This window comes from Copadichromis virginalis, linkage group LG16 (genome assembly GCF_057382275.1).
Source record: "Copadichromis virginalis isolate Kocher_CV1m ecotype Utaka linkage group LG16, C_Virginalis_male_GT1.1, whole genome shotgun sequence".
In the NCBI taxonomy this organism is placed as follows: domain Eukaryota; kingdom Metazoa; phylum Chordata; class Actinopteri; order Cichliformes; family Cichlidae; genus Copadichromis; species Copadichromis virginalis.
The window spans coordinates 22,673,550-22,940,320 of record NC_140633.1 but is presented as its reverse complement, the minus strand read 5'-3'; the positions used below and the strand labels follow the sequence as shown (position 1 = coordinate 22,940,320).

Sequence of the window (266,771 nt, the reverse complement as noted above, 5' to 3'; positions counted from 1 at the left end):
ATCTTCTCTACAGCGAAGGGAGAAAATGGGCGTAATGGTGAGAGGAAAATGCAATCGAGATGTCAGACAAGCACCCGATTAACCACTTACAGAAGCAGTCTCTGCATTACAGCTACACCATGCCATCTCACTTTTCCACTCGGCCTGATCCTTCAAACATTACTGGCCACAAGGTATTGATTTTCCATTCTTCTCAATATCGTGTTGCTGTTAATAGAATTTACACCAGACTATCAATGTTTCAAGGAGGCCTGCCCCTCCCTCCTCTTAGCGTACTGTCAGGATCTTGTCACCCACAGACAGGGCACACTCACACTGTTCCAGTTGGGAGTTCATACCTGAGAGAGAAAACATGGAAATTGGCAAAACAGGCAGACATGAAATTTGTTTTGGTGGCAGTTTGGATAGATACCGGCAGCAGAAGAGGTGAGTCAAAAGCTGTTGCACTTTTTTTGTGATTAACAAAAGATACATGAGTTTATGTGCAAATTATTTGGGGTTGAAATATGTCACCTACTTGACTGTGGTATACGTTTCTTACAGAAAATTGTGTGTCAAATCAAATCAAACCACTCTGCTATAGACAGTAAATCTTGTCAGGTGTAACTTTGCCTGCAGTAATGTGTAACTTCTTTTGGACTGAGGCATGAAAACTAAACTAATAATTCTCTAATATGCATAGCATTCAAAGTACTATGCATATTGTTTATTTGGAACAGTGGTGACAAAATTGAAAAAGTTGCGTAGGGAGTTATATTTCAAACTAGTAACTAATGGCTGAATTTCTTTTTATTTTTTTTGATAAATTTCTATTCAGCCATGATCACATGCAAAAACCAATTATGCTGCATATTGTCGGGCTAATAATACCCTAATCCATGGCATTAGAAATGATGCGTGCGCTCACAAATTCTGGCCAAGAGGCTTGGAGCCCAGCCTGCAGCAACACTGAGCTCCTGATTCAAGTGACAGCGTCGGCTTGGTGACCTTAGCAGCTTTCCATGGGCACATTGATTTTTCTCCCACATTACAGATAATTGCTGGATGCTGTGAATCCTATCCTCCCCGGGCAGCAGGGAGGAGCTTCTGTAGTGTGTTGACACAAGAGTGGCTATCTGATTTGAGGAACGTGATATCCTGGGATCTTATTGAGTGCGATTGACTTCTGTGTACTTCCTGTCTATGGCATGAGTATATTTAACAACTTGTTTTTAGCTGCTGGTGTTGTAAATGCTCTGTATTACTGACAAGGCACATTGGTTAAATTGTGTAATTAAAATAAATAAATAAATACAAGACTGTCTTTTAGACTTAATGAGAACAAGGGCTCTGTCCAACTGCCTTTAATACCATTTCAATTTGTTTAATTAATTATGATGAATTACCTGTGGCAAGGCAATATGGCAATGTAGATAATTATAACGAATAAGATTTGCAGGCAAATAGTGTAAATCACATTATCGCGAAAAAATGAGCTTGACAGCTTTTTCAAATAGATTTGCAACATAAAGGTTGAGCCAAGCAGTTGCTTTTATTATATCAATATGATTTTTGTTCTGCATGGAACCACTCTCATCATTTTATGCAAATGAATGCATCTACTGTTTGTTCTGCTCCACAAAGTAATGAAAAAGTCACTTTTATTGTTATTATGTGAGGCAAAATCTGCTTTGATGGACTGGAAACCAACTTGTGCCACTTTCGGGTCTTTTGCTTGTAGATGTAACGGCACCTTTTGCTTAGTTTGAATTTTATTATTTGACTTTTTGTTTCTTACCTATTTTAGAGCATTGCACTTAAGTCTGTTGGACTAAATAACTAGAAGGACACTAGCAGAGCAAATCTCCTGCCAAGGCCAATGTCAATGCAAAGATGCATTAGGCTTTTTTTTTGCCCGTTAAAAACTAAATGTTGCAGTCATATAAGATGCCAGTGCAATTTGCAAAGGAGCATGGCATTTTACATTGTTCTAAGAAATCAGATTGGCTAGCCACCCACACTCAGTGAACAGCACAATAAATCAAATGAGTACAGAAAGCACACTGCCTATCATCAACATCTTAAATCATCCCTGTTATAACCCCAAGACAACATGCTAAATGTGATTCTTAGTCATGTACACTGTGCAGGGTCATTGCACTTTGCACATCCCCTGTCCCCACTCTAAGTGCTGCGGCCTGTTTGTCATGGAAAAACAGGCCACTGATGCATGGCGCTGTGGCCCAAGGGCGAGCAGTCGGCCACATGATTGGATGGATTCATGTGTGGTATTTATCTCACAGAAAGGTCTGCTTTTGTCTGCTTTAACTAGACACAGCACTCCTTCCTGGCCATATGGCCGTGCCTAGATCCTTGATATACATAAACAAAAACTGTCCTCAGTTGGCAATGTGCACACATAACTACAGCAATAATCTGGTGCAATATATATATATATATATATATACTACACCCAGCACGCCCCTGCGGGCGGTTTTATCCTTCAAGCTCGGGTCCTCTACCAGAGGCCTGGGAGCTTGAGGGTCCTGCGCAGTATCTTAGCTGTTCCCAGGACTGCGCTCTTCTGGACAGAGATCTCCGATGTTGTTCCCGGGATCTGCTGGAGCCACTCGCCTAGCTTGGGAGTCACCGCACCTAGGGCTCCGATTACCACGGGGACCACCGTTACCTTCACCCTCCACATCCTCTCGAGCTCTTCTCTGAGCCCTTGGTATTTCTCCAGCTTCTCGTGTTCCTTCTTCCTGATATTGCTGTCATTCGGAACCGCTACATCGATCACTACGGCCGTCTTCTTCTGTTTGTCTACCACCACTATGTCCGGTTGGTTAGCCACCACCATTTTGTCCGTCTGTATCTGGAAGTCCCACAGGATCTTAGCTCGGTCATTCTCCACCACCCTTGAGGGCATCTCCCATTTTGACCTCGGGACTTCCAGGTTATACTCGGCACAGATGTTCCTGTACACTATGCCGGCCACTTGGTTATGGCGTTCCATGTATGCCTTGCCTGCTAGCATCTTGCACCCTGCTGTTATGTGCTGGATTGTCTCTGGGGCATCTTTACACAGCCTGCACCTGGGGTCTTGCCTGGTGTGATAGACCCCAGCCTCTATGGATCTTGTGCTCAGAGCTTGTTCTTGTGCTGCCATGATTAGTGCCTCTGTGCTGTCTTTCAGTCCAGCTTTGTCCAGCCACTGGTAGGATTTCTGGATATCAGCCACCTCCTCTATCTGCCGGTGGTACATACCGTGCAGGGGCCTGTCCTTCCATGATGGTTCCTCGTCTCCCTCCTCTTTCTTGGGTTTCTGCTGCCTGAGGTATTCACTGAGCACTCGGTCAGTTGAGGCCATCTTCCCAATGTATTCTTGGATGTTCGTTGTCTCATCCTGGACTGTGGTGCTGACACTCACCAGTCCCCGGCCCCCTTCCTTCCGCTTAGCGTACAGCCTCAGGGTGCTGGATTTGGGGTGAAACCCTCCATGCATGGTAAGGAGCTTTCTTGTCTTTATGTCAGTGGCTTCTATCTCCTCCTTTGGCCAGCCTATTACCCCAGCAGGGTACCTGATCACGGGCAGGGCATACGTGTTGATGGCCCGGATCTTGTTCTTACCATTCAGCTGACTCCTCAGGACTTGCCTGACCCTCTGCAGGTACTTGGTGGTTGCAGCTTTTCTAGCGGCCTCTTCATGGTTCCCATTCGCCTGTGGGATCCCCAAGTACTTGTAACTGTCCTCTATGTCTGCAATGTTGCCTTCTGGTAGTTCAATCCCCTCAGTTCTGACTACCTTCCCTCTCTTTGTTACCATCCGACTACACTTCTCCAGTCCGAACGACATTCCAATGTCATTGCTGTATAGCCTGGTAGTGTGGATCAGTGAATCGATGTCTCGTTCACTCTTGGCATACAGCTTGATGTCATCCATGTACAGGAGGTGGCTGACAGCTGCTCTGTTCCGTAGTCGGTATCCGTAGCCAGTCTTGTTAATGATCTCACTGAGGGGGTTCAGGCCTATGCAGAACAGCAGTGGGGACAGAGCATCTCCTTGGTAGATCCCGCACTTGATGGTGACTTGTGCTATGGGCTTGGAGTTGGCCTCTAGTGTTGTACGCCACATCCCCATTGAGTTCCTGATGAAGGCTCTTAGGGTCCCATTGATCTTGTACAATTCTAGGCATTCCAGTATCCAGCTGTGGGGCATTGAGTCATAGGCCTTCTTGTAATCAATCCAGGCAGTGCACAGGTTGGTCAGTCTGGTCTTGCAGTCTCGGCTGATTGTTCTGTCTACCAGTAGCTGGTGTTTTGCGCCTCTGGTATTCTTGCCAATTCCTTTCTGTGTCCCGCTCATGTATTGACCCATGTGCCTGTTCATATATATATATATATATATATATATATATATATACACATATATATATACATACATATATATATATATATGTGTATATAAAGAAATATTTTTTATGAAAAACAGGCCCAGACTTTCTGTTGCACTTTCTTGTTGTTATTTAGGAAGCTGAACTTTCACTTGTAGTAGACCACTGTGTGTACTTGCCATGGGATGTGTTATGCAAGCAGCTCCATTTGCTTGCAGAGGCAAAGACACGTGCCTCGGTTCATAACTAATGGAAGACTGTGTATGCCATTCATGCATGAGAGAATCAACATGGTATAATCCCGCGTGAACTATCATGACAGCACAATGCAGCGGTTTTGTGAGAAAATGCCATAAAAGCCTAAAATGTTAACAAAAACACCACGCATACACAGTTTAACAGGCTACATTATTGTACTTTTTTAAGGAAAGACTAGTATGAATAATGAAATAATGGATATATTAGATAAAAATAATACTGTATTGTGCTACTGTATAATATTGAGGTTAAGATCTAATTCATTGGTTTATATAGGATTTAGGTTAGGCTCTGTTAGGGGTGACAGTTGGCAGGCAGCTAGTGATAGAGTTTGGATTATGCTTGAAGCTTAATTTTTAAGCTCTCATGGATGATAAAACACATGCCATTTCCAAATGCCTCAAACAGGGATAAGATAAATATTTCAGATAATGTAATTTCGTAGTAAGCTGAGACTATAGTGCAAGCAGTGATGTTTATAGCAGTCTGAACGGGAAAAACTGGAAAATCTTAACTTGGCATGACGAGTCAAGTAAGGATGAAATATGAAAACACCACAGGTGTGATCACCCAAACGAAATATGTTTTTCATGAGAGCCTTGCTCATCGAGGCAGCTTTAACCAGCACAGCACCCCATTGGAGCCCAGCTGTTCAGCATTGATCTCTCTGTGTTTTCTGGTGCACCGGACCGGAATGTGATGTTATTTCATTACTGAGGCAGAAGCGACAAGCTCGGTCTCCGCCTCCAGGGCACTGGCCACTCACTTGGACAGGGGCACTGTATGTAATAATAACTGAATGGCTTAGTCAGGCGGAGTGCAGTTGACTATTAAAAATCCAAATCAAGCAGCGAGAAACTCTGGAGTCAGGAGGAAGGACGGGAGCACGCATCAGTGAAGAAGGCTTAAAAGGCCTGGACAGGAAAAACAGAAACAAGCACTGCTTTAAATTTGATTAGACTTGTCACCAGCAATGGACCCAGATGACAATGAACTCGGCATCTTCACTGTTATTCAGTGAGTACAGTGCTGTGGATTGGTGTGTTTTTTTTAGTATTTCATATGTCAGTGAGAACTAGTTGGTGTAATCATAAAGATAAACATATTTGTATGTTCTAGAGGGCATTTCATTACCTTTTAGCTTTTTCCTTGACTTAAGAATTGATTGTGGTTGTTGCTGTGTATTGATTTAAGGTCATGGGTTGGCCAACTTACTTTTTACCAATACATTGCAATCATATTTCTGTGGGTGTGAAAGACAAATAGTGTTTACAACTTATATAAAAACGTTTTATTTTACATCTTTGCATTTTGTAGTAGAATGGTGACAGTAGGTGGTTGAGGTTATCCACTCAAATGCCAGTGTATAACAGGTGCTACACAAAGTTATGTAACTGCAGTTTCCTCATAGATTAAGATAAGATAAGATAAGATAACCTTTATTAGTCCCACACGTGGGAAATTTGTTTTGTCACAGCAGGAAGTGGACAGTGCAAAAGTTATGAGGCAAAAATTAGAATACAATAAGAATAAATACAGTACACAACTGTACAGAATAGAATAAAATACTATATACAGTAGAATAAAATAAAATAAATATACAATAAGATAAAAATAGAATACAAATACAAATACTATATACAACTGAGTAAAAATACAACGATGACAGAAAGGATTATTGCACTTAGTATTATTGCATATGTATGGATGTGTGTGCTTGATCAGTTAAAGTCTTTATTATGGAGTCTGACAGCAGTGGGGAGGAAAGACCTGCGAAATCTCTCCGTCCCACACCGTGGGTGCCGCAGTCTCCCACTGAAGGAGCTGCTCAGTGCTGTCACAGTCTGCTGCATGGGGTGGGAGATGTTGTCCAACAGGGATGACAGCTTAGCCGCCGTTCTCCTGTCACTCACCACCTCCACTGGGTCCAGAGGGCATCCTAGAACAGAGCTGGCCCTTCGGATCACCCTGTTCAGTCTCTTCCTGTCCCCAGCAGAGATGCTGCCGCCCCAGCAGACCACGCCATAAAAGATAGCAGAAGCCACAACAGAGTCATAGAAGGTCTTCAGGAGTGGGCCCTCCACTCCAAACGACCTGAGTCTCCGCAGCAGGTACAGCCTGCTCTGCCCTTTCCTGTAGAGGGCGTCTGAGTTATGAGTCCAGTCCAGTCTATTGTTCAGATGAACACCAAGGTACCTGTAGCTGTCCACAGCCTCAATGTCCATACCTTGGATGTTCAGTGGTTGCAGTGGAGAATGCTTGTGCCTGCGGAAGTCTACCACCAGTTCCTTGGTTTTACTGGCGTTGATCTGGAGGTAGTTCAGCTGGCACCAGTCCACAAAGTCTTGGGTCAGACCTCTGTACTCCTTGTCGTCCCCATCAGTGATGAGGCCGACTATTGCAGAGTCATCAGAGAACTTCTGCAGGAAGCACTGGGTGGAATTGTGGGAGAAGTCTGCAGTGTAGATGGTGAAGAGGAACGGAGCCAGAACCGTTCCCTGTGGGGCCCCCGTACTGCAGACGACCCTGTCCGACACACAGCCCTGAGTCCTCACATACTGTGGTCGGTCGGTGAGGTAGTCCAGGATCCAGGTAGTGAGGTGATGGTCCACTCCAGAGTTCACCAGCTTGTCCTTTAGAACCGAGGGAAGAATGGTGTTGAAGGCACTGGAGAAATCAAAGAACATAATTCTCACAGTGCTTCCAGCGGTCTCCAGGTGAGCGAGGGAACGATGTAGGAGGTGAATGACGGCATCATCCGCTCCAATGCCAGGCTGGTAGGCAAACTGAAGTGGGTCCAGTGATGAGCTTATTAGGCGCCGAAGCTGAGCCAGGACCAACCGCTCCAGGGTCTTCATCAGGTGGGATGTCAGAGCCACCGGCCTGTAGCTGTTGAGGTCCTTGGGGCATGAAGTCTTTGGCACTGGTACAACACAGGAGGTTTTCCAGAGCTGTGGGACTCTTCCCAACCTCAGGCTCAGGTTGAAGAGGTGCTCCATCACCCCACACAGTTGGTCCGCGCAGGACCTGACGACCCTCGAGCTGATGCCATCTGGACCCGCTGCCTTAATAGGGCTTCTTTACAGCCAAACTTTAGTATGTTTGATGAATTCAGTCCACACAGCTGAGAGGTCATGTTATTATGGAAGCTTACTCACTGGCTTTGTTTACTGAAAAATTTAAACCTGCAATTAGACATTTTTTGGTTACTTGAGGGTAGTCATTGAAAGCAAGCCATGAACGCAGTATCGGAATATCGTGACTTTGGCTAAAATAGCAATTAATAACTAACATCATCCAGCACTTACAGAGCAACATTACCATTTTTTAAAGATAAATTTGAAGCCTAAAAGTCCAAATAATGAGCTTAAACTTACTGCAAAGCTCCATGAAGTTGCAGAAGGTTTAGGTGAGGATGTTCTGTAAGTTCAGTGTCATGAATTCCAGACACGTTCACATTATTCTAGTAAAAGTAAAAATGATGATATTAGAGCCATAGTGGCTGAAAGCAGCCTTGTCATTGGTATCCGGACCCTATGAACTACTAAGTGATACTGCAAATAAGAGATATTTAGACATAATGAGTCTACAGACAAGTGTTCAGTGTAAGAATTTTCAATAAGGTGTGATGCGTGCTTTTCTCCTGCTGTTTTTTTGTTTTTGTTTTTTGGTATTTAGTCACACTTCTTATCCTATGACAGAACCTTGTGCCTGTGAATTATTGCCTGGGACTTCAGTTGTTTCTGAAAGTGCTCCAGTGATAAATACAGTGGGGCAAAAAAGTATTTAGTCAGCCACCGATTGTGCAAGTTCCCCCACCTAAAATGATGACAGAGGTCAGTAATTTGCACCAGAGGTACACTTCAACTGTGAGAGACAGAAAAAAAATCCATGAATCCACATGGTAGGATTTGTAAAGAATTTATTCGTAAATCAGGGTGGAAAATAAGTATTTGGTCAATAACAAAAATACAACTCAATACTTTGTAACATAACCTTTGTTGGCAATAACAGAGGTCAAACGTTTACTATAGGTCTTTACCAGGTTTGCACACACAGTAGCTGGTATTTTGGCCCATTCCTCCATGCAGATCTTCTCGAGAGCAGTGATGTTTTGGGGCTGTCGCCGAGCAACACGGACTTTCAACTCCCACCACAGATTTTCTATGGGGTTGAGGTCTGGAGACTGGCTAGGCCACTCCAGGACTTTCAAATGCTTCTTACGGAGCCCCTCCTTTGTTGCCCGGGCGGTGTGTTTTGGATCATTGTCATGTTGGAAGACCCAGCCTCGTTTCATCTTCAAAGTTCTCACTGATGGAAGGAGGTTTTGGCTCAAAATCTCACGATACATGGCCCCATTCATTCTGTCCTTAACACGGATCAGTCGTCCTGTCCCCTTGGCAGAAAAACAGCCCCATAGCATGATGTTTCCACCCCCATGCGTCACAGTAGGTATGGTGTTCTTGGGATGCAACTCAGTATTCTTCTTCCTCCAAACACGACGAGTTGAGTTTATACCAAAAAGTTCTACTTTGGTTTCATCTGACCACATGACATTCTCCCAATCCTCTGCTGTATCATCCATGTGCTCTCTGGCAAACTTCAGACGGGCCTGGACATGCACTGGCTTCAGCAGCGGGACACGTCTGGCACTGCGGGATTTGATTCCCTGCCGTTGTAGTGTGTTACTGATGGTGACCTTTGTTACTTTGGTCCCAGCTCTCTGCAGGTCATTCACCAGGTCCCCCCGTGTGGTTCTGGGATCTTTGCTCACCGTTCTCATGATCATTTTGACCCCACGGGATGAGATCTTGCGTGGAGCCCCAGATCGAGGGAGATTATCAGTGGTCTTGTATGTCTTCCATTTTCTGATGATTGCTCCCACAGTTGATTTTTTCACACCAAGCTGCTTGCCTATTGTAGATTCACTCTTCCCAGTCTGGTGCAGGTCTACAATACTTTTCCTGGTGTCCTTCGAAAGCTCTTTGGTCTTGGCCATGGCGGAGTTTGGAGTCTGACTGTTTGAGGCTGTGGACAGGTGTCTTTTATACAGATGATGAGTTCAAACAGGTGCCATTCATACAGGTAACGAGTGGGGGACAGAAAAGCTTCTTACAGAAGACGTTACAGGTCTGTGAGAGCCAGAGATTTTCCTTGTTTGAGGTGACCAAATACTTATTTTCCACCCTGATTTACGAATAAATTCTTTACAAATCCTACCATGTGGATTCATGGATTTTTTTTTCACATTCTGTCTCTCACAGTTGAAGTGTACCTCTGGTGCAAATTACTGACCTCTGTCATCATTTTAAGTGGGGGAACTTGCACAATCGGTGGCTGACTAAATACTTTTTTGCCCCACTGTATCTTGCTGTATTATCCTCATTGAGCTGAAGTAAGCTCTGATTATTGCTGAAAAAAAAAACCCATCTGAATGGAATCCGTATAGTGTCATGAGAAACAGCAATGTAGAGTTGGGAATCATCGTCATAAATCTAAAACTATTGGCATGTCTTTTGATGACAACACCAGAAAACAAGCATGAAAAACAGTGAAAATAAAATGTCCCAGGATCGAGCCTCGTGTCACTATGGAAGTTTGTTTCGAACACTGAAAAAAAGAAAGAAATTGCAGGCTAAGTCATCTAAATAAAGGTGGTATGGTATGGTATATCAAAAAAGTGTCTCGAAATGTAGACTTACTTTTGTAGAACTCTGACAGACAAAAAAACGAAAGAAAAAACAACAGTGGTGGAACAATCTTCTATATGTCAGTTGATGGGTTTATTTTTTTGAGGCATATGTATTTTTGGGGCACAATGAAAATGCTATCTAGCTGTGAATTAGGACCTGTTGTCTGTGGGCCGTCTATGACAATACAGTCAACTGTGACCTGCACTGGGGTCAGGTAGAACAAGGACAGGGATTTTTATTTATTTATTTATTTATTGGTCTATTCAAGTCGATACCAACACCATTTACAATCTCTATCCCTACTAAAGCCATTTCTGTGCTCTGATGGGCCCAAAGGCCTGATTGGAAGTTTTCCAAAATATAGTATGAGTAAAGAAAATAATTTAGCTGCTCAAAAACCTCTGAGCCTAAACGTTTAAGGGGACCGTTGAATTAAGCTTGTTTTTCTTTAGCTGTTTTACCATAGTGGCCTCATATGCAGTTGTTTTTAGGCTAATATAACATATCACTTCTCGTGTTAGTGATAGCAGGCCTGGAGGTGGCTATCTAGTCCCTGAAGTCTGCTGCAAACATTTCTAACCTGGTTCTTAATAAATGGATCCACCAAAACATGACCTACCCTTGACCCACAAAAACATGTTTTAATAACCTGCAGGTTAACCACTCACACAGATAACTATGGTGATGAGCTTACTGGCAGTATCCCCATTATGCAGCTTTATTCACTCCACACAAAATAGGCGACAGCCTCCAAGTATTACTTTGAACTTTATCAGCAGGTGTAGTGAAACTGGCAAACCAAATCCGTAATCTTTTTAAAGCGTAGCACAACTCAGCCAGGTAACACTTCACTTCTTATCCCAATTAGTCACACCACTGAATATTCATAGCAAAACGGCGTTCAGATCTTTAAACTCTCCCCTAAAAGCTGTTTAATTCACTGAATAAATCATCCGCAGCCAAGGCGTAATTAGTGTCGCACTAAGAGACTGCGAAAGTTGAGGTTCTGAGGTGGCTCACAGGCAAACACTCACAAACAAACCAAACTCTGCAGATGAGGGCGTTGTCTAAGGGCAGTTTGCTGTAGTGGCTCCTCAAACACATGTTGTGATCCAGAGGGCACTAATGCGAAGTTCAGAGGGTAGCGGAGGCTACACAGTCACATCACTGCACTGTACAAAATGAGAAAACATGAAAACATGATGTCACAGCAGGCGTTACCTTGTATCCAGAAAAAAAATGTATTCTGAATGGGTTTTTTTTAAAGAAATCCTGTGTTATCTAGAATCATTTGCAACATTTAGTGCTTTTATTTTTATTATTTTTTAAGGCAGTCGTCCACAGGCAGTACTTACAAAATTAAAGCAGTGAAGGTTTTAAATGGCCAAGTGTGCCAGAAAGGCTGAAATCAGCTGTTTTAAAAGGGACTCAGCGAGGGGGAGAGCAAGGGATCAGTAGGGCAGCGGGGCTTTATCGGTCAAAGCTTCAGCCATAGTCGCCTTATATCACGCTTCTGTCTGACCCTAATATTCTCTGCCACTCGTGTTGGCCTCTGGGCCACAAACCCAAATGGACAAACATAACTGTCTAAAATATGCTGAGTCTCTCAATCTTTGTGCCACAGGACACTGCAGTTGAATTTGAAGCAAATTGTCAGACACGCTCTCTGTTCTGCTCTTCAGTGCATCTTTACCATCTCATCCAAAAAAAAAAGGACTGGCTGTATTTTTTCAGACATGTATCATCAGCCAAATGTTGTTCGGATTGCTCAAGATGCTTCAGTCCAACAATTTAGAATCAGATTGTAACAGTAACATTTTCGAAATGATAGCTAGATAGATCAAAAAATCATAGGCAAAGCACTTTTTTGGGGTTTTCATTCTTCTTTTCTTTGTTTTTAGTTGGATGGTTTATGACAAAGTAGCACAAAAATGCCAAAGGAAAAAAAACAGCTATATGGATGTTCAAATCTAAAACTCTTAAGTAGATATTCAGATCAACAGCAGTTCACCTGGGCTCACGCTCACTCACCGGGAGGCTCACCCATTTTTACCCATTAAGTTGTATCTTTTCTGTGGCAGCAAACATGCCTAAGCCTGACCCTGAGTGGAAGTGACAACATACTTTATTTTATGTATCACTCTCAGCAAAGGCACACTGACTCACTCTGAAGAGCCTTATAAGTTGTGGCATTTTAATATAGGATCCTTGGTACTTGATTGTGGAAACACAAGTTGTAGCTTGAATGAATTTTCTCAACTAGAATCAAACACTATTTGTATTCTGTGTATGCATTTATTTATCCTTTGCTACCTGCCATTCTTATTACCTGTTTTTTATTCTCCGATTCTCTTGTTCATGTTCCGAGCAGTGAACTAGATAAAAGACTCTCCTTTTAACTCTTGGATCATTTTGCCTATACTGTGATTAAAATGGAAAATCTGAGAATTGGGCAGTTTTTAGTTTATTTACTTTTGTCGAGCTTTTATTCTTTTTAATGCCAGCAGGTGTTTATATAATATATTTGATGTTGGTCTTGTCTAACATCAAAAATGCATGTTTTACTGATCTCGATAACAGCAAATTGTGCTATTTTCTTTTATCCAAACTTTCAGATCCACATGAATAAGTGTGAGGCCTCCCTGGATCAGAGAGAAAGCTAATTGGCTCTTGGTGGTTTTCAGTAGAGGTGTTTGATCTGAGGTATTTCATTTATGAAGAGTAGTTCTTCCTCCTTGGGTTACTAGACCTTGTGGTGATCTGCGAATGCAATGGATATGTGGCATTGAGGCATTTTTTAAACATCTGAACCATTTGAAATTCCAACAGCCTCCTGCTTCGGCACTCTGGGCATTACTAACAACATAAGACAGATCCTGTTATCATGACATGTTAAAGTCATGCTTTTCTTTTAAGATAAGTGCATTAACTCTTTATTTATTTGAATTGGACGATACTATTAAAATGTTTGACCTCACATGAATTGCATCAATTAGAGTGAGCATTTAGCTGCCGAACTGGTTTGAAAGGTCAAAACAAATGCACTGTACAGTATAGGAATTATAATGTGCAGCTGTGATGCAGAGACCTCATCTGGGGAGGGGACACATAAGGTCCTCACAACTCTTCAGCTGCTCTTGCTACTCCTCTGTTGCATATAATGTGCACATGATGCGTTGCCAGCTTTTATTTAATCCTTCCTGCTCTTTTCAACCTTTTCTCGCTTTATGGAAAGACCCACATGTAGCTTGATCAGACTGTTTTTCGAGCAATTCTTAGAATCCAGATCCATCCTTAACTAGAAATTCTTGTGCCTTTGCTACTAAGCACACACACAAACATCACAAATCCTCTCACATTCCTCTTTCCACTCTCATCACCCACAACCACCGCCATACATGTCCCTCCCTCCCTCTGCCCCTCGCTCTGGCTCTCTCTGCCTCTCTCCAAAGCTGTTGTTACTGTGCGGCTCCTGCACATCATTCCAGCGCGATGGAAATTAAATGAAGGTGGCTTAACGCAGCTAACAGAGGCATGCTTTGAAGGATGTAACCAGGGGAAGCTGCACTGCCAGATCCTTTTCCATGGGCTATGGATTTGTGTTGCTGAGGCGAGGACACGGGAATCACTCAGCCATGCAGAAGCACAGACAACAGGACTAATCTCTCCTCCTGACTTGTGGAAGCTCCACTTTTTCCCCCTTAAATTATTTATTCTCTATTGCCAAAGAGTGTGAGGGATAATGGGGCCGGAGTGAAGTAGATGGTGAATCTGTAGCCTTGACTGCAGTCTGCAGCACACATGGATGTGTTCAGCTTTGTGAAGATGCCAAAGCTGTCAGGGTGAGTCCAACGAATGCTGCTATGAATTTGCCAGTCTGTGGATTTGCCTGTTCGTTCTGTAGCAGCCGGCGTTTTGTATGTTCAAAGGCATGATTCAGATCACATGTTGAAAGTGTTATTAAAAATGCTGAGTTATTGATTTGTTCAAGAGAGCAAGTTGTGCAGTCACGTATGATGTGAAATGAATGAGCAAGTGAGAGAGATGGCAGTGGGGGTGGATGCAATTGGTGATGCGATTCATGTGTCTAAACTGTACGTATCTAAGTTCATAAATATTGCAGACAGTGGACACGGTTACTGCTCGAGTATTATGTAATATAAGGTAACCATAGATATTATGAAACATGAGAAGAAGCAGCAGAGGATGTTGCAAAATTTCAGATTATTCCAGGAAATTGAGTCATAGCAGTGATTGCTAGTTCTCAGCAGAGTTTTAAGTCATTTTCATTTTGAGTCAGTTTAGGGTACTGATCATAGCTTTCTCAAATGTTTTAATTCTGCCTAGAGTTATGACATATGAGTGGTTTTTTATCTTTAAAATCAAAATACCTGTGCCCTGAACAGGAAGAACATTTACAGTTGCTAAAGAGCCGTTTAAATCATGACACTTTGCAATTAAAATTAAAAGACAGCACATTTCGGTTTACACATTTACTTCCTTCATGTGGGTCATTTTCATTTGTGACAGATTCATAGTTTCATATTGGTTTTGTTTTAGAAGAAGTCATTAGAAGCAATGATAATGCAAAGCATAGATTAAAATAAGTCCTGAGGAATTCATTCGTCGACGGGGCTTACACCTCACCTTGCGCGCACATGGGTCTGCTAGATTGAGTTGATCTCCCCCAGTGGACATTAATCCTCCTAGGGGATTTGGCTCCATTAGAGGCACCACGGACCACTGATGAGAAGAACAGCTGATCACAAACAAGATACATTAAACAAGCTACTGTGTGTCACAGAAATGTATATTAGGAGCGTATCATTTCACTTATGAGTCATCACTGAACTGCACTGGCAATTTTTCATTAGTTCTTTGTTTATGGAAAAAGACATGCATCAAAAATACTAGCGTTGCACCTCAGTATTCGGTTTATTTACGAGGCCCTTTTTCATAACATTTCAGCTGGAAATCAAACAGGTAGCAGTGATTTTCCATCGTCGTACAGAAACACTGCTTTCTATTTAGTATCCCTCCATGGCAGCAATGATGCGGCTCCCAGTGGACCACCACCATCACTGCATCCTGTCACTGTTAATAATGCCACACAATGCTAACCCTGACTATGAGTTACCACTTCTACAGAAGCATTCCCCTCCCTTTGTTGTTGCTGATGTTTGTCTCCCTCTCATCTACCATTAGGAATTTAAGTCAGCACGAGTCTGTATTTCACAGCGAAACCCACTGTATTTATTCAGAGAGCTACAAGAAAGGCAAGAAAGGCTCCCCTCATTGTCTCTTCCTCCTGCCTTGCAACACCCCCAGATGTGTCTGCTATCAGAAACAAAGGGTTGATATAGCTTTCATTTTCTTCTTTCTCTGTTGTTTTAAAAATCAAGCTAGCATTTCCACTTGTTTAAGGTTTTGTAACAAGATACAAAGCAATGATGTCCTCTTTGAAGTTGCTGCTTTTCTTTAGCTTTTAAGAACTTATTTTCCTGGAAATTACAGTTACACTTTTGATTTTCTCTAAATATAAGCAGCAGCGATAGGCAGACAGGGCTTTCCTGAATCAACTGGGTTGCTAAAAGGTGTACAGCAATCTGTAGCTGTTTGCTGAGCATGCTCATATATGAAAAAAACAGCTAGAATATTGTTCACTGCATCTTGTTGGAGCTATATTTAGTCACTCTTATATAAATGATGGCTATGTTCATTAAATGTGCATGTTTTCCCGCAACCAAGTAATGCAGAACAACAGCTAAAGCTAATTTACTTGGACTGTGTGACTTCATGCTTGTGCTGCTCACTTGGATCATTTCTGGCTGTGTTTTCCCAAAAAAAAAATCTATAATGTGAGCCATTGTTCAACATGTTTTGACTGCAAACTTTATTCACAGGAAATCACTGGTCTGGACACAAATTGATTAGCCTAAATGTTCATCAGAGTACACACAGACCAAAAGATCTGTCATACTTAGCGTTCAAATCAGAAGCTCTCAGGGAAGAGTAGAGCAGAAAGGACTCTGGGTCAGAAATGGTAGCCAGCTGGCTGGTGGATGAGGTCTTAGGCAACTATTTATTATGTTGCGTGCTGTAGAGCTTTTAGCGTAAAAGCAGTGAGTAGCACAAAGAGGTGCAGGAGCATTCATGTCTAGTTCAGCACCCACAGGGTAAGTTCATCACTATATTTGGTTAATGCTTTCTATAGAGAGCTATAGCACAAAGGATGGCTGGGGGAAATGCAGTGTAATAACAAAAAACACAGATTTCTTTGTTTAGCTTTGAATATCTTTTACTGCTGGATTTATCATTTCAACCAATTCAATCAAATGTAGTAAGGTCTACTACTCGGCTGGGAAACGCATTGTGTGTATGCAATCATGCACATTAAGATTCTGATTAGATATTTAGTGATATGCTCTGTGTTTCCTACATTTTAAGTGCTACTGCAGACTATATCCAGCTTTCAAATAGTAGCTCTTTTGTAAGATAATGGTGTTTTGTCATTTAACAGGTAAACAGTGGGACATCGAGGTTCCTTTACTCACTGTAACATAGCAGGGGGATCACAGTGGGTGGGCTGTTTCCCAGATGCTTTTTTATACCCACCCAGAGGAGATTAACTAACCAAAAAACATTTCTATATAGAGGCACCAGAGAGCTGCTCAGGATAGTGCGGTTGCCCATGGCAACAATATCAGTGCTTACGAAGACAAACACAGAAATACAATATTCATTTAGAGTAATGGGGAAAACAGACACTCTTATTCTGGAGTGAGTGTTATTGTGCAGACAATTTCAATATTATTGTATAATGGCATTATATGGGACAGAGAAGAAATTTTAATCACCCAGGCAGTTTGATTTTTGGCTGCGTTAATGCGATGTGGTCATGGGAAAGTCATTTCTTGCAGAGTAGAAAAACAGTGATTTCTTCTGTGACGTCAAATAGATGCAATGTGGAGCAGCAAAGAAAGCATTTATGTACATAAAAGCGAGCAGTTTGTTCAAAGATTAGTAGTTCCGTAGCAATAGCCTTCATTTTAATTTTGGTGCGTATACAGCAGCACACAATATAAATCACAGGCTGGACCGTGCTCTTTTGTGCTTTCGTATCGATCAAAGAATTAGAGCCAAGGTGGTGGTTTGGCAAGTCGAGCAGAGGGCAGATGTTTACTGAAACAAGAGGCAGTCTCTAAAAGAGGAGCAAAGGAATAGGGCCTTTAATCAGAGTGGTTCCACTCTGTCTGAGCCACTCTGCTCTACTCCCTGGGCTCTCTCCCAGGAGATGGTCATCTCGTCTGCTGTCTCTCCACTGATTTCATATCCAAACAGAATCACATTAGTGGTCTATCTATGCATAACTGTCTGTTTAAATCAAGAGCACTGAGAAAGCAGAATCAGTGCCTCTTCACAGTGTGCCTCGAATCATATTTGTAACACTCCCCTTTTTGTCAAGCAGGTAGAGTTGAACAAAAAGACCCACTTATTGTTAGATTGACCCCACTGTTGATCTTAGAATAATAGCTATAAAATTGTTTTAATGCTGCTAGCAAGGTCATTTTGATCGTGGGAATATATGAAACTTGTGTCTTTAAGAGTCTTTGTCTGAACGGTGTGCTGAGAGAAAAATGCTTTTTTAATACAGTAAATGCTGTAAGACAGAATCCCTGTATCACACTAATCTGGCTGCTGAACAATGTGATGATTTATTCAAGATGGCATATGCAAAGGAAATTAGTATGGCTCTCTCAACCTGGGGATATTCGCTTTCTCTTGCCTGGTGCATGCTGGGAAATGTGTAGGAAACAAAAAGGAAATGCAATAGGTTCGGGCCCCCTGGGAAATGGCACATAAACATCAGTAAAATTTGGCTGCTGCTTCCAAACAGGAATCTTTGTTGCAAAATAGACTTGTGAGAGCAAAAACACATCTATATGTATATCTATATCTATATATGTGTGTGTGTGTGTGTGTGTGTGTGTGTGTGTGTGTGTGTGTGTGTGTGTGTGTGTGTGTGTGTGTGTGTGCGTGTATCTTGAATACCACAAATACCTCATGAATAATTACTTTTCTTTTTTTCTCTGTATGCATAATGGCCCACGTGTGGCACCAGAACGTGGTTTCACATAGCCAACCCTCATCAAGATTGTCAAAGTAAATTATTTAAACTAACTGGAATGCCTGTGTTGGAATGCTCTTCTTAGTTGTTGCTTGTTTATAATGCATAGTTACTCCCTACATAAATAGGACTTCAGCATTCATATAACACTGGATTGCTTCTATGAAGTGAAAGTGAACTCCTGTGATTAAGCAAGGGTCACACTGTTCATGCTTTTTTCCTATGAGGCACTGAAAAGTGATCTTTTTGCCATCACCAGGACAGAACAATCCAACTGCTGACTGGAACATCTGCTCTTTTAATTTCTGAAAACAAGGCAAATTCACAATTGAGCAACATTCTGTTGCATTTATCTAGTTTAGATTATAAAACCCTGATGTTATTTTCTGTGTTAGCAAAGTTTTTCATGAGGAGAGCCTAATTTCCCTATTCCTTTTAAGTGTTCCTTTGGCGCTCTTTTAAAAAATGTTTTTGGCTGCTACATGAGCTCAATCTAATAACATGAGCTCAATCCAAAAGCATGCACAAAATACAAAAAAGGCCTCTGTGCATTTTGTGGTTTTAGTGTAATTTATGCTCTGAGAAAGCCTACATTTTGCCTCCCAAATTCTTGTTCTAATTGTCCTCACTCTGACTCTTGGGTAACCTGTTCATGAATTGTGCAGCATGGCTTGCCTACTTAGCGCTTGATTACTTAGTCCGATGTGACTGTGGAGGCATTATTTATTGATGCTCACTGAGGAAGATCGGTTTCACTGTCCACCAGTGGGTGAACCTTTTCAGACGCTTTGTTAAGCTGGAGCGCTGCGACGTAGTGGCATAATGGTCCTCCTGTCTGCAGACAAAAGAAATCAAAGATCACAGTATCTATCACTATGCTGCTGATACATTGTGGCATAGAGTTAGGAAATGGATTTTTTGGAGCAAATCATTACTTCAGTCATATATTTTGAAGGCACCGCATCTGGAACTGTAAGTAATACACTTAATTGTGGTGTAGACCTTTGGAAAAAATGTCAAGCAGATCACTGCTGACGATGTAGTGTTGGGAAAAAATATCATAATTTTACAATATTATGCACTTGTTGGATTTTTTGAACATCTCCTGAGAAAAATGTATAAATCTTCAACATCAGACAATGCCTGTGTTAAAATGGCTGCTAGTACAATGGTGGGTACAAAGAGGACTCGTCAATGAGGTGGCTCCAACAGCGTCAGACAGTATCTAGTTGTGTCCACACACATCATATGAGCTGCAGGAAATGTTCTAAATATACACCATCGAGGCCTGTTCCCAGCTAATGTACTGTAGGTCAAATAAATCCATATCTGTGTGGAAACACTAATAACGCCAAAACACACCACTGCATTGTTAAAGTAAATCACATTGCTTCACAAGCAGACGTAAAATGTGGTACCCAAAGGAAAAACACCATTTTCACTGCAGAATTCAATTTTTGAAATGAATTAAATATGACTTAATGCATCCAACAGCACTCAGATGTGTGTTTTTATTAGGGTAGCTGACTTGAGAACTGTGCTCCAGCTTTTATTGCATTACTTTGTCGTGGACTACCTGTTTGCACCAACTAGCTTTGCAGTGTTTTGTGGCCTTTCTTTCAGCTTACACGTGTTGATGAAATGGTAATACTTTATCAAGATCTCATGAAATAGACATGTGCATACACACACACGCCCACTAGGACGCACTCTTTCATACAGACACAAGCACACCTCGCACGCATTTTATTATCATTGGTACAGTAACTGGGGAAACATTTAGAGAGAAAGAAAGAGGGGCTTTGAATAATGAATGCGAAGAGCCCTGTTACACGGCAGACAAGCCTTTGAAGTGACACAACTTACTGCCACTGCTTTCATACCATCACCAGTGTGCAGACACAAAGACAGAGATAGAGGGAACAAAAGAAATGGGATGCAGAGGAAAAGACAGATGGAAGCATTTTGACCAATTACGGTTCTCGTGAACACCTTCACTCTGCCAACTTCTAACTGTGCAGAACTTTGTTTTGCTGGTAAGAATCAGAAAATCAGCTGAAACCGAGATTTAGACTGCTGCTGTCTTCCAGATAATAGGCTAAAATGAACTGTTTTGAGGATGGCGGTTATGGCTGGTTATATTCTCCGATAAACTTTATCAAATCGTCTTGGCGTTGAGCAAATCAAATAAGTACTTCATGACAGAATTCCCCTGGGCTTCTTTTATAAAGAATGTACTGACATCTAGAAATAAAACCAATTTCATGCCTCTCAAAGCACAAGAGTGAGCCATGACAACTCCGCCTGTGTGTCGAGCTTACGTAATTAATTTGATTTGTATGCACTCAGTGAACAGTGACTATGGAACATTGTTTATCGCGCAGGAATCGGACAATCTCTTATCACTTGGGCTGAATCGCTTTTTATCTGTGCAATTTATTTATTCCATTAAGATTCAAAAATCTCTGTTTTTAGTTACTCTGCCGTTAGACTAGCCGATCTGACCATTTTTGCACAGGTTTTAATGAAACCACAAATGTTTACAAAAAGTGGAGCTAAGCTTGATTTGACTCCTCTTTCTGCCTCCGCAGCCACAGGACCAAATCCTCAGGCTGGCCGCCCCCTTCAGGGACCTGGAGTGCTTCACAGGGACCCCCAAATGGATGGGACATGGGCACCAACAGAGAGGGGCGTGACTGCTACATCAAGTAAGTGCCCTATGTTTAAAGAAAGTGAGGGGGAGCTCGCTCTGTTCCAGATGTTTCAGACGCTTTGCCAACCTGTGATTATTCCAGCCACGTCACTGCCTCCACACTGTCTCCATCTGTGCATTCAGAATACTGATTTTCTGCTCCCTCCGCTGCTGCGCACACTCTGCCCCTGCCTACTCTCACTCTCTCTCACGCTCTCACACACACCCACAATACTCCTCATGCAGTCTCCCAAATGCAGAAGAGGGCTTTTGAGAGCGCAAGTGTGTGCATGCTGCTGTTGTTGTTGATGATGACGATGAAGAAATTCACCTGTGCATGGGCTTGTTTTGATCTGAGAGTCTTCACATTCCTCAGAGGATGCAGGGTTATAGTGTTATCAGCGTAATTGATCCTTCTTAACTGGCACTTGTGGAAATCTGTACTGACAGGTAAAAAGAAACTCTTCACTGGCTCTTCGTGTGTTTGCGTGTGCAGTAGTGTAACAAGTGTTGCTGTTATGTTGATTTGGTCGGGATTTTTACTATTTCGTCAAAACACAAATTAGACATGCTTTTAACAACCTAATCTATACTAACCGTTTCTGGAAAAATATTCTCTGCTTTCATTTGTTCATAGGAGTTTTAATTCTTCTTATTGAATATTATGGGATGTAACGAGTACATTATTAGCACAGCAGGTTTTGTAATACAGATACGTCTTCCAGTTGTGGTAAAAAAACAACAACAAATGTTTATTTAATATATGAATAGGAGGTATGCGCTTGTCACACACGGGTTATGGCATGAGAAGCGTGATGTCAGAGGAGTTATATAAGAAGTAAGGAGCAGTGAAAGTGCAGGATGCAGAGTGTGTCTGCAAGAGGCAGATCGTGGAGGCTGTTTTGGTTCCAGCCTTTCCTTTCTAAATTTAAGGAAGATTCATAAATAATCAAGTGGCTATCTTAGTTTGTCAAGCCTCTTAGCTGCCTATGCTAAACTGTTGTATTTCTCAGTGGAATACATGTCTAGTCTGTGTGGGATGAGCACATGAATAAAGCATTTACCAGACAATATGAACAGATTGACATACAATTATTAATGTCGTGTCATTTAAAGCAGCTACAACAATATAGAGATATGTTTTGACACAAGTGGAGAGTTAAATGAGTTACATTAACTCATTCATGTAACTGAACCTGAGATGGGAGGGTGTTATTGGGATTTTTGTTGATGACCTTTTAGGCCAAAATTAGACTGCAATAGTGAGAATCGGCCCAGCATTTCTTCCTGTCGCTTTTTGTTTAGCTCACAGTGCAGCTTGTGCACTATGCGGTAGAGCTACACTAGCAGCTAATGGGTATGATTACAGACCAGTGGATGCATGGCTGTCCGCACAATGGGACTCTAGCCATGTTTAGCAGGTGGCCATGGAGAGGAGGCGGCAGCATTCTTCCTGAATGCACAGGTCCATATGGTTTTGATTTGTGCACAATCTGCTGAGGTTGTCATTCCTGAGATAAAACTGACACATAAATTCAAACTAAATGTTCCTTTTTGCGATACAGTATGTAATAACTGTAGTTGTCATATGATGACAGACAAAATGTTTCAGTCAATGCTTTGGGGTATTAAAGGCAGGGACAAAATGCATGACTTTAAGAGGAAATTTCGAGGTTAAGAAGCTAAGGAGGCCAGCATACGGTTAATTCGTAAGTCTTGTAAATGCTGCAGTTTATAAAAAGCTTATTTGAATTTCTTTTAAATGCATCACTTAATAATTTATGGAATATTCTATACTCCTGAGTCGTGGGAGAATTTAAGATTATATGTTTGCAAACTGAAATAAAATGTATTAAACAATCTGTACAAAGAAATGTAATATCTCTGTTTAAAAAGACTACCTATCTAGGGAAGTAGATGTGACAGATACATTTTCCTAATTAGCTATAAAATAACCAAATACATTTTGCCCTTTTAATGATTTTAAGTAAACGTGGAATGATTGTGCAGAAGCAAATAGATTTTAGAAAAAAATGGCCAGGTCCACGATACAAGTAGTTGACATAATGGGACTCATTATTTTTAACTAAGCTTCGGTTTTCAGTCTTGTTACATCAGACTTTGCACATTCTGCCCACAGTCGTTCTGCCTGCCAATACTACTGTATCACACCACCAGGACAAGAGGTCCCTGTGTTTGTTTGGTCATTTAATCAATTATTTTTAAAATGTAGATGCAAAATGGTATTCAGTCTGTTGATTTTGTAGTGTAATATGGGATAACTGTATGTTGGTTGGCTTTGCAACTTTTAATTGCCAGTGGAAGACTTGAAGCTGTAATTTCTTTTTTTTTAAACAAACACGATAGTCTCCTAATTGCAAATACATGTATAATGGCCACAGCATAATATAGCACAGTCAATGTTAATTAGTATACAGTGCATACATACACAAATCATACAAAAATCTTGACCAACCGTGAATCAGTGTGCCATTGAGAATGATTTATAGAACCAGTTTATAGACTTTTATATTAGAATTACAACTTCATGTAGAAAAATATCCTCTATCTGAAATGTTGTGTAAAGGTACACGAAAGAATTCAATTCTAGTTTAGGACTAGGCTGCTACTACTAACAAACAAACAAACAAACAAAGAAAAACACAAAACCATTTTGGTTTTCTTTTGTTATCCGTTCAGCAGCTGAATTTCACCCTAATGGAACATCACATGTTAATTAGCCTGGGAAGAAGCGGCTGAATCCTCCACTTCCAAAATATCAGTTGACAGTCATTTAACATCTTTGAACTTGTCAGCAACTTGCTGTTGCTGCCTTTTCATTGCATTGGGAATGCAACTGACAGATCTCACTGTGTCTTTGTGCCGTGAAAGATTAATTGTTAGTATTTACTGGTGAACAGTACATGTGTCAAGAATAACTGTGAATTACACACTGTCTGCCCACAGCTTTAATTAACCAACATTGTTGGCACCATATGGAGTTGCTGCCGCTGCTGCTTTTGCAGCCAGGGAGAGCAGAGAAACACTGTAAAAAAAATTTAAAAAAATCTGATCACAGAATATGTGAAACGTACATGCTGGCTTTTCACATCTTTTGAGTTCAAAAAGCTAATATAACGATGATTCTCTTACAAAGATTGAGAAAATTCATTTTACCATGGTAACTGAAGCAAAACGTTTGATAAGGTTAGAGTCTTGATTCGCAGCCAGCTATCAATGGTAGCAATATGAGTAAATCTTAAAAATGAAACTGTTTTACTGTGCGCCTGTCATCTACAACAAAAGTTTATTGCTCTAAAATGGTAAGGTACTGCATCTATGTAGCTAATCAAACACCATTTCTCATGCTGAGCAGGTTCACAGCCTACATGTATTCTGAATTAAGCTTTTTTGGATGCACTGCAGAGCTACAGCAAACTATTTCGTATAATATTTTACTGTAACAACCCCTGTGAATAATGAAAGCAGGCTAGATTAATCACCTCAGCACTCTCGATCATGGTGGCCCATTAGCTAAACCCTAACAATGTTCTCAGCCACACAGACCATAGAAACCGCGTTCACAACGTGCATCCACAACAGTATAGATCTAAACATCATGACATCATAAGAATAAATTCATGTTTAAGCCTAAACCCTTTAAATTTGCATGAGTCTTTGCAGGTAATAAACGTACTGGCTGCTACAGTATTTCATGCTCGAGAGAGGTAATGCAACATAATTCTGCCAGACGTGTAAGTCCCCACTCATGCAAAAGAATGAGACTCTACGTAAGACCTAATATTTTGTTCTTCGAATGCATCAATATTTACATTGTCCGACTGTATCACAAAGGATGGAACATTGCTGTAAGAAAAAAATGCAATGTCTGGAGGAAAATTCACTGACATGGCACTCTATATTATAACTGTCCTGGATCTTTATTAGTCTGGCAAGGAAACACATGCTTATTATTTAACACATTTAACACAACGGTGTGAGAAGTACAGATTCTTTGTGAGGCATTACAATGTGAGAATACAAACATTGGAGCCTGATTAGCATCGCCCACACGCTCTATTTCTGCAGCATTGTACACGTTCGTTATTCTGAAACAATATGTGGCATTTTGTTTTTAAACATTGTGGGTATTTGGAAGAAATTACAGTTTTGTATACAGTGCAGTTGATGTCTGTCCTCCCATTTTAATTTTTCAATAGCTATCTCTTGTAAGAGCTGTCATTGTTTCTCAGAGGACATTCATTTTAGTGGTTATATTAAGCATTTAACAATTAGAGACGCTGCTATTAATCTACTGGCTTATTTTTATGGTCTGTAAATTGCATTTATTTATTTTTATAAAAATGTCAAGATTACTAATAACCAGCAAAGGTTATTTAGGATCAATCAAAACCACCCTGCCCTGACAAAAACAGTTAATATCCTTTTTATCCCCACAGCCACGTCTCCCAGAGCAACTCCCTGGAGGAAGTTCGTCTGGACGGAGACAAGTTTGTTCCGCCAGCGCCCCGGAAGGTGGAGATGAGGCGAGACCCAGTGCTTGGCTTTGGATTCGTAGCAGGCAGTGAGAAACCTGTGGTGGTTCGCTCAGTCACGCCAGGTAGCACAATCCAGCTACACAGTGGACTCTACCACAACACAGTGACTCATTCAATCCATGACTGTTACTATATCAACACGAGATGAAAGCCTCCTAAAATGTGGCTAAGAGGAAAACCCAGTGAGACTGTAGTTTACGTCGATAATTCATTGATTTGAACAGTCCTCAATGAGAAAGCATTCATTAGAGCTTTGAGGCCCAAGACAGGAAAAAAAAAAAAAAGAAGGTAGGACCGTGCAAAGTTTGGACCATTAAGTCTTTTTTTGGTGTGTTTTGGCAGGGGGTCCATCAGAAGGCAAACTGATCCCAGGGGACGAGATCATCATGATTAATGATGAGGCAGTCAGTTCAGCACCCAGAGAGAGGGTTATCGACCTTGTCAGGTAATACAGCACTCTTAATTAACTTTAATAAAAACACCCAAACATCCAAAGATTTAATACTTTTTGTACAAAATGACATATTGTAGTTCATTGCACTGTCTTTACTTAAAATTTCTGCTCTAAAATATATAAAACAGTTTACTGCCTATGGAGATACTGTTGATAACTGCAAAAAACATAAAGCACTCTAAGCATACCATCACTGTATTTCTTTATCTTATTCTGATATGCTCAAAAATCAAATATCATAGCTGGATAGATAAAGCAATATAACATTACTCTAGCCACCTGCTTCATTTAGCTGTATGCTGGTGTTGTTGTTTCTTCAAGCGTCTCATTAGATTAATTTCATTCACACAGCTGAGAAGCTGGCACTGAGCCTTTGGTCCTTGCGTGACCTGTGCTGCAGTCTGTAAACAGTACATTAGTACAGGGAAAAGTGCCCATGTGGCCACTCCTCTACAGCTCCCGTGGCCTTGAATAGGCTTCTTCTCTGCAGCAAAGCTCAGCACAATGGTGCCAAGACAGGACTGCCAGGTGCACCACTTTGAAACTGTGTTCGTTCTGCTCTTTTCTGACTGTATTAATTGTGTTGTTCATAAAAAACTTCTAAATTTATTGAAACTTAACCTTTCATTATTTTTTTTGTTGCTTTTATCCCGCAGGAGCTGCAAGGAGTCCATATTGCTAACTGTTGTTCAGCCGTACCCAGTAAGTTTCCCTGTCCTCCTTATGAATGAAATCCGATACATTCCACTTGGCTATATGTGCATTTGGAGGTGATTATTTTGTTGACTCTGTGCAAACAAGCCATTAATCATGCCATATGTTAGTTCTGGCACAGCATCGGTAATGCCTGGGCTAAGTGTTAGAGCCCAGTGAACTCACGGGGAGTCTGATTGCTGCAATCTTTCCAAGTTTTCTCGTGTTGTAGTGTTAGATCCTCACAGAACCTCATGTGAACCTGCCACTCCAGCATTTACTAGAGTCACAGAGCACCAGATGGCGGTGAACACACAGTGCCAGGAGCATATATTCAGCCTTTGTTTACAGTTCACATAATAATTCAGTGGGAATGGATTTATGCTTGGATTCCCTCCAAAAATAGACCAAACCGTCAGTGCATGTTCACAACAAGGGAAAGGAAAAATCAAAATATAAACTGTATTTTGACACAAGACCTGTGCTATGTCTTGTGTGGTAGAAAACTGTATACAATGAAACAGTAATCGTAATGTTTATTATAGTTCAGATTTCATCCAGTCATCATGCATTTTGTTTATGCACTTTGCTCAGTCCTGAACACGACAAGCCTTTAGGAACAGCAAGGATTGCGGCTGCAGAAAAGCAGTGTACAATACTTTGAGGACCGAGCTCTTATAATCCTGTCTGTAATTACTTCTGTTTACCAGGGGTTTCTTTGCAGGCTCAATGACATGAGGGTGTCCTCTCTCTTATCCCTTTGCACAGTGCCACCTTAATTGCATCATCAAAGAGAGAGTAATAGGAGGGTGTCATGTTTCAAGAAGGAAGCATGCCCTTGAATTTTGTGAAGTGAAAAAAACCACACACATTTTAATGCCTGTTTTTCCACCTTCTTTTCCTCTAAAAGTCACCCAAATCGGCATTCATCAGCGCAGCCAAAAAGGCCAAGTTAAAGACTAATCCTGTTAAAGTCCGATTCGCTGAAGAGGTCATCATCAATGGACAGGTCCCAGTAAGTCACATTGAACACTAATTCATATGTTACACATTGGCGCTTTGAATAGAAGATGGCAGAAGCAGACTTGAATTCTTAAGGCTGGAAGGTTTTTTTTTTTTTAGAGATATTAGAAATCCCAAACCGTAAAATGAAATTCTTTATGACTGAAAGACAGAACATTGACAAAAAAGGGGAAACACTGTTGGGTTAGGGTTAGGTAAAGTAAAATGTCAGTATTATTCTGACTCTAAATGCCAGAACTCTGTTGGCTTAAAAATGTTATAGAAGAGAAAATTAAATGTAAACAAACATCATTAGTCACATATTTGTTACAACAGCTGGCACACCATTTTGAAATAAAAAAAAACAAAAAAGTATTAGGGTGACTGTCATGCATATGCTTGTGAGTGACATTTAGCTGTAAATAAGAAGCTCTACCTTAAAAAACAATCTCACCAACTTACAAGTTACCTCCTTCTTGCTTTAAATATTCAAAAACTACAATGTAAAACTGATACATTTTTTAAAGAGCGTTATGTTACACTTCATTTCTTTGTTAGGAAATATTCACCTCCTGAAGTCTTTGTACTATTGCGAGATGAACAGCGAGCTATAGAAGTAGGTGGAAGAAGTTGTGTTAGCATTGCACAGAGCCAGGTTTACTTTTACCACATTTAGTCTTTACATAAAGCTAAGTCAACTGTCTCCTGGCAGTACATTCATTCTATACAGTGGTGTGAATCTCTTTTTATCACCTCATAAAAGTATGTTTCTCAAAATGTTTTATCTTTTCTTTGATTTCCTTGAGTGTGTCTTCCAGTTAAAAATTTCCCACCCAACCCCAGCTAATGCACCACAGTGGATTATCAAATTAGCTAACTTTCACTTAGAAAAAGTCAAATCTGTTAATCACGTATGTTATATTATATCCTCAGGAAACTGTGAAGGACAACTCCCTTCTTTTCATGCCAAATGTTCTGAAGGTGTACCTGGAAAACGGGCAAACTAAATCATTTAAATTTGACAGCACCACATCCATTAAGGTAGGTGGTGGAAGAGCGCCCCTTCACTATGAAATGCTGTTGCGTAACCTTAAGTGATGTTCATTTTAAATATTGAATGTACATTATAAAGTGGAAAATCCTCTCTTCAGCACAGCCTTCAAAACCTTTCAAGTGAAAATATGATTCCAAGCAGAAAATGTATTTTAATTAGCTATTTTTCCTTTTTCCCCAAATTATTTTTCTTCTACTTCAGTTAAAAATTCTGATTGTTCAATAACACTCATGTTTTTTGCATAAGCTAAGCTGTGAAAATGATCTATAGCTATGACACTGAGCTGCGCATGAGAAAGCTGCTGCATCTGCACAGTTTGCTTGTTGTATTAACCATGACATTGTTTATATGACAGGACGTCATTTTGACCCTGCAAGAAAAGCTATCTATTAAGAGCATCGAGCACTTCTCTCTGATGCTCGAGCAGAGAGCTGAGGGATCTGCCAGCAAACTCATGCTCCTGCATGAGCAGGAGATGCTAACTCAGGTGAGACGGGTGCCATTAAACAGAGCGTCAGTACGCAGTCCAAAGTGTATCTCTTTTATAAGTTAAAAATAAAGATGATAAAACAATCCTAGAAAAGAAATTGCAACACTTATATTTGTATTGATTTAACAAAATGTGTTCATTTGGTCAACTTCATAGTCTTTACACCAAACTAAGCTAAACATCTCCTGGCTCCACTTAAATATTTTACGTATAGCTATCAGAATGTTTTTGACCAAAGTCTTTGACAAAGACATATTTAACTTTTTCAAAAATGTTAAACTATTAATTAAATGACTGTAAATGTTACATAGTACCCTATTGTATTTTATTTTTTGCATGTAATGGATTTTTTCACATGTACTTATCTGAAAGTACAACAATGTACTTGGGGAAATAAGCACTTAATGACTAATAGGACCTTCCTTATCTTTGACTTGTCCTCTAGGTGACGCAGAGGCCAGGGTCCCACAAAATGAAGTGCTTTTTTCGGATCACTTTTGTCCCAAAGGATCCTGTAGACCTGCTTAGAAGAGATGCAGTAGCATTTGAGTACCTATATGTTCAGGTAAATATCAGGAGATACACATAATACATAATAATTAGATTGAATTAAACATTATTTATGTTATTTTAGACAATATTAGGGCCTTGTTTAAGCATGACGACAATTGTGACTGAAGTGTAACCTCTCCCTGTCTGTGTCTTCTCCAGAGCTGTAATGATGTGGTATTAGAGAGATTTGGGTCAGAGCTGAAATACGACATGGCTCTCCGTCTGGCTGCTCTGCAGATGTATATACTAACCATCAATACCAAACAGTCCCAGAAAGTTTCCCTGAAGTATATTGAGTAAGTAGATTGGGTTTTACATATGTTTTACTACATGTCATCTAATTGAAAGCCTATTTTGCTTCTACCAGCTGTAAATCACACTTAAACTTAAGCCCACTCAAACAATAAAATGATATAATGACCTCACAAGCACTGCTGCAACATCAAAAGATACATCTCTGGTTAGATGATCATTTTGACTGCACCCTATCCATAAACTCCCGCACCGCCTCTGGGTAAATCAATCACAGGAAAAGAATGATTAATTGACTGTTTGTCGTAGTGGATGAGTGACCTTTTTTTTCATTTTTGTTTTTGCGCATCTGCAGGAAGGAGTGGGGTCTGGCGCTGTTCCTGCCTCCCGCAGTGCTGTCTAGCATGAAAGAAAAAAACATCAAAAAAGCTCTCACTCACATCCTCAAGACCAACCAAAACCTGGTGCCGCCTGGTAAAAAGGTAGACTGTGCTTCTGCTTTCCTCTTTTTGTCTATTCTCTGCAAGTGTATGGCTATTCATCTTCCTCTTTTCCTTGCACCAGATCTGACTCTTGGCTTCCACCTAGTGGAGTATTAAATACTTGAAATAAATCATTCGGGGCTGTTGTGTAGATCAGACTGTGTTGCACTTTTTTTTAACCTAACTAATTTAAGCATTTTCAGCTTGTGCCTTATACTATTTATTTTTTACTCCATTCAGCTAACTGCTTTGCAAGCAAAGGTCCACTATCTAAAGTATCTCAGTGATTTGAGGCTTTATGGAGGACGCGTCTTTAAATCAACACTAGTCGTGAGTAAAACTTTCTTGTCACCTCTCACTGGTTTCACCCTGTTCCACATTGTGCTAATTTACATAACGGCAGTGGTAGTTACGGTGCCTCCTTCTTCCTCTTTACAGCAAGGCGAGAAGCACACAGAAGTAACTTTGCTGGTGGGGCCGAAATATGGCATCAGTCATGTGATTAACACCAAAACCAACTTGGTGGCTCTTCTGGCAGACTTTAGTCATGTCAACCGCATTGAGATGTACACAGAAGATGAAAACAGGGTTCGAGTGGAACTACATGTTCTGGATGTAAAGGTTAACAAAATTTCTGCCTCTTTAAAAGGAGAACAATATGTTGTTTCACAAATACTTTCTGCTTTAACCCTAACAACAGCAAGCCTGCTCTGCAGTCATTATAATCTAATTTTACCACCAACTAGTGCCATTTATTTTGTTCCCTTTGTCTGATTGTGTGCATCTTTCACAGCCCATCACTCTCCTAATGGAGTCTGTTGACGCAATGAATCTGGCCTGTTTGACTGCTGGCTACTACAGATTGCTGGTGGACTCTCGACGCTCCATCTTCAACGTGGCCAAAAACACCGACAGCATGGAAACAAGTATGCCTAAAACTGATCGCAAGATGACTCATCAGAATTGGGTGTTTTTATATAGACTTGTATCAAGTCTTGCTTCCTCTTTGCAGGTCACGCCACGAGAGCAAAGCAGAACTACCAACCCATTGAGTGTACATATAGTACACCCCACAAAGGAGGCGAGGACAGAAACAACCAGAGATGCAGCCAAGAATATTCTGACCAAGAGTGCGATTACCTCGATCGTGGCAGATGTGAAGGCCAGCCAGTCTACATAACTGAGATCCACCAACCCCAGCACTCAATTCACCATGCAGAGAGAGTGGAGTGCTGCAGAGTCTCATGTTCCCAAACATATATGAATGTCCCAAGACCCAAACCCCAAGACTCCTCCAGAAGTGCAAAGGTGTCCTTCATTTTTGGAGACCCACCCTTGGACAGCGTAAACCCCCAAAATCTGGGCTACCAGAGACTGATGGATGAAGGCCCAGAGATTTTAGACAATCACAGCCCCATGTACAGACGTCTCGAGGATGACTATAGGATGATAGAGGATGGGTATCAGTACTCTACCAAAATCTTTGGTCCTACTGAGTGCATCGAGGAGCCACTGCTGCATGATATCTGCTACGCTGAGACAACAGATGACGCAGAGGACGAGGATGACATCAGCTGTGAGGAAGACATGGTGATGAGTGACATTGACAAGCCTACGTTGCTCTCGCTCTCAGGGTCCAGCGATGACATCATTGACTTGACCTCCCTCCCTCCCCCACCGGAGGGTAATGACGAGGAGGACAATGACGTACTGCTGCACTCTCTTAACATGGCCATTGCTGCTCCTCCTCCTGGTTTCAGGGACAGCTCTGATGAGGAGGAGCAGCAGGGGGCTGGGATAAGGGCCCACGGGGCCTGCAATGATATCCCAGTGTCCCTCATAGATTCAGTACCCACCCATGGAGCAGAGGGGCCCGGGAAGCCACTGGATGATGCAGTGGTATCCACCTTACAGGCACTCGAAGCCCTCGCTGCATCTGAGGAACAGAGTCCAGCACAGTCAGAGAGTAGCACAGGTTCTCCTTATACTATTGTAACATTCATCCATTAACATTACACATGTTCCAGCCATTCATTTTGATTTGTTGGTCTTTTTTTTTTTTTCAATAAAGCCCATTTTGTTCTATGTTTCCATTTGTGAGTATTTCTTCATTCATTTGAGAGAGAGAAAAGACATTTGTGTTCATTATTGTGTCAGTTTGAGATTCATTCCTGTTTTGTGGACCCATTTGTTTTCACAACTGCACAGTACACAGCGTGAAAGCTTTGTTGGTTATTAGAAATAACAGAAAATAGATCATCTTAAATAGCCGTCTATAGACGTCACCAAAATTATTGGTACCCTCAAATGTAAAGACGATTTTTTTTAATCAGTCGAGATTGGCAAATATATCGATTTAAGTCAGCAGTTTCTTTTTTTGGCAGGAACTTTTTGCAGCCTTAACACTTCTCAGCAGTTAGTTTCGATTTCTGTTCCTGTTCTCTTAGGTTTCACAGGTGCTTTCCTTCAGTTGTTTATTTTATCTGTGGATGTTCAATCAGCTTACCATCAGGACTCTCAGCAGGCCGCTTTAGAACAACCTAATATTTCATTCTCTTTTATGTTTTACTTTTAGATGCATGTTTTTGAGCCATTATGCCTTCGAAAAGCCATGACCTGGGACTGAGACAGAGCTCTCTGATACTGCTACAGCTAATGTTTTGCTCCTAAAAGCCTCAATAATCTGCTTTTTTAAATTAGTGTCAACATAACCTGTCATGGTAGATGTAACAAAGCAGTCTCATATCAAATGTCTGCACTGGACCCTTTCCCATACCTCACAATGATGATGGTGCTTTTTTTTCTTTTAAAGCCTCATCTTTTCTTTTGTGAAAGCTGTAATTTACTTCCATTTGTCTAAAGGAAATCCCCTCGGAAACAGTATGACTCGGCATCACTTAGAAGCGTTTTAGCAAGTTCCATGTATTTAAGTTTCTCTTTCAGAAATGGGGCTTTCCTGGGTATTCTTCCGTGATCCCCCACTTTCAGTTAGAAAATCATTTACATTTGACCAGATACCATTTTACCTGGAAGACAGCTTGTGTGTATGTTAAGTTTTCTGTGGTTTCTCACCCACCATACAGACTACTCCTTCTGTTGAGTCGGTTTTCCACCTGCTGCCTGGTTCAGGGTGATTGGCTACAGTCCCATAGATCTTAAAGTTATTAATAATAATTCCAGCATGACATTAACCTGCTTGGAAACAGTCTGGTAGTCATTGCCTATACTGACACAGTTATTCGTGTCTCATCTGACCATTTTCAAAAGTGCTATAAAGCATCAAACTCTGAAAACACGTATATGCTTACAATATAAATATATTGCAGAATTCCAACAATTTAAATTTTTAAGGGGTATCAATAATTTTGTCATTTTTAAAAAATATTTTTAGAATTGTAAAAAAGCATTTTTCACATGACAAAAAAAATACATGCAGATGTGTATATTTTTATAATTCCAGTGCTGTTTTGGGATTAACTCATGTCTTTATTGTTTGAATGATTGATTGATTGACTGATGTGTGATTGATTGAATTGATTTATTTATTTTTTAATTTACTTTCTTACTTAGTTTTTAATTAGATGCATAATCAACACTTGAATATTTTAAAGACTCTTATGTGGAATGTTGTTGTGTAATGATTTATATTTATTACTAAATGTGTTATTCCCGAGTTAACATTAGCTATCATTTACACGGTAATTTACACTATCATCCGTATAATTATTTGTTACTCTCTTGCAGGCTTGTGATATATTCCATTTGCCTCAAATGAATTTCTTAATGAGGTTTTTGTCTTTCTTTTGTACACAGGTGTAGAAATATCGAGAGCATTTAGTCCGGATTCTTCTGATTCTGGCAATGAGACCAACTCCTCAGAGATGACAGAGAGCTCTGAGCTGGCCACTGCTCAGAGACACTCAGAGAACCACCTGAGAATGCATGTAGCCATGGCAGAAGGATACCACGCCATGAGTGAGGAAAAGACCGAGGTGAGTGCGCCCAGTGATGGTGGAGCAGGAGCTATGCAGTACAAACCCCAGGAGCAACAGGAGGAGGAGGCCAAATCCTCCTCTGTCACCTCCTCACAGATATTTCACTCGAATGGCGGCGAGATGGAGCCAGAGACAATGGAAATAAAATCCGTGAGTGAATACTTCACTAAGATGCACATTGGCTCTCTAATGAGCAGGCAGAGAGGAAAACAGAGAGAGACTGAGAGCAGAATCCAGGGAGAGTCCTGCGATTCTGACAAATCAAACACGGCTTCTCAAGACTCAGCGAAGGAGGAGCTCCCTCATCTTGTTGGGAAATATAACGCTTTCACTGTGAGAGATTCCTATTACATGAACCAACTTGATCTGGGGCGAACTCATTTTAAAGACAGGCATCAAAAATGGCACCAGAGAGTGCCTGGAAACAAAATGGCTGAGAATCTCGCTCCAGAATGTGTGAGTGACTCACAGGCTTCCCACGCAGACAGGTTGACAGCAAAGGGAGAGAAGCAGGACTTAGATGAAAGAAGCCAACAGTTAAATGCCCATCTCATCTCCCCATCCAAAGGGCCCGTCCCTGCACAGGGCGACGCTGCTTCACAGGATAATGAGCGGCAGCAAACGAAGCTTCCACAGTCGGAGCCAGATGTCTCACGGTTATATGAATACCACGTGAGCAAGCGCATGTCATCAATTCAAAGCGAAGGCATTCATTCTCTCCAAAGCTCGCAGTGTTCCTCAATAGATGCAGGCTGTAGCACAGGGAGCAGCAGCTGTGTCACCCCTATGGACTCTCCCCTTTGTGCCACAGACAATATGCATGTACTGTCCGAATCTTCGCTCAAGGGGCTGAGTTATGTCACTGCGGAGGAGAAGGCTTATGGGGCCCACGGGCAAGGGAAGGTCAGCCACCCCATGGACCCCACCCTGCTGAGGAAGATCCATGCAGCTACCAGTGCTGAGCCTGGGTTTGGAATTACACGGGACAGCAGTCACAGAATGCCCAAGATAAAAGAAACCACAGGTAAACTTAAACAGGAGGGTGAACCTCTAATCTGTAACCTGGTAAGATCAACCTTTAAGACAGTTCATCAAAACAGGCAAATCTAAGGTTGAGAATTTGTTTGAAATCCTCAGGTTACACAAATTACCAAAATAACAAACAAAACTTTGCCTGACTTACTTTCAAGGCAGATGCCTATAGATAGATTTTGCTTTTGTGTCAATGATATCTTTTTCTACCCCTCATCTGTATAACCAGAAGGGAATCAAATTTTGCTTATAACACACACAGCACTAAGAGATTGCAATATATAAATGTAACAAGAAGCAGTCTTACCAGTGTCTGACAATACAGGACTTCTGGGTCACTGCAGGTTTTTAATAACTTCCCCTAACATATTTGACAAAATAGTTCGCCTTTTACTGTGATGACACTCTTTGACTCTGCATATCCGCTCAACTGTGATGACAGTCTGCTTCATGTGCTGCAGTCATTGCTGAAATTATGGAGTCAGAACAAACTTGGGTGTCTTGACACCAAATTTCTGTGGGCATCTTTTCGGCAGTATTCACGTCAGTCCACTGGACAACACACATGCTGACATTGATGTAATTGTGATATTCCATAACAGCCCAAGATATCAGTCAGGATGATCTATTAAAAACTAAACTGGATAGTCCATAGGCCTTTAAAGGCTTTCCATGGAAATACATATGAGATTTTACAGTATTTTTTAATACAAACACTGATATCTGTGAACTGCTTGGTGTTATATGCACTTGCTGATTTTAATTTTCCTTTTAGACATTTATTATGGCTATGAGAACAACACACATAATCTATTTTGCCTGTACTTTGGACTGCAACATATAAAGATGTTTCAAAATTTAGGAAATTTGACAATCAGATCAATAAGCATAGCTACATACAAGCAGAGGATAAATATGTTGTTGTTTTTATGTGTTTGAAATTACTTGCCAATATACATTGCACTTTTTTCTTAAACGAACCACTCGACATATTGGGTATTAATCTTAATCGCATTCCGCTTGCAGTAATATTACAACTGATGCTACTCTTATATCTGTTGCTTCACATCGCTTTGTTGGCTTAGCTTACCGTAAAGATCGGAGACAAGGAGAAAGTATGAATACATCTATAAGTTATTGTCCTAAATGTTACCTCTTGACTTTCTGCACTTTGTACAGCTTCATCAAACAAGAAACAAAGTATTAATGTAAGCTAAGTTTTTCATGATTGCTCATAAGTACATTTTGTTGCCTTTGGACTGAGCTTGGTGAGCCAATTTCCTTGTCTCCAAAGTCTTTTGCAATGCTAAGCTAACTAGCTGTTATGATATTCTCATATGGACTAGATTGATAATATGTCTCTATAACATTTTCCATCAGTTACACCAGGATTAAGAGATTCCTTCTTAATTGTGCACTATATGTCTTTTCTATCACTGGAACCAATAATACAGTGAGACTGAAGAACATTGTGTTAATGTTAAGGTAGATGCTTAACAGTTCTCTTTGTTTTCCTACTACCCCTAGTGTAGCTTGCACACAGCTGAAGAAGGCTGGGAAAGAGTCATCTTTAGCTCTCTGTAATGAGACCAGTACCACCACCACAATCATGTCACCTTCATCATTACAAAGTAGCACAGAGCCCAAACGGCTAACACAGGCCAGCCCTGAGCCTGACCCACACACCCTGGCTTTTCCCTCAAGCGGATCTTCATGTGACCCAACAACAGGCAGCCTCCGGAAGCTGCGAAGGGTTCGGATGCTCAGGAGGAGCTGGAGTACCTTAATGCCAGGTTCCAGGAGCTTAGAAGTACTGTTTGAAAAGACCAAAGCCATACTTACAGGGAAGAATGATAGTCAGAATTTACAGTTTCAAGATCCCCCAAAAGAGCAGATGACATTTTCTGCCAAAACCTTACCCACGAGCTTGTCCCAAGGTTCAGTTGCCTGTAATTCAACTGGTGAACAGCTGCTAAGAGGAGCCTCTCTGTTGATGCCCGAGCAAACAGCACCGAGGCTGGATACAGGTGCATGGAAGTGCCGTGGGCCGTTCAGTCACTGCTTCCTCAGGAGAAAGTCGAATACTCATGCCGGTGATGAAGGTGGAGAGATAACCTCACATGATCTGCACTTTGACAGCTCAGTTTCTTTCTATGGCAAGGAAAACACTATCTTGAGAAACTACAAAGCTGAATGGAGCAAAATGGCCTCATATATGAAGAACATGAGCCTCAAAGATCGGCTTGCTCACATTAACTCAATGAAAGGAAAAACCTACAGCCTTCACACGGGGTTCGCACTTGCACGGAAGGATGCCTTAGAGATGATTGGTGTGTTGCGTTCAAGTGTAGGCCAGCCTTCCAGAATTGCCATGCCTGAGGTCAGCGAGGCTGACATGGAAACGTTCGCCCAGCTGCTTCTCATGCAGGCCAAAGTGCTGAGCAGCGCCTGCAGTCAGATGGCGGTGGAGTACAGTAGCCCAGAAGAGCTGCTGCTCACGCTGACGCACAGCTTCCACACTCTGTGCTGCCTAACGCAAGCCTGCATGTCACTAGTAGAAGGCCTGAGCACCGACAGTGAACGGCACGAGGTGGTAGCCAAGGTGGATGAGGTCATCATGAACTACGTGTGTCTTCTGAAAGCTGCTGAGGCAGTTTCAGGAGGCTCCCCCGGTGACCAAAGTGTGAATGCATTGTCACATTATTCTGCCACCATGTCTGCTATTCTAAACACACTAACTCACTCACTGAACACACTGCTAAACAAAAAAACTGTTATTTTGTCTTGATTATTGATTTCAAAGCCATACATAAGAGACATGGGTTTAACAACCAATGTGAACTGCTGTGAAAAAAATTTAAAAAACTTGCCTTGTGTATACAGTATTTTATTATGTAAAGAAAATATATGATTATACGAATAATTAAAGTTTTAAATAGATTATATTAAGGCCTATATTAAAAAGCATATGACTCTCTTCTCAAATATATTATCTAATATTACTTCATGGGGATTATTTTCAGGATTTATTGGTTTTATTGACAGCTTAACATGTAGATTGACACAAACTTATTAGTATCTTGTTTATAACTTGTAAAAAAAGTACACAGCTGAAGAAATGCATACACTATATAAAGCTCTAAACAAATCGCTGCACAGGACAAGAGATGATAAAGCTGAAGTAACGCGTACAATATTTTCATTTGCTTGAGTCACTTAATTTAATGAATACTTTACACATAAACACTGAGTACTTTCCTGTTATTTTTGTCAATGTCATTAAAGAAATTAAAACTTTTTAAAAAGTATGAACTGTTTTGTTGTCTGTTTCTGTTTCACTCTGCTCGCTCACAGTTTTGGTCATTACCAATCTCTCGGCTACAAAAGTTTGTTACTGAAGTTTCATTCAATAAAGCGTCTTTATTTAGTTTCAAGTGTGTTCAATAATTAATTTTTTCTACTTTTCGCTCAAGCTTTAGTGGTGAAAGTGCTTTTTGCATTAAAGATGATGATGGCCTATTTCACTTACAGTACAGGGCTGGAAAGAATGTTTTTGCACAGCTTGAGAACGAGTCACTGTGCATTATGTGTATGCATCTGAGTAAAACGAAAAAGACAACAGCCAGCAGCTCAGTGAGGCTATAAGCATAAAGGTGCTTAAATGCCAACATAGTGAACTCCTGGTCAAAATTGACCTGATGATGCTCACTGATCACTTCGATTTAGGATGACATGCATGTTTATACTTGTTTTATGGCAAACAACCATCTAAACTTAAATTGCCAACCTAGTGAGCAATGAATTGAAAAAACATTAAACCAATCCATCTGTCCATCCATTGCTCAAACCATGTTCTAAACCACTTATCCAGCTCAGAGTGTTTACGCCAAACCATTTGAAATATACGGATATTTCCCAGGATACATGGAAATTTTAAAATGTTAGTTGTGCTTAAGGAAAATACAGATAATGATTGAAGTTGATCTCTGCTTCAAATGTTTAAAGCACTTCATCGGTAGTTCTCAAGACATTTTTCTATAAACCCAAATTTAACAAGAGGTATGCTGACCAACAGGAATACCTAGTATTGCTAGAATAGGTGTAGTAAATCACACCATTTCACTGTAAAGACAGACAGCTAAACAGTCTAGCTACTGTAAATCGGTAGGAACTGTACCTAAAACCACTGAACATATTTATTTATCTTAAATTTGGGTAGGTGAGACTGAATGTTAGTCATATAGTCACAGATAACAAAAAAAAAATATTCTGCTTGATGTTAAAATAACTTCACCACCATGTACAGTGGTAAAACCCAAACCACACCACAGGTTTCATTTTCCCCTAAAATTTAATGAGAAATGAAACTCTTCCTTTCACTGGTTTCAGTTGAATAATAACTTGTAACTCATCCAGCTGTGTTTTATAATACCATGGAATATCTGCCATACAACAAGAGTCAGAGTATTAAACTTGCTGTATCTTATTAAAGGCACCTCTTTACAGTAGCAATAGCATAAATGCACCAATAAGCCTTTTCACGATGTAGTAAAAGATGAAATATTTGGATGTTTGTGGTTTGTAAGAAAGTAGGAAGTGATGCCGGCTAATTCTACACACACTAGGCTAACACAGACACCTGTTACTTTCATCGACCACCTCAGGAATGTTTGTTAGTGTTATACTTCTTTCAGTACTCCATCGAACCAGACAAGACAAGTCAGAGCTGGACTCTTTTTTTTTGTTTTCTCACATAAACAATGTTTCTCCACCTGGTGAGTATGATTTTTATATACTCTATAGTATCAGAATTCATAAGCTGTCAAATGTAGTTTGGCTTAGAAGTGCTGTTAACTGTTGAGAAGTAGAAAATCAAATGCGAGAGAATGCTATTTCCTAATTGTACAGTAAAGTAAAGTATAATATGCTGGCCATGATTACTAAAGTTGCTGATTTTAGCGTCCCTTGTTATGATTTGCATTTATAATGTGCTGTTACAGTATTATTAGATTTCTACTAGCAAACCTTTCTCATGTTTCCGTGCAGATGTGTGTGGCACTGCTCACCCTGTGGTCTTGTCTCTCTATTTTGGCAACTGGCATCTATTACCCGAAAACTCTGCCATGTGATGTTAACGAGATCAACAATGGGAGTGAAGTGAAGGTGGACTGCACTGAGAGAAGCCTCAAAAAAATCCCCCATGGAATCCCGAGAGACACAACAAACCTGACGCTCACCATCAACCATATTCCGAGTTTAAACTCCACCTCCTTTTACGGTTTGGAGAACTTGACTGAGATTGACATGAGGTGCAACTGTGTGCCCATCAAAATCGGACCCAAGGACAAGATGTGCCTGAAGAGTGTGACAATTGAGGAAAATACTTTCAGCAGACTGAGCAATCTGCGAGCGCTGTATCTAGATGGCAATCAGCTCTACAGTATACCTAAAGGCCTGCCTTCAAATCTGATCCTTCTGAGCTTGGAAGTGAATCATATTTATTATCTTTCTAAAGCAAACCTCTCTGAGCTTAGATATGTTGAGGTGCTTTACCTTGGTCAAAACTGCTATTTTCGTAACCCCTGCAATGATTCCTATGATATAGAAGACGATGCATTTTTACAGTTTAACAATTTAAAATTGCTATCTCTTAAATCAAATAACTTGTCTTTCATTCCACATCAGCTACCCACTACTCTGAAGGAGCTGTATCTCTATAACAATAACATTCAAGAAGTCACTGATGAAGACTTTAAAAATTTAACTAATCTTGAGATTCTAGACATTAGCGGAAACTGCCCCCGGTGTTACAACGCTCCTTTTCCATGTAGCCCATGTCCAAATAACGCACCATTGAAAATCAGCAAGACAGCTTTTAAAATGCTGACCAAACTAAAAACATTACGGCTGCATAGCAACTCCCTTACAAGTGTGCCTTCTGAATGGTTTGACACCACAACTGAGCTCAGAGTGCTGGACCTCTCATCAAACTTTTTAGCAAGGGAGCTAGAAATCACTGCTTTCCCCAAATTCCTGGGTAAACTAGAAGAACTTGACCTTTCATTCAACTACGAGCTTCAGAAGTACCCTCAAACGCTAAGACTGAGTTGCAGTTTCTCCTCTCTGAAGTCTCTCAAAATTTTCAGAATGAAAGGTTATGTGTTTCAGCAGTTAACTACAGAGAGTATCGCTCATTTAAAACCTCTACCGAACCTGGAGGTTGTAGATTTGGGTACAAACTTCATTAAAATGACAAAGCTTAGTATTCTGATGGAATTGAAAAGCTTTAAAATAATCAGCCTGTCTGACAACAAAATATCGTCTCCCTCTGATGGCCAAATTGAACTTGGTTTGTCCGGAGTTGAAACCTCGGACTGGTCTCCGATGTCTTCCGCTGCTGAGTACCAAAACAAAGACGTGAGAGAGATTCATTATTTCAGATATGATGAGTATGCACGAAGCTGCAAATACAAGGACAAGGAACTTGGAGTTATTACATCCTTCGTCAAAAAAGAATGCAGTCAGTTTGGCAAAACCCTGGACGTCAGCAGAAACAATATATTCTTCCTGCATTCACGATTTTTAAACCTTACAGAGCTAAGATGCCTCAATCTGTCTGGAAATGCAATGAGTCAAAGTCTGAATGGTTCTGAATTTACTTACCTGGCTAATTTACAATATCTGGACTTCTCATGGAACCGTTTGGACCTGCTATACTCTACCGCGTTCCAAGAGCTGAAAAATCTGGTCATCTTGGATATAAGTAACAACAACCACTATTTTGAATCAGAAGGTCTGACTCACATGCTTAATTTCACTAGGCATTTAAAAAACCTCAAGGTACTCCTGATGAATCACAACAAGATCTCTACTTCCACTAACACAGAGCTGGAGAGTCAATCCCTAGAAAGGTTAGAGTTCAGAGATAACCGGTTAGATGTACTGTGGCGAGATGGGAACACCAGATATGTCAACTATTTTAAGAATTTAGTTAATCTGACTGTCCTTGACATCTCTCATAACAACCTCCCTTTTATCCCATCGGACGTATTCAGTGGTCTACCAGAGAAGCTATCTGAGCTGTATATCAAAAATAACAAACTAAAATCCTTTAACTGGAAGAAACTGCAACTTCTACACTCATTGCGAGTCTTGGATCTCAGTGGAAACAGCTTGACTACTGTTCCAGATGTGTTATCAAACTGCACCACATCTCTTGAGAAACTAATTTTACACAAAAACCAAATCCTAAAGCTTACACCAGATTTCCTCAAGGGTGCCTACCACTTGAAATATCTAGACCTGAGTTCTAATCACATCCAGTACATTGAAAAATCCAGCCTTCCAGATGATGTTCTTAATCATATGGACATGTTACTTCTGCACCAAAACAGATTCTTGTGCACTTGCAATGCCACCTGGTTTGTCACATGGCTCAACAGGACTACAGTAACCATACCTAGATTGGGCACGGATGTTACCTGCGTTGCCCCAGGGGCACAAAGAGGTCGTCCAGTCATCTCAGTGGACCTTTTGGCCTGCCAGCACCACTACCTGTCAATCATCCTCTCCACCCTAATGACTTCCCTCGTCCTCATCTTGGTCACGCTGTCCATCTCCAGCCATCTCTTCATGTGGGATGTCTGGTACATCTACCATTTCTGCAGGGCCAAGCTCAAAGGCTACCGCCGCCTGTATTCCCAGAGCGCTGTTTACGATGCCTTTGTGATCTATGATAAGGAGGATCCAGCAGTATCAGAGTGGGTGACGAAGGAAATGTGCGCTCATCTTGAGGAGTGTGGAGACCGCCGACTGACGCTTTGTCTTGAGGACCGGGATTGGATGCCCGGATGCCCCCTGATTGACAACCTCTCTCAAAGCATCCACAGGAGCAAGAGGACTGTGTTTATTCTCACCAAAAAATACATCAAAGGGGGAAACTTCAAGACGGCGTTCTACATGGCTCACCAAAGGCTAATGGATGAAAAAAATGATGTTATAGTGCTTATATTCTTAGAGAAAGTGCCCTGCAATTCAAAGTACTTGAGATTACGAAAGAGGCTGTATAAGAGGTCTGTGCTAGAGTGGCCAACAAATCCTCAAGCCCAGCCATACTTTTGGTTCAGCCTGAGGAGTGTATTAGCAACCGAAGGTCACAAACAATACAACAATCTCTTCAAAGAGACACTGTAAAGAGAACAATATGCTGGAAAAATGCAGTTTCTTCTCTCTAGATTGCTTTAAATGTACTCCTGTATATGAATTATTATATGTGAATACTGAACTGTTGTAATGGGAGCAGTTTTATTATTAATGAAATATTAATAATTAATGATGTGCTAATTTTAAACTCTGTATTCAAATTATTTGGGAAATTCATTGCCACTCTTTGCGATGCCAGTGGGGGATTCTCAGACTCAGTTGGCAATGAAATGCAACATACCATGAAAGAAGGAAATGAAACAGATATATTTGTTCAATTCACACGCTGCTCCCCCCCACAGCTCATTCTGCTGTGTACAACAGTCCCCTTCCTTATTTTGATGGGTGTATGTGAGCGTGCAGAGATGTTTAAACGGCTAATTCGACTTGATGATATACAAGACATGCACCTTATAGATTTTTAGCAACTTGTTGGGGGGGTTTTTTGGTTTTGGGTTTTGTTTTTTTGTTTTTTGTCTTTTAACCACTACCACTTATTTTTAAATGGTAGAGGAGAAAATCTGAATTCAAGATTGTCATTCAGGGATTAATACAGTACAGGCGCAATGGTAAGTTACTGAGTGTGTGTATAGTTACTTTTAACTTACTTATCAGAATAATCTGATTTTCTGCATTCTGATGTTATCTTTGATGATTTTGTCATTTTATGATTTTGTGCCAAAACTTTGTATAGATATATCTGACTCCAAAAACCCAGACTGATCATTTTATTGTGTTTTGCTTTTAAATCTGTTTTGCTTGTTTGGAAATGTGTTGACATATTCAATTAAAAGGTATAATAAAACTTGCCAGCCAATGTGTAGAAAAACATCATGGCATCATTATCGGCATTTTATTTAACTTGTTTTAGAAATCAGCACTTGGCGATCTTGAGAACACAAGCTATGAAGCCACACTTTATCTTAAACTGTCAAAGATACATTTAGCAGTCAAGACTTTCTTTTCGGTAGCACTTTATAATAATGTCACACTATTAAGCATTATTACGGTGTTAGTAAAGTATTAGCAAGTGCTTAATTCATCATTTATACATCACTGCTCTTCCTTAGTATGCCGATGCAGATATGTTTATCCATCTGTTACTGTTACGCCATGTACAGCTATCACTGCTGGACATGGTGAAATCATGTACAGCTATAATTGCTACTACATAGCTGCTAATAGTAATCATAATCAAAGTAGTGATAATATACCTGTATTTATAAATGGCATAACAGGAGAACTGATGCTATATAAATGATGAATTAACCACTTGGTAAAACCTTAGTAATACCTTAATAATGCTTAATAATGTTACATTATTTTAAAGTGATGCCCCTTTTTTTAGGTATTTCAATTCAATAAATTGCACAGGTAAATGGTAAATGGCCTGTATTTGTATAGCGCTTTTCTAGTCCCTAAGGACCCCAAAGCGCTTTACACAACCTGTCATCCACCCATTCACACACACATTCACACACTGGTGATGGCAAGCTACAATGTAGCCACAGCCACCCTGGGGCGCACTGACAGAGGCGAGGCTGCCGGACACTGGCGCCACCGGGCCCTCTGACCACCACCAGTAGGCAACGGGTGAAGTGTCTTGCCCAAGGACACAACGACCGAGACTGTCCAAGCCGGGGCTCGAACCAGCAACCTTCCGATTACAAGGCGAACTCCCAACTCTTGAGCCACGATCGGTATAATGAAGACATGGGACAAATGTATTTAGAAAATTTATGGGATACTGTATGTCACTTATCACTAAGTATGTGACGTGCTCCCATGAAAAGTACTTTAACAACAACCTGAAAGATTTTTGATATCTCCTATTTTTAAAATTATTTCTAGGCTGGTAATTGTACATTTTACATGTATCGTTTTACATTTCATACCCCTTACTTGCTGTTTTGATAAGTAAAAGAAAGAACAAGATTTTTTTTTTCTCACTAGACTTCCAACCTACTGCCACCTGCTGCAAATAGGACAGGTTTACAATTTTTTCAAGATTGCCTTACAATCTCATTGTCTTTTCCCTAGCTGATATTTTAACATGTCAAAACAGGAAAAGCAGTGGTGTAATAAATAACTGTGATAACATTAATAAGGGCTCTATTCGGTTTAGGTATATACAGTTTAAGTCAGTAGACAAAAAAGTTTCACAAAAAGTTTGGAAACCAGTAATGCACAGAAAAAATTACATCGATTTTTATCCATTAATATGTCACATAAGGAGTGAATAGAGTGAAGTCGAGGAGAAGTGCTCACTGCATCACAGGAAGGCCCACAGATGTCCGAGCCTGGTAGGGATGAGGGAATGAATTTGGGTCAACCTTTAACAACTGTCAGTAGATATATTAACAATGTAATATTAATACACTTTGCTTTTTGGGAAGTCTCGTAATCCATTACATGAAAATGAGTTATGAAGTTGCATATTTATTGCAAATTTAAAAAATTTTAATTTATCAATCTGAGACTTTTAGTCACATCTAAAATATAAGCTTTAAGCCGATTCTAAAAGCAAACCTAATCTGCAGACCAATATCACTGTATTTTGTGAACCCCTAATTGACATGATAAAAGTGTTATAGTAATATAATATATAACATTATATATAGTACAAATAGTGTTCTTTTATCTATTTTTTTTACCACAATAATCATGAAAAAGTGTTATAATTTTGTAGAAGCCCTTTTATAAGCTTAAGGTTATTTCATTCAACTGATTCCATCATTTTTCCACAGATTACCAAATGCTGGATGCTGTTGTTCTATCTGTGTTACCATCATGAGATCCTGCCGGCTGCATTTACACCTACCTGGATGACACGGCAGTTCCCTTGTGATGTTATATCCAACAAAACATCAAATACAGTCAAATTTGACTGTAAAGGCCGCCATCTAGAGGAAGTACCAGAAGGGATAACCAGTAATGCGACACATCTCGACTTATCAGAAAATTTTATTAAGAGTATTAAAGATGAATCATTTTCTAAACTGACAAATCTGACTCAGCTCAATCTCAACTGGGCAAACAAATCCAAGGACGGTTATGGATGCAGACTGTTGAACATTCCTGCAAATGCTTTCAAAAATCTCACAAAAATCAAGCAACTGGAACTGAGCGGCAACTGTCTGACTGAAATTCCACGCAATCTCCCCCACAGTGTGGAAACACTTGAGCTAGAAATTAACAAGATTAGCATGGATAAATTACATGACAACAGTTTTATTGGTTTAAAAAACATAACAAACCTGTTTCTATCTAAAAACTGCTACTTCTGGAATCCCTGTGGGAAGTCTGTTGCTATTATGGAAAAACCCTTTCAAATACTGAACAAACTGAATGCTCTGAACTTGTCTTACAACAACTTAACACACGTTCCTAAAGGACTACCCCAGTCAATTACAATTTTAGGTCTGGATTCCAACAAAATAGAGAACATATCTAAAGATGATTTCCAGGGGTTGCTAATTTTAAAAGTCCTTGATATAAAAGGCAACTGTCCAAGATGTCACAATGCTCGGTACCCTTGTGTTCCTTGCCCTAACGGTTCTATTCACATACATCCTGATGCATTTCAAAGACTGACACAGCTGGAGATACTGGACCTGGGAGGAAACTCACTAAATTACCTTAAGCCCTCTTGGTTTCAAAGTCTAAAGAATCTTAAAGTATTATATCTGGCATTTAATTTTTTACTAAAATCTATAACTGGTGAGGAACCATCTTTTGAGGCATTTAGTTATCTTCACAGGCTAGAAAAGCTTGACCTGTCGTTCAATTATGCTCTCGGATTGTACCCAGAAAAAATAACTCTTTCACAAAACTTTTCAAACCTCAGGTCACTGAAAACTTTGCATTTGGAGGCTTTGGTATTCCAGAGTATTGGACCAGACACACTCACACCTCTGTACAATCTAAAAAATCTATCTGCTTTGAATTTAGGTACTAACTTCATTATTTACAGCAACTCTACTTTATTCAGCCATTTCTCCCACGTAAAAATGATATATCTCTCAGAAAACAGGTTATATCCCACAACAATAGAAAGTCCACCAACTCTAACAGACAGATACAACCAGAATTCAGACCTTTCTATTTCATTTTCCATAACAGCTACTCCAAAAGACTTTAGCTACGAGATATCGGACAGGCTAATAAAGCAAGAGTGCTTTGACTCTGGACGAGTGCTCATCCTCAGCTCAAATAATCTGTTCTTCATTTCTCCAAAGCTATTTGAGGGATATGGAAATATTTCATGTCTCAACCTCTCCAGAAATGGATTTTCACAGGCACTTAATGGCACAGAGTTCAAGATGTTGCCTAATCTGACATATCTGGACTTATCTTTCAATAAGGTCGATATGGCCTATAACAACGCCTTCAAAGAACTAAAGAAATTACAAGTACTAGACCTCAGTTACAATCCACACTACTTTAAAGCATTTGGGGTAACGCTTAATTTAAATTTTACACAAAATCTACCTGTGCTAAGAGTCCTTAATATGAGTCATAATGAGATTTCCACACTGACAACAAAAGAGATGTATAGCAAATCATTAGCAGAACTTATATTTGCACAAAATCATCTAGGGAAACTTTGGAAAGACAGGGATAGCACATACAAGAAACTTTTCACTAATCTCTCTAATTTGACAATTTTAGATATATCCTTTAATGGCATTGCAAAGATTCCAGATGATGTTTATGAATATTTGCCACATAACCTCACCACACTGCGCATAAGTCATAACTCACTCAGTGATGTTAATTGGGACAAACTGCCTTTCCATCAACTTCAAATTTTGGACCTAAGTTACAATTCTCTGTCTACTTTAACAACTATTAACTCAAACATCACACAAACTTTGACTTTCCTTGACCTGAGTCATAATCACATTTTCCATGCAGACAATTGTTTTTTAAAGAGTCTAAAAAGCCTCACGACTCTAAGCCTGAGTAACAACAAATTGACTATTGTCAATGAAACTACCTTCAAATCAGGACCTGCAAACCTGACTCTGTTCCTACAAGGAAATCCATTTGAGTGTACTTGTGATTCCATAGACTTTATTTTATGGATTGAACAGAGTGATGTAAAGATCCCAAGACTCACCACTCAGGTGACATGTAACACACCAGTGAACCAGAGGAACAAAATACTGATAAGTTTTAACATTAGTCAGTGTGTAAATGCGGAACAGGCAAAGAAGATCTACGCTCTAACAACTTCTATCATTATTCTTTTCATGATTGTTTCAACAGTTGCTCACTTATTTTACTGGGATGCTTCCTATGTCCTACACTATATGAAAGCTAAGCCGAAAGGGTACAGATCCTTGAACTCGCCAGATACTATTTACGATGTCTTTGTGACATATGATACAAAAGACCCACAGGTCTCTGAGTGGGTGATGAGCAATCTGCGGGTGCAACTGGAGGAAGAGGGAGACAAGATACATCCACTGTGTCTGGAAGAGAGGGACTGGCCCCCAGGAGTCCCACTGGTGGACAACCTCACCCAGAGCATCCAGTACAGTCGCAAGACTCTGTTTGTCTTAACAAAGGGCTACGTTAAGACCGGTGCTTTCAAGCTAGCAATGTATCTGGCCCACCAAAGACTGCTGGATGAAAATGTGGATGTGATAGTACTGCTAATGCTGGAGCCTGTCCTGCAGCATTCTCACTTTCTGCGCTTGAGGAAGCGACTGTGCGAGAGCAGTGTTGTAGAGTGGCCGCGAACAGCAGCCGCAGAGCCCTGGTTTTGGCAAAACCTGAGAACTGTCATAAGAGTAGATAATCAAGTGATGTACAACAAGACCTATTCAAAATACTTCACCACCAAATGAAGAAGGATAATAACATGAGCTTGTTAAATAACCAGTGCTTTTATATATCATTTCTTGTTTGGTCTTTTTAAAGTGTTTCTTCTTTGACTGAACTGTTTTTAAGAACTAATTTTCTTATAGTTGTTGAGTTATTGACTTATTCAGAATGCTTCACCACTAAGTGAAGAAGGATAATCATCACTTATCTGCCTGGGACTGATTTGTAATTCTAGTCTGCAGACAATAACATGGTCCTGCTTTAAAATCACTGTTCTTTAGAGCAATGCTTATTTGGTTCTTTTAAACGATTTCTTCTTTGTCTGAATCTAATAAGAAAACAATAAAAAACTAATTTTCTTATATTTGCTGAGAAAGCATAATAAATCTTGTGTAATCTGTCTGCAGTGCATTAATAAAAAAAATAAAATAAAATAAAATGTGTGGCATTTTGCAGATGTAGATTTTATACTCTAGTCTCTGGTTTCTATGTTAGAAAACATCTGTGCTGAGTGACACCAGTACCAGGTTTAACAGTTAACAAAAGAGAAATTTAGTACAAAAGTGACAGATCCTAAATTGCAGTCCATTATTAAAAATCCATTTCGACACAGTATGTGTAATATAACTTGCATGCTTTCATCTGTTATTTCACATTTGGAAATTTTTGAGATTGTCCGTAAGGTGGTGCAAGTGACACAGTTTTAATACAGTGCATTTTGCAAATTAGCCCTAAATTCAGTGTCCCACTCAAAAATAAATCAGTGTGTGAGGCGATATATTACTTATGTCATATTAATGTCTAAGAAATATGTCATTTTTAAACTCCATATTACGTCACATAATCTGAAGAACTGACTGGCACTATGCACTGTTGCTGTGTTTACTGGCATTCCAGTGTTCATCTTGGCTGACAAATAAACTGGCATTTTTGAAGGAGGGAAATGAAAAAGATGCAGTTCTTCGGGGAGACCGGGGATAGTTGTAACATTTTTGATATTTCTGTCTGTAAATTGGAGCTCTTTTAAGGTAGTGGATTCAAAATGTAATGCAAAGTATTTACATGTCTCTGCTATTAAATAGTGCAGCTATTTTCTCTGCAGCACAATTACCCATTGCATGGTATGGCCTCAAACACAAAGAGTGAAATGTTACAATTAACCCCATAGTCTGGGTTAGTTGTAACATATCCTGGGGTAAAATGTAACACAATGAAATAAGGGTACTAACAAAACATTAACATGTAATCTTTGTTTATTCAACACATGAATGCACTTAGAGCCATTAATGTAGCTGTGTGTGTGTGTGACAGAATGCAGAAATCTAGCTTTTGAACATATTCCAACCCCCCAAAAAGACAAATTATGGAATTTTCTGCAACTGAATATTTCATTAATTTTGGTTGGTCTTCCTTGAGTTTGGCCTCATTGGCTCAGTGGGCATTATAACCTACAACTCTTGCACCAATTTTGAACATAACAATGAAGCTGAAAAAATGTAGTTGTTCACCAGCATCGCAATTCCATTACTTTTTATCATGGCTTACCTTGGTGTGGTTTGCAAAGTGCTTCAGAAAGATGAGGAAATCTGTTTCTTGCACCCATCCTGATTTATTTCCACTACCAGTGCTTCCTACTGGTCCATCTCTGACACAGTGGTCTGCATAATGTGTGTGTGGGAACACAAACAGTGGAGGAATTGTGTTGCCAATGGCATTAACCGCATATACAAATGCGACCAGTGAACCTCTCTCTGCTGATGTCGTTGCCCCAACTTCTTAAATATAAGTTAAAGTAATAGTGTGGTAAGTTGTAACATACATTATTGTTGCAACTAATCCAGACTGTTGCTGTTACAACTGACCCAGACTCCTATAGCCATGCACTAGCTAACATTCCAGCCAACGGCTAAAACATTAGCACTAAAGACCTACACAGAATATATCCCCATAGACATACAAATAACACAATTTAAGTTTGATGAGTTTAACTGCAAAGCAGATAATGCTATTACAAATTGAAATAAAGTAGAAAAACTTACTTTTTGGCATACAAATTACTTTTTTTCATGTTAAATTGTCTGTGTTTGACAAAATGTGCTGATTTTTCACATGTGATAGCAGAACTGAATTGGGCATGCACAGGATGAGTCACATCATTTGAAACTTAGCCCTGATTGGAGAAATTGGAAGTGTTACAACTGACCCACGTTACAACTATCCCCGGTCTCCCCTACTAATGCCACTGATCTAGACTTGTCAGAAAATGTCATTAAGAGTATTAAAGCTGATTCACTCTCTAATCTGCTGAATCTGGCACATCTGAATCTCAACTGGGCAAACAACACCAAGACTGATTATGGATGCCGAGCACTGAAGATCGCTGAAAATGCTTTGAAAAATCTGACAAAACTGAAGCAACTACGATTGAGCGGCAACTGTCTGACTGAAATTCCACGCAATCTCCCCCACAGTGTGGAAAGACTTGAGCTAAACATTAACAAAGTTAATATGGATAAACTGAACAATAGCTTTATTGGCTTGCAAAACATGAAAATGCTGTTGTTATCTAAAAACTGCTACTTCCGCAACCCTTGTGGGAAGTCTGTCGCTATCAGCGAAAACACTTTTGCACTACTGAAAAAACTGAAATACCTGGACTTGTCTTATAACAACTTAACCCATGTTCCTAAAGGACTACCCCAGTCAATTACAATCTTACGTCTGGATACCAACAAAATAGAGAACATATATAAAGATGATTTTCAAGGGTTAGAAAATGTCAAATTCCTTGATATACAAGGCAACTGTCCAAGATGTCACAATGCTCCGTACCCTTGTGTTCCTTGCCCTAACGGTTCTATTGACATACATCCTGATGCATTTCAAAGACTGACACAGCTGGAGACACTGAACCTGGGAGGAAACTCACTAAATTACCTTGATCCCTCTTGGTTTCAAACGCTAACGAATCTTACACAATTGTTTCTGGAATTTAACTTTTTACAAAAAGCCGTAACTGGTGAGGACACATCGGTTAAAGCTTTCAGTTATCTTCACAGGCTAGAAAAACTTGACCTGTCTTTCAATTATGCTGTTGGTATGTACCTAGAAAAATTAACACTTTCAAAAGACTTTTCACAGCTCAGGTCACTGAAAAGTTTGCATTTGAATGCTTTGGTATTCCAAAGTATTGGACCAGACACACTCACACCTCTGTACAATCTGAAAAATCTGTCTCATTTGTACTTAAGCACTAACTTCATTATTCACTCTGACCCTACCGTGTTCAGCAAGCTTTCCCACTTAAGAATGATATATCTCGGAGAAAACAGGTTATATCCCACTACAGTAGAAAGTCTACCAACTCTAAGAGACAGAAATAATGAGAATTCAGAAGTTTCTATGTCACCATTCGTAAAACTCACTCCAAAAGACTCAATTTATGAAGTACTACACAGGAATACAAAGCAAGAATGCGCCAATTCTGGACGAGTGCTCATCCTCAGCTCAAATAATCTGTTCTTCATTTCTCCAAAGCAGTTTGTGGGATATGGAAATATTTCATGTCTCAACCTCTCCAGAAATGGATTTTCACAGGCACTTAATGGCACAGAGTTCAAGATGTTGCCTAATCTGACATATCTGGACTTATCCTTCAATAGGGTTGATCTGGCCTATAACAACGCCTTCAAAGAACTAAAGAAATTACAAGTACTAGACCTCAGTTACAATCCACACTACTTTGAAGCATTTGGGGTAACGCTTAATTTAAATTTTACACAAAATCTACCTGTGCTAAGAGTCCTTAATATGAGTCATAATGAGATTTCCACACTGACAACAAAAGAGATGTATAGCAAATCATTAGCAGAACTTATATTTGCACAAAATCATCTAGGGAAACTTTGGAAAGACAGGGATAGCACATACAAGAAACTTTTCACTAATCTCTCTAATTTGACAATTTTAGATATATCCTTTAATGGCATTGCAAAGATTCCAGATGATGTTTATGAATATTTGCCACATAACCTCACCACACTGCGCATAAGTCATAACTCACTCAGTGATGTTAATTGGGACAAACTGCCTTTCCATCAACTTCAAATTTTGGACCTAAGTTACAATTCTCTGTCTACTTTAACAACTATTAACTCAAACATCACACAAACTTTGACTTTCCTTGACCTGAGTCATAATCACATTTTCCATGCAGACAATTGTTTTTTAAAGAGTCTAAAAAGCCTCATGACTCTAAGCCTGAGTAACAACAAATTGACTATTGTCAATATGAAAGCTAAGCTGAAAGGGTACAGATCCTTGAACTCGCCAGATACTATTTACGATGTCTTTGTGACATATGATACAAAAGACCCACAGGTCTCTGAGTGGGTGATGAGCAATCTGCGGGTGCAACTGGAGGAAGAGGGAGACAAGTATCATCCACTGTGTCTGGAAGAGAGGGACTGGCCCCCAGGAGTCCCACTGGTGGACAACCTCACCCAGAGCATCCAGTACAGTCGCAAGACTCTGTTTGTCTTAACAAAGGGCTACGTTAAGACCGGTGCTTTCAAGCTAGCAATGTATCTGGCCCACCAAAGACTGCTGGATGAAAATGTGGATGTGATAGTACTGCTAATGCTGGAGCCTGTCCTGCAGCATTCTCACTTTCTGCGCTTGAGGAAGCGACTGTGCGAGAGCAGTGTTGTAGAGTGGCCGCGAACAGCAGCCGCAGAGCCCTGGTTTTGGCAAAACCTGAGAACTGTCATAAGAGTAGATAATCAAGTGATGTACAACAAGACCTATTCAAAATACTTCACCACCAAGTGAAGAAGGATAATAACGAGTTTGTTTTAAAACACGTGTGTTATATGTAATTTCTCGTTTGGTTTTAAAGTGTTTCTTCTTTGACTGAACTGTTTTTAAGAACTGGTTTCCGTATAGTTGCCAAGACAGCATAATGAATTTTTGTAATGTGTGTGAAGTACATTAATAAATGAAACCATATAAAAATGTGAGGCAATTTCTGAATGTAAATTTTACAGTCTACACTCTCGTTTCAAACTTAGAAAAGATCTGTGCTGAGGGACACCATTACCAGGTTCAACAGTTCCACAAAAGATCAATTTCGAGCAAAATTGACACATCCTAAACTTTACTCCATCACAGAGTTTCCCAGAATCCACACAGTATGACTGGTTAGAACTAGCATGTTCTGTGTTTGCCTGCTATTAAATTATCCACGTGGTGGCAGCAGTGATGCAGTTGCAGCTTGCAAATTAACCCTAAAGTCAATATCCCACACAGAAACAAATCAGTTTGTCAGTAGATATATTAACAATGCAATATTAATACACTTTGTTTTTTTGGAAGTCTCGTAATCCATTACATGAAAATGAGTTATGAAGTTGCATATTTATTGCAAATTTAAAAAATTGTAATTTATCAAGCTGAGACTTTTAGTCACATTTACTCCATCGTAACGATGCCTGAATGGTGCTGGTGTTACAGGCCCCACTATGATGGGCGCGTAGCCAGATTACGATCCTGTAAAACAGGAGAGAAAGTGAGCACAGGAGACACGCTGCCGTTCGCCTGGTCAGTCTTGCCAGAATTTATTCATACAACACAAGCATATCTGCTCCACTCTTTCGTTAACTCAATTTCACAATAACTGCTCATTCCCTCACATGGCTTGTTTTCCACCAGTACATTTCAATATTAGTCCACACTACTGGCATAAAACAACAAAGGGTTTAAATGAATGAAACAAATGACAACTACACCTCTTTTCCCATAAATGAGATAAACAAAATAATTCACATCATCATGGTAGTGTCTCATCATAGAAAGGAAACTCTACTTTCAACATTACTGCACTACTTTCCTTGCCAGCATTTTTGTTGGCCGTACTCTTATTAGCGCTCTCGCTTCATATGTCCTTTTCAGACCAGTTAGATTCTAACACTGAAACAGCAAGTTTACACATGACTTCAGGCGAGCTCAGAACACTTTACACACGCGTTATACAAAACATTTGTCATGAACACAAAGCTACAAGTTTATCAGGAACTGTAAACCTAACTGGGTTGGTGCTTCTTATTATTATATGGAGTATTATACGCAGTTGCAACAGCTTGCTAGCGTTACCCAGGCATATAGCCTAGCTATAACATCTTACAGAGCTAAAGTAGCTCACATAGCGACAGTATAATACATCACATATCACAGACCCGTCTTATGTCATGAAAGTTTAAGTATCACAGTGTCCAGCTGTGTATTTCTTTATGTTTTTGACCACGTTACTGACCTGTAAAACAGGAGAGAAAGTGAGCACAGGAGACACGCTGCCGTTCGCCTGGTCAGTCTTGCCAGAATGGAAAACTTACGGCAGCTATGCACCCGACTCAGTTCCCAAAGCACGCTGCTGCCCCCTACTGTCCAAAGTGTTATACACTCTCCTGGCAACAGGGAACTTACATGACATTGTGGCTTTAAATTACACCAATAAACCAGCAAAATAAAACATGCAAAATAATCTCCATATATCACGACACTTAACTCACAATTGTGACCACATTTCTGTGTGGATCACATGCTCCCAAACAAAAAAAAAGATGGCTCCAGACATTTCAAGAAAATACACAAAAAGTTCACACTTCTTAACACTTTAACTCGCTCACCTAGAAACAGTTCTTGATCTTCATATTTCAGAGCGAAGGTATTTCGTCAGTGTGTGCATCAATATGGGTTTGTGTATGGTACAACAGTGCAGGGGAATGGTTGGTATGGGATGTAGTGTGGCACAGTGAGGGGTGGCATTCCCCAGACTGGCAGGGCCTGTACTGTACAAAGTCCAGCGGGGTTAAGTGACCCGTGTGCTCGGTAAGATGGCTGGCCCAGGGACTCGTATGTGAGAACCCGAGGGGGTTTCCTGCCCCTGGCGGATCTCCTCACTGTGGCTTCCTGAGGAGTCAGCGGTCGAGCCTCATCACCCTCAGTCATTGTCTCTGGACACTCCTCCGCATCAAGGTGTTCTGGATCAGCAACAGAGCAGTCTGCAATTTGGTTTTCACCTTGTTCTTGTTCAACTTCTCTTTCAGGAGAAGTGCCTCTGGGTTGCTCTGCCATATGACCTCCTGACCGTGGCATGTATATTTGTTTTCCAGGGACATTCTGGGCTCCTTCAATATTTCTCTGGGACTGATGCATTGGTCTCAGATTCTTTGTTTGGCGTTGAGCCTGTGGTGATACTCTGAGCCAGTACTGCACTCTGGGTGCTTCACTGTCTGAGTTTTCAGAGTTGCTGCTTTCGGGCGTCTCCATCCCATCATGTCCCACAGCAGGGTCACTCCTTTTCCTTCGAGCCCCTCTGGATGGCAATGGCCCCCTCTGCAGGTCAGGTAAGTCCACAGGTAGATTATTTACAAGGTGTAGAAGGTTTCTGTGAAGTATGCGGGTTTTAGCACCACCTGCCTCAGAGCATACTTTGTAAATGGGACTGTCACCCACTTGTTCCTTGACGACATACACAGTTTGCTCCCAGTAGGGTCTCAATTTTCCAGGTCCTCCCCTCTCACTCATATTACGGACTAGGACCCTGTCACCAGACTGGAGAGTGACTGTGTTCTGTATGTGACGATCATAATACTTCTTACCCCTTGCACTGGAGTGCTGGCTGTTCTCAGCTGCAATACGGTAAGCCTCCTTCATCCGTGATGCCCACTTTTTGGCATAACTCTGAGGTGTTTCAGATTGATCTCTGGTTAACAGGCCAAAAATTAGGTCTACTGGGAGGTGGGGGTGCCGACCAAACATGAGGTAGTGGGGTGAAAAGCCTGTGGCCTCATGCCTGGTACAGTTGTAGGCATGCACTATCTGGGGTAGGTGCTCCTTCCAGTTGCTCTTCGCCCTCTCCTCCAGCGTCCTTAGCATTTGGAGCAACGTCCTGTTAAATCGCTCGGCTGGGTTGCCCTGTGGATGATATGGTGTCGTCCTCGAGTGAGCAACCCCAGCCAGGCGTCGTAGGGCCATGAACAGGTCATTTTCAAATTCTCTGCCCTGGTCATGGTGTAGCCGCCTTGGAAATCCAAACCTGGGGATGAAGTCATTGAATATCTTCTCCGCCGCCGTCCTTCCCGACTTGTTTTTCGTGGGGTAGGCCTGAGCAAACCTGGTGAAGTGGTCGATGACTACTAAGATGTACTCGTAGCCCCCCATACTGGCTTCTAGGTGCATATAGTCCACAGACACCAGTTCAAGCGGCGCAGAAGTGGAGATTGATCCCATCGGGGCTCTGATCTGTTTGACCGGCTTCTTTTTCTTAATGCAGGGGCATTTCCTGGTCACATACGCTTCAATGTCCCTCTTCATAAAAGGCCAGTAAAAACGGTCCCTTGCCAAGTGAATGACCCTCTCTGCCCCAATATGACCCAGGTCATCATGAAGATGTTTCAGCACTAGGGGGTGGTATTGTGTTGGAAGCACAAGCTGTCTCCGCTGTCCTGCCGTGCGATACAGTAGTTGGTTTTCGATATTGAGCTTTCCCCACTCGTGCATCAACTTCCTCACAGGGCCACTGGCTCTCCTTCTGTCGTCATTCGTTATTACTGTTTTTGTTTCTTTCAGTTTGATGAGTTCGCTGATAACAGGATCCCCCCTTTGTGATGTCACCAGATCACTGTGACAGACTGTAAATGGTGATCCGTTCACCGGTGGCTCCGGGCATGTTAAGCTCAGGGCAGCAACATATGCAACGTCCTCTGTCTTTGCTGACTCACAACCCTCCCAGGCAGCATGGACAGCGTCTCCCGTGAGCTCTTCCGTACACTTTGTGAGATAGGTGTCGATGTCAAGTGGGAACCGGGAGAATGTGTCCGCATCTATGTTCACCTTCCCCGGCCTGTACTTGACATCGAACCGGAAATCTGCCAGCTCACCCACCCAGCGGTGGCCCACCGCATTAAGCTTTGCAGTGCTCAGCACATAGGTGAGGGGATTATTGTCCGTATAGACTGTGAAATGGGGTGCATAAAACAGGTAATCCCTGAATTTCTCACATACCGCCCACTTAAGGGCGAGGAACTCCAGTTTCCCTGAGTGCAGGTTATAATTTTTCTCAGCAGGGGACAGAGTTCTCGAGCCATAAGCGATGACCCTCATTCTTCCACCCTGGCGCTGATACAACACAGCGCCTAGTCCCTCCTTAGAGGCATCTGTGTGGAGTACAAACGGGAGTTCAAAGTCTGGATACGCCAACACGGGTGGGTGCGACAGAGTGTCTATCAGCTGCTCTAGTATCCTCTGGTGCTCATCTGTCCACACGATAGGTGTCTTTGATGGCAGCTGGGCCCCCTTTCCCTTTGTGAGCTTTCCACTTGTTACTGCTGGGGCGGTTTTCACATTCAGCAGCTCGTAGATTGGCTTAGCGATGCTAGAGAAGTTTTGGATGTACATTCTGTAATAGCTCAGGAACCCAAGCAGCTTCCTCACCTCACCCACTGTATTGGGTGTTTTCTCTTGCAGCAGCCTGATCGCATCAGTGTCTTTTGGGTCAATCCTGACACCATCAGCTGAGACCAGCCTCCCCACATACCTGACCTCCTGCCGGAACAGCTCACATTTTGTGGGCCGAAGCTTGACACCATGGGCTTTTAGAGACCTCAGGACCTGACGTACTCCCTCGACATGCTCGTCAAAAGATTTTGCGTAGCAGAGGATGTCGTCGAGATAAGGGATGCAGCAGCTATCACGCAGGGAATCTAACATCTCCTCCATGCTGCGTTGAAAAGCGGCTGGGGCATTGGAGAGCCCAAATGGGATCCTCACCCATTCATAGAGACCCCAAGGAGTGATGAATGCTGTCATGTGTCTGGATCCCTCTGCCATGTAGCCCTGGTGATAGGCTTTGCCTTGATCCAGGATGGTGAACCAGCTGTGGCCTCCTAGTGTGTCTATGAGGTCCTGGATGTGAGGCAGTGGGTGGCGGTCTGGTACAGTCTTTTGATTTAAAAGCCTGTAATCGATACATAATCTCAATGTTCCATCTTTTTTTCTGACACACACGACAGGTGCTGCGTACGGTGACTTTGACTTAACTATCCACCCTTTGGCAAGCAGATCTTGGATGTATTCTTTAACCTCTTTGTAGAGGGGTTTGGGCACTGCAGCATAGGTTCGCTGTACTGGGATGTTGTCCTTTAAATTTATGGACATTTGCAGGCTTGGAATACACCCTATGTCTTCGTCATCACAAGCAAAAGCTCCTGACTCCTCGTATAGCATTTGTTTCACCTTTCTCTGTTGCTCATCACTTAGGTGACTAACATCCACTGGCGGGTGCCACAGTGTAGTAGGGGACAGGTCACTCATGGAGCTTGGTGGCGGGTCAGTGTTGCCCCGGGCTTGACTGTGCTCGCCGCTTGGGCTGCCTGTTCCTATTACTCCATCAATAGCTTCAATGGTGCCTAGGACCGTGGAGCTGGGCAGGACCACCGTCTCGGTAGAGTGGTTGGAAACTGGTACCTTCACGAAGGGTCTCTCATCCTGCTGGATTGCCAATAGCCCTTCACCTATACTCAGTGGCAACAGTGGTGTGTCATCTAGGTTAGGTTCAAACAGCACGAGTGGGCTAGAGTCACTAATGTCTAAAGATACTCCACACCTAATATACGCTACTTGACCAGGATTAATAGTGGCACCTTTCCTGCCCACCTTTACAGTCGCATTCTGTTCTACTTTTGGTTTGGTCTGTATGAAGCTTACAATAGCCTCTGCCTTTGCACTGTTGATCTCTAGGGCACCAGTCAGCAGGTTGACGAGGATGGACATGATTTTGGGTCTGCTCTCGTTACTCTTGATGAGTTCTTGGATGACATTAAAACCAACCAATGGTCTTTCTAAATCTAGTCGACTAACTAGAAAAGGTACTCTAATGGATAGATCTGGATCGTTGTTGCCTTGCAGGTTTACCACCACTTCCATCCACCCATCATATGGCACTGCCTCCCCCGTGACAGCAGTTACACTGAGTTCCTCATCCATTAGTTCACTCAGTGGGCGGATCTCTTTTTCAGGTAGGTACTTGTTCTTCCAGGCGTGGTCTATGATGCTCACATTTGCCCCTGTGTCTAACATGGCAGTCACTGCATAGCCGTTCATGCTGCATTTCAATAGGGATTTTCGGCCAATCAGTGGGGCAACTTTCTCAGGTGGGGGTAGGTGGTTACCCATCTGTAAGCTCATAGACTGGTCCCTCTTTCCTAACTCTAGTACTGTGGCATCATGGGGCTGGGATTTGTCCCTTGGATTGGTCAGGGGTTGCCCCTCAGCCCTGACCGGCACTCGTTTCCCGACTGCATATTCCTTTTCAAGCAGCCAATAGCACGATGGCCTACTTCTCCACACGAAAAGCAGTGGTTACAGCTTGGCCTGCCTTGGGCTACACACTGTGGACACCCATATGATCTTTGTGTCTTTCTGTCCGATTTGGTCTTGTCAGAGGCACTCTGTTGGACAATTTGATGGGCAGCCCCGGGCACCAGGGCTGGAGCAGTGAGCTTTCTCAGTGTCTCCATGGCCTCCGTTAGAGCCTCGACCTGAGCACTCAGTCTCTGAATTACATTGTCTTTACCTTTGACTCTAGTCTCGCCCACAACGCCGGTCATTCCCTCTGGCTCTGCAACTGTGCTGTGGGCTTGTGTGAACTTCCGGCTGGCGCTACGCCCCAGTTGGCGTTTTCTCTCGTTGTCCTCCATCGTGGTCTGGATAACCTGTCTTAAGAGAGCTTCATCAGAAACAGTGGGGTTAGCCAGGAGCGGCTTCAGGTCCCGCCTGAGGTCCTCGTGCCTTTCTCCCATGCCTTGATAAACTGCGTTCAGGAACACGCCCTGGAGTGTGGAGGCATCATACTTTATGATTGAACTTGCCTGCTTGGATGTGAACGTTATTCTCTGTTTCAGTCCGATCATGCGATACAGGAATTGCTGTGGAGATTCGTTCTCGTGTTGTTTAGCACACATCAGTTCCTGAAAGAGCTCGGTGCTGGTTTTCTCTCTCAAATGGGACTGTAGGAAACTTTTCAGTTCTGTAACTGTCAGGTCTTCCTTGTTCACAAGCATGTCTTTAAAGTTTCCACCCTTGATTATGCGTAGGACTCCTCTAATTATGTCGTCATCTGTGTGTTGTTCCCTGCGACCGTCATCAATCTGTTTGCAGATACTGTTAAAACTAATGTCCGATGCAGTATCAGTTATTTGCCCACCATGTATTTTGAATTCCTTCCTCTGTAACAGGGGCAGGTCGCGAAGGGCAATCACACTCTCGTGGGCTGGGGCAGGCAGTGCTCCTGCAGCCATGTGGTGTTGCTGGGGAATCAGTGGATGTCTGATGTCAGTTGGTGGTGAGTTAGTGGCACGAGGCCCGCTGATGTGACCGCAGCTACCCGTCCTACACTGTGGTCCCTCTGGGTCAGGTGCGTTGATGCTGTGTCTGTGAGATTTGTTCTGCCCCTCCCCTGAATCTGTGAGCAGTTGGTGTATGTCAAAGTTGGGGGTTGCCACTTCGGGAGCGTAGCCACCCATGGGAGATATATGTTTGCCATTAATGTTATCACTGGCTGGTGGCATCACAGGCGTCCCTTCACCACTAGCCAGATCTTTGGGGGGTGGTCTACCCTTATCCCGGTTAGTAATAACCAAGTCAATAGTGTCTTGTAAACATAACAACATGACCAAGCCCTCATCCTCTAGCTGTAGGAGTGTGGAGCTGTTCATATAAGCAGTGATGTACTCAATACAACCTTCCTCATCGTCCTTGTTTAGCCTTTCTGAGTCCAGTTCAGCCACCGGGTCAAGGTGAGTTGCAATGTCGTATGCTTCATCAGCCGTTAGCTGGTAGAGTTTCTTTTTGATGGACCAGCTGAGTCTTCTCCTCTCGTCGCCTGACATGACTTTTGTTGCAGCCTGGTGGCGTTACCGGTCCCACCCTCTTTAGCAACACTGTCACTTTGGGTCCAATGATCACTGGATCAGCCGGACGTGCTCCTCAGACGCCGCCGATCCCGGACGAGCCCCCAGAAATCTGTTACAGGCCCCACTATGATGGGCGCGTAGCCAGATTACGATCCTGTAAAACAGGAGAGAAAGTGAGCACAGGAGACACGCTGCCGTTCGCCTGATCAGTCTTGCCAGAATTTATTCATACAACACAAGCATATCTGCTCCACTCTTTCGTTAACTCAATTTCACAATAACTGCTCATTCCCTCACATGGCTTGTTTTCCACCAGTACATTTCAATATTAGTCCACACTACTGGCATAAAACAACAAAGGGTTTAAATGAATGAAACAAATGACAACTACACCTCTTTTCCCATAAATGAGATAAACAAAATAATTCACATCATCATGGTAGTGTCTCATCATAGAAAGGAAACTCTACTTTCAACATTACTGCACTACTTTCCTTGCCAGCATTTTTGTTGGCCGTACTCTTATTAGCGCTCTCGCTTCATATGTCCTTTTCAGACCAGTTAGATTCTAACACTGAAACAGCAAGTTTACACATGACTTCAGGCGAGCTCAGAACACTTTACACACGCGTTATACAAAACATTTGTCATGAACACAAAGCTACAAGTTTATCAGGAACTGTAAACCTAACTGGGTTGGTGCTTCTTATTATTATATGGAGTATTATACGCAGTTGCAACAGCTTGCTAGCGTTACCCAGGCATATAGCCTAGCTATAACATCTTACAGAGCTAAAGTAGCTCACATAGCGACAGTATAATACATCACATATCACAGACCCGTCTTATGTCATGAAAGTTTAAGTATCACAGTGTCCAGCTGTGTATTTCTTTATGTTTTTGACCACGTTACTGACCTGTAAAACAGGAGAGAAAGTGAGCACAGGAGACACGCTGCCGTTCGCCTGGTCAGTCTTGCCAGAATGGAAAACTTACGGCAGCTATGCACCCGACTCAGTTCCCAAAGCACGCTGCTGCCCCCTACTGTCCAAAGTGTTATACACTCTCCTGGCAACAGGGAACTTACATGACATTGTGGCTTTAAATTACACCAATAAACCAGCAAAATAAAACATGCAAAATAATCTCCATATATCACGACACTTAACTCACAATTGTGACCACATTTCTGTGTGGATCACACTGGCAGTCATGGAGTTTGCAATTTTAGCCATAAAGTCATTGTCCGACTGAAAAATACATCAGTTTGTGAGCAGATGGATTATTAATTTAATATTAATGACTAATACAGTGTTAATTTTAAATTCCATTTTTATTCACACCGTTTTAGAGATTTGACTGGCACTCATTGGTATGCTCACTGGAGATTTTAACGTACAGCTCAGTTGGCAATGAAACTGTGACAATGTTTTGAAAGAGAGAAATGAAACAGATGTAGTTCTTCAATTCATCAGCTTCCTTCTTGGGGACATAACAACATGCTACTTCCTTCACAAACGCTATCATGTTGTTAACAGTTTGTTACTTCCTTATTTGACTTTAGTTAAAGAGTTTTCTTTAACTGTCTAGAGACAAAGAGCAAAAACTTCAAACAGACTAAATTGTTATAAATTCATGCTTTAAAAGACAAGCAGTATTTAACTTTACTAAATCTAAAGAAAATGAACTAATTTTTTTTTTTTTCAACGAATGACTGAAAGATTTTGAAGTACTGGAGCATGACAAAGGTTTTCCAGATTGTCTTTCAGGGAACAATACAATAGGAACACAATGGTAAGTCTTTTTATTTTCTCTGTTTAGTAACTTAGATTTTTACTACAAGTAAAGAGATCTGTCTTATCTTTGATTCTTTTCTAGTTGTTGTGTTTCATAGATTTACTTGACTCCAAAAACCTGGATAGTTTGGTTAATTCAATTTTGGAAGTGGCCCTTGCTTTTTTGAAAATGTGTTAGACCATTGCATTAAATTGTACATTAAAAGTGACCCAGAACTGTTTAGAAAAATGCTCCATCATGATTATGTCTGTGAAGGTTCTCAGTCATCCAGGTCATCGTAGTCAAAGGAGCTTGCAAAGAAAAGCGTCTGGACTTCTTTAAGTTACTTGAAGACGTTTCACCTCTCATCCGAGAAGCTTCTTCAGTTCTAAGGTCAAATGGTGGAGAGTCCCAGATATAAACCTAGTGGGAGTATCCCCCCACAGAGGGACAAAAGGACCCCCTGATGATCCTCTAATCGCCTGAGCCAAGGTGTGAAATTGGGTGTGGGTCCCAATCAGCCAGAGTTTCGGGTGAGCTCATTGTGAAATCTGGCCCCACCTTATCATGCGAATTCCTGAGATCAGATGGCCCAGGATGTGAGTGGGCGTTAAGGCGTCTGGGAAGGGATCTCAAAACTGGATTATAGATCGCAGAGAGTTGGTGTCGTAAACCACCGCCTCTGTTCAAAGATGGTCGCTCACAGTGGACATAGATGGCTTCTTTCACTCCTCTTTCAAACCATCTGTCCTCTATGTCCAAAATGTGAACATTGGCATCCTCGAAAGAGTGTCCTTTATCCTTAAGATACAGATGGACTGCTGAGTCTTGTCCTGTGGAGGTGGCTCTTCTGTGTTGTGCCATGCGCTTGTGAAGTGGCTGTTTGGTCTCTCCAATGTAGAGGTCTGGGCATTCCTCGCTGCACTGTACAGCATACACCACATTGTTAAGTCTGTGTTTTGGCGTTTTGTCTTTCGGGTGAACCAGTTTCTGTCTGAGCGTGTTGCTGGGTCTGAAATACACCGGGATGTCATGCTTGGAGAAAACCCTCCTAAGTTTTTCTGATACACCGGCTACATAGGGGATGACAATGTTGTTGCGTCTGTCCTTCTTATCTTCCCTCGCTGGTGTCTGGTCTTCTTTTCTGTGCCTCTTTGCTGACTTTAAGAACGCCCGTTTAGGATAGCCGCACGTTTTGAGTGCTTCCTTTACATGTGTGTGTTCCTTCTTTTTTCCTTCAGGCTTAGAGGGAACATGTTCTGCCTGGTGGTGTAGGGTCCTAATTACTCCAAGTTTGTGTTCAAGAGGGTGATGGGAGTCAAACAGGAGGTACTGGTCCGTGTGTGTGGGCTTCCGGTAAACTTCGATGTTGAGTTTGCCGTTCTCTTCAATGTGCACAGTGCAGTCCAGGAACGGCAAACAGTTGTCCTTTGTGTCTTCCCTGGTGAACTTGATATTTTTATCCACAGCGTTAATGTGCGCAGTGAAGGATTCCACTTCTTGTGTCTTGATTTTGACCCAGGTGTCGTCTACATATCTGTACCAGTGGCTGGGTACTCTTCCTTTGAAAGAGCCAAGAGCCTTCCTTTCCACTTCCTCCATGTAAAGGTTGGCTACAATAGGGGACACGGGGGAGCCCATGGCACGGCCATGTTTTTGTCTGTAAAAGCCTTCGTTGTATTTGAAATATGTAGTGGTGAGGCAGAGGTCTAACAGTGTGCAAATCTGATCGGGTGTGAAGTTGGTCCTGTCCTCCAAGGAGCTGTCTTCTTGTAGTCGTTTTCTGACAGTCTCCACTGCCTGGGTATGCAAGTGAAGAGAGAGGCTACATCAAAGGACACCATGGTTTCATCTGGATCCAACACAGACTTAACAATGTGGTGTATGTGGTACAGTGCAGCGAGGAATGCCCAGACCTCTACATTGGAGAGACCAAACAGCCACTTCACAAGCGCATGGCACAACACAGAAGAGCCACCTCCACAGGACAAGACTCAGCAGTCCATCTGCATCTTAAGGATAAAGGACACTCTTTCGAGGATGCCAATGTTCACATTTTGGACAGAGAGGACAGATGGTTTGAAAGAGGAGTGAAAGAAGCCATCTATGTCCACTGTGAGCGACCATCTTTGAACAGAGGCGGGGGTTTACGACACCAACTCTCTGCCATCTATAATCCAGTTTTGAGATCCCTTCCCAGACGCCTTAACGCCCACTCACACCCTGGGCCATCTGACCTCAGGAATTCGCATGATAAGGTGGGGCCAGGTTTCACAATGAGCTCACCCGAAACTCTGGCTGATTGGGACCCACACCCAATTTCACACCTTGGCTCAGGCGATTAGAGGATCATCAGGGGGTCCTTTTGTCCCTCTGTGGGGGGATACTCCCACTAGGTTTATATCTGGGACTCTCCACCATTTGACCTTAGAACTGAAGAAGCTTCTCGGATGAGAGGTGAAACGTCTTCAAGTAACTTAAAGAAGTCCAGACGCTTTTCTTTGCAAGCTCCTTTGACTCCATCATGATTACTCGATCAGTAGCCTCCTTCATTTTTAAAAACAAAGTCACATATTTATTGTAAATTTTCAAAGGTAAGCTCAAACTTTTCAATAGGGTCTTTACATCTTTAGCAAGATGTAAAGACCCTATTGAAAGCATATAGCATATGGCATTTAGCATTCCATATGGAATGCTAAAGATAATTCAGCTGCAATGAAGACCTGCGACAAATTGATGAATACTTTTAGCAAAAAAAAAACTGAAACTGCTTAAAGAAAAATGAATACAACTGTAAAAATAAGTACTTTATTGATGAAGAAGTTTCACTTTGGTTTTCAAAGTTAAATTTAGCAGAAGAAAAAAAATTATTGCTTGGCAACAGACACCCAGTTTTGCTCCATGACTATGTGCTGTTCTAGTGTGGGCAGTACCTTATAATGACTGAGTAGGTAATGTTAATGAAAACAGAGTGTTGGAGAGTTGGTAGAATAACACAGGAGGTCCTGCAGCGGCCTGAGCCTATAGTAGCTTAATTAAGTGATGATTCAGGGTCAGTCCAAATAATTTTACCAAAAACAGAAGCATAAGGTTATTTCATATAAGGGATTTCATCAATTCTCCACAGATTACCAAATGCTGGATGCTGTTGTTCTGTCTCTGTTGCCATCATGAGATCCTGCCGGCTGCATGTAAACCCACCTGGATGACACGGCAGTTTCCTTGTGATGTCATATCCACCAATACCTCTGAGGTCAAATTTGACTGTAAAGGGCGTCATCTAGAGAAAGTACCAGAAGGAATAACCAGTAATGCCACGGATCTAGACTTATCTGAAAATTTTATTAAGAGTATTAAAGCTGATTCACTTTCTAATCTGCTGAAATTGACTCAGCTCAATCTCAACTTTGCAAACAAGCCCAAGAATGGTTATGGCTGCAGAAAATTGAACATTTCTGCAAATGCTTTCAAAAATCTCACAAAAATCAAGCAACTGGAACTGAGCGGCAACTGTCTGACTGAAATTCCACGCAATCTCCCCCACAGTGTGGAAAAACTTGACCTAAACATTAACAAGATTAGTTTGGATAAATTGAACAACAGTTTTATTGGCTTAAAAAACATAACAAACCTGTTACTATCTAAAAACTGCTACTTCTGGAATCCCTGTGGGAAGTCTGTTGCTATTATGGAAAAACCCTTTCAAATACTGGACAAACTGCAGGTTCTTGACTTGTCTTACAACAACTTAACACACATTCCTAAAGGACTACCCCAGTCAATTACAATTTTAGGTCTGGATTCCAACAAAATAGAGAACATATCTAAAGATGATTTCCAGGGGTTGCTAATTTTAAAAGTCCTTGATATACAAGGCAACTGTCCAAGATGTCACAATGCTCCGTACCCTTGTGTTCCTTGCCCTAACGGTTCTATTGACATACATCCTGATGCATTTCAAAGACTGACACAGCTTGAGACACTGAACCTGGGAGGAAACTCACTAAATTACCTTGATCCCTCTTGGTTTCAAAGTCTAAAGAATCTTAAAGAATTATTTGTGGCATTTAACTTTTTACAAAAAGCTGTAACTGGTAAGGACACACCAGTTAAAGCTTTCAGTTATCTTCACAGGCTAGAAAAACTTGACATGTCTTTCAATTATGCTCTCGGATTGTACCCAGAAAAATTAACACTTTCAAAAGACTTTTCACAGCTCAGGTCACTGAAAACTTTGCATTTGGAGGCTTTGGTATTCCAGAGAATTGGACCAGACACACTCACGCCTTTACGCAATCTAAAAAATTTATCTGCTTTGAATTTAGGCACTAACTTCATTATTTATAGCAACTCTACTTTATTCACCAATTTCTCCCACTTAAAAATGATTTATCTAGCCGAAAACAGGTTATATCCCACAACAATAGAAAGTCCACCAACTCTAACAGACAGATACAACCAGAATTCAGACCTTTCTATTTCACCGTCAATAACAGCTACTCCAAAAGACTTTAGCTACGAGATATCACACAGCCTAATAAAGCAAGAGTGCTTTGACTCTGGACGAGTGCTCATCCTCAGCTCAAATAATCTGTTCTTCATTTCTCCAAAGCTATTTGAGGGATATGGAAATATTTCATGTCTCAACCTCTCAGGAAATGGATTTTCACAGGCACTTAATGGCACAGAATTCAAGATGTTGCCTAATCTGACATATCTGGATTTATCTTTCAATAAGGTCGATATGGCCTATAACAACGCCTTCAAAGAACTAAAGAAATTACAAGTACTAGACCTCAGTTACAATCCACACTACTTTAAAGCATTTGGGGTAACGCTCAATTTAAATTTTACACAAAATCTACCTGTGCTAAGAGTCCTTAATATGAGTCATAATGAGATTTCCACACTGACAACAAAAGAGATGTATAGCAAATCATTAGCAGAACTTATATTTACACACAATAATTTAGGGAAACTTTGGAAAGACAGGGATAGCACATACAAGAAACTTTTCACTAATCTTTCTAATTTGACAATTTTAGATATATCCTTTAATGGCATTGCAAAGATTCCAGAAGATGTTTATGAATATTTGCCACGTAACCTCACCACACTGCGCATAAGTCATAACTCACTCAGCGATTTTAGCTGGGACAAACTGCCTTTCCACCAACTACAGAGTTTAGACCTGAGCTACAATCATCTGTCTACTTTAACAACTATTAACTCAAACATCACACAAACTCTGACTTTCCTTGACCTGAGTCATAATCACATTTCCCAAGTGCACAATGGTTTTTTACAGAGTTTGAAAAGCCTCAGGACTCTCAGCCTTAGAAACAACAAACTTACTATTGTCAATCGAACTACCTTCAAATCAGGACCTGAATTTCAGACTTTGTTCCTACAAGGAAATCCATTTGAGTGTACTTGTGATTCCATAGACTTTATTTTATGGATTGAACAGAGTGATGTAAAGATCCCAAGACTCACCACTCAGGTGACATGTAACACACCAGTGAACCAGAGGAACAAAATACTGATAAGTTTTAACATTAGTCAGTGTGTAAATGCGGAACAGGCAAAGCAGATCTACGCTCTAACAACTTCTATCATTATTCTTTTCATGATTGTTTCAACAGTTGCTCACTTATTTTACTGGGATGCTTCCTATGTCCTACACTATATGAAAGCTAAGCTGAAAGGGTACAGATCCTTGAACTCGCCAGATACTATTTACGATGTCTTTGTGACATATGATACAAAAGACCCACACGTCTCTGAATGGGTGATGAGCAATCTGCGGGTGCAACTGGAGGAAGAGGGAGACAAGATACATCCACTGTGTCTGGAAGAGAGGGACTGGCCCCCAGGAGTCCCACTGGTGGACAACCTCACCCAGAGCATCCAGTACAGTCGCAAGACTCTGTTTGTCTTAACAAAGGGCTACGTTAAGACCGGTGCTTTCAAGCTAGCAATGTATCTGGCCCACCAAAGACTGCTGGATGAAAATGTGGATGTGATAGTACTGCTAATGCTGGAGCCTGTCCTGCAGCATTCTCACTTTCTGCGCTTGAGGAAGCGACTGTGCGAGAGCAGTGTTGTAGAGTGGCCGCGAACAGCAGCCGCAGAGCCCTGGTTTTGGCAAAACCTGAGAACTGTCATAAGAGTAGATAATCAAGTGATGTACAACAAGACCTATTCAAAATACTTCACCACCAAGTGAAGAAGGATAATAACATGAGCTTGTTATATAACCAGTGCTTTTATATATCATTTCTTGTTTGGTCTTTTTAAAGTGTTTCTTCTTTGACTGAACTGTTTTTAAGAACTAATTTTCTTATAGTTGTTGAGTTATTGACTTATTCAAAATGCTTCACCACCAAGTGAAGAAGGATAATCATCACTTATCTGCCTGGGACTGATTTGTAATTCTAGTCTGCAGACAATAACATGGTCCTGCTTTAAAATCACTGTTCTTTAGAGCAATGCTTATTTGGTTCTTTTAAACGATTTCTTCTTTGTCTGAATCTAATAAGAAAACAATAAAAAACTAATTTTCTTATATTTGCTGAGAAAGCATAATAAATCTTGTGTAATCTGTCTGCAGTGCATTAATAAAAAAATAAAATAAAATAAAATGTGTGGCATTTTGCAGATGTAGATTTTATACTCTAGTCTCTGGTTTCTATGTTAGAAAACATCTGTGCTGAGTGACACCAGTACCAGGTTTAACAGTTAACAAAAGAGAAATTTAGTACAAAAGTGACAGATCCTAAATTGCAGTCCATTATTAAAAATCCATATCGACACAGTATGTGTAATACAACTTGCATGCTTTCATCTGTTATTTCACATTTGGAAATTTTTGAGATTGTCCGTAAGGTGGTGCAAGTGACACAGTTTTAATACAGTGCATTTTGCAAATTAGCCCTAAATTCAGTGTCCCACTCAAAAATAAATCAGTGTGTGAGGCCATATATTACTAATGTCATATTAATGTCTAAGAAATATGTCATTTTTAAACTCCATATTACGTCACATAATCTGAAGAACTGACTGGCACTATGCACTGTTGCTGTGTTTACTGGCATTCCAGTGTTCATCTTGGCTGACAAATAAACTGGCATTTTTGAAGGAGGGAAATGAAAAAGATGCAGTTCTTCAATTAACGGGTTACTTCCCTCACACAGCTTATCATGTAGTTTTAACAGGGTGTTTCTTTTTTATTTGTCTTGAAGGGAACAAACAGGGTCATCTGTAACGAAATCATTAATAAAAGACAAGAAACTTTCAAGTCTTACAATTGAGAAAAAAAATTGAAGCACACTAGCATAATTTTGCAAATTGTCATTCAGGGATCAATATAGTGGAGAAAAAATGGTGAGTTTTATTTTGTTTCTGTTCTTTATATTAACTTAAATTTTTACATTTTATTAAATTTCTGATTACCTTTATGTGCTATAATTTCTTTTATCTGTATTATTTTTGATTATTTTTCTAGTTTCAGGATTTTGGTGACAAAATGTTTCATAGATTTATTTGATTCTAAAAACCTGTACAGTTGACTTAATTTACTTTGGAAATGGCCTTTGGTATTTGGGTTTTTTTGGTATTTGGTATTTGTTGGACAATTACATTAAAATGTACATTAAAAATTACTCACAAATTACACAAACTGTTCAGTAATTTTAATATTTAATATTTTTCCCAAGTGTGACAAAAAACAGGAACAGTCTTTCCAGCTACAATTTGATTTACGATTTATTGGCACCTGCTGGGTAGAAGTGATGCCATACTTACATACAATTTTCTTCAAGCTTACTTTGTAACATCAATGGGCCTCATTCACTTACACTATATATCCACAAATCTTTTATTCCACTGTATTTTTTGTGATTAAACCTGTTTGCACTTGAACAGCTTTAAAACTGCCCAACAGCAAGCGTTCAAACAAATGAGTTGTTGTTTTCTTTTGGCCATCCAGATCTCCAAATCATCATGAGCCAAAAAAGAAATGCCTTTTATCACAGTTAAATAAATAACAATTAAAAATAAACTGCATATAATGAATGTGGAATGCGAGTCGGCTTCATATTTTATTTCAAACAAATACTATAATATATAATAGGCATCTTATTTTATCTTATCAATATGTTTTCTCTCAAAACATCTCTGTAGTTCTTGGATGTCATGACTTACAGTCTAATTGGGCCAAGAACATCTTTTGCTGCAGTGAGTGTATAATCTGGGGCTCACAGATCAAAATATTAGTCTGAACCTTGAAGTAATTTAGAAAGGCACAAACTCAACAAAATTAGAGCAAGAACCCAAACAAGCAGACAAGACTCTATGACCAAGGACTAGGTAAAGGAGGGAGGGTAAACTAGGCTAAAGAAGCAGCAGCCATTTGCTGCTACTGTACTGCTTGAGGGCTGAATGGAAGGGAGAAATATGGAGAGGCCACAAAACAACAAACAGGACAAGAGAAAATACTGAGAAAGAGTAGAGACAAACTTTATGCATGCAGAAATGCAAGGCTAATAAATAAATGGGAAGTGAAAACAATGTAATCAAGGAGAAGCGCTAGTATGGCACGAGGGGTCCTGGAGTAGCTTAACTGATTCAGGGTCAGTCCAAATAATATGACCAAAAACAAAAGCTTTAAATTATTTCAGTTAACTGATTTCATCAATTTTTCACAGATTACCAAATGCTGGATGCTGTTGTTCTGTCTGTGTTGCCATGATGAGGTCCAGCTGGCTGCACATAAACCCTTCTGGATGACACGGCAGTTTCCTTGTGATGTCATATCCAACAATGCTTCAAATACGGTCAAATTTGACTGTAAAGGCCGCCATCTAGAGGAAGTACCAAAAGGTATAACTACTAATGCCACTGATCTAGACTTGTCAGAAAATGTCATTAGGAGTATTAAAGCTGATTCACTCTCTAATCTGCTGAATCTGGCACATCTGAATCTCAACTGGGCAAACAACACCAAGACTGATTATGGATGCCGAGCACTGAAGATCGCTGAAAATGCTTTGAAAAATCTGACAAAACTGAAGCAACTACGACTGAGCGGCAACTGTCTGACTGAAATTCCACGCAATCTCCCCCACAGTGTGGAAAGACTTGAGCTAAACATTAACAAAGTTAATATGGATAAACTGAACAATAGCTTTATTGGCTTGCAAAACATGAAAATGCTGTTGTTATCTAAAAACTGCTACTTCCGCAACCCTTGTGGGAAGTCTGTCGCTATCAGCGAAAACACTTTTGCACTACTGAAAAAACTGAAATACCTGGACTTGTCTTATAACAACTTAACCCATGTTCCTAAAGGACTACCCCAGTCAATTACAATCTTACGTCTGGATACCAACAAAATAGAGAACATATATAAAGATGATTTTCAAGGGTTAGAAAATGTCAAATTCCTTGATATACAAGGCAACTGTCCAAGATGTCACAATGCTCCGTACCCTTGTGTTCCTTGCCCTAACGGTTCTATTGACATACATCCTGATGCATTTCAAAGACTGACACAGCTGGAGACACTGAACCTGGGAGGAAACTCACTAAATTACCTTGATCCCTCTTGGTTTCAAACGCTAACGAATCTTACACAATTGTTTCTGGAATTTAACTTTTTACAAAAAGCCGTAACTGGTGAGGACACATCGGTTAAAGCTTTCAGTTATCTTCACAGGCTAGAAAAACTTGACCTGTCTTTCAATTATGCTATCGGATTGTACCTAGAAAAATTAACACTTTCAAAAGACTTTTCACAGCTCAGGTCACTGAAAAGTTTGCATTTGAATGCTTTGGTATTCCAAAGTATTGGACCAGACACACTCACACCTCTGTACAATCTGAAAAATCTGTCTCATTTGTACTTAAGCACTAACTTCATTATTCACTCTGACCCTACCGTGTTCAGCAAGCTTTCCCACTTAAGAATGATATATCTCGGAGAAAACAGGTTATATCCCACTACAGTAGAAAGTCTACCAACTCTAAGAGACAGAAATAATGAGAATTCAGAAGTTTCTATGTCACCATTCGTAAAACTCACTCCAAAAGACTCAATTTATGAAGTACTACACAGGAATACAAAGCAAGAATGCGCCAATTCTGGACGAGTGCTCATCCTCAGCTCAAATAATCTGTTCTTCATTTCTCCAAAGCAGTTTGTGGGCTATGGAAATATTTCATGTCTCAACCTCTCCAGAAATGGATTTTCACAGGCACTTAATGGCACAGAGTTCAAGATGTTGCCTAATCTGACATATCTGGACTTATCCTTCAATAGGGTTGATCTGGCCTATAACAACGCCTTCAAAGAACTAAAGAAATTACAAGTACTAGACCTCAGTTACAATTCACACTACTTTGAAGCATTTGGGGTAACGCTTAATTTAAATTTTACACAAAATCTACCTGTGCTAAGAGTCCTTAATATGAGTCATAACGAGATTTCCACACTGACAACAAAAGAGATGTATAGCAAATCATTAGCAGAACTTATATTTGCACAAAATCATCTAGGGAAACTTTGGAAAGACAGGGATAGCTCATACAAGAAACTTTTCACTAATCTCTCTAATTTGACAATTTTAGATATATCCTTTAATGGCATTGCAAAGATTCCAGATGATGTTTATGAATATTTGCCACATAACCTCACCACACTGCGCATAAGTCATAACTCACTCAGTGATGTTAATTGGGACAAACTGCCTTTCCATCAACTTCAAATTTTGGACCTAAGTTACAATTCTCTGTCTACTTTAACAACTATTAACTCAAACATCACACAAACTTTGACTTTCCTTGACCTGAGTCATAATCACATTTTCCATGCAGACAATTGTTTTTTAAAGAGTCTAAAAAGCCTCACGACTCTAAGCCTGAGTAACAACAAATTGACTATTGTCAATGAAACTACCTTCAAATCAGGACCTGCAAACCTGACTCTGTTCCTACAAGGAAATCCATTCGAGTGTACTTGTGATTTGTTAGACTTCGTTTTGTGGATTGAACAGAGTGATGTAAAGATCCCAAGACTGACCACTCAGGTGACATGTAACACACCAGTGAACTTAAAGGGACAAGGATTGATACATTTTAGCATTCATCAGTGTATAAATCCCAGTCAGGCATTTCAGATCTACACTCTAACAACTTCTATCATTATTCTTTTCATGGTTGTTTCAACAGTTGCTCACTTATTTTACTGGGATGCTTCCTATGTCCTACACTATATGAAAGCTAAGCTGAAAGGGTACAGATCCTTGAACTCGCCAGATACTATTTATGATGTCTTTGTGACATATGATACAAAAGACCCACACGTCTCTGAGTGGGTGATGAGCAATCTGCGGGTGCAACTGGAGGAAGAGGGAGACAAGATACATCCACTGTGTCTGGAAGAGAGGGACTGGCCCCCAGGAGTCCCACTGGTGGACAACCTCACCCAGAGCATCCAGTACAGTCGCAAGACTCTGTTTGTCTTAACAAAGGGCTACGTTAAGACCGGTGCTTTCAAGCTAGCAATGTATCTGGCCCACCAAAGACTGCTGGATGAAAATGTGGATGTGATAGTACTGCTAATGCTGGAGCCTGTCCTGCAGCATTCTCACTTTCTGCGCTTGAGGAAGCGACTGTGCGAGAGCAGTGTTGTAGAGTGGCCGCGTACAGCAGCCGCAGAGCCCTGGTTTTGGCAAAACCTGAGAACTGTCATAAGAGTAGATAATCAAGTGATGTACAACAAGACCTATTCAAAATACTTCACCACCAAGTGAAGAAGGTCTTGTTTTAAAACTATTGATTTATGCATCATTGCTTGCTTGGTTCTTTTAAAACTTCTCTCGACTTATAAACAAAGAAACTACAAAACTTATTTGCTAATAATTGCTGAGAGAGCACAGCCTACCGAATATTTGTAAATGTGAAACTGTTATGTGCTGTATATTATCAAATAAAGCCTTTTCAAAATGTGTTCCATTTTGTGGATGTAAATTTTGGCAGACTACCATCTGGTTTTTGTATAAGAAAATAAATATTTTATGGGTTACAAGTTGAACTTATGCACAGCCTACTCTTTCATTTGGGTTTTTACTGACATTTTAGGACTTAGTAATTACTGTTTAGGGGGAAAAAACAACAACAAAAATACAAATTCTTGAAGCCAGGGAATCTGCTACACCACGTTTGGTTAGTACCTACTTTGTCCATACGGTGTCACCACTGATTCAGTTTTAATGGGAGTGCCGTTTGCAAATAAACCCTCAAGTCATTGTTCCACTAACTGTCGGCCTACATTTATTTTTCCTTACAAGAGCAAACAAGGCGCTGTAGTGATGCAGACACCTTTTGTAGAGTTCGGAGAAAATCAATAAACGACGTTAATTAAGCTAATGGCACACAGCTGTTGCTAATGGCCACTCGATTTGAATGAATGTTCTGAGGTGTTTGTTTGTTTTTTGTTTTTTTTTACTTGCGCTATGGTTTCGGGATATCAGCGTTTGTTTTCAAGACTATATATAAGATTAAAAAATGTTCACTTTTTCTTTTTTTATCGTTTGTATCGAAGCAGCCTTGTCGTGACGTCAGAGGCTCATTTGCATACGGTATTGTATTTATTGTGTGATGGAGGCTGACGTTAGCACTCTGCTCCTGCAACAACCGGACGCGCAGCCTGTGATTTCTGTGAGTCGTGCTCTTGTAAGTAAGTTCCTTTTTTTTTTTTTTTTTTTTTTGTTTCTTGTTAAAGTTGACCGGCGCTTAAATTTAGCTTGATGTGCCCTTATTTCCTCTGGTTTCAGTTTCTTGGCTCAATGACTACATCATGACGTTTAACAAAGTAAAAGTGTAAATGACCTAAGCTGCGGAATTTATGAGCATACTGCTTTGTGGGGTTTTTTTTATTATTATTTTAAACACGAATTTGTAGAACGCCTGTTTAAAATTAAAGTTCACTGTGGAGTGCATTCGGCGTAGCAGCATCCGTACTTGAAAGTGTTGTGTGCATCGAGATCGCTAGCGACTGTATGAGTCCGGGGGGGCGGTATTCAAATTCTCAATGCCTTGAAATTTAACTGTCTGACTACACATGCTCGGGTGTGCTGATTAGCCTAATAAGAAGGGTCTCTTTGTTTTAGAACCTTCTGCAAACATGTCTGACAAGCCTGACGTCACTGAGGTTACAACCTTTGACAAGACCAAGCTGAAGAAGACCGAGACTCAAGAGAAAAACCCACTGCCAACCAAAGAAGGTAGGTACTACACCGTCTGACTTTAATCCAGAGCATGTCTGCTATGCTGGAACTCTGAGACCCTAACCTTCTACCTCCTGTTGCAGTCATCGAACAGGAGAAGGCAGAGTCATCATGAAGACCAGGCCTCCTACGTGCTGTACATTTGACAAGCTTCGTCTCTATCAAAATGCATTTCAAGTTTCATAACCTACTTGAGAAATGGCTGTACAACTCACACTATTCACTTGGCTTGATGACCCTCTGTACAGTATGGCAGTGTGGCTTTATGTCACCTTTAGGATCTGGTCATCTGTGTGCATCAATGAGCAGGGGGGAAACAACTGACAAATCTGCACTTGGCAATTTGTAGCCCTACTCCGGTCACCTGTAATGCTCACAAGCAAGCTGTTAAACCTGAAATGCGCAAGATTTGTTTAATATGCACAATAAAAAAAAAAATGTAAATTTCACGTGCATGTGGTGTTTTGGTTTTTGGGGGGGGGTGGCGGTGTAACTTTTGCTCAGCCTTGGGAGCTAACATTGAATGCCCTTTTATCCTGAGCAGGTTTGACTGGATGGAAGCTCTCTATAGGCGTTTCAGCTTGTCTGCTAGCTAAACTGAATCTGTACCAACAGTTGGAACTAAAGCTTGATCAGCCGGTTCCTTTTGAGCACCGGTCCAACAGAAGCTGGTAATATATTGGCTCTGTCTCTTTATTTTATTTATTTTTTTTAATTGTGCATCTTAAGCACTGCAGAAATTGTATGTCATCCCAGTGGGCTTCAAAAACACAACTTTACAATGCAGAACTTTTCGGAAGCCTTCGTCAACATCCAAAAAAGCCAGTTATTCAACCTTGTGGTCTGTAAAGGTGTTGTGCAAAACATTGCTGCCCTATCTGCCACAATTGTACTCAAGACTAGTCCTACATAGTTCACTTTTTTGGTTTTTCTACCTTGCAGCTGCACTAGGCCCCTGTGTTAAAGTATGCAATAACGCATCCAAAGCCACTAGCTGATGGACTAGTTCCTTTAAAATGCCAGTTTGGAATAAGAGCCATGGCTCTCTATTTTGTGACATGCAATTGAAACTGTCCAGTTATTTACACCTGCAGATGCAAAACTCTAAACTTGTAGGTCCAGTTACTAATCTCTACCTTGCAAGAGAAGTTTAATACCGGTCTGTGCGAAATGGGTGATTGAAATGAAGCTGCTGCGCCTTGAGGTGCACATGAAAAAGAAAGCTTTAGGCTCTAACAAATTCTACATTTAGCTGGAAACCATATTCAAGAACCCTTAATCATGGTGACGGTGTTTAATGTGTTAAACCACAGTACTGGTGCGGCAGGTGTATTTGGAGATTGTCACCTCCAAAAAATGTAAAGGGTTTTTTTTTTTTTTTTTTTTTTTTCTCAAATTAACTGAACTAAAACAAAAAGGAACTAATTATGCTGTTTACACACATCAGTTGTCTCTTATGTTTGGAAAGTGGTTACATAATGCAATGTGTCTACAGACCATAACAGCTGTGCTGAAACAACAATAGGCTTTGCTGGGGGATTGGCACAAGTTCATCCTCTTTCCCATAAGGCCATATTCAGGCTACATTTGTTTTTAATAAGGGAACAGGACATGTTAGTTTATTTTGTATTTGCTGTTTTTAAGGAGCTCATGTAGACATTTGTGATGCCAGGCCCTCCTCTTCACCATCTACCATCTGTATGTGCAGTCTGGTCTGACAAGAACTCTGTGTCCTATAATAGTGTGTACTGTGAGACAGACCATATAGAATTTATGGATTTCAAGACAATACTCTGTCACTGGACTGTTTCATGTTTTTCTTTTTTTAAACTTTCTTAGACAGACAAAAGTACTTTATAGCGATAAATTGTAAGGGTTTAGCACTAGATCGAATGTTGGAAAAATACAAAATGTGTCCGTTTAATAAGGAAAGCACCATATTTATGCGATAAAAATCTAAGTCTTTCTATATTTTTACTAATTCTGCCTTTATGGTTCTGGTTTCCATGACGGTGTCTGACAAGTTGAGACCTGACGAAGTCTTTGAAAAGGAATGCAAGTGACATGAAATGGCTGATTGAGTTGAACTTGGCGTAAGAGACCAAACTGCCATCTGCCACTGTTGTGATGGACACCCTCTGAAATGGCTGTGACTCAGGGGTAACTGACAAAGAACACAGATATCCCTGAGACTGCTTATAGCTGCATACTGTACATAATGTGCTAGGAGGATGAGACCACTCTGACAGTGTTCCTGCTCCAGTAGCTGTATTGTACAGTGCCAACGACTGTATTGTACTGTTGGACTGAGTGGATATGAATAACTCGACAAAAGATATGCAGGATTGTACAGAATACACAAAAAATAAGCACATCTTGCCCTTGTCTCATATAGCTGGAAAACATAGTATCATGAAAGGGAAAAAAAAATCTGTTTTATAAAGATCACATTTTTTTTCCTATTTTATTATGAACTGTGAAGTCTACTTTCAGACAAATATGTTGTATTTATGCTTATTTTACAACTAAGCAGCCAATTCCATTATCAGTGCAGTCAGAGTTGAATGACTTTATTTTTGTGTGTAACTGATGCACACATTTGTCTCAAATGATTCCTTTGATACATTTTAAGAGACGCAGTGTATGCTGCTGTCCTTTGTAAGTCTATATAGGCTGATGAACCTCGAAGTAATGGCATGGGAATAATCACACCTCAGACAGTTACTAAACAATGAGACATCACAAGGGAAATAAAGCAAACCCCATGAAATCATTTTACTTGTCTGAACAGTGGACTGGTTTAATTTTTGGTTTTTAGGCAAAGCACTTAGCTTTTACTTTAAAAACTATTTTTCAGTGAATATATAATATTAAAACCAATGTAACACAAAAACAACACAAATAATGAACACCCCTTATTTGTATCACTTAGGGAATTATCACCTAGGTCCCATTGTGTTTTTAAGAGGAAATGCTAAAATAGTGAAACAAGCCTGTTCCTATAAGTTTTATTTTTACATTCAGGAGGAAGTGACAGAATTTCAGCTGTATGGTGAGACTTGTTTCTGTGTTTCTGCTGCTCACAAAAAAACCAGTCAGGTTTAAGACTGAACTTCTACTTTTCTCTGTGTTTCCATGGCAGCAGATGAGATTTTCCACTGTGGATCAAACAGTGTTGTTCAAAGCTCTAAATCTATTCAATTCTCAAGAGGAACTAATTTTTGAAAAGTATTGCTTTATCAGTGCAAGCAATTGTGATTTCAGGAATTATCTTGTTCATGTATGATGGTTTTGCTCTATGTGTTGTTTTTCACACTACCCAAGCTTTATTTTACCTTTCTGTTTTTTGCATTAATATCAGAACTGAAAATAAATGACCACACCTGGAGGTTTTTATTGTGGTGTACCAATAGGTTATAAAGGATATTCCTGTAGGAAATGAATGCCCAGCTAGGAATATAATGAGTCGACTCTGTTGAGAACAGCTGCTACGGACAGCAGACATAAAACAAGACAAACTCAACTCCACAGTGAAATATTTTCTGTTGTGTTCACAGCAAACGCTCGACTATCTTCCTTCAGGCGATGATGTAAAAATGTGTCTACATGCCACAGCATGTCTCTCATGTTAAGACACAGCCTTGCAGTTTTTTAGGGCTTCAGGTATGAAGCAAAGCGTAAACACTGTTTAGCACAGTTTAGCACAGTTTACCGTTGCGCTCTTATGTAATACATTACCTACGTACACTGCTGTCAATATATAATTGTGTTGTATTCCACCAGATGAAGAAACAAACATGATTTATTTCGGAATAATGATAAAACCTATTAGCAGTCAGGAAGACAAGCTTACAGGCAATAAAACTGTTTATTATTGTCAGTATGGCACAAAGTAAAAAGAAGGGTTTGGAAAAGTCAGCCATAAAGTGATATTATGAGCATATTAAGAGTTAGCCATTATTTAAAGTAATTTAGATAGTCCCACAGTAGCACCAACATAGTATTGTTTTTTGAATTATCATGGATGTCTTTCTCTTCTGGCAGAATACAGATACTGGCAAACACAGCAGATAACACCAAAGTATCTGAATTGTTTGATTCATTTTCTTATACTGTTATTTAATATCAGAAAATCTACCAGTATAACCGACAGAAGACGTTTTTATTTCATTTTTACCATTGACTATACAAAGCCGAAGCTGGGACAAAAGAGTTTGGTCATCTGCCTCGTTGTGTTGTCAATTCAGAACGCATAAAAGAGGGGACAATTCTTCTTTGTCTTCTTTTTTATACCCGTGGTGGGAAAAAGCAGTTGTGTGAAAGGTAGACACAAAAGCTGAGGGTGTGAGCTGACCGAGGCAGTGACACACAATAATGGTTCTTGTGCGTGACAAAGACACCCACAGAAGCAGTCTTGTGCTATAGCTGTAATCAAGAGAAGATATCTGTCTGCACATCGAACAAAATAATTGATTAACAATGTTGTGGAAATAGCTAAAATATCTTGCAGAATTTTAGAGGAAGGTCAGGAAAAAGAACGACTTTTTACTCATTTATTTGAAATCCTTTTGAAATAGAGCACATAAAATGGCAAAGAGTTAAAAAAGGGTATTGGGATAGTTTACAATTTCTTATAGGCTTTCTATCATTAGTTTGAGTGTATGTACATGATTAGTGAAGCACACAGACTCCGTAACTGAGTGCAGGTAGTTCAAATGTTGCAAAAATATTAACTGACATTATATTTAAAGATTCTACAAACAATTAAAATATACAGGTGGGAGGAATGGAAAGGAACACTTATTGATAGCACGAGTGAGTAATCATATGACACAGCAAAATTAAAAATCATCAGAGGAAAACCTAGAGGTTTCTCCTTTATCAACAAGAACAAACTAACAATAGTATCACTATTCCAACCCCCAGTGCCTTACCCATCCCCTGACCCCTGAGATCAACTCATTTCTCTACTAGTTCAACAGGCCTGTGTACAGATATCAACCAACAGTTTACAAAGCAACGACATCATATGACAAATGTATGCTCAAAATAAGGAACAGGAAGTTGAAATTAACCTGCTGGCAGTTAATACATCCAGCAGCCTATTTTAAAGTACTGAGGTCAAGAGCTGTCAAACCAATGATAGATCAAAAGCTGTCAATCCAACTGGTGAACAAGCAAACAAAAACCCCCTTCAAAACAGTTAACATTTTATTTAATTGTATAAGTGGTTTCAACCGTCTTCCCCACAACTGCATTCTAAATGCTGCTAATATAGACATCTGTAAAGTAACTTCTGGTAGATAAGTAACTTCTAAAACAGATGTAAAACATCAACACTAAAATGACCACAATATATTAATTTGTTATTTCAGAACATTTAAAGATAAATACAAATGTTTTAGGCTGAGCTGCACAAAGAAAACATAAAACCAGCTCTAACTAACTAGTGACTATGCTAGCTTGCAGAATAGTGTCTGCAAACAGATTTGGTGCAGAGATGTAGGGAGTGTAGAAGTGATTCAATGTGACATGTGCATGCAACCCTGCAGCTGTAGGAGAGTCAGCCTCTTGTGCATAGTAGCTCACCAGATGTGAGTCTGTCACTTCAAATGTCGCCGCATTCAGCGGCACTATCCTCGTGGTAAATGCTTATAAACAGAAAGATTTCACTGTGGTGCCAGTTGTGACTTTAGCCCCACCAGCCCTATGTGACATAAGCAGAATAAATGAACAAGGTGAGGGTTTAGGCTACTATGATAACTGTAATCAAGCTAACTTGTGGTTACAAAATCATGTGCAACATCTGAGACAGGAAGTGAGAGGACTAAGTATAGAGTGAATGCCAGTTTGCATGTTTTTAAAGAGGGAGACAGAAGTTTTGCAGCACCAATAGTGGGATGTAAGCAGAGGAAGTGAGTGTTTTTTGTTCAAGGGGCAAAAAAACACAACAAAAAGCAGCTCCTGGACAAGTTGTAGTCCAGATGTCTGCAGATGTGTGGCCCGTCATGGACCAGCTACTTGATAACACATAAAAAAGCAGAGTAAGTCCCCTGAGCTCCACATACCAACTTCTACGTCTTACACAGTAAATTAAGCTTCTGTAACTTACATTGTAGCTTTTTTAACTGGTGAGATTCGCATTTCTCTGAAATGGTTCAAAGTATGCTTCTGGAAACCTGCAAGGCACCTGTTATTTTGTGTCTGTGGTGACATTTGATACTGGCCAAGCAATCGCACTTTAGGTGGCAAAGAAAGATCACCATCGAAGACAGAAACGTCTTACCATACCCAAACTGTTAAATCTCCTTCGCATCCCACGTTGGGCAATTTATAGCTGTGTTAAAGTAGCTCAATTGTGAATTTGTCTGAGTTTCAAAGGTGTGTGACAGGATGTGGTTAAAGAGCTGCAGCACCAAACTGAAGAAGCAAAACTCCACAGTTGAGTTAACTGAGCTGATGGGCTTAAAGCATAAATACACTAATATAGTGTTGGAATAAAACATAAGCTTCAACTGACCTGATTCCTCTTTGCTGAACTTTGTAATTATTGTTTGTAAAACAGGTCAGTAGCTATAAAGTATTATAATTTTTAAAAATGTGCTTGTTTGCAACTTCGACATGGGCTGTGAACACTTCTGTTCTCTGTTCACACGAGGTTTAAGACAGAGGCATGTGCAGTGACTTAAAGCCATTTAAAGTGATGCCATCAGGATGTTTACTGTGTGCACTTCTATTTTATACTCTCTACCATGTCACAAACTGCCCCAAATGTCAGACAGTCATAAAACTATTATGTCCAGGTCAGTGGATCATACCAGGAAGTACAATGATCTGTGAAAAGTAAAGTCAAAGTTGATAACTCATTAGCAAAAGCTCAAATGTTTGGAAATTCAGACAGCATCTCTGAGGAATGTGCATAGTGTTCCTATAGCGGATGCACAGTAAAGTGGCTAAATGCCTGGATCGATATATTGATTTTTCAAAAAGCCTCACAGCTGTTTTAACATTTGTGACCATGTCATATACACACACAAACTCTCAGGAAGTTTAATGTATTCCGCAGCTATGTAGAAGTTATAACAGCTTGTTGAGAAACAAGGCATCTGAGGCCATGGCATTCAGATTTGGTCTAGTTTAATCTCCCCTTAATTAATATGGATAAGCTCTGGTTGTGTGTGTGTGTGTGTGTGTGTGTGTGTGTGTGTGTGTGTGTGCGTGTGTGTGTGTGTGTGTGTGTGTTTTTGAGTGTACAGCTCAAAGTGGGTCTGAGGAAGCTGTCAAGACAAAGCAGGGTTTAAGTTTTTGCGCTGTAATTTCCGACCTCTGCTATTTATGACAATGTCTCTCTTCCTTTTTTCTCTGTTTCTAGTGGGCTGTTTCCACGTCACGCTGTGCACCCCTGCAGAGGAATCTGCATTTACATAGAGTAACATACAAGCCTCACCTCTTTCTGCACATATATCGAGCACTATTAAAACATTTACCACTTAAATGCTTAAACGGCTAAAAAAAAAAAAAAGGGAATGAATGAAGTCTGCATCAAATGAATGTGTGTAACAATTATATTATATACAAGCCCCCAAAACTATAATTATAAGTGTGCTTAAAAAAAAGAAAAGATCCATGACTGGATTTTTATTATCCCTGTCTTTTCTGCATACGTACAGCAACAGCTTTAGAGCTCATTCTAACCAGAAACAGGAAATGAAATCTGGTTGTTTTCATTTTCATAGACTTTTGCTGATAGCAACAAAAGTCTGTAATAACAGCACAGCCATTTTTAAGGTATTATCAGTGGCCCTACCATAGTGCAGGAACATTACAGCTTTTGTACAAAGACATAGCAGGAGGTAAAAGTGATACTGCAGCATGTCCTATCATGTTAGGCATGCAGTTTACATAATCACTACACCAAGGTGAGGCTGTTGTCTTCTTAGGGTACATAGTTGTGTAATTATATCCAGCACAAACCTCCACAGTTAAAAGGAATAAAGGAGAGCTTTAAACTCTGACCTTTAGGGTCAAATGATTTAACAGTAAATTAACTTCTTACTAGCTTCAAAGAATAATGCAAAAAATGGATATAGTACAAATCCGTATTATCTTGACAAGAGGTAACTATCATATTAACATGTGCCTTTGACTCCATATGTCTCATATTACAAAGAGAAAACAGCAAGTATGACCTAGTTTTGTCAATGGAGTAATGTTTAGGGATTTTTGCTTAGAAAAATCTGTTGTCAGGGGTATCACAAAAATAAATAAATAAACACAGCAAATGCATGAGTTATTTTAAAGTATCGAATTATTATTTTAGAAGGTTAGAAAAGGCAGTTTAAAACAGTGTTAAAATATAGTTACATGGCAGGAAGTGCAAGAGGAAAGTTCCCCATTAAGTAACCACAGATTTTGAAGAACAACTCAAAAGAACATAATGCAGCTTCTGCAGGCACAGTACAGGTACATACAGTTTTCATTCTAATGTTGTATGTGGAGTCGGCATCTGCCAAGGAGTGAGAAACACTGAGAAATGAATTTCCTACATGTCTGGCAATATGCAAAGCACCTCCATCAGGTCTGCAAAAGACTGTGGCAGACTTACTATTCCACTGCAATGTTCTGAACAGGCAAGCCCATTAATAAATTATGGTAAGTCGCACACACTGACCCTCTTGAGACATCTGGTGCTACCCATCAAGCCAGCCTGAGAGCATGGCACAGCTGCGTCTGCTCCTGCATTATCGCTAAAAGGAGAACAGGAGGTGTCCAGCTGAGGTCAATACTTGCATTTACCTCATCCTGCTAATCAAATTGAGGTGCATGAGTGAAAGTGTCTCCCAGACAGCTTGAATTCCCTAGGGTCTGTCTGTCTAGTTGTACTGGGTTCAAACTCCCTTAACATCAGTTCATTGTTTATTCTATATGCAGCCATCATTTTAGGGGGAACACCTGCACCTAAGATCTTCTGTCTGCAAGTAAAAGGAGATTTCTGTCAGGTCGCAAAACAAACAGTGCCATTAAATTACAGCTGCAGCAACAAAATATCAGAGGTGGAAGTTTCTTTGACTAAATGTTTGAGTTTCTTAAGCTACTAGTTGGAATGTGACCATCAGCAATACCTCCTAGATTTGTTGTATTAGGTTTCTACTCATGCAAGGTGATACTTTATGCACAAGCTCAGTATTAAGTTTCAAATTTATCACACTAGCCCTGCGAATAATAGGTTCTCTAATCAGAACTCTACACAGCCTGTCAAAATGATTTCTCAAGATCGCTTCGCTTACTGCAGGGGGAAGTAACAGTTCCCTTCCTGAACCGTGGCAGAACTTCACAAGTTATCAGATTTGATGAGTTTTAGAGAGACCACACTATAAAGTAAGCAGCTAATTAAGCTATTTTAAAAGGAAGCAAATGTTTGTTTTTAAACATGACTCATATATAGACTCTGGCCAAATCTGGACAACAGCGCTCAAAGATGTATTACCTCAAACTACATTAGCGCTGTGGCAGCGGCCCATTTCTACAGCAGTTAGTATTGTCTGCAGTGCATTCATTGCTCATGGCATCTTCCACTCAAGGCAGGATGTGGTTGTGTACACACATCACTTTCAAAATAACTCTTCAACAGCCTTGTCTCTCCTTTTATAGTAAAGGCCGTGCTTATTGCACCATAGCCCACAGTGAGGGACTCACTGGATGAAATGTGCGTGCCCACATAGAAGCAGCTGATTTTCTCTAAAAGTGGCATGTATCTTACAGGCAGAGGGTCAAACAGGGGTTTGTTATGCCCTGTACTAACAGCACTAAAAACTTCTAATGAGAGGGGAGTGCTGGCCTGAGAGGTTTTTAGGAAGTTGGGAGGTGCACTTCCTGAAAATCACCGATGCTGAAACAAGGTTCTGCATTGCATGAAGCAAGATTACAGAACCACTTTTAAAACACTAAGAGACAAACACATAAACAAAGACAATATGTAAAAATAATTCAGGTCTTTATTTTCTGTGCATGATCTAACACATGCGTTTGAAATGATCAAATTAATGATATGCTGCAGAGATGGTCCTGTTATTAGTAAGAGGGAAAGATGAAACTCCTGATCAACTGATAACTGTCCCTTTTTTTTAAACTGCCTTAACTTTGTATAATGCATCTTACTTCATTCCAAATCATATACAAACAGAGACTTTAGGTAATGGTTAAAAAACAAAGGAACACAGATAACGCATTTTAACTTTCTGATTACAACAGTAGACATAGGAACTTGTCATCTTTTTTCAGTTCCTGCTTCTTTATATTAGTAACTGGCTCCACCTTCTGGTAAAACCTGTGTACCTGAAGAAAGGTTTCAATTTTATATCCTATAAATAATATTGTCTATACTTGTAATTTTTTTAAAAAAGGAAAAAAAAATAGCCAGTGTTTGCAGGCCTTATAGTAGTTTAGTATAATTTCAATAGCATAAATGCGCTGTTATTATGTAACAGCGTGGTGTGTTTTATTTACCAAACACAAATGAAGCATTTTATGTGTTTTTGTTTTTTCTCTCTCTCCTGTGTTTTTCATGATAAATATATTCACATCCAGCTTTTCAGAGAAGTGTTTAAAATTTCAGCCCCTAAACTTCCACTAGATTAATTTGGTGTCTTGGGCTAAACTTCAGAGTTTTTGCCAAGACAGGTGAGGGCGCTGTTGTCACGGAAATGCCCGCTTTATCAAATTAAACACAGAGTCAACAGAACAGCACCAAAGAAATAGCACTAATGTCCTGTATAGCACGCATGGCCTACATGCCTGACATGTGAGTCACATTTAGAGTCACATTTCACACTACAAATGAAAGGCAGTGTGTGTGTGAGAGTGTGTGTTATTGGACAAGGTCTAATCATTAACTACTGTATCCACTGGAGCAAACTGCCAGGTCTTCTACTCTAAGCAGTCAGTTCCAGATTGTAACTGATCATCCATCAAGCTTATTCATCATACTTGGACTGAACTTTGTGGAATTGATCACAATCAGGGGACGCCATCAGTGTGCCAAATTTCAAGCCTTTTTTTTCCCCCCTATACAGCAATAAAGAAGAAGACTGTTGAAGAAGAAGAAGAAGAAGAATGATAAATGATGAGGAATGATGAAGAATATGTATGAAAAACTGTACTGGTTCCTATCCAGCATTGCTACTTGGCCTCTTGTTAATCTTGCGTATCCTCTACTCTGTAATGGATTGTTGTTTACATAGATATGTCTATGTTAAACAGCCACGCTTACCATGAATGTTTATTATTTTCATAATAAATCTATGCAACAACTGGAGAGTCCAGACTGAATTTATTTTACCCTTCTCTCTATGCAAGCTAAACGAGCTATAACATCTATTTAGCAAGCTGAAACGTTTCTCCCTCCTGACATGAGTACCAAATGTCTGGAAAAATAATCACAGGCTTCTATTGTTCGACCACAGTATTTAACTGCACACTTCCTTCTCATCTGAAAGCTATTTCCATTGCAATTTTCAAATCATGTTAAACCTCTTTCCCCGATGTGACTCTGAGCAAAAATCTAAAGTGTAAATAAAGCAGATTTTGGATTTACAAGAAAAACAAACCCCCTCAAATGAATTTCAACAACAAATGTAAACTAAAGCCTGAAGCTCCAAAAGGAACAAGACCTTTTCATTTCCAAGCAAGCAGACGAGCAGGACCAGATGTTAGAGCGTACCCTGAGAGTGTGCAAACTCATTAAACACTTTTATGGCTGAACTTGAAATAAACGTGTGTGAGAGAGCAAAGCTTTATGTGCTACCTGAGAGCAAGACACCAAAGGGTACAGAGCTGCTAAGCACAAGCCTGTGCATGTCTGAGTTTGACAGTTATTTGATACAGTTGATTATTAAATAAAACAGAATCATAAAAAGCAGCTAATGCACGTAAAATTCATCAAGGAAAAGAAAAATAAAGTTCATTTGATTTTCTTTTCTTTTTTTTCATTTGAGCTTCTGCAGGGTTTGAGTAAAGAAAGGATTACCCCTTAACATTTTCCCCACCCCCCTTACAAACCCACTCCTACCTCCAGAAGTCACCACCTCATCCGTCTCAGTCCAGTGTCATTTCACAGTGACAGCCAACCTCTGGAATTTCAGTGCAGAAGAAAGAGAAGCAAATCATGGGGCACAGAGTATAGCAACAGCATTGAAAAGAGTATGACAGAGATATTTTTTCCCTAGAGGAGATTTTGACTTTGCACTCTGGAAATACATGAAATCCGGTGTGTCTTGTGAAAAACTGAGACTTGTTTCTGTCTAGGCAATTTAATGAGCGTAATCCCCCTGGGAGGAATAGTCAGAACGCAGAGCAACCAAAGTCAGCCCCGTGGGAAACAAGGCGTTACGGCTGCTCACTGTGACAGACATGCAGCCACTTACTTTGGTCGGTGCTCTTTTTCTCCTGCTCCACATCTCTGCTGGTAGCACAGACGCCTATAGGTAAGTCAATCAAGTCGAGCAACAGGCCGTGTGATGTTGTATGGTGTGCTTCTACTCTGAAAAATCTGCAGCAGGTGAAAACTTTGCTAAGTCAAGATTCAAAAATAAGTTAAAGTATGATGTCAGACAGATGTTTACGTACCAAAGAATTCCAATCACATTTCAGGAAGGCTGAATGCCAAAAATAACACAGCAATGTTAATTATAGTATCGGATAATATACAATTCAACCTGCTTCCTCTTAAAAAAGGTGGAATCTCTAACAACTGGAATATTAGTTTCTCCACACACTGTTATTTTAAGTGGGGCTTAAGGAATAACATAAATCCCTCTATTTTGCAGTGTAGAATATACATAAACCTTTAACAGTCGAAACTGTTATTTTGAAAATATGTACACACAACCTTGCCCCTGCTAACAGAAGACTAAGAGAGTGCAACTTCTAAATATGGCACAGCAACTGTTAATAACTGAAGAGCACCTGTCTCTCTTAGGAGACCGTCTCCTGTGGGCTATTCTGGTTGATTTCTATAAAGACACGGATTCCTCTTGTCCTGCCTGGGATTTAAGCGTTTGGCTGTCAGCCTAAAAGCAAAGCTAACGATGCTGAAAGGTGCAGTCAGATTTGAATGCAAGATTCTGCTATTTTTGGAATCACTTGCTCAACTAAGTTATGGTAGAAATGTTAATCGAATTTACAAGTTAAAATGTACACATGCAATGTAATCTATATGTACCACAGGTTATTTTGAGCACACCGCTGACTCTTTAACCACAAGTCAGAATAACCTTCCAGTTGATATGCATCAGCCTCCAGAAACAAGACAAAGATCAAAGCCGATTTTTAAAAGGAGGAAATATAGTGTGAGGGTGCCAGTGTCTGATTAGTATGTTTTTCTCCATCTGTAGCCTACATCCTGTCAGCTGGCTGTTGCACCATGGGGAGCCCAGCTTCTAGTGCTAAGCAAGCCTTGTGAGGAGACACTTTATTTAGGTTGCTTGTTGTTTGGACCATAATTAAAAGTGGATGCCAGAATGCCTGCAATTGAGACATCTCAGTTAGTGTGTGTGGGCCTAATTAAACATGATTCTATAATAACCTAAATTCATAATCAGTGGGGGTTTTATTTTTCATTTTATTTTTTTGCTTCCTGACATGAGATTTTGTTTAAAGGCTTAATTTGCTTATATATATATATATATATATATATATATATATATATATATATATATATACACACACACACACACATACATACATACATACATATACACACACACACACACATATATATATATATAGGTCAGTAATTTGCACCAGAGGTACACTTCAACTGTGAGAGACAGAATGTGAAAAAAAAAATCCATGAATCCACATGGTAGGATTTGTAAAGAATTTATTCGTAAATCAGGGTGGAAAATAAGTATTTGGTCAATAACAAAAATACAACTCAATACTTTGTAACATAACCTTTGTTGGCAATAACAGAGGTCAAACGTTTACTATAGGTCTTTACCAGGTTTGCACACACAGTAGCTGGTATTTTGGCCCATTCCTCCATGCAGATCTTCTCGAGAGCAGTGATGTTTTGGGGCTGTCGCCGAGCAACACGGACTTTCAACTCCCGCCACAGATTTTCTATGGGGTTGAGGTCTGGAGACTGGCTAGGCCACTCCAGGACTTTCAAATGCTTCTTACGGAGCCACTCCTTTGTTGCCCGGGCGGTGTGTTTTGGATCATTGTCATGTTGGAAGACCCAGCCTCGTTTCATCTTCAAAGTTCTCACTGATGGAAGGAGGTTTTGGCTCAAAATCTCACGATACATGGCCCCATTCATTCTGTCCTTAACACGGATCAGTCGTCCTGTCCCCTTGGCAGAAAAACAGCCCCATAGCATGATGTTTCCACCCCCATGCTTCACAGTAGGTATGGTGTTCTCGGGATGCAACTCAGTATTCTTCGTCCTCCAAACACGACGAGTTGAGTTTATACCAAAAAGTTCTACTTTGGTTTCATCTGACCACATGACATTCTCCCAATCCTCTGCTGTATCATCCATGTGCTCTCTGGCAAACTTCAGACGGGCCTGGACATGCACTGGCTTCAGCAGCGGAACACGTCTGGCACTGCGGGATTTGATTCCCTGCCGTTGTAGTGTGTTACTGATGGTGACCTTTGTTACTTTGGTCCCAGCTCTCTGCAGGTCATTCACCAGGTCCCCCCGTGTGGTTCTGGGATCTTTGCTCACCGTTCTCATGATCATTTTGACCCCACGGGATGAGATCTTGCGTGGAGCCCCAGATCGAGGGAGATTATCAGTGGTCTTGTATGTCTTCCATTTTCTGATGATTGCTCCCACACTTGATTTTTTCACACCATGCTGCTTGCCTATTGTAGATTCACTCTTCCCAGTCTGGTGCAGGTCTACAATACTTTTCCTGGTGTCCTTCGAAAGCTCTTTGGTCTTGGCCATGGCGGAGTTTGGAGTCTGACTGTTTGAGGCTGTGGACAGGTGTCTTTTATACAGATGACGAGTTCAAACAGGTGCCATTCATACAGGTAACGAGTGGGGGACAGAAAAGCTTCTTACAGAAGACGTTACAGGTCTGTGAGAGCCAGAGGTTTTCCTTGTTTGAGGTGACCAAATACTTATTTTCCACCCTGATTTACGAATAAATTCTTTACAAATCCTACCATGTGAATTCATGGATTTTTTTTTCACATTCTGTCTCTCACAGTTGAAGTGTACCTCTGGTGCAAATTACTGACCTCTGTCATCATTTTAAGTGGGGGAACTTGCACAATCGGTGGCTGACTAAATACTTTTTTGCCCCACTGTATATATCTTACCTTTGACTTCTCTTTTTCCTCTGCAAAGGCACTACAGGCAAGTCCTTACTGGAAACCAACCAGGTGTGTGTCGCTATGGTAGGAGACTGGAGTGTTGCTATGGCTGGAGGAAAAACAGTAAAGGGCAGTGTGAGGGTAAGAACAGTATGCATTCAAAGGCCAGTTTATAATCAGTAAGATAAAAATCATTAAGGCACTTAAAAAGCAAGCAGGCTGAGACATTTAAACTAACACGAAAAGCTTTCTCAATAAACAAATATTTAGAGAGAACAAGCTTTACTGCCAAAAAACTGTATCCTGACTATTGTTAGTCTTTTCATGGGGGATATTTTTCTAACCCCCAAAAATGTGGAGGAAATTACATTCTAGATTTAAAAACCTTGCCTGTACAATAGAAATTTGTGGTTTTGACTGCAATCCATCATTTTCCACCACTGATATTTCTGGTGGTATTTTCTTCATCTTAAATGTTTTACCAGCCCAGTGTGAGCACGGGTGCAAGCACGGAGAGTGCGTTGGCCCCAACAAATGCAAGTGTTTTCCAGGATACTCCGGAAAGACATGTAATCAAGGTGGGTATTTGAGGTCATTAAATAATGTCTGGAAAGCAAACCGGGTACACAGACTAATTTATGGAAGGATTCACTTTTCCAGAAAGAAAATGTTTATCTGCTCGATTGATTGCTTTACAAAAAGTAAAGATCTTTCTTATTCTTAGACCTGAATGAGTGCGGCCTGAAACCTCGTCCATGTGAGCATCGCTGCATGAACACCTATGGGAGTTACAAATGCTACTGTCTCAACGGATACACCTTAATGGCCGACGGATCCTGTGCCAGTGAGTCCCAATGTGGATACATACACTGAGTGGAAATGCAGAGAACAGCTGCATATCAGGATGCATATCTGATAATTTGTGTTATTTTGTGTTTGGACATGTAGATTCTAGGACCTGTGCACTTGCTCACTGTCAGTATGGCTGTGAGGAAGTACAAGGAGAGATTCAATGCCTCTGCCCATCTGCAGGGCTGCAACTGGGGCAGGATGGAAGAACTTGTGTAGGTGAGCGGTAACAGATCATACGTGCAGAAAAATGAATGTTTTAAGAAGTTAGTCTTATACAAACAATGTGTTATATGAGGCAACAGCCTTTATATGAAATAAGAAACACAGAGACTCTTTCTATGTCACACAGATTGAAGGTAACTGCATACTGGACACACTGTGTGAGGATTATATTACATGGTTTTGGCATGTTTTGCTTGTAAATCAACTGAATGCAATTTAGTTATATATCTTCCAACAAAACTGCTTGAGCTGTGGCTGCACCAGTCTGTCATGATCACACAGGGGAGGTCATATACAAGTTCAGCGGCATTAAATTTCACGACTGCCACGAATGCAACACATTCAGAAACAGATTTACAACAAAAACATACTTTTTATTCCAAAAGCAGCCAAATTCTATTTTTACCACATGTACTGTACAAAAAATGAATTCTGATGAGACACATTTATCCTGATTGTATTCAATGTGACATTCCATATACTTTATAGACCCCAACTGGCTTTAGGTCCACACTTTCAGTTGCTAACCACAAATATAGTAGAAACATTTTAAGCCATAGCAGTAAAAGACAATCATTTGTCAAATGTAAGCAAAAGCAGAATAGAATTGCAAATAATTTGCAGAATGTCTATGCCCTATATTTGATTAAACATAGGGTATAAAAAATCTAATGTAAAACATTTTGCTTTTAGTTCAATTTTGCACACTTGCCTGAATTTTGGGGAATGAGGTTTTACATTAATTACTATTACAATTTAAAATAAAACCCTTCTTGTGCATATGTCCTGTTATGTTGAGCTGTTAATAATTATATGCTTATTCACCACAGACTGCTGCTTAGCTGCTTGCTGAGCTCCTAATCAAACACAATTCAGCAATGCTATAAGGCTTTGAGAGTTCCTATTTACGATTATCAAAATGATAAAGCCCCAAAAACAGTAACTAAATCTATAGAAATAACTGGTAACACACCCCTGGCAAAGCAAATAGCGAAGAGGAAGTGTTATTGACCAGAAGGTACTGGATATGACTGCATGTGAAAAGGTTTTCGAAGGACTCTATGCAGCTTTGAAAAACTAAGTATGCCCCATTATTAAGTGGCTTTTTTCGTATGATTTTAGCAATCTCTCACATCATTGTGGAGAAATTTGCTACTCTTCTTTGCAATGTTGCTTCTGTTTTTGCACTGATCTCTTAAGATCACTCAAAATTTCATGTAGATTGACTTTAAATGGGCCATTGCAACACGTTGATTCTTTTCTGTTTCAGACGTTTTGTTGTAGATTTGCTGCTGTGCTAAGGATCACTGTCCCGTTGCATGACCCAGTTTTAGCTAATCTTTAGCTGTCGGCAGATGCCCTCACCTTTGACTCTAGAATACTTTGGTATACAGTGGAGTTCATGGTCAACTCAATGATTGCCTTTTGCCCAGGGCAAATGATTGCAAAAAATCCCAAGTCATCACCCCTCCACCATTGTGCTTAGCAGTTGGTATGGAGTCTTTGAGCTTGTATGCTATGGTTAGGTTTCACGAAAAATAGCACTATGCATTATAACCAAATATGTTCACTTTTGTCTGATCTGTCCAAATAAGATTATTCCAGATGTCTTGTGGTTTGTTTTAAACCTAAACTGTGCTGCCATGTTCTTTTTAGAGAGAAGGTGTTTTTTCTTGGCAGCCATCCCAAACAAGCCATATCTATTTAGTCTTTTTCTCATTTTAATGTTATGAACTTTAACATTTAACATGCTCAGTGAGACCTGTAGCTCTTGGGTGTTTTGCAGTTTCTCCTACATTGAACCATCTGATCTTGGGGTAAATTTGCTTGAACATCCACTCTTAAGAAAACAGGGGCATTCTGTTAACACACACACCTGAATGGTCCAGACCAGCAAACTGCTAAACCATCTGCTTTTATATCAGTGGTCACATTTAGTGATGAACAATTAATTAAGTGCATTTGATTAACAGCCTTTGGCTGCTAGTTACCCTCTTGATTTTTATGGAATCGGTAAGGGTGTACTTAGTTTTTTCACAAGACTACAGAACTCTTGATAATTATAAAAAACATGGGCTCTTTATTTTTTCTCCTGCTTTGTTTCTCTTTAGATATTGATGAGTGTGTAACTGGGAAGAACCTCTGCCCATACAACAGACAATGTGTGAACACCTTTGGCAGCTACTACTGCAAGTGTCAGGAAGGCTACGATCTGAAATATGTCAACGGCAAATATGACTGTGTAGGTAAGGTATACATGATCATTAAGGGGAGTCATCTCCTCACTTCAATTCCTAAAGGTACAAATAGGCTTCTTCCAATTCCAGACCTTGATGAGTGTGCAGCCGGCACCCACAAGTGCAGCCACCACGCTGTCTGTGTGAACACTCAAGGATCCTACAGGTGCAGGTGCAAGTCTGGCTTCAGAGGCAATGGCTTTGAATGCTCTGGTGAGATCCGAGATTCGCTGCAGAGAATTACGAATAAAATAATTTTAGCAAAGCCTTTCATTTCTACTGAGATTTGTCAAATTAAGGCATTCACGCTTGATTTAAAAAACAGACGAGGGTAATCAGTCAGGTAGGTCAGGAGAAGTTTTACAGCCACATATTTCATTTGGACTCTTTAAACATCTGCAAACAGCAGTCCTGCCAAGGCTAGTTTCCTGCCTTCAGACTCCCCTCCTCTTCACAGATGTTAACACCAGAGAGGCACAGATTGAAAACACACCTGTGTAAATACGACACTGCATTGTAGCTAGCCAACTGAAAAAGGAGAAATAAAGATAGTGCTGTACTCTTTGAACCAGACCCAGATAATAACAGGTGAAATCTCATGCAGCCAAATAACAAAAAAGAGGTCAGGGCTTTCTGCGTAAATGAAAATGCCTTTATTTTCTGTAGTTAAGCCGTTTTATCAGAGTTCGTGGGATGGAGAAAAAGGCAGTGCAGATGATTCCCTGAATGGTGAGATTGTATAGAATCCAAGACTCTGTTTCTGCTATTCACTCCCTGCCCTGCAACCCCATTCACTCATCCCTTCCTCTTGTCTATATATAAGAGCACCTCCCCCACCTCTCTCCCCTGCTCATGGCTGAAAATGTATGTCCATAGCACCCGCAGTCTGAGACCTTAAATCCTCAGCATGGCCTTATACAGTAAATTGCTTGAGCATTTAAGAAACTAATTTAAGCTATGCCCGCTTATGTCTTATCTGCATGCAGTAGGAGGATCTGTTGTCTTAGCATGTTAGTTTGTTACAGCTCTGCTCCTGTGGAAAGCATATTATCAATGGCCTGGTAAGTCACTGCAGGGAAATAATAAATAAGAACTGCATCTGCAAAATACATGACAAACAAGAAAGACATCTGAAGTCAAATACTATGTTTGTCAGTCATGATTGCAGAGCCATATGTCTATTCTGATTCCTCTTCCTGCCTGCAGCCATCCCAGACTCCCAGGTGAAGCCTAGGAGTCTGGGAGGTAAACTGACTGACGAGGACATCAAAAATGTAATCCTCGAACCAGTCGCAACGCCACCTCCCAACATCCCCCTGCAACCTTTTGACTATGACGGGGAGGTCTATGTTGGCACTACGACTAAAGGAACGCAAGAGGAGGGATTTCCTGAGGAAGAAGAGGAAGAGGTGGAAGAGGAAGACAACCAGCTCAATCCAAGAGGAGACGTTTTCAGTAAGGGGCATATTGTTTGGCAGCGCTATGATAAATGAGTTCCACTATTCTGGGTGGTCTGCAAAGTAAGTAGTAACCATAAACAGACTAAACAAACTCAGTGTGATTCAAAAGAGACTGTCCCCTCATGTTTACATGACATCTGAATGTAATTATGGATTTTCAGCTGAAATAACTGTCTGAAAGGGCAGCTCTGGATTAAGGCCTTGACCAAAGAAGAAAAGGGGGTGTTGCTTAAGATCTGCTGTTAACCTCAAACCCAGAGTTATCCCAGTCTCACTGACTTATCTATAAAGGATCAAAGGCACTATGATGATTATACTGGTATAAATAAAATAAATTGTCAACCTAATTTTTTTTCTCAAAATCCTTGAATTCTTACTTACTCTGCTATATTAAACTATTGGTCACAACAGACTGAATGTAAATTCCCAATAATAACTCAACACTGTAAAATCAAGACTTACCAGCTTACATTTAAAACCTTCAAATCCCCATGAATGAGGTTGTCTTTCACTGATAATCTTGAATTTTATGGAAAGATCAGAGCCTGTGTAAGAACTCAGAAAGCAAGAGGAGACAGGCCCCAAGACATCCATCACCTCCAGGGAGGAATGTTAGTCTGCTGGCATGTGAGAGCCCAAGGATACAACTCATCCTGGGCCTGCTTCCCCATCCCTCAGGTGGAGGGGGAGGCGGGATGGGAATTTACAAAGCCCCTAAACCTTTTATTATGTTTTCCCCAAAACAGCTGTTGTGCAAACAGACTTGCCTCCTTGTAGGAAGGTCTGTCATCAGCACTCTAGACTTCTCTAAAACAGGCCTACTCTGACTGAGCAGCTTCAATAATCCCAGCTGTCACTCATCAGACTGTCTGTGGCTGCATTTCATGGGGGTGATTTTCTGCTAGAGCTTTAAATTGCTTGGAGGGGATATATGCTAAAGTTGTAGCTCCATTTTATGGTATGAGTGACAGCAGGGCAGGTCTTTACCTGTTGGTTAAAAACCCCTTTCTACCTGTCATCTTGAAAAATCTCTTTGCTGTATTATTTATGCATTAAGTTCTTTCCATTGCATATTTTTTAAGAGTAGTATCAGAGTTGTGTCAGTTTTTGCACTCATTATCTTAGTCTAGTTCGAGTCTAATACAAAATCCATCAGGAAATCACGCCATCAGCTAAAGTTGAAAGGTATAATCTAAATGAATTTAGGATTTAGAGCAAAACTTTTGAACCAATGAATACCAGTTTAACTTAGGCATGCCTAATAGCTGAAAGCTTAAATGTGTATATTAAGATGAATTCACTCCATTTTTTTTAAAATTTAATCTCTAAACACAGTATCAGAGGACTTTGAGTCAGTGTTCGGACCAGCCACAGAAGTCGAAGAGATCCACATAGCGCCAGCTCAAGAAGGTAATCAAAAAGTGTGTTCATGTTTCATTGTTCCCAGGAAGTTGATTTTGTTCATCACATTGCGTTTTCATTGAGAGAAAAGTTTTGTCAATAATTCAAGTGACTTCTTTAGTCTCAAGACCAAAGTCGTCCAGATGAACAGAATTAATTTTCTGGGATTTCCTTACCTGGATGATTTAGCATATATTAAGACGTGTTATTGTTGTATAATCGCTACTCAGCTAATTTAAAAATGTGTTCCTAACATTTACTTTCTAGAGTATTTCATGGATTGCAACTTTGACAAAGGGGCGTGCGAATGGATCCAAGACAAGTCTGATGACATGGACTGGAGTGTAGCATACCATGACAATGGTAACGACCTGATGAATGTTACTTTTTCAAAGGAGAGGTATTCATTTTTGTGCATTCAGATACTGTAACTTACATCAGCTACAAACCTTCTCAGGTGGTGAGTACTACATGGCTTTGAGCGGGCTTGTAGGGGAGCAAGAGGATGTGGCCAGGTTGAAACTGCTTCTTGGTGACCGGTCCCAGTATGGCAGCCTCTGCCTTACCTTTGACTACCGTGTGGTTGGCCCTGATGTGGGCACGCTCAGGGTACTGCTGGACAACAATGTTTACCCAGTATGGGAGCAGAGTCAGAGCAGGGAGCAGGGCTGGCAGACTGAGTTTCTCACAGTAACCTGGAAGGAGAAGGCCCCAGAGTCTGTAAGTCATTTACACACATTTTAGAACATTATATTTAAAATCTTCTTCAATACTTGTGGCTAGCTATGATGGGATCTTGGCCTAAAAAGTAAATTCCTTTGATGTTCTGAAAAGGCAGCCATCACATTACTAATTTACTACTCAGATCAACAACCTTAATGTACAACTGTATGTCGGTTTGTGTTTCAGGTTATCTTTGAAGTTCAGCGCGGGAAAGGTCTTGGAGGTGAGATTGGGCTGGACACTGTTGTGCTGACATCAGGAACGTGTCAAGAGGATCCAGTCTTTTAAGAACATATGCCTTGACATTTATCCATGTTATGGTGTGTTTCTTGTGGATTTTTTCCCATTATTCCCTCAGTGCAGACACACAGTCTACAGGGAACAATACATAAACTAAGTGCAGAGAAATTCATGTCATCACAAAGCTGCTACATAGAAGCACCCTGCTATAGTTTTTTTGTGATTTTCAAAATCATCTTTTATGGTACAGATAACTCAGATCTCAGGAAAAGGTGAAAATGCTAACTTTGTTAGTCTGGTCCAACAGTATTGTGCTTAAACCTTTGTTATGTTTGCAACAATGCATTTCTGAAGTTAATAGTTAAAAAGTTAATAGTCCACAATATGTAATGTGAATTGTTAGGTTAATTATATCTGCAATTTTAATTGATCAACGTTTTTGAAGGTTGTTTAGTTTAAACAATTAAAAAAAACTATCAGTGCATACAATTGTGTAAGATTTGCTGTATTATTATACCATGTTATTACATTAAATGTTTTTTTCTAACTTCCTATCATTTATTTTTTTCCATGTACAGATTCCATAATGATGATTATTTTACAGTACCAAATGTTCAAAAGGTTTTGAGCTGCAACTAATTTCTTTACAGTTTGCTTCAGGCTCTGGCTACTTTTTTAAAACAAATTTTAAGTCCAGACCTTGTACCTAACCATTTTTAATCAGTTACAAAAACACATCATCTACTCCCATATATTTAGTTACATCTATGAAACGGACAACGCTAACACGGATTAACGAGCATACAATATAATTTTAACAAAGTTATTCCCAAAGAACTATTATCACAAAATCCGGCATAACCCAGCAGGGCATAACCCAGCAGGGTGTCCTTAAAAAAAATGCACATTTTCCTAGTAAAATATAAAGAAACGAGAGCCCCAAACTCCTATTATCTACTGCAGGTTTCTACAAACTGGGTAAAAGTATTGTGTGGTAACAGATGACAGCTACATGTGGCCCTCTGTTGGTGTAGCTTAACTACTGCAAAGATGTTGCGGTTAACTACCGTAAAATAAAGCGATGTTACGGCTTACTAATCTCACTCAAATAAAGCAAAAACACGAATGACTTTAAAGTCTGTGATATTTTGAACATTAAGAGTCATGTGTACGCTGTGATAAAATATTAATGTACATGTTGTATAAGTAGTGGTGGCCTGAGAGCGTATCTCGGCGCTCGTTGGTTGTTTCGTCCTGACCAGATCACATGACCCGACGTTACCAGCTTGTTAGCAGCTAGCTACGTTAGCGCCAGACTTTACCAGGAAACGGAGAGCCCTGACGTTACCTCCAGACACGCCAAGGGAAGGAGCTGCCAAACAGATGTATTAAGATCATTTAAGTTATCTGGTGGCTTATTATTTTTATTCAATAGCTGCCTGGATCTAACTGTGAGGTACGTGACTTACACTCTTATCTGCATGAAAACCAGGCTAGCTGATCTGGTACCCTACATTAACCTAACTCCAGCTGTTATCTTGTTTTCCTTCTTCACGATAGCCAGCTCAGCTAACTGGCTAACTGGCCGGTAGTACCAACTTGGTGACTCTGTTATGTTACAGCACGTTAAAAATATGTTTCGTATTGTGTACCATGTAACTACAAGCTAAACTTTAATACCTTGTTTGCATCTTAATGTAACGTTATCGCATGTTTGGTGGCAGATAATACGTTATTGCAGTGTACCTGCTGTCCCGGGCCAACAGAAAAACTGAGCTCTTATCTCTGTATTACAGCTAGCTGAACGCTACCTGAATGGCCTGACTCTTCAACATTAAAGAAATGAGCATGTGACCAGGGACTGGGATTTAACAGCACATGATCCAGACCAGTGGATGAGCTCAAAATCAACCTAGGGTGAGTACAATATGTTTTCAATACCACACTTCTTCTTGCTGCAACTTTTTTTTTTGTGTGTAATGGTGTACAAATACTAACAGTATCCATCACACACTCTTTCTACTAGGTAAACTATTTCAAAAGGGGTGGATTTGGGAGTAAATAGCCATGACAACAAAGACATCCTTGTTGAAAGTCATTCTGCTCGGTGACGGTGGTGTAGGAAAGAGTTCCATCATGAATCGCTACGTGACCAACAAGTTTGATGCACACCTTTTCCACACCATCGGGGTTGAGTTCCTCAACAAGGACCTGGAGGTAGATGGCCACCAGGTTACCCTCCAGATCTGGGACACAGCTGGCCAGGAGCGCTTCCGCAGCCTGAGGACTCCTTTCTATCGTGGCTCTGATTGCTGTCTGCTCACCTTCAGTGTTGATGATAACCAGAGTTTTCTGAACTTGGGCAACTGGAAGAAGGAGTTCATCTACTATGCGGATGTCAAGGAGCCGGAGAAGTTCCCGTTCGTAGTACTGGGCAACAAAGTGGATGTGACGGAGAGGCAGGTGTCTACCGAGGAGGCGCAGCAGTGGTGCAAGGAGAATGGTGACTACCCCTATTATGAGACCAGTGCCAAGGATGCCATCAATGTAGCAGTGGCCTTTGAGGAGGCAGTGCGTAGAGTGTTGGCAGTGGATGAAAGAACGGACCACCTCATCCCTACAGACACAGTCAAGCTTCACAGAAAGCCTCGCTCCACTGCCACTTGCTGTTCGTAACACCCAGGAGTTATCACCAACATGAATTCACTATTAGGCCCATTAAATGAGGATGTAGGTGTACAGTTCTGTAGTAACATCTTATTTAAACAAATTACGCTACTGTTATACTGTTGATGGTTTGATAATGCAAAGTGTTGGATTTGTTTGGGGGAGAAAAACAATGAAAAAACACTAAATTAATGCTAGTGGCATTACAAATACAATTAAAAGCACTTGACTCAACACTGCCAAAGGCCATTAAGTCAGGCTTACGGGAAAAAAAACAAAACATTTTGTGTTGACCCAAGACAACTTATAGTTATAAATTAGAGTATTTTTCAAAAGGTTAAATGATTCCATTTTTTTTTATTTGTTTAGATATGTGCAACCTGGAGAGTGCAATTACTGTAGGGCCTCTACACTCCACTCCCTAATATTGAAATGCAGAATGGTGACATGATAGTAATGAAATAACTGCAGAATTGAAATAACATATATCTACCAATAAACTTATTTCTGAAAATTATGAGGTAGCTAAGGAAATTCTTTGTATGACTAACAAATGGAAGCTTGTTATTAATGCACATTTAGGTCTTGTTTGTGCACATTCTGCATTGTGGATAGATTATGGCTGTGTGTTGAAAGCAATGAGGGATGAATTAATTCCCTGAAATATTAAAACAGATTTAACATGCATGGCATTTGGAATATTTCTGTTTCTGGAAACTTTTGTATTTTGTAAGCTCTTTTTATCATTGGAAAAAAACATGAATCTAACTATAAGCAGAATAAATAATGGAGTAGTGACATTTTTTTTCATTGATGGGATTATTTAGCTAATGAATGCACTTATTTTTTAAATATATTTTCAAGTTGAAAGTCTCCCCATAGTTATTTAAAACTGTGAACCATATGTTTAAGTGTCTTTTTTTTTTCTTTCAAAGTTGTACTACTGGCATGCCAAGTGATGAATAAACCCCCTGAAAATTGCCTGTTATGCATGTTTTGTAGACTGGAATCTAGCTGATAAATCAGTTTAATATTTCCTGTGAACGTATTGGACTATGCTCTGCAGTAACTTACAGATATTTTCTTTCTGGATATTTTTGCAGTGCACATGAAATTTGAAGCCATAATGTTACACAAAGCAGCCACATCCACTCTATTAAAAAAACAAAACAAACACGCACAATGCAAAACACTGTTTATACAAATCCACTTTTGTTCTGAACACATTGAAGATTTTTAAAGAAGAACAGAAACAACTGTATTAACTATATACAACATAAAGACACTATTGAAATTTTTGTGTGAAGTGATTAACTCAGGAGATGCTTCTTCCCAAGGAACTGGACTTTCCTCTCAAAAGCAGTTGAGCGGATGGGCGCGTTGATTTCATAGAATGGATTCATTGCAAACTGAAAGACAGAGCAGGATAAGATTAAATGCTAAAAGCAAAATATACCAAATGTCACATCATGCTAAGATACTCTTATCACCTGGATAACGACTTACCTTGATGTATAAATCATAGACGTCGTTAAAAAAGTTTTTGATTCCATCTTCTTGTCGCATGTCGTGCAGCATGATGAATCTTATATGTGTTGCAAATAGTTAAAGAAAAGGAAGACATGCCCATACACTGAATCTGCCCGGAAACAATGATAACAAACTCATTAAGTCCCAAAATAATCACACTGGTGGCCCTGATTTCCATATTTATATTACATGTTAGATCATAGCTTTAAATCCCAATGATTTAAATGAATTAACATGTTTTTTAAGATGTAGATTAATAGAAGATTCAAAACTTGTGCTTGATTTTGGTTATTCAACTTGCTGTTTCGATTACAAATACTGTGTATAAACTACACCACTGAAATGAGATTATTTAACAAACTTACCCCTTTCATAAGTGTACAGCCCTTTGTTTTCAGCTGGGAGTTGTCTGAAGGTGCTATATAAATAAATTGCTTGCTCGCTTGCTATCAGTCTAAAAACAGTAATATCTTAATTAATGCTGAGCAAAGAAAAAATGTGTTTTCATCGGGCAACTGACACAGCATCAGGAAATAATTATCACATGAAACAGAACAAAAGGATATGTCCTGCAGTGACAAATGCAGAAACAAACCACTCGTTGAATTTGTCCACAGTTTTCAAGTACATATTGTTGGACAGCCACATATTTTCATCCACCAAATCCAGGGCTGCATGTGCAATGAACTGGTTTAGGTGACGATGATCATCCTGTAAGTATGATGTAAGTAAATGTAAGTAAGAACAGTTGTTTCATGATTTAATTAAGAGGGGGGCAATTATTTTTTTCCACATAGAGCCAGGTGGGTTTGATTAACTTTCTTTTTTCCCTTTAATAAACAAATTAATCGTTTAAAACTGCATTTTGAATTTACTCAGATTAGCTTTGTCTAACATTGAAACCTGTTTGATTATTTGAAATGTGTAAGTGTGTCAAATACACAAATAGAGACAAATACTGCGCTGTAGCTCAGTAATTGAGTGATTAAATTAAGCGAGGTTACCTTTGATTCGGGCTTCCCAGCTGGCAGGAACTCCATCTCAAACACAGGATTGTCATGATGACCAACCATGACAAAGTAAAAGCTTCCAGACATCGTCTTCTCCTCTCAGCAAAGATAAACTGATCTGAAATTAATCCCTCCACAACGAAATAAGCAAACTTATAAGTAGAAAATAGTGACAGCGTAACCTAAAATGACTGTAAACCCTCTGGATAGCAAGTTAGCACTAACCGCGGAGCTCCACGGATGCTTAAAGAAACTACATGACTATTGTAAGACCAAGATAAGCATTATATGAATAGAAACAATAGAAAAGTATGTCATATATCTGTTTTTAAAGGAATAAAACCGGTGTTTGTTTACCTGTTAGTTGCGTTTCCTGGATCGCAAGAACAGCAGTCGCAAAATGATGACATAATAAAGTAGCGAAACTTTTTTGTACTAAATCTTTTAAATGATAATTATTTTCTAACGCACTTTTAGAAACAATGCTATATGAAACACTGAATGCATATAATTAAATTATAATAAATACATTTTTGGTTTTTCGACGTGACGTCATAATTATGCGCATGCACGGAACCAAGCTTTTCCGTTGACGGTGGATTTAAATGTTTCAAGAACAAGAAAAAAGACGCGAAGGTTTGTGGTCGTCAGGCAGGTGAGTATTCTTCTTCTTAAGATACACATGGTGCACATGTTGCGAAGATAGAGGAATACAATTTTGATAACAACCAATAATACTTGGGAAAGTTTTTGAAAGCGAAGGTTTTTATTCTCACACTCGTCGTCCAATTGTCTGCTTCTGTTTGTTTTATGTCAGGTCTCGCAAAGATCCCAGCTATGTCCTCCTCTAAGGAAGATGCGTTATCCCCTGACGAGCTGAGGAAAAGACTCTATCAGACTTTTAAAAGTAAAGGAGTTCTTGATACACTCAAGGTAAGCAATGTTAATAACGGTGCTGTTATTATTATACATTGCTGTGAAAAAGTATTTGCCTTTCTCGATTTCTTTCACATCACCATGGAGGACTTATAGTGCACTCTTATTTGCACAATTGTTAAATTCATCCACATTGAAAGGTTTTTAAGCATTTATGGACTGTTTACGGTTATGTCAAAGCAATTAGAATTTAACATTCATCTGGCATTATTTTGAGGCATCCAGAGGTGGACTTCCTGGCAGGTTTCTCATCATCGTCCTGCTGCATAACCCAGGTGTGCTTGAACTTCAGGGCATAAACTGATGGCCAGACATTTTCCTTCAGGACTTTCTAGATCATAGACCATTACACTACCACCACCATGTCTGTTGGTATGATGTTCTTTTTATGAAATGCTGTGTTAGTTTTAAGCCAGATGTAATGGGACTCAAACCTTCCAAAAAGTGAAACCTTCGTCTCATTATTCCGCTTTCTCCAAAAGTCTTGAGGATCATCAATACGTTTTTTTGGCAAATGTGAGCTGAGCCTTTTGCTCAGTGGTTTTCTCCTTGGAACTCAGTGACATCTTGAATGAGTTGTCATTTTGCTTTTAGAGTAATTCTGGTAGGCTGGGCATTCTTCAGAAAGGTCACCACTTTTTATAGCTCTAACAATTGGATAGTGAGACTGGCTTTAGTAGTGGTGATGTAACTCTTTCCACACTGATAGCGTGTTGCATGATGTGTTGCTTTTTGGGATCTTTTAGCTTACTTCACTTTGTGAGACAGCTTCTGTCTGAGTGATTACTTGATTCAACAGGTCTGCCAGTAATCAGCCAGGGTGTGGATAGTGAAATTGAGCTCGACTTTACAAAAAAAGGTGTTAAATTACAGTTAATCAAAGGGGCCAAATACTTTTTCACAGCACTGTAGCAATGTTCAGTGTTTGGTCTTCATCCTTCTCTTTGACTATTCGGATCTTATTTAGGCACAGCTGCGAAATCAGCTCATCCAGGAGTTAAAGTACCCAGCTTTGGCAGGCCAAGAACCAGTTCCCAGGCCAGCACATGTGAAACATGAACCCATTTTAGTTTCAGCCTGTAACAGCATAGTGGCAGATCATCTCCAGAACTCTGGGTATGAGTACACACTTTCTGTGTTCTATCCTGAAAGCGGATTATCTAAAGACAAGGTGTGTATGACTTTTTATGTACATGTAGCTTGAGGTGTCAAGAAGATGGAGATGAAGGTCTCTGATCTACTTTTACAGGTTTTTACAAAAGAAGACCTTCTTCAGCTTCTTAAAATACGCCCTGAATCAAACCTTTACAAGTCATTGGTATTTATAATTATTTTGAACCTCGAACATCTTTTTGATATAAGTATTAAGACATAGTGTAATTACTAATAAAAGCGCCATTATTATTTTCTTACAGTCTTCAAATAAAGAAAACCATGATAGGGGTATGTACAGTGTCCTGTTCCTTCTACTTCTAATAAAACTGCTTTTGTTCGAGAGTCTCTCCAGTGATTTATTATGTCTTTATTTACCAGGGTTCCTGATCAGCCTTCTAACACAGCTAACAGATCATTATACTCGGAACCTGTGCCACGATGCCGACACTCAGACAAGTTTATCAAGTTATGGAGAGTCTCTTGGTATGAACTGATGTCTGACGGTGACTGGCCTTTTTATATTCATGCCCTCCAACAAAGAGTTTTAATGTGTTCTCCCTGTCTTTCCATTCACAGTAGAGAAGATGAAAACAATAGATCGGGAATACGAGGGTTTGGGGTACAATGAGGACAAAGTGTTTCCATTACAGTCAAAACTGTCTGCGTATAGAAAAGACATTGAAGTGCAGATGGAAACAGAAATGAACTTAAAGGTACACACTCGTAACAAACATGGTTTATTTGGTCACATAGTTTTCCTCCAGGTTGGGTCGCCTCAATGTTGTCTTTTTTTCTTCATCTTCTTTTGTAGATAGAACATTTTAAAGAAGTTGAAATTGCCAAGGTGAGGATGGAAGAAAAATCCAAATTTCATAAAGAATTTGAAAGGCTGAAGCAGGAGCTGGAGAGGACTTATGAAATGAAGACAAAGGCCCTGATGGAGCGAGAGAAAAATGCTATTGATCGGTTGCAAAAACAGCAAGAGGTAAATGGCTGCTACAATGAGGTGCTCTTTTTCTCATATAAACCTTGAACATGTAATGTAAGATTTCAAAGGTCTGACACCCAGATGAATATTTTACTAATAATATCACCTTAAAGTTCTGGTGTCAGTTTGAGGATTCTGGCCTTCTTACCTAACTTTCTTTTACTGGCTATCACTTGATCTTTTTAAATTGTTCTCAGTCCTCAAACCTTGCTGCTCATTTCCTGAGCTGTATGTATGATTTGGCATCAGGCTTCTATATCCCACTGCAATTTGATTATGGGTGGTTCTGAGCATTACAGTTTACATTCAAATTATTTCTCCTTAAATTTAAGATAGACTAATTATCTCTTATTTCCACTTCGCTTCTCTATAGATTGAAGAAAAGAACTTATACATTGAGAGACAGTCAGTGCTGAAGGAAATTGAAACACTACGTAGCAGAGAAAATGAGCTGAGGATGAGAAGAGAAGCCTTCGAAAAGTAAGAATTTTTTATGACTATTTATCTGAGTGAAATGATGCTGCACTCTTCCATTGTGGTCACAGGTTCATAGTTGTTGCTGTTGTCTTTTTATGGTAATAGGACTTGTCAAATCCATGAGGAGAAGATCAAGACAGCTGAAGAGCTGCTGAGGAGGAGAGAACTGGCTGTGAAAACCATGGAGGACACGTATGACCAGAAGCTGAAGAATGAACTTTCCAGGTACTTGCTGTCAGTACTGTGTGTATACTATACAGTATACATTATCATCATTATCTGTGACATAAAAATCAATACAGTAATCCTGTTGGTGAATTTCAAATATTTTCCTGCTAAATAAAGCAGTAAATATATCTCAATGACACTGAGTTAATTAATGTACCAACCTTTATTTAACTTAAGTGATTTTCTTTTTATCAAAAGAATAGAGCTATCAGCAGCAACAGCAATTAATAGAGTAACATACACAAGAGGACTTTACCATGTATTTGACAGAGGACAACATTGCTTTTGCAAATCTGTAGTTGATCACTAGGTCGAGTATTTGCTTTGTGTAATGTAGAAAGAACAACAAGTCACATTGTCTTGTACTGTTTAGTTTTAGTCCTGCTTTTAAATGTCTCATCTTGTCTTTAAATCAGGTATCAGCTTGAACTAAAGGAGGACTACATCAAGAGAACAGAAAAGCTCACAGAAAGTGAGAACAGAAACAAAGGCAAGTATGTCAGTCAGTGAAGGATTTATGACCAATTTTCTGTTGCCTGTGCTTTGTCTGCTTTCACATCTTTGTATTTTTCAGTGGAAACTGTCCGTATCCAAAAGGAGTCGGCTGCAATTAATGCCAAATTGGAGGACCACAGTAAAACGTGCTCAGAGCTGAAGCGGCTGCAGGTAAAGACCCAAATCCATCCATCCTTGTTAACTTCACCCTTTTCAGTGGACGTGAGGCAAAATGATAAATAATTATATTAGCATTCAGTTTAATTCTGTGATAAATGCATGCCATCCAGTGCGATTCGGTTCCCATGCTTTTAATATCCCTCGCGGGATTGTTTTTCCAGATCGAGTTAGACACAGCACAGCAGCAGATTTCTCTGCTGACTCAACAGAAGGAGCTGTTAAGGGAAAGAATGGAGAGCATGAGTGACTACCCCCGCTTAACAAAAGAGAAAGCAGAGCTGCAGGGGCAGCTGCAGCTGCTAAAGAAACAGCTGGAGGAGGCCCAAGAGGAGAAACGGCTTCTTCATGCAGGTAGAGAGTGGTGGTTGCTCTCGAGTGTCTACCAGGAGAGTGTCCCTATTCAGTTAAAAACATGAAAAACACAATCAGGCATACTCTGTTTATAATAATGCACATCTGATTATCTTATAGCCTGGGACTATATAACCAGATTTATTGTGTCTAAAATGCAATCCTAGTTTTGGTAAGTCTGAATATTTGCAGTCTTTGCCATAAGCGAGGTTCTTGAAGTTCCTGTGTTGCATTCAGAGTGCATGAGTATAGGCTCATTGTGAACTGTGTAAGGTGCAGTGTACTGTGAAGCATTTTTGGTAGTCTTATCCCACTGCCTCTGGCTGAGCTGAGTCTTCTTGAATGTGTCTCGCCTGCCAAAGTAGGGCCTCTGTGTCTTGTTTGTAGCTTTGCAGACAGCCAATGAGGAAAGGGGGATGAGTGAATGGGAGCAGAGACAGAGGTCCTTTTACCCATGGCAAAGAAAATCTTACCTCTCTCTGAGGCTTACAGTATTCATCTTGTCTAAAGATGGGGCAAAGGAGCAGTGGGCCTCTCTCCTCAATGCTAACAAAAGGCAGTGACATGATAATGGGCCCCATGTGCTGTAATGTCATGCTGGTCAAGAACTGCTCCATACAAAACCAGATGCTTTTTCATCTGACAGTTTTCCCACTGAAGACAAATGCATTGGGGGAAATGAGCTGTACTTTTATGTTATGTTTTAAGTCGTATATATCCTGTCTCAGATTTGGGCAAACCATCCAAAGAGCAACTATCCTTGCAGTTGGAGCTTCAGAGGCTACAGAGTGCTCGCAGATTGGATGCGGAAGAATTTGACAACCAGAAACAGGTGCTGCAGGCACAGCTCCAGAGTGAGGTCAGCTACATCACAGCTCCTTGCTGTGGGAAACAATTTTTCTTCACCTTGAAGAATTTGTGTTCGCAGTATGCCCTCAAATCTCTGGTTATCAAAAAATATACATGTCGTTCACTTTTGTGTCCATTTTTTTCTGCAGATGGAGCAATGTGCCCAGTTCAAAGCTCAGCTGATAGAGTGTAAAGAGAAATCCCAGTGGATGGCTAACCATGTTGAGGACATTAAAATGCAGCTTCACCAAACTCAGCAAGGTACACTTTGATGTGGCATCCCTGTTAATGTGGCTAATCACATCAGATGATCTTGCTTTAAGTACAGTTGACTTTATTTTTGCTTTTCATAAGCAGGCTTGCTTTCTTTTCTAGCTCATACAGTTCTGTACACAGTTACACATTGCACATATTGATTCATCCTTTTATTTGTATTTTTGATGGTCTTTATAGAAAACTGAGTAAAAGCAAGAAAGAAATCAACACTCTAGTCTTAACTGCCTATTTCTGGTGTAGCCCCATGTAATTATTTCTAATTAGCTTTGGGGGGGTTTTCTGATTTTTCATGGTGGATTGTATTCTGTAGTAGTACTCAACATTCATCGTGTTTGCCTTTCCCCTTTCTCTTCCTTTTGTGCGACTCATGTGATCCCGGCAGCTCTTGAAAATGAAGTGCTGCGTAATCCCAAACCATCTCTTGTTGATCGCTCTGTACTAGAGCTCGGCGCTGACAAGCTGGTTCCTCCTGACATCTATGTGGACAGAACTCTGCTGAGGGCCAGGGTGGGTTATGATGTTTGTGAAATAGATGGCAATCTGGGAGGAAGCAAATCGCCTTGGAGTGATGTACCAGATTCTGATTTGGAGTTGGTAGCTGAAGCTAAGACTCGGATCAAGGAGCTGCAGAGGGAGGCTGAGACTTTAGAGGAAGCTTACAGGAACTACCAGCAGAGGGCAGTGCGCTCCACCATCTCACACATGCTTCCCCCAAGACCTCTTTCCCCACAACAACCACATCCTTCTCATTTCCCTGACTCTCCTCTTAGAAAACACGACCCTCTCCGTTCACACAGTCACTTAGCCCACAAACCAAAGATCTCACACAGACCACTGTCTCCTCAGTCTATCCAATCCCCCTCCAATGGCACCAGAAAGACTTTACCATCTGCACAATCAAGAGTTACCTTCTCAGAAGATCATAACCAGCCACAGGCCACATGTTTTGTTGACCACAGTCTCTATTCGCTGACCGAGCCTTTGTTCCTAAAAAATGGAAACGCTCCAGATGAAAGCTTGGCTCTATCCAAGCACCCATCCCCTACAACACAATCTTCCTTCAAGAATAATCTTCAAAGAGAGCTTACAGAAGGTAATATGTCAAAAAACTGAATAATGATTTATGTTCTCAGTGCTTATATGCTGCACACATGCATGTAAACTGTATATTTTCTATGGAAATTATTTGAAAATTCAGGTCAGTCTGTCCAGATCTTTACACATCAGTCTCTGAGCACGTTTCTACCTCAGATGTGTTTTTTAATATTAAGTCCTTCCTTCTGTTAGGGCCAGTCGTGTCTGCAGTCCTGCTTCCACAGCTGTCGTCTGACAGGCAGCTCTCTCCTGCCCTCCACAATGAGGTGGTGACCTCAGAGGACTTGTCCTCCGAGCTCAGTCCACCTCGCAGTCCTCAGCTCAGGAGCACAGCACGCGACCATTCCAGGTATCATCTGGCATCACTTTCAAGGACAGTGCAGTGTTTCGCATACATTTTATGATGAGACAGTGAATACCAATGCCTATGTTGCCACTGTGTCCTTCAGTCCACCAAAGCTACAGCAAGTCTTCTCCAGCTCAGAGTCTTCCCCACAGCCTGAGAAGATAAGCCTTGAAGATCTCACTGGAGGATTATCAGGTACTCAGTGTTGTTCATTGTTGTTAGTTGATTTTTGTTTAGTATTTTCCCCTTATTGTTTAAAGCATAATCAAATAGAATGTGGTCATGTATTTCTGAAGCCAATGTTTGCAGTGTACGTGACTCATACAACCGACTTTGAGCTTCAGCAGTCTGGTCGCGTCATTGCTGTTGAGGAAGAGGTTCTGGGCCATAAATTGTGATCAAAGGGGAACTTTTAAACTGTTAGAACATAAAGTTCTTTTATAGTAGTGCTTCATGCTGTTTGACTAGCTACAAGACATTCAGTGGAGATGACAAGTTCCCTGGGGATCTATTGTAGAAGTATAGCTCTCCTCTTATACTGGAAAATCTTCACTGTATCCCAGGATAAACACTCATAGTTTATGTGCTGTTTATTTTAATTCCATGACTGCTGTGCATGATGCGAGTGCTGAAAAGTGTGCTGTGTGATTAATTTCTGTTTGCTCCATCTGTCACTAGAATATATTTCTAGAAAATGATTAACTATATGTTGATAGTGTTTAATCACTAATGTAACAAAATGTGTAATGTATCCAGTTTGGAGGCCTAGAATTTTTGGATGGCTGTTTTTTAATGAGTGTGTGACTGGCCTTTCAGTGGCCCTGCACAATGGTGAAGATGAAGGACTGCTGATTATGTATTCTGTGCTGGTCCTCTGGCCCTGTTGCATTATGGTGGGGCATAAAAGATCTCTTTGTGCATGTCTCCCTCCAGAGCCCGGCCACATTCCAGAGCTTCTCCTGGACACTGCTGTCCCTCTCTCCGAGGAGGCCCCTGCTGGCCCCCACCCACAAGACCTCCCAAAAGACCTAATAGACTCACAGGGCCAAACGGGTGAGTCTTAGTTCTCTCATCAACGATTCATAATCTTTCTTGACTTCCAATGACAATACAAGCCTTTTTTTACTGTACATCATAAGTCAAACTGTAAAAATCAGTTGGCTCATTTTTCCGCCAATTTTCAGTAAACTGCTCTTTAAACCCAAAGGATCAAATTGACAAAGGATGACTCATGTTATTTCTAGAACTCCCACAAAGTTTGGTTGAATCTGAAAAGGAAGAAGATGAAGAACAAAGGTGGGAAAGAGAGCGGAAAGAAAGGGAAGAAAAAAGACAAAGGGAGCAGGAAGAAGCCAGAGAGAGAGAGCTGCAAGAACTTGAGCGACTAGAGAAAGAGATGGTAATGATTATCTTAGACCCACTTCCTGCAGAAATCCTTTTTATAAGCTAAACTATCTAAACTTCTCATAAAGGCGACCTTAAATGAATGTTTAATGTGATAACATCCCATTCTAATCAGCTTTTGCAAGAGGTGGAAAATCCAAAACAGGAAGAAGAAGAAGAAGAAACCGGGGTTAAGAAAGGAGTAGATGAAGAAATCAGTGGAGAGAAATATAATGAGTCTAAAAGTGAAAATCCACTGGACAAATACATGAAGATGGTCTTGGAAGCAAGAGGGAAGCAACATGCACAGGTAAGTTGCATCCATGTTTGTCTGAGGCTTCTGTACAAATGAAACAGGAGACTCGATGCAGACTGGAGTTCTTTGGGATTGTTTTTTTCTACAGAGCTCTCGAAGAGAAGAGGCAGAATATGCAAGCCCAGAGGCCAAGAGTTTGACTGAGGATAAAGAAGACAGGTAAATTAAAACCGTTGACTTGGCTAGACAAACTATTTCCGCTTTCTAATTCAAAAGCTGTGCAGGACTTACATAAGCCTCTTTCAATAACATTTAATTGCTTTTGTGGTTTATCATGGTCGTACTTTATACTTGAGGGTTTTTTTTGTTGTTGTTCTGGATTCATGTTGTTAATTTTAAACTGTTTTACTTTTTTTTTTTTTTTTTAACTCTGTCCCTCGAGGCTTTCACTAATAAACTCAATTTTGTCTCAGCATTGCAGCATATTCACACAAGGATGAAGATGATGATTTTTGGTGAGCTGACCATCAGTTTGTGGCATCATAATCTGAAGTGTATAAAAACAGATATTTCAAGAATTTGCTTATCAGTCCTACATGTTTTCTTTTTTGTATGAAATTCAAATAAATGCATTTTTTAAATCTGTATACCAATCAATTCTATCATGCAAAGAACAAAAGCACCACAATTGGAAGAACGTTTTTAAAAAAAACATTTTTATTTATTTTCATAAAAACAGTCAACAGGCCGGTGAAGTTGTTTCATAAAGGGGTTTCCAGTCAGACAGGATGGTTTTTGTTTGTTTTCTTTTAACTGATTACTGTCCTCCTGGTGATTGATAGATAGCCTTGTATTTACTTTTTTGGTTCATTTAACAGGAAACACAACATACAAAGACAAGATGTGGCGTACATTACCTTCATGTACATCTGTCATCTATCCGCTCGACCACACCTATTGCCAGTCCTACATAAAGCACTGTAGGGTCTGTACCACTGTATCAAACAGATACTGTTTAACACTGGCATTCATACTTTGGCTGAATTTACCATTTATAATTTTATACAACTGTTTAAAGGACTGTTGTTGTGGCTAATTGTTGCTTGACAGTTGGAAAGTTAAGTATCAGTTAATCATGAGGAAGCCCTTGACATACATAGAAAATACAGGCATACTATCAGGCAACAAAACAATAAAGTATACTTCTCAAGTGATTAAAAGAACCTAAAAAAAAGATCTATAACTAATGTGCTACATAGCTTTATATTCTGTTAGAAAAACAGGAAATGGGCAAACACTGCCAACTACTGAAGTCAGTGTACATAACTGTACATCACAGGTCACCACAGAAGTGGTTGTCTTTATACAACAAAGTAACATCTCGAATTATCCCTGTAACTCAGCTAATAAAGATTACAAGTTGTTATTTTAACATTGTGAAAATTGCACATTAATATACAATTATAGAAAATTGTGAAAAAAGGTAAGAAATGAAAAAATTTGACCTGTAATAAATTTAACTGAACTTCTTCAGTTCTGTTTTCAAATTGTAACAAACACATGTGACATAGTTATGCTTATCAATAGGATTTCCGTTAAATCAAGTCATTTTTGATCATATTGTGCATGTTGCAGATAATCACTGCTATATTATTAGCCATCACAACTCTTCATTGGCAATTACTGATGTTTTTGTTTTTTCCCTCCTATGTGCCTAAATGAATACGTACAGGTCAGAGTAAGTTTTTCTTGTAGCATTATCCAAAGTCTATAGTACTGTGAATCAGTTGAACTGTTGTGCATGTGTGGGGGTGTAGCTACACAAACCTATCTACTATATCTTTGAGACATCTTTTTACAACTGGAATTGGTTTATTTTACACCTTGCAATGGGAATTGTTTGTCCATAGGCTCTAGTGCTCACCTGAGGTAGAGGTAATGTAGGCTATGACTTAAGTAGCTGTACAGGAAAAATCCATAACTAATGAACAACATTCAGACAATCACCAACTGAGATGGAAATGCAAGTAAATTCATAATCATCAAGGATTATAGATTTATAGTGCATGTATTACCAACTATTTTATAAAAGAATCTGGTTTACTTTCCCTAAAAAGGTCAGTATGGTGTGATGCACAACTCTGGATGTAAGGCTGTTCATTTGTATAATACATCTGCAAAACAGAACAAAAACCAAAATGTTTCATCTTCCTTAGCTGAAAACTAAAGAAGGATCGAGCAAGACTGTGAAACACTGGTGTGCTGTGTAGGAATAGTGCAATGTCACAAGCTTCACCAGCAAAAAATACAACAAAGGTTATAAAAACACACGAACATCAGAACTCAGATCACTCTTCCCTACAGAAAATGAAAAATAAAAATTAGCATGAATGAAACTTCACAGAGCAGTTGTGAAACAATTAGTGCAGAAAGCAACACTGATGCATTAGTCTGTTAGGAGCCTGGTTAGTACTGCACAGTGTCAGTTGGCATGTTATTTTAGCTGAGAGTCGCCTTGGTCCAGAGGGCCCACAGTGGTTGGCCACAGTGTCTGTTATTGTAAGTATGTGTGCTTATGTATGTGTGCGTGTGGATTGTAAGCTTGAAATATCCTTATGTGTAGGAATTGAGGCATTCCTTTGAGCGTGAGGTGATGTCCTGCAGCTCCCGCTCTTCCTTCATTTTGATGTCTTGGTAGGCATGCATATGACTGGCATCCTTAAGGTAGGCCCAGTTTGCTGAGAGAATCATGAGGAAGTGGATCTGGAAGAGAAGGGTGAGGTGGATGGCCGGTGAGCATGTCAAAGATGCAAAGCAAGCTACAGGAGTCAGAGCTACAGTACGTACATTACGGACATACACGAACGTAAAGTTATGCTTTTTTTTTAACAAAAAAAGGACACTGTGGAAAAAGAAATGTTACGGGTATTGTAACAGTGCTGTTACAATCATTACTAATACTCGGCGTTATTACCTCGCTACACACAATACTACAGAAATGACACTTAAAAGATGAGGTGATGAGTGGAGGAAGATAGCGAGAGGCTGTACATGCAAAATGAGCAGAGCTGTAAAAGCTTAGGTTAGTGCAAAGCACAAGATTCTGAAATTTGCAAATCTGAGCTGTAGGATATATAATAAATAGACCAGGTGGGGATTCTTTTTGTAAACAAAGATTGTTTATTTTATAAAGAAAGTAAAAGCTACAGTCTTTGAAAAACTTAGGAGAAATTTAAATATATGAAATATGGAGTATAAGTAACTATAAACAGATCAAAGTATCTGAAAACTGTAAGCATGCAGGCTCAGTGTTAAGATAAAAACAAATGGCTCTTTAATGGCACTTTGAGAAAGAATAAAGGAAAATGTATGAAACAAGACGCCAACTTCGTAGCTGGGGTAATATCAGGATCAGCTCTCATAGAAAAAAAAAATACTGTACTCTAAAATAGGATCATTTCTCTTTTTATAAAATACATGGAATTAATCCGAGTAATAGGGCCTCATGCAGATCTATATGCACGGTACTGGCCTAACCCTTTATTTCTGCTACTTTCCATATGTGCAGTTACTTTGAATTCTACAATACACAGCTGGTTGTGGTAATACTCATCAGCATAACACATTGAATAAAACATTTTAGTTCAGTTTAGAATCTAACTCATGACCCAAAAAATTAATAATACTGAAGGTTTTTCGTGTTTCACACATCGGTTCTGAAAGATTTTAAGGCTAAGCAAATAAACCAAAGAAATACAAGGACAAGGCACTTTTGCCGCCATCACAGCTCATTTTACAGATTGTTTGTACTAAAATCCATCCACACCAAAATGCTAATCTGTCAATCAAAAAATATTAAGCCTGAGAACACCTTCAATATTCGTCATCAGATGCCCACGTGTTGTACGTCTATATGAGCCACGTGCAGTCTAGTGTATTTATCAGATCTCAGAATGGCAGCTTTTTTAAAACCTGCACACTTGTTTTACAAGTGTCTCAGGAGTTGAAGCTCGCCAGCTAATGGAAGGTGAATAACTGCATTCTTAATGCTGCGTGTGTGTCTTTTTTTTTTTTAATCTAACTTACTCATGTGGTTTGTGCAGGCCAAAACCACCTTCACAAATTACAAATATAAATAACACTATTGTGGATTTCTAGCTGCGCACATTTCTATTTAAAAAAAAAAAAAAAAAAAAAAAAATTCTGCTGGTGACATATTTCAATAAGTAAGTATAAAGGAAAGCAGAACAAACCAGTCAACTAAACACCATCATCCCACTCTGAAGACAACTCTCATCAGGTGTCCTCAGACGAGCATTATCCCTGGATACCAAATGCTAAGAGAAGTATACAGTCAGCTATTTACATGTCTTGTGATTACTAATGGAGAGATGTTGATTTTTTTCTATTCTCAGATTTTGTTGTTTTTTTTTTTAGTTCAACTGTTGTCAGTGGCAACGGTGTCTACTCAGCACAGCCTTGAATGGTGCACTGTGTTCCTAAAACGGTTTAAAACTTAGTGCAGCAGTCTTCTCGACTCTTAAACTTCAAAACAGCAAAGTTATAAGTAGTAGCCATCATGTAGATCAGCTGGTGGAAGAGAACAGAAAAGGTGGTAAGAGTACATGCCAGTGACCTCCTCGTCACTAATATTGTGACAAGTTAGTAAAGTGGCCAGTAAGTTTGCAGCAGTAAAATGTTAAAGATCATGAAGTATAATTTTATAGAATTCTAACAGTTTTTTTTAAAGTGTCATTTCTAAAAAAGAATCCTAATCATGGCACAAAAAAGCAACTGTTCAAAATAGGGTCATGTCCATCTAAGCTGAGGGTAAACAGCAAAATGAAGTTGGAGCTTTGGAAAAGACTATGTTATCATCATTGGTTTGGCTACATTAACCATATGGGAATGAGAAGAAAAGCACTGGACACATGACCTGCTAATACAAACCATGTGAAGATGGACTAAAACGTGAGGATGGAGAGACCAAACGGAAGCTTACCAGAGCGATGACAGTGGCTCCTGCCCCGGCGCACGCTACGATGTACAGGTGATAAGACAGGTAGAACTGAAAAAAGACAGGCAGCGTTAACAGTGTTTAGTCTTCAATAAACAGAATCCTATGTCACCCTGCTCTGTGTGCCACTTCCGGGATGAGTGATGTTTGCACAAGCACGCCTTACCTCATTGGTGTTGCAGATGTCACCTAGCGTTGATCCACAGGCCTTGCCTGGTGTGGCATTCCACGGGATAATTCCTGTTGTCATAAAATTAAAAAGCACCTTTACACCTGCAACCAATAGTAGCCTTGTCTCATGCAAATCATGATCAAACCTAAGAAACACAACGCCGAGCTGCAGTACTACTAAGCTGATAACAATTCAGTGTTTCAGAGACATGCTCAACTTTAAACATGAGGATTTCCTCACCATCATAAGAACTGCAAAGACAGCAGTCATTAGGCTCAACTTGTGCACTTAACGTTATAATGGAAACATATTATAACCCTGGGGGTAACCTACCTAAAATGATATATAAATTATATAGTTATCATGTGCCATTTGAGAGTATGTATAAGTAGGCTATATTATTTTATGCATTTATTTGTCTATTAGTCTGAACTTTGTAGACTAAAACAAAAATAATAAATTTGGCTCATTTTTTATCAGTACTGTCCTCTTACCTTTTTCTTGTAAATAACTGCATAAATGAACCTTGTAGGACCTTTTAAATGATAATGAGGCCCCACACAGACCTGATTTTCTTATAAGGAGTAACAGTGGTGTGTATAATACGGTATTGGTCTGTATATTAACAGGAAGCTATTCACTGAGTATCTCAATGAAGAAAAACAGTACTGTTCTCTCACCATACTGACGGGCATCCACGCAGATGGAATCAATGTTTGTGAAGTTGGCCATTGGAGACTTCATGGCAGCACAGGTAGACCACATGTTGTAGAAGAGGAAGACGGGCACAGCAGAGAAGCCAAACACACCAAGCCATGCCACACCCAGGATGTATGTGAGGAACACAAACTAAAGACACAGGAATGTCACAGTGTCATTAAACCTTTTTTAAAGTGTGCTCTATTTAAAAAAAAAAAAAAAGTGTGGTATTTACATACCATTCCACTGATGCATCGTCCACAGATGGTGGTCTTGAACTCGCTGTGCAGTTCCTTGACTGCGCTAGTTGTATAGAAACCCTCAGCAAGCAGAATGATCCCATAGAGGAAGAAAAATGAAGCAATGCCGTAGATGATATACTGCATCAGCTGTATTCTGTTAAAGGAAATATTACATATGAGTTTATTTGTGCCAATAAAGCTGGGATAAGTTTCAAAACGTTGGCCAAAACCGGCCTTTAAAAAAAAAGAAAAAAAAGAAAAGAAGCTAAAAATAGTTCCATACAATGCATATGCATGTATTCTATACAGAGAAGGTTCATCTTTATTGTTGTGACAGACAGTTTCTCAGTGTGGACAGACAATAAGCCCAAATGTGGAGACAACAGGTGATGCGTGTCTCTGCAAATCATCTACCAAGAGACAGACTGAGGACGTCTTAAATTAAACAGTGCACTCTAAATCCACCCAAACACAAAACATATGTGCAGTCCTGTTTTATGTTATTCGTCTTTTATTGTCAGGACTAATGGACTGCATTGTAAAAAAAAAGGGTCCATATTAGGACTGCTCTCATGGATAAGGTAAATGTGGGAGACAACGTCATCTAAAAATAGCCTACATAAAGTCAACCTCATTAAAAACGCTATCCATCTTATGGTTTGGACTTGTGTTTACTGCAATGCTTATGCAGAGACACTTTTACCAGTGAGCATGACGTACAATACATCTGATATTAAAGGGGAAATAATATTAAAAGAGAAAAAAAAAAATCAGACTAACTGCCAAGTAAGTAATCCATCTGTCAGACTCTGGCAAACATTTGATGCAGCTATTTAGAGCACACAGAGTATGAGGCCACTTACATGTCAGTGAGCATGGCATTATCGCTGGTGACCTTGGAGAAGTGGTTTTCCAGGATGGTCACAGTGCCAGTGAGGGCCACATGGCCACATCCACAGAATAGGGCGACACCAGAGAAGCAGAGGATCGTAGCCACCAGAGATGCATAGGGCACGCCGCCTAAACATTTGATGCAGCACTCAAAGCAACCTGTGCAAAAAAAAAAAAAAAAAAAAAAGAAAGAAAGAAAAGCGGGTGTTATTCAGCATCATGTTTTATTCCAAATCATTTCACTTTGAAAGGCAATGAAATGAATTAATGTCAGCATCAGACCCCACTTCCATAAAAGGGAGCGTGTTTCGCTTGTGGAATACGAATCAAAGAAAAATTAATTATGAGATGATTCGTTACATTAATCATCCATTCATCCATGAAGCCTATCCCAGGGCACATTACCCAAGAGGCAGCGCATACTCTGAACTTATTACTGGTCTGCCACAATCATTTTGTAATCAATTACAATTTAAATTTTCTAAATAATGATGTTTCATCGTCATTGCTACAAAAGGAAATGGTGCAGGCAGTCCCAGCACATCTGTTCAAAACAACTTTCAAAACATGTTCTTGTGGTTAATGCACTTCCTTCAAAAACAACTGCAATGCAAAGCACATGAGGAAAAGGAACAGTTTGCTCGGTGCCACTGAGGGGTTGTTTTTTTGTTGTTTTTTTTTTAAATCTGCACTGCTGTAACGTTTCAGTTGACAATTCATCACTTCACTCACAGGCCACTAATGGCTATCCAGCAGGTCAGGGCGATGCATGTGTATTAAGCTTTAAAGGAAATCAATGGCAGCTAAACATGAGGGAAATGAAGTGACCTAGATGAGTCTGTTTGATCCTATGTGCTCTTGTGCCTTGTGAAACGGAGCCCAGTCATCACAACACACTGTCTGTGGAAAAACGCAAACAAGCCGCAGCCTTTTTACAATCAGATCCACATGTGTATGACAGGATGTTGTACAGCCACAGGACATCCAGGTCACTGTCTGTTCATGTTTTGAATCCCACACCTGGGCCTATGCCTGATTTCCCATCTTTATTTAATACATTTAACGCTGTTAGAAAGAATGTTTTTACAGTACCGATCACTCATTGGGCATCAAGCAGCAGCAACTAACCAGATTAGTGACTTGCTGATGAAACCAGTAAAATATTTAGCAGCTAACCAGTCAAATTTTTCTGGACATCAAACCAGATGTAGAAGGAATTTTAGATTTATATGTCAGGTAACCACAGACACATGTCCATGTTGCTATGTGTCCAGTGTTAATAACAATAAGCAAACTGCACTGTCACAAAGTCCCCAAAACAACAATTCTGTATAAACTGTATTAACACTGTCTACATTTAGATGATTAATTATCTTCACAACAATGTCCATTAAATAATACCAATACATCAGTTGACCAGTAGCATTGGACTGGCGGATAATTAACTTCCAAAAAATACATCAGTCTTAGACCATATGTTGCCTAGAACGTATCAGTATCAATATATGCAACACATGCTTCGGGGAAACTGGGTATAGTGTCACCATATTGTGTGTGGTACATGGTTGCCCTGATTTCTTTAAGCACTGTTTGCAGATCTTTTTTTTTTTTTTTCAATATTAACATTTCAATCAAATTCATCAATTATACTGGCTAATCAGAAGGAAAAAACAAAAACAATTATGCCCTCTGCCCTACAATCATCAGATTTCAGTATTTGCATAGGGAGATAGATATGAACAGGATAATGGCATGATGGTAAAATGAATATTGTGCCCAGGCAGACAAATCTATCCACTGCTGCGAACACAACACCAGCTCTACAACGATCTACAAAAAACAAGCTAGCATAAAGCTATAACCTCACACCCAGAATGATGTTAAAGCTTAGCACATGGTGACCCCAGCCAAAAAACACAGTCTACTCGTACTCATTTCTGCAGTAGAATTGCAATTGTCACATTTTTCTGCAAAGTGTTCTTTGGGCTGGTTTTCACCAGTTAGCTTTCGTATTTAAGCTAATACTTATAAACGATAAGAAAGCTCTTATATGTGCATTCATTAGAATAGGGATTTATGCCAGTCTGTGAGTATCTGTTAACTGTAAACATCCAACAACAGAAAGGCAGCAGTAGATGAGGTGGCAGAATAGGTCAGCTGCCAGTGGGAAGGTCACTGGAGCAATCCCTGGCTTCTCCAGTCCATATGTCAAGATTCTGAACCCCGAGTTTCCCCCGATGCATCCATTGGCGTGTGTGAGAATATCAGAGAGAAAAGTAAGAAACGCTTTGAGTGCTCAACTTGAGTAAATAGGTGCTATATAGGAACCAGTCCATTTCCTTTTTTATCTTTTTCTTGAGGTAAGAGACCAAATGTCTATTGGGATACTGAAAGCTGATTTGTGTCCATGTGCTTTGCCTTCCTTGACAAAAGAAATTTACAGATATATGGCTGCTAGGTCAATACTTTTGCAGTCAGACTGTTTGTGTAGTACAGGGCGATTAAAAACATTTCTATCCCACAGTGAATGAATAGGAGTTGCCATGGCAGCATGTTAACCACAACTCAATGAGCATACCCCACAGCAGAGTCGCTAGCTTCCCCCATAGCCCACATTTCTGTAATGAAAATGTCAGGCAGGGAGAGTGGGTTGCTGGGAGTCAGATCACAAAGCTCGACAGGATATTGAGCCCAGCTGCAAAGTAAATACAGTCCACTTAAATAAAGAAGGAGAGGGTACTGTCAGGTAGCTCTGACACACTGGGAAATGTTGGCTAAAAATCAACTTCCCGAGCCCCAATCAAGACTACGTAAGTCTCTATTCACAACTATGCACCACCCTATTCTTTTGTAATGTTTACAGTTCTGTGGCATGCAGGTGTTTCCAAGTGCAAAACCAACTAAATACTAGAAACAAATTGACAAAAGTAGTAGTAAATGCCATATTGTGAACCTTTTTCTCCCCATATTAGATCAAGATCTGGCAACATACCACCAGATGCCATGGTATAATAGTTTTATTAATTGCCTTACTAGATCTGAAAATGAGAAGAAAGTCCAAACACATAAGGAAATCTGAAATTATAAAATGCAAAAAATCATATAGGCATATCATGGCAATCTTCAGTCAAATTAATATATGCAAAAGGTTCATATTAACCTGACATGGCCAAGGCAGGAATCTGCTTATCCAACTAAGTGCAATTAAAGAGAGAAAATCTACATTATACAGTCTGTTTAATCACTGTCCTTAAGCAGCTATCCAACAGAACTGACAATGTTGATATGTTTAAGCTATCACTTAAGTTATGCTTAATATGCGATCGTGGCTCAAGAGTTGGGAGTTCGCCTTGTAATCAGAAAGCTGCCAGTTCAAGCCCCGGCTTGGACAGTCTCGGTCGTTGTGTCCTTGGGCAAGACACTTCACCCGTTGCCTACTGGTGGTGGTCAGAGGGCCCGGTGGCGCCAGTGTCCGGCAGCCTCGCCTCTGTCAGTGCGCCCCAGGGTGGCTGTGGTTACAATCTAGCTTGCCATCACCAGTTTGTGAATGGGTGTGTGACTGGATGTGTAAAGTGCTTTGGGGTCCTTAGGGACTAGTAAAGCACTATATAAATACAGGCCATTAACCATTTAATAACACAATGAATCATGGGTGGTATTTACACAGCTAAACTACTTAGGTTGTCATTTATGTTCTGTCTGACTGTTATAGTGCTCTATTTCTCTATTCACAAAGGCTTCTGTCAAAGCTTTACTTATTAGACAGAATCCTGAGATAGTCATTCCAGGTCAAACTGTATAACAGCCTGTTAGCATTGTTGACGCAGTAGCACAGCATCAGTTCAATAATGTATATACACTCACCGGCCACTTTGTTAGGTATACCAATGCACATTGATCCAAACATCTAATCAGTCAATCACAAGGCAGCACCATGTGGCCATAGATGACCTGCTGAACTTCAAACTGAGCATCAGAATAGGGGAAAAAAGGTGATTTAAACGGCTTTGAATGTCACGTGGTTAGTGACTGGTCTGAGTATTTCCCAAACTGCTGGGTTTTCCCAAAACCATCTCTAGTGTTTACAGAGAATTGTTTGGGGGGAAAAAAATCCCATGAGCAGCAGTTCTCTTGGCAAAAGTGTCCTTTAATGTCAGAGGTCAGAGGGGAATGGTAAGACTGCTTTGAGCTGATAAGGTAATAGTAACTTAAATAAACACTCTTTAAAACCAAGATATGCAAAAGAGCATCTCTAAATGCACAACAGGAAAGCATGGCTCTATCCTGCCTTTTGTCAAAGGTTCAGGCTGGTTTTAGTGGTGAAATATTGTTGGTGATATTTCTTTTATCTGAAAAATGCAAGCCAATGGCATGCAAGCAAGCATCCCTGTTCGTCATCACTGGAGATTTATGTAATCACTTGTTATTATACACCTAATTCATCCTGCAGAGTGGGTAAAAATGTGCTATGGAAATGTGAATTCATATTGTTTTATTTTGAGATAACTATGTGGAACTGCTGTGGAAAATAAAATATCTCGGTTAAAGGCTTGAAACTGAGTCTGCTTAAAGGACATTTATGCTGCTAAATATATAGTAAAATGCATTTTAAAATGTAACCACTTAATCTATTAAGAAGGCATTTCATGGTGGTTAATGTTAACAGCATTTCTAAAATATCTCTAAGGAAACAATGATACTGGAAAATCTATTATGAGCTTTCTCAAGAAGTAACAACCATTAAGTCGGGCAAAGTAAACAAGAGTCTCACTATTTTTAGATGTTAAACAAGTACTTGTTTTCCTTTTGTTTACTGTCACTAGTTAGTAACCAAGATTATGATGGAGATGCGTGTTGTGGTGTTCAAAGGTTTTGGTCAACTGTACAAACAATAGTTCTTGGCTGGGAGCAAGAAGCAGTACTTCTTCATAGCTACAACTCCTGTTTAATGTTATTGGACAGTTTAGAGGATCATTGCATCTAACTCCATGAAAGAAGTCCAAAGGCCAACAAACGAATCACACAAAACTTTACAGAGTTCTGTAATCTGTGTATCTTATTGTAAAATAGATTGTTATCTGAGAGTACAGTGCGGGATTACATTGAATACAGGATGTTACAGGATGTTGCAAATCCCTGTGTTAGCTAAAGTCCTCCTCCTCCACAGGGGGATAACAGTAGGAGCTGGTGACTCTCTAAACAACAAGCTTGTAATGAAGGGATCCCACTGGCTCTGGGTGGATGACTTTAAATGAAAATCACATTGGACCCTTTTCCTCTGATGACTTTCACATGCTCCTGCTCCCTGACTAATACTCCTAGTTAGGCATCCAACCACTTCCTCTCACTCTATTGTCCATCTCTTTGCGACAGCAGTAGTAGTCTGGCCTTACAACAGAAGCTATATTTGACACATTTGTATCACGAGGATACAGGGAGAAAAAGATGTTTGTGTGATTTTTCTTTTAAAGTGTCTGTGTGGGTGACATTGTGTGAGAGAAATAGAAAAAAAACATGAAAAGAAAGAAAAAAGAAAGCGAGAGTCCAAGAAGGCTGGATACAAAGAGCCAGTGTGTGCAGCCCCAGACTGTCCATCACACTGGACTCTCAGGGGCCATTCAGAATAGCACTAAACCACGGCCTTGCTCTTCCGGCCCACAGGCTGCAGGCCCAGGACAAGCTCACCACTGAGCTCCATCCTGTGTGCCCCTCCAGCACTGTACACAGCGTAGTCACAATGGGCCACAGCAGCCGCTTCACACTCCAGGAGGATCCTGTTTGTCAAAGCATCTCAGATTGTCAGCGTGTGAATGAGATAGCGTTTTAAGACCAACATGAGTTGCAAAGCAAGCTGGAATCTGAAGTTCTAACACACCGAGACGAAGACAGACAGAGACATACGGCTAATGAGAGTAAAGTGTGGAACTGCTTCTGGGTCCAAGACCTCCAGGGGTCCAAAAGCACCACAATTTACTAGGTGTCAGTTTTGTTATTTTGTCTTTTTGCTTGGGCGTTTTTTACTTCATTTTTTGAGCATTTCATTCCTTTGTTTGATAGCCAGCAGTAGCTCGAGACAATAAATGAGAAGAGAAAGAAAACTTGGGTGTCTCACTGGACTGGCAGATTCACAGATTACCCTTCAGGTTGATTCTTTATTTTTTTTATATTTTTTTCTTATTTCATATGTTTGTTTTTGTTTTTCTGGAGTTGGATAACAAATAATTTGATCACTTGTAAAGGGCAAAATCTAGTTTCATCAAATTACCACATACCAGTAGGCATACAGGGAGTAATATCATTACCAGTCTTTCCTTTAATTATCTGTCCAATGAAGTTACCACACACTGCCCACTGAGATCTGAGTCATCACTAACCCCTTCAGCTAACCTTGCTGCATCACTGCCACCCTCAATCCCTCAGCCACAGTCATCAAGCCAACATAATCATAATCAAAATCTTTAGCTGGGATGCTTGGTAAATGTGGAATAATGCCTATTTTCTGCTTTAGCTGAACAGAGAAATGTGCACCACATGTGAGCGGTGTTTTGGAAGACTTTTCTTTTTTTTTGGTACATACCAGACACAAACACAGTTGCACCTATCCAAACAAAGAATAACACACAGCACAAGCATAAACAAGCACTGCATAATCATATGCACATAGAAAAGTATGCATATGATATACAAGCAAAACCCCCACAGAGATATAAACATACTTGGATACACACAATTTATAGTGAACAGTTTGCAAACCCTCAATTTCTTCCCAGTTCCCCAAACAACAAGCTGGCTTCCAGCTCCATTAAAAACACCATCCAGTTTCAATTAAAAAAAAGAAGAAAAAAAATCTAGGCTCATTGCTAACAGATGTGTTTGTTTACAGCTAATGCTAAGTATTGTTGTTTGTTGCTCCATTGGGGCAAACTGCCAAAACACCACTTATGAAAAAGAGTCTTATTTTTCCACACTCTCTGCTGAGTAGAGCGATAGTTAAAATTGCTCTAATGGCTATAATGGTAATTCTCAAGAGATGAGGGAGCATGGAAATTCGTTAGAGGTGGTCTCACTGTGCCGATTTCAGAAGAGAAACCTAAAGACTGATTGCAATTCCCCTGACTGCACATGCTAGGGGAGACTTACAAACATATAGGATGTGTTCATTAACGCTAACAGGCAGTGCTGACTGTAAAGGCTCATCATTTTTTATGTACATGTGGGGAGAAGGGAAATAAGGAATTCTGGGAAGCTCTGTCATCTAACTATAATGTCATTTGTAGTGTCATCAGTTTGAGTCTCTTTTTCTTCATTCTTTAACTGGGTTAAAATAGCTAAGCTATGCATCAACCAAAAATACTTTAAAAAAAATGCAAAGGCTAGTTCTTGTTTCTAAAAAAACATGATAATTTGAATCTGCTTGCAAAGCTACTGACCTCATCACATTGTCAGCAACATGAGACATATGACTGTATTTTTTTTTTTTTTTTTTAATTGCTTGTCTTATTTCACAAAGCGCGACAGAAAATTCAAGGAGTCCTGTTGATTCCTACAAGAAGGTGATGAGCAAGTTAATGACCCGCTCTCTCTCCCCCTTTAGTGTACAAACTACTCAAGGCTATTGATGTAACACTGCTAATGTCAGGTTCATTTATCTTTGTCCTCGCCCCTCATCCGCCTCATTAATCATCAGTCCTCCCCGAAAACACAACTCAAACGCACCCTGTGACGCTAGCGCGATGATGACCTGCGGCAACACATTGTCCCTCCTGCTGCAGGAGTGGAGTCTGCTGAAAGCAGCCCACAGATTTAAACTAATTAGATCACACAACATGCACAGGCAATTTTGCAAATGAACTGAAAACTTTGGTTCAAACAAAACAGTGAAGCATGGATGTTGGTCTAAAATTTTAAAATCCCCCAAAGAGCAAAAGCTGAAACGAAACCAAGCATGCTGGAGAAGGTTAAAGCCCCAGCAAACACAGCAATGAAAAGAACTGAACTGGCTCTTTGTAAGTGCTCATTGGTACCTCTTTTGTCCTGCCTCTGGTCTTGGTTTTCGTCTGATTGAGTTTCCATGGTTGTTTTTCTTCTACCCAGCAAAAATGTTTTTTTTTTTCTTCTTCTTCTTTTTTCAGCAGATTCTCTCTTCCTTTCTCCCCCTGACAGTCTCGTTTCTCGTTCTCTTTCCTTCCTGCATGGCTCTGCCTTCTGTATCTCCGTCTCTCACTTGCCTTGCTGCTATGTTCCATCGTTTAATTGTGTCCTGCCTTGTTAAGGCAACTCTCCACAGTAAATCACAGCTTTTGTTTGAGATCTTGTCAGGTAAGCACTTTCTTGAGCTTACTACATGCCTTCCTTGACCAAAACTTTTATATATTCTCTTTGAATAAATCAACAGTTTCTTAACCGACAGTTAAATTAAAGTTTCCTCATAATGACACAGAAATCTTTGCCCATGCCATGAACACACTCCTCATTCTCCTCCTCTTGGGCATCTCTGTCTCAGAAAGAAAAGCAATGGGAGGAAATCTGGTGACAACAAGAAAGTGGAAGTCACTACTTTAGCTGTGGGTGAAAACTATAGCTTAGGCTGAAAGCATATATGCACACAGTCATCTTTGTCTATCTCCCATGTGACCAGAGTCCAAGAGAGGGCGAGAGTGCATGCTGTGTGGTTGTGTTGTGGTCAAGGGTAAACCCTTCATCTTCTGATTTGCACCATATGCCCTCTTTCCTGCAGCATACATTAGCAACCTCTGACCGGTCTCTTCCCTACATCTGGTGGTTTCTAAATCATAAAGAGGACACATGAAAGGAAGGCACGTCTACATTTCCTACACGGGGACGCAGAGCATCCTCTGGGCTGATAGAGACAACAGAGGAAACAGCATGTGAAAATTGAAGAAACAGAAAATCACAAAGAAAAAAAAAAAGACCTGTAAAAACTTAAAGAGGGAGAAATTAAAGCCAAGACGACGACACCATGAGAAACAACTCATGAAAATAACAGGGCCAGGCCAAAATGAATGATGAGAGATGACCAGAGGAGACAGTGAGGAAGATATTGGCTGTGTTTGTTTGGCAACAGCAGGCCGAGAAGCCCCAGGGGCATGCTAATGAGAGAAAGGCCTTTCAGCTGAGGAAGGGGGGGCTGGTGGAGTAGAGTTGGAGTGGGGTCTTCTCACGGATACCAGACCTCAGAGATGAGGGGGAACAACAGGGGAGGGGAGCCTCGGGGGTCAGGGAAGTGAACTTAGCAGGGATCCCACAACAACAAATGCTGCACTAATCTTCAAGCGTTTTTACCATCAGCCCCATTAAAGCAAGAAGAACCAACATGTTCCTTATGTTTGAAGTGTTTGATCTCTGCATATGTGCATTAACAGCTGATTCAGTGGATTCCACACTTGTGATTCACATTAGGTATAACAGGAGCTCAAGTAAAGCATCCAGTGAGCCTGATTATGTGCAGGACTAAATGTACTGGAGTGGTCGACACTGGATGCTTCATGTTACTGAGAAAAAATTAAAAAGTCAAGATCAATCCAGTGATCCATCTGCAAACCTTTAAGAGTGTTTGGACAACAACATGTTTATATCATTTGTGTGAAAGGAAATTTAAAACATGTGATCAGAACAGGTCAAAATGTGCTTTAGGACTTATTTTAATAAATTCTCGATTTTAGTACCAAAAACATGTGCCTTTCATTAAAAACTCTGACTGTGAATAAACTTTTGTTTTGGCATAAAGATCATAGTTATCACAGCAAATGCATCCATTACTTGGGTGAAAAAGTGCTATCGGGCAAAAAGTAGTATAAATAGTATTTACTGACACATGTCTTTTGTAATGTTTGTTTGTTTTTTGTTTCTTTTATCTAAAGCAGGACGAAAAAAATGAAGCAAAGTGCTAAAAACTCCAGCAGAAATGAACATATCTAAATTCCATCTTTTTGAAAACTGTACTCACTCATTTAAATTTAATTATAGCTTAAAGTTATGTACTATTGGGGACATGGCCTCTTCAATAGGAGGATACCAAAACAGACAGTACGTGTGAAATCTAAGGAAGCATGCTAACCAAGCTTAGCTGATAACTTATCAAATTTGGTCACTTGTGGCTCCGAAATGGAGCCTAGATGTTAAAATAGAGGCTTGAAATACAAAGATGGTGTGCAAAGGTCTTGAGGTTCACCTCATACTTTTACATTTTGCTTCCAAGGAGCCAGACGTTGTCGTAATTTTTAAAGTGGTCTTGAGCCATAGTTCTTCAGGCCTTCTGAAGGCTTTTCTTTGGACATTGTCTGCACTTTTTTCACTCATTTTCAGTCCACTCCTTGTACCTGAGCATTTTCAGAATGTTGACAGAGAACAGAATAAATGACAACCAACATCCAAAGAAGACATTTGAATGTCCTTAAAGAAGCTGGGAGAACTGGGCGATGACCAGTGTTAAGGTGCCATAAGGTCATTTAGTTTGTCCACCAGATACCGGTACTGGAATTATGACATTACAAAGTGAGTGAGATACGATTAGTATTACTTAAATACTGCAGTTATCATCAGAAACGATATAGTGTCAATCCTTTGAATGTTGACTGGTGGTGCTTTTACAGCAATTAAATTTAATAAAAAAAAATGTCATACAAAGTAGAACTCAGTATATGAGCTGAACCAAATGAATAAAGCCCAGAAGAAAGGCTGCACTCAGTTTTACCTAAAATACTAGCAGGCTGTGGGAATAATCATGTGAAAGCCTGAGTGCTGCAAGCTCAGATTCAGTGTGGACACAGCGCCACGCCCCTACTTGAGGACACAATCTGAATGATGATGAAGCTCATACAAATGTGGGAGGCTTCATTGTGGGTCAACCTTTCATGGTGTGAGACTCGGATCGTGAATGCTCGCCAGTGTTCAGTCACCCATGAAGACCTGCACCCCTGCTTGGCTCACACTATGGAAGGAGTTCTCATGGAACCAGGTCTGTGCCCAGGCTCAAGCACTACTTACACCCATCAAAGGCCTGAGAAAGCAGGCTCACCACACGAGAACAGAGGAAGACAGTTTAAACCAAATGGGCATGTGGCATCAACTATGTCAGAAATAACTAACTGTGAAGGTTAACATCTGTTGTAAAGGTGAAGAAAAGCAAAACCAAATGGCGAGCTGGTATTTTGTGGTGCTCATGGAAAAAACTTCAACAATCAACATCTTTAAGCTTGAGATTCTTGTGAACTTTGTTTTGGTCATTTGTTGTAGTCAGTGAGTTTCTCTTTTCTAGTGGCATTAGTGACCTAGTTTTAACCGCAGTCCCTCTTCGTATCTCAATCTGGTTTGTATGTGTGCCTTTATGTATGGCATGAATCCAGGTTATTGATTGGTACAGAAGCATGGCACAGCAAACCCATTATGCAGATCCATTCATTTGTTTACTGACCCATTTTCATCTGCTCTGGGAGTCTACAGAGAAACAAAAGCCATACAAATTCTCTGACATTTACTGAACAATCAAACATATGATTTATTTGAAAATCCAAAGTTTTGTATCTAAAAGTACATCTGCTCCTGCCATATTATGATTACATGAGACAATTCAATCTATATAAGGCTCTGAGTTGTTTTACTACTACTACTTCTACAAAAAAAAAAAAAACCTCAGTGGAAAAAATGATTTTAACCAAAACTCATTATAGAAAGACATGCTCTCCACAAAACAGGGAAACCACAGTGGTTTTTTTTTTTTACTTCCTCTTGGCTTTTTTGAACAAATGAAAATCAATTTTTTCCCCCCTAATAAATTCAGTGTTTGAGCAGGTTCAAATTTGAAAGTTATCAAATTCTTTAATGGTGCAATTCTTAAATAACATCTTGGTCTTGGATGTTTTCTGTCATTCCAAATGTCTGTAGTAATTAGTAAGATCCAAAGACAACTTGTGTCTAGGGCTTTGTATCAATTAATCCTTTGATAATAATCCAAATCCTGGGGTTTTTAAATGTCAGAAATGGCACCAATCCATAGGTTCCTTTAAACACAATGACTGATAAACAAAGATACTCTGCAATCTCATTTAAACAGCGTTTAAGATGATATTCTTACCAGATGTTGTTGAAGTTGAGCCTTAATTTGTTGACCTTATGAACACAAGACTTCGTTTCTGTAACCAACCATTACCAAACCTCAAAAATAAGGTCTTAAAACCAATCCCTGCATTCATTGGTGGTTTAAAAATACCATCCCATGGACCAATGCATTGTTCCTCACGCAGGAATTCCACCACAAGAATACAGCTGTTCATATTTTGTGCAGCACGGTAGCAAAAACTCAACCATGCCATTCAATTTATAACACTGTCAGAGACATACTTAATATCTTGGTATAAATGCCATCGTACAGATTCCAGATTTATTTTTTTCCTCTCTGTATTTATTGCAAGCAAACAATGTCCATTGGTCTTTGACTCAGCACTTCTCTAATTGCATGTTTGTGTTACTATCGTGTCAGGGCTGGATATGGAGCAGCACTCACTCAGAGAAGCCTGGCAGCCATGTTTTTCCTCTAAAAGTGACTACACAACCCTGACTCTCTGGCACCTCCGTAGCCTATGTGGTTTTGGCCTAAGTGTTGGAGGTAGAGTAAAAGACACAGATTCTTTGTATTATCCAGGCTTTCTAGCGTACAGTACTTTGGCTACCGTTATCTTGGCAGTATCAAATCCTTAAGAATTTTATAATTTCAGTCTGGAGTCAAAACAGTAAATCAGTGCCAGGAACCTTAAACCAATGATAAAATGATACAGAAACACATACACATCATATTTTAACGATATGTGCTGGCATTACTGTTTGTTCTTCTTTCAGCGTGCACTAAAACTTTTAATGATATCTGTGGTCTGGAAGAGGCTTTGCTATCTTTGTGTTCTGCCTCAATCAAGTTATGAACCCAGTCAACCAACAAGAGGTATGTCCAGTCTCAACTCCAACCTCCATTATCTAGTTTCCTAGACGGATATTCCAGGGAGTAATGAGAACACCAAGAGTTCCCCAGAACATTTTTATATGACAAAAAAGTTTTAAAAAGCTGTTGAGGTTTTCCATGTTTTCAAATGATACAATAACAACACCATTAAGCAATTTGCTTTGACACTAAAGTAACATTTTGTTTAGTGCATGCCTCTCATTACCTGACTCCTCGGGAGGAGGTGAAACAAGCTGTTGTGATTTAAGAAATAATCATTTTAATAGTTAAATTCAACTCAATGTAATCTCAATGACATAAATTGATGTTAGCATTAGCATTAGCATTATAACATGGTTGAAGGGTGTTTTTCCCAGTCCGTCTTTACTTCTTTTTTTAAATGTCAATTTATTGGCTACTCTAAATGCCGGTATTAACAGATTAGCAAATAAATAAATCTGTCAGGCTCTAATTCGAAGTGCTTTATATACGCAAAAATCTGAACTATTCAGAAACTAAAAATTACAAGAGGAAATTACCATAGAAATCAAGACAAAATAAAACAAATAGAAAAAGTTAGTTGAGGACCAAGAGCAGTTGGTAGTAGTAGTTCAAGATGCCCCAGTAAAAAATAAAATAATGATTCTAATCACAATATTTGATCTACTTTTCAAACTAATTTTGATTTCTGCCAAACCTTAAGTAAAAATGTCTACATGTTTAGTTGTTAGCTACTCCTAATCAAGTCTTCCAGGCAATCTTTTGCTGCCATTTGCTGAAAATGGCAGTATGCTAGGGCAGAAAACCACAACCAAAATCACTGAGCTCATCACTTAGGCTTGAGCAGCAGCTTCTTTAAGATTCTCCTTATAGACTAAATGCAGTTATGGCTCCAAAGGTGTATACTACTAATCTTATCGAACCAAGCTAGTTGAAAGGTCCATTAAACTGCGCTAAGATTAAAAATAAATCCCACAGGACTTCTCTTAGGGGTGTTAATCCTTTAAATACAATGCCTATCACTGTAAGCATGTTTATATTTAGCCTAGAATAAAAACTACTAAGATGCTTTCTTTGTTACTTAAGTGACTAGACAGCAGTTAAGTTTAATTATAAGGAAATTAATATGGTAGTGAAATTCTGGAACAATTCTGCTGATGACTGATGATACTTCTTCTGTTTGTTTATTTTGTATTTGCTGTCATCTGCATGTGTCTTTGTACCAGGAAATAATGAAATCCCCGTTATAAAAAAAACCCCAAAACGTTTCATCTCTGACCATTTAGTCAGTACACAAAACATGCAAGACATAAATATTAGCCAGACATTGGCAAATATCATTTTATTTGTAATATGTAATATAATATGATATGATTACAAGTAGTATAATTGAATTATATGAATTACATTAAAATAAATGAAATTATTTTTCCTGAAAATGAACAAGCAGCTACAGTTATTTTAGTTATTGACGATCAGATGCATGACTAAACTGACAAAGGCATATCTTTTGAGATTAATGGAAAATGCTGATGCACACAAAATTTAGAGTATTACTTCAAAGGATATTTGTCAAGAAAATCAAGCCCATCTTGTAAGGATGTCTAGAAGCAGCAATAGATTTTCCCTTTTGATGTTTCACGGTCCATATGTCCCTCTTAAACTGGTGAGGACCTGACAACACAAACGTTCTCACACTTCAGCTGCTGTGATGCAAATAGCACCGTGGCTGGAGACTTTCGTATTCCTACTTGTTGCATAGAGCATACGCATATGAACACACGCACATGGACACAATAGAGACATAAAGAAACACGAAGACAGCAGACGAGACTCTACAGCTATTTCTGGGGTTGCCTCCTGTGCACAGTTCCTACCCTCCTCCGTGTCTCCCCCGGCGGCTGGGACCTCTTGCTTTGCATCACTCCCACCAATCCTATTGTCCTCCGCCTCATGCTGCCAACCTCCAACCCCTGACCCAAGACTTTACCCTTTTCAAACTCTCTTGCTTCGCCCCCTCCAACCCTTATTAGATGGAACCTTCTTCTTTCAGCTCATTCAGACCCCTTCATGTCAGGATTCACTGTGAGCACTATGACAACAGAGAAGCCAGAACACATACTACTTTAATACCATTGTTACATGAGGCTCCTCCACTGTCTCAAAGTCCCACATCCTAGGCTGAATCCTGGAAGGATGTGAAAGTTGGTTGCAACTTGAATCTGATACTTCCAGCCCCGCAGAGATGTGTTCTTCCTTATGTGGGCTAAGTGCTTAACAATATGCAGTAAGTACAGAGTATCACAGGAAAGGAAGAGAAGTTAATCTCTCTAGTAACTGTATACACTCCATTCTTGCTGACCTCTGTGAGCAAGGGTCAGTCCATTACTTTATTGCTTTAAGCACTAATTAGCAGTTTTCCACCAGCATCCTGCAACATCCTGTTGATCCAACTGGACATTACAATGCGTCTCAGCGTATTATCTATGGCACCATTTGTGACGCTATCTTATTATCTGTGAGTAAACACTAACCATTTCCAATGTTTTATCCCATGATTATGTTTTGCTCTATGCAAACCAATAATGCATAATGCTTTGGTAATTGATCATTAAACATATTGCGCTTTTCATTTCTATAACTTTGCATTATTTTAGAGATTAATAACTGTCTAAAGTGCTTTTCTTGTACTTTTTTGGCACCTTGTTTTTGGAGATATGAGAGCTCTCAGTGCAGCAGGAAACCAGATGAGTTACTCACATGTTATTGAACACATTCAAGTCAAATTACAACAATAAAAGCAGAAATATTGGCTATGAAAATGCAACACATATAAATGTGATCCATGTGACTAGGGGGTCTAGTTCCAAATATGAGGCATGTTAAGCATACACCAAGTATTTCATAAACTTTTCACACATAAACACATGAGATCTCATAGGTTCAGTTGCTTAAAGTTTACTCTGTACATTAAATAGGATTTTTTTCCAACATTATTTCCACTTTCTGCTGCTCTATGGTTACACTACTGTTTTCCCATACGGTAGAGGCCAAAAGCTAAGATGACTTATGAGACCTCTCAGTGGTGTAGCTATAATATTCATACAGCGAACTGATCTCTCCTCTGGTCTGCGTGTGGTTATAAGGTCAAGCTGTTTTTCAGACAGAAACATCTGGGATTTCCTCTACCCCAAAGCTGCTGTTCTCTATTGTTTTTCCACATATAGTAAAGCTACGACTGGCTTCTTGAAAAACAATGAAATGTGCACATGGTAAAAGACTCAAGTTGTGTAGTTCAAGTTAAATTAATGTCAAATCTAAACTTCAGTAATTTAGTCAAATTGAAATCCATCTTTTCAAACCTTCAATCAGTCTGAGTGTGAAAAGAAAAAGCCTTCCCCGACATTCTCCCCGAGCTACTGGGTTTCCTGCAGCTGTCGCTTCATAAAAGATCAGCCATAGCTGATTTTCATTTGCTTGGCAGAAGTGCCTCTTCCCATCTATCATGCCTTTCTCTGGAGGATAATAAGCAGACAATGCAAACTCTCACTTGGAAATCTTTCACTTGGTCAGGAAAATGATTCCTGGCAGTAAAGAATGACTCCTCTTATCACATGTGGCACCCAATCAAAACAACATTAGCAAAGAGGAGTCATGTGCATCTCCTGCATCTTACATGAAAGCAACAAGCTTTGATAATCAGCTTGAACAAGATTTTCTTCTGCAACAGCAGCACGATGGAAAAATCTTAATACCGGTATATTAAATATGACTTTACACATAATTCTAAAAGGCCAATAAAAAGTCATAAAGGATTGCATGAGTATTCATTTAAATTCCTGCTTAATTCATCCCAAGCGCAGCACTTGGCTGCATCCCAGTGGTCCCAGGCTGTCTGGCAAGGCTCTTCATATGGTGAGCATTTCTCATTGGTGTGCTGGGGTACCCCAGATGCTTTTGTCTTACGGTTGTTTAGCAGCTGCGTAAAAGCACTGAGGACAAAGGCCTATCTGTGGAGGGTTGAATACACTCAGTGGGCACACAGCCAACAGCTCAACCCTATAGGCTCCCACAGTTGAAAAGCGGACTAATATATTCAACTCTCACTCCTGACAGATGATCTTACGGTGAAATTAGCTGGAGGCACCTTTATTTCTTTTCAATTCATCTAAGTAGTTTTACATTTAAACCGTGGCCCACAAAAGCCTATTCCCAATTGCTTTCCAAGTTTAAGAGAAGTAAAAACACTGAAAAATGTAACCAATGTCATACCTCTTCACTAAGTTCCACAAAATTTGGTTTGCTAGTTTTGGCACAATCTAGGCAAGCAAATAGCACTAAAACCATACATTGGCTTTTCCCCCAAGTGATAACCTCTGTAGGTTGAAAATCAAACCTAACGCAGTTCCTCTAATGACCACAACACTGGCTCAAAAAGTCAACAAATGCAGACTTCAAATGTTAAAATGGCCAAAGTTACAGCATTTAAAAGCAGTCAATAACTTGAGTTTTTCATGAGTTAATTTCTAGTATTTTATTAGTTGTTATTTAGGATTAAAATTATCAGGTATGTGTGCCTGTGCATGGCATCCATATGGTTTATGGAAACAGCTCACCAACCAAGCTCACTAGCTAAATGATAACTTCACCCACTCCTTCAAATATGGTAACTTCTGGCTCCAAGACAGCAACTGTGAGGGTTTTAATTACAGAAGCACTAACTAATGGGTGTTTTATAGTGATCGCTCCTTGGAGAGAACATAGAAAAGGAACTTGCACTTAAGTGTCCTTAACTGGTACACTTTCTAACACTTGCTAACTCAAATCTTTTATACACTCAAGATATAGATCTATCTATATATATCTATATATATATAGATCTGAAGTTCAGTCCCCCACTGCCACCTTTCAGTTAATTGTACTGGTTTGGACAAATGGAATGGAAATAGTATTCCAAAGCTACAGCAGGCTAAGACACTTGTGATCAACCAAACATGTCTACATAGTCCAAATATCTTATTAAACAAGATAAATTTGTTTAAACCACAAACTCAGTGAGCCTGGAAAAATCCAACATCTCTCAAAGGTGGAGTGCTCAAAGTAGCTATGGCACCTGAAAGCAAACTGTTTCTAGCCGTTCCAAATTTCCACGAGCAATGTTTGGGTGAGAAGTCACACTTTAGAGACAAGACAAGAAGTATGGGTTTCACATGCTGTTTGGAAAATGTTCATGCCTGAAACATTAGTTAAGACAAAAAAATAGCCCTCTGTCAAAACAACTCAAGACAACCGTGTTTTGCACGCATGAGCCCTCCGTTTTGTATGTTTGGCATCTCCATATTTAACTGCCAATACAGCTTCTAAAGCACAGACTGAATTTGTCCTTTGAGTTCATGTCCTGCTCTAAAATTTCATTTTAGTGATCAACCCATGGCTCCAAACACCGAGCTCATTGGTCACCGTTCAGAGCTAGCGTAGATATCTAGGCTTAGTCATACTATTCTGTGTAAAGTAATCAGTCACCAGTCCACCTCACTTGCATTACAATCAATTCACTTTTTTACCCATAACTCGCATTGATAATTGATTATTCTGGGAAAGCATTGTTGACTATTTCAATTCCCTGCTCATGTGACACATAGAAAGTGTATCAAACCACATGCAATGAGTGTTTTTGTTTTTAATGTGCTGTGGAAAATGTGGCCATCTAGAGCAGTATGGTGTGGTTTACTGTAGATAGCAGAAAATGCTGCACTGGGGCCAAATGCCTACTGGATCAATGAGTAAATGTTCATCAGCTGCAGCGTCTCTTTGCTTTCCCCGAGCCATTATCTCCCAAAGGCCTTCTGGAACAGTCATCTGACTCTGAACAAAACACTGATACAGATTGCTACTCCACTGGCAAATATCTCCTCTACACTCTGCATACATGCACTAATGCCAGCATAATGCATTTCCAGTTTAACTTTGTTAATCATGGGTGTCTTTCTGAAGTCTAGCAGAATAGATAAAGGCCAGATTGTATCCTTGGCATATTTTGTTTCCAACACTGTTGCTTGTGCATATCTTAAAAGCTGTTTCCCCCCCTGCACATAGAGAGTATTTTCAATGCCATAGAGTTTTTAAAGCATATGGCAGAATGACACACACATACACTTGCCTTCCCCTTCTGTTTTACTGTGAATAGGCTTTTAGTAAAAAGTGGCGAGGGACATGCTTGAACAAGGATCCCCACTCATGAACGTCTATTCTTAACATCTAGTGTCACAATAGTCAATGGCTCTCTTTGTAGTCGAAGGACTTATTAGCGCAACAAATTAACATGAGTGCCTGGGCTAACCTGGCTGTCAGGAAGCAAACTAAAAGCAACTAAAAAGGGACATAAATGGGTTGAAGATGAGAAGAACTGGAGATATCAGAGGGCACAAATTAAACCAGGAAAAGGGGACAACAGATGGAGTCTTGGTTGCACTAAAAAGGCATCTTTTGTGAGCTTCATGGGCCTCAACCGCTGTACAATTACCAAAGATGCTCAGTCACATGCGTCGCCAAATGGAAAGCAGCCCAGAAATCATGTAACTATGACAGCAACTGCCTCATTATGCAGGGTATTCACAGTAATTAAAGATTGAAAGCTGAAGACAAAGGGATATTTAATTTCTGATGGTGATATAAAATGTGGGATTAGTTGTAATGTTTGAGCAACAAACTTTATATAGACTGAGCTGCACTTCAGACAGTGAAAATCTATGGGAATTAACAGCAGAATGCTTTGGCTTACACAAGCAAACACAAAACAGCAAAGTTCAAATTTGCTCTCAGCACTCTTTGAACATCTTTGCGGTGACTCATTCTCACAGTCCTCTGGGGTTTTTTTTGGGGGGGGGGGGGGGGGGGGTTTCTGTGCATATCTTGGGAATAGAAGGATGTGTATATGACCACCACCACGACCGTGACTCAACTAAAATTAGGGGCAAAATAGAAATCTAACTTTCTGTTATTGCTCAACCATCAGTTGACAAGTTTCTGGTTCAGAAAGTGCAAAAAAACATCTCTGCTGGCACGGGATTAGTAGTTTAAGGGTCTTTTCCCTCCTCAGACTCCGGACGCAAGGTCACAGCGCACACAGTTCACCACATGGGTTTGTGACAGTATGTGTGACACTGCTGATGTGTAATTAGACACTTTCCAAACAGCATCCTAGGTCTGATGTAGACAGAGCACACACAAGTCACACCCAGCTCCCGTGTTTTTGGGTCATCAAAACACAGGATCGATTCTGTTTAAGCCTGGAAACTTCCTGAAAGCGTTAAATGTTCATGTGAGTCAGTGCAAACTGAGCCATGAAAGTACAGCAAAGAATTTAACTAAAGACACATTTAAAACTGTCTGCTATGATTATCTCTTCTTTTCTTGAATTTCTCAATAACAATGACGTAACATTTGGATCTGTTTAGCGACCAGCCTTGATGAACTTTTCCACAAGGCCTCCACAGTGAAAACAGGACACGGAGACTAGAAGCTTCACAAGTTTCCACAAGAAGGAAAAAAAAAAAAATTTGCTTTCTTTTTTTTTTTTGCTATCAGGATCAGGCTCCAAGAAGAACAGACACTGTGTTATGTTAATCAAATAAACTGCAAAAGCGAAAATGTTTTTCCAAACATGTCTTAAATCCGACCAGTAAATTTAGTGAAAAATAAAAATAATCTTTGCTTGACATACTTGTTCACAATAGCTCAAGGCCTACAATCTGCATTAAAGAAAGTTTACCGGACATTTATGCATGACATGCTTTTCTTGCTAAAAACAAGTGCGTGTTCATCACATGCGTGATAGACGTCTGTCATCTTCATGCCAGCACTCTTCTTTTAGATGTTTGGCTCAATGATAAATAATCAGCAGAGCCAACACTACAGTTTCTTCCTGTTTAGTTATCAAGGGAGCTAATAGCAGCCAACTACTGCTCGCTGGGGTAATAGTCACAGAACTAACACCAAGAACTTATCAAGTTATTTGCGGAAAATGTCTTCCTGTCTTCCTCTGAATAGAGCTGGAGGAAAGCCAAGTCATCCTCCCACAGTCTTCACACAACCCAGTTCACTGTTAAAATCATTCGGGGGCAAGGACAGAGGAGGATCTCTCTGAAAAACTTGTCAGGTGGAGTTCACCAGAAAAACCAAATTAGACATTTAGTTACACAACCACTCTATGACCGCTACACTCCGTAGTCTTACACACATTCGGTTCATGATATCTATTCGAGGCTTTTTACATGTGATCCTTTTTGTGTTTGCAATTCTTCTTGACACGAAACAAAGCAAATCACTGAGAGGAGCACAAAGCACTTCTCTGATTCAACCAAAGGGGACTTTTTACAGCATCTAACAAGTCTCCAAATCAATCTCCTCATGCGCACAACAGGCTGTCGTGTATTTTCTGAAAGGGCCACAGAGCATATTTGAATATAAAATGAGAGCTTTAGCTAGTGGACAATGCATAAAGGTTGATTGCCATGCAGAGTAATGTCCTCTGTGAGACACTGAATAAGGGTCTGTGGGGAATTAGTTCACAGGGCATCCGCTAGGCAACTTGCAATTCAGTGAACTTCTCTCTCTACATTAAGAGCCACTGAAGTCGCACAAAGGAGCAGCTCCAAATTAGGAGCACAAAGGCGCTTCTGTGATAGCTTCATAGCGAATTAATGAGCACTGATACACATTCTCACACAGTGTCCTTCCCTGGCCTCAGCTGCACTGTGACAAACAACACATGGTATTAAATGTTACACAGACCCAATCCAGCAGCTCAAAATGGCATTAATGGCCACAATTATTTAGCTGTTTAATATCCAGCGCAGTGCAAGCTGAGAACATTTCATAACTAACATTTAATTGTTTTGGATGTGTTACCAATTTATCACAGTTTTAACGTTATTAAACATCCATGGCATGAGCGCCTCATTCCTCCCTGGAGCCCCGCACCCCCAGGTTGCGAGCACAGATGGCAAACACTTGGTACCGTCTCAGCTCAGCCCTTCAGATAGCAATTACAAGCTCTGGCACAACACAACAGCCGATCATGGAGCGTCTGACAAATGCAATATGCTGCTTCCAGTACATTTTAATCAAGCTTTGCCAGTAAAACACGCTGAGCTGTTTGGATGGGAGACGGGACAACAATGACAACCTTTCACCTCAATCAGCGCAACGTGATCAATCACCGCTGACCAATGTGATAATCGAGGACTGATAATGAAGGGCGTGGCCAAGTGAAAACTTTTAATCAAACGTTTTCCCCAAACAGTTCAGCCTCTGTGGCCCTTTTTTAAAAAAAAAGTTAAAAGAGAAACAGTGAAGGCAGAAAACTGAACTGGACTTAACACCTCCGCAGACTCGCTCAGAGTTGACTGCAGGAATCCTGACAGTCCTAATCTGTCTAATCGCTTTCCACAAGTTGCTTCAGCAGGCTGCTCTAATGCCGATTCTCATGCAACCGGGTCAGGTAAACAACGTCCTTCTGTGGCACTAGTAGCAATAGTAAAATTTCACTTATGCGTACTTTTAAACAATCCGTGCACCTCGAAAGTTAGAGCCAAGTGTGATCTATGCTGTCATCACAAAAACAAAAACAAAAAAAAAAACAACAGGCGTTCATTACATCCGTCGCGAACATCTGTTGGTAAAACTTACCCATTTTTCCAAGTTTTCCTTGGTTGTCTGAAGTTTCGCTATCAGCTGAAAGTTGAGCCCCAGCTACACTGATGTTGCGTCCTGGGATGCACACACTGACCGCCTGGCTGCTCCAAAACTCAAGGCTGTCCCTCTGGAGACAGCCCGGCTTACGTCACCACAGAGGGGATTACTGATGGGAGGACGGAGTTCACTCAGCCTGCCCCCTCCCTCATCTCTCCTCAGTGCAGAGCATTAAAAAAAGTTAGCTCTTTACTCTCGGTGAGCAATTTTATCTTGACGTATTTGTGCGCATAAAGCCCCATGTTGCGCATAGTGGATGGGTTATCGCCAACGCTGTCGATTAACTGATTAAATAAATAATTCAATCATGATAACAACCTACTCTTGAGCCCCAAAATACAGAATAACGAGCTATTAGGACGCATGAGTCAAAATGAGAGGCCAGAGGTCACCAGAGGGGAGTGATTTCCTCTCCCGTACCCTGTTACATGGCTAATCGCTTGCTTTACAGACAAGGGTACTTGTAAGGTTCTTGAAGTATACCCCTACGAAATCTAGAGAACCCATGGTCTCTTTAAAGCTAATGGGTAGTTATTTATATCTTTATTTGGGGGAGAAGATAAAAAAAGAATTATGATTAGCTCACTGACGTAAATCAAATTGTTCTAAATGAATGTTTTGTGCATCTTTCAAGCCAGCCCTGTGACACAAAAGCATTTCCGACTTACCCCAACACCTCTACTAAAAGACAAGAAACACCCTAATTTAGTTCATCTATGGCCAAATGCATATAAAGCCTGCATGAAGAATTAAACATTGTATTTGTTTTGCAACTACGCTTGGTTGCGTGAGACTTCTGATTTTAAAGACACAGGGTCGGCTCAACATCAGTTCTGTGGATGGAGATAAACGGTGGCCTCTCAAAAAGACAGGGCCTTTAAAAGAAACAAAACCATCACCATCACTCCAGCAGACTGGCATCCGGTTTCCAAGGAGGTCTGAGCAGCCCCTAATCCAATCCAGTCTTTTCATTGGTGGCCAAGTGGGCAATTCTCAATGGTTTGTTTCATGGTAAACAGGGCATCTTCCCATCAAGGAAAACAGAAAAGTAGCCAAAAGGCAAATATTTAACTGGTCAGCTTCACATCTACAAGGAAAATATCATCCTTCTTTTCTCACTTAATATAATTTATATTCAATTCACCATCCACTTTCTTTTTCTAAAGTGCACATTTACTGAAAAGCTCCACTAACCTTTAAATTTTTTTCTTTATGCGTGCACAGTTATGGTGAGTAGTTCTTCAGCTCTACACAAAACATTTTTGGCTGATATGACATGAGTTTATTGTCATTAATCTGCATCATCATAAACGACTAAAGTGCCCCGATCACTTTGTGTGTGTATGGGTGGTGTGTTTGTGTGTTTATCTGTGTGTACATGGGCTGCACGTCAGTGAATAGGTGATCTGCATGGGAAACTTCCAGCACTGTGCTGGCTGTTACAGCAGGCACAGCAGCTGGCAGACAGTATGCCGGCAACTGTTATTAGGGCTGACTGTATAAAAACAAAGCACACACACACAATGCCCTTTTATTTGACATTACAGCCATGCCACTAACAAAGTGATCCACACACCATATAAAATTTGACTTTGTAGGTGGATGATGTAATCTTCAGAAACCCTTACTGTTTATTGGGTTGTTTAACATCTCCTATTTCTGAGGGGGTTGTTTCGTGAATACTAACTTGGGCTAAGCACATTTTAATTTGAAGTTACATTCTGAAAATACTTTGAAAGGTAATTTGGACATGAAGTAGGTTTTTCTGTTCAGCACCAATGACCTGGATGTGTGACAATAATACCTCAGATATATGTTACAGACAAAACACTAAGGTTTTTCTAACCAGCAAGGCAATGTAAGGAATTACAGCCCAAAACCCAAACATTTCTTAAATCTTGAAGCAATTTTCTCTGCTCTAATTTATGTTTTGTTCCTAATTAAGGATAAGCACAGTGAAACAGGGCTGATAGCAGTCAGCAGAGGCAAATTGAGGTAATCCTCGAGCGTCTAATTGCAAATAAAGAAAAGCTGCTGAAGCGCTGTACCAAACACAACAGCCACCATGGTTACAAACCGCAGATAAACTGGCAGACACTGTGAATGAGCTCAAAATGAGAGGCGGTTTAAAGTGCTCCGAGAGTGAAGCTGGCATCAGATCGCCGGTTACATGACTTGGTTGAACAATCTGGGTCTGCAAGGCGTTCCTTAATGTGTTGAATAGCACAACTTGAATGGCAAAACTCCCTGCTCAAATTTTCAAAGGATTACAAAGTTTCCCCTCTGTGGAGAAAGACAGTCTGGTAATGAATGTTTGGTTAAGACAGTTTAATTGATTACGTCAGTTTTTCCCAAATTCTTTTCTGAAGTTATTCAGCTGGTGAGTAAGCTTTAAACATTCAATTCCAGCATACACTAAAAAAAAAAGGCTCAATAACATTAGTGCACAAAAACTTGTTCCAGCTGCAGAGTTTTGTGGACTAATCTGCAGTATATGGACACACCTGAGTCTTTTCCCAGAATAGTCACGCTTCAGCGAGCAGATGACATTTAAGCATTTTGAAAGTTACACAGGATCTGTTTTTCAGCATGTTCACTTTAAAATGGTTTGAATGTCTGCACCATTAAAGTGCAAAGTATCAACTCCAATTTGGATTGGTTTATGTCAGTGCTGAAAGAACCGTGTGTGAGACATAATCTATTTAACACACTAAACGTTTTACTGTTAGTTCATGTATAAAAGACGGAGAAGGGTTTGCATGTCACATGCTGAAGACTAAACTGAACACAGAGACCGACAGCATTGTTGTCCAGTTACTCTTTGAAATTTGGGCGCTGTGTGTCATACACAGTCCTTTCAGTGCTGACACAGACTGAAGCGAAGACTTGGCTCTTGACACAAAGTGTCTTTGAGCCTTAAAATAAAGACTGTTTCAGCTGTTGATAATGTTGACTGAACTCTCTCTCTCTTGTGTACTCTATGTAGCTGTGCACTTGGAGTTCATGTTTTGGAATAAACGGAAAGATTTGTTACTCTGGTGAGAAATCCAAAGATTCTCCTTCCAGCTGTGTGAATGATGTTAAAGCTCTGTTCGCTTTAGAAAGTAGATACTCACAAACTCTAGTGCTGTTCCTCAGACTTTAACCTGGAACTGTAGTGAACAACATATGAGGTTTTAGTGTGGAGTCAACATCTGGTTTAGTATTTGGAAAGCAGTGGAAAATAATGTTCCATTGCCATCTGAGGGAAAATACGGAGGAAGAATGTTGTTTACCTCTACTCGCAAAATGCTTTCAAGAGAATCTAATCTATTCAGCTTGCCTATAAAACTAAATCCCACTTGCAAGTTGGAAGCATGCGCACTTAGAGAGAAAGCATGGTTCCAGCAAATATGCCCATGCGGGCCCACAGTGGGGACAATCCCGTTTGTTTGTTTTGCTTTTTAAGTGTCCCAGTGGGTAAAACTACTGTGGGGCCTGCATGGCCTAACCCACAGGTGGAGCAGTGAGGTACTCATGTAGGCTAACCCATGTGGGACCCATAAGAATTTTGCTCTTTTGGGTCGTCATGAGTGTTTTCATTATAGGCTTGCCCACAGAAAAGCCATATAAGGGGGCTAAAAGGCAACACTTCTGTGGGCCTTGTATGGGTGATGAGCCTGGGTTTTCCCTGTCCACACAGCCCCACAGTTCAGCCACACCTACCTACTGTGGGCTCACATAGGCATGTTTGCTGGCAAATTATTTAAAACAAGGAAACATGATACAGAGACACGTGACTTATGTGTTTTAGTATACGTACAAAAATTTGAGGGTGATAGAGGTTAACTGATTCAACAAACAAATCTCTTGGGTTGTCAGGAAGAGTATGTGTTATAAAAATCCGTCAAATCAAGTAGGGCAGCCTACGCCTCGAGGTTGCTGACATTTTATGCCAGTATTTGGGTTCACTTGGTGTATTGGTTTACACATTTGGCTAACAGCTAAAACATCCCTAGTTCAATTGTGGGAGGAGTTACAAATCCTTTTCAAGATGGACATCCAATATAAAAAATCTGTCATATGAAATATGCTGAGCTACCTGCTGTAGTGAACCCTTGAGAATAAGAGGGCAACCAGAAGTAGCTTTAATAGGGCCCACAGTGATCCCACGTGTGCCCCAAGGGGTGAATGTTTGATGGATTTTTATCCAGTGTTTTTATTTTAAACCACAGTCCCACGTGACCAGACACTTTCTGATTATATCTTGATCAAGTTTAACAAAATAAAGGTCTTGTCTTGGGAGTGTTTTCTAAGCATATCAGTCTCTGCAGGAGGCTCTGCAAACACAATGCATCACCAGTGCTTATGAGCCAAAATAGACAATGGCGGTGACCGACCCCAGCAGGCTGACGGGAGTGAAGAACATGTAAGCAGCAGTGAGCTCATGTAATTTATCGCTCCCGAGGCCCCAAGCCTGAGGGTAGCCACAAAAACAGCTGGGAGTAGAGCAGGAAGTTAAACCCAGGCTAGTTTCGCTCTAAGCCCGTGTGTGGAAGGAGAGAATTAAGAAACAGGCAGGACAAACTGTGTTGCATCTGCTGTCCTTGATTTGTGGTGGTGTTAGAGGGTGAGAGGAGTGGCTAGATTTAGTAGACAGCTTTAACTCAGGGAATGGAAAAACCAAAGCAATACACACACCCTCGTGGCTCTGCCTCCAGAGATAATTGGGTCACTGTGGCTCAACAGCATTCCTCATAAATTAACTACCAGCTGTATTTTCTGATGTTCAAAGCTTTTTAAAAAAAAAAAGATTGCTGCACATATGAAATAGAGATAGCACAATTATGCCAGGTAAGAAGCGCAGACAAGCATAAAATATGAGACCTATTGATTCTGACATGCAAACAGGACCTTAATACTGATGGAAACTGTCGCTGAATTTCTCCACCGCTCCCATCCTTTCTTGGCAGTAATGGCCATGGACAGGAGCAATATCACAGCATATTTTTGTGAGCTTTAGACCACATGTTACATGCTATTTGAAGCTCTTTAAAAAAGAAGATTTGTATAGGTAAACCTTTGGATTTCTTGGTAGCTGGGTTGATGGCGACATAGACGACAGCTTAACCCAAGTCTATACAATGCTGCCATCTAGTGCGTTATTTTATGGTGACTCAGAGACACAAAGTACAGAAGAAGAAGCCAAAACATAATGTAGAATTTCTCCTAAATCTTGACATGTCCATTCTCCTTGTTGTGATAAAAATCCTCATTTGTATAAACTCAGCAGTTTATGGGCTGCCCCTTTTATTTATTTATTATAACTGCTTCAAAAAAGGCATGAACCACAGAGAAGACATCCGATTTCTTAAGTTTCACATTAAAGTCTGTTGTTTACAAAAATGTCACACTTGACAACAAATCTGTCCCCTGTCTGCTGACTCATTTACTGTGAAAGTCTCTCACAGTGAGCTTGAGTTTCGGGGTCCCGGTTCTGTGCGTGCTTGTCACTGTCCCACTGATTTCCTGCAGAGAGGAAAGTGCTTTTATTTCTGTTGCACGATCAAAGCTGTCTGGTGAATTTTATGCTGCAGCTTCACACCGGGATAAGTAAATAAATAGTCTGGTTCACCGTTTAACTGTGTCATTGCTCAGTGTCTGATGTTGTTGGAGTGCATGTTTTATACACCGAAGTCAAGGCAGCTTGACAAGTAGGAGATTATCTAGATAACAACGTGGCTTTAGATGTCACTTATTAAGAAAATAATAAAGCACAGACAAATAAGAGTTAGCAAGAGTTAAACCTCATTAATTTCAGTGTTTAACTCCAACAGTGTTCCTCATTAGTTTGATTGTATAATAGAAGCAGACAGCTGCCTTTAGAAATCACACATATACAGCCCTACTGGCCATTTATCATTCGTTTATTAGGCATTTTCAATTAACACATTACATTAATAAGATTTCTTTTTCCCATCACAAATATTGAAAGTGAAATTTCTCCAGAGGACTCCTGTTATGTTACTTGACAGATTAAGTTGAGTGCTCGAGTTTACCTGAGGGAAATTATCAACTCATTGGATAACAGGCGCCTTATGCTACTTGAATTGTATCACCTCCAAGCAGCCGCTCTCCTGTTGTCTCCCCTGAGTCTGGAATGAAAGCATGTAGTTTTGTGCGGGCAAGAGTGCGTGCTTCACATCTCTGTCCTGCTCTTGAACTCTTCCAAAATAGATTAAAAATAATAATAGCAATAATAATACAAATCCATGGAATAAGAAGCTGAAACTGGATTGTGAAATGCCAGCATTTAGTTTTACGTAAAATATTAATTTATATGTAAAGAAAATACCCAAAAAATACACAGGAAAATAACAGGTGATAGACTATTCAAAAGAAAGTTATATCCAACCAAATGTGTAAAATGCAATCAATAAATAAAGGAAGAAAAAAAATGGGTATTGGATGTGATCATTTTTCTCACACTTGGCTGATTCAAACAGTGTCAGCTGCTACATTTGATCAAAGCCCATCTGCTGCCAAATTGTTTCAACTTCTTTCTTTTTAAATAATTGATTGCTTTTGTGATTACGTTTACATCTTTTATGATCACTGCAGATTATATATATACAATTTTCCTCCTTCCTCATTCGAATAAACGGCCCGTGGTGTTCTTGATGTACAATACAGTGCATTACCAAATCAATGTATTGAATAGATAACCTTCAACACTTGTTCTATAAACATTTGTTATCTTTGAAACTATTGCTGTTCCCAAAGGCAATCATGCCAGAACTCAATTGCAGCGTCTTTCGAGATTTATATTAAAATAATGCCTCATAACACCCTGCTGTATTCAACAAACACAATGCCACTCCTAATTAGAGATAAATAGGTCTACATTTTCTCATATGTTATTCATCTGCAGGTTTGGTGACCTTCAAATGGCAATGTGTCACTCTGGTTTTGTATTTACCTCAACAAACGAGACACGATTCTCAGAAAAGCCATCAGTGCTGTGATTACTTCTTTGCCAAACGGATTTTCATCTGAAAGGTCTCCGTGACGTTACCGCAGCGTTTATTCTTTGGTTTGGTTGGGGAAATCAATCAATAATCTATTACATTAGAAAATACTTCTTCTCCTTTATTATTACAGTAAATCAATATGCCAGTGTTTGCATGAATTTGATTTGCATACTCTGTAAATTTGCCACAGTATGTTGTTTATGTTGGTGTTTCTGGGGGTTTTGTATTCTTTCCAGCAGCTCATCTTTACCATGGGAACTTCAGGTTTCATATGATGGACACAATAACACAGAAGATTGTGTGTATTATATATCTGACTTATTAGTAAGGAGCTGAAGCTTTTGAATGTAGCTCTCTGGCATGCTTGAGCATTTTGACCCAAATTCCTTTGATTTAAATATGGTAATTTGTTATAGGAAGTGTAAAGAGTAAATTATCTAATCTTACTTATCACGCCTAATGCATGCATTTATTTTGCTGCCTAAAGGGCTTTTTTTCAGGATGTTTGTGCTCCTGAATCATTAACTATTATATAACTACTCTAGAGAGGGAACATAGCGAGCCTCTGCTCAGTGACAGAGGCCAGTAGAGTGTCATTACTTTCCCTGGAGGCCCTGTTTCATTAGAAAACAGACCCATCAGACTGCCAGCGGGGAGCGAGTTCATCACTGAGCCTCTCCCACATTGATCCACACTCAATACGGCCACAGAATGAGAAATGTACGCTTCTAAGATGTGTCAAACCTTTTTAGACAATTTTTAGGAAAAAGGTGTCATGCTTTATCTGTGCTTTAACTTATTTTATGTCACTGATGAACATTCAGAACAGTTTGTCATTGTTTCGGCTCACCTCTACACCTGTACACCTTAATCGGCATGCTGTTGATGAAGCTGTGGCATTCTCCGAGCTTTGTAGGAGAAAAACAAAAAAGATGTTTTGGGGTCAGTGCTCGTGTATTTTCTGTGCAACACTTTTAGGACAACAGCCACAGAGGGAAGATGTGCTGCTGTCAGGCAAAGCGGCTCTCATGACACCATCACTCGCACTGTTATCAGGAGGTTCTCTCCAAATGTCCTCTTAACAGCTGAGACTCAGGTTATTACCTTAGAAGACATAGCACAGAATGTAACTGTAAGCTCTTCATATAAAATATTCTGTGTGTACAATATTAAATATATGGAGAAGAGTACTGGTCAAGTAAAACAAATCATTTAATAAACACTATTTTAATATTTCTATAGATTTATGCATGAATTATTTAAAAAAATATCTATCATTAATTCCTTGTGTGTTTATTTTACTTTGTCAAATAACCCAAAGTATTTATTTATTTATTTATTTGTCACATTTTACCCCTACTCACTTCATTAAATGTAATTATTTTTATATTTTATTTTAATGTTCATAGATTTTTATTCTAGTATGCAAATGAGGAGGCTCTCATGAGGTCAACTTTTTAAATTTTATAACATGAATTGAAATTGACTGCCTCCAGTCCAGAGATTGTTAACAAAGTAATCACTCAGATAAAATAAATGACATGTGAATAAATAAATGTGCACATGAAGACATAAATATCAATGTCATAAGTGTCTGATAAAAACAAAAATGCCTAAACATGTTATTTAGAATAATGTTTTAGGTTTTTAATGGCATATTTATGTATTCACTACAAGATATTAGCTATTTTTGATGGGCAGTTTTGATCCTCCATAGAGCTTCTCCTGAAATGTAAAATACTCTTTATTGTTTCATTAAAATTATATATTTATACATTATTAAAAAGGGCTGGAAAGTTTTCTCCTGGGAAAAAAAAGAACAATAATCAAATACTGATCAACTCAGTACAAGATGTCTTCAAGATAAAGAGAAAACTATCATTTTGCAAAGTGAAGGTCAAACATTGTAGGGTGACAGTAAACAATAGGTATGTTTAATTCTGTGGCGCATCCTCCCACAAAGTGGGCAATATAATCAAATTATTCCTGCTAACATTTGCACGATCATTGTACTCAGTACTCGCTTAAAACAATTCATAATGTGATTTCTGGGGAGGTTACTATTTTAAAAACACGCCTGACCTTTCCGTCTTCACCTCCATCTGGTAAAGACAATTGACTGATGCCAAATTAAACTGTGCTTCATTGTCTCTCCCCAGCTTAATGAGTGCAGCTACAGCAGATCAATATATCATTTGTAAAGTAAAATCTAATTGGAAATTGTTTCCCATTTGCTCCGAGACACAGAAACCAGACCCGCTGGCTGGATTTTGGTGAGACGAGGCAGGCAGAGCCAGAGGGTGCTTTTGGCAAAACCAGATAAGAATAATTTGTTATCTTCCTCATAACGACAAATCAAACAGATTCCTCTGCTTATGTGGTTCCCTCTTCCCCAGTATACGGGCTACTGTTTAATTGTGTTTGCCAGCTGAAACCCTCTCAGCTTTTGAGGTTTCATTCGTCATCAGAGAAATACAGCTGCTCCAATCCGCTTATCAATGTGTGTCTCACTGATGTTTCCATGGAAACTGTGTTTACTGCCTCACAGTGTGCTAAAAATGGTTCCAAAGTGATAACGGTGCCAGAGTAGTGAAAGCGGTGTAAAGACGTTATGAACAATGACAGTCATAGACGTTGTGGCATTATAAATGTATACGTGTAAGCCATTGTTTATTGTTTAAACACGATCAGGGAAAAAACCTCTTCTATCGTGTTCTGAATTTCAAAAATGTCTCATCTGCCAATTTTAATCCTACTGATTATTTCAAGATTTGATAAAATGGGAAAATGCAAAAATATCCTTTTTCCTTTCTTCCTCTTCATCACTGTCTCCCTTTTCCTCTTCACAAATCTCACTGGCAGCTCTGTGGAGGTGCTAAATGTCTCAGCCAATGAGTACAATTTAGACATAGAAATTACAAGTTGAAATTGAGTTTGACCTTGTGGCAGTCCAAACCGAGTGTGAAGTCCAAATAGGGGAATTACAGAGCCTAACTAATGTCATTATTTTCCCTTTCTTCTAATAATAATATGGATTTTTTTCTCTGGCACGTTACCAAAAACCTGATCTTTTGTGACCCAGATTATGTTTTGGTTTCTGCAGCTGTGGCTCTCATTTCATCCTTATGATTATTCTCCACAAGTGACTGACATGACTACAATTTTCCAAGCTTTGCCTTTTCAAAATGTAGTGCAATTTAAATATATATATATATATATATATATATATATATATATATATATATATATATATATATATAAAGAAAATCCAACAAACGACTTTTATCCTCGTAATTATTTGAATCTAATTTTCTCTAAAACATCACTGTAGCGGTTTCCCCCACATGCACGCACAAACACTGTGAATGCTGTAAGATTGCTTTTGAAGAAGACAATAGTCATGTGTTGTAGATAGAAGAGACAGTTGGAGCACTGTTCCCATGGCAATGGGTTTAGAGGAAATAACTTTGCATTCATCAAGTTTAAAGTATTTTTTTTTCCCTTTTTTCTGAAAAACTGGAGAGAAGCCGACTTTCTGCAAAGCTTTATGATTTCATTTTTTTTTTCTTAAAATTTGTCTTTTCCCTTTTATATTTCTTCTGATTCCATCAAACTTCTGCTTGCTAAGATCCATTTTCACTTTTCACTCTTTTTTAACCATGAACAGAACAGATAACATTTAATTTGTTATTTAGAGCAGGATCTGGAAGAATGTAACTCTGGGGTTATGTTTCACATGTGATTAATGGTTGGGAATGAATTAAAGTGTAGGTAAAGATGGCACTGATAAATTTCAGACCATATTATGAATCTTCTCTCACCGGCTTATGTAACACTTCCAGATCAGGCCCATCACTTAAACTAGTATCATCTTTTATTCCATTAGAAATAAACGTCATAGATTGTGACACTTAAAGTACATTCTCTTAATAATTTCTAACTAATGACTTGATTACAAAGTGAATATCTTCCACTTAACCATTTCAGGACCTGGAGTGTATCCTGGCGGTAATCGGGCAGAGGCTTACATTCATGCCAATTTAGAATCACCAGTTAACCTAGCGTGCATGTCTTTGGACAGATGGAGGAAGTTAGAGTATCCAGAGAGCAATCGCCAGGACAAAATGCAAACTCCACACAGAAATGCTCCAGCCAGGATTCAAACCCAGGCTCTTCTTGCTGTGAAACAACAGTGCTAACCACTGCACCACGTTGCATTTAAATTACTTATAAACTGTAGAGCAGTTTTAAATAAAAGAAGGTGCACCATATAAAGCTTTTATTGAGTGTGATTTATTAGAAGGCATTCACAAAGCATCAAGAATAGATGAGTTCAATTTGGAATAATAAAGCATACCTATCCTATCATTTCATTTAGTAACAACAGAAATACATTTGCAGTGACAGCTTCATGTGGGACTTAATGCTCTTTATAGATTACTATTAACACAGTAATAGGATAGGCTGTGTAATGCTTTATATGCCAGATATGACGGTGAGTGAAGAACAAATGAGATTAAATAAAGAAGAAAACTACAAAATGTGGATGATGTAATGAACTCAACATAAAGGTTTCTTCTGCATCTTTACATCCTTTATAAAGTAGATCAGCCGTAGTTTGTTTGAATACATTGTTAGTGTGCATATTCTGTCATGGATTTTAAAGCAGCTTTCGGGTTTTGGAACATGTGAGAAAATTCTTTAAAAAGTGTGAGGAATTGGCTGTTAACCAAACCCCGTCCCTAGATTAGTCAGGACCTTGATGATTGTTAGCAGGCTTTGTCATTGATTTATAGAAGCTGCATTATTTATTTCCCACTGTTTTCCTGAGTTACTTGCGGTTTGTTCCAGTCCTTCAGAGGAGGCTGAATCTACGGTGGAGTTGGTTTAAACACAGAGGTCACCCAAATGGACTAAACCATCTGCTGCAACAGCATAGGGGAGAATTATGTTTCTGTTGTTGTTTTTCTTTGATATAGCCATTGTCCCCACTTTGCCTTTGAAATGTTTTCTCCACTAGAATACAAAATATTTGTTTAGGAGAGCCTTATTTTTGAGTAGGTTTGTTTAGTTTACCGGCTTATTTCTTAAACAAGTACAGAAATAAATAACTATTTTTATGGTTATGTATGTTGATATTATTATTAATCTTTTTGGGGTATAATACAACCCACATTTTGAAAGTTATACTTGTGCCTGGATATTGATTGTCCTTAGAACGGACATTTTTAACATTACTACCAAGAAAGCTCTGATTCCCTTTAATAGTGTGTTTATCTGAAATATAGCAGTAAAGGGTGAGCTATAATGTAACCAATCACATTAAAGCATCTGCTAAAAATGTTAGTGCTTAATAAAGAAAAAGAAACAACCGATATAGGAAAGGTTTGGGAAGTGTGGACGTGAACTCGAGCATGAAGACATGCTGGGCAGTCGTCAGATTTGGGGACCGCTTTGAAAGAAAATTCCAAGGTAAATTCAGATGTGGCCCAGCTGTGACAGAGTAAACCTTTCTGGTAGTTTTACATCAAGACACACATGATGAGAATGAGACGAGACGTGACACTGGTTCAGTCAGAAAGACACTGATGCTTGATAATGGCAAACAATGTTACTGTGGGCTGTCAGCAGTCTTTTGCCTCTTTGTATTTCTTCAACATTAAGCAGTATTTAAATTTAAAATTCCCGACTGGGGCAGGAAACATCACAGACAAACCTCTCCGGAACAGTATGCTGCTCAAATTGATTCTGAATGTGACAAGCAAGTCATCTTTAATGCATTCTTCCATTTGACAGGCTGCATGCTAATCATTTTAATATTTGTGCGAGCACATCAAATCTTGTATTCTGCCAGTGAGCTTTTAACTGTATACCTTTACACACACCACTAAATGGCACATGTCATAATGACACTATCTCTGCCACAGAAGTTTTCCCACTGAGAGAATACTGAGAATACTCAGTAGAGCACTCATCGGTTTTCTCCATAAATATCTTTTTTTAAAGGCAGTGAAAAGGAAAATTTGATTGAAACCAGTTAAGCAACTGAAATTGCATTCAGTCTTCAATTTATTCTTGCATCATTTTGACAGCAGCACAACCAGTGTGACAACTCTCGGAGAGACAAGCCTACAAGCCAGAAATAGATAAATTATGAGTTTGTGTCAACATGGAGCAGACATTGGCCAAGAAAAAAGTACATGTAGATGAGCTGTTTGATGCTCGGGTGACTGCACAGAAACTGGAACTCAGGGGAGATGTCCCGACATGTAGATCTAAGTAAAACACGATGGAGTCACTGTTGCTTAAAAAGTAATTGCTTAAGAAACTGAGCAGCGCATTCGATAAGATGCGTACATCCTGTAGAAACATTGTGGCATTTTATTGTTTCTTTTAATCTCTTTAAATGTGTAGACATGGAGTGACTGTGGAGGATGGATGGGGGTCTAGACTGTGGATCAGTGGGTCTTCAGTGCTCAGTGATGGAGAAAGGCTCTCTGGCTGTCAGTGTGCTCCTACTGATGAAGCAACGCTGTGATTGACAGATGAGTCTTAGTGAAGACCACCACTGCTCTCTTCACTCAGCTTGAGGGATAACACACCCTATAAGGAGGTGCATCCTTATGAGAATTTAGGCTTTTTATTGGCTTGGGGTTCATATGAATCCATAGCTGTAATACCTAGAGAAGAGTAAACATTGTTTCATGTGACCGCGTTGCAGACAAACTGTTTGCACTGTATAATCTAAATGACTTTATCATTCTCTTGTGTGGAATGTAGGAACCTCAAAATAGCTTCATTTCGCTGTGAGAGAGAGCTTATGATAATTGTGTTGGGTGTTTTGGCACTAGAGAATTCTCAAATCCTTGCTTGTCTTCAAGAATCCCCTCATTAAATCCTTTGCATTCTTCCTCCAGCATGTTGTCTCTCTAAAACAGCTCCAGCCACAAGTTACCTCTCCGTATCCCTGCTAGGCCCCGAGATCAGCTCCATGAGTTGAATTATAGAGCAGAAAAGTCATTAAGTGGGATAAAGATACAAAGAATCGATGTGGCAATGGATACTCCGAAGCTCCCACTTGTCTTCAGTCCAGTGCACATGAGCATCAGGGTGGTGTAAAGTCTGCTTGTTGTTTCCAGGTGAGCTCTCCAGTCAGTCTACAACTCCGCAGTTACTGATGAGGATCAATAATGACCACCTACCCAGACAACACAGAACTTGTTCTTCCTAAATAAATAGTTGTATGGACAATAATAAATGTAAACAAGTAAACAAGCATTAGTTTTGGCTGCAATTCTATAGGAGAGAGATTATAAAGTTGAAGCCCCTTCGTTTAATTTCATAGTTATAAATTGTGCAGCAAATCCTTATGGACATCACAATAAAGCTGATGATGTAAAACCTCTAATTCCCCAAAGAATAACAGGCAGCAGCAACCAGTCTTTGTTGTTGTGGGTGGGAAGCTTTAAAATAGCGCCTGTCCCGAGCCTGTAATTTTTAATAGCTATGTGAAAACTGCTGGATAAATGAGACCGACAGGCATTTCTTGTCTAAAGGATTGTCCTGTTTTATTCACAGAGAAAGGCCCACATCTCTCTCTGTCTCACACACACACTCTCTCGCCTCAGTGACAAGCAGATCTGACTTGTTCTCCTTTAATTATGTGACCCACCTGGGCTGAAGTCTTTCCTTATGGAAACTAATGGCCAATTGAAGCTTTGGTTTGGTGTCATTACACAGACATGCCAAGTGCACCTGTCTCAAAGATGGGAAATAAAGGGCGTGAGTGCAAAGACGATTTTGGCTCTTACCAGAGAGAAATGTATTCATTAGAGAAAATACCGGGTTTTATAGGTGTTATTGCCTTGAACCAGACACGCTCACAAGTGGAGTTATCCACATAAATGGTTGACACAAGACAAGACAAACTTTGTTTTTTTGTTTTTGTTTTTAACTTGAAAGTATTTATGAAAAACAGTACATGTGCCAGTTGTTCAATAATTCATGCAATCATTCAGTATTTATAATACTTCAGAACAAGCCATACGCAAGACCTCTGTTGATACATCAATGTTAAATCTGCAGACTATGGCAAGCCATGCCTTCCTGAGCATAAGATACAAAGTGACACTTTTATGACAGCATTAAAGGGGTTGGCGGTGGGGTGGGGTGAGGGGAGTGACGGCTTGACCTGAGAAGGGCTAAGATGATCTGTTAACTGGTTAGTAGCCAAGTGTCGGGCTAAAGTGCAATAAGCGTGTGATGTGCTGGCAGTAATCCTACAACAGGAGTCCTGCACTTGGCTTGAAGTGAATGAAATATTTTCTTTTCTCACTAAGTTTAGCTGCTTCCTCCTCACCACATGCCTGTGCGTTCATGTGGAATGAGTCATTCATGCCTGTGGTCCATAAAGCCTCACAGCCCACTCACATCCTCAAACTGCCAGGTCCCTATCCACTCTCTGCATCACCACCAGCAGCTTATATACATATATATTTAACAGTTATCACCCAAATCTGTGTGGCGGCCTTCTAAACCTCAGTTCCTCCACCCTCAGGCTACAGCCACCCTGTAGTAGCCTTTATTTCCTGCTGTCTCCGTCTGTGTTTGTCAGTCAGCTTCTCTTCGGTCTCGCTCTGGGAGGCCAACCTTTCAGCATTTCCAATGATGTGCCTTGGAAATCTGTTTCCAGGGCAACCGGGGTACCAAATACTCTCCCAGCAGCATCTCGCTGGTGCGTCCTCCTTTGTTTACACTCTTGATATCTGTGAGGACGTAGGTTGCTCTAAACACATTTGGGTGGGAACAAAAAAAAAACAACAACACTGCAAATATATAGACAGAAACGGAGTGAGAGTCACACAGTCAGTTTTATGTTATACACCCACAATATGTAATATGATAATGGCAGCCCTGAAGAATAGATCTGCTTTGTAATAAATCAGATCCTAAGTAGATGTCGATTTAACTAGAAGCCCACACCACCGTTCAGCTTAAACGCCGTGCATCATCTCTAGAAAACACAAGAAATGTTCTAAAACCAGTTGATTCTTACGCGCAGCTGCGCGCTCCCAGAGTTCCCCCATTAAGCCGATCTCGTGAGGTAAATGCTATCATTTAAAAGCGTCGTCATTTAAAGACAATGGAGACAATGTCTGAGTGTCTTTCAAGTGATTACCTTCTTCGTTTATTTGACTTATTGAAAACCAACTCACGTCCGCCACTTTTAAGCCTTGCGCTTGCGCGTAACTCAACCGGGAGCTGTCCAAGTGCTGAAATGAGAAAAAGGCGTTCCTCTCTCATTCCTTGACGTTCCCCCCACCTGAGAAAGATCTCACTTCATGAGTAACAACGCAAGCCAACGGGCTGTTCTTCTCAAAGCCCGCTCTTACATCTCAGCCAGCGCCACCGAAGCAGAGCTTCCAGCTGATGCGTCTTGGAGTTTCAGCTTCTCTACGTCTGGCCACTGGACTGATGTCTCTTCACACCTACGCTTCGACAAATCTGTTTTCGGGAGTTTCATGAAACCGCGTTGAGGAATGTCTCCTGTATATTCCTGTGACAAAAGAAGACCCAAACGCCCACGACTTAGTCCGGAAAAAAGCGGGGTCCCTATCTGGATTATGTGTTTGACTAATGTAAACATATGGAAGAAATAGAAAAGTGACCACATGGGGAAACCACCAGGAATGAATCGCTCCCTTATTAAGGTTTTAGCAGCTTTATTCATATATGTGATGGAGACAAACAACTTCAGGTAGGCGAGTCTATTTATCAAACACGTTTGATTCAATATCCGTGAAACACTTTGTCTCTTCCAAGTAAAGTTTGGAAATTTAGATGTTAGAAGTTTTCGATGTTAGGGAAACGACATGAAAGCAGCGACAGTGAAGAAATTTCTGAACAAAGTTGGTAATTGAATATGATGTGCTTTTATTTTCAAAACTCTTTCTTGATTAAGATTTTAATCATCGATTGTTTTGTCGAGATTATTCTCTAACTAAAATATTATTAATACAAATAATATTCGTATTGGGAAATTTGGTTTGTACTTAAATGGTGACAGAGACGTTTACGCGTGTGATGGTATTTTCCCTTCCCCTCTGGCAACTCAACATTGCGTTAAAACATGGCTACAGCGTGGTGTGGTATCTGTGCGTGAATCTTTATCAACAGAATAATCCTTTCTTAGAGGAGAAGCCCACGACGTCGAAATCCCATCCGATACGTTTGTGCGCATTAACGCATTTTTTCTGGTTTCGCTCTGCGTGCCCACCACTGCGAGGCAGCTGCTAGGGGAAAGATAAGGTTTAACTCCCGATTCTGAGCTCTGACTTGTGTGATCCAGTGATTTTTCTCACCATGTGTGCGTTCCAGAGTTGTGGACGCCAAGGAGCACGATTCCAGATCATCCTCCAACCTGTCTCCATCAGACTTTCTGGACTCACTCATGGGTCGCACGTCTGGGTATGATGCGCGAATAAGACCGAATTTTAAAGGTTTGTTTGTCACGATCTTTATGTTTTAACATAATCTCCACACGCCCCACAAATTTCTAGAAACACAGCAAGTTGGGCATCTTTACTTATATGATTCACTAAAATGACTCAGAACACACAATCACTTCAGTCATCAGTAACATGATTGTTCCGGCTTGAATGAAACCACAAATTAATTCCTCACTATAACATTGCGTGCATGTTTTCATTTCCTGAAAATGTGTAAAGCAGAATCCCCATCAGGATAACATCATTTAAAAGGGATGCTTGTAAATATCTCCGTCACAAAGAAACAAATTGGTTCTTGCAGTAGACAAGGATGCCACCATGACAGGCCAAATGATGGATGGTGCCCCCGTGGCAAGGCTGCAGGCTACTGACTTCCTCTGTTGTTGTTGCTGCTGTGATGCTGAGGACAGACACAGCATCACAGCACTGGAACAGAGCTGAGTGAGAAGATGCTAGCCCAGCGGCGTTCAGGCCCACTCCAGGCTGGGTCAGGTGGACAGGGACTTGTTGGATAGCTGAAGCAGTCAGACAGTACACCACAGGAGCTAATCAGACTCAGAGACACATGGCCCAGATCTTTCCTTCCCATTTGAGGCAAAGGGAAAAAAATGTTTATTGCTGAGATGGACTCAAGATAAGAGGAAGATAGCCTGCTTAATACCAGCTGGCATTTCTTTTTTCTTTTTTTTGCCGAGGGATGATGCATCACTTCTAGCCTTCAAAAAGAAAAAAAGCCTGATTTTATGTTTCCGGTTATTCTTTATTCTGATCACACACACACACACACACACACACACACACACACACACACACACACACACACACAGTTCTGAATGCACACGCATACATTTTCTGGCAAGAACCCTCCCCCCCAACATTTGCATGAGCTCACTTCATCGTAAATAGATGATTTTGCTTCTGAACCTGCTAGTCACACTTTGAAGAGTGTTGAACTCATTTTCTGAAGGTTGCCCTAGATTTCCTTTGCATGAGTTTTGTTGTCAGCAGCAGGTACTGCCATATTTTTCTGCTTCCACTGTTAAATGTAGCAAGCTAACGACAAACTGAGGCAAATATTAATACCAAGCTCCATGCAATATTGATGAAGAAAACACAGGGGAAGGGCACTAGGAAGGGCTTACAGCTCCACTTATCAGAGAGAAAAAGAGAGAGAGAGAGCGAAAAAAGATTTGCTTTGACTTTAAATGGCACATAACCTGCCAAGCCTCGCAAAGAGATTTCAGCTCAACCTCTTCTATACAGAAAAAGATGACACTATTCATCAAAGCATGCCGGGCACTTCTTACTCACAGTGTTGGAGAGAAACTGCTCAGATTTGATACAAAGAAGAAAAGATTGTTGTAGAACTGCAACCAGAGAGTGTTTTCACTTTAAAAAAAAATACTCTAGATGACTTTCCCAGTTGATTAGAAATTAATTGTTGAGTAAAAAGAAAGGGAATGTCAGTGACAATCCCAGCTTCATCATCCAAATCAAAATTCGTCACATAAAATAATCACATTTCTGAAGCCAAAACCAGTTATTTTGCGATTTTGTTTATACTGAAACAACTCTTAGTTAATAGAGTACTTAACATTACATTTTGTGGGGATTTCTAATTGATTATTCAGCCAAAGGTACTTTTGTGTTTGTGTGCATGCTCCTATCTGCATGTGCATGTCTCCTCTTGTGTTGTGTAAACACAAGAAAAATGTGTTTACAGCACGACAACCTTGAAAGATTGCCTACATTACCCTACAAGACATCACTGCATCATTATAACATTAAGCTGACACAGTGATGCCTTTACTAATTAATAGATTTTTCCTGCCCCGAAGCTCCCTCAAAAACAAAAGTTCAAAACACCGTTTGTTCTGTGAATGCATATTTTCCGTTTTCCTGTCAAAATATCTTCCCCACCTGAAACCCAGTCATCCTTTATAATACCTATGGTTTAAGGCTTTTTCCTGTCATGTCATTGTCATTCCATTTCACAGGTCCCCCTGTAAACGTTACATGCAATATTTTTATCAACAGTTTCGGCTCTGTCACAGAGACAACTATGGTGAGTTCCTCTGGTATTTGGTTGATTTTTGTCCTGTACAATGTGTCAATATGTTATCTATTCCTCAACCTGCAGGTCCACCAGTTAATGTTACCTGCAACATATTTATCAACAGCTTTGGTTCTATAGCAGAAACTACAATGGTGAGTTGAGCGTTGTGTTTGGACATGTTTTAAAGCCCTGACCTCTCCTATGGAGATACGACTGAATCATCCTGTTTTTACTTAGCCTTGCTGACCTTTTTTAAAACATCCTTCCATGCCATGTCTTCCTATTCATTAAATAAGATTTAGTTCTTTGCCATCAAAAAGTTTATTGGCGGGCTATCCAGTCAAATATTGGTTTCTGCTCCCATGAGTCTGGTTTTACTATTTCATACAACAAATCCTGACAAGTCACTTAAGCAGAGCCAATAATTAACAGTGGGGGGCTGGGGCTTTCAAACAAACTGATGTGCAATGCATGAGGTGTGAAGGCATCCAGCCCCTGAAGGGTAAAAATATAAAACCTGCAGGGTTGCACTGAAACTAATCAGGATCAAATCGTAATGAGTGATAATAACTACTTAGATCATAAATGGAAAATGATAATTTGCGCAGGAGGTGGAACATGTACGGTTGCCAGGAAATTACACAGTATTAAGACGGGCATGCAGATATTTGGAACCGCCAATATGCTGATAAAATGTCAAGCAACATAAGGGCTTCTCATCATCGTGACATATCAATTACATTGAGCTGTGTGACACTCAGTCTACTGCTAACTGTGCTGTCAGATGCCTCCTCTTCAGGCTCTGCATCTGATAAACACCTCATTTAGCTTCTCTTGCATAATTTTGAATAAGAAAGGTTATGGTGAGGTCAGTGGCTTGTGAATGCAGCTTGCAACAATACGTAGTCATGAAAGTTGCCATGAGAACAAATGTATGATAATTAAGATTAATTTTGATGGTATTGCTGAATGATATAAATTTTGCACATTTGTCACTCATTTTCCTTTTATTACTTTTCATGGATTATTACTGATGTTACAGGATTGCTTTCGATCCTTCTGCATTGCAATAAAAGTTTTAAAAAATGATCATCAAAACACACTGGAAGCACCAAAAACATTCATTACTGTCTGGTCTAAAGATGCATTTCATTTATGATTTGTGTATTAGAAAATAAATACAAAATTTCCTGTATTTACCTTGTCAAAAAGAAGGTTATGTAATATTAAAAACTGATACCAGTGATTGACATTTTTCCATCAGCATGCATTCTCATAACCCGAATCGCTGCGCTGCAAAATATGCAAAGCCGCCTGTCATCTCCGCAGGATTACAGAGTGAACATCTTCCTGCGGCAGAAGTGGAATGACCCTCGGCTGGCGTACAGTAAATACCCAGATTCCTCCCTTGACCTGGACCCATCTATGCTGGACTCCATATGGAAGCCTGACCTCTTCTTCGCCAACGAGAAAGGAGCCAACTTCCATGATGTCACCACAGACAACAAGCTGCTGAGGATCTTCAAGGATGGGACTGTCCTCTACAGCATCAGGTGTAGTACTTCACAGGTTTTTAAAGACAATTTTAAAAGGCTGAAGAACTGCACTAGAGCATCATTATTTGAAAATGTTTTAATAATTATTATTTTTTTGATATTGGGACAAAAAAGTTTCTGGACATTTTTTCACCACCAATGTTCTCTAAAGGGACAAAATGAGGAAAATAACTGGTAGATTAGGAAGCGGCAATAATAACTTGCCTTTTACACAGTTTGATATTAGTGTAGCTGAAGCAGAAATCTCTGCTGAATGCTCAGATTACCGCAGGACATGTTCACTTACTGCCTTTCTTACACTTTCTCTTAAACATCAAAGACTGTCAATCTGCAGCATGCAATTTGAAACAGATTTTTATCTCACTGTGATCATTTCTTTGAAACTGTATAATTTTCTGAACCGCAGCACATTCCCATGTGCAATACGACTGCAAGAGGACAAGTAAATCTCAGGGGCGCTGGTGAAAATCTAAAGTAAAGCCCAAACTTAGAGCTGAGAAGGAAGGGGGTATTTTTCTCCATGCTGGTCTTCTATTAAATATGAAAAGATGTTTGAAAACTTAGGATCCATACCACCACAAGTACAGGCCAAAAAGGGAAAAAAAAACTTGTAAAATGTGTTGCATTTTATTACAATACAAAAGCCACATGCAACATCCAATTTTCTCTGCAGCGATGCGATATAAAGCAGATCAATTCTGAGTCCATTTAGAAAGCGGCTCAACTCTGAGTGGTGCTCAGGTGTTAAGGTATCGCGGGCCAAGAAGAAAAATGAAAGGTGGTTAGCTGCAGTCTCCATTCATGAGAGAAATGACAGAGTGAGCAGACTGTGGACCACAATGCATCACAGAAACAATAAGTTGCAGTAATGAAAGTGTAATAGGAACCTGCTGAAGGGTATCCTACATGATATGTTGGAGGTTATGACACAGGAGAAAGAGCAGCCAATACCTGATACAACTAAAAAAAAGTACCAACTGTAATCTAATTTTTCAAGATTTTTTTCAATACGCATGTCGAGCTGCTAGTTTGAGTGTTAATAAGCCTTCTTTTGACATCAAATAACACTGTTGTTTGTTACATTTTACATTGTGACCTTGTGTCATGTTACAGGTTGACTCTCATTCTATCGTGCCCGATGGATCTGAAGAACTTTCCAATGGACGTCCAAACTTGTACGATGCAACTGGAAAGTTGTAAGTGCTGATCTTTTTATATTCCAGATTTTTGCTACACTTTCTAAAATGAGAATCTACTTACTAAATTCACCCGTTCTTCTCTGGCTCTAGTTGGATACACCATGAATGACTTGGTGTTTGAGTGGCTGGAGAACGGTGCAGTACAGGTGTCGGAGGGACTCACCCTGCCTCAGTTTATCATGAGGGATGAGAAGGAGTTGGGCTACTGTACCAAACACTACAACACCGGTCAGCATTTATGTCTATGTTTCAAACAGCTGACATTTCTCCCAGGTTGATGGCTGAATTGCATTTTTAAATATGTTTTCTTGTTGATGAACAGGGAAGTTTACCTGTATTGAAGTTAAATTCCACCTGGAGCGCCAAATGGGCTACTACCTGATCCAGATGTACATTCCTTCTCTCCTCATTGTCATCCTCTCATGGGTGTCTTTTTGGATTAATATGGATGCTGCTCCAGCCAGAGTGGCGCTGGGAATCACCACTGTGCTTACCATGACCACCCAAAGCTCTGGGTCCAGGGCTTCTCTTCCAAAGGTAAAACCTTTGTTTGTTTTCCTCCAGCAGATAAGCACAAGCCTTGTATGTGGCAAAAACATATGAAGCTTGAGTCCTAGGTTTTGTTAGATATTTCTCATAAGCGTCTCACGTTGAACCATGTTCCCACAGATGTCTTTGCTGTTTATAGTAATTTGTACAACTCACCTGATCTGGTCTGAAAAGACTTGTGATTAGCCAAAGTGTTTCATGTCATATCACAGGGTAAATTTTCTAAAGCAAGAACGGAGAGCACACAGGAAGTAACCTAAGAGATTAATATTTCTTTTAAAAGTGAAAGTTTGTTATGGATATGCAAGTTAAATATATGTCTGCTGGCAAGATTGTCTCCAGGTGCTCCGACTTTTTCTCACAGTCCAAAGACATGCTTGTTAAGTTAATTGGATGTATGTCTCTCTGGGTGAGCCCTGTGATAGACTCGAGGCCCTCCCTCTGACTCTATGACAGCCTGGACAGGTTTCAGCCGCTCAGCTAGGAGAGCGGAGGATGGACAATGCAGTCAGTATGAAGTCAAATAGCAGTTTAAATATTAAATATCAAATGTTGTTATTTAAGACTGATCGCTGGTACATAAATCCACTTCTGAGTTTTTACATTTTTTGTACGTTTACATCCATTATGTAATTATATTGTTTGAGTGGTTGTCATAAATATTTATCATTTGAATTAATGCAATCAAGGAAAAAATAGATTTTATAACCATAACTGTAATTGGCATTTGAATAAATTCTGTCTGACACTGCTAGAAAGCATTCATGGTTTATTAAAAAGATAGTAGGTCCCTGCAGTTTTAATGTAGCTGTAGGCACCTAGAATCCCAGCTGTACCTTGAAACAAAAGCAACCAGTGGATCAAACAGATTTTACTATTTCTTCTTTAGGCAGTCAGTGCAATGAGCTGAAAATGGGTGCTGCTCCTTTAGTGTGAGACTCAGGCATCAACATTTCACACAGAGGATGGATTTATAACTCAAAAATAAACACTGAACCAATTGAGAGAACAAACAAAGCAAATCAAAGCGTTCTCCACAGTGGACTGTTTAAACTACAGCTCAGAGCTGTTGTGAAAGCCACTGTAATACATCAGAGAATAAGATACTCTATTTTTGTGTTTTTGTAGAAGCACAGCTGGGCCTGATACAGTTCACAATATGTAACATTTTTGTCATAAACTGTGGTCATTTCAAGGCGTAACAAAAAAAATTGTATCAAGTGTTAAAGGTACTGCAGAAACAACACGAGTCAGATGATGATCAGTCACACATCAGTCTGCACATGAGCACTAAAAGGCCTCAGCCCTGTCAGAGATTCTCATATGAAAGACACGTATGCTGATGAATATTTAAAGGCAAGCCTTTGACAGCCTCAGTGCACGGACAACAATTCAATATGCCTTAAGGGCCCTCTAGAACCAGAGATGTTTCTCCACATGCTAATCAGCTGTCATGAAAGGATGGGGTCACACTGATGAGCAGAAAAAGGTTTCAGCCTCATCTTCACTTTCTCAAAAGAACCAGATCAAAGTCAGGGAACTACAGGTACAAAGTAATGCCACAGTTCTCTTTCTTTTAGCGGTTGAGACATTAATTATTTGCTACTGTTAAAGCCACACAATCACTGACACTGCTGGCAGCTCTGACACACTTGTTAGCAAACATTATCTGTAATTACAGCTATTTATAGGTCACAATTAACTGAAGGAGCAAAATAAAAGGAAAAACACAGAAAGTGGCTGTGGAACAACTGATAGACAACAACACATAGAACTCAAGTTTAATATTAATAAAAGAGAAATACAAAAATTAAATAGCGTTCCCAGCTAAAGGCTACATTCACACTTTATTTTAACTGTTAGCCAATGCTGTCAGCTTGAAGAATCTAACAAAAAACATCTGTTTTCTCTCCCAGGTCTCCTATGTGAAAGCCATTGATATCTGGATGGCTGTGTGTCTGCTCTTTGTATTTGCTGCATTGCTCGAATATGCTGGGGTTAATTTTGTCTCCAGGCAACAGAAAGAGTTCCTTCGCCTGAGGCGAAGACAAAGAAGGAATCACAAGGTAGGCTTTCGAAGTCTTCACATGGTTGCTCTTCAAACTTTTTAGCCACATTAGCAGCTTGTCTCTGGGAACCCAGTGACAGGTGGGGCCGACAAGCCATTGAACTCCTAGTGCTGTTCCCAAGATGGGATAAATAGGAAGGGTTGTGTTAGGAAAGGCATCTGATGTAAAACCTTTGCCAAATCAAACATGCTGATTATCATAGCTAAGATGGTTTGGACGTGGGCAGAGGAGGGATAGTGGATATATTGGGCAAAAGGTGTTGAATATGGGGCTGTCAGGCAGGAGGGAAAAATGATGACTACAGGGAAGACTGATGGATGTAGTGAAAGGGGACATGCAGAGGGCTGGTGTGAGAGGTGCCAGTGATATGGTGAGATGAAGGCGGATGATCTGCTGTGGCAACCCCTAAAGGAAGAAACCAGAACAAGAACAAGAAGATGAAGAAGAAGTAGTGTGTCTCTGAGGATGAGCATCAATAATACCTCTTTGGTCTGAAACAAAATTTCTCATTAACTATTGGATGGATTGCTTTAAATTTTGTAAAACATTTGTATGGCTCAGAGCATGAATCACAGTAGATCAGGTATGTAAAGGCTCACGCCCTTTTTTTGTTTAAGATGCCAAAAGTCAAAATTTTCACTCATATTTCAAAATTTACCAAGTGAATTACTTTAGAATTTGGTATAAAGCTCATGAGTCCAGAAAGATGCAGCCTAACTATAATGTGCTCGAACCAAGGGCAGACTCCAATGCAGGAATCGGACAGAGCTCTGGATAAAAGTCTATAAATCTTGTTTTAATGGGCAGAGCAGGGGTCATACACAGGCAGACTGTCCATGAGAAAGGGGGCAGGCAGTAGGCTCAGTCGGAAAAATAGTCCCAGAATAAAATCAGCCAAACTCCAGGGATTTAACACTCATGGTGATCGGCAGGCAGGAAGCATGAGGTCATATAAAGTCAGTCAATAAAACACTGGTTTTATTTGGACTGTATGACAAAAAGGGAAAAAACTTCAAAAGGAAAGGAGAAATGATATTTCAGAGTCTATGTAGGTCATCATACTGTTGACTGTGGCCACCGTGATACTGGCCTTTGTGATTTCAGATGTGATGGATGAATTTCTACCAAATTTTGTCCAAAGAGCTGGATGAATTGTCAGTGTGAGTCAGTTTAGTTTTACATCACAAAAAGCACATATTCTAACTACAAGTATGTGGCAATTACCATCTTTCAGCTGTTGATTTGAATGACAATCTTTTAAATGGAGAAAAAGGAAGTCTCATGTGCAACCCAGGAGGAACTGCTATAGTTCCTCCAGAATAAAAGAATACAACATAATAATAATGGTCTTGTTTTGTTATCCCAGTACCTGCAAAACTGCTGACTTCCTATTAGCTCTAACTCTATTTGCTATCATAGCCATAGAAACTTGTCAGGGGCGCTGAACACATGCACCTTTATTGCTGTTTGTCTGAATTAAGATTCACCCCCATGTGACCCTGTATTGAATAAGCAGAAGGAAATAAATGGATGGATGGATTAAGATTCATCTCCCGAAGCAATCTCTGTAAATGTTTTTTCGCCACTGTGCATCAGGTTATCTTGGGAGTTTATTTTAAATTAATTTGAAAGTGCAATATCTCATGATTAATGTTCATGTTCATGTGGGTTTGTTGAAAAACCTTCAGTCATTACAAAGTAAAGCCTAACATCTGAGCTGCAGGCTTTTAAAAAGCTCTAGCAAACTCATCCACATGTGCATGTCACTTTTCAGGATGACGATCTGCGTGAAGGCCGCTTTAATTTTGCCGGCTACAACATGAGCCAATGTCTGCCAACAAAGGATGGCTCAGCTGTTAAAAATGCTGTTCCAGCTCCCAACCCTCAACAATCAGCCTCAAAGGACATAGACACCATGAGGAAAAAGTTTGTGGACAGAGCCAAGAGGATCGACACGATCTCACGGGCCGCTTTTCCTCTGGCTTTCCTCATCTTCAATGTCTTCTACTGGGTTACCTACAAGATCATCCGGCATGAGGACATCCATAAAAAGTAAAGACTTTGCCGTCGGCTGAGAACATATATTTTACATTTCTCAGATTGAGAAATGCTTAGAAAGCACAGGGAGATGAGAGGGTAAACTGTGCATTGAGAGGCACCATTGTGGTAATGGTGGTGTTCTTTCAGGGATAACGTACAATATTTATGAATCGTACAGTAATGTTCATGATTTGATAATGTGAACAGTTGTTCAGACACAGATGCTTTATTTGTTCTTGTACTGCTGCAAAATATTTTCTGAAGATTATAGAGAAAAGGTCTTAGCTCAAGACTCACTAACATGCTGGAGAAGATGGACCAAATTGATTCAGCCTTGAGGTCTACAACCAAGAAACAGAGGAACATTCCATGAATCCGTAACTCTAAGGTAACTCTAAGGTAGCTCTGTCAAGCCCTCAAGACGTTTTGCAAATTTTCTTACCGAGGTAGCATAGGACTGTTTTATAATGGACTTCTGTCATAGAACTTCCACCCTATTTATACAAAACATAGCTCTCACATAGCATTACATAACTTTTGGGGCCAGGGACCTCTAAAAAATATGTTTCAAGAAGCCCTTAACAATCGTAACACCACATTAGCTGATGTGGTAGAATCGCTGGATGATGTTGAATAACTCAGTTTCTTAATGCTTGTCTGCTACTTAGATGGCTAACAAGCCAAGCTAAACAGCACCCCGTCCTTTTTTTACACAGTTGTCACACTTACATGTTTCAGATCAATATTATTAGACAAAGACAATATGAATAAATACACAATGTATTTTTCAAATGCTGATTTCATTTATTAAGGAAAAATAGCTACTCAAAACTTTGCGATGATAGCCAAAACCTGATGACTGGTTGTTCCAGCCTTGGCAGTAAGAACTACAGTCAAGAGTTTGAGATAATTATTTGAGCCATTCAGATTTTAGACATGCTGGTGTGTTTCAAATCATTGTTCTGCTGCATAACCTGCTGAAAATGATGGCTGGGCATTCTCCTTTAGGATATTCTGGTACAGAATTCATGGTTCCATTAATTACAATGAGTCATCCAGATCCTAAAACAGCAAAGGAGCCTCAGACCATGACACTACCACCACCATGCTTGACCGTGGGGATAATGTTGTTTTTATGAAATGCTGTGTTAATTTTATGTCAATATGTAACACAACAAAAAACCCTTCAATGAGTAAATAACTTGGTTTTTTGTTGTGTTACATATTGACATAAAACTAACACAGCATTTCATAAAAACAACATTATCCCAACGGTCAAGCATGGTGGTGGTAGTGTCATGGTCTGAGGCTCCTTTGCTGTTTTAGGATCTGGATGACTCATTGTAATTAATGGAACCATGAATTGGTTTCTCATCCGTTTCTTTATATTGTGGCATGAGTGTCAAGTAGTCAACTTCACCTGGTCAGGCGAAGTTGACTAGTTAATGGGATTTATTGATTCTGCAGGTCTCACAGTAATTAGGCCTGAGTGTAGCCAACTAAACTGAACTTCAGTCATTACATCTCTTATATTAGTCCATGTTTTATCCTTTGAATCCCCTCTTGGATTTGCCATTAAATTGGAAAAGGAGACACAACAGTGTCAGAATGAGGCTCTCTGTGTTGTTTTCCAAAAATATGTGGTTAATCACAGTTAATTCATGATTTAACATGGGGGACAATTACTTTTTCACACAGGGATAAGTACGTTTGGTGAGCTTTTTTTCCCTTAACAAATGAAATAATCATTTAAAAATAAAATTTTGTGTTTTCTCAGGTTATTTTTTTCTAACACTAACATTTTATTTGATGATCTGAAATATTCAAGTGTGACAAATATGCAAATAAAGAAATAAATAAGGAGTAAGAAATCAGAAAGGGGACTTTCTCACAGCACTGTAAGTGGTTTCACATAAGATTGATATCATCTGTCATAATCATTCCAGAGTTTCTATTGGCCCAAATATAACATGGGGTGCACCCAATTTAGTGCTGCAAATGATTCCAATCCCTTTTAAATGATAGAAAACAATCTATCTGTCTTTAGCTCATAATTTCGCCCTTGTGGATCCCCTGGCTTTACTTTGAGAACCACTGTTTCGAACTATACGAGCAGAGCACCAAACTAAGCAGCAGTAAATGTCTCAGGCATAGGTATGAATAAATCAGATGAAAATCTGGAATCAGGAATTGGGTTCTGCATTTTTACTAAATCCTGAGGCCTTAGATGTCAACAATTTGGTCGGATAAAGTGCTACGCTTCTCTGTTTTCCCCTTTTGGGCGGTCTATCACAGCTGAACGCAGCCTTTGAGCTTTTCTACCAGTGGCCAGACATCCAAAGGTACTTAACAATGTTTCCTTTTTCTCTAAGTGAATTATAAATATTCGGAAATGATGTCACCTTTTTGTTGATGTCTTTAACTTTGCTTTTCATTCTTGTGCAGTTTATTTAGCAAAATATCATATATCTCACATGAAAAAGGTATAATGGCTTATTTTGAGCAAGTGTATAGGTAAGCCCACAAACTGTGAACATGCACTATATTGCTAAATGTTATCACACGCCCGTATTCACGTGAATTATTTTAAATTCCAGGGTTAATACCCCCAGGTATGTAAGGTATAGTTTTAGAATTTGAGCTATGTTTTTGTAGATTTAGACAAATAAAATATTTATTGTAATGGGAAAAAGTTATGTTTGTTATAAAATAATATCTTTCTGTATACTTCCGCTGTGGACTGTTTCCCTTCACTTGTTTGTTGCTGGCTGATGATATTTGTTTGTAGATGGACTGAAAAGTGAAGGACAGATCTGCATAACAGTAATGGTACAAAGCAGCTAATGACCCTTGCACTCCTTATATACTGTGGTGACAAACTCTTTTCTTGAATGCTATTCATGAAAAAAGGTTATTTATTGGTCTGTACATCAATAAAATTGACCGTGCACCATATTTACTTTATTTCTGCGTCTCCTGTCATTTATAAATAAGTGACCAGTCCTCTGAATTGACATTTTCATCCATTTGTTGATGAGAGTATAGTTTGCATTGCTTTCTTCTACAACAATAAAAGATGGATGCCTTAAAAAAAAAACGGCACAAACACGCAAAAATACTTTTTTGTGCTCGGTTGCAGATCTAAGAAAATGAAAACACTGCCACTTCTCTTTGCCAAGCTGATAAGTCAGGGTGATGACACATGGCATGGATCACTGGGTGGCCTGAGGTGACATAGATATGATCTGACAGTAGGTTTCCATTAATGCATGATAATGGACTTCACACTGTAATACATAGATTCCATCAGCTGGTGCGTGCCTACTAGCTGAAGGGAAAATACTGGCACGGCTCCAGAGGCATAAAACGGCAATTATATACCTAAATGTATTTATTGTTTACAAACAAATATGTCCGTTAGATGGTTTACACCTGTTGTTACAGCATTTGTGCTCAAACAAATGCAACCACTACCCTAGTCCTATATGTACAGATGGATATACAGTCGTGAAGGTTTTGTGTATCAGGACAAAAAAAAATGAAAAAAACCCAACTATCTTGTATTTCCCAGGTTTAAGATTATTAAAACACCACCTCAGATAAGCACTGCGATTATTTATTTTAAAAAAACTGAGAGAAAATGGAGAAGCACTGGGGTTCAGGAGGTTATAGAACCCTTTTCAGCAGCAACTCGAAGTATTAATTTGGGGAAATTTTGGTTTACTCTTTTTTACAAAATTGCTTCAGTTCATTGAGGTTTGTGGCCACTAAATTATGCACTACGCTCTTAATGTGCTGCCACAGCATTTCAATCATGTTGAGGTCTGGGCTTAGACTGGGCCATTGTGGCACATTGATTCTTTTTCATTTAGGCATTCTTTTGTTGGTTTGCCGCCATGCTCAGGATTATTCTCCTATTGTATGACGCAGCTTCAGCCAAGCTGTACCTGTCAAACAGATGGCCTCATTTTGACTCTAGAATACTTTGCTACATAGAGGAGTTCATAGTGGACACACTGATCCAGGTGCTGTGGCTGTAAACCAGCCGAAATTAGCACTTTTCCACCACTGTGCTTTACAGCTGGTATGAGGTGTTTCTGCTGATATGCTGTGTTTGGTTATCGCCAAACTTGGCACTGTGCATTATTGTCTGAGATGCAGCTCTTGTGTTTGTTGCAATCTCTCTCTCATTGTATGATCTGACCTTGCAGTTAGCTGGGATGTCCACTCCTGCGATGATTGGCAACTTTCCACTTTCGCGCAATAGAATAACAGACAGAATAACAGACATAAATTGCCTAGAAAATGTTTCATAAACCTCCTCCGATTGATGGGCAGCATCAACTCTTTCTCTAGGTTCATTGCTCGTGTTCCTCCTCATTGGCATTGGTATCTTTCTTCCATGTTAACACACATCTAAATGTTCCAGACCAGCAAACTGCCAAAAAATCTGCTTTTATAGATGTGCTCACACTTACTGATGATCAGTCTGCTACTTACCCTCTTAAATTCAATGGAACAGTAAGCATGTACTGTAATTTTTCACACAGTTTCTGGATTTTGTCTTAAGTTTTATTAAATAAAAAAAGACAGTATGATATGACATGTTGTTATTCATCTGATGTTGTGGTTACTGTGGTTATTTAAAAAAATATGCTCTGTTATGCAAAACTTTACAAGTAAAAATGTGTGCACACTCTTTTTCACAAGAGCATACTAATATATTAGGTGTCCAATAATGTTAGTAATTGCCATTCTGTTGACAGCGCTAGCATCCATTCAACCCTGTTTTTTATTTAGTGCAGAATACATGGGCTGTGGTGGGTTTATTGAGAAGGTCACATGAATCATCCAACTGCTTTTTAGTGCTTAAAACACAGGGATTATAAACTAATCAGCGATACTAATCCGCACTTGGAAACACCAGCCATTACAATGCCAGAGCTCTACACCACTGCCCAGTGTTACTGCTGTTTGAATATGCAAGGATGAAACAGCCCTCGTGCGATCAAGCTCAGTAGAACGATTTATGAAAGAAAAATTATTTGAAGCTTATAATTTATAAGAGGAAAGAACTTTCCATCATCCGCAAGGTTTACTGAGGCTGGTTTGTGAGGTCTGAGAGGCATTACATGAAGGTTGCCATAGTAACTGCACCGGTGTTGATATGGCCACTTAGAGGAAAGCAGGAAATTAATGAACTTAAGAACACTTGTGCCTGGTTTCATCAATGGTGCCTCTTAAGCCTGGATATAAATACTGCATTAAATCACAAACACAATTTCTACTATATTCTGGTAAGGCGGAATGAGTTTCAGGGTTTCTTCAGAGGATTATGCTTACATGATGCTCAGATTACACTTAAACTACAAACAGGGATGGTTTTGTGAAGACTTTGTTGCATATGCGGTGTCCACTATTTTAAATGCGAAATTGGATCAATGGGAGATGTGACAAACTGCTATTGATCTGTAGTCTTTTCTCTCCAGTGTGTATGAACTGACACTGCAAACTGTTTCTATAAAAAAATAATAACATGACATCAACTATATTCCTTTCAATTGCTTATCTTAGGGAAACATAGTATTGAACAAAAAGCTAACAAAAAGTGGCCAGATGATGTTCACATGATATAAATTCAGTATTATTCCTCTCTTTAGCATCATTTAATGTTTTTATGCAGAAAGAGATATAAGAAAGAGACGAAAAGGAAAATCTACAGCATTGTGACTATGTTTATTTAATCAGTTTTATTACTGTAAACTGGCCATGATAGTCACCCCTGGTGGACCATTCTAAAGCATGAAAACCCTATAAAGACTGTAATATTAGGCCTAAGGGCTTAACAACAATGGGCCTGCTATGTCAGCAATTTGTATGCAAAAGGTGCAACCTCAACAAATACTGTTAACTGCAACTGGTTTTAGAAATCTCTAATTATCTGTGGTGAGATGTTCCAAAAAAAGACTGTTTGTAGGTTAAATATTTTAAATATGGAAACAATAAATGCAAATGTTGCTAACTCATGAGAATTCTCCCTCTTTGAAATTGAGTGTCATTTCACATGGGAGCTCACTGGATACAGAATGATATAGCCTGCCTGTCTGCCTGTGTGTGTGTGTGTGTGTGTGTGTGTGTGTGTGTGTGTGTGTGTGTGTGTGTGCACAATGCATTATGTTGTAGATAATCAATGCCCTTCCATACCGTTTGGCTGATCAAGTGAGTTCCAGAATCTACCAGAGAAAAAGCCCTGTGACCCCGGATCAATAAGTCGACTGCAAACATAAAATCAGTGCCTTCGTCTCAGAGGGCCAGTATAAGCATGGTTAAAAGCATCATTCATCATGGGGATCACGTCAGCTGTAATTCAGATGTAAACAAATGGCATATCCTTATTTGTTATATATAGTTGTGGCAGATATAAACTCACCTGAGCTTAATAATGCTTTCCAGTGCAACGGTATCTTTATGTTATTGCTTATTATTATCCACAAAAATACTTTCAAAATTCAGATTTTAAAAAAATGTGCTGACTTGGAGCGCAGAGTGTAAAACATTTAAATAGGATTACAAAGATTAGATATGGAATCAAGCATGAAAATTATTCTAATTAGATAGCAAAATGATGGCATTTCAATTCCAAGTAACGTTCAAAAAAAAAAAAAAAAAAAAGAAAGAAAAAGGTTAATTTTCTTAATTAATTTTGGTAGAAACTGGCTTCCACGCTAAAATCGCTGTAGGTGGGAGGCGTCGGCACAGGTGTCAGATAATGTAGGAATCTGTTCGTTATCAATTTGTCTGCAAATTGCCTCAAGATGGGTCGCATACATTTTGTTTTCCCCTTGCCTAATAAGTTTGATAACAGCAGAAAATTTTCTGATTAAGGTGAGGAGGAGGAGGAGGCCAGAAACCCTGCAGAGGTCCTGTACCACTCACAGTAAATAGAATTTAACAGGAAATAATAGGACGACAAACCATGTTTTTTATTTGTGTGGCAGCACTCAGGGCTCTAAGGGAATACCAAAACAATTGAATTTTCCTTTCCACATGTGGATCCGTTTCCCTCCAGCCATTTACTGGTGTTATTTACTGTAGAGGATTCAAAGTTTTTCTTCGGGGCTAGAAGTGACAGAGGTGTTTATATCACAGACAAAAGGGGATGGGCTTCCTTCTGTATGTGAGAGACTACGTGCCGGTGGGTATGATCAGCCTGCATAGCAGCTGAAGTTCGAGGATTATTTTGTACCATAAAATAACAAAATAAAGGATTTTCAATTAACAATTCATTAGCTCACAGCAGTCTTACCATCAAATGGTAGGACATAAAGAATCCCTCATAATCTGAATCTTTTAAATGTGATACATTATGCTTGTCCTTATTTTCTGTATACTGTGCTTACAGTGGTTAAACCTTTTTAAAAAGCTAAACGCTCAGACTCTTTTCTCTCTCTCTCTGTATGATGTTAAAGATAGAGGGAAGCTCTTAATATTATAATTTAAGGCACAAGCTCACATAATGGCTTGAAGGGGAGAGTTGCCTTATAAAGAAATGTCCAGTATAAGACAGTTTAACTCCTCTCTGGAGGGGAGAGGGAGGGGAAACAGGAAACAGGAGGACAAAGGAGGGGGGAACAACTAAGCTGTAGTGCCTCTTCACCTCACTGTACAATACCTTGTGCAATACTTTTTGTAAATAGTCAACAGTGCAATAGACTCAATACTTGAAATGTGCAATTCACTTGTATTTTTATTTTTTATTCCTATTTATTCTATTTATCCCCTTTGTATATTTTATTTATATTTGTCTCTGTATTATATATATGTGTGTGTGTGTGTGTGTGTGTGTGTGTGTGTGTGTGTGTGTGTGTGTATATATATATATATATATATATATATAACAATTCTGTAACTGTAACTTCGGTCGTTGCTGTGCTTTTTTTGGAAGTCGAATTTCCCAGAGGAACCCACCCGAGGGATTAATAAAGTTCTATCTTATCTTATCTTATCTTATCTTAAACAAGCATTATTGCGAACTGTGAATCCTGCCAATCTCGTCTGGTTACAAAAATGTTCACAATAGGCCCACTTTAAGTAATTATGTTCCCATTCTGTGACAATGAATCCTGCGGTAGCATTTAACGCGATGAAGCAGAGAAAATAAAGGTGTAAAAAAAAAAAAAAGTACTACATACAGATGGAGTAGCTCCCAGAACAAACTAAATTAAAACAAAACAAATTTCCCACGTGTGGGACTAATAAAGGTTATCTTATCTTATCTTATCTTATTAAATTCCACTGGGAGGAAATAACCTCTTGCCCTCCCTTTTAGCCAACGCTACTATTCAAGCTGTCACAAGCCTTAAGTATCGAGCCGTTTTGAGTACGATTTGATGTTTACTTGAATGAATGGCATCGTAACTATAGCACTGACAGGCTGTGCAGCATCGCAGCAGAAACATCTTCCAAGGACTTCTTTTTCTTTACATCCTTACGCATCAAAAATAACCGAACCATGAGGGGAAAGTACCACTAAAAGCTTTCAGTCAACTATGTGAGGAGAAACAGTGAGGAGAAGCATAAAGCGTCGCAAAACCATCATGTGGTGTCTTTATTCATAACACAAACTGTTTCTGACTCCTGGATGAAAGTGATCTCTGTCTAGCATGTGGCTGCAGGCAGCAACAGACATAAAAGGGCATTTTTGAACACATTAGTCTAAAAGGACATAAATAGAAAAATAAATTAAACAGAGGGCTGCATCATAAAGGTGTCATTTTAAGAATCCCACATGGTCCAATTGAAATGGGCTGAGGCTTTTATCAATAGACACTAGAAAGGCATAAATACAAAGAGGCTGTGCAGAGCGGCTAGGTTCTCATTTGTGGTAAAATGTATCTTTTTAGTCATTACACCAGACACAATAAAGAAATAAAGAGCTACTTAGAGGTGGGATTTTTAACCATGAAAACCACTGCAGCACATTAGTGGAGAAAACTGAATGTCTAAGAGTGCTGCCAAATCCCCATTAAGTTGGATTTTCGACATGCTTTGGATCAGCCTACGATACTGCCCCACATCCACCAGGGGGCTCAACTTCATATTGCTCCTCTCCAAGTCCCTCTGGCACATCGCTCTACACTTCTGGAGCCCCTCTACAGAACCTGCATCAGGGGTTTCTTTATATCCAAAGCACTTCTCCTTTAGCTTCTCTTCATCTTCTTCGCAGAGTAGTAATGAGGCATACTCTCTGAGAGACACCAGCTCTTTTTCCAGCGCTAAGGCAAACATTTTAGATGCACCCTTACCTCCAGCACCTTTGAGAGGCTGGATGGAACAGGACTCGGGGAGGTACGCCAGCAGAGAGTCCAAGAACTGGAACATCTGTAACTGGCTGCATGTGAACAAAAAAAAAAAAGGTGACATTTCACAAGTTATTACATAATTCATGTCACAATACATTTAAAGAAGTTAAGTTTGTTGAAATCTTTTTTTGTCATTTGTCAGCTGATTCACAACCAGCTGCTAGTTCAGAGTTTATTTTGGGGATTTGTAATTTTAAGTGCTCTGCTCTCCAGAGAATCTTAATCTCTTTGATATTCAGTGGTATATCATGCTGACATACATCTTAGTCAACTTCAAAGCTATTTCAGCTTTGAATCTGTTAATATAAATTGAGCAGTGGAGGCTTCTACTCGTAGAACTATGCTTTCTTTTTCTTTAAATAAAATTTAATACATCACGACAATCCCTAGTAGAAGTGGCTCAGTGCACTGAGCAGTGATATTACAGGTTGTAATATCTAGCTTTGGATAACTAGAAAAGAAAATATAAGGAATAGCAGAATAGAAAGACTAAATGTAATAGCATAGGACAGATCCTTGTGGGTAACAGATGTTCTTTCTTCTTGTTTGTTTATTTGGTCCATGCGGTACCCTTAAATTCTAAGATTTACAAGAAATACTCCTTTCAATCTCCAAATTGATAATTCAATTGTAACTATACATCTCAGAAGTCAGAAATACAGCCTTACTGGTATCAGCCATCAGAAACTTATTTACCTGGAATGGACATGCAGCTCTCCCTGGAAAGGGGTTATCTGATGCCAGTTCAGCAGCATGAGAGCAGATGGTCCTGAAGAATTTAATAGTAGATACTGAGGGCTCACTTCTATCTTCTTACAACCCACTCTTTTTTGAATCCAGCCATTTATGTCACCTAAGCTGTATTCAGGAGAGTCTATATGGAAGACCCAGTGATCCAGCACAGTTAAAAGACTCAGGAAGTCCTCTCTAACCTCATCTGGAGAAAATAACAAAACAATTGTTAACATCTACATGTCAGGAGTAAAATCACAAGTCGCACACCTTTGTGCTTTTACCTGCTATGAGTTGGGGAGTTTTAAGCAGCTCGGTGTGCAAATTGTTCTGAATGTCTAAAGCAACTTGGCCACAGTGCAACACAACTGGTCTTTGGTTGCTCATGAAGGAAAAAGCATCTGGTGTCTGGATGTAATGGAGCATGACATGGCACTTGACACGGCCAGAGTTCAACAGAGGTGTCAGCTTGGTCACCGCAGTCACAGCCACTCTGCATGCGTTGAAATCATTGGTGCTGATGGCGTTGTGCTGCTTGCTTTTTTTGGCTGGGGGCTCTGGGAATGTGGAGGCAGAGAAGGAAGAGGAGGAGGATGATGATGGCGAGGAGCAGGCCGCAGGGAGCCAGAACACTTGGCTCTGGGTCTGGATGACTGCGGGCCTTGAGCACTGGCCCGTGTCTGTCAGGATGGATAAGCTCACATTGGTCACTGGTCTGGAACAAAAATAGCACATCACTAACAATCAGATATCACACAGATAGTGGCTATTCAGAGTGGAAATTGATATAACAGTAAAGACGATGTGTGCGTGTGTCTGTGAATTGAATGTGCGACTGCTTGTGAATTGATTATTTCCAGGCAGTGAAATTACATCAGCTGTACAAGTACACCAATCAAAACAGCAATGTGTGGGACTTAAATGGCACCTGAGACCGTCATGAAAGTAGCTTTCCTTCACATGTTCTCAAATGAAAAATCGGTAACAGGTGGATGGAGGAATCTGATAGCTTTTTGTTCCCACATAAGGAGGTTGGAAAGATATTAAAAACTTGTTGCCATGGTGACCACCTAGTCACCCTGTATCTGCTTTGTAGTGAGGGGCAATCAAAGAGGCAAAAAAAGGATCTCTATCCAGTTAGTGCTGATAATGTTTAGAGTTTCTTACTGATTTAATCGAGCGCAAAGTAATGTGATTTATTCCACATTATTTCACAGCAAACAGCAACTGTTTAAGTTCAGATAAATCTAATCAGACAGCAATGATACCGTCTGACAGCTGGACTGTGGTTCTTGTCACTTGATTAAAGCACAGAATGCCATGTTGTTTGTTGTTGCCTCTGTCTTCACCCTACACTCATGGATCCACTCAACCACACGAACAGATTATGAGTGACAAGGTATCAAGCAGATTAAGATTTCAGAGGCGTCACTACTAAATGTTTAGATAATGCGTTTCAGAACCTTGGACCTTTGTCCATCAAATAATTTTTAAAAATGTAACAAAGAAATCATGTTTACGCTGATCTGTCAGTAGTTAGTATCACTCCCACAACCATTCGGCCCTCAGTGGTGCGATGCCACAGCTTGTCAATTCGAGGTTTTGAAGACACCGCTGGGATGTCGTGAATCTTGTCATCCAAGGCCTCGTTCTTTGACTCATCATCAGAGTCCCACAGAGCAATAAGCCCTTCCTAGACGGAAAGTGCAAAGACTATAATCAGCAATGACAAGTGTGTGACAGCACTGACAGCAATAGCACTTTATGTCAGACATTTCAATTTGAACAACAGGCATTTAGGCACAGACACAGTGGACTTTATGAATGTTATTTAAAAAGCAGACTTCAGATGCAATGATGCAGGTAAAAGAAAAAAAAAAGGATGTAAAGTATTTGAAAATTTTCTTTGAAAAACATTTATTTTGGGGAATACACTGCATTTGTTGTGGGTGTTTGTTCGATTTAAGAGGCCAACAGTTTGTTCACTTCAACTTCCTGGAGATCATATTAAAAGAGAGGGGGAGAGAGAGGGAGAGAAAGGGAGAGCGAGAGACAGATTTTGTGTTATAAGCTTCATGTTATGGACGCACAGTGTGAGCACTCAGGTCGCATCGGGCCGTATAATGTGAGACCCTGCATCGTGACCTACAAACTTCTTACCCCCTGCGATGTAATCGTACAGTTTGAGCAGGAGCTGAATAACGTGACTGAAAAAAATTGCACAGTGTATGCCGAGCTTAAGTTTAACAATTTACTCTCTCAATACACTTCAACAAAGCATGCATGATGTGTTATTACTGTAGTACCTGCTCATGCTGTGTGAGAACAGGCTCTCTTTCTGAGACCACATCAGTAAGGGCTTTGACCGACTGCCGTAGAACGCTTTCCTTCACTGTCACTTCTCTCTGAAGCTCTTGAAGCACAGTCAATCCACTCTAAATTACAAATCATATCTGATTGACAGGGCACATTATAAATTTAACACACAGTGAGTAACTTAAATTAGGTTCACGAGGGGTCAACATCTCATACAAATACCATCATCAGGTCTTTAATTATGCAGCAAATGTGACTGCCAGTATGGATTAAATCAAATTAGCATCACAATAAACTGTGTGTAAAAAATATTTTTCTAATTTTGATATACAAAGGACGACAAATTAAAGGAAAACCCTGAACCCTTGACCCCTACAGTGACGAGATCTTGCTGCTCTGTTTTGCTATAAGGGCATTTTGCTGACACAGCTTGAGTCCAATAGTCCCTTTGGAGGGAAAGACTGCTGAAAATCAATACAATCAGTACAAAGTGGGAGTGGTCACTTCCAGGGTGACAAGACCTCCATCCACAGGGCCTGAGGGTTCACTGAACAGTTCATTATGGGTCACTTGCTAAACCAGGTAAACTTCATGAAAATACTGACTGTAAGAAATATAAAGTGGTTTTACATGTCCGAGCACAATATCAGTGTCACAAATGCAAGAGTTAGTGAAGCCTGTGAAGCCTTCAGCTGTCAGCCATCTTGGCTTTTTGAAACTGAAACTAGGGGCTGGATCTGACTGTGAAACTGATGGTCACAGCACGCCCAGTAGCCAAAGAGCACACCCTGGATAATCCTCTTTTATTTCAATAATGACTGCAATTTAATCAAATTAGGGTGTTTTAAACAGCCTGAAACTACTGACTGAAGCCATAAATTCTTCAAGGTTTTTACTGAGGTCACAGGACAAGGAACTGAGGCTGTATAAAACTAGTCACCAGATGCTGGCCAAGAATGCAGGCTTAACTTTTACTGCACTTTTACCATTGATCCCTGTGTTTGCTATAATTTGCTCTTGTTAAAATCTTGTTCAGTCGTATCGTTTATCATCTGCCTTCATATTAGATTAGAGAAGCCGCCTGTTGAGCAGCTGGCTCGATGAACCTCAGAGTGAAGAACTTGTGTGCCCCATGTCTGCTTCTGCTAATCAAACCAAAAGGTCTGAGAATTAAGCCTGCTTCCTGCTGCAGACAAGTAATACAAATCTATCTATATTTCAGGAAATGTTTAAGAGGTTTACGTTTTTACATATCTAACAAGTTTTGCCTGATAAAAAAAAATAAATAAATAAAAAATAAAGTGTTGAGGAACAATTTCCTTGTTTTTTTCTGTTTTATAAGATATGCCTCAACATGTTTGCCCAAAAGTAAGTAGACATTAAAAGTTCAGGTGCCAGAACCACAACCAATTTAAGTGCTAAAAGTCGTTATCAAACTGGATGAAAAATAAAAAAATTCAATTTAATAATGAAAAATTATCTGAATCATATGACATGGCTCTTGCAAACACAGTGGGATTAGCATGTGAAATAGCACTCTGAACCGCCATTATGAAAGTCACCAATACATTTTTAAAGAATGGTATGTATATGCCTTCAGTAAAGTTTCAGAGAATTGAAGAATCAATGCATTGGTGCAATGCAGCTGTTCTGATGGCAGATGAACCTAACCCCTTATTAAGAGGCTTTATGTTGATTTTTTTCCTTTAATTTGTCACTGCTACTTTGCTAGATAACAAATGCATATAGAAATACATCCAAGTGTTACAAACCATTAGACAACATTGACTTATCACACAACACATCAGAAGTAACTCAGATGAAAAAAAATAAAAAAAATAATGCTGTAACCATCATTTTCGTATGGTTAAACTAAAACATAAAGTCTTCCATTCATCAATTTGCTCATTTTCTTAAACAGTTATCCAATTCAGAGTTATGTATTGCTGGAGCCTATCCGAACTGTCACTGGGTGTGAAGACAGATAGATCAGCAGTCCATCACAGGGCTAACACATGATAGAGACAGACAACCATTCTCACTAGGATTCACACAAACATCTAATTTAGAATCACCAATTGACCTACAATGCATGTCACTGGCCTTGAGAGGACCCATGCAGGCACAGTGAGAACAAGCAGACTCTATACATAAAGGCGGGAGCCAGCAACTGGTTTCAAACCCAGGATTTTCTTGCTGTGAAGCGCCATTGTTAGTCACTGCACCACTGTGTGACCCCTGAAGGCAATCTATTACATACATAAACCATATGGAAAAAAGTACTGGGCCATCTACACATTACACCTACAGGAGCTGCTCGGTCTTTGAAACCCATGCCATGAAGCTCCCGGTGCACAGCGTTTATACTGGTGTTAATGCCAGAGGAGGTGTAGAGCTCTGAAGTTTTTGAGTCAGCAAATTTTAGCAATAGGCGACCCCACTAAATGTTTCCACGTTGCAATACATTTTGCAATACAGTTAGCTCTTATAGCTTATTGTAGAATATATACTAGGGAAGAGATTTCACAAATTGACCTATTGCAATGGTGGTATCCTATAACAGTACCCTGCTCACATTCTATGAGGCCTTTAGAACCACCCCTTATTCACCCACATGTTTGTAAAGGGAGACTGCATGGCTGAGTTCTTGATTTCATACACAAGTGAAATCAGTTGCAATGAAAAACCCTGAATTCAAAAATTAAGAGGCCAATTTGACCCAATACTTTGGACCATATAATGTATGACCATTAGCACAAAAAAAATATTACTGCAGTGCTTCTACACCTACTCTATTAATGTGTTATAAAGACTCACCTGCAGTCTTGATTCCAAAGCTTTAAGTGTAAGGAGATAGTTCTCTGGTGGAGGAGGGGATGTCTTTGGTGCTTCAGTGTCCTGGCCATGCTGAAACATGTATTTTCAGTTAGACATACTTAAAAAAACTCCTAAAACTCCTAAACTAAAAACTCCTGTAAACTAAAACATTAAGTCTTCCATTCATTCATTACATTTTTTAAACGCTTATCCAATCAAAAGTTGTGTGTTGCTGGTGCCTATCCATCACAGATAGATCGGCTTGTCACATTTGCCCCCCACGCCCCCGAAAGGGAAATTGGTGGAAATAGGAAGAAGAACATCACTCATAAGAAGAAAAATATGCTTACAGAAAATGAAACACCACAAAGGTCAGTGATGAGGAATTCTTCCAATGCTATAACTCGATCCTTAAAAACCAGCAGCATCTGGTCTGTTCCACACCCCAGGAAGTCATCCACATGGATGGAGGTGACACTTGACCAGAGGGCAGCTATCTGGAGAAGATGGTTTAACAAAGTAGACTTTATTAAAACTTTTAAAGCACAATGAGGGGTAGACAAGAGACTTGGACTGTAAAAAGATCATGAAACCTACCTGAAAAGTTTCCTTCCATATGGTGCAAACATGCCCCTCACAAAAGGATACAGCAAACAGAGAACCATATCTTCCTGTGTTAACTACCTGAATATTTTCAGGTTGCTCAAAGGGTAACTGACAAACATCTTTTACTACTCCATTCTCAAAATAAACAAGTTGCCGATTAGATGTTGCTGCAACTACATCACATTTAAGCACACCATCCACTCTGTCAGCCGCAACCACCAAGATGCACTGTGTGATGCTAATGTATAGATGAGGTAAAATCACACTGCCATCAAACACTTGTCCATCTTCAACAAAATAGCCAAGGGTTTGGCTAGTGGACTCTTCTGGAAGCTTTTGCAGTCCGAGAACAAACACCTGTCCTTTATGGAGAGGGAGTTCACCTACAACACAGTGGGAGAAATGAATGGGAACCTGTCTCACTCCTTCTGCCTGCGGGGATGTATAAAGGACACCACCTTCATGCCTCCACAACACAGTTGGACCCTGGAGAATATACACAGCCCCCTTCATTTGATAAGGGAGTTTAAACTCCACACAGGGCTCCAGTCGGTTTGAAGAGCTCAGTGTGAGAAGACTGTACTGAAAACTGCTTCTTTTCTCACTCTTCTTTATCACTAAAACACATGGCGCCGTGGCTCTCTTCTGAGCGTCCGTGACGCTTTTACATTTCACAATATCCACATGAGCTAATCTTTTCCTGCTGATGACAGCCGCTCCGTCAGCTGCCTTCAGAAACGTGTTCCCTTCCCGTTCAAATGAAAGACTGCAGAATATTAACTCGCTTCCTTCGTTGTCATTTGTGCCCGGAGCCCGTTTGCAGTTAAATGAGATAGTCTTTCCACAGTGGGAGAGCCGATGGGGATTTCGATACAAATCTTCCGAGAGCACACTCTCCATCATGCAGCAGAGAAGGGTCCGTTTCCGCCTTCTGAGACCTTTAGTCTACGTTAATGTAAACTTCGAAACTGTCACTTTCATTACGGTGGTGTTACAAGTTTAAATACACGCTAATTTTACTTGTGTCAACTTTTGTTTACACCGAGGTCACACTCGAAGTAGCGCGCCAACGGTCTCTGAACGCTTCCTGTCAGACGAAATGCATTGTGGGTGAGAGTTGTAAGCGAAACAGCCATGCACCGACACGGAAGTTGAAATGTGTCGCTACCTGGAACATTTATCTAAACAGACTTGTTGTAGGAGTAGTTAGGCTTTTAACAGGTCTTAGACACAATTCAACACTCCCTCGGTTACGAACAAAGAGCCACGCGAAGAGGTGTGGCTAAACCGGTAGAGCCAACATGGCAACGACAGGGCGTCAGTTTCCCAGTTAGTTCGCACTGATTCATACAAACAACAGTCAGCTAACTCGCTTTCAGTACACGGAACTGCCAAAGACCAGTGGACAGCTCAACATGGCTGAAGTTGAGCCACACGAAGGAGAGCAGGTATCGCTGATAACCGTTATTTATTTATTTATTTTTGATCACTTATTGTCATAAATGACTATACGATTAAAGCCAAAGACGACTCTAACCTGAACCAACTCTGTTTTGACAGGACCTTGAAAAGAAAATCGAAGAGACAAGGCAGAGATTCAACAATGAGTTGCTCCAAGGTAGCACAGTTATTGCGGGCAAGCTGACAATAACATATCTTGCTTTTGAATGCATTTTGGTTGCTGTTATCTAGCTTGCATACATTCAGATATTGTACATTAAATAGTTAACTGTTACTTTACGCCCTGTTGCTTAAACGTTGACCCGAATACCCAGAGCCCAGATAAGCGTTAGCTCTTTACTGCCCCGAGTAGCAGTTTAGTTTTTAGACTAATTTTAGGCTAAGCCGTCACACCATGGCCTCCTGGGGGCTTTATTTGAGTTTGCGGCACAATGTGGACATTGTGGGTCTATGAGAATTTTAAATGGGAAAGTTTAAGTCTTTGAAATTGAAACCGATTTTGAAGTTGTCATGTGATTCAGTCTGCGTGTAAATGTTTGCAGATTCAACAGAGAAGTATGACCCCAGGGACGTGGAAAGGCTTCAGACAGATGACAGTCTGGTGGAGGGCTACCTGACATGGAGGATCTATAATGTTGATGATGCCTTGAAAATGATTGATGAAAGTCTTCATTGGAGAAAAGAGTATGGGGTAAATGGTAAGGTGCTGATATGATATGCAATATGTCACAGTATAACAATGTAACCTCACTGTTGTTAATGCTTACAATTTATAGTTTCAATACTAGGAAAATATTCGATTCCCAGTGCTACATGCATATTATATTTGAGCCCCAAAAATCATAAGCCCTTCCTAAAAGTGAAAATATTGACATTACCATTTTGAGATGTCTATAAGCCCGCAGTACAAACCGCTGCTTGTCTTTGTGCTTCCCTGGCATTAGTTCAGACAGAACATCATTGTTTGGGAAACGCCAGTTTCTCCACACACCCAAGAACAATCCCCACTGTTTCTTGTGAGGAACTTTTCAGAGTAACTGTCTGTTTTTTAAATAGCAAATTCTATTTGTCAACAGTTGTTTTTAGAAAGTTTCCTTCAGTAAAGTCTACAAGGTATTCAAGGACTTCGCCTTTTTTTTTTTTTTAAGGGGGGGCTGGGGTGAATTTATATCCATTAACAGAAAATTTGCTATTTTCCATCAATTTTGGAAGTTTTAGAAAGACCTACTTTTGGGAATCTAGGTCCCTTAATAGCAAGACTTCATAATACTCTTAAAATGTGGCAAATTAGTGACCTTCTTTAAAGGACCATGCAGTGATTCAGAAATTTAGCACAGTATATTTCATACACTTTATGCTGTTTTATTTGTTAATAACTAGGGTAACACAAAATAATCAAATTAAAGATTTTCTGCGCCTTGCAGTAGTCTAAAAGATACAAGACAGATTCTTCCCTTTGCCTAAAATGTTGCATATTGTTATTCTTTGAATGAGAGCACTGGATAACAATGTAATGAGTGTCCTCATGTGTGTTTCAGACATTAATGAGAGCACTATTCCCAGATGGATGTTCGAAACTGGGGCTGTCTACCTCCATGGCTACGACAAAGAGGGCAACAAACTCTGTATGCACTTGCTCTATTAAAAGAGATTCTTCAGCTCAGCCTTTATTTGTTAGAAACGTTATCTTTCCCACTAAAAATGTTTGATCCCAATTTGAGAAAAAAAAATACAAATGAAATATGATAACTTAAAATTTGTTTCCTGTGTTTTAGTCTGGTTTAAGGTAAAGCTGCATGTCAAGGATGCAAAGACTGTCATAGACAAGAAAAAGTATGTTGCCTTTTGGCTGGAGAGGTATGCAAAGAAGGAACCTGGGATGCCTCTAACCGTTGTGTTTGACATGACGGACTCTGGCCTCAGCAATGTAGTAAGTCCATAAAGTTATTTTTAAGAGGAAGTCTTTTGTGTTTAAATAATTTACAGTTCGTGCTCTAGTCTAATCCAGGTCTTCAAAACTCACATTATGTTTTCAGTCTTTTCCTCTAAGGTATAAGTCTGTTGCTTTCCTGTTACTGTCACTGCAATGTTGTTTACCTTCCTCATACTTCTTGCTTCTTGAGCTGTGGACTTGCAGGGGCTGATACTCCTCAATGGTATTACACGTTAGAGATTAAAGTAACCTTTAAATCCTGATGGTCAGCTCGAGCGGGCCGTCTAATCCTTAGGCTCGCTGTGTCACAGGCATTGGCTCCTTGATGGAGGGCTCTGTCAGCGAGTTTATTTCATTGGCTTGGCTCTCTCCTAGAAAAATTGCTCAATTAAAGACGAATAAACCAACACAAACAAGGCAAAAAGAATATATAGCTATGCAGCTCCTGTATAAAATGAGTAGATTAGATGATCAGTTTGGAAAGCAGCTTTATTGAGGCCCGTTGAACCACAGTATGAGCCAGCGCAAAGCTAGCCAGTATGATCTCATTATGGGTTGGGAGTGAATTTCCTGCATAGCAATGAGGCTTCTAGCCAATTGTAAAGCTGAGCCGCGATATAGGGGTTATTACTATTGACGTATTTGCTGTTTGTCTGATAATTTAAATTATCATAAAACAATGAGGTTAAGATTTTTCATATTTATCTAAAATTGTTTAAAACGTGACTGAACATTTGACTTGGAGATTAAAATTTGTGCCTGTCTAAGGGGCTTTAATCAGAAGCCCTTTTATTATTTATGTTGAGAAAATGCACTGTAATCTGAGCCATTTGGGAGCTCTTTTTACGTAACTTGATTTTAGCAGGATTGCAGGATTGTGTAATTAAGGCATTGTGTAATGATAAAAGTTGAGGGTTAAATGTGCGTGTTACCATTAAGTAATGGCAAAATGGCATAAAAAAGCTAGATGGAAAAGATTCAATTTTTGTGAAAAAAAATATTGCCGTTCAGAAATGGAGAAAAAACGTGCTTAAGACTTTCTCTGACAATGGTTGACAGAGGCTGAGCAGGGGATCACTCAGAAGGGGAGCATGCAATGAATTTCCATATAATATTAAGTGGGTCGCTTCAGATGTAGAGGCTGTTAAGAGAGGGAAAAAAAATTTCCCCAGCAAAAGGGGTTTGTTGATGCATATTTTATTTTTTAAGCCTTTTGTGTGGTATTAATCACAAATTTCTTTCTTCCACTTTGTGTTTCAGGACATGGAGTTTGTGAAGTACATCATTAATTGCTTCAAAGTATATTATCCAAAGTTTTTATGTAAGTTACAAAAGTCATGTAAGTCATCTGGATCTTTTGAAACATTATTCTTACTAACTTGTTCCTTTTTTTTTTTAATCATTTCAGCCAAAATGATAATAGTGGATATGCCTTGGATTCTGAATGGTAAGACTGTGGCTTCCAAATTTCAAGCAGTCCTTACTAGTTTTTACGATTCTGACGTCTCAACAATAAAACATTTGTGTCTGCTACAGCTGCGTGGAAGATTGTGAAGTCGTGGTTGGGTCCAGAGGCAATCAGCAAACTTAGGTTTGCATCCAAATCTGAGGTCCAGACATACATAGGCCCCGAGTACTTGCCACCTCACATGGGTGGAACGGTATGTTATGGCTTTTTAAAATGGTTTTAAATTATGCGTTAATTAGTTTAACAAAAGATGCATTAGCAATGGAATGGTCAATACTCCAGTGGGATTATAGTGTGATAAATATTAAAAACTGGGGTAGGCCACATGGTTTGGGTGTGATTTAGCAAAAGAAAATCCATAATAATCTTTCAGCAGGTTGTAATTCAAGTCGTCTGAGAGGGAATTAGAGTCTTCTACCCCCTCTGGGCTCTGATTTTAGGCTTTAGAAAATCTAACATGTGATGGGAAACTTCACGAGTCACAAGTCCTTTTCAGAGCAGATCAGGTGAATGCTACCATTTTGTATAGAATCTAAAAAGACCTATTAGAAAGTAACAGTGGAACATGTTAAGTGGACCATGATGTAGAAGATTAGGATTCAAATGCAGTGTGAAGTGTTAAGGTCAACACTGGGTTAAATGTTGTTTTTTTTCCCTTCTGTATCTGCATTAGTTTTCTTGCCAGTGATGAAGAAATCTAACTTTTTTAAATATTAAACACAAGTTTAGTTACTTTGCTTCTTTGTTTACATAACCAAAATCATATTTACTGATTAATCTGTTAGAAAAAGTGTTACTCTTTAATAACCATGCATGTGGTGACCTAACCTATTTGGCTATGTTCTAGGATTCCTTCAAGTATAGTTACCCACCTCTTCCTGACGATGACTTCCAAACACCCATCTGTGACAACGGGCCCATTGTTAGTGATGATGACAGGGAGAGCAAAGAAGGTGACTTGGATGTTAAAGATGCCCTTGAGTCCAGCTTCACTTCAGATGTTGTAGTAAAGCCCAAAAAGGTACATTTTCTTTCCATTTTAGTTATTAATATACTTTTTTTAACAAAGGAAAAAAAATAGTGGATAAAAATAATTTCAACTTTGTACACAATTTAATTACACAACAGTATAAAGTAAAACTGCTCCCTGGGTGTTGTGCAAGTCTGTACTTTGGCACTCAACACTTAGTATATGTGTAGTTAGTTTGATCGCATCTGATTGCCTATAAATAAATGTGATCTTTAATGCTGATGCTAATATAATTGGCAGGATTAGTGTTTCTGTTGTTATTAGAGTAGCTGCTCTCAAGTTCAATTCAATTGAATTTTATTTACAGTGCCAAATCCCAACAACAGTCGCCTCAAGGTGCTTTATATTGTAAGATAGCCCCTACAATAATACGTACGCGATGTCAGCTGAGACTGAGTTCTGAACATTTTTTAGATTTGGGTAGTGAAGCATTCTGCTTCTAGGGAGATTAGGTGAGGTTTGGTCACTGATTATTTCATCCTGTGCCTTCTTTCACTCAGTTTCTTTAAACTGCACACAAGGTAACAACATGTAATTGGGTTCCTTTCCAGCAGGTAATGGTTCTGATTTTTGTAAACATTGAGCTGCTACCTATTGCCTCTGTGAAGGTGACTTGTAATGTAATTGGCAGCAGGCATATCCAAAGCTCTTGCATCACAGATGGACCACTCAAACTCAAACTCAGCAGTCTTTGTCAACCACACAAGGAACTAAAAGATTGTTGAGTTTGTTGCTTAAGCCACTCCATGCTGGAACTGGATTCCTTCTCCCTGGCAGGATGGAGCACCATCGCTGAAATGCCCCAAAGACTGAATGTGTTGGAGCCCTCATCACCTCCCTCTCCCTCTTGTACAGCACCTTTTGCAAATGAGTGTTAAGTCCACCCTTCCAAGTCAACCTTGCTTATTTTCAAGTGAGCAGCATGCAAAAAGTGCCTGGCTGGAAGAAGATGGGATGTTATCAAAGGGATTACTTTAGCATATACTCATTATCTGAAAGCGCCTGTTAAAGAAAGTTGCACTTACATTGTATTAGTGTGTTTTAATAAATACCACACTGGTTTAGATTTTCAGAGCTGGGATATACACATCAGACAGTCATTTCCAGTCACAAGTTTGATGCTTTTTAATGTCCTTAGTGTAACAAGTGAGATCACCTCAAACTCTCAGCCATTGTTTTGACTAGAGATGCCTAAACTTCACATAATCAAAACGTGCACAGATCCCATGAATTGCGTAATGTTATTTCCCAAACGTTGGTATTGTACTGCAGGCCTCTGAGGTGGCCGGTTTCATATCAAAACATTTGCGTCAGCTCTGTGGAAAAGTTGAAGATATTTTTGAGGCTTGCCTGACAAAGTAAAGTTACACAATCACTCTGAGATGACACTTTACACACACGGAGGAAATATCTGAATATGGCTTCTTAGGTGTTGTGAATATTCAGGGTGAGAGAGTAGTGGTTCCACTTTGACAGGTAATTTGTTGTAATGGTAATTAAAAATTCATGTAAGCTGTTGTTAAGCATAATTTTGACACTCGCCTAAGGTTGCAGACCCCATTAGAAATTAAGTCTGCAAACGTTATTCACCATCGCTCCCTTTTGAGCCTCGGGCATCTTTATTCAAGGTTTGCATATTATCCACAGCACCTGCATAATAACCACTTAGCACTTATTTTTGTGTTGCTTTATTATCCTGTTGGAAAAAGACCAAATTGGGTAGATAAAGGAAGCACAATAGAATAAAAGCAAAGCACTTGAATGGGATCAGAAGTGGACAATGTTAAGATGAGAGCTTGTGCATCAGCAGGTTGCTCAGTAGGGTTCATCATGTTTTCAATTCTGCTACACCTGATTTCTGGTAGTCCATACTATGAGTGAATCACTGTGTTTTTACAGTTGGAAACTCTTGGAATTTCAAGCCCGTCTGAGCGCATTCCTTAGTGCTTGTGCAGACGTTTCTGCTCCTCAACCATCTTGTGTCACTATACAAGACTGTTCCTCCATCAGCACCATGCACCTCAACCTGCATTCTTCTGGATACCAGTAATCACTAGCACAACTTTTTGGCCTCAGAAAGCTAATTGAGTTTCTTTCTGTTTTGAAACAAGGGCTGGATGTGGTAAGGAAGTGTAGGATTTCGCCTACACAAGGAGCTCAATGTCCGGAAGATTTCTGCAGGCTGGAAAGGCAGGTGTACTCACGTGGGTCGAATTATTGTGAGTGCACCTCCCTCACAGTCTCCTGATGTCATCACCACCCGTGGACATGTTCATCCCTTGACCTGTCCTGGACCTTACATTTCGATTTGACCCTCCGTTTGAAAGCATAACATTTCTGACCTTGTTATCAAGGCATGTCAGCTTAATAATGAGAAGCTTATCATTTGCACTATGTCCTGTAAACGCCGAACCAAGTGGGACAGTCATTTCACAGTTTAATTAGCTGTGGAGAAAGCGTAGCACACTCACTGCTGATCATTAGCAGTTTCACATTATTTGTATCTTCTCAGTTGAAAAAACTGCCAAGGTAATTACTGTTATATTACAGTAGACCAACTTATTAACCCATAGCACTAAATCTTTAATCCTGCCTGCCTTTGAGGCAGCTTTTCACAAAAGCCGTCTGTGTCTTGTCCTCTAACACTATCTCTTTTTAAGTTTGTTATTTAGCATTGCTAATCACACAGAGAATCTTATTTTGTGCCTTGATATGAACTGTTTCACCAAAAAACACTCCGATCAGCTCTTACTTTATTATATTTGTCAGTCCCTTCTGTGCCTTACAAAATGTGTAGAAATCACATATTTCTGTAATTTTAGTTTAATTCCTTGTACCCAGCTATGGCAGTGTATTCCTTTTAAATGTAATTTTCAAAATTAATTACCTTTTGTTTCTTTTTAACAATGAGATTTTGTATGAGTATGGATCTAGTAGAAATAATGCCAATGATATTATCACTAAAATAACTGTTAAACACTATCTGTATGAGACAGTAAAACATTTCACTTTTTAATTCAAACTTGATTATGTTTTACATTTTTCTACTCGCATTTCATTTTGTTAAGCTTGCTCTTTAAATGGATAAATAAATTGAGACATTTCATCAGCGGTTGATGTCTTCATTCTGGCAGTTGCATGATGGTCAGCCATGAAATTAAGCTCCCTTCCTCTCTGAGTCACAGAAAATACTGTCACGTGTAGAGTCTGCTCACTTTTGCCCCTGCCCACCTTCCTTTCCCCCCTCGATTCCTCACCTGCTGTGCTTGCTGCACAAACTGTTTTACACACCATGAAGCATCCATTTCCCGAACTGACCTACTTTAAAATAACTACCATTTATGCAGCCATTTTGAAACGTCTATCCTGTCAGCTGGTGTGTGGTCTTGAGATTTGTGTGAATAATTTGGGTCGAAGTTTAAGCAATTTGCTGACGTTATGAGCTGTATATGAGTCATCTTGTGACTCCTCAGTTACTTTGGTTTGTTTTGTTTTGTCAGAAGTCACAAGTTTGTGGATCACTTTTGGTTCCTCATCTTCATGGACATGCTAATTGTGGTTGTGTGTTCCCTCTGGAGGCTAAGTGGAACGACGGTCAGGGATCATCATAGGAATTTCCCATGCAAAATTATATTAAGTTGCGTTATCTGAGCATTTAAAAAAAACTATTCATCAATGCCAGTACATGAATCCAATGACGGCTTTCTCTGTATGAATGCCAAAGGTCACACATTTCATTTTTAGGGGAAAAAAAACAGATAATGGTCACATGACAAAAATTGTGTGTCTCTCTAATCAAATGCTTTTTGTTCTTTCAGGTAAATTTTCTGGAACAAAGTTTGAGGTCAGAGGACAACGATAAAGGAGATGCAAGCGCCAGGACCAAAGGTGCCAGGAAGCCGCTGACCACCTTCAAAGGTTCTCTGTTAGATGTTAGGTAGGTTATAGCTCATCAAGATTGCATTAGTTTGGACACCTAAATTTAAGGTGGTGGTGGTCAGAGGGCCCGGTGGCGCCAGTGTCCGGCAGCCTCGCCTCTGTCAGTGCGCCCCAGGGCAGCTGTGGCTACAATGTAGCTTGCTATCGCCAGTGTGTGAATGTGTGTGTGAATCGGTGAATGACTGAATGTAGTGTAAAGAGCTTTGGGGTCCTTAGGGACTAGAAAAGCGTTATACAAATGCAGGCCATTTACCATTTAAGAGTTCCCATAACTTTGTCACAGGCAGGCGACATCTGCTGTTTTTTCCCTTTGTATTCTAATACTACACTGTTCAAGACCATACAACATGTGAGATAAAACCCCAACAAGACGACCCCTTATGAGCAGCCACTTGGCTTTTGCGCTTATACTACAACTGCCATGCTCTGCTGCTGCTTTTCGTCCCTCACTCTCCCTCTGCGTGATGCGCACATGATCACTGGTGCGCTCATTTGGGTGCGCTTGGTTCTTGCCTCTAGACATCCTGAGGCCGAGTCAGCAGGGAATTTGCACAACGCCCATCTCTCTTTGCGAAGAACCAACAGAAGTCACCCATCATGCTTGTATTCAGGTTTCCATGATATTGTTCGTTCAAAATGTTTTCACACGCTCAAAGCCAAATTTGGTAGAAAAAAGTCGATATGAACATGTAGAAAGTGTATTTTCAGTGGCAATATAGCACCTGCTTTCAGATTAGGAATCACCAAATAAAATTCGTTAAAATACAGGTAACAGAATCCCAGTAGCTAAGTGCTTGCTGAGCAGTGTAATAGTAATGACAGAACAATTGCAGCCATTTAGTTGTAGATCATTTCATGTTCAAACTAGCTTTTTGCAAACACACCTTAAGGGAGTAACCATGAAGTCTTGCAGACTGACAAGTAACTGATGGGTTGGAAAGCTTTTTGAATGTCACTCTGCATCATCAGTGTTGTGGACTACATGGCGAGATCATATTCAGGGAACAGCCATCGGGTCATGCAGCACTGTAATGCTTTTTATGTGTTTACATTTACTGAATGTATCACACAAAGCTCATGGGAAAAACCTAACATAGAACTAATATTCTATGTTCTAATATTTTTATTAAAAAATGATGTGCCTCAGCAGCTCCTCCTTTCTTTGGTACCCTAATGAAGATCACCTGTCAGACAGGCCTTTAGAGCCCTGCAGCGCTTCCTTTTTCTCTTTTGATGAATAATACCATAATTATTGGTATTATGTCTTGGAGGGGGTTACTACTATGGGAATTCCACTATCAGCTACTTTTAAATGGACCTAATGAACTACTAAATTTCATTGAGTAGGATACTGTCCAGCAATGGAGCATCCCCACATTCATGTGCTAATAGGCATTCCTGTTTCCATGGTTAACATTTCTGCAGAAATACAGTCCCGATCAAAAGTTTAAGACCACTTGAAAAATGGCAAGAAATCATGTTTTGCATGGTTGGATCTTAAGTAGCGCTTCAAAATGCAACAACAGTGTTGTCCTGTTGAAAAACCCAGTTGTTACCACACAGATGAGGGCCCTCAGTCATGAGGGATGCTCTCTGCAAAATCTGTGCATAGCCAGCGGCCGTTTGACGCCCCTGCACCTCCTGAAGCTCTATCCATTATGGCGTCCACTCCACTGTGGTACGCAGAAAAAAATCTCAGGTGGGATCTGCTGATCAGTAACTGCTGATCAGTAACGTTGGAAGCCATCAGGACCATCAAGGTACATTATTGCCAATTGGGTCCTCCGGCTCAGTCCTAGTGAAATTTTTGGGGGTCTTCCTGACTTTTTTTGTTCCATAACTCTCAGGATCATTAAAGAAATTCCAAATGACTGTTTTACTGCATCCCACCTCAGCAGCGGTGGCGCACTGCGAGAGACCCTGCTTATGCAGTTCAGCAGCCCGACCTGTTCAAACAGGGAATGAGTTTTTGCTTTTGCCATCAGAACGTCATGACAGTGTGACTACCCGACAGAAAATGACAATGAATCCACATTTTTGCACAGATTTGGCCTTTTAAAGGCATGTGGTCCTAAACTTAAGTGTTGTTTTCAATAAATTGGATGCTCAAAAAATGTTTTGTCTCACTCATATTTCTTCTGGTTGCATGTTGAAGCTCTACTTGGAACCTTGTTCAGATCCAACCATGCAAAATAGCATTTTTTTTGTCATTTTTCAAGTGGTCTTAAACTTGATCAGGACTATATATATACATATACATATATTGCTTTTGCAGATTCCTTCCCTTTGTTACGGTAATACTAGATATATTTTTTGTAATTTTGTAAATCATGCTAAATTCCCACCTCTGCTATCACAAACTCCACACCACACCAGAGTATACCAATATGGACCAATATTAATTCTATTTGTTTACTCTGGACCACGATTCAATTGCAGTTTCACACAAGCTAAACTAAAAATATACTAGCTTTAGAAATGAACCTCACCCTAAACAAACACGTAAAACATTCTTGGGGTCTGATCTGCACCTAGCATACTCTGCTTCTCTGCAGGTGCACCCAGCCTAGTTGTTTAAGCTGCTTCAGAATTTGCTTGGCCTTCTTCCCTGCAGCCTGAAAAAAAAACTGCACTAACCGGGCAAACATGCCAGAATCAGTTTTAACTGCAAACAGCAAAGGTTGGCTGTGAATGCATCAGTCTAGCTGATGTGGACCTGGGTTGAATACACAGACCAGCCAGCTTCTTTGTTCTGCAACGACAACTCTATTGTGTTTGGGAGACCTAAAGCCAGAAGTGTTATCTGGTCACCAAAAGGTAACTGGTTTGATGTTCTACACAGTTTACATGGGTTCATCTATGAGTCTGTCCCATGTTTCCAATATTTCTGCCAATTCCCTTTGGGTAAGACATGCCAAAGCTTGTTCAGGACCCTTACATCAAGGAAGATTTGCTGTAATATACGTGTAACTAGGTATAACCAGTTGACTCGCACGTCTATGTCTTGAAGAGCCATATGCAAAAAGATTAACTGCATCTGAAGTCATTATTGATGTTTTGTACCTTTATAGCTCAACTGATCTGTTCAAACAGAGGCAGGAATTAAGGATGCTGACAGTCAATTGCTCATTGACTAGAGATGAATTGGTGTTATGCTAATTAGTAAGAAACACTGGCAAATGATCAATTATCTTCAAGAAAGGTGTGCTAGTCCCCCTCCTACACATTGTCAAACAGAACATATATTTTAATTGAACCTTCATTAAATTGCAAATTGATTGCTGAGTTCAGAAGATATGCATTTCAGTATGGAGTACAACAATCCCATAATGATCTGGTTGTTTCGTGGGTAAATATTTTGCGTGTATATAATGTGTACTCTTCATGTACTCTTCATTTTCATGAATAATGTCTGTTGATTTCTGTGTTTACAAAGCTAAAGCTTTGATGTGAGGATTTTGACAGCTCTGGGCTGTGAATTATACTGATAAACAGATTAAAATGAGCCTTAAATGCAATTATGTTTGGGAGTTGTGTTAGCCTTCATTCGAGACTGGGGGCTTTAGGAGAGAGTAGGGGTCTTTGATCTTGTGTTTGCCAGAGGTTTGCAGAGCCCAAAGACTCACTTTGAGATCAAGCATGCTTTACTCTTTTTTTTTTTTCTCTTTTTTTTTCTTTTTCCCTACCATAAGGGACATGGAAAAGGAAAAAAAGGGAAAAAAATCTTTGTTCTTAGCGGTCTTAGTTCATAAAACAGCCAAGCTGCATCATTGAGAAGCTTTATACATGCATAGCAGATAATATGATCCCGCTGTAATAAGTATGCAATGTGCACCAAGGCCAAATTCATCAAATCGCATGCTGCATGTATATATATATATATCACCAAGTTAGACTGTGTGAGCTAACGACAAGCAAAGCATACGTGACCCCTTACAGGTTTCCTATGGCTCGTTCCTTCCTTTGCAACGTTATACAAATCTCACTAAATCAAATGCTAGAAGGGATTCATTTTATTTCATATTTTTTAATCCAAGTCATAATATCAGGAGGTCTCCCTCTAGTAAGATGGACAGCTTGATTCCGGATACTAAGTTAGATTGCTTTATTTTAAATATATTTTCCTGTAGCAGTAACATCAGTGTTCTTGATATTCTGGTACACAACAGACTTTGGAAAAACAACCCATGCTGAAGTCTCCTCCTTATAACTTACAAAACAGCCGGATTTTGCCCTGCAGCTAAGCTTGTTGAACAAGTCATAAAACTTTCAAAAGGGCTGTAGCAGAGCGCCGGTAACATAACTTGTTTAGGTTGGCTAAAGAGGACAGTAAACAAGTAAAGGTTGGTTTAGATGTACCATGCTCGTTCAGTACCACAGTGTTCTGTTATTATGTTTCCTTTTTTAATTCAATGATAAAATTGTTAACAATTAATTACAGTGAATTAAAGAAGCAGATTCTTCATTCAGTTAAATAAAATCCTGGAAAAGGTAATTTGTTAGAGGTTTCCATTGTCAAAACATTTGGCTACATTTTTAATAAAAAAGAATAAAATTGTGTCTCAGGTTTCCACCTATGTAGCGGTCTAATGTAGTTCCTGCTACACTCTGAGGTTTTTTTTACTCTTTATCTCTCTGTTCAGCCCTGCAGAGGAGCTCAGCTTTGGTTCTGGAGAGACTGAAAAGAAAAGCTTAATTATCCTGAACAATGTGGTCAAAAATCAGGTGGCCTTTAAGGTGAGTCTGAAAGCGTGTGGCACTTGCTACAGTTAATTCATGCACCAGTTCCCTTTGATCTCACAGTTCACAGACTAACTATTGCGTTTATGTATTCAATAAATTGAGGAGACAGAAAAAAAAGCATTGTTAAATGTTCCTCTAATGTCTTCACAGGTGCGGACCACGGCGCCCGACAAGTATAGAGTGAAGCCGAGCAGCAGCTGCTGTGAGCCAGGAGCTTCAGTAGACATAGTTGTGTCACTGCATGGAGGTATTGCACTTAAGCTCTGCACTCTTCTCACAGCAGATGTTTCTAAATGCTGAACCTCAGAATAATCAAGAGGTTCAGTGTATTACCTTCCTAAAGTGCAGGCAGCCACTTTCTCCTGCCTGACATGCATATTTCAAGACTGATAAAAGAATCATCTCTACAAAACAAACCATCAGACAACTGACAGTGCTGCGTGAGTTGAAACAGCTTGTGCCCTTCAAGCACCGAAATGTCAGCTGTAGGTTATGATGTGCTGAACATAGCTCGCTCAGAGGAACCAGTGCAGCTTATTTTGGGTTACTTTTTTTCCCAGCTTTTATGCTGTGGTGGGGGGGGTTCTTCTCCCCAAAACTGTCACATCTAACACTGGCTTCTGTGAACATAGTCCTTCTGTTTCTGTGTCTGAACCAAATCAGTCAGCTGCACTAGTTTTGTTGTTGATTTTAAGAGCAATTTAAAAAAAAATTTTGCATTTTCTGAAACAAAAATCGAACTAGAAAAATTTGCATTTCCTGCGAAAATGCAGTGTGGATGCCTTAACGCTGAAGATGTCTGCTGAAAAAAGCTGAAAAAGTTGGAAAAAAAAAAAAAAAAAAAAAGCTGCCCTGAGCAGGATTCGAACCTGGCCCTTCTGGTTAAAGGGCAGCTATTTAGCTCACTGAGCCAAACACTTTCTCACAAATAAATGGTGGAGAGATTGACAATTGTGCTGAAATGAGCAGAAGCTGCTGAGAATTGTGCTGATAAGAGGTGGAAAGGCTGAAAATTTTTCAGAAGAGGTGAATAAGCAGAATTTGGGCAAAAGAAGAGGTGAAAATTCTGCTGAAAAGAGTTCAATCAACAGAATTCCTGCTGAAAAGAGGTGAATGAGCAGAATTCTGCTGAAAAGAGTTTTTTTCTGAAAACAGCAGAAACAACTGAAAATTTTGCTGAAAAGAGTTGAATGGGCAGAATTCTGCTGAAAAGAGGTTTTTGCTGAAAAAGAGCTGAAAAAGTTTGGATTTGTGCTGAAAAGGGGTTAAAAAAACTGAAAATTTTGCTGAAAAGGGGTGAAAATGATGAAATTTGTGTTGAAAAGAGTTAAACTGTTAATTGAAAGAAATGTTGCCATAAGCTGGATTTGAACCCAGGCCTCCCAGTCTGAGAACGGATGCTTATCTCACTGAGCTAAAACACAGCTCAGCCCATAATGCAAAATCAGTGACCACATTGATAATGTGTTCCATTCATTTCAATGGTCAAAAGTCATAACACACATCAGCAGAAATAGCAGAATTTTTTAAAGTTTAAACATAGTATTTCTGCTAAAACTTAGTATTTATACTAAATAATATTTTTTTCGTGCCAAATCATAGCATTTGTGCTGGAACACAGAAAGTTCTGCCAAATCATACAATTTGTACTAAAACATTATTTATGATTAAGCAGAAACACTGGGACTTGGTAGAAATACTATGATTTACATGAAATACTTTGACTTAGCAGAAGTACTACAATCTAGGAAAAAAGTACTACAGCATAGCAGAAATTCTATCATTGAGCAGAATTACTAGGATTTAGAAGAAATACTAAGATTTGGCACAAACACTGATGTGGCTCAAGAACCTTTATTGTGCAGTTATACTATGATTTGGAAGAAATACTATACTTTGGCACAAATACTATGATTTGGAAGAAATACTATGTTTTAGCACAAATACTATGATTTGGCTCAAATACTATAACTATCCTCGGTCAGAAGGAGAGGCTGACATCCAGGGATTAGATTACCACAGGTGGAGTTTATTGCGGTCAGATGGATGGTACAGGGAGGTATGGCATACAGTAGGAGGATGTGGAGAGGTGATATGGTGTGGTTTCTATGATTAAGAACAGGGTATGCATTACAACATGCATACAGATTAAAGATTAAGAAAACTGGCAACAAATTCCTCCACTACAAATCAGTCTGATGCCACTTTTTACAGGGTTCCCGTTTACTAAGGCACTACCCAAAAGGCGCCACAAGAGGGCACTCCAACACAAGAGATGACCTATTTACACTGATGCACTTAGTAAACAGCCCCTACTTAGCCACTACATAATACAGTGATATTACAGTATACAAATTCACACAAATACTATGATTTGGCAGAAATACTATGACTTAGTAGTAATACTATAACATAACAGATTTCCTAAAAAAAACTATGAAATTGCAGTAATTCTATGACTTGGCAGAGATACTACGTTTTAGCACAAATACTATAACAACGCAGAAATACTATGACTTAGTAGTAATACTATAACATAACAGTTCAATGTTCTTGCACAAATACCACAATATGGCAGAAATACTATGTTTTAGCACAAATACTGTGATTTGGTATAAATACTATGATTTGGCACACATACTATATTCCGCAGATACACTATAACATAACAGATATTCTACAACTTAGTAGTAATACTATAACATAACAGAATTATTATTTGGGCACAAATACCACGATTTGGCAAAAATACTATGATTGGGTACAAATACTATGATTTGGCAATAATACTGCATTTTAACACAACTACTGAGATTTGATTGAAATACTATGATTTAGAAGAAATACTATTACTCCATACAAATACAATACTTTGGGACAAATACTATGTTTTGGTTCCAATACTATGATGTGCAACAAATACTATGATTTGGCACAAGTACTATGATTTAGTACAAATACTATGATTTGGCAGAAATACTATGACTTAGTAGTAATACTATAACATAACAGATTTCCTAAAAAAAAACTATGAAATTGCATTAATTCTATGACTTGGCAGAGATACTACGTTTTAGCACAAATACTATAACAACGCAGAAATACTATGACTTAGTAGTAATACTATAACATAACAGTTCAATGTTCTTGCACAAATACCACAATATGGCAGAAATACTATGTTTTAGCACAAATACTGTGATTTGCTATAAATACTACGATTTGGCACACATACTATATTCTGCAGATACACTATAACATAACAGATATTCTACGACTTAGTAGTAATACTATAACATAACAGAATTATTAATTGGGCACAAATACCACGATTTGGCAAAAATACTATGATTGGGTACAAATACTATGATTTGGCAATAATACTGCATTTTAACACAACTACTGAGATTTGATTGAAATACTATGATTTAGAAGAAATACTATTACTCAATACAAATACGATGCTTTGGGACAAATACTATGTTTTGGTTCCAATACTATGATGTTCAACAAATACTATGATTTGGCACAAGTACTATGATTTAGTACAAATACTATGATTTGGCAGAAATACTATGCCTTAGTAGTAATACTATAACATAAGAGATATACTATGGTTTTGCAGACATACTATGTTTTTGCACAAATACCATGATTTGGCACAAATGCTATGATTTAGCAGAAATACTATGATTGGGTACAAATACTATGATTTGGCAATAATACTGCGTTTTAACAACAACTACTGAGATTTGATTGAAATACATACTATGACTTAAAAGAAATACTATGACTCCATACAAATACGGTGCTTTGGCACAAATACTATGATTTGGCAGAAGTACTATCATTTAGTACAAATACTATGATTGGGCAGAAGTACCATGTTTCAGTACAAATACTATGATTTGGCAGGAATACTCTGGTTTAGCAGAAATACTCTGATTTAGCAGAAGTACTATCTTTTGGTAGAAATTCCTGCTAAAAGGTACTATTTCTGCGTTTTAGCAGAAATACTGTAATTTGGCATAAATACTATAATTTGGGATAAATACTATGATTTGGCACATATAATATATTCAGCACATACATTATAAAATAACAGAAATATTTGGCCCCAAAACCATGATTTTGCGCAAATACCATGATTTTTGCAAAAATACTATGATTTAGCAGAAATACTATGATTTGGCAAAAGTACTTAGATGTAGTAGAAGTACTTTGCTTTAGCAGAAATACTATGATTGAGGAGTAATACTTAAACATAGGAGAAATATTGATACACAGACACACATACACAGAGAGTAAAGGGAACAGGAGCTGTGGAGAGTCTGGGCTTGGTATATGTAGGTCAGTTAAATTAGCTGCACCTGCTGTAGTCAGCCCTTACACACACAGACACAGAGAGAGGTGTGAGTTTTCTTCAGTGTATTTCTGACATTCAGGATTCCCCTCGAACAAATGGCCATAATTTCCTAACCGTAGAGGCTAGAACGGTCATTCAGACATCGTTTTGTTCAGAAGAGATGGGGGAATCTTCAGGTCTTCATAATTCAGAGATAAAATATAAATTATTAAAGATATATGACTTGTAATACACTATAACTGAGTAGAGGCGAAGCAAAAACTGCATTGACTTGCTCTCAAACAACCTTTGGTAACTCTAAATCTATATGGAGCATCAAAATCATTCTTTCACCGTAAGAAACAGCAGGCTTTGGTGAACAGTCATGGAAATTTTCAGGGCTCTGTGGAAATCCATCAAAAAGATATGATGAGAGAAAAAAGTGACTCATTTCCAGAATTTGAAATCTGAGCGAGGGACAAATTTCCTACCCTCAAACAAGTCTAACTCATCTCAGAACGGTAATAGGTGAGAAAATAATTCTTGAATTGTGAGCATCAGGAGTGTCTGAAGATATACGGGGACAAGCCTCATGTCTTAACTTCGCTTCGTTAAGGAGATATGACAATTTGAAAATGCCTCTCATTACAGAAATCCAGCGGTGATTTTGAACAAACTCTCCATTGAGTTTATATGGAGAGTTTTCACACTTTGTGTTACTCTGAGGAGATTTGCAAAATATCTATGAGTCCCACAACAATGATAGGGACATTTTCTGAAAGCCAGCAAAAATACCTACGTTTTGATGTATAATTTGTGCGGCTTGAGTGGAAATTGAGCGAGTAGCAAGAAGTTGTTTGGACATGAAGAGAAAATTCAAACAGTTTCACTGTCCCCTCTGAGTTAATTGCATAGCAACCATAGCAACGCATGTATTTTCTGAAAAATCACAATTTTGCAACTGAAGACTTAAAGAGAGATAAGATGAAAACGGTAGAAGATCTGAAAAAGCTGAATCACACAGGAATAGCCCAATCATTTGAGAACGTTTTAAAGTTTGAATGGAGTTTCTAGGTGAAAGTATGAGGCAGTAGTTAAGTTTCAAAGACAAGAAAGTTTTAGCAGAATTGTGGAAGTTTCCCATTCATTTCAATGGGACAAATTAAAGGAAAAAAGTGTAATATTTTAAAAAGTATAATAGTAATAAACACCAAAAGTCATAGCCGGCATAAGCAGAAAGAGCAGAACAGTTTAGAGTTTGAACGGTGAAAATAGCACAAAAATTGTGGAAGTAGATCCACGGCGAAAAGTGTACGGAAACACCCGGAATAATAAAGAACTAGAAAAATTTGCATTTCCTGCGAAAATGCAGTGTGGATGCTTTAAAGCTGAAGCTGTATGCAAAAACTAGCTGAAAAGTTGCAGAAATTGTAAAAACTTTGCAGAAGCAAAGGAACTTTGCTAAAATGGAATAACTTAGCAGAACTGCAACATCTTAGAGGAAACATAATACTTGGCAGAAATACAATAGCATAGCAGAACTTAGCAGAAATATTGTAACTTACCAGAAACATGATAACTTCTCAAAAATACAAGAATTTAGGAAAAATAGTATAAGATAACAGAAAGAATATATTTAGCCAAAAATACTTAAACATTACGGAAACACTATGATTTAGAAAAATAGTACAACATAGCAGAAATACTGTGATTTACCAGAGACACTGTGATGAACTATGAATATTGTCATTTTAAATTAATACTATGGTTTAGCACAAATACTATCATTTGACAGAAATACTATCATTTGGCAGAAATACTGTGTTTCAGCACAAATACTCTGGTTTAGCACAAAGGAGATTAAGGAGATATGACAATTCGAAAATGCCTCTCATTACAGAAATCAAGCGGTGATTTTGAACAAACTCTCCATTGACTTTCTATGGAGAGTTTTCCGACTTTCTGTTGGTCTGAGGAGATTTGCCAAAATTCTATAAATTCCACAACAATGATAGTGACATTTTCAGAAAGCCAGCAAAAATACCTACGTTTTGATGTATAATTTGTGGAAGTTGAGTGAAATTTGAGCAAGTAGCAAGAAGTTGTTCGGACATGAAGAGAAGACTGCGAAACCTTCAGTGGCAACAATAACAACGCATGTATTTTGTGAGAAATCACAATTTTGCAACTCAAAACTTTAAGAAGCATAAAAGTAAAACGGTAAAAGATTTGAAAAAGCTGATTTATACCTGAATAGCCCAATAATTTGAGAACATTTTAAAGTTTGAATGGTTGTTCTACGTGAAAATATGAGGAAGTAGTTAAGTTTCAAAAACAAGCTAATTTTAGCAGAATTGCAAAGTTTCCCATTCATTTCAAATTAAAGGAAAAAAGCTTAATATTTTAAAAAGTATAATAGTGAAAAATACCAAAAGACATAGCCGTTATTAGCAGAAATAGCAGAATAGTTTAAAATTTGAACGGTGAAAATCGGCTGAAAATTGTGGAAGTAGATCCACGGCGAAAAATGTACGGAAACACCAAGAAGGAACTCAATAGTGTGGATGCCTATTAAGGCATCCACACAATTATTCAGTTTTCAACAGCTGTCTCGGTGAGTTGTGCTTACGTTAATGTTTTTGTTTTTTTGTTTTTCTCTGCCTGATTTTGTGCAGGTTCTCAGGCCTCTCCACAGGACAGGTTTCTGATTATGGCTGCAGAGATGGAAAATGCTGGATCACAAGATCTTTCACAGTTCTGGAAAGAAGTACCGAAAACCAAAATCATGGAACACAGGTCTGCAGTGACGTGTTGGCCACACGTAATGCCAAGCTTTTACTTTGGCATGCCTCCCAAGTATATTTGGCAGCTTATTTTAGATTCTGTGCTCGTTTAATTCGCTGAGAGAAAGAAGAAATCCTTGTCTGACTTATTTTTTTCTAGTTAATTCACAACTAACCTGCTAGTCCCAGCCCTTCCTGTCTCATTTTCACTACCAGCTGTTTCACTTGCCAGTTTGCTAATGTAACAGCCTCAATATCATTCAGCTGCTTCCCTAAAGTGGATCCTATCCCAAAGGTGGTGGAAGTGGAACTCCACCTACTTGCACTGCAGCTGGATATCAGCTTTGAGCTGTAGGGCCAGTTAAGTTGAAAACTAGTTTGTGTGCTATTGTGACGAGCTCAAAAAGGGTATAGCGCAGAACAAGGATTACAGCTGCTAACTGAAGTCTAAAATGATGGAAATAAATGAAGATGGACTATGTTTCTGCCACACAGTACTCCTGTGGACCAATGATTGCATCCTCCTGATATCCTACACTAATTAGATTGTCTTTCCTACAGATTGCGCTGTCATGTTCTGGAGAGTGCTAAACCAGCAATTAAATCTTTTAAGGATAACCCAATGGAGACAATGCCAATCGAGCAGCAGGAGTTAAATATAGCGGTGAGTTTTGGTGTAAAAAATAAATAAATACAGAAATCTTGGTCAGTTTTTAGACTTTTCAGACTCTGGCTCCATTGGTAACCATCTAATGAATATACATCCCTGTCACATGGCAATCAACAGTATCTTTCAAGTTTAACGTGGGAACAGTTAACTGTTAGTTTGCTAACAGTGCCTGTATTTTGTTGGCATTTCTTGGTCTTTGGTCGCCACATGTCTACCTGTGTGTACACCACTTAAGCAACAGACACTCATCCATCCATCCATTTATTCAGTTCAGCACAGACTGGAGTAGGATGAAAAGTTGGGTAAATCCACTACAGGTCTCCAGTTCATCACACAAATGACTAACACAGAGAGACAGACAACTATTCATGCTACATTCATACCTACAGCAAATTTAGAATCACCCTTAACATGCATGCTCTTGGACTATGGGAGGAAGTTGGAATCCCCACGCAGACACATGGAGAACATGCTGACTTCATTTTCTAAAATTTTTCTGTCAGCAAAGAGAGGTTCTTACCGTAACAGTTAGCTGTTCCTGTTTTCCCTGCACACATGTTTACACGACCTGTTTGAAAAACACTTTAGAAGGATAAACGAGGTCATTCAACCAGTTTTTGTCTCACCAGCTAATGCGAGTCACAGCCTGCACCTCACGGCTGGAGCAGAAGCTGGACAACACCCTGTGGTTGCAGAAGGTTCTCATTGTGTTGGTGGTAGTCCTCGTGATGCTAAACCTGCTGTGTCTCCACCTGCTGGGAACAGCTCAGCAGCCATCTTGATGTGCAACGGCACCCCATCAGCTGTTTCTGTAAATTCCTGATACACAGTTCCAGCGGGGCCGCGTTTGAACTTCCTGATTGGCGGTCATCTGATGTTTTCCCGCCCTTTCCACAAGCTGCTATCATGGAGAGTCAGCAGGGCTGACTTTAGGACATGTGAGTTGTTGTGGAGTAAGACTAAATGAAGAGATTCTCTTTTTCTGACACAGTCAGATTCAATGATGTGACATCAGTTCCTTGGTGTTTTTTTGTTGGTTTTTTTTGTTTTTGCTTTTTAATATTGCTCATGGAAAAATGTAATTTACTCAAATTAATTGCAACAGTCACAATATGTAGAAAGTATTAGTTATTTTTTCAAACACGTTGTATAATTTTTTACATGATATAAATATAAACAAAATAAACACCTTTGGTCACCTTATCTAATTTCATTTGACATCAAAAGGCTTTTGTCTTTGTGATCAGTTCAGGTAAAAATAAGAGGAAAAAAATGAACTTGTGGAGTTCAAAACGCCAGCATTTGATCAAATATAGATGTTTTGGCTACTTAGCAGCCTTGTTTTGCATAAATATTCAAGCTCCCGAGCACCCTCATTAGTTCAGAGGTGCTTAATTGAAAACATCGCAACATATGACCTCACTAAACTTCTCCACACTCCGAGCAAGGAGCCACAAGAGATCTCTGTCTACACTATCTCCTCAATTTGTTTTAATTACCCCAACACTGAACTAAACTAAAATTACCAAAGCAATTACTGGCGAGTGCAAGGACACGGCACAACCCACTTGTAGCTTAGTGGGAAGCGCTGATATCTATAACAAGATCCAGCTCGGAGCAATCAGGATGTGAGCCGCGGCGCGAGGAGTGATCGCGGTTTGCTTATTAGATGTGTGCACATAAGGGCTGCCTGGCTTTAACAACTTGCAGTTTGTTCACAGTCAGTGGTAGCTGCTTACATTTTAGGGGTGATTAGAATTCTTCATGCATTAATGAGTAAACTAATCCTGCTTTCATTATGAACACTGGGCAGCTTTCACATGCCACAAAATATTTATTTATTTATTTTGTTTCCCTGCACATGGCATCGTGTTTTGTCATCTCTAGCTTTTAATATTTTAGAGGTAACTCTAAATATGCTGTCTTTCTTTAAGTGAAAGCTTCGTGTATGCGCTTTCTAGAAGGTATAGGATAGCTTTAAGTGAATGTGCATTGGATGTAAAACTTGCATCCTTGCTAGGAAGTGCATTCTGCACTATTTGGGTAAAAAGTGCCAATGCACTTTAAAAAAAATGGATAAAGGTTAATGGAGTGTGTGCCTCTAGAGGGGAAAAAAGTAAAAGCTTTGGTATCACACATAGCTTGGTTGATTTTTGGAGTGCATCTGAGTGCCATGCAGCACGTGACTGAACTCTGAAATATTTCAGAAGAATAGCAGAGAGTCCAAAAACAGCCAGGATGACTGGAGTGGGAAATTATTCAAGTGGTCATATGACGGTGATTCCCAGACAGACTTGCCTCATCTGATTTTCGAGATATCACTAATTGCAAGCTGTGGATATTGTACGTCTTTTTTTTCCAGCAGCTGCAGAAGACAGAAACTCCTCCGTAGCATTGATTTCACATTAAAGATCAGGTAAATCGAAACTCGGTGTGCGTGCGTGTGTTCCTGGCCCCGGGCGCTAATGCAGTGTTTGAGGGGGTGACGATTTAGTTCGGGCGTCGTATTGGAACAGAGGGATCAATGGGGAGTTAACGAGTGCCGCATTCAACAAGAAGGCTGTGGGTGAATTGAATAAAATCATGTTGATGTCCAGAGGTGAAGGAGCAGCACATTCTGCTCCTTCATCATCTGTAAATGACCTGTTGGAATCAATGATTTTGATACAGTGGCATTACTCATTTCCAATAAAAATGACAGATGCATAAAATGCATCCATATCCCAGTCATATTGTCTGCTTTAGTCATTTCTTGCTTTTTACTTCTAGTATAAGCCTCTTTTCTGCTCTGGCTCCTGTTCTGTTGTTCTGTATTGATTAAATATGGGTCAAGGGTCAGTGAGTGCTTACTTGGTAGGTTGTTGACAAGCTTACAGGCTGCTAGGACTAAGCATTACAAAGTAATGCCTTGCTCAAAGTTCCTGGTTATAGGACATTCTTGAATAAAACTATGGGCGTTTCTGCATTGGAACAAATGTTTACTGTGAAACCAGCAGCTTATTGTCAATACTGGATTTGGGGAATGGAGATAAGTTCATCTTCTTTTTTCCCTTCTTTCAGTTCCTCCCTTTAGGGGTCTCCACAGCAGGTCATTTGCCTCCATCTCACCCTATCTTCCCCCGTCACACCAACTCTGCATGTCTTCTCTCACCACATCTATGAATCTTCTTTATGCTGTTTTTTCCCCTCCTGCCTTCCAGCTCCATCTTCAGCACCCTTTTTTCAGTATATCTATTTCCCCTCCTGTCTAATTCCAAACTGAGCTGTTCCTTTGATATAACCCTGTCCCTCTGGGTTACTCCCAATCAAAATCTTCAGCTCTGCTACCTCCTGTCTTTTTGTCAGCACCACTATCTCCAAACCATACATCATAGCAGGTCTCACTACCATCTTGTAAATGTTCACTTTCACTCTTGCTGCTTCCTTTCTGTCACAAATCACCCTTGACACTCGTCTCCACCCACTCCACCCTCCCTGCAGTCTCTTTTTCACCACACTCGTGCACTGTCGGTTATTTTGAAAGGTTGACCCCAGGTATTTAAACTCGTCTACCTCCACTGCCTCTACTCATTGCATCTTAAGGGAATAGCCATAAGTGGTGACCTTTAAGAAAAAGTCATTGCATTGTGTACAGTGTTGTTCTATCTTGATGCTCTTGTTCCCTCATAGAGCAACACAAGAAAAACAGAATCTTGCATCTTTACTATAGCATCTATAAAGGGCCCAGTTTTTTAGTCAGGTACACAGAAGAGTATTGATTGTGTTTATGTAAAAATAGGCTTTACTGAAATGATGACATAAGATTAATTCACATGATAAACAGAGGAAGTTCACTTTTTTCTGGGCTCGGGTATTTTAGTTTTATCCATTGTGCTTCTAATTATGTTGTTTTTCTGTTCAAATGTACTCTTTAAGAGTGCAACAGCTTTTTCAGTAAGTCATTAGTAAGATATCTTAACACTAGAATATTTGTCTTAAACTTGAGTAATAAAAAAGGTATGAACAGGAATCATTGCATTCAGTAGTGCGTTTTTATTTGCCTTACTATTAAGAGCAACACATTTCTAAGCGAAACATAAAATATCTATGAACAAAAACTTAAAGGAGTAAAAAAAAAGAGTTTTTTTAGTAGCCTAACGTCTGGTAGCTTGTGCGCATCATCCACCTGTATTAAACATCAAGACTAATTGATGTCTTTCCCATCCAGCCTCCCTTCCTGAGGGAAGCAACAAAGATATAGGATATCTTTCACTGAAAGTAATTCCGACATTGTGGTTCATCATCAACCAGGAGCACGGACGTTGTTGCCACCATGTAAGATTATACAAGTCTGCCCCCTATTGACCAAAAACTTTTAAGACTCAAAATCTGAGGTTGCAGGGTTGAGGGATTTCAGCGCATTAAGATCTCCCCTTGGGTCTGATTGGTAGAGCAGATACTCTATCAGTTCTGTGGGTAACTGAAGGTCACAAATCGCACCCAGCCTCTTGTTGCCCACAGCTTTCCTGATGTGTAGTCGGCACAGCTGCATTAGAGGAGACACTCCTGGGGACACTCAGGGGAGAAGCATGAGCCGTTATAGATGGTTAGCTTCTTGCTGCGCCACCAGCCCAGTGCAAAGTCTTGAGTGCAAAGTCTCGACTACCTCCTGCTTGTTTCAGAAGTCTCTCTGTAAGGCTGTTGGGCGGAGCGAGGTCCAGTGGCTGCCTGCCCTCTGAGTTCCTAAGGAAGAGATCCGCCCCATGTTCAAGCAGGACGGATGTCAACTCAGGGCTGGACTGACGGGCGGCCATGTGCAGAGGCGAGTCCCCAGACACGCTGCTGTTCACATTTGCACCTGAAGAAAAGAAAAGGCCAAATATGATGTCCCCACATTACATGAAATAAAGCTTTTGTTGTGGTTCAGGTAAAGGTTTTCTTTGTTAGAACAGTTGAACAACCCAAGTCAGGAAAAAACTGCTGTATTTTAATTTACAAGAATAAGGACAAGGAGTCCTGCAAAAGATGCTAAGAGTCTCCAAGCCTGGGATTACATGAAAAAACACAAAACCTGAAGCCACAAGAGGACTGTGGTTTCTTAGCGCAACATGCAAGGTAGCTTGTGAAAGTACATGCAAATATACAGAGTAGATCTACTGTCTTAAAAGCCATGTTGGTACAAGAAATATTGATATGATTTGGGTTTGTTTACCGCACACTGAGGTTTGAAGTACTGATGATATTTTTGCAAGACATCTTCACTTTAGTGCCTGAAACCTTTGCGCAGCACCATAGCATGGCACATATTTCCATGTTATATACCTTTCTTGTTATTAAAATCCAGCCTCTACATTACCTGTACTGCTATTGTGTGTAATGTTTATGATATTACAAGAGTTTCTAAAGTAGCCCCTGCAGCTAGCCTCCACCAAACAGGTCTAATAAGATAATTAATTCTCTGCTCTATAAACCCAATCTTCAACCCCTACTAATGCTGGCTCATGTGATGTTGTGTGTAGGGGTTTATCTAATTTTCCACAGCTCTGTCTGCAGCCACAAAGGGTTTTATACGCAAGTTTTTGTACGCTTCTCTCAATAAAATATTGAACACTAGACTTGCACTCTGAATATCGCACAATGGAGCACCACTGTTGATTTTGACTGTGTAATTATTGCTGGGGATTTTAACATTCATGTGGACAACCCTCAGGACAAAGGGACTAAAGACCTGAGTAACACTCTGGGCAACTTTGGGCTGACTCAGCATGTAACAGAGGCCACACATAATAGAGGACACACTCTTGACCTACTGATCTCCAAAGGCCTGAGCATTTCAAAGGTTACTGTGTCTGATGTGGGCCTGTCTGATCATTACTGTGTTTTCTTTGAAAGTAAAATCTCAGCCCACACAAATATATCAACAACAGTGATCACAAAACGGTGTATAACTGAACACAGTAGTGCAATTTTTAACCAGGTCTTCCCATTAACACCTGACCTGCCCAGAGGGTCAGTCAATGAGCTCGTCAATAGCTTCAATGCTAACATGTTAAATGTAATGGACACTATTGCTCCCATTAAGGTGAAGGTTATCTCTGGAAGGAAAAAGTCTCCATGGAGAAACTCCACACTGGTGAAAAATGAAAAAAGAGAGTGTAGGAAAGCTGAGCGCAGATGGAGAAAAACAAACCTCCAGGTTCATTATGACATTTATAAAGAGAAACTTCACAATTATAATTTACAACTGAGGAATGCAAGGAGGTCCTACTTCTCTGACATCATCACTAAAAACAGCCATAATGCTCGGGTCTTATTTTCTACAGTTGACAGGCTAACAAACCCTCCTCTGTCAGTGGCAGCTGAACTTCATTCGACCATGGCCTGCAATGACTTTGCCAAATTCTTCACTGAAAAAATCCAAAAAATTAGACAAGCAATTGGTACATCAACAGCAGATCCAGGATATGTACTGTGTCCACCAAAAAACTGTTTAAACACCATGAAACAGTTTCAACCTATTAACAGCAAAGACCTGGAGGACATCTTAGGTCAACTGAACTCCTCCTCCTGCTGTTTAGATGTCCTGCCAACAAGTTTTTTCAAAAAGGTCTCAAAGACTTTAGAGTCAGACCTGTTACAGATCGTCAACTTTTCTTTATTATCAGGTGTGTTTCCAGAATCACTAAAAACTGCTGTAATCAAACCTATACTGAAAAAGGACAATCTTGACAAGACACAAATGAACAACTACAGGCCAATCTCAAATCTCCCGTTTTTAAGTAAGATCATTGAAAAAGCAGTTTCTCAACAGCTCAGTTACTTCTTAAAACAGAATAATTGCTACGATGCCTTCCAGTCAGGTTTTAGACAGAACCACAGCACTGAAACCGCTCTGACCAAAGTGTTTAATGACATATGTCTGAATACAGACAGTGGAAAAATGTCAGTCCTAGTTTTACTGGATCTCAGTGCAGCATTTGATACAGTTGACCACAACATATTACTCAAACGACTGGAGAACTGGACAGGTCTTTCAGGAACTGTACTAAACTGGTTCAAAACATACGTAGAAAACAGGAAATACTTTGTATCAATAGGTAACTTCACATCTGAGCAGACAAGTATCACATGTGGAGTTCCCCAAGGTTCCATCTTGGGACCCCTTCTGTTTAACATCTACATGCTCCCACTGGCACAGATTATAAACAACAACAAAATAAACTATCACAGCTATGCAGATGACACACAAATATATATCACAATGTCACCAGGAGACCGAGGCCCTGTACAGGCTCTTGGTAAATGCATTGAGGAAATCAATGACTGGTTGTGCCACAATTTTCTCCAGCTAAACAAAAACAAAACTGAGGTAATAGTCTTTGGCGCCAAAGAAAAACGATTACAGGTCACCAGAGAACTTCAATCTATACATCTAAAAACCACAAACCAGGCGAGAAATTTGGGTGTAGTGATGGATGCAGACCTAAACTTAGAAAAACACATTAAGACAATAACAAAGTCAGCTTACTATCACCTCAAGAATATATCAAGGATAAAAGATCTGATGTCTCAACAGGACCTGGAAAAACTAGTCCATGCATTCATCTTTAGTAGGCTTGATTACTGTAACAGCATCTTTACAGGTCTACCTAAAAAATCAGTCAGACAACTACAGCTCATTCAGAACTCTGCTGCTCGAGTCCTCACTAAGACCAAAAAAGTGGACCACATCAGTCCAGCTCTGAGGTCCTTACACTGGCTGCCTGTCCGTCAGAGGATAGACTTTAAAGTTCTGATGCTGGCCTATAAAGCTCTGAATGGTTTAGGACCAAAATACATCAATGACCTCCTGACCCAGTATGAACCATCCAGATCCCTCAGGTCATCTGGATCCGGTCTTTTATCAGTTCCCAGAGTCAGAACCAGACACGGAGAAGCTGCATTCAGCTTTTATGCTCCTTATATCTGGAACAAACTCCCAGAAAGCCTCAGATCAGCTGAAACACTCAGTTTATTTAAATCCAGGTTGAAGACTCACCTGTTCTCAGCTGCATTTGAATAAAGCACCAAATCCACACTTTAAGCTTAAATTTCAAAACTTACATTTAACTACTGATTTTATCTACTGTTCTGATTTTATCTGTTTTGATTTTATATACTGTTGTTTGTTTGTTTGTTTGTTAATTAGTTAGTTAGTTTATTTGCTTGTTTTAATCAATTTTAAATCATGCTTTTTATTTGTTCTTGTTTCTAATGTCTCTGTAAAGCACTTTGAATCACCTTGTTGTTGAATTGTGCTATACAAATAAACTTGCCTTGCCTTGCCTTGCCTTGCCACTCTCTTTTTGCCATTGAAAAGGTCTCAAAGTCTTCCACCAACTGATAAGATATTGGAAGAATGGATATTCTTTTAGCAATAAAAGTTCAAATGAGAAGCTTTCTTACCCAGCTGCAATAGTTTCCTCACGGTGCTCAGATGCTGATTGGAGCAGGCAATCTGGAGAGGGGTTCCTAACTCGTCAACATGCTGATCCACATCTGCTCCGTACTGAACAAGAGGTTCAATGCACTCAGGATGACCTAGGGAGAGGAAACAGAAATCACCACAATGATAAGAAATGTTCTTGAAAGGTTCTGCTGTAAAAATCTGCTTTTGCCTGCCATTCAAGAGATTTTGGGACTTCTGCCAGGATAGATTTTTCACATATCTGAGTCTGACCTCGAACCTTTTGTTGCAGCTATATGAATTGGAGAACTGGACTGGCTGGTCCCCAGGGAAGCAGCTCCATGTTGAAGAAGCAGCGATACACAGGTCACGTGCCCCTGAGCACATGCTTCTGTCAGGGCAGTTTTTCCATCCACAGTTGAGCTGTTTACCTGATGCATGGCGATATAGCAATAAGGTTAACAATGAATAAAAAAATCACTAAAAATATTTACACATGTTTTGGTTTGTTTAGTTACGTATTCTTACTGTCTTAGAAGGACTGTGACTACATAATTTCTTCAGGGATCATTAAAAATTTCTGACTCTGATTCTCATTCTGATAACGGTGGTTGGACAAATTTGGCTTTATATCAGCTGATGTTTGTTTGTTAATGAGTTATTGTCCATGCACGACCGTGGCTGTGTATTCAGTTAAAATCTTACTGCAGTCTCCCATCAATAAGTTAATATTGGCAATAATTGACATGGTTGTTTTGGGAACGAACTGTGAGTCTCTTTCAAGCAAAAACTGACAGCATACCGTCTTAAATTTGAGATTCTCATGAATTCAGCCAAAAACCACAAATAAACCAACACCACATGATGATGCTTTACTGACATTTGCACCGTTTTCCATCAGAAGCTTGGCACAAGCCGTGTGACCTTGTGTACACGCCCCATGAAGGGGTGAGGCCATATCCAGAGTGTTCAGATTTACACATGCACCCTGTGAACAAAACACAGCACATGTAGAGTCATTGAGGTAGATGCACATGGCAACTTTTGGAAAGCAAGCTGCCATATGAGGACACAGTCGCCTTATTAAAGGTTTCACATCATAGTGAGAAACACATGGTTATTTAACATCTAATATTATGGGAAGGCAACTTTTTTTTCCCCTTTTAGCACAACTTACAATATTCAGTTAAACTCTACCTGATCAATGAGCTTTTGCAGGGTGAGGAGACGTCCGTTAAAGGCTGCTTCGTGAATTGGAGACCAGTCTGATTCAACATCTTTGTGCAGACAAATAAAATAGTTATTTAACTTAGAAACCTACCTGCATAGGTACATGAATACATTAGAAGACCGGATGAAAGTCTCTGCATAAAGCAGTAAATAGAGCCCAGCTGCAGTGTGAGCTTGCACTGTTACTCACCACTCATCAAAGGGTTTGAGAAACAAACAGTTCCACTTTGACACGTAGGGTCTCGCGGAGTGTTTTTCTGTCCAGCAGACATAACTCACAGTGTGGGTTCAAAAGCTCCTCTGTGGCCCGGTTGTCTTTCGCCACAGCCTTTGGAACCTAAACTGAACTGTGTCCAACTAGGAGTTAAATATATTTTGTCCTCATTTGTTTTTGTTTTGATCTTTTTCAGTAGATATGTGACTGACCTTGGTTCTGTCAGTGTTATTTCCTGTCACACAAAGTGTTTGCCATTCAGGAAGCAGGCTAGTTTCAAGCAGCAGTTTTAGTCTCAGCCAATGGAGGTGCAGAAAACGAGAGAAAGACGCCTGTTGAACAGGTCTGTAGTTTGTGTGTAATATGACACTGTACCTCCACACCCATCCTCTCCAGCAGGAAACATGGGCGGCGCTGGGGGAGGGGGTTTCTGGCGTTTTAACTTTAATAAAGGGAAATTAATATTCGGTGTTTATTATAAAGTTGTGCCCCCCTCAGAAAAATATTATGCATCATTGGTTTAAAAACTTGGAGGCAAGAGTGACTTTCTACATTTAAAGAATTTGATCTTCATGCAGTATATTGTTTCCAGTTATCGGATATAATAAGCTCTTTAAAATTATGCCCAGATTTTATGACTTTGGTTACATTTTCTTGAAAATTGTTACTTGACATAAAGCGCTCACTTTGTTGCAACTGGTTTGTTAAAAGTAGCTCTAATCATTTTGAAAGTTTTCTTCAGCAATAACGCTTCATGCCATGGTATATTATTGGATTTTCTGAGGTCCTTTGATATTTGTGGGATATTTGTGGGATGATGCTGTGGCTGCTTTATGAGTCTGCGGTGACCAGTGCCATCTGCTGCGCTGTGGTATGCTGAGGCAGCAGACTGAGAGTAACAAGCATCAGACAGACTCAACAAACTGATCCACAAAGCCCAGTAATGTTGTGGGTGTGGAGCTTGACTTTTTGATGGTGGTGTTAGAAAGGAGGATGTTGTCCCGGTTTGCTTACCACATAACATCACAGGAAATCATTCCTACCTGTGGCCATCAGTCTTTACAACTTCACCCTGTGACACAGTTTTTTTATTCTATATAGTATTTTTACGAAATAATTACAGTCATTGCACATGTGACATGAGACACAGGGAGCAAAGGAAAGCAGCAAAATGGTACCAAAGACTTTCATACACTCTGCAATCTCATTTTTATTTCTGGGGATGGCCAACAGTTTCAGAGGAAGGAAGTCACGTGGAGAGAAGCTCAAAATATAATACACACACAGACTTTCCTGCTAAGGATTTCATTCCTCCACTGTGGCTTTACACAGCTGACTGTTGGTTGTTGATGTTTTAATGGCTCAGACCTCGTGCATTAGAACCTTTGACTTGGCAAAACTTTGTTTGACATGAGTCGGTGTCCTGCTGACCTTTCCTTTAATTTAGCACACCCACGGGTCCATTTTCCATTCTAGAGTTGCCTCTACTGTTCATGTATAAATTGCTTAACACCTTTTCTTACCCAAAAGCAACCTTCTTTTTAAAATTTCTTACCTAATATTATTTACATTACAGCTGAAAAGTAAATGCATTTGGACCTGGACACAGTAAATGTGCTGCTTAATTATTACTGGTCTGTGTCCTGTGTGAATTACAGAAAATAAAATCTGTAATCAATCATGGTAGCAGCTAATTCATTTAAAATATTTATTAAAATGTATTTTGCATAATGTAAGAATTGCATATTACATCAGCTCAATTCTTTAGAGCTATAGAATATATGCAGACCAGCAGAGGGCAGTCACAGAGAGCAGATGTTCAAAGCAAATCAATACTGTAATTGTATTCCTATGGGAGCTGTTAATCTCTGGCAAAAGGCTACACACTCGCTGTACAATTGACTTTGTGCCTTGTCAGGGAAAGGTGCATATGGATTAGAAAAGCTCTTTACAAACTGAATGAATGCCTTCTCTGTATTTCAGAATAATGAAGGCCCTTGATGCTTTGTTCCCCAAATAAATCTGCTTCAAATGACCACCAGTTTTCTCAGATCTCAGGCCAGGCAAGCAGATCCAGCAGCTATGACCTCTCCTGTATTTGGACTTCATACAAGACTCAGCTAACCCATGCAAGCACAGTGCACCACATGTCAGCTTTTCTGTCTGGAGTCTAAGAAATGGGTTGAAACCATTTAGACCCAAGCTTTCCGTGCTCGTGGATCACGTTTAAACAGGGCATAGTGCAGATACGACTCGATTTGACTAGGAAAAATGTAAACAAATAGATAAACTCAAAGCACGTAGGTTTAGTTGTTTACTGATCACTTGGTACAGCTCACCAGAGGACCATTCACAGCTCACCAAAAGGTGGAGGAGTCCCAGTTTATGCATGCAGACATGAAGGGGTTTGCATCACCTCCAGGAGGAGGGCATAGATCTTCTGCCTTTACAGAGAACACTTCTTAATCACGTGTTGTGCCAAAAAGCAACTAACAACAAGTGGTTTCCTGTATTTGCCTAAAAACTGATGTAAGTGACTTGTTGGTCAAACATATCTATGATGAATGATATCAAGTCATTCTGAGCCAGAAAGAGAATTCAAGTCACAAGGTAGAAGCTGCAGTCGGTTTTTCGGCAAAGAGACTTTTATATATCCTTTATTCATCTGGGTAAAAACTGTCATTAACATTAAAAATGTCTTTTTCAAAAGAGCTCTGGCTGAGAGGGCAGCAGAAAGATCAACAAATACAACATCACGGTTTTATGAAGATATTTTAAATGGCCATAGAGGCCTGAATTGATTATAATGCGGGTACAATAACGCAGAGCCATAAAGATATTTACAAATGGGACATTTCTTTGTTAACACTGTTTAAAAATTCAATGGACTACAGTCCGTTTAACAAAATAAGCAAATATATTACACATAAAAACGCACAGAAACATCAGAAATCACTTTTTGGCACAACACCTGTCCGGCTTGAAACCTTCAGCTGTCCAAGAGACTGACAGAGATTAAATGTTTGGGGATGTCTGTGTGGTATTTCACGTCCTGTGTAAAAAAGTACTATTTCTCTAATGAACGGAATTAGTCATGCAAAGGGGTTAACAGCAGAAATGGGGACTAATTGGTTGATTTACATATATTTTTATACACTAATGTAAATATAATATAATAAGATCATAATATTGTGATGTTTTGTGCATTTTCGGGCTTTTCTGTAAATCGTTTAAACTGATACATAAATACACAGAGTACTGTGATGAAGCCACCCCTTTTAAGACCTTTTAAGACCTTTTCAAACAACGGCGCTTTGTCGGATTCTTGCTTTGTGTGACACAGTTAAGCTACAACTGCAGGGATTAAATGGAAGCACATGATGATTCAACCCCGTGATTTCTCAGTTGGGTCATGGACTCAGTCATTTCCTCTCATTTTCTTTTCTTTGTCTTCTTTCTTCTGGCACGGTAGTTCATTTTCTTCCTTTCTCTTTCTCCGCGCTGCTTTTTCCTTCAGTCCATCATGGCATCTCCGCGGATGGAGACTTTCTGCTGCCCGAACCGAGACGCGGCGACAGAGTTTGTGGTCACTTTTCAGCCCGTCTTATTCGGCGCTTTAAGTCTGGGAAGCGCGGCTTTAAGCCTCTTATTCGCTATTTTACAAATTCTACCAAAACGCAAAGGATACAGAAGACTCGGGCAGTATCCTCTGCCAAGGCCTGCGTCCTCCTCGCGGATATTGTTCATCATCAGTATATGTGACATATTGGGATGCACAGGTAGAGAAGAAACTGCTGGCATTGACCTACTTTTTCTCTTCATAGTTGAGGCAAAGAGCGAGTTAGTTTTCGCAGCGTGGTTTTGCTTGCTGGATCTAATTACGCACGCACATACTTTCCTTTTAACCCCTTTGTTGCACTGCATTGCATAGGTGCAACTATGAGAAATGTGTCTGTTAAAAGAAAAGTGTGAGATTTAATCTGCAATAGTCGATGCTACATATATTTTTACAAGATAAAATGTGTGCCCAGGGTCATGAATTCAATTAAAATCAAAAGAACGAATCGGGATCCTCTCATGTGAGTGATGAAATAACTCAGAAGATGCTGCACTTTTACTTGGCCTAGATTGATTGGAATGCGGCGGATTTCTCAAAGTCACACAGGGATGACACGATAATCTTTCCAAATACAAATGTAAAAAAATTAAATGTAAATAAAAACAGTATTTAGTATGATTGTTTAGATTATTTCATATGTATTTTTGTTGAAATCCTTATCTGTGAGAAAGCAATTATTGGATTTTGAAAATTGTTTAGATTTTGAATTTGATGCCTTTTTTTTTTTTTAGATGAGTGACAGCGGGCCAGTTTCCTTCACATACTCTTTCACCAAATATTATTTACTGATGTTTGAGAAAATGCAGGGTTTGGTTTGACATTGTCTTGCTGAAATAAGTAAGGCCTTATAAGGTCTTTCCAGTGCCTGCATGTGAATCTTTCATCACTAAATAGGCCTTCACAGAACGGTTAGTAGAGCATGATTGCATGGTATGCAACAGTGAGTTTTCCACTTCACCTATGCCCATCTTAAGTGAGCGTGACCCAGAGTTGGCACCAGTGTTTCTGGATCTTGTATGTATTTTTCCCCCTTTGCATTGTAGAGGTTCAGCTCACATTTGTGAATGCAGCAATAAACTGTGCTGTTGGCCAGTGGTTAAAGTTAGTGTTAATGTCCAAGTCACTATTTAGTTCTTTGAAAGATTGTTTTTGACATTCATAAATTGAAATTTTGTGCTATGATCTCAAATTGTTGACTTAGTAACTCAAAATGTAGACTTGTGGTTGGCTCTTTTTTATGGCTAAAATAAGCTTCAACTATTCAGTATAGTTTTTGACTTTGTTGAATCGAGTAGTCTGCATCTTCTGAATCTTTGATGCTATTGCATACTGTAAAGAATGCAACCATATTCTTTGAATTTTTATATTGAGAAATGTTATTCTTGTAGGCAGTCTATCAAAGAGTGGCAAACCCCTCCTGAGATGCTCTCTGAGTACTTATGATGTTGCTAATTAATAGAGTGAGCAGATATCAACAAAGTAAATGTGGGCCAAACACTGTTTGTCTGGAACAAAGTGGGACTCATTAACAATGCTGGAAAGTGGTCAAGTGTATTATATTTTAACATTTCAAACTCACTGGTATTTGAGCTGCTGTTGAGTCTGGTAACAGTCTTTGGGTTTCAGAAGGAGTGCAAACAAAGAGAAAAACTTTATATCTCAGTATTGTTTTATTCTCTTTTCCATCATATTTGCCAACATCTGCAAAACCTGTGATTTTCTGGTGACTTGTAACTTTCACTGATGGCATGTCCATTCAAATCCAGAATGGACATGTCATTAAAGCTTTAACGTTTAACCTTTTCATTTAAACAAAGGTTTTAAATGTTTTAAATTGTATACATTAATTTCTTTAACTTAAATTGTACACAGCATCCCAACCTCTTTTTTTTTCTAAATGGGTTGATTTCTGTGTACTTGGTGCCCATGGAGATTCATGCACCGCTGCAGGGTAGCAGCTTGAAACCTGCTGATGACACAGATTAAAATGAAATACAGAACAGTAATAAAGATTCTGGGAGTGCTTCCATTGTTCCATTCGGCAGTGAAGCTAGGAAGTTTCATGGAGGAAATGGAAACACCCTTATAAAACACACCTGGTGGGCGTTAATATTTCCACATTGTAAAATAACTCTTGAAAGGACGCTGCTACTTAAATCTAATTAGTCAAAGCACTTAATAATAAAAGCTGAAAATAATAAATCTGTGGTGTTTTAAAAGTAATGAAACCCACACCAAGTTTACATCTCCTGGTAATGTTTTCGCCTTAATTATATTTGCTTGCAAAGCGGGATTTCCTCCTCAGCAGCTACAATTAAATATCATGCACTGTTTCCTTCTTGCAGGTGTCATTGTAAGATCATCTGTGTGGCTAGGTCTGCCAAACATCGTCGACCACATCTCAGTAGTCAACAACACTGATGTCTGGCCAGAAGTCTTCTGCGTAGGCAGCGCAGTATGTATTTTTTTGCAATAGTGAGATAGACTTATATATGCCTTGATAACACAGATGTTGAAAGCAGAGATGTGTAGTTATTAAGACAAAAGGATAGCAATAACTTTTACATTAGAAAAATTATTATAGAAAAATACACTTAGATTTGTTCGTTCCAATAATATTCACTTCACGCACAGAAGAGGTCATTTTGTTTAATGCATCATCACACATGACACAAATAGCTGATAAGCCAAGTAAACAACACATCTTTATCAGTTATTATGATCTGTAAAATAAGTGTAAGGCATGCAATTTATGTGTTGCAGATGTGGATCCAGTTGTTTTTTAGCGCTTCTTTCTGGTGGACCTTTTGTTATGCGGTTGACGTCTTCCTGGTGGTGAAAACATCTGCGGGAATCAGGTTCCCCCCACTTCACCTTCCATTCGCAATTCATTATCACCTTAGCTTCTCCTCTGATAGGATGCAAGTTGAAGCAGTATATTTTTACCAAGCAGAGTGTGAAATATTTTTCTCTCACAATGCTCAACTGCCACCTGTATTTTTATATTTTGGTTTTCACAAGATAAAACTGGTTTGAATCAACTCTTTTATTCTAAACTAAAGGTGCAGGTTTCCATGCTGTCTATTGTTGCTATAGTCTGAGTTTTACAAGCCTCTCGTACTTCTCTCCCCACTCAGTCTTATTCAATTGCATTTTGTACAACAAATAAATGGGGGGAAAATATCCTCAAGATAAAGAACGACAACATGTAGTGTGAGCTTGGTCTCATGACTTTGGTTTTTTCTTCTCCCCCAACAGCACCATTATACTCTACCACATGATTACATGGGGCCTGGCTGTGCTGCTGTGTGTTGAAGGAGTGGCCATGCTGTACTATCCATCTATTTCTGAGTAAGATACCACTGACTGCTGTCCTGCTGACAGGCACATTTAAGCATCCGTTGGTGGAAAAATAGAAAATTAACATTTTCGTGTTCACATATTAACAGCCACAATAACATAACAGCAGAGAACTTATCAAACATATCAGTGGTTCTAACCATGTCTTAAAAAACGTCATTATTTCCATAGAAAAAGTCTGCTGTTGTATGGCTTTTATTAAGTGTTAAGTACAGCATTTTCTGACGTAGAGAAATATTACAATAATTCTGTTAACTATCACAAAGTTGATTTTTGATGCTGAATGAACTATTTCTCATGTTTTTTTTCTTCTCCCAGCTGTGAGCAGGGCCTCCAACATGCTATTCCTCACTATGTCACCACATACGCACCGATGCTGCTCGTTCTCATAGCCAACCCTGTGTTTTTTAATCGGACCGTATCTACTGGTGAGTTCCTCGCTCTCGAATTTCTCTGACAAATGCAACTTCTTACACATGTAAATGAGGGGAAATAAGATGCTTTCTCATCTCTCTCGCCTAGTGACATCTTTGCTGAAAGGACGACAAGGAATCTATACGGAAAATGAGAGGCGGCTGGCGAATGAGATAAAAATACGCTTCTTTAAAATTATGCTGGTGTTCTTTATTTGGTAAGTTAAGAACTAGTTTTGGGAAGGAAATAAGTGCTTCTTGCTATGTAGTAAATATAAATCTAGTGCTACGAGCCGGCAGCCTGTTAACATAGACAGAAAATGCACTGATAAGATGAAACAAAATGAATCTATCCACATGTTAAATCACCTTTGTTTGACCCATGAACCGCACCGTATAATACAGAAAAATCTCACTTGATTTCTGAGCTGAGTGAACACTTTGCTAAAGAGTTTCTGGTCCCGTTTGCTTTTTTCATGTCTCTTTTAACACAAAATAGCATCATTTTATAAAATCATGGTACTGTTTGGATTAAAAATGGACAATTATAGAGTGCAGCTGCCAAGTGGTTTAGAAGTTGTTACCATATCAGTGTGACGTGTCCTCAATTTCTCATTCAGCTCCACCTCTCAAACCTAACCCAGTTTCATGGTGACTATGTACAAAACAAAATGGCAAAGAGTCCACTGAACTTTAAGAACAACCTGAGTGTTTCCACTGTTAATTCAGTTCAATTCAATGTTATTATGCAGCATCAAATCACTAACAACAGCTGTTTCAAAGTAAAGATCCTACAATAATTGGGAGAAAGCCCCAACTCTCGAACGACACCCTGTGAATAACCTGTGAAGTTTATTCTGTGACGTTTTGGTAGCTTGCTGGGCTGAAGCATCCAGGTGTGTGTAAACAATGCCACAATTCCCCAATAAATTCAAAATACAGACCCAATGCAATGCTCAGATTAATTGCAAACAACCCATTAGCTAGATATCGGACTCTACAGGCCTCATTTAGCATGGCAAATGTTCATGAACTCCTCTAAATATCATAATATTAAAATGTCTGTGAAATGAGTGAAATGTAAGGCCATCTGTCATACTGAAGTTTGGCTGAAAAAATCTAAAACAGAACAGTTAAAAAAGAAAAGTGTTGTGATGGCCCGGTCAAATTCCAGACGTCAGTGCTGAAATGCTGTGGCAACACATTAAGAGAGCTGTGCATAAACAAATGCCTACAAACCTCAATGAATTGAAGCAATGATGTAAAGAAGATGGGGTTGAAATTCCTCCACACTGATGTGAGAGACTGCAAAGGTCATACAGAAAACAATTACTTCAAGTTATTGTTGCTAAAGGTGTTTCTACAAGCTATTGAATCGTGGGGTGCACTTATTTTTCCACAGGACTGCATAAAATAATGAGAAACCTTTTTCCCATGACTGTATGCCTGTCTTTTATATACTGCCTAAGGTTTAACCGGTTTAAAAACCAGAATGTAAAAAACGTTGTAGTTTTATGGATGGGTGATCCAGACTAATTCTTTCCACTGACAGCAAATTATCAGTCTTGGCAAGTTTTTTGGCAACTTCACACTGTAAGAAAGGCCAGGTTATATTTCGGAGGCTAGGTCGAGAAGTTATTAATCCAGTATTCTTTTAATAACTTAAATTTAACTGCATTAAATTTTGTGTTTATGAGGATGAACCTGAGGGCAAATTGATTTTTAAAACTCACACAGTCACAGAAACTAAAGCCAAGCCTGCTTAAAGATTTCAATATTTCAATTTCAGTAAATAGGCCAAAACATGCAAAACAATTATTTGTGATTTCAAACTTTTTATACCTAACCATTAGGTCTTTTCAATGATTTGTAAATAAGAAACATCATTAACATTTTAATGTTCTTGTAATAAGATGTGGGGGTTTTTTCTTCTCCGATGTTTTAGCTGGGTTCCCAACATCATTAATGAGAGCCTCCTCTTCTACCTGGAGATGCAGATAGACATCAGTGACAATAGTTTGAGGAATATCAGGAACACAGCGCTCATCACATGGTTTATCATGGTGGGTTTTAACAGGAAACCAGCGTACAGCACGCTACTTTAACCTGCATGCAATCCCTTGAAAACCTTTATATTCCACTCTTTCAGGGTATACTGAACCCCATGCAGGCTTTCCTTAACACCCTGGCCTTTCATGGCTGGACAGGCTTTGACATTGACTTCAGCCTGCAGCAGAGGAGGGAGCTGGTCTGGGACTCTGTCTCTACTTCAGCAGCTAACATGACTTCCCATAACCCTGTGGTGGGAACTACTCTGCTTTACCAGAGTCACGTCCAGGAATCACAGAAGAACATGATGGGAAACGGGCAACACCACTCTGATGCCATCAGCGTCCTCTCAGAAGGTAAACGGCATGTCAATGGTGGTAGCAGCTCGCCAGTATATCAGGGCTGGTGATGCTAAAAAGATATCAGCATCATATACTGTATGGGCTACCTCCCCTTAATATGAAGCACGGTTTAGTATTTTCTTTGAGATCTGAATACTGTTATGTTTTGTTTTGTCTTTTTTAAAAATAAATGAGCTTTATCAAGGTGTTGCAATGGCCTAGTCACAGTAGAGAGCCACTAAAGCAAACATAAAGCTCGCTGTGATTCATTTTAAATAGAATTTTATATTGTACTGCTGTACTGTAGCTGACGCTTACTGGGTGGAACCATGAATCATGTTGTGACGTTACGCAACACCCTCCACAATTGTCTTCATTTCTTCTTTTTGATTTGTACTGAATGCAACAGCAATGGGAAACTGCAGAGCACAGGAAGTTAAAAGATTTTCTGTGGAGAATGAACTAAAGTGATTAGAACTTTGCTGCTATCGCTCTGAATGTGTTGCTTTATTTATAGATGACTGACATGCTGTGTAATTTCATCAGCTGCAGTTTTTCAAGGTGCTACTCTGGTGCCAAGCTATCACACAGCGCATTAAGTGCAGATAATAAACAGAGAGCAGTGGAAGCCAATAAGAAAGAAAAACAGGTAGAATACATCACTCTGTCTGATACTGACTTTTAGCCAGGAAAAATAAGGAGATTAGATTCTGCATATATACTTTCAACAGCCACTTTATTAGGTACGCCTGTTTAACTGCTTGATGTAAATATCGAATCAACCAATCACATGACAGAAAATCAATACATTTAGGCATCCAGACATTATTAAGATGATATGCTGAAGTTCAAGCATCAGAATGGGGAAGAAAGGTGATTTAAGTAACTCTGAACACGGCATTATTGTAGGAGCCAAAGGGGTTGGTCTGAGAAACTGCTGACCTTCTGGCATTTTCCCACACAACCATCTCTAGGGTTTAATGTCCAAAAGAGAGAAAATATTCAGTAAGCAGCACTTCTCTGTATGAAAATGCCTTCTTAATGCCAGCAGTCATAGAAGAGTGACTCCTTCAAGCTGATAGGGAGGGAACAGTAACTCAAAATAACTATGGCAGAAGAGAACACATCAAACCTGGAAGCAGAGGGGCTACCACAGCAGAAGAATAGACTTTGGTGCCACTCCTGTCAACTAAGAACAGGAAAGTGAGGCTACAGTTTGCAGAGGCTCACCACAATAGAAGATGTATTTTTAAATTTAAAAATAATGAAGTTGCCTGGTCTGATGATTCAGAAAAGCTGGGATTTGGCATGAACAACATGAAAGCATGGATCAATCCTAACTTGTATCAAAGCTCAGGTGATGTAATGGTGTGTGGCATATTTTTGTGTCACATTTTGCCCCCCTTATTATTCACTAAGCGTTTAAATGCCACAGCCTGCCCGAGTATTGTTGCTGACAATGTTCATCTGATCATGACCACAGTGTACCCATCTTCTCACGGTTGCCTCCATCCCCACGCTTCCTGTCAAGACTCAGATTTCTCAAACTGATTTCTCGAACACGACAAGGAGTTCACTGTACTCAAATGGCCTCCAAAGTCACCAGATCTTAATCCAATAGAGCACCTTTGGGATCTGGTGGAACAGATTTGCATTATGGATGTGGAGCTAACAAATCTGCTGCAACTGTGCGATGCTATCATGGCAATATGAAGCAGAATCTGAGCGATGTTTCCAGCACCTTGTTGATTCCTTGCATGAAGAATTAAGGCAGCTCTGAAGGCAAGAGAGGGTCCAACCCCGTACAAGTGAGGCGTACCTAAAGCGTTCGATGTAGTATGCAGATTACATCGAAAAAAGAAAATGACGAGTTCATTCTTTGACTTTCCAGCAATGTATTTCACAAACACGTTTGCAACTTACTGTGACGCACTGCTTCACATCTGCTCTGTGATTCATTCTCTGCCACATGCGCTAAAAAAAAGGATGTGAAAACTGCAAAAAGGAATTGAAGCTGCTCTGCTGGACAAGCTGTGATAACACAATTTTCAATTTATGCTAAGCATCCATTAAGCTGCACCAGCTTATTAAAAAAATATATATAAATTGTATCAAGTACAGCAACACAAATTGGTCTATAATTTGACATCAGTGCATAATATAGCAGCAATTCTAACTTATAATTTGAAGAGATTATAACGCTATAGTCCCTCAAAAGCTGTTTTAAAGTTCAGCTAATTTTTCATTGTGAAAATTCAAACTTTATATGCTGAGTCCTTTTGAATATCGTGGAAACAACTCCCAGTTATATCTATATGTACTGTAGCTCAACACTTATGTGCATTTGCAGCATATTCATGTTAATTTTATCCCTGAGTGACAATTGTGCACCGTACACCTCATGGACAAAATCCTTTCAGTGCTTTGTACCACCAGTGTCCCTGACATGTTAAGTATATTAAAAAATAAAGTTAATCTTTGAAAGAATATGTTTTTTCCCCCCATTCTTGTTTATAGACCATGTTTTTTTTTTAATGCATTTAAAAACCACAAATCATCATTTCCACATTAAAAGCTGCATGGAAAGATATATGTTAACACAAATACGCAGTTTTGAGAAGCTGAGTTGGTGTAATGCGCAGAAGCACCAAGTAATCTACCCCTATTTTGTCTTGCTAGGTTCAGAGCCTAGTACAGTTGAAATCCACATTTCCAGCGAGCTACAAGACTATGAGGATGTAGACGCAGACGGAGAATCCTTGGAGAACTCTGTGAGGCACTAACTGGGGTCGTCCACAAACCACCTTCCTCCACTTTGCTGCACCGCATTGCTTTTGTGGTCACTTTTTTTGTAGATGGTCTCCCATTAAGCCTTTGTTTTCCTGCTGAGATTTGAACTGGTCATGAGTTTCATTATTTGGTATGACAGACTAAGCCTCATTCCTGAGTCCAATCCTTTTTTTTTTTTTTTTTTTTAAATCCCTTTCCATAAAAAGAAAAAAACAAAAGTGCTACGTTTCAGACCCATCAACTCAACAGTCCCAGAATGAACACGGCTGACCTTTAAAAGTACTTTAAGTGCTTGAAGAAGCATTTCTTCAAATTCTTTAAATTGCATACACTGATTTTGTGACAAGAATCATTTTCATTAAGCTGTAAAAGCCCCACAAAATGAAATAAGCTAAATAACTAATCTTAAAACAAAGTTATTGTATTGCCAGGTGTCCATGTTGTATTTTTACACACATGTATTTCATGCTATATTAAATATCTAAATATCTTTTACACTTTTGACTCAAAAACCTTTCAATTTTTCCCCAAATCTACAACATGTTAATGAGCTCAAGAAAAAAGGGGGAAAACACACAATTCAAGACAAAGGCTTGAGTTCTGTTATCAAAATAGAGTAATTTATTTGAGACACTGAATGACTTCAATGTTTTTTTTTTCTTGGAAACAGGTGACAGACCCTGGATCAGGGTGAAAAAGATAGTAGCCGTCACAGCGCTTATTCCATATTGGGCTCCTTAGCATGCCAAGAATGGCCACTGACCTACAGCCCAATGCTCAGTCTGACACAGACAATAATGGCTCTTAGCAAATTAAAAAAAAAAGTAGTCAAAAAAAAAATTAAACACCCATTAGTATCCAATTGTGACATAAAAAAAAAAAACAAAAAAATAAAAACAAATAGTTGGACCTTGACTTTCAGCAAAATGTGATTTTTTTTCTGAGCCCACCGATACAAAAGTGCACTTCATGTTGCTCCTGCTGAAGCTGACAAAAAGTGAGACAAAAACAAATAAAATCAAACAATAAAATGAAATTTAAAAAAATATTAAAAGCTAAAAAGGCAAATCAAAGTGGTAGCAGGTTCGCTTGAAGATACTTTTACTTTACATCCAAGCAGGCAGACATACTGCTCACAACACATTTCAAGCTCAGCACACCTGAAAAAAAAATTTAAACAACAGCAAGGCTTTTGCATAAAATCCACCTCCTGGTCAAATGATCAGAATTTTCAGTAGGCTGATCAGAGGAAAAGTGCCAGAGAGGAACCATGCTAATAATAAAACAAGCTGCAGAAACTTTCCTTGCTTGTCTGCTTGGCAGTTACAGGTTTGTGAGTCCCGTGATGACTTGTTTTACACACAAAACAGAAATAAAAGCAGCAGGCTAAGTAGGATAGTGATGACTGCTAAAATCTTTAACAAGAGAACTTCCCAAATGCAGATGATGCGGTGTACATTTCCTCCATGGCTTTTAGTGATCAGCAGAGAAGAACAACAATGCTCAAGCCATTTTCCTTGATGTTTTTTCTGTGATTCACTTAACGAAAAGTAAGCTCGATCAAATGGATACGACTGGCAGATTTCAGAAAGGCTGCAACATAAGAAGCTCATGAGATATGCACTTCATTTAAAGAGTGGTCTTGTCTTGAATTATCAGCAAAGATCTGATAGCTCTAGCCATTAAAAAGCCCCTACAGGATTGCAATAAAGTGTGCTGTATATAAACATATATACACAGTATATAAGTCTGTGTATGAATCTAATTTACATCTTTACATTCTTTAAATTTACATCTAGAGTGGCAGATAATTCTCTGTATAAAGCACACTTTTCACATCTTGTCCACAGAATGACGTTTTCTGACGACTGAATCGAACAGGTCATTTTTGGAAGTTAGGACAATTTCTTGGCAGGCCTTTCCTTTTGTGTTGTTGAACCTGATGTTAAAAAGGAGCTAAGAACTACCTCATAGCGGCACATTCAGTTTGATTTTCAAAAATCCATCTGTGGAAAATAGATACAAAAAAAGAAAAGACGGAGGAACAAAGGAAAAAAGAAAAGAAAAGGAAGAATTACTCTTGAAACAAACGTTTCTCCACTGGGGAGAAATTAAGCACTGTGTCAACAGACAGCAGCAGTGCTTCAGTTTTCAGTATCAGCTACTTTCGTTGTGTTACTTCATTACGACATGAAGTTCCTCGCAATTTGTTTCCTCTCACAGCCAAACACCAGTGTCTCAATAACACTTTTGTCTTTATATATCTCGGCTCATCCGTGTTTCTACCCTCACAACCCGAAAACGGTGGACCAGTGGCCCGTGGGGATCGCAGCACTTCATCATAAGGAACCATTTTAATACATGGATGCACCCAGCGAGTTGTGTCCAGTCTAGGGGAATCTCTTAGCCAGCTTCCGCTATGTCTCAAACAGGCTTCTCATAAAATACACACATCGACTGGAGGGTGCGCTGAATTCAGTTGGAGTTAAAACCGCTGCAGTGATCTGGTTTTATTCCGGTGAGAGTTTTCATTCAGTTCACCTTTACAGCCTTTCTTGAGCAATGAGTGTGTGTTTGCTGATGGCAGGAGAAGGCATTTTTCTCCACAATCCAGGATTAATCATCAAGTGGGCTATTTTCGGAGATCGAGAACACAAACCTAGAATGTCAAAATAAATAAATAAAAATTAGATAGCTTTAATATTACATTTCAAGTCTGCATTTTTACTCGCTGTTCTTCAAATATTGGTCGTGAGAGCTTTCTGACATTTTTGTTTTATTTGAAATTAAAACTAAAATCAAAACAGCTTACCGAGCCGTCTGAGGCACTGGCACCAACTTTGTCTCCGGTGCTGTTCCAGCACACCTCGAAGATGCCGCCAGTACCCCTGTAGCTGTGCACCAAGGCTCCAGTCTGAAACAAAGCCACAAACAAATGACAATTAATTGTCTCTTCTCTGTCGTTTGGCACAGTATAAATTCCAGTCCGGCTCTTACCGTAGTATTCCAAATGTGGACACATTTATCAAAGGAGCCGCTGGCTAGGTGTTTGCCATCAGGGCTGAAGGCCACGCTGTAGACCGGTTCCTGGTGCCTGGTCAGTGTATGAATACAAACTCCTCGTTCAACATCCCACAGTCGCACTGTAGAGTCAAAAGAAGCGCTGTGTGGAGAACAGAGGATAGGAATCAGATGGTTAAGCAGCATCAAAGCATCCTAATAATCAGTTTCTTCAATAAATGCTCGTTTTTATTTCCACTGCTTTATATTGCAAAGGAAGACACGGGAAAAAAAAATTCCATTATTGAAAGCTACCCATTTGCATCATTTCAGTTTTTAAAGGCCATGTCCTAACCTATTTCACATTGCCTGTTATATCAAACTCTAAATTTACTGAAGACTAAAGTAAATGCAGAATGAGACATAGTTTCTTATCATCAAGAAGCATCGGGGCTTGTGGCCTTCGCAAACACATCTATAAGGTTCAACATACACACAGCTCATAGTGAACACAACAAGCCAGGACTTCATTAAAAGTTGACCCGTGTGATCGGTATTGAATGAGAGTTATATATAGTCAATCTCCTACCTGGCAAGCATGATGTTGGCGTTGGGGTTATTTGTGCTGGGGCCTGTGGGGCTCCACTTGATAGTGTAGATTTCTTTACTGTGAGCCTGGAGGTCATGGACACATGACTCCTGCTTCATACTCCAAATCTGCACGTGAGGGGAATGGCAAGAGCAAAGTATGTATGAATACAAATCAATGTGTTTGTTTTCTTTAACCTCCAAGACCGGAGACTGGTCTTACCTTTAAGGTCATGTCATCCGAGCAGGAGGCAAGCAGCATACCTGATGGGTCCCACTTAATGGCATTAACTTCATTCTGCAAAACAACGCTCATTAGCATGTATGTTGAGGTAGAACTAAAGTTAGTGTGAGAGAGAGATGGGGTCAGAAAAGCTGCTCACCGTGTGGCCCTGGAAAGTCTTGAGGGGGCGGTCGCTGCCAAGTCGACATACGTGGATGCACATGTCTGTGCTGCAAGAGGCAAACGTGGTGTTGTTCTGCCAGTCAACATCCAGTGCTGGGGCTGTGCACAAATCCATACTCATTAGGGTTGCACGATCGCAACTGAGCAGCAGTCACTTTGTATCATATTCATTATCTATAACAGTCATTTATCTGGATACATGAATTCGCTTTACCTGAGTGGAAAGGGAACTGCTGTTTGGCTTCTCCTGTGTGTGCGTCCCAAATGATTGTCGTCTGGAAAAGTTACAATTGCATTTTAAAACACAAGCTCAACTTTTCTGCACAAATGCACATGCCTCATCTGTCGTTCGATGGTCCATAAACCCATCTGCAGTTAATGTCACCGACTCAGTTTGCTTAACCTTTCTTGGTAAAGTTTTACTCCATTCCATTTGATTAAATGTCTGTTGTGCTATAAAAAAGACAAATTAATCGTAAAAGACAGATAAGAAAATTTAATGTGGGAGCCAAAAATTTCAGGCTTCTTTCCCTGTTTTTAATACTGTTAAGAATTTTAGGCTATGGATATGAGAAAATGATATGTCAGAGATTTAGTCTTTGTCTGATGAGCAAAAAAAGGCTGGTTTGAAACAAAAAAAGCAAACAAAACCCCCCAAAACACAAGGATATTATTAGTGAAAGACAAATCCACGCCTGGGGATCTTTAGGAGTACCTTATCTACACCAGCGCTGAGAATACAGTTCCCCTTCTTGTTCCACTTGAGTGCAAATATGGGCCCTTTATGTTGACCCAATGTGCTTGCCAGATTTCCTAATGGATAAGAGTAATATCAGTTTCTCTTAGAAAAGATCCCTCACAAAATTGTCACGAAGGTTACATTTTTCACATCAACAATGTCAAAAAATAAAAATCTAATGGCAAAAGAAACAACAATGTGTGACAATGATGGAGGACATACCATCCTTTGTCCATATCCTGGCAAATCCATCATACGAGCCTGTTGCCAGGAGAGTCCCATCGCTCTGTTGGACGACAACATAACAGAACTGTTACCTGACGGCACTGCCTGTTTACCAGATGGTAAAGGTACGAGAGGAAAGATGTGATGTATGATCTGAAACCTACATTCCAGTCTAGGGAGGTGACATCTTTGTTGCTGGGGACATCCTGGCCACCTTCTCGGATACAGTGGCGCAGCACCAGCTGGGTGGAGATCGAGTTATTATTCTCGTTCAGGTTCCAGATCCTGGCAGTGGAGTCCCCCGAACTGAACCAACCAACATAACAGGAGGCGGTCAAATGATTGTGGAAATACAACCTATCAGCAGTGTTTTTTTATAAAGCTAGATGTCTTACACCACAGCGTAAATACAATACAGTACGATTCATGCAGGATGAATTAAGATGTGTTTCAGCACAGACAGAGACTGACCCTGAGGCCAACAGATCGCTGACAGGGTTCCAGGCGCAGATGAAAACTTCAGACTCGTGGCCTCTGAGTACTGTAGCTTTACTGGCTGGTATCTCAACATCCACATCCATCTCCATAGGCTCACTGTGGTTATCTGAGGAGTGGACAGATACATATTTTATGTACATTAACATACATGCAAAACACAGATTTGCCTACAATTCTCAGCAAGTTTTAAGCATTGTGTAGATTTACCATTAATGTTTACAGTATTTAGTTTAGACAATTGTCAAAGGAGGTGAATATATTACTTTTCAAGCAACAGGGGGCCAACAAAGAAAATCAGTAATCTATTCAAAAAAGTCAACTAAAGTATATATTGATGTGCTTCAACTACTATGACATCTCTAATTTTAAAAGCAACTCTCAAGCTGTTATATTCCAGTAAGAAGACTCTGACCTATGCATCATATATTACTTCACACATGTTGGGCAATGGAAAATGGCTATCACTGCTACAGACATAACTGAATATACAGTAACTGACTGTGAGCTTGACACACATCTGTAACACAATGAGGTCACATTAACAGATCTCAGAAATGTATTACATGAGTCACCATTTCTGTCATGACTCAGATATTTGGGTTAAAGTTAAGAGACAAAATGTAGTGACTGTAAGCTGCGACCAACGATATTAATGTTCAACTTACTCATGTTGTGAGTACCATTCTCCTCGCCATTGACAGTGGCTTCTCCATTTTTTGGCGCATTGGACTGGATTCCAGAGGTTGAAGCTGTTATGGTACAGGTGGTCTGCTGCTGGGCTAGTCTGTCGCGGAAGGCCTGCTGCCGCGTCTGCACCACATCTGGCATCACCGCGTCAATGAGCGACAGTGACTCAATCGGTCGACCGTCAAAGACCGTGCCGTCCTGTCATCACAAGAGGAGTTAAGAACGCATGGTGGAGGGGTGTGGTTTTTAATTAGTGACTCGTCTCGTTTCCCTGATAATCGTCAATTACAAAGGTGAAGAGTGCTTCCTAATTGGCAGCCTAATACAAACACACTTCAGGGCTTCTTCCAGTACAAGACGACGTAAATGTGTGTGGGGGGGGGGGAATAAGCACTTGCAGTTACCCTAGCGAGTCGGCATCAAGATCAAAGTCTGTCTTTGTATCATTAAGCAACAGAAGACATCTGTGGGAGTCAGTAACAGCAGGTCCCAGCCCTCACCTCATTAATGCTGATTTCTGCCTCCACATACTGGAGTCCTTTCTGCAGGATAGAGATGAGAGCAGCAGGGGGCACTAGTGTTCCATTGATGTTGGATTGGCTGATGTGGCTCTCAATGCCAAAGGTGAATGCTGAGTGGGAGAAACCTGAAAACAAAACACCATTCACATTCATTAACAGCAGAGTGCCAAGCACAAGATGTGCACAAACACAACACAAATATTCAAAGAAAAGTCTTGTCTGATCCAATCAAAGCTAAGAGTAATTGAATACAACAACAAAATGGAATAACAAGCATGACATTTGAGAGTACAATAAGGCATGCCAATTTTCAGTGTTGACCTCTCAGAGCTGCTAGTAGCTTGTACACTGCCAGATGGCTTCAGACAGTCTCAATAAACAGTAATAAAAGACAACAGCTAGGGTTTCGGGACTGATCCAGATCCTTTAAATTCAGATCCCTGAGTATAATAGCATGCTGATATATCAAGAGCAATGCAACACTGTGTTTTCACATGGTGCTTACATCCTAAATTTACAAAGAAGAAAAAAAAAAAAAAGACATTTGAGAGGCAAACCTGACTCTTGGAGATATCTGTAGACCAAGAAGTTCACTTCGTCGCTGGTAATACTCATCTTAGCCCAGTGAAAGGAGGCGGTATGTTGGAAGGCTGAGCTCACTCCTGAGAAGAGATCAAGATTGGGATCTGAGATTAATATTTAGGTCTGTGCTCTGGCATGTGACATTTACAAATCCATAGTTTTATTGACCCGAATGCCATTTGGCATCTCCTACTGGTAAAAATAGTTACACAATGTGTCTTTGCATAGTGATACAGCTATGCGCAGACAAACAAACACACGCACGGGAAAGCCCTCACTTCCACTTCCTGTTAGTTCATTCACACTCTGGTCTTAACCACTGCTGCATGACTCGATCCTCTGATGTTGTTAAGCGCTGGATTAGTTCCTCCCAAAAATCTACATTCAGAACAAAAAGCAAGTAGATGGAATAAGCTTTGATTTTAGGATATCAAGCATGACTCTACTGCCCATCTAGTGACTTAAAATTAATCATAGCAGCCCACCTAACCTTCCAGTTTAAACAAATACAAGTATTTAATAACAGTACTTACGTTAACAATTAAATCAAAATGGAGTAACATTGTTAATTCTAACAATTTTTGGTTGCTGTACTGTTCATAATCTCCCACATGCTTTACAAGAACAGAGTAAATGAAGCTGGAAAAAAACCTTGTATATACACCCACAGAAACAATGTAAACACACACAAATTTATAGTAAACACCACAAGAACGAAAATGTCAGAGCAGCAGACAACAAAGCAAAGGAACCAAATTAAACCTGGGAATGCACAAAGACACACATCTAACCATTTCCTGCTCTCCCAATAAGAAGTAAACAGATGGACATTTCACCATAAAGAGACATAAAGGGATGCTGTCAGCTATGAAGACTGCATGGCTGTCCAACTTTCATTCCATACACTATCCAGGCCCACTCAAGATTCCCTTCGGTAGCATAGCAACAAGAGAGATCGAGCAAAATAGACAGAGCGGTGTTGTCCCAATTACCAGTGGGCATAAAGCCAGAGGGCTTGAACATTTTACTCAACATGAATTATTCACTCTTTCACCTTGGTATATTCTTTCAAATTGGGTCTACCTTTGTTGTAGCCCCATAGAGATGCCGAGGACTGGAATAATAGCTACCTCTAACTAGTGCAGCAAGCTTCTTTTATATTTTTGAACATAAAAGACTATGTCATTATACTCGGAGCAAAGACGCTCGCAACTGCAAAACATACACCTGAATGTCAGAAGCATTACATGGACAACAGTTTTATTCTCATTTCATCGATTGCTGAAGCATATGATAATGACAGACACATTTCACTCAAGGTAAGAGTTCTTTTACCCTCTTCTTCCAAAGAATAAACAATGCTAAGCTTGTCTACCTTCATCGATGTACCCAGTTCTGGCCCACAGCCCTCATGTTTCCCCTTTAGCTAATTAGCTTACATATGGGACTAAGACAGACTAGCCACATCAAAGCGTTCAGCCACTGCTCCCAGGGCCTCTATAGCTACATACCAAACAACTGGAAACATCATCAAATGGGAGTCTAGAGAGAGAGATGCTGGTCTCATCAGCAGCACCAATAAAGCCTCTATCAGATGGGCACATGATGCAACCGTCCATTACACAACACGCTGTGCATTCAAGACTCCTTTGACTAAACACTGGGCCTAACCAGAGAAGATGCCAACCTCTGTCCTGCAAAGGTTTATCAGTTCAGATGAACTCAGATAAGCACAGAAGAAAAACATGAGACATCCAAACTGATTGTACGCTTACAGGATCGTAGGATTTGTAGGACTTATTAGAGGGCTGTCTAATGTGCTTAGCAACATGCAAATAAAATCAAACACATTGTTGATCGTAAACCACACGGCTCAGTTTGAAATAGAAATCTGATTCATGTCACTTATTGCACAGGTAAGAGAAAAATACTCAACAATGAAACACGTAACCCTACTTTGTGAAATGCTTTCAGTCTCTCAGCTGGCAGATTTGATTAATGTCCTGTCAATCAACGGAAACAAAGCAGCAAATTGCACTCCAGCAAAACCAGTCTTCATGTGGCAAATACACATACGAGAAATCAGATGACGCATCTGAAATACAAATCAGCGTGTGAGCAACAGTTACAGAAATACCCATCTGTTTTCTATATTAAGCTACCATTATCATCTTAAGAGTTTCCTGTCTTCACTTCGTCTTAGAGACTGTATTAAAACGGACAAAAAAAATAAAACCTCATCACAACGAACATGCCTGCATGGTGATATTGACACCATTTACAGGCGGAAGAAAAATATAGCTCTACAATCGTATCAACTCTGTCAAATGGAAAACATGTGACTGCAAAGCAAAAAATAAAAATAAAAATTGCTAGAGTTGATAAAAATCACCTAATGGGTCAATTATGAGCATCCCTCAGGCTCACTGCAGCCACTCTCACTATACCCCTGCAGCCACTCTCCCCGGGCGCCCAATGGCTGCCCACTGCTTCACTGAGTGAATGGGTTAAATGCAGAGAGGGATTTTCCCCACGGGGACCAATAAAGTACACTTTCTTTCTTTCTTTCTTTTCTTTCTATACTGCCTCTAAGACGACACCCTCATAATCCACCTTTGACCATCACACTAAACCAAACAAAGCCTGCTTAATGCCTCCTTAGTGTTCACATAGCATGTTATTGTTTCTGAATTCATGATATGTTAATGCGAAGCGATGTGCTAATCTGAATTCATGTGCATATCCCTGTATACCAGCACACTATGACCCAGACCTCAATTCAGCTCTGATTTCTGCTCAATTTATGGTCGTGCGTGGATGTCGAGTGTAGCTCTACGGCTACACAGATAACATAATTACTGGATTGAAACCAACGCAGATGCTGGAGTGCAGTCCTTCAGAAAGCCAACAGTATGTTGCCTGACTGATGACATTACAAGATTACAGCAGGTTTAAAGCAAACTGGTTGAAAAGCTGATTAAAATAGGAAAGTGTGAGTGGTGAGTGTGCACCACAAAGAAGAAGAATCACAAAATTACAAATGAATACATAAATAAGAAGCACACATTAAAAACATAAACAATGGCTGCAGAGAACAGTCTATACGTTTAAATTATAAATTGTGTCTTCTCTGCAACAGAGCGAAAGCCAGAGAACCAACAAGAGCCAAAACTGAACAAAGTAGCACACATTACTGGCTGTTCCACATAGGGCTGGGCCATATTATACCGTTCACGATAATACCGGTATAAAGTTTGGCAACGATAGGAAAATGAAATATCGCGATAGAATGTGGGCAAAATGCGCATGCGCAGTGCCTTTGTTTTCATACGCACATGGCAGAAAAAGTATGGCGGCAATGGAGGATGACACGGACGAAGGCGCGTCTTTGAATGAAGCGGGTGAGCCAGAATTGGTCAGTAAAAACGGTGCAACTTCGGTGGTGTGGAAGTGGTTTGGTTTTCGTCCATCGGATACCCACCAAAGCAAAATTTTTTGTAGAACATGCAAGCGGGCCATCGCGGCGAAGGGAGGAAACACTACAAACCTATTTTATCATTTGAAGCAGAAGCACTCCTCTGAGTACAAAAAAGCCATTAAAGCACGTGAAGAGTTGTCCGCTTCAACTAGCGAGGTGGTAAGACCAAAGAAGATGACTCAACAAACAATCAACGTAGCTTTAAATAGCTCCATGCCTTATGACAAAAGTAACAAACGCTGGGGGGAGCTAACTAATGCAGTGACACATTGTTTAGCCAGGGATATGATGCCTATTCAGAGTGTGGAAAGAGAAGGTTTCAAAAAGATGCTTAAAACGTTCGATCCACGCTACAAGCTACCCACAAAGAAATACTTCTCTAAAGTCGCCTTGCCTGCTTTATATGAAGAGATCCGTACTGAGGTGTCAAATGCGTTATCTTCGGTGGAGTTTTTTGCGTCCACCACGGACATGTGGTCAAGCCGAACATCAGACCCCTACATGAGCCTCACAATACATTATGTGGACAAAGACTGGAAGCTACAAAACAAGTGCCTCGAAACATGTTTTTTCCCCGAGGACCATACTGGGGAAAATATAGCCAGAGTCTTAAAAGAGTTCCTCAGCTCGTGGAATCTTCAGGAGGAAAAACAAGTGTGTGTGACGACTGACAACGGGGCCAACATTGTGAAAGCCGTCGCACTCAACAACTGGACCAGACTTTCATGCTTCGGACATCGTCTGCACATTGCAATAGGTACGTTTTTTTGTTTTTTTTTTTGCTATAGGTAAGTTAATTATAACGTCAGATTAAGAACTTATTGTATTAGTTTAAATGATGGTAATAATACTGTTTGTGTTATTAATCTCTGAATGTGGGTAGTTGTACTGCAAGATAGATAGATAGATAGATAGATAGATAGATAGATATATATATATATATATATATATATATATATATATATATCTCTATCTATCTATCTATCTATCTATCTATATATATATATATATATATATATATATAAGAGAGAGAGATGTGTGTGTAAATAATTGTGTGTTATACAACTTAAATGTCACATTCCACACCGCATTAATAGTGCTGTTGAAACTGTGTTTCCTTTTAAATGTATGTCTTTTAGAAAGAAGTGTGAAGGACCCAAGGATCGAACGAGCAGTTGGAGTGGGAAAGAAGATTGTTGCTGCTTTTGGCCATAGCTGGAAGCGCCAGCGAGCTCTGCAGGCTGCCCAAAAGGAACTGGGCCTACCAGAACACAAACTCATAACTGAATGTTGCACTCGTTGGGGTTCAAAGCAGAGAATGATCCAACGGCTGCTGGAACAAGAAAAAGCTATAACACAGGTTTTAGCTGCTGATAAAACCACAAGGCACCTCATGTTGACATGGCAAGACATTGAAGTGCTTGACTCGGTCAGCACTGCACTGAATCCACTCCTAGAGTTTACAGATGCTTTCTCTGCTGAAGAGTATGTAACCATTTCATGTGTTAAGCCTGTTCTTCAGATGTTTAACAATGACATGTTAAAAGTAAAAGAAGGTGACACTGAGCTGACCAAAGACATCAAAACAGCAATACTTGACTACATGAACAAAAGCTACACAGACAGTGTCACAGAGAGGCTTGTTAACATGGCTTCTTTCCTTGATCCACGGTTTCATACAGAATATTTCAGTGAGAGAGAAAGCAAAGCCATCAAAGTTCAAGTCATGAGTGAACTAGAGCATCTTGTCCCACACCAGGGTATCACAGGTTTTTCAGAAACACTTCATACATCTACTGGTGACCAAACAAATCAGGGAGCTGTTAAAAAGCAAAAGAAGAGTCTCGGGAGTTTTTTGAAGGGACCAGTTAGTGGCAAGATGGAGGTAACTGCAGAGAGGTTATCATCTGAACTGAGATGTTATGTGAATAGTCCACCAGCAGACAGTGAGTGTGATCCTCTTTCGTGGTGGAAAGTTCACACAGTAAACTTTCCCCACATCAGCAGATTAGCTAGGAAATACCTCTGCATTCCAGCAACTAGCTCTGCATCTGAAAGGTTGTTCAGCACAGGTGGAAATGTTGTAACTTGTCAAAGGTCCTCCCTTAAGCCTGCATCTGTGAACATGTTAGTGTTTCTGACAAAGAATCTTAAAACTTGAAATGTAGAAAAACTTCCAGGAGCAGTAGCATAATTTATCTGTTTTTTGTTTGTTTTGTTTTTACTCAAGAGTTTGTGCAATATTATTATTTGACTTATTGATTTTGCACACTGCACTTTTGTTACAAAGCACCTCTTAAGTTTTGTGGATATACATGATTATGGATAACCATGTATATAACAGGATAACCACTGTTGAATTTTGTGTGGCTGTAATGCACGTTAAAATAAACAGCTGCTTGTTTAAACAAAAACAAATTGATGGGGTTTTTTTCCACTAAAAAAGTTGTAGAGTTGTATTTTGTTTTGCGTCAATTATATCGTCAGTTATATCGTTATCGCAAATTTTCAAATCTATATCGTGATAAATATTTTTTGCCATATCGCCCTGCCCTAGTTCCACATATCTGACAGTGTCCCCAAGTGACACAGTGGCAACATGTAGACACGGGTCTGGTTAGCTCTGTGCAGCAACAGCACAATACTAAAGCAATATTGTGCCAGGACTGTGCCTCTGCTGCTGGCTAAAAAACGTGACAACAATGCCCAGCAATGCTGTGGCTGAATGCTTCGAGATATTTTCAGTGTTGAAATAGACAACTTAGACTTTTGCCAGTATGTTTTTCTGCCCAGTTACTGCATAGTTGATTTATTTATCCAGGTACTACAGCTTTGGATTTGATCTTATCATAGCAGATAATGTGAATGTAGAAATAGCAGGTACTAGCTGATACTCAAAGACTCACAAGAAATATGAAACTGGATGTCAGATATAAGGACAGATGTCTCTTTTCTTTTCCTTTTTATTCTTTTTGCAGAAAGACCAAGGATAGTCAGGACCTAACACTTCCCTCTACAGACGCTCTGTCGATAAATTAGTACATTCCTAAGAAACAGACATGACTAACATATGATGCAATTCACAGAAGGTGGCAGTGTTGGGGGAGGGGGAACTCAAATTGTCATGCTATGCTGTTACAGCGTTTTTCCAACTTCCTTGTTTTGAGCTTCACATTTTGAACTGTGACCACAGAGGGATATCAGATGAAAGACTGGAGAGTAGTATGAAAGCTGGTCAAATCTTAATTTGTATGAAGTGAAATTTCAAATTAGAGACTTTTTTTTGGAAAAGGGGTGGTTATAAAGCTCAGAAACCTGCTTCAATACATAAACCAAGAGTTTTAAATATCAAGCTGCTCTAAACTGTGCAAAAACAGAGCAACAACAAAATATTGATATTCCCCTTAAGGAAAATGAAAGGATTACATATGAAACCGTTTAAATGCAACTATTTGAGCATTTAAAACAGCATGTGTTGATTTAAATGTGCATAGATAGAAACAAAAATTCACAGCAAATTGAATAATACCTTGTACAGAAATCTTAGATCTTTTCCTGTGAAAACCTCACTAAAAATCCAATCAAATGCTTTCTGAACATCAACATTTGGCTGTAAAAAAAAAAAAAAATAATAATAATAATAATAATACAGCAAAGAAAAACACACAGGCATCTCCTACACATGCAGGCTGGAATAGAACGATGTTAAAAAAAAAACCCTGCATACCACGGACCCCATTTTCTCCTGAACAGTCAACTCCTGACAGATGTGCAAACAAGACCTGGAAACAGCAGCCATTTTCTCTTGAACTGCTCTGCTGAGTAAAACCCGCCTTTGAAGCTTCTGGTTTGGGCTGCAGTCTGGGGTGGGGGTGGGGGGGTGGGGGGGGGGGGGCAAAGGGGACAGTGGAGGGGTGCATTGTGATAATGATCCCCACACAGGTAATCACAACAACAACAACCATTTGTGCATTGTCCTTTGCCTTTCTCAGTGACTCACTAAATGACAGTCAATGTAGGTCGGCAAATGATGGGGGATGGTAGCCTTTGGTCTCTAGGGGAAACACTTCTCCCATGCTTGCTATGGGTGGAAACACTTAATGTTTACCAGGGGTGGCCAGCCAAGTGCAATGGAAGTCTGCAGGTTTTTCATTCCAACCAGTGACTACACCCACACATTACAACACCTTTGGATGAGTGCATCTTACACGTGAAATTACCTGTTACAGTAATGAGTTGCGGAAAAGAAAAGAAAAAATCTTTAGGCTCTCCAAGCCATGGTTGGCCATGCTTGGAACTACAAGGACTGGGCTACTAGATCTTTCAGCATGATGAGTCATGAGGCTGAAGCAGCTGGCATAGTTGTGTGACCACTGCAGCTTCTGTCTGCCTTTTTCTTTTTTTTTTTTCCTTTTTGAAGTCTACATGCAAGCATGTCTGCATAGGTTGTATACCCATACACCTTCACTCTGTGTAACCAAATACCTTTGCAAATGGACACAAACATGATACCATGAATCCCACATAACACATTAATGAGCGCATTCAGTCCCACTAGAGCTTCATCAAACACACCCAATCCTATGATCCTCGCAAATTACAAGTCAAATTTGAACTCCTTATTAGACACAGCAATATGAGTGAATTTGCACTCGCAAGAGAGACACTGGAAAAGAGGGTTTCTCCCTGGGAAATGATTGGAAAATGGCAACAGACTAAGGATCACTGATGGAGCCACCATAATTGTTTCCATTCAGGACCCAAGATCCACCCTCATGCAAAACTCGTCAACATCAAATAAAAATGTCATCTCTCACTTGCATACGGGCGACATTTAGTTTTCTCAGTTGAAACCAAACTAGTATTATAGTGTTCAAAGAAGGAAATTCCCAGGTGTCTTCTCTATTAGCGCAGACCCTACATTTGTAACCATAAGAGAGCAAAACATCAATTATTTTAATAAACAGAGCATATGACTCAAAAGAAGATGAATCTGTATTTTCATCATCAAAGAGTACACTCTAAAACTGCTTTAATTTTATAACAGAAGAGGGCTAAAATGACTGATTATTTCTAGTAAAAACATCTAAATGAGATCATCCATCCATCTCTCTCAAACGTTACAAAATTATTAACTACTGTTAAGTCAAAATGTAGCATATTTATTCCTTAAAAATAAAAAGTGCTATATTACTCTAATCATTCTTAACAGCTTTTTATCCACTACATGAAACAACCTGCCCACACCTAGGCACATTCTTGCCTAAATGATTTTGGTCATTTTGGCTGATGACAGATGCATCATTTTGTCATGCAAGTACAACAAATTATTGCATATATTAAAATGTTACAATATCGGATTAGTTTAAAAGCATACAGCATGGAACTGGAAATAAATCTGATTACTGACAAGCTACACTGAAGACAAAATAACCAGGTTACTGGTAAGCTATTAATTTGGCGTCTCCAGATAAGCTTCTTTCATACATACAATCACACAAGCGTATCGAGAACTAGTCACTGTGGGGCATGCCTGTGTATATGGCTTTGTGGGGGTGGGTGGCGAATAAGTACATTGTGTGGAGAAGATTCTGGGACACAAAGCTTTTTTTTTTTTTTCCCTTCATGCTGAAGGCAGCACACAAACAACATAAAAATCCACCTTTCCCATTGCTCAGTTAGAACTTCACAAATTTATGTGGTTTTACATCTAGGCCAGTGCATACCAAGCGAAGCGGAGAGTGAATTATCTGCACGTCTGATAATAAACGCCTAAATGAATAATGAATAGAGCATTTGGAAGTGTTTTGGCTGTGTTGACATTACGCAAATGCAGCCATTGTCTACACCACTGACAGGAACTGAAAGTATTACATCTCTATGGGAGTGTACAGTATGTCTTAACAAGCTTTTGCATAAACACTATTTCACTACCCGAAAAAAAAAAAGTAACCATTATAGCTTTTGTGTATTTATTCAATAGTAATAAAGAATCCTTAACAAGTTAGTAGTCATTTCAGAGGCCTCTGCAAGGCATTTCTTTTTCTTCATCAAAATGAGGATAGCACAAATGAGCTGTAAACACCGAGACACACCAGTGTAGGCAATACAAGTGTTGCTATGGTGACCAAAGGCTCTTGCTTCTCTGTCAACAGCTGCTCATGCCACCCTAAATACCCCCACTCTCCTTGAGCTTTCCTTCCATCTGACATCAGGGTCAAGCAAACAAGTCAGACAAGCGTGCTGAAAAACTGATCTTCATTCTAAGCCATCTCACGGCTGCTTCTTTAGCCAGCATTTACACCGTGTAACACTAACAGCAACACACCAAAGATTTCCCTTTGTCTGTGTCCTCCACACAGCATCTTCCATGCTGAACAACTGACTGCACACGAGCAATAAAAGTTTGGGACATTTTAGGGTTTCCTCTTGCAACCGCATGAGTATATGGGTCATGGAAATACACACAATTATAGACAGTCACAGAATACTACTACCACATTTTACAGAAGTACATTCATTTTTGCTTCTTGGCCAAAACTATGAAATTGTCTTATTGCGATATCCTGTTGCAATTTTAAGCATAAACGAAGAAAACAAAAAACTAAACACTGCTATTGCTGTGTAATAAAAACTGATCTTAAATACTGCTGCATATACATCCAGCTGCTGCATGATGCACTTAGCCTCACCTCAACTCTATTCTGTTTTTTTGAATGCCTTTATTAAGGCTTTCAGTTGGCGTGCATTTAAATGTCAGAGTTGCATGCATTAACTTTCTGCCTTCTACCATCTGTAGTTTGTGCTTCTTTGTTCCTCTACATGTCCTCTCTCATTGTGTCTTTCTGCAGGGATCTCTGGACTCAGAGCTGCACGCTCCTGGTCTTCAGATACAAGCCCTCTGAGCTCAGTGTTTGTCGTTTCCCTGTAGTCTTCTTTTCTATCTTCGCTTCTAGTGTCAAGCTTCAAGTGAAAGCTTTTTTCCCCCCTCCATCCCCGCTGTCACCACATGCTTGCTCAAAGAAAATCACTGGGTTTCTCTCTATGATATTGTAATTAGGACATATCATACCGTTCACGGTAATACCGGTATAATGTTGGGCAATGACAAGAAAATGAAATATCGCGATAGAATATGGGTAAAATGCGCATGCGCAGTGCCTTTGTTTTCATACGCACATGGCGAAAAAGGCACGGCGGCGACGGAGAATGACAAGGGCGAAAGCGGATCGTTGAATGAAACGGATGAACCAGAATTGGTTTGTAAAAATGCTGCAACTTCAGTGGTGTGGAACTGGTTTAGCTTTCGTCTGTCAGATACATAACAAAGCACTATTTTTGGTGGAGCATGCTAGCAGACCGTCATTATTACCGTTTTTTTTTTGGAAAATACGGCACACTTAAAAATCAATCATTTGATTTTTCTGAAAATCGACAGTGCCCCTTATAATCCCGTGTGCCTTATGTTTGAATTCTGGTTGTGTTTACTGACCTCGAAACGATTTTATGTGGTACACGGTGCTCGAAAATCTGTCAAATGTTTTAGTACGACTTTGCTAAGCTACAAACCCGCACCACTTGATGGATTGTTGGAGCATTACAGCTATCGTAGGCAGGAGCCTCCGGAGGGATACGTACAGTGCTTCAACATAATAATACCGTATTGCATGTGTATAAGCTCTTTTTAAGTTTTGTGGATATTATACTTCGTTATGCTGAGGATATGTCGGCCAATTTCCACTGGAAATGCCTTTAGGTTAAACTGTCAGCAAGGAATTTGCATTTGTACTGTTACATTTTTATATAACTTTAATGCAAAAAACAGCTGCTTGTTTAAGTGAAAATACATTGATGGGGTTTTTTTGCACTAATAAAATTGTGGAGTTGTAAAGTATTTTGTCTAGTGTCAATTATCGTCAGTTATATCGTTATCGCAAATTTTCAGATCTATATCGTGATAAATATTTTTGGTCATATCGCCCTGCTCTAATTGTAATGGCATTAAAATGGCACTGGTGTGATGCTCGAGCCATACTGCCTGCCTCAATCTCTGCATATAGCTACCTCACTGAACAGCTGTTGTCCACAAAGACAGTGCTGCTGTTGCAGCACTACTATTGCCAGCCCACAGAGAGAGCAAGAGAGATACCTTTCACCTTAATGCAAGTTTCCAACATTGTGGTACATGGCTGACAGCCCACCTGGCCCAAGCACCTACACACCACCTCCACAAATAAAATGGAAATCACTTATTATGAGGTGGATGTTGGCTAGTTGAATGAACTAACCTACATAACATGAGGCTGTCAACAAGTACTCTAAATTGGATTATATAATCAATATAATCTAACTATAAAATACATACAAATAAATAATATTCTTTGGAAAAACAAAAACGACAAGCAACACTGTTATGCCATTTGTCTTATCTTGCAAGCCACACATAATGCAATGCAGAGTTTCTACCAGTAAAGTTTTTAGACCCAGCAGCTGGGAACAGGACTGTTAATGTGGAAATATTTACCCACAATGTTGCACAGTGGCAGAGTGGAAACAGCAGAGCTGCTTGCTGCTTCAGATTTCAGACACACAGCTGCTGGTGCAAGGAAATACAGGGAGCAAACAATTAAGCCTACCACAATAAGGTAAATCTTAATGTGTTAAGTCACAACATTTCCCTGATTATTTTAATTTAGTTTTTCAAACTTCTTTATAGCTCTAACTACTAGAGGCTAAATTCAGTCATCAGGATCCTTACATTTTGCACTACACCAGCAGACAACCTAAAAGCATGGACAGAAGTTACAGCTTGTCACTATCAGTGACTGAAAATGAAATGTAAGTCCAGGGTCTGACAAGAGTGAATAATTCTGTAACAACCATGTGGTTTTGATGGCATGGAGTTCACAGCTGAGCTCAAGTGTGATTTGCACTCAAATCAATCTAAAAATAAACAACGTTAAATAAAATAACTATGTAAGACATGATGTCTCATTGTAGTGGTATGCCTGCTTGCAGACATGCTGCAGATACGTCTAATATGCAATAATGGTTTGAACCTGAGTGGATTTTGATAAAGGAATAACGAAATGTCTTTTTTGGCCAATTCTAACAGCCCTAACATCATCCAGTCCTTTTGAGAACTGTGGACTTTCAGTGTTACTGACAAAACCCAAGCATGCACACATATACTGCAGGGTTTCCACCAGCATACTGCAAACCCAGAAGCCCAAGCAACTGCAAAGTTTGAATTACAGCCTTTCAAGTGACTGGAATTATAAAGAGATTTTAAAAAACAAACAAACCAAAAACATACAGATGCTGATTTTTTTAAATAAATAAAATAATTCAGAAACAACTGTGAATCCATCATAAGCAGGGGATTCTCTCACATATCAAATCGCAATATTCAATCAATATTTAAGCCCAGTTTCCAAAAGGTGCACAAGTCTTTGTTAAATGATGTAGCACGGAGTGGCTAAGATGATGATGACATACTTTGCATGCATAACTACACTGATTGCTCCACAAAAGATAAGCTTACGTGGCTGACTCAGGATGAAGATTAAGACGTAGGCAAAAAACACAATATGACCATCAGTAAAGAACTTTCCCACTCTGGCAAGTATGTGCTTGCACAACTTCCTGAAAAGTCATCCACCAACTATTTCTTCATTCATCCTTCTAAAAAGTAACAAAAAAAAAAACCAAGAAAAAAAAAAATCAAGCAAGTCACACTTAAGAGATGTGATCATCTGCCTACAATTGAAAAGCGCTAAACATTAATACTTAAATTTTTAACAGATACCTAAAGGGATATATACTTGCTCTACTTTTATTCTAAGTAGGGACAGAGGGAAGACACCATAGGCTGTAGCTCACACAATGATAAACAGCACCACCCTAACACCAAATGATGTCCAAATAAATAACTACAGCCTTCAACTAGTCAGTACTTGTATGGCAGTTATTTTAGAGTAACCACCAGTGCACCAGTTGGCTGGTCGCCACTGAACACTGCATGTCTCTTTTGAAGGGAGAGAATGGCCCACCTTCCTCCATGGTCTATCATAAATAAATACTGCTACAGAAATATTTGGACAGCCCAGTGAAGAGATTTGCAGCACCACAAGGCTGACACACAGGACTTCCTTGCCCTACTTATGAAGAGGGAATACATTTCTGTTTTTAATACAGTCTCATTGCACTGTGGATCTGATGTTTTCTTACAGTAGTTAGATATAAATAAGTTAAAAAAAATAAAATAATAATTGAACTATTATGTTTCATAGACTGTAGGCCATGAGATGGGTTTTTTTCTTCTTTTAAAACACAAGACCAGGTATTGCATGGAAGGTAAAAAGAACACCTTTCATCTCAGATCCTGTCACGAAGCAGCCGAACAATGTTATTTGGCTATGCCCCCTGAGGATTCAGTACAAATGGTAATTGTGTCAATTTATTGGAACGCCAAATAAAAAGACAGATAAATCCACTAAGAAAAGGAGGATTTAAAGTCTATATCATTACTCATACTTTATAGAGTATTAATTCTAATGCTGAACATTAGAGATTAATACAGGCAAAACACTGAAACTAAATCCTGGTGTTCTTTTACCAGGTGGCACTGAACCTGTAACTTTTGTAACTACTGTAATTAGAGTTCAACACAACTCATACAACAAAGGACAGGTTTTCACCACACGGTAAGCAGTCTAGATTGGGTTATGGAGAAATTATTTTACATAGCGTGAATGATGTTATTAAATTTGGCTGGAGTAGCATTTTAATTCAGCCTCAATAAAGTCACGGACAATCTCAGCAACAGCTTGCAAGTTTATTTACTTGAAGTCCAGCATTTGGGGTGTTCTGAATTCACTTTGCTTCTATTGCTCATCTCTCTTCCTGCACTGACTCAGTGACCCCAATTCTAAAGCAGTAAATCACATTAAACTGCAGCAAGACTTGAATCTCCTACATGTTCGCTGTTGTTGCAGTGTTGCCCACCCCTTACTTTATATTGAGTCATCACAGTTGTCTTCTACATTCCCACCAACTACTGGACTGAAGTGGAGCAGCTGGTTGCAAAAACTGTTTAAGACACTCGTCACACCAGATCTTTAGAAAACAACACAGCGCAAGAAAGTGCATTTAAACAACTCAATCTAAAAGAATATCCTGCTTGACACTCAAACATTTTACACACCAGTCATACATGAGACCTTTTCTTTTTTCCCCTTACTCTTTGTAAGTGACATTACATAAACAATTAATGATAATTTGGCATTACTATCCAGTGTGCACACACTCCATATGTATGGTAAATTTGCAAGGTAAACTATTAAGCACATAAAATAAACTATTCACAGTACAGGCTGGAAATGAGATTATAAGTGTTCGTTGTAGACGTGCCCCTCCTTATAAATTAGGTCATCAATGAGGATTGGGAAGCCACTAAACTGTAGCCTCAAAAAAAGTCTAGTTAAAAAAAGAAGGAAGAAAAAAAAAACAAAAAAAAAAAACAGACTTCTTCGTGTGAACTATGCCTCAAATTTCACAGGACCTTGGAAAAACCATTATAGAAATGGAAAATGCAAGAAAAGGAAGGAAAGCATTTTTATAGACCTGGGTGTTCAGCAAATTCAAAATCATAAAAAATGTCTCTAAGTAAAAGTAGACATTCCTGCTGCTATAAATAAAAAACCAGCAGAAACTCCTTGGTTTGAAGAAAAAAAAATTCACTGGATGACACTAAGACCAACTGTGAAGTATGGTGGAGGTAGTATTATGGATTGGGACATTTTTACTTCAAAGGCCACAATTAAGGCCCAACTGTGACATTTACTCTTACTGCTAGCAGTTCAAAAAGTGATAAACAAAACTGAGTTTAGCCTTCCATAACACTCCTAGTTTCTCATGTGGCCTCTTGAGAAAATTAATTGGCCACCCCGCCTTACAGTGCTTGAAGTAACAATGAAATTGACACAGTAATAAGAAAATTTACAAGAGAATGGCATGATTGAGATCAACGACCTCAAGCTTAGGAGAGGTTGGTTTATGACACAAGATAATCACCCAACGCCAAAAAAAAAAAAAAAAAAAAAAAATTATGAACCAACAATGGAGAGGTTAAAACAGAAGAAAATTCCTGTTGTAGGGTGGCTGTGTTGGAGTCCTGCCCTAAAGGGAACTGACATGCTGTGGCATGGCTGTTCAGCAAAAAATCCCAGAAAATATGTAACTCGTATTGAGATCAAATAACATTCAAATACTGCCACTAGGTCAACAAGAAATGGGAGCATCACATTGACATTACTTATGTGGGCCACTGAAGTAGAATCAGGTTACAGAATTTAAATAGCAGGGGTTTTAGCCAGTCCTGGCATCTGAATCTTTTTTATATAGCAACATTAACATTTTTGTTTCTCTTCTTGGTGAACCGGTACAAAAGCATGACTGGTCCACATGGCATAGAGCCTATCCTCTTAATTAAAAGAAGTCAATGTTTATCCTTGTTTTTAATTATCTTGGATATATTCAACTGGGAGAAGGCCAAAACTTGGAATAACCTGGATTAAGATGCACTTTGATTCTCTTAAAGCAGACAAGACTGTTGAAGCTGTATCCCATCATTCCAGGCACTATTTAGAGTCGTAAAAGGCAGGTCAAACCACGTTTCTCAATCTCTCATTTCTCTCCTAATGTAGTCTGTGCTTGTTGAGTGTTATGTAGACATGCATTATCACAATTTATATTCCTTCCTACACAGCAGAGTTTCTCTAAAAGCGTCTGCCTGTGCTGTGCTGCATGGTAGAAGGTCATAAGCTTAACAGTAACAATTTAAAACTGGAGTTATACAAGAGCATGAACTGGCCCTTGAAACTGGTGGCACTGTCTAGTACAGTTGAATTTCTCTCCCCTCCCCCACACATGCGCTTCCTAAGTCTGCATGACAATATAAATATGTATCATTCATGCTTTAGCTCAAACAAAATGACCTAAAGTGCAGCTTAATGTTGTTTGACTTCAGTAGCACATTTCCACCAAAGTAGACAAACTAATCAGTCACCACAATGGGACAACCTTGAACCTCTAAAACTTAAGTCTGTTTAGTAAAAGTAGTCCACAGGTCGGCTACATAAGGTTAAGCATGAGTATGTTTCTTTAAGAAAAACAACAATGTAGCAGAAAAGTAGGCTGTTTGAAAAATCATGAACAAAAGAGGCTAAATTAAAAGGCGCAAACGGGAATTTCAACACACGTGTGGAGTCAATGGGTGACTAAGCTTTGTGCCGGCAAGTATCCTCCTAATCAACGCCGTAATCACCAATTTCTCAAAGTCATTATCCTCTTTGCTTTTAACCCACATAAACACACAAGCAGCCTGAATGCAGTGCTGCCCAAAACAGTGCCACTCGACCTTTACTTAGCTTACCTTTTATTGTGAGTGAACTCGTGGTGTCCGCCGCCACCTCTTCCTTCTTCTTCCACAAGGAGAACCTCCAACTTCAGCGAGCTAGCTACGACTTTCCTCCCATTTTGATTACCGTCACATTTCAAGTTCCGACCGCGGGTGTGAGTGTGTGTGTGACTCACTGCCGGCTAAATTTGCTGTGCTAACAAAGCGTGTTCACCCAGACACGCACACGCGCGCGCACACACACGCACAACTGGCGGTAAAGTTGGAATAAACCCGAGTTTCTGTGGCTGAGGCTGCAGGCTACTCTCTGTAGAGTTTCACCCTCACCGTTCACTGAGAACAGGAGCAGAAAGAGACAGCAGCGAGCGCTAAACGGCAGGGAGAGAGAGACTTACACAGAGAATAGGAGAGAGAGAGAGAGAGGACGGGGGCGGGGGGTTGAAGGCTAAACTGTCTTTAATAAACCTGACTATTATAAACACGATCTATTCTGGGGTTAATAATCCAGGGACTGTTTTATCTCATTTGTATCTGATTGGCCTAATTAGCCAAATCAGCAGCCAAAGTGTCAATTTGTTAACACCTTATGGAAAATATACAGATACACGTGCTGTCTGGAACCTATGTGTGCCATTAACGCATAACTACTGTACACTTTGTATATTTGCGCACGTGTGGATTGAGCAGAGCGTGTATTAAATTTGACCCCCCTCCTCCCCCCATATAGATTAGGCGGGATAATTAATACCATTAAAACATGGCTCTCGAGCTTAAGTGCACTATGATATCTTGTTTCAGTTTAAGGACAGTGCGCTGAGACTACAGTGTAGCATGTTGTTGCCTATCTGGCCTCTCGGGGGCTCTTCCCATCCCCCCACACACCGCTATTTTTCGCCTGCCTGGTCACACAGCGGTTGATTAATTCTCCTTTCGCCTTGCTCAGTCATTCAGATTTGGAAAGTAAATAACAAGTTGACATCAGTGTGACACATTCCTTTGGTTACCGTATGTATATCAATACTTGCGCATCACATATTCCATACAAACGCTACAACTGCTCCAGCCTCAAACGAAATGGTGGTGTATTACGAGCTTTTAGTTGGTTGGCCTGCAAGCATACACGTGCACTTTGATATATTGAGAGATAGGTTAGAGAGAGAGGTTTGAAGGCCTCGTAATGCACAATAGTAGTGCAAAATAACCTTTTACATATACAACAGTGATAAAGAAAAACAATAAAATAAAATAAAAATAAGACTGGTGGTGTACAAAGATTTGGTGCAAATATCACTAATAAATATTATGTACACTATAACTCTAAGAAACAGCAATAAGAAGGTCTGATATTGAAATGCGTGTGGGGTTTTGGCAGGTGTGTTCACCTGTCACGAAGATGGAAGCTGTTGTACAGTTTCACATAGGCCAGTAGGAATGATATTCTGAAGTGTCCTTTATGGCAGCGAGGTTGAATAAGTCTGAGAGAGAATAAGCTCTGCTGCCTCTGTAGTATAGAATGGAGCGGGTGCAGTGGGTGGTCCATGACGGAGAGAGCAGTTTGCTGGCATCTCTGGCACTAATGCAAGCCCTCAGCAGATAACAGCAAAGTAAATGATCATACTATCACAGATTTCCATCATCAAACACGCCAACATGTTAAAGGATCTTAGCTTCCTCGCAAAGTAGATTCTGCATTCATATCATGTACTTTTGTTGTTTGTGCAGGAGAAAAAGGCCAACCCCCAGTAATACTTCATTTCTACCAATGTCCCTACAGATTAATCCAGCCAACATATTTTTACATATTCCATGTCTGAAGAAGCAGCTACTTTTGGCTGCTCCATTATTCACAAGGAGTCACCACAGCAGGTACCTCCGCATGTTTTATTTGGATGTTTTTACACTGGCTCCCCCTCCAAAGGACTTTGTATCTGCTCCCAGAATCGAACTGGCGATCACTGCACTGTGGAACCACTTACATATACAATGTCTAAAAAAGCTGTAATTACTGTGACAGATGTATGACTAAAACTAACATCCCAGCCTGGGACAATCAATCAGTCCAGAGAAGACAAGGCTATGTGTGGCATCAGCTACGCCTTTAGTGCTGTAAACCTTTCTGTGCTATACCAACACAACTTACACAATATATAAGATACCACTTATGAGCACGTCAGTTATCCATTTAATCAGGGTCATGGCTGAGGCTGCTTATTGTTTACAGACAATGTGTGCTACACATGAAAAGGTATATCCACAAATTCTTTACTTCTATACTGAAGAGACCAAAACCAACAACTAGTCTGTCTCAGTGTTTCTATCCTGTGTGTGCCTCAAGCCTTTTTCATTCCAGCTGTGAATACATGCTCTAAATGCAAATCCGTACAGTTTGTATGTCTGTGCATGTTTTGGTTATTATTTGATTACAAAGTTATTTTTGGACCTTAAAAACGATCTTGTGAGTATTTGTGGTCCCTGGAGGATCTATATGGGACTGACCTCAAATAAACTACACAACCCATGTTTATTGTAATGAAGGAACATGTCAGCCACTGTAATGGTTTGGCTCATTGATTTCCTATTGATTGACTAACAATAGAGGTCTGGAGGCTTAGAATGGGCTATATTTGGCTTGACTGCACAGACAGCACCAGTGGTACAAAATCATTAATGGTTTTGATGTTTTTTTATGGAATGTGGCAACAGCGAGACACATATGCAGAGTTCTGCCAGCTTTCCATTTCCTGCATGTAATATTTAACCTTTTGTCAAATGTCAGTGCACCTTATGGTTTTGACTACCACAAGAGATTGTTGTCATGGTGTTTTTTCCTGTGTACTCTTTTAGAACATGATTATCACAAGAAACAGAGACAGTTACATTTATTAATGCTCACTAGCTGTTACACTACAAAAAAAAAGACAGTGATAATAAACACACACAGTTGCGGAGGACGTGTAAATGTCCATCTGATATGCATCTTGCTGTACCAACAGCTTCATCTGATTAGCTGATTAGTTATTTAGAGCATTACATATCTGATAAAAGCTCTCCTATCTGCCAAATAACAAAGTCATGGCCTTTAATACCAGTAAGTTTTTAGTAAGATTTCAGCGTGGAAAGGAGGAATGTTATTTCCAGAAACTGAAAAATTTGAAATTTGACCCATTTACACACTCAGCTTGGGTATATTGTATAGCAAAGGTCCCTGAGATGATGTGGTTACTTTAAGTACTGATATTATTGCTCTCTGAAAAGCCCTGCAAGGGGCACTGAAAATTATTTTCTGTGATGTGGTACGCTGTGGGAGTTGCAGTTTCGCTATGGGTGATTTGCAAGGTACAAAAGTCTCACACTGACTGAACAATATTTTATTATAGAAGTGAAGTGAAAGACTGGAACTTACATGTTTAAATTCAGCATTTCTACTTTAAAGTGGTGAGGCACAATGCAATTTCAAGTGTTTATCTGACCCTATAAGGATGCTTTGAATTTATGTCTCATAAGCAGTTCTGCAGTGTTTGCACCTAGTAATTCTTGAAGTCATGGCTATTGTCAGATTGAAAGTCAGATATACAAAATGAGTAAATAACGGTTAAACAGTTGTAGGCCTGCTTTCAGGGAAGTCTTATTGTTTGCCAAATGAATCATGAAACGCTACAAGCAAATCAATTCAACTTTATAACATACAAGCTGACATCGAGGTGAATCACCTCAGACAACTTTCCGAAAACAGCACTTGTGACTGGGCTTTAGTATTTGACAGTACAGTGTTTCAGCGTAATGTGGTGTAGCTCTATGGAGTTTGAAAGATGCACGCTAAGCAGTAAACTAAAAGCTTTGCTTTGTAGATAACTTTTCGGTTAAACATTGCACTACAGATTCTGTTTTACTGCATCTGATCCCACCACCTGGATTTGCCATCATTCAAGAATGAGACCTTATTCTTACATTCCTTCACTTAATACATCTACTCCACCTCGACCCTGTGGAACATTCCTCTTTCCCTCCCCCCCCACAAACAACTATCCCTTGGGATTTTGTGCCGATCCTTAAACCAATCTTGTCACACTCTGCTGCAAACTGCCTGAAGCTACAGTCTGATGAAGCTAGAAGGGCAATTTTCTCTGTAAATTGTGTAGAAATTCGAATGAATTTCTGTGCATATTGTAGCATGAAGGGATACAATGCCTCCATATTTATTTATTTTTTTTGCATCTTACTTATGTAGCCAAATCCTCCCTTACCCTCTCTAATTGTTTAGTTGTCTATCTCTTCCAACGTATGTGATTTCATTGTTTATTTCTTATACAAAAATACTATTAAAAATATAAGACTCCTGTCATAAAAAAAGTTCAGTCTATTAAATTTTTAAACCACTGGAGCTGCTTTTGACAAGCGCATCTTAGTACTTAAAACTGTTGCCTTGTGTACGTGTTCTCCTCTGCACAAATGGTCAAACACACTTCTCAGTAGCTTCGCTGCCTTTTGCCCCTTGCACCTCTTTTACATGGTTTACGGTAGGAGCGTTTCCTGCCATAGAGCTGGGGCTGACCTCCTAACAAAGAACAGGTTCAATCTGCCTCCCCTCCCCCAACGCAGGAAGCTGATGAGGGTCACATGACCTTTCTAGACAGCACTGAGGAGCAATGGTAATATGTAAGGGTGGGGGAAGGGAGCAGCTAGTCACACCAGTCTTGTGTTGTTATTAGGCTGGAGAAGTGTGGGGAAAGCCTAGTCAGTTGCAGGGGAATATCCAGTCGAGTATCTATTTCTCATCGTGCTCTGGTGTCTATTTACATACTGGATTTAGTTCCCTAAACCCTCCTGCTTTATTCACACTATAAAAGGAACACGAGCATTGGACCCAGTCTGGAAGAAAGGGCTCCCTTATTTATGATTTTTGTGTCTATATGTTGATGAATAGACAAACGTACAAGCTTGGGAAATTCAATAGTGGCAAAACAAAAGAAAACAAACAACAACAAAAAACCTTGTGTATGTGAATACACTGTAATACACCTCCTCCACTGTCTCCCTCCCCTCCCCCAACCATCCACACCAGCTAGAGAGAAGGCTTTTTGTGGTGCACTGTTATGTCATAACCTACAGACCTATTTTTCAGACAAAGCAAAACAGACTGCGGGAACAAACATCTCTATTTGCAGCTGAAACACTTTGGTTTCCCTTAAGAAAAACAGATGTAACAGTTGACAGAGCGGCGCTCCGATCAGCCATTCCGTTTGAGATCTGCTCCAAACACGCTGCTTAAATATGCCACTTGCTCACTCAGCCGTCATCATTTTCACAAGAAAAACTGACTGTTTAAAAAAGAAAAATATTTGTGTTACTTTGGGAAGCCACATTCCTACACTCCTCAAAAATGAATTCAGGGAGGGGGGAGGCAGAGAAGGCGGGAAAGCAGACAGATATCAGAGATTCATGGATCGAGGACAAAGGTCAAGGGTTGCTGACCTGCGACCAACAGACTTGCCTTGCCTTTCCTCCCCCTCTAGCACAATAGCAGTCAATGGCTTTACAACGTTTTGTTCTTACAGTGGCATTTAAGCCTTTTTAAAAGAAATTCCCCCTTAAGCTCCTCAGACCATAATGGTTATGTTGTACCTTAGTTTCAATCTAGTTTTACATTTTAGACATATTAAAGTCTACATTTTAATAAAACTCGTACAAATTAAAAATATATATTTTACATTACATAACAATTATACAGTCACAGACACAAGACTCAACTACAGTCTTAAGTCTAAGACTTAGAATTAAGAGAACCATTTGTTCTCTTAACTGCCATTGCAGCAATTTGTGCGTTCTATGTTCACAGGATATACCAGCCTCCTTACCTTCTTTAAGGCCACTGATGAGATGACCAGACATAATGAACACAGCATCCTTAAGGTATAAATATTCTTGTAAATATGTCCCCAATATACACAGTTTGATATCAAAACACAGCTTAATAATTTATAGCAATTTTATGGGGGGCACTGGCTATTGGTCATGGACCCTTTGGGGTCCTGAGACCTCCATTTGAGAACCAATGAGCTGTACTACTTTTTTGTGTTTGTTATGTTAACCGACTAAAAATGTCAATAGCTAAAATATAATGTTATGTTATTTGATTAGCCATGCTTTTTCTTGTTTTATTTATCCCCTCCTGCTTTTTATCATTACTATTTAAGTTAGTCTAAATAAAATCTATGGAAACCAGGCTAGAAAGCCCAGCATATATCTGAACTCTTGCCAGGAGGTTCTCAGATGAGCTGTGTCTATCTATTCACTGTATTGTTAGCTTAGAAGCTTGTGGATGGGGATGTCTGATGTGTAGTGTTTTGCTGGTTTCAGCCTCTTGCTTTGTCATGGCAACATAATGGCGTGTAATGAGCTACCACTCGCTTAGACACCCAATACAGCATTGTGACTTGTCATGCTACATAATTACTCTTCTGACCCACGGATTTCAGAGATGATGGCTGTTGCAGTTGTCTCTGCAGTTGCTGTCGCCTCTTGTGATGATCTGCGCGAGACGAAGAGCAATTTAAAGAGTGATTGAATTGTATTTCAGACAGGAAAGGGTTTCACCCGTCACAATAAAAGTCATTCATGTGAAGCTGATATGCAAAATCATAACTGAGTGCATCCCTAGCACCTCTCTACCAAATTAGGTTATAAAACTTTGATAAATCCTGTAGCATTTTGCGATAGTTAGGTACATAAAAAAAAGCATTTCAACATTTTAGCGCGTGTGCATACATGCATGTGTGACACAGACACAGAAAGATTACATTGAGTTTTGAAAATGTGTTCTATTTTTCATCATATCTGATAATTGTTTGCCTCAGACAAGAGAACAAAATCCCCCCTGATAAATTCTCCATTGTTGGATATTAAGGCAGGATCATCTCCTGGAAAATATTGTGAGAAAAAGATAGATAGAGAGAGAAAGAGGTTGGGCGGGGGAGTGGGTAAGAGAGAGAGGTCTCAAAGGCTTGTCTAGACCTCAAAACTTGCCTGTGGTAACATTGCCATCTAGTGGTACCAAAAAACCCTCCCACAAATTACAGATATTGAGATGTCCCTGTTTGGTTAACATGGGTTAAACACACAGGTTTCCTGAATGTGTCCTCCTTATGTCCTCTTAGTCTATTTATTGTATCCAGTCTGAAAATAAACACCACCCTATGTGGTTATTATCATCCAACCTGCTAACAGCCGCAGAGGGATGGTCAGCTGTCAGTCAACCATCACCGTCTAAACTGAGACCAAAATGTAACTTCAGCTCTGAGTGGGTGGTTTATATGTGAATAACAGTTTTTGCTGGACTATCACCCCCTAGTGATTGCACAATGCTGCATTGTTTTGGGATGTGGCGAAAGAAGGAAAATATATCATGTGGACTTGTGTTCAGAAGTCCTGCACGCCAAGCTGGTTTTTCCAACCTCATATACAAGACAAATATTTTCACTGGGAATGTTAGAAAGTCTTGTGAACGCACCAATGAATAGACTCGATATTATGAACAGACAAAAGGGTGGCTGTAAGGCCAATGGGTGTATTTGTTTTTATCAATGAGACGGACTATATTTATTACTTTAAAAACATAACCATTTACTTGTGATTCACCAGAAAGAATGTCTTTGTGCATGTGTATCATGGGGAGATACTCGGGGCCAGAGACAATGCATAGATTTCACGTCCAAATTGTGAATCAATATTCGCCCCCTTTTTTTAATCTGCAAGAAGAAAACATGACATGACCTCTTTTGCATGTCATATCAGTATTTGGTGAATAAGAAATTGAATAATTCACATTCCTTTAATGCTGGGTAACCAGCTGCAGTTATCACAAGTAATATGACAGATCCTGAATTAATATACAGTGTGATAGTGATATTGTGCTGTGCTAACATCTTATTTGGCTTGTTACAATTAAATTAGAAAGGTGAATGTTTTTCTCTCCTCTGCTGCTTCTAGATTTATGATTTCTTTGCCTAACTTTGTAATGAAAGATCTTTTTTAATCAAAGGCTGGGTGAGTCTTACAGATAATAGCTCTTGCACTGATGTCATTGTTGTAGCTTGCTCTTACAGATAGCCAATGTCTTTTTGATGAAATGTAGCAGCTGGTTTCCCTGGAGACTCGCTATCAGTTAGAAATTTGATTTATATTCATTTAAAGCAGATTAATCAGAAATCATATTAATTGGGGAACAAATGCAGACTCAGTATCAGCTAATATTACATAATCAAACTCCTCTATTATTCTATCTATTATGTCTCATACGCTCATTTATTCCATGTGCCCTTTTTAACATACATTGCAATACATTGAGCATTCCCCTGATTAACAATGCTTTTAGATGATCAAGGACAATTTACTGTTTAATCACAAGTACCCAGGCAACACTGATTCAAATGCCTGCCGACATCTACAGCATTACTCCACTTCCATGTTCACATGCTCCCTTAAGCTTAACTAATCTCCATCTCTTTTGTTTGCTAGTGATCACAACAAAAGCCGGTGGTCCCCTCTGATCCGAGTGCCTCCCCACCACCACCATCAAAAGCGTGAACCCTGAGTCCACCTGCCCCTTTACTCATCAAAGATAGGCAAGTGTTTGATCGCCGTGCACCTTCTTTGTCAGTGAGTTTGCAGGCTGAAAACTGACACTGGTGTGTTGTCTTCTGAGATGTTTTTGTGAGCTCATGTTACAGAAACCCTTTTTTCCCCCCTCTTTGCTTCGAGACTGCACCCGGTCCCTCGCCACACCGGCATATCCAGTCATCTCTCAGAACAATGACTTAAAAAGAGAGCAAAAAGGCTACATTGTTACCAAGGGTGTTCTTGAACAAAAGGCCCCACTGTGAAGAGAGAAGTCATTTTATATAATAATTCTATGTGAAGGTGAGGTTATTGATTGGCTGTTCAGCACATAATGTTGATGTTATTGAGAGAAAGGACACAATGACCCTTGAGGGTAGAGTACAAAGATGAGAGGACTCTTTTATTAAAGGCAGTGTTAGGGTTGATGAAATGCTATTTACTTTAAGTTTTATCCTCTAAGCCAAGCATGACCTCATTAAGACTATGAGCCCTGAGTGTTATGTTGTATATGACTCATGAACAATTATATACCTTGAAGTCTATTTGCGGAGGTAAGCACATGTTGCTAGTGGAGACCCATTGTAAACATGGGTGTGTAAAACAATTGTGTGATATGTGTCAGAGATAAAATCCAGTCAGACAACCATGGCCTCTTTTAGATAGCTTTATGGTCTTAGTATGCAATTAGAAGAGGCTTTTCCCAGTCAATGAAAGCAGTGAGTTGGAGGAAGATGTGTCCCACAGGCTGCAGGAGACATCAGGACCGCACACAGACAGTGTGTTTCCTTCACCGCTCACTATAAACTCCCCCCCCAATTCATCACACATGGCTGTAATAAGCCAACAAATTAAGCCATTATACTGTTTTTAAGGTACACAGACATCCGCGTTTAAATGTTTTAAGAGTAGCAAGGGATATCTCACCCCAAGTTCCATTGTATGTCTGAGACCACCAGGGAAATGAATGCACATCCATCTTATCATTAGAGAACTGTGGGATGATTTTTATGATTACAAAGACATATTTTTAGCATGACAGGCCAGAGCACTCGATGCTGCAGCCTGCTTACTCTCACTGAACAGATTGTTGACTTTTTATCATTGTCAAGGGACCTTTTTTTGAATGGGAAGAGATATTTTTTTCTTTACTGTGTTTTCATGATCCCCATCACTGCTCTATGTGCAGTGCCTGCTATTTAAGATGTGTAAATATGGGCATATTACTTTTTCAGTGGCGAAACGGGTCAAACTATTTGGCATGTATAACTGGCCCAAAGCAAGACAGTGATTTAAGCCAAAACTAATGATGGTGTGCGAGTGCGTGTTCACTCCCACTCTGCATACAGTTTAAGAGCAACGGCTATAAAAGTTCATTATGCTGTTGCTGTAATGGGGTTCAGGAAAGTACTCCAGGAGCTGACAAAAGCTGGAGTGTCTTGTAAACCCTTGAGGGAACTTTCTAATTAAATACTCACTCCTTAACTTCAATAAATAGCAAAGATTTCAAGCTTTTCCTACATGTCATACTTTCTCCATACCTGGGGCGAAGAAATGATGCCAGAAGTCGGGAGTCCATATTGAGGAATTTAGTCAGGATGGTTTTAATAGTTTTCCATGTAGAATTGTTTTTCCAAGCTACTGTGAAGCATGTAGGTGAGAGCTGGAGGGGTATGGGCTTCCCTGGGATGTTGGCAAGCGTGTCCAAGCCCATATGTGGTGGTTTAATACAGAAGACCATCTATGAAACAGTCAGATGAGTTGTATCATCAGTAAGTTTAACTCTTCTACATAATGTAGCGTAAACAGATTTATATGTGCACACGAGCTGATATGCTGCCAAAAAGGATTTCATAAATGAATTTATAATGGCAATCCAGACCTGGGGTTGGATGGATGAATGGATGGATTGTTTGTATGGATGGATGGACAGATTGTTTACTTGTCACCGAGAGCTTCCAGGCAAGAGGAAAAGACCACAGAGAAGATTCATTGATGTGGTAAAGAAGGATTTGCAGAGGGTTTAGTGCAACGGAGGAGGACGCGAGGGACAGGTTGAGATGGAGGCAGATGATCCGCTGTGGCGACCCCTAAAAGGAGCAGCCAAAAGAAGAAGACGGAGTATATCTTGTAGCCTTTTTAAAGTTGATGTCAAATGAGGTTATCTCTAAGACTGCTAAATTAAAACAGAA

The 266,771-nt window shown here is 39.7% G+C and overlaps 17 protein-coding genes and 2 pseudogenes across 25 annotated transcripts; 14 read left to right on the top strand and 5 right to left on the bottom strand.

Annotated features, from left to right (window-relative positions):
- Positions 1 to 13,712: 13,712 nt before the first annotated feature.
- On the top strand, positions 13,713 to 39,143 carry LOC146690783 (FERM and PDZ domain-containing protein 4-like). 2 transcript variants are annotated; one of them, XM_085433875.1, is made up of 17 exons: positions 13,713 to 14,166; positions 21,044 to 21,160; positions 25,605 to 25,765; positions 26,046 to 26,148; positions 26,814 to 26,859; positions 27,761 to 27,865; positions 28,786 to 28,893; positions 29,262 to 29,393; positions 29,842 to 29,961; positions 30,108 to 30,244; positions 30,556 to 30,682; positions 30,923 to 31,012; positions 31,121 to 31,303; positions 31,476 to 31,608; positions 31,695 to 32,657; positions 34,496 to 35,701; positions 37,242 to 39,143. In XM_085433875.1, exons 1-17 carry the CDS (start codon positions 14,126 to 14,128, stop codon positions 38,495 to 38,497), a joined length of 5,028 nt encoding a protein of 1,675 aa, XP_085290001.1. In that variant the 5' UTR covers positions 13,713 to 14,125; the 3' UTR covers positions 38,498 to 39,143. The 2 variants fall into 2 exon arrangements, with proteins under 2 accessions (XP_085290001.1, XP_085290002.1); XM_085433876.1 differs by lacking the exons at positions 13,713 to 14,166; positions 21,044 to 21,160 and adding an exon at positions 21,385 to 21,594.
- A 110-nt stretch (positions 39,144 to 39,253) lies between these two features.
- LOC146690782 (toll-like receptor 7) lies at positions 39,254 to 44,742 on the top strand. Its single transcript, XM_085433872.1, has one exon. It carries the CDS (start codon positions 40,696 to 40,698, stop codon positions 43,900 to 43,902), a length of 3,207 nt encoding a protein of 1,068 aa, XP_085289998.1. The 5' UTR covers positions 39,254 to 40,695; the 3' UTR covers positions 43,903 to 44,742.
- LOC146690781 (toll-like receptor 8) lies at positions 44,419 to 50,511 on the top strand. Its single transcript, XM_085433873.1, has 2 exons — positions 44,419 to 44,480; positions 46,659 to 50,511. Exons 1-2 carry the CDS (start codon positions 44,478 to 44,480, stop codon positions 49,764 to 49,766), a joined length of 3,111 nt encoding a protein of 1,036 aa, XP_085289999.1. The 5' UTR covers positions 44,419 to 44,477; the 3' UTR covers positions 49,767 to 50,511.
- A 1,446-nt stretch (positions 50,512 to 51,957) lies between these two features.
- On the top strand, positions 51,958 to 54,575 carry LOC146690780 (toll-like receptor 8 pseudogene; annotated as a pseudogene).
- Positions 54,576 to 64,295: 9,720 nt separating this feature from the next.
- On the top strand, positions 64,296 to 72,550 carry LOC146690779 (toll-like receptor 8). Its single transcript, XM_085433871.1, has 2 exons — positions 64,296 to 64,508; positions 67,618 to 72,550. The coding sequence occupies exons 1-2, from the start codon at positions 64,506 to 64,508 to the stop codon at positions 70,717 to 70,719; spliced, it is 3,105 nt and encodes a 1,034-aa protein (XP_085289997.1). The 5' UTR covers positions 64,296 to 64,505; the 3' UTR covers positions 70,720 to 72,550.
- Positions 72,551 to 73,082: 532 nt separating this feature from the next.
- On the top strand, positions 73,083 to 76,500 carry LOC146690778 (toll-like receptor 8 pseudogene; annotated as a pseudogene).
- A 646-nt stretch (positions 76,501 to 77,146) lies between these two features.
- On the top strand, positions 77,147 to 78,228 carry tmsb4x (thymosin beta 4 X-linked). 2 transcript variants are annotated; one of them, XM_085433869.1, is made up of 3 exons: positions 77,147 to 77,229; positions 77,663 to 77,776; positions 77,863 to 78,228. In XM_085433869.1, exons 1-3 carry the CDS (start codon positions 77,151 to 77,153, stop codon positions 77,892 to 77,894), a joined length of 225 nt encoding a protein of 74 aa, XP_085289995.1. In that variant the 5' UTR covers positions 77,147 to 77,150; the 3' UTR covers positions 77,895 to 78,228. The 2 variants fall into 2 exon arrangements, with proteins under 2 accessions (XP_085289995.1, XP_085289996.1); XM_085433870.1 differs by having other exon boundaries at positions 77,161 to 77,225.
- Positions 78,229 to 89,889: 11,661 nt separating this feature from the next.
- Positions 89,890 to 100,793, top strand: egfl6 (EGF-like-domain, multiple 6). The gene is made up of 14 exons (XM_085433868.1): positions 89,890 to 89,977; positions 90,083 to 90,261; positions 93,141 to 93,247; positions 93,592 to 93,684; positions 93,831 to 93,950; positions 94,055 to 94,174; positions 96,292 to 96,426; positions 96,508 to 96,630; positions 97,084 to 97,146; positions 97,624 to 97,872; positions 99,213 to 99,287; positions 99,546 to 99,641; positions 99,736 to 99,998; positions 100,188 to 100,793. The coding sequence occupies exons 2-14, from the start codon at positions 90,188 to 90,190 to the stop codon at positions 100,287 to 100,289; spliced, it is 1,620 nt and encodes a 539-aa protein (XP_085289994.1). The 5' UTR covers positions 89,890 to 89,977; positions 90,083 to 90,187; the 3' UTR covers positions 100,290 to 100,793.
- A 720-nt stretch (positions 100,794 to 101,513) lies between these two features.
- rab9a (RAB9A, member RAS oncogene family) lies at positions 101,514 to 103,889 on the top strand. Its single transcript, XM_085433866.1, has 3 exons — positions 101,514 to 101,697; positions 102,038 to 102,158; positions 102,268 to 103,889. The coding sequence occupies exon 3, from the start codon at positions 102,309 to 102,311 to the stop codon at positions 102,915 to 102,917; it is 609 nt and encodes a 202-aa protein (XP_085289992.1). The 5' UTR covers positions 101,514 to 101,697; positions 102,038 to 102,158; positions 102,268 to 102,308; the 3' UTR covers positions 102,918 to 103,889.
- A 197-nt stretch (positions 103,890 to 104,086) lies between these two features.
- On the bottom strand, positions 104,087 to 105,873 carry trappc2 (trafficking protein particle complex subunit 2). The gene is made up of 5 exons (XM_085433867.1): positions 105,806 to 105,873; positions 105,443 to 105,579; positions 105,007 to 105,149; positions 104,415 to 104,502; positions 104,087 to 104,317 (listed from the first exon to the last, which is right to left on the bottom strand). The coding sequence occupies exons 2-5, from the start codon at positions 105,533 to 105,535 to the stop codon at positions 104,219 to 104,221; spliced, it is 423 nt and encodes a 140-aa protein (XP_085289993.1). The 5' UTR covers positions 105,536 to 105,579; positions 105,806 to 105,873; the 3' UTR covers positions 104,087 to 104,218.
- A 151-nt stretch (positions 105,874 to 106,024) lies between these two features.
- ofd1 (OFD1 centriole and centriolar satellite protein) lies at positions 106,025 to 115,110 on the top strand. The gene is made up of 23 exons (XM_085433861.1): positions 106,025 to 106,103; positions 106,266 to 106,381; positions 107,352 to 107,555; positions 107,634 to 107,702; positions 107,800 to 107,827; positions 107,918 to 108,022; positions 108,116 to 108,252; positions 108,351 to 108,524; positions 108,901 to 109,007; positions 109,110 to 109,229; positions 109,649 to 109,722; positions 109,807 to 109,898; positions 110,069 to 110,258; positions 110,987 to 111,117; positions 111,257 to 111,368; positions 111,766 to 112,476; positions 112,671 to 112,827; positions 112,928 to 113,019; positions 113,758 to 113,877; positions 114,069 to 114,223; positions 114,344 to 114,517; positions 114,612 to 114,682; positions 114,937 to 115,110. The coding sequence occupies exons 2-23, from the start codon at positions 106,286 to 106,288 to the stop codon at positions 114,980 to 114,982; spliced, it is 3,165 nt and encodes a 1,054-aa protein (XP_085289987.1). The 5' UTR covers positions 106,025 to 106,103; positions 106,266 to 106,285; the 3' UTR covers positions 114,983 to 115,110.
- A 48-nt stretch (positions 115,111 to 115,158) lies between these two features.
- On the bottom strand, positions 115,159 to 144,271 carry gpm6bb (glycoprotein M6Bb). 3 transcript variants are annotated; one of them, XM_085433864.1, is made up of 7 exons: positions 144,127 to 144,271; positions 121,457 to 121,643; positions 120,591 to 120,747; positions 120,333 to 120,501; positions 119,647 to 119,720; positions 119,466 to 119,531; positions 115,159 to 117,226 (listed from the first exon to the last, which is right to left on the bottom strand). In XM_085433864.1, exons 1-7 carry the CDS (start codon positions 144,128 to 144,130, stop codon positions 117,077 to 117,079), a joined length of 807 nt encoding a protein of 268 aa, XP_085289990.1. In that variant the 5' UTR covers positions 144,131 to 144,271; the 3' UTR covers positions 115,159 to 117,076. The 3 variants fall into 3 exon arrangements, with proteins under 3 accessions (XP_085289990.1, XP_085289988.1, XP_085289991.1); XM_085433862.1 differs by lacking the exon at positions 144,127 to 144,271 and adding an exon at positions 129,509 to 129,931; XM_085433865.1 differs by lacking the exons at positions 115,159 to 117,226; positions 144,127 to 144,271 and adding exons at positions 118,496 to 119,053; positions 129,509 to 129,866.
- A 16,131-nt stretch (positions 144,272 to 160,402) lies between these two features.
- On the top strand, positions 160,403 to 172,234 carry glra2 (glycine receptor, alpha 2). 2 transcript variants are annotated; one of them, XM_085433857.1, is made up of 9 exons: positions 160,403 to 160,956; positions 161,577 to 161,698; positions 163,848 to 163,915; positions 165,093 to 165,316; positions 166,433 to 166,515; positions 166,609 to 166,746; positions 166,841 to 167,055; positions 168,984 to 169,133; positions 170,911 to 172,234. In XM_085433857.1, the coding sequence occupies exons 1-9, from the start codon at positions 160,871 to 160,873 to the stop codon at positions 171,190 to 171,192; spliced, it is 1,368 nt and encodes a 455-aa protein (XP_085289983.1). In that variant the 5' UTR covers positions 160,403 to 160,870; the 3' UTR covers positions 171,193 to 172,234. The 2 variants fall into 2 exon arrangements, with proteins under 2 accessions (XP_085289983.1, XP_085289984.1); XM_085433858.1 differs by lacking the exon at positions 163,848 to 163,915 and adding an exon at positions 163,705 to 163,772.
- On the bottom strand, positions 169,127 to 187,920 carry fancb (FA complementation group B). 2 transcript variants are annotated; one of them, XM_085433855.1, is made up of 9 exons: positions 187,001 to 187,920; positions 186,754 to 186,900; positions 186,404 to 186,493; positions 183,577 to 183,705; positions 182,791 to 182,963; positions 181,555 to 181,985; positions 181,235 to 181,475; positions 180,482 to 180,567; positions 169,127 to 169,541 (listed from the first exon to the last, which is right to left on the bottom strand). In XM_085433855.1, exons 1-9 carry the CDS (start codon positions 187,910 to 187,912, stop codon positions 169,435 to 169,437), a joined length of 2,316 nt encoding a protein of 771 aa, XP_085289981.1. In that variant the 5' UTR covers positions 187,913 to 187,920; the 3' UTR covers positions 169,127 to 169,434. The 2 variants fall into 2 exon arrangements, with proteins under 2 accessions (XP_085289981.1, XP_085289980.1); XM_085433854.1 differs by lacking the exon at positions 169,127 to 169,541 and having other exon boundaries at positions 179,756 to 180,567.
- Positions 187,921 to 188,398: 478 nt separating this feature from the next.
- On the top strand, positions 188,399 to 210,594 carry mospd2 (motile sperm domain containing 2). The gene is made up of 15 exons (XM_085433856.1): positions 188,399 to 188,457; positions 188,570 to 188,627; positions 189,013 to 189,168; positions 190,009 to 190,095; positions 190,246 to 190,400; positions 191,664 to 191,724; positions 191,812 to 191,850; positions 191,940 to 192,064; positions 192,719 to 192,892; positions 196,720 to 196,838; positions 201,484 to 201,577; positions 201,734 to 201,830; positions 208,604 to 208,724; positions 209,273 to 209,375; positions 210,011 to 210,594. The coding sequence occupies exons 1-15, from the start codon at positions 188,425 to 188,427 to the stop codon at positions 210,161 to 210,163; spliced, it is 1,575 nt and encodes a 524-aa protein (XP_085289982.1). The 5' UTR covers positions 188,399 to 188,424; the 3' UTR covers positions 210,164 to 210,594.
- Positions 210,595 to 213,326: 2,732 nt separating this feature from the next.
- LOC146690768 (ankyrin repeat and SOCS box protein 9-like) lies at positions 213,327 to 219,713 on the bottom strand. Its single transcript, XM_085433860.1, has 7 exons — positions 219,227 to 219,713; positions 219,004 to 219,083; positions 218,687 to 218,794; positions 218,087 to 218,237; positions 217,806 to 217,940; positions 214,027 to 214,218; positions 213,327 to 213,926 (listed from the first exon to the last, which is right to left on the bottom strand). The coding sequence occupies exons 1-7, from the start codon at positions 219,306 to 219,308 to the stop codon at positions 213,736 to 213,738; spliced, it is 939 nt and encodes a 312-aa protein (XP_085289986.1). The 5' UTR covers positions 219,309 to 219,713; the 3' UTR covers positions 213,327 to 213,735.
- Positions 219,714 to 222,716: 3,003 nt separating this feature from the next.
- Positions 222,717 to 232,737, top strand: gpr143 (G protein-coupled receptor 143). Its single transcript, XM_085433853.1, has 9 exons — positions 222,717 to 223,029; positions 225,215 to 225,324; positions 225,633 to 225,727; positions 226,128 to 226,220; positions 226,548 to 226,657; positions 226,752 to 226,860; positions 228,588 to 228,705; positions 228,792 to 229,047; positions 231,712 to 232,737. The coding sequence occupies exons 1-9, from the start codon at positions 222,774 to 222,776 to the stop codon at positions 231,813 to 231,815; spliced, it is 1,251 nt and encodes a 416-aa protein (XP_085289979.1). The 5' UTR covers positions 222,717 to 222,773; the 3' UTR covers positions 231,816 to 232,737.
- On the bottom strand, positions 232,421 to 256,325 carry tbl1x (transducin beta like 1 X-linked). Of its 3 annotated transcripts, none has more exons than XM_085433851.1 (16): positions 255,982 to 256,325; positions 239,333 to 239,446; positions 239,044 to 239,148; positions 238,466 to 238,611; positions 237,944 to 238,163; positions 237,252 to 237,384; positions 236,945 to 237,086; positions 236,778 to 236,841; positions 236,532 to 236,629; positions 236,031 to 236,091; positions 235,794 to 235,915; positions 235,634 to 235,708; positions 235,412 to 235,539; positions 234,820 to 234,985; positions 234,635 to 234,736; positions 232,421 to 234,481 (listed from the first exon to the last, which is right to left on the bottom strand). In XM_085433851.1, the coding sequence occupies exons 3-16, from the start codon at positions 239,099 to 239,101 to the stop codon at positions 234,455 to 234,457; spliced, it is 1,542 nt and encodes a 513-aa protein (XP_085289977.1). In that variant the 5' UTR covers positions 239,102 to 239,148; positions 239,333 to 239,446; positions 255,982 to 256,325; the 3' UTR covers positions 232,421 to 234,454. The 3 variants fall into 3 exon arrangements, with proteins under 3 accessions (XP_085289977.1, XP_085289978.1, XP_085289975.1); XM_085433852.1 differs by having other exon boundaries at positions 239,347 to 239,446; XM_085433849.1 differs by lacking the exon at positions 239,333 to 239,446.
- Positions 242,427 to 249,451, top strand: LOC146690766 (E3 SUMO-protein ligase ZBED1-like). The gene is made up of 3 exons (XM_085435092.1): positions 242,427 to 243,303; positions 243,686 to 243,975; positions 249,398 to 249,451. Exons 1-3 carry the CDS (start codon positions 242,427 to 242,429, stop codon positions 249,449 to 249,451), a joined length of 1,221 nt encoding a protein of 406 aa, XP_085291218.1.
- Positions 256,326 to 266,771: the final 10,446 nt, after the last annotated feature.

What these genes read in the sequence shown, in the direction of transcription:
- LOC146690766 (XM_085435092.1), top strand. Translation starts at nt 242,427, where the DNA reads ATGGAGGATGACACGGACGAAGGCGCGTCTTTGAATGAAGCGGGTGAG. An exon ending in TCGTCTGCACATTGCAATAG is followed by an intron (nt 243,304 to 243,685) that starts GTACGTTTTTTT and finishes TATGTCTTTTAG; the next exon opens with AAAGAAGTGTGAAGGACCCA. An exon ending in ACATTGAAGTGCTTGACTCG is followed by an intron (nt 243,976 to 249,397) that starts GTCAGCACTGCA and finishes GTCTTTCTGCAG; the next exon opens with GGATCTCTGGACTCAGAGCT.
- gpr143 (XM_085433853.1), top strand. Translation starts at nt 222,774, where the DNA reads ATGGCATCTCCGCGGATGGAGACTTTCTGCTGCCCGAACCGAGACGCG. An exon ending in TAATCGGACCGTATCTACTG is followed by an intron (nt 226,658 to 226,751) that starts GTGAGTTCCTCG and finishes TCTCTCGCCTAG; the next exon opens with TGACATCTTTGCTGAAAGGA. An exon ending in ATGCTGGTGTTCTTTATTTG is followed by an intron (nt 226,861 to 228,587) that starts GTAAGTTAAGAA and finishes CCGATGTTTTAG; the next exon opens with CTGGGTTCCCAACATCATTA.
- tbl1x (XM_085433851.1), bottom strand. Translation starts at nt 239,101, where the DNA reads ATGAGTATTACCAGCGACGAAGTGAACTTCTTGGTCTACAGATATCTC. An exon ending in AGCGATCTGTTGGCCTCAGG is followed by an intron (nt 237,087 to 237,251) that starts GTCAGTCTCTGT and finishes TGGTTGGTTCAG; the next exon opens with TTCGGGGGACTCCACTGCCA. An exon ending in CAGGATATGGACAAAGGATG is followed by an intron (nt 236,630 to 236,777) that starts GTATGTCCTCCA and finishes CTTATCCATTAG; the next exon opens with GAAATCTGGCAAGCACATTG.
- fancb (XM_085433854.1), bottom strand. Translation starts at nt 187,912, where the DNA reads ATGATGGAGAGTGTGCTCTCGGAAGATTTGTATCGAAATCCCCATCGG. An exon ending in TATGGAAGGAAACTTTTCAG is followed by an intron (nt 186,901 to 187,000) that starts GTAGGTTTCATG and finishes CATCTTCTCCAG; the next exon opens with ATAGCTGCCCTCTGGTCAAG. An exon ending in CTTTGGAATCAAGACTGCAG is followed by an intron (nt 183,706 to 186,403) that starts GTGAGTCTTTAT and finishes TTTGTAATTTAG; the next exon opens with AGTGGATTGACTGTGCTTCA.
- tmsb4x (XM_085433869.1), top strand. Translation starts at nt 77,151, where the DNA reads ATGGAGGCTGACGTTAGCACTCTGCTCCTGCAACAACCGGACGCGCAG. An exon ending in TGTGAGTCGTGCTCTTGTAA is followed by an intron (nt 77,230 to 77,662) that starts GTAAGTTCCTTT and finishes TCTTTGTTTTAG; the next exon opens with AACCTTCTGCAAACATGTCT. An exon ending in CCCACTGCCAACCAAAGAAG is followed by an intron (nt 77,777 to 77,862) that starts GTAGGTACTACA and finishes CTCCTGTTGCAG; the next exon opens with TCATCGAACAGGAGAAGGCA.
- LOC146690768 (XM_085433860.1), bottom strand. Translation starts at nt 219,308, where the DNA reads ATGTCTGCTGGACAGAAAAACACTCCGCGAGACCCTACGTGTCAAAGT. An exon ending in CTCAAACCCTTTGATGAGTG is followed by an intron (nt 219,084 to 219,226) that starts GTGAGTAACAGT and finishes GTCTGCACAAAG; the next exon opens with ATGTTGAATCAGACTGGTCT. An exon ending in ACTTCTGAAACAAGCAGGAG is followed by an intron (nt 213,927 to 214,026) that starts GTAGTCGAGACT and finishes GAGTGTCCCCAG; the next exon opens with GAGTGTCTCCTCTAATGCAG.
- egfl6 (XM_085433868.1), top strand. Translation starts at nt 90,188, where the DNA reads ATGCAGCCACTTACTTTGGTCGGTGCTCTTTTTCTCCTGCTCCACATC. An exon ending in CAATGGCTTTGAATGCTCTG is followed by an intron (nt 96,631 to 97,083) that starts GTGAGATCCGAG and finishes TATTTTCTGTAG; the next exon opens with TTAAGCCGTTTTATCAGAGT. An exon ending in TGTAGCATACCATGACAATG is followed by an intron (nt 99,642 to 99,735) that starts GTAACGACCTGA and finishes AAACCTTCTCAG; the next exon opens with GTGGTGAGTACTACATGGCT.
- gpm6bb (XM_085433862.1), bottom strand. Translation starts at nt 129,557, where the DNA reads ATGGAAACTCAATCAGACGAAAACCAAGACCAGAGGCAGGACAAAAGA. An exon ending in ACATCTGCAACACCAATGAG is followed by an intron (nt 119,532 to 119,646) that starts GTAAGGCGTGCT and finishes GTCTTTTTTCAG; the next exon opens with TTCTACCTGTCTTATCACCT. An exon ending in GAGCCACTGTCATCGCTCTG is followed by an intron (nt 117,227 to 119,465) that starts GTAAGCTTCCGT and finishes CTTCTCTTCCAG; the next exon opens with ATCCACTTCCTCATGATTCT.
- glra2 (XM_085433857.1), top strand. Translation starts at nt 160,871, where the DNA reads ATGGGGAAACCACCAGGAATGAATCGCTCCCTTATTAAGGTTTTAGCA. An exon ending in ATGGAGACAAACAACTTCAG is followed by an intron (nt 160,957 to 161,576) that starts GTAGGCGAGTCT and finishes TGTGCGTTCCAG; the next exon opens with AGTTGTGGACGCCAAGGAGC. An exon ending in TACCAAACACTACAACACCG is followed by an intron (nt 166,747 to 166,840) that starts GTCAGCATTTAT and finishes GTTGATGAACAG; the next exon opens with GGAAGTTTACCTGTATTGAA.
- LOC146690782 (XM_085433872.1), top strand. Translation starts at nt 40,696, where the DNA reads ATGTGCTGTTACAGTATTATTAGATTTCTACTAGCAAACCTTTCTCAT.
- rab9a (XM_085433866.1), top strand. Translation starts at nt 102,309, where the DNA reads ATGACAACAAAGACATCCTTGTTGAAAGTCATTCTGCTCGGTGACGGT.
- LOC146690783 (XM_085433875.1), top strand. Translation starts at nt 14,126, where the DNA reads ATGGATGTGTTCAGCTTTGTGAAGATGCCAAAGCTGTCAGG. An exon ending in CTGTTGTTCAGCCGTACCCA is followed by an intron (nt 26,860 to 27,760) that starts GTAAGTTTCCCT and finishes TTCCTCTAAAAG; the next exon opens with TCACCCAAATCGGCATTCAT. An exon ending in TGGTGCCGCCTGGTAAAAAG is followed by an intron (nt 30,683 to 30,922) that starts GTAGACTGTGCT and finishes TACTCCATTCAG; the next exon opens with CTAACTGCTTTGCAAGCAAA.
- ofd1 (XM_085433861.1), top strand. Translation starts at nt 106,286, where the DNA reads ATGTCCTCCTCTAAGGAAGATGCGTTATCCCCTGACGAGCTGAGGAAA. An exon ending in CTGAAGAATGAACTTTCCAG is followed by an intron (nt 109,230 to 109,648) that starts GTACTTGCTGTC and finishes TCTTTAAATCAG; the next exon opens with GTATCAGCTTGAACTAAAGG. An exon ending in TCTCACTGGAGGATTATCAG is followed by an intron (nt 113,020 to 113,757) that starts GTACTCAGTGTT and finishes GTCTCCCTCCAG; the next exon opens with AGCCCGGCCACATTCCAGAG.
- trappc2 (XM_085433867.1), bottom strand. Translation starts at nt 105,535, where the DNA reads ATGTCTGGAAGCTTTTACTTTGTCATGGTTGGTCATCATGACAATCCT. An exon ending in CTGGGAAGCCCGAATCAAAG is followed by an intron (nt 105,150 to 105,442) that starts GTAACCTCGCTT and finishes TCATACTTACAG; the next exon opens with GATGATCATCGTCACCTAAA. An exon ending in TCTGCATTTGTCACTGCAGG is followed by an intron (nt 104,503 to 105,006) that starts ACATATCCTTTT and finishes ACTATTTGCAAC; the next exon opens with ACATATAAGATTCATCATGC.
- mospd2 (XM_085433856.1), top strand. Translation starts at nt 188,425, where the DNA reads ATGGCTGAAGTTGAGCCACACGAAGGAGAGCAG. An exon ending in TATGCCTTGGATTCTGAATG is followed by an intron (nt 191,851 to 191,939) that starts GTAAGACTGTGG and finishes TGTCTGCTACAG; the next exon opens with CTGCGTGGAAGATTGTGAAG. An exon ending in TTGTAGTAAAGCCCAAAAAG is followed by an intron (nt 192,893 to 196,719) that starts GTACATTTTCTT and finishes TTGTTCTTTCAG; the next exon opens with GTAAATTTTCTGGAACAAAG.